General features: G+C 39.1%; 2 protein-coding genes across 2 annotated transcripts; one reads left to right on the top strand and one right to left on the bottom strand.

The window, feature by feature from the left end:
- Positions 1-67,306: 67,306 nt before the first annotated feature.
- Positions 67,307-73,451, bottom strand: Nxt2 (nuclear transport factor 2 like export factor 2). The gene is made up of 4 exons (XM_060375006.1): positions 73,262-73,451; positions 72,273-72,359; positions 70,114-70,258; positions 67,307-69,338 (listed from the first exon to the last, which is right to left on the bottom strand). Exons 1-4 carry the CDS (start codon positions 73,295-73,297, stop codon positions 69,157-69,159), a joined length of 450 nt encoding a protein of 149 aa, XP_060230989.1. The 5' UTR covers positions 73,298-73,451; the 3' UTR covers positions 67,307-69,156.
- Positions 73,452-111,688: 38,237 nt separating this feature from the next.
- Gucy2f (guanylate cyclase 2F, retinal) lies at positions 111,689-243,203 on the top strand. Its single transcript, XM_060374654.1, has 18 exons — positions 111,689-112,418; positions 125,737-126,038; positions 159,434-159,788; positions 161,138-161,222; positions 166,775-166,871; positions 172,981-173,112; positions 189,625-189,714; positions 200,742-200,918; positions 203,249-203,405; positions 208,528-208,677; positions 211,909-212,057; positions 213,997-214,160; positions 214,905-215,097; positions 218,186-218,360; positions 228,250-228,348; positions 231,505-231,599; positions 242,940-243,028; positions 243,119-243,203. Exons 1-18 carry the CDS (start codon positions 111,689-111,691, stop codon positions 243,201-243,203), a joined length of 3,324 nt encoding a protein of 1,107 aa, XP_060230637.1.
- The last annotated feature ends 45,155 nt before the right edge of the window (positions 243,204-288,358 follow it).

Genomic DNA, 288,358 nt, shown 5'->3' with positions numbered 1-288,358 from the left:
CTACATCATCATCTTTCCTGAACTACTAGAAGTGGTGCCAGAAGAATGGGAAACCTAAAAGCACTTCATCCGTGTCTACTCAAGGCTTTTATTTGTGTTATCCACACAATTGGAATATGATCCCAGGCCCTTAGGGAATGTGTAAAGCCCCGTCTGATTTGACCTTTACCAAGTTCTCTAAGCATCATCTTCTGGTACAGCAGTTCCTTTATGCAGTTTGGCTTTCCATGCTGTCAGTCACACATAATAAACTGTGGTCTGAAATAATTCAATGGGAATATTTTCATTTTTTATATTTATTTATTTTTATTTTTTATTATTTTGAGACAAGGTTTCTCTGTGCATCCTTGGCTATGCAGGACTTGATTTGTAGACCAGGCTGGGCTTGAACTCACAGAGATCTACCTGCCTCTGCCTCCTGAGTGCTGGGATTACAGGTACACAACACCACACCCAGATCAATGGGAAAGTTTGTAAAGAAACAATTTGTAAGTTAAAAATTGTCAGTCTGTGTTTCGAGTAATGTAATTAAAGTTTGTGCATTCGCACTCAGTGCCACCAGGCTGTCAGTCATTCCTTAGTGCAGCATATCTACAATTCATATGTTATCTGCCTGTATGCCATTTAGTAGTTATCAGTTATCAGATAGGTTATAATACTGTGTATTTGTCACAATGATTGGGTTCAAGTAAACTTCCTTTCTTTCTTTTCTTCCATTTATTTATGTATTTATTTATTTAATCACTTTACATCTCGATCCCAGCCCCCTCCCTTCTCTCATCCCAATTCTACACCTTCAACCTCTTCCCATTCCCCCCTCTCCTTCCTCACACGGAGAGGGAGGCCCTCAATTGGTACCAGTCCACCCCAGTATCTCAAGTCAGGACTAATCACATCCTCTCCCACTGGGGAGTTGACAAGACAGCCCAGCTGGGGAAAGTGACCTAGCAGTAGGTAACAGATTCAGAGACAGCCCCTACTCCTTCTTATTGTTAGGGGACCCACATGATGACCAAGCTACATATTTTCTACATATGTGTAAGGGGTCTAGGTACAGCTCATGCATACTCTTTGGTTGGTGGTTCAGTCTCTGTGATCCCTTGTGGAACCAGGTTAGAAAAGTAATCTTCTGGGGCTGGAGAGATGGCGCAGAGGTTAAGAGCACTGGCTGCTCTTCCACGGGTCCTGAGTTCAATTCCCAGCAACCAGATGGTGGTGCATAACCACCTAGAAGGTCTACATGCAGACAGAACATTGTACACGTAGTAAATAAATAAATAAATAAATAAATAAATAAATGATTTCATAAAAAAGAAAAGAAATCTTCCTTTCTGTGCAATAATGGCACTTGGCACAAGAATAGTGACACTGGTCATTTGAATATCTAAAGATAAATTGTAAGTTCCAAGTGAAAACTTTCAACTTATTAAAGTAAAATGCTAGGGGTCAATAAGAACAATGTGAAGAACAAATCTGTTATCTATAAAGTTGTGAATAAGGAAAAAGAAATAAATGCTGGTTTTGCTGTCAGGCCTCAGACTGCAAAAGTTACAGCCACTGTCCATAGTAGGTCTTGTGTATTTACGACTATAGACAAAGTTTCCTTTCAGCTGTAATCACAGAAGTTTCTCTCTGCAGTGAACTTCGATGAAAGCAGAGAGTCATGGCTGCTCAAGGTGCTGAGAGTGACAGAAGATTAAGTGTTCAGCACCCAAAAGGGCATTTATTTTTATTTTTTTAATTTATAGTCTTTATTACCACAGTGTGCTTGGAGTCTAAATTGTATATATATATATTTATATTTATGTATATATATATTTTAATTCTTTATTAATTACACCTTATTCACTTTGTATCCCCCCTGTGGTTCCCTCCCTCCTACCATTCCAACCTCTCCCTTCCTCCACCTTCTGCATGCATGCCCCTCCCCAAGTCCACTGATAGGGGAGGTCTTCTTTTCCTTCCTTCTGATCCTAATCAATTAGGTCTCATCAGGAGTGGCTGCAGTGTCTTCTTCTGTGGCCTGGTAATGTTGCTTCCCCCTCAGGGGGAGGTAATTAAAGAGCAGGCCGATCATTTCATGTCAGAGACAGTCCCTGTTCCTATTACAATGGAACCCACTTGGATAATGAACTGCCATGGGCTACATCTATGCAGGGGTCTTAGATTATCTCCATGCATAGTCCTTGGTTGGAGTATCAGTCTCAGGAAAGACCCCTGTGCTCAGATCTTTTGGTTCTGTTGCTCTCCTTGTGGAGTTCCTGTCCTCTCCAGATCTTACTGTTTCCCACTTCTTTCCTAAGATTCCCTGCACTCTGCCCAAAGATTGGCCATAAGTCTCAGCATCTGCATTGATAGTTTGCAGCGTAGAGCTTTTCAGAGGTCCTCTCTGTCAGGCTCCTGGCTTGTTCCGTCTTTTCTCCTTCTGATGTTCATCCTCTTTGCCTTTCTGGATAGGAATTGAGCATTTTAGCAAGAGTCTTCCCTCTTGATTAGTTTCTTTATGTGTACAGATTTTAGTAGGTTTATTCTATTTTATATGTCTATATGAGTGAGTATATACCATGTGCATCTTTCTGCTTCTGGGGTAGCTCACTCAGGATGATCTTTTCCAGATCCCACCATTTACCTGCAAATTTCACGATTTCCTTGTTTTTTATTGCTGAGTAATATTCCATTGTGTAGATGTACCACAATTTGTGCATCCATTCCTCCACTGAGGGGCATCTGTGCTGTTTCCAGCTTCTGGCTATTACAAATAAGGCTGCTACAAACACGGTTGAGCAAATGTCCTTACAGAGCTAAACAGAGAATTCTCAATAGAGGAATATCGAATGGCAGAGAAACACTTAAAGAAATACTCAACCTCATTAGCCATCAGGGAAATGCAAATTAAAACAACCCTAAGATTTCACCTTACACCCATCAGAATGGCTAAGATCAAAAATTCAAGAGACAATACATGCTGGAGAGGTTGTGGAGAGAGGGGAACCCTCCTCCACTGCTGGTGGGAATGTAAATTTGTACAACCACTCTGGAAAGTAATCTGGTGCTTTCTCAGACAACTAGGAATATAGCGCTTCCTCAAGATCCAGCTATACCTCTCCTAGGCATATACCCTAAAGAGTCTCAAGTACACAATAAGGGCATTTGCCCAAAAGGACATTTATAACAACCCCCTAAGGCAAAAGGATACAGAAAGAATGTAACAACAAATAATAAAAAAGAGAGGCCATGAATTTGAAAGAGAGCAATGAGGGGAGAGTTTGGTAAGGAGGGAGGACAGGGAAGGAAGAATTGATGTGATTATATTATAATCTCAAGGAATGTAAGAATTTTGGATTGCAACTTCTGGACACAACGTTATGAACTCACAGTGGCTATCATTACCTGCACTATGCCTGCACTAGGCCTATTAATAGTCAGATATGGATTCAGGAGATATGTATTCAGGAGGCCATAAACCTCTTTGCAGTACTGTAGATTGTTCATAGATTCTGGGGGAGGAGTATTCATTGTCTTCAGTGGTAGACCTACTAGCAAACTAAACATGCTCCATCCACTACTTCCAAGCATGAATACATGGATGACCCTGATTAAACCCAGTGGGTCACAAAAGAAAAAGACATGAATATGATCAAGAGACTTGTAAGGAGAGGGTTGTCAACAGTGGTGGAGGGGTAGATGAGAGAAGTTGGGGGAGATTAATTAGAAAGCATCATATACATATAAAAATTGTTAAAGAACAAATTTAATTAACAAAAATATAAAATAAAAGATGGAAAGGGAGACGTGGCTGGTGTCATATGCCTGTCTTTCCAGCCAGTTAACAAGCTGAGGCAGGAGTGTAAACATGAATCCAGTCTGTGCAGTACAGTGAAAAGCATGAAGATGTAAAAGACATTAAGTCTCTGTGTATGTATGTTGAAGAGGGAGGGTTGGGAGATAGAGGACTTGGTACTGTTGTGGTTTCTGGAAACCACTGAGGTTATTATAATATATATCTCACAACAAAGGGCCACCCTGTCCTTGTTTTTTCCCCTTGCATTCTTCTTGTTACTGGTATCTGGAGGTATAAAGCGTTCTTCCTGCCTCAAAGCCTTGGCATGTTTAGCTTCCTCTGCCTAGAGCTTCCTTCCAGTATATCTTTCCATGGCTGTTTCTCTGTCATCGTTCAAGTCTCAGCTCAAATGTCTCTTCCTTCACCATCCTATCTATGCTGTTCCTTCTGTTCTAACATAATTCATCATTATATTTCCATATATTCACTTTACAGTAGAGATTGCTGTCTAAAATCATTTTTATTTGCTTATTACTTTATTGTTAGTGCCTTAGTGCCACCTAGGCATGCTGTAATTTTCATGAGGGATATATAAAGTTATTTTTTTAATTTTTATTTTTTGTATTAATTACAGTTTATTCATTTTTTTATCCCAGCTGTGCCCCCCATCCCTCCCAATCCCACCTTCCCTTCCTAATCTCCTCCCATGCCCCTCTCCAAGTCCACTGATAGGGAAGGACATCCTCCCCTTCCATCTGACCCTAGGTTATCCGGTCTCATCAGGACTGGCTGCATTGTCCTCCTTAAAAGTATGCTTTTGAATAACTCTTTGATGTAAAATTAATGCTAGAAAGTACACACACAGTTTAAAGTCCTGTGATATGACACATTTTTCCTATGTGTGAAATAATCACCAAAATGAAAACTATCTTTCTTGTGCAGAAAAAAAACCCTGTCTTAAAAAACCAAAAGAAAAAAAAATCTATCCACCACCCTCACAAGTTTCCTTTCATCCTCCCATGTACCTCTCTCCTTCTGGCTAGACAATGATCCACTTTCTGTTGCCATTGATTAATTTGCATTTCTTACAACAAATATAATCATTCAGCACACTTTTATTTCTCTCAGTATGCAAAAATTGAGATCCATCTACATATTTGCATATCTCATCAGTTAATTTTTTTTTTTGTTGAGTAATTACAGGGATGTACCCTAGCATACATATCCAAAGGATTTCTACATTATTTCCAGTTTTTCACAATCATAACTAAATTCAGATATTTGTATGTGAGTTGCATGTGTAGACCCATGCATACTGCAGACACGTTGTGTGTCTGGTCCTTTTCATCATCCCTCATGTCCGGCACTTGAAAAAGATTTATAAATTGTGTAGTAATGAAATATCTTCTGAAAGAGAGTTTCACTGTTAATGTGCCCACCTGAGAATCCTGTTATATCCTACCTTTTCTTCCACCCTCACCCCACCCCCACTTTCTCATCTGCAGCAACTCTTTGGAGGTGTCTGTTTCCATGGTTGGCTCCTCATAGAAATCCTCTTCACCAGGTTCCCTGCCAGTGCTGCTCTTTACCCTAAGCTGGCCCCTCTGGCTGTTCAACAATCCATTCATTCCTTGCTTGCTGACTCCCTATCGCATTCCCCACAGCAGCTGCTCCTAACTCCCTGCCCTCTCCTCAAGCCCCCAACCCCAGTCCTCCCCCTCATTCTCAGGAGATGATTTCATATCCTTCCTTACTGGGAAGATTGAGGCCAACTGACAAGCGCTCCTTTGGCTCCCATCTGAGCTGTCTCTATACAGCTATCTCTAATGATTCCAGCTCTGCTTGCCAAGGTTAAACTTTCCACTGGTATACTCTAATGATATTTTTAAAAAAAACATATAAACAGCCTTTGCTAAGGGCTCTATACTGAGCTAAGTGCAGAAAAAACAACTCTAACTTGTATTGAAAACTGTGTCATAAACATATATTATTTTTCCTAAGCTTAAAGTCTTTTTTTTTTTTTTTTTTTTTGCTTTCTTCTTTGCTTCTATGTAGCCTGGCTGTACTGGAAATCCATATGTAGTCCAGGCAGGTCTCACACTAACAGGCTCTTACTTCTTCTTCCTGAGTCCTGGAAGTAAAAGCATACATCACCACACCCTGCCTAAGACCCATTTTTCCTCAAAGATGTTGAAAAAGAGTAAATAAAATTGGTCCTCTGAATCAGTTGGCTCCAAATCTACAGATCCAACAGATCAAGGATCAAACATAACTGGAAAAATACATCATTATTAAACATGTGGGGATTTTTTGCCATCAGTCTTAAAAAAACCAATTTCCAAACTGCTTACTTAATATTAGTTGATCTTTGTGATTTAGAGATGATTTAAAGTATCAGGAAGGATGTGCATAAGTAATATGCAAATATGACACCCTCTACTCATTTGACACAGGATCTCACTGTGCTGCCTGGACTGAACTTGAACCTTTAGCCTCTCACATGACTCTCTTATCTCAGGCTCCTGAGTAGCTGGGACTATGATTCACATATAACATTATACATTACTCATGCCATTTTATATATATAAGATATATCAGCATCTGAAAATTTTGGTACTCCAGGCTCCTGAAACTCATATCTTGAGAACAAAGAAGTTGGTGCAAGCTCAAGTTGCATTGCTCAGTTCCTTTCTTTGTCCATGTGTCTGTTTAACTGCCACCTCCTCAGGGAGAATTAAGCACTTTTCGTCTGTTATTTAACCTTCCAACAATCTTTGTACAGTCGTATATTTCTTTTAACAGATAAGGGTAAGGATCAGAGAGGCCAAATAACTTTGTGTCATCAAACTTGTAAGTAGCATGGAGTAGTGGAGATAAGACTTGAGATAAGGTATAATCGAGAGAGACTTCTCTCTCCACACTTTTCTGTAACTCAGGAGGTTATCTCAATCTCACTCTTCACTTGTGGCAAATTATCATTGTTGAATAAAATATAAGGGATTTTAAAAAGTAAAGAGGAAAGGAAAGGAGACAAACTATGGGAACCCATAAAGGATATTTTCAGACTAAAAAGTTTGGTTTTCAAACTTTAATAAGCACACCTCGGAATGCTTCTCAAAAGGATAATTTCCCAGGCCTACTAAGTTTCCTCCGACCTACTAAGGGTAAACAGAAGGAGAAGCATGAAACACCAGTTAGAGGCTGTGACAATATTCACAAGAGAAGAAAATGTGACCCAGACTACTGTGGTGGCAATGGAGACACATGTTCAGATTTTTTCATTATGATAAAATATACATAATATATAAAGACATATGTAATATAAAACACTTTAAAGTGTAAAATGAAGATGGAATTTAGTGCACACACTCTAGTCATCAGTGAGTTGTGCAACATTTTCACTTGTACAAGATGGAACTGGCAGTGCAATTAGAATGTGTGTGTGTGTGTGTGTGTGTGTGTGTGTGTGTGTGTGTGTGTGTGAATGATATGTCAAGTTCATTAGGTCACTAGGTTGTTGCGATGTGTCAGTGGGGATAGTGGTCATAACTAATCAAGAAGAGTAAACTAACAAGTAGGATCATTTGAAAGTAGAAATGAAAGGGATACAAAGCTAGCAATATGATGATGGTGGTGGTGATGATATTAAAGGTCTCTCAGTGTATGTGTATGTATATGTGTTTGTGTATGTGTGCATGTAGGAAATGGAACTCAGACAAGCTCTGTACTAAGGAGTTACAACCCCAGACCAACATGATAATTCCTTTAGAACTTCAAGAGAGAGGCATGAGATGACCCATTGGAGCAGAACTGGAGTACAGGTGGAACTTAGGACTGTGGTCTGGACTACATGATAATTAAAACTTGTATGATTGTATAAGACTGTTTGTTAAGACAGTGGATCAAGTGCTCTACAGACATAGTCTCAATGAATTTTCTTTTTTCTTTTTTTTTTCAATGAATTTTCTTCTTCTTCTTCTTCTTCTTCTTCTTCTTCTTCTTCTTCTATTTCTTCTTTTTTTGTTTTTAGTTTTTGGAGACAGGGTTTCTCTGTATAGCTTTGGCTATCCTGGTCCCATTTTGTAGACCAGGCTGGTTTTGAACTCACAGAGATCTGCCTGCCTCTGTCTCCCTGAGCGCTGGGAACACAGGCATGTGCCACCTCACCTGGAAATCTCAATGAATTTTTATGCTATGGATATGTAAAGTGAGACAGAGAGAAACTTGTCAAATGCACTATCATGTGACAGGGTGGGAGGCTGGTATTTAGGCAGACCAAATTCAGAGATCATAGCTATCAATACTACCTTAGATTACCCATTTCATCCACTATCTTGAACAATAGAAACAAGGATGGAAGACAGAGCTCCAGGAAACATCCGAATCCATTCTTGGATAGAGAGGAGGCTAGATGGCAGCAAGAAAGGTGAAAATTTGCTGAGGTCAACATTGAGTTTCAATACAGAGAGAATATCTTCTCCCAGAAATATGTTGCAACTGGATGTTGGTGATGATCACTGGAAAATCTGTGGTTTGTGGAGAACAGAGTAAGGCAGAAGGAATGAGTTAATGAGCAAGCTGGTGGAAAACAGAGATTATGATTTAAAACTGAAATGTTCCCTGAATGCTCATGCTTTGAACATTTGTTCCTCCACAAGTTGGCATTATTTGGGGAGGCTGTGAAGTCATTAAGGTGTGGGGCTAAGAAGTGAACCTTTTAAAATTATATCCAGCCCCTCTGTTTTCTTTGCTCTGTTTCTTGGTCTGGCACAATATGAATAGTCTCTACTATATGCTCTTGTCACCATGTACTGAGCTGATCTGTCATGCATTCCTTCCTATGGCAAACTGAATATCTCTGAAACTATGAGCGAAAATAGTCTTTCCTTGAATACATTGCTTCTGTCAGACACTGTGGTCAAAGTGCCTGATAGAAAAATAACTGTACAAAACAAAACAAACTGGTACAAAACACCTTATTTGAATGCTGCAAATAAGGTGAAGGTGCTTGATTACTGATTGATAAATCTTTGAGTCATGCAGGCAAGTCAGCTCTCCATTTCTCTCACACACTTGTTCTGTAACTTTGGATGACTTTGTTACCTTCCTTCCTTCCTTCCTTCCTTCCTTCCTTCCTTCCTTCCTTCCTTCCTTCCTTCCTTCCTTCCTTCCTTCCTTCTTCCTTCTTCCTTCTTCCTTCTTCCTTTCCTTTTTTTTTTTTTTTTTTACTTTTTTTGAGAGAAGGTTTTACTGTGTAGCTCTGGCTAGTCTGGAACTTGCCTCTGTAGACCAGGCTGGCCTCGAACTCACAGAGGTCTACCTACCTCTGACTCCCAAGTGCTGGAATTAAAGGTGTGTGTACCACTCCTGGCTTGTTATGTTTTCTTATGTTTTATTTTTGAGATGGGGTTTCATTCCAGGCCAACTATGTAGCGCACACTGGCCTCAAAAAAATCTAAGCTGGCCTCAAACTCAGAGAAATTGTCTTGGAACCCTAACTACTGGGATTACAGGCATGAACCAACAAAAAATTCATTGTTTTACTTCTCATTGTATAACCTTAGTAAACTTTTAAGTTATAATATTACTGTCTCAGCCTCCCAAGTACTAAGATTACAGGCAGTGTCATTATGCCTGGCTTGTGATTTAACTTCTTTTTTTAAATTTATTTTTGATTTTATTATTATATTTTTATCAGTTACATTTTATTAACTCTGTATCCCAGCCGTGTCCCGATCCCTCATTCCCTCCCTCCCTCCCTAATCTCCACCGTGCCCCTTTCCAAGCCCACTGATGGGGGGGACCTCCTCCCCATTCATCTGATCCTGTTTTATCAGGTATCTTCAGGACTGGCTGCAAAGTCCTCCTCTGTGGCCTAACAGGACTGCTCCTCCCTTGGGGGGTGGGGAGGCCAAAGAGCCAGTCATTGAGTTCCTGTTAGAAATAGTCCTTGTTCCCCTCACTTTGGGAAACCAATTGGTTACTGAGCTACCACAGGCTACATCTGAGTGGAGGTTCTAGGTTATATCCATATATGGTCCTTGGTTGAATGTCAGTCTCAGAAAAGACCCTGTGCCCAGATATATTTGGTCCTTGTGGAGCTCCTATCCTTTCCCCATCAGACTAACTCCCCTTCTTTCTTATGATTCCCTGTACTCTGCCAAAGGTTTGGTCATGAGTCTTTGCTTTGAAAACACTGCTAGTTAGAGTCTTTCAGATGTGCTCAGTAGACTCCTGTCATACTTCAATGCACATCCCATCTGTCTTTCTAAATGAGGATCGATCATCTTACCCCATGTCCGCTCAATTGATTATCTTTTTTAGGTGTATAGATTTCATTATGTTTATCATATCTTATAGGTCTATATAAGTGAGTATATCCCATGTTTGTCTTTCTCCTTCTGGGATATTTCACTCAGAATGATCTTTTCTAGATCCCACCATTTGCCTGCAAATTTCATGATTTCCTCCTTTTTGATTGCTGAGTAGTATTCCATTGTATAGAAATACCACAATTTCTGTACCCATTCTTCCGTTGATGGACATCTGGGTTGTTTCCAGGTTCTGGCTATTACAAATAAAGCTGCTATAAACATGGTTGAGCAAGTATCCCTTTTGTGTACTTGAGCAAACTTTGGTTATATACCTAGCAGTGGTATAGCTGGGTCTTGAGGAAGCACTATTCCTAATTGTCTTAGAAAACGCCAGATAGCTTTCCAGAGTGGTTGTACCAGTTTACATTCCCACCAGCAGTGGAGGAGGGTTCCCCTTTCTCCACAACCTCTCCAGCATGTATTGTCGCTTGAGTTTTTCATCTTGGCCATTCTGATGGGTGTAAGGTGATATCTCAGGGTCGTTTTGATTTGCATTTCCCTGATGGCTAATGAGGATGAGCATTTCTTTAAGTGTTTTTCTGCCATTCGATATTCCTCTGTCGAGAATTCTCTGTTTAGCTCTGTTCCCCATTTTTTAAGTGGATTACTTGGTTTGCTGCTTTTCAGCTTCTTTAGTTCTTTGTATATACTGGATATTAGTCCTCTGTCAGATAAAGGGTTAGTGAAGATTCTTTCCCAATCTGTAGGCAGTCGTTTTGCTTAGATGACGGTATCCTTTGCCTTACAGAATCTTTTCAGTTTCATGAGATCCCATTTATTGATTGTTGCTCTTAGAGCCTGTGCTGTTGGTGTTCTGTTCAGGAAGTTGTCTCCTGTGTCAATGAGTTCTAGGCTGTTCCCCACTTTTTTTTCCAATTGATTTAGGGTATCTGGTTTTATGTTGAGGTCCTTGATCCACTTTGACTTTAGTTTTGTGCAGGGTGATAAATATGGATCTATTTTCATTTTTCTGCATGTAGACATCCAGTTGGTCCAGCACCATTTGTTGAAGATGCTGTCTTTTTTCCATTGAATGGATTTGGCTTCTTTGTCAAATATCGAGTATTCATAGGTGTGAGGATTTATTTCTGGGTCTTCTATGCGGTTCCATTGATCCTCCTTTCTGTTTCTATGCCAATACCATGCAGTTTTTATTACTGTTGCCCTGTAGAACAGCTTGAGATCAGGGATGGAGATACATCCAGATGATCTGTTGTTGTACAGGATTGTTTTGGAGATTCTGGGTTTTTTGTTTCTCCATATGAAGCTGAGAATCTTTTTTTCAAGGTCTGTAAAGAATTGAGTTGGTATTTTGATGGGAATTGCATTGAATCTGTAGATTGCTTTTGACAGTATGGCCATTTTCACAATGTTAATCCTACCAATCCATGAGCACGGGAGATCTTTCCATCTTTTGATATCTTCTTCGATTTCTTTCTTCAGAGACTTGAAGTTTTTCTCAAACAGGTCTTTCACTTGCTTGGTTAGAGTCACACCAAGGTACTTTATGTTATTAGTGGCTATTGTGAAGGGTGTTGTTTCCCTAATTTCTTTCTCAGCCTTTTTGTCTTTGGTATATAGGAGGGCTTCTGATTTTTTTGAGTTGATTTTGTATCCTGTCACTTTGCTGAAGGTGTTTATCAGCTGAAGGAGTTCTCTGGTTGAATTTTTGGGGTCGCTCATGTATACTATCATATCATCTGCAAATAGTGACACTTTGACCTCTTCCTTTCCGATTTGTATCCCCTTGATCTCCTTTAGTTGTCTTATTGCTCTGGCTAGGACTTCAAGTACTCTGTTGAAGAGATATGGAGAGAGTGGGCAGCCTTGTCTTGTCCCTGATTTCAGTGGGATTGATTTAAGTTTCTCTCCATTGAGTTTGATGTCAGCTATAGGCTTGCTGTATATTGCCTTTACTATCTTTAGGTATGTGCCTTGTATCCCTGATCTCTCCAAGACTTTAAACATGATTGGGTGTTGGACTTTGTCAAATGCTTTTTCAGCATCTAAGGAGATGATCACGTGGTTTTTCTCCTTCAGTTTGTTTATGTGGTGGATTACATTGATGGATTTCCGTATGTTGAACCACCCTTGCATGCCTGGGATGAAGCCTACTTGGTTATGGTGGATGATATCTTTGATGTGTTCTTGGATTTGGTTTGCAAGTATTTTATTGAGTATTTTTGCATCAATGTTCATAAGAGAGATTGGTCTGAAGGTCTGTTTTGTTGTTGGGTCTTTGTGTGGTTTAGGTATTAAGGTGACTGTGGCTTCATAGAATGAGTTTGGTAGTGTTCCTTCTGTTTCTATTTTGTGGAATAGCTTGAGGAGAATTGGAGTTAGCACTTCTTTGAAGGTCTTGTAGAATTCTGCGCTGAAGCCATCTAGTCCAGGGCTTTTTATGGAGGGGAGACTGTTAATGACTGCTTCGATTTCCTTGGGAGATATAGGGCTATTCAGTCTTTCTACCTCATCTTGACTTAGTTTTGGTAGATGGAATCTTTCAAGAAAATTATCCATTTCATTTAGATTTTCAAATTTTGTGGCATATAGGCTTTTGTAATATGACCTAATAATTGTTTGGATTTCCTCAATGTCTGTGGTTATGTCCCCATTTTCTTTTCTGATTTTGCTGATCTGGATAGTTTCTCTCTGCTTTTTAGTTAGTTTGGCTAAGGGTTTGTCTATCTTGTTGATTTTCTCAAAGAACCAGCTTTTTGTTTCATTGATTCTTTGGATAGTTTTATTTGTTTCTAGTTGATTGATTTCAGCCCTTAGTTTGATTATTTCCAGCAGTCTGCTCCTCTTGGGTGTATCTGCTTCTTTTTTTTCTAGGGTTTTCAGTTGGGCCATTAAGTTGTTTGTATGTGATGTTACGAATTTCTTCTTGCAGGCACTTAGTGCTATAAATTTTCCTCTGAGCACTGCTTTCAATGTGTCCCATAAATTTGGGTATGTTGTGCCTTCCTTTTCATTGAATTCTAGGAAGTCTTTAATTTCTTTCTTTATTTCTTCCTTAACCCAGCTGTCATTGAGTAGTAAGTTGTTCAGTTTCCATGTGCGTGTCGGCTTTTTGTTGTTTCTGTTGTTGTTGATGTCTAGCTTTAGTCCATGGTGGTCAGATAGTATACAAGGGATTATTTCAATCCTTTTGTATCTGTTGAGGCTTGCTTTGTGACCCACTACATGGTCTATTTTGGAAAATGTTCCATGCGGTGCTGAAAAGAAGGTGTACTCTTTTGAGTTTGGGTGAAATGATCTGTAGACGTCTATTAGGTCCATTTGATTTAGGGATTCTGTGAGTGCTTTTATTTCCCTATTTGGTGTCTGTCTAGTTGATCTGTCCCTTGGTGAGAGTGGAGTGTTGAAGTCTCCCACTATTAAGGTATTAGGATCCATGTATGATTTAAGCTTTAATAATGTTTCATTTACAAATGTCGGTACTCTTGTATTTGGGGCATAGATATTCAAGATTGTGATGTCCTCTTGATGGATTTTTCCTTTGATGAGAATATAGTGACCCTCCTTATCTTTTTTCATTAACTTGGGTTGAAAGTCTATTTTATTAGATATTAGGATGGCTACTCCAGCTTGTTTTCTGGAACCATTTGCTTGAAAAACAGTTTTCCAGCCCTTTACTCTGAGGTAGTGTTTATCTTTGTTGCATAGGTGCGTTTCTTGGATGCAACAGAATGTTGGATCTTGTTTCCTTAACCATTGTGTTAGCCTGTGTCTTTTTATTGGTGAGTTGAGTCCATTGATATTGATAGATAATAGTGACCAATGCATGTTAGTTCCTTTTGTAATGGAGTCAGTGATCTAACCCTGTTTCATTGCTTGTTTTCTTTTCATTTTTGTTGGGATATTATCTGTATGCCCTATTTTCTTGGGTGAATTTGTTTTCATTGGATTGGAGTTTTCCTTTTAGTATCTTCTGTAAGGATGGTTTGCTGTGTAGATATTGTGTAAATTTAGTTTTGTCATGGAATATTTTGTTTTCTCCATCTATGTTGATTGAAAGCTTTGCAGGGTATAGTAGTCTGCATTGACATTTGTGATCTCTTAGAGTCTCCATGACTCTAAGTGTGTGTTTGTGTGTGTGTGTGTGTGTGTGTGTGTAAATGTGCGTGGACGTGTGTCTCGAGGGACAGGGTGATGGCTAATGTTGAACCCTTGAGTGTGTGGGAGGGGCTCTGCACTGTATATGTCGCAGGCGATAGTGATGATTGCAGCACAATTTCTGGCATTAACTGCCTTAACTTCTCAATTAGACCCACAGAGCAGGAACTTCAATGTCCCAGGCCCTTCTGGCTTTCATAGTTTCTGATGAGAAGTCCGGTGTGATTCTGATAGGTCTACCTTCATATGTTACTTGGCCTTTTTCCCTTGCTGCTTTTAATATCTTTTCTTTGTTCTGTAGATTTAGTGTTTTGACTATGATGTGACATGATGTGTTTCTTTTCTGGTCTAGTCTATTTGGAGTTCTGTAGGCCTCTTGTATATTTATGGACATCTCTTTCTTTAAGTTGGGAAAATTTTCTTCTATGATTTTCTTGAAAATATTTTCTGGACCTTGGAGTCTGGAGTCTTCTTTTTCATGAATTCCTATTATTCTTAGATTTTGTCTTTTCATAGCATCCTTGATTTCTTGGATATTTTGTGATTGGAACTTTTCTGATTTTACTTTTTCTTTGAGAGAAGTATCCATTTCTGCAAGTGTGTCTTCAGCTCCAGAGATTCTCTCTCCCATCTCTTGTATTCTGTTGGTGATGCTTACTTTTGTGGTTCCTGATCTTTTCTCCAAGTTCTCCAGCTCAAGGGTTTTCTCATTTTGTGTTTTCTTTATTGATTCTAATTCTGTTTTCATGCCTTGCACCATTTCTTTCATGTGTTTGAATTTGGATTTCTGTCTCTCAACGATGGCTTCTATTTCTAAGTTCATTTCCTTCTTATATGCCACTAATTTTTCCTCTACTTGTGCATCTATTTGTTTGGCTATGTTTGCCTGTGTTTCTTTAAGGATATTGTCTATTTCTTCTTTCTTTGCCTCCAATTGACTGGCCATCTCTTCAAAAGACTTGTTCATTTCCTCCTTATGAGCCTCAAATAATTGGGCAAGCATGGCTTTAAAATCATTTTCCTATGCTTCTGATGAATTGGAGTATCCATCGATTTTGGGGTTTGCTGGTGAAGTCATGATGTCCTGATTTATGTTGGAAGTGTTCTTTCGCCTACCCCTGGCCATTGGCTTATCTGAAACCTTCCCTGTTTGTTTTTGGATTCTGCAGATCAGACTGGTGCTGTCTCTCTCTGGTATCTGGAGAGTTCTTCAGGAAGCTGAGCACTCTCAGTGTGTGCTGATGACCAGCTGTACCTGTGGGAGGAAAGTATGCAGGCACAAACGGGGTAAATGCAAGCATGTGTGTGTGTGTGTGTGTGTGTGTGTGTAAGTGTGCGTGGATGTGTTTCTCGAGGGACAGAGTGATGGCTAATGTTGAACCCTTGAGTGTGTGGGAGGAGCTCTGCACTGTATATGTCGCAGGCGCTAATGATGATTGCAGCGCAATTTCTGGCATTAACTGCCTTAACTCCTCAATCAGGCCCACAGGGCAGGAACTTCAGTTCCTACTGCCCCTCTGTTTCCCAAAGTGGGTATGTGGGTGGGAGGGGGGTTCGATGCCTGGCTTCTGTTTTAGAAGGACCCAGGATCTGGGGAACTGCAGATTCTCAAGGGTGCAGTCACTTACAGGCAGGTCTCTTGGCAGAGATCGTGGTATCTGGAGCTCTCTGCTCTCTGGTTTGGCCCTGCTTCTTTGATGTGCACTGCCAGTTCTGTGCTGCTGTCACTGCCAGGTTCTGAGGTCTTGCTGCAGCTGGAGATTTCAGGGTGGTCAGTTCAGCAGGGATGGGGTAACCAGGCTCTCTGTTCTCTGGTTTGGCCCTGGTTAGCCTTAAACTGGAGGGCTGTGATGCCCCGCCAGTTCAGTGCTGCTCTGCCGTTGTGTCCCGCTGTAACAGGAGACTGGGTCGCTACTCTGGACGCTTTCTGGGAAGTCCTGGGGTCTCTTTGTTGTGCTCTCCAAGCTTGGGAGGCCCAGCGCCTGGTGTGTCCAGGTTGTATGACGTTTCTGCCTGGTTTTGGTGAGTATATAGCGTATTCTCTGTCACTGTGGGATTGGGCGGGCCGTACCGTCAGTGATGGCGATCCTGCGGAGCTAGTATGGTGTCTAGCAGATTCGCGCCCTGGGAGGATGGTGCAGCCGCTACGAATCTGGGACTCAGGGACATGTACTGCTGGCTTTTGTCTGCCGCTAAAGTGCTTGGGGCTCCGTCTCAGCGGCTGTATACCCCAGGCAGTTAGGTCTGCGCTGAGAAAGATGAGTCTGCTGTGCCGCTGTGCCAAGGAGGAAGGAGGTCTGGTGGAAGGGAGTGCTGCAACATCAAAGGATCGTTTCTCTCCTTCCCCAAAGAAGTCCCCGGGTGACCGGAGACCAAAGTTTTCACCTCCTGTGATGTTCCCTGTTGTTCAGAAAGCCTCACCGTGGTTTTCCTGGGTTAGGGGTCCTTCCACTCACCAACTTAGAACATCAGGTATCCCACCGCTCAGAAACTGTGTGTCCTAGTCGCCATCTTGGCTCCGCCCCCCGTGATTTAACTTCTTGAAGTCTCAATTTCCACAAAGAGTTCTACAGGGAAATTATATATATATGTAATATATCCAGAGGAAGCTTGTAGCTGATGAGCCATTGTTAGTAGTTACTTAATAAATGGCAATGAAAATGTCCTTGAGTATCAATAAATTCCTGAACTCAGCCTATATAATCTTTGAGATCAGTCATAACTAAACTGGAGTTATCAACTGTTATCAGTAAAGATCAGTACTCTTGGGGTTAACCTGAGTGGAGTCAAGTGGTGGCTTCAACTAAAACAGATGAACCTCAACATGTTATTACGATGCAAGGTGAAATGAATTTGCATAAGATCTATGTGACAATGACAAGGTAGAGTATTTGAAAGAGAAATATTCTATCACAGGCACATTCTTTCTTTGCACGCCTAAGGAAACAACACTAACAAAAAAAGCTTAAAATATTGAAGCTTTGATGTTGGAGTACAGTGTTCATTGGTGAGATAGAAAATTCCCCATTTTCCTCCTCCTCTTTCTCTACCCCTATGTGGTGGTTAGTTTTTGTCACCTTGACACCAAATAGGGTCATTTAGGGGAAAAGAAGCTCATTTGAGAAAATGAAACCACCAGATAGGCCTGTGGCCAAGACTTGTGATACATTTTCTTGATTGATGACTGATATGGAAGTGTTCAGCTCACTGTGGGTTGTACCGCCTCTGGGCAGCTGGTTCTGGCTTTTATAAGAAAGAAGGTTGAGTCAGTCAGTCATGCAGAGCAAGACAGTATGCAGTGTTCCTCTAAGGCCTCTGCATCAGCTTCTGCCTCAAGGTTTCAGCCCCGAGTTCTTGTCTTGACAGTGATGGAATTGTCCTGAGAATTATAAACTGAAATAATCCTTTTCTTCCTAAAATAACTTTCAATCATGGTGTTTTATCACAAAAATAGAAAAAAAAACTAAGACACACTCTGCCCTCATTTGAAGGTCTCCAGAAATATCCCCCAAATGCTAATATTTCCATTTTAATGCATGCATTGCCAAAAACTGTCCCAAATTTCCTGAATCTTTCAGGATAGGGAAAGCATTTCAGAATGTTGCAAAATCACAGAGGTCAGAAATACTTACTGTTCGGTTCTGCATTTGACAAGCTGTAGCAAAATTTCCAGAATCTACATGGATGCAAATTCACCTTTGAAAATTGCTTTTGTTTTATTTTAAGTCATTATTTTTGTTAGTTGCTTCTCCTTAGCTTTCATTGCTTGGTAAGATCAAGACAGATGTGTGCTTATTTGAGATTTTCAAGTATATGACCAGTGGTTATGTATTTATCTGAAACATATTTCCCCCAACAGGGAAGCTAGTGCTTAAACCAGTGCTTCTCAGCCTTCCTAATGCTGTGATCCTTTAAAACAGCTCCTCACTTTGTATATCCCCAACCATAAACTTATTTTCATTGCTCCCTCATAACTGTAATTTTGCTACTGTTGTGAATCTTTATATAAGTATTTTGGGACACAGAGGTTTGTCTAAGGAGTCAAGACTCACAGGTCAAGAACCAAGCTTAAACTATATAGTATTAATAAAGAAGCACCCCATTGCTGGAATAGCAGCTAACTGTAGTGCTCATCCTACCAGAGAAAGAGTGTTTGCTGAGGGTTCCCTCAGTTAACACAATAGATCTGGTTCTTGAAGGTTTCTAGATACAGCAACATGCATAGAAAGGGATTTTCTTCCTGTTTTCATAATTTTCCCTCTACTTTTCTAAGTTTCATGGTTTTTCTGTCTTTGTTCCTTCATTCCTTCCCCTTGAAGTTTTAGAGTTTTCACCCCATTATGTCCTTTCATATTCCTGCACCTAAGTCAGCTGTAGACCTGTCTGAAAAATGGCAAGACTACCTTCCTGCAACTGTAGCTGCTGTCCAGGCAGGCACTTGTCATCCTCTTTCAATGTGAGTCACTTCCAGAAGAGAATTGGATGCAAGCTAATGACAAGTAGAGAAGAAATAGGGATAGAGGGTTAGTGGAGCTGATTCAGGGAAACATTCCATGGAGTCTTGTTAGCCAGTCAGAATGGTATCCCTGGCTTCAATGAAAGAAGCCTGCTCTCATCCATCAAAAGAAAAGCAACTTTCCTCCAAGTCCAAGGACAATTCCAAAACAATCAGTTGTTTAAACAACAGGCTTCATATCCACAGATGGCATTAACCAGTAGATCAATATATCTGGCAAAAATTGCACACATGCTGACCATCCACAGACTTTTTTCCCCCTATTCATTGTTTCCCACAGAATATGGCTCAGAATTGTTTATATTCATTTACATAGCACAATTAAACAGGAGTTACAGTCTAGAGATGATTGAATTTACCTGGGTATATGTGTGTGAATTATATACAAATATTGTGTCATTATATGAAAAACACTTGAACACCATGGGACTGGGTTCCAATACCACAAATGGCTCCACAATGCTCCAGAGACCACTGTACCCTCTTCCCCTTGTACAGCAAGCAGAAAGTTCACAGGCTGCTGGAACCATGTGAAAAATAAAATCATCACTCTTTGGGACAGAAGAATAGGTGTCTTGGAGGGTGATTTTTGCCCTTTTTGAGTGATTCCTCTGGATGGGCCTATAACACAGAAAGCCTCTTGGCTCATCTAGCCCATGAAACTGGGTCACAGTCACAACCATGCTCAAGTTTCTAGACTTCCCCTTTTCTCAGCTGCTCTGGGTAGGAAGTTGGATCTATCAGAGAATACCCTGCTTATTTCTAGAGATTTCCCAAAGCAATGACTTGTGTATGCTTTTGAGTTGACCTGTCTGCTCAAATACTCACCTTCATACTCCAGAATTCATGGTGCACATTGGGTGGTGTTGGTGAGGATACCCATCAGGAACATGCTGGTGTCCAGGCCTGGCTGGTACCATGTGTTTCACCAGAGTGTTGAGTTATGAGCAGAATCAGAAAAAAACTATTTTTCTTTCCAGTGCTCTTCTATACTGGATCAGTAGGACCCAAAGGCATGCGATAATAATATTTCTAGTAACCCCTGACCCTCAGTACATTTCCAGAAACTCACAAAGTCTCTTCTGGTTTCTGGCTATTCTCACCACAGCCATTTCAGCTAAACTCCATGGGCCAGAGGGGAAACAGGACCTATGCAAGGTCTCTCAAGTCAGTTTCTTCTCTAGATCCCAGTTTCTCTCTGAGCAACCTTGTCTCCCCTACAGCAAACAACTGCCCCTCCCATCTTATATTTCATACAGATTGATTGCAACTTGATACCACAGACATAAGAATTTAGACATATTTATGGCAAGGCACAGAATTTGACTTTACAGATGCACTAAGGGGTAGCAATATATATATATTGCTTCTGTTTCTTGAGAAGGGAGAGAGGCTTGAGCATGTGTAAAGGCTGATAGGATCTAGAGAGAGGAAGACAGCATTGACACTACAGGAAATGGAAAGAGATAATAGTTGAACCCATATCTTAAGTTAGAGGCCTTGGGAAGGTAGTCTTAACTTATATAAAACAACATGACATATTTTATGATGGTGTGGCTGTACACAATAAACTACAAAGGAAACCACACATAAATAATATGTGAAAAATGGAAAGTATTCAGTTGAGAAGATATATCATGAGCAGACAGCGTAAATGCTAATCCAATTACATATTTCTTCAGGAGGGCTTAGCAGCAGGTAGGGATAAACATTTTCATAATCTTAAATGGAAATAACTCTGTTCTTTCTGATACTAGAAAAGGCAACAAAGTGATCTGTTTCTGAGTTTTAGATTCATCATGATCTGTGTGTGGGGCAACTAAGGTGCTCTTTTCACATTCTTTACTTCAACCAGAAAGGGCTGCTATGTGAATGAAAAGGGGTAAGAACAGCAAGTCATGCCAAGGCACAAAAACAGAAAACCCCAAGAAAAACAAAGCAACTCTGCTATGTGCACTTTGCTTTTGGTTTTGGGGTACTGAGGATTGAATCTGCACCTTGCGCATGTAAAAATAATAAATTATACGAGAAATTGAGAGTTTCCATATACACTGCACCTAGTTTCCCTATTGTTGATAGGAATACATTCATGACAACCCTCAGGCCACTACTCATATGTTATTAGTAACTGCAGTTAATACCTTAGTAAATTTTACCACATTCTGTCTATGTCTCTTTCTTGTTCCTGGATGCCACTCAGAACACTACAGTACATTTAGTTGTCATGTCTCTTTAGGTTCCTTCAGGCTCTGAGTTTCTCAGGCTTCTTTTGTTTTTAGATGATCATGATGGTTTTCAGAAGCAGTCACAGTATTTGCAGCATTTAGGCTCGTCTGATGTTTTTCTCAAGGTTATGTTTTGGTTTTTGAATTTTGTAATATTCACTTCTAACTTGCATAATCAGCCTCCATAAAAATGCACATTCATTTAAAGGTAAGCTGTTAAGCAATGATGCAGAAGAAGGAGAAGTTTGTCAGTCAAGTAGCTGAAAATGGAATGTGTACTTCAAACAACTTGGAAAGGAAACATTTAAATGTGAAAAGTGACAGTTGCCCATAATGGTCCAGGCTGGCTATCTGCAGGCACACGGAACAACTGCTACAACCTGCCTGAGAAGGTGCTGATGGGAACCAGGTCATGAAGCAGGGGTGGGTGGGGGTGGAAGGGTGGTAGAGCAAGGGGGTGGAGAGGAGAGGGGTGGGGTGGAAGGTGTCTCCAAGGGGGACTGCCATCTTTCCATAACAAATGTGTCCTAAATCAAGAAGCTTTTCTAGTTGTGAAGGATTGACTATTCAGCACCACATCAAGTGAGAATTCCTCACCACTTTCTGCGTAGATGGTGACTTGAAGCCAGACAGAGAAACCCATTCTGAGAATGCCCAGGTATGAGTGCAGCTGCAGCACTGGTTCTATTTTGGGAACTTTTCCACATATTCTGCAGCATTATATTTATACTTTGGCAAAAACAACCAAAGGTTCAAAGACATCCTGGCTTCTCCCTTTCATCCTGTATTTTCATCTAGAGAATGGCATATTGTAAGCAGAGCTAGGGAGCAGAGGATGGCTGGTTAGCTAACCAGTATGTCATTTGAGGGTTGCTCTGGATCTGAAAGAGCAAGTGTCCAAGATTAATGGAGGTAAAGAGGGATCAAGTCAGTGAAAAGTGAGAGAATAAATATGTGGAATGCTTGATAAGAAATTCATGCATTTCATGGAGGAAGATGGCTTGGGTTGCATGGAGCAATTGCAGATGCTCAATGGAAAAAACAAAAGAGCTCTAAGCATTTAAAATCTGCTGGCTGCCTTGTGCATGCCAAGGGGCCTCACAAGCAGGTTCCTGGTCTTGCTATCCCTTTGCTCTTTGTTTCCTCTCTGGAGTTTAGGACATTCTCCCCACCAGGACCCCTGTGGATCCTCACCTCAGGTTCTACATAAGCTTGGATTGGAAGAAGATGTTTTGCTCTCCCAGTAAAGGTGTTCCCCAAGGGGATTTGTATATATTGGCAGAAAGGCTGGCCCACAGCCAACCGGTGGAAAATGCGCAAACAGCTGAAAACACTCCAAGGCAAGATAGAATTTTAGCTCTGGAGCTGGTGGGGACAGGAAGGAGAAATGGGGAGGGCCAGACATAGTGGAAAGTAAAGAAATTAGGTGCCTCTGGAGATATTAAAGAGAAACATCAGGTCTAGAGCTCTGCACAAAATGATGACACATTAATTAATATCCTAATGATAAATAGGATTTGTTGGGCACATCATATTTCCCCAAGCATTACTCTTTCATATTATCATCTTTACTTGCTCAGTGCTCTGTGGGAGGAATCATATTATTATTATCTCCATTTTACAAATAAGATATTGAATCCTATCGAGGTCAAAGACTTTGTCTACAGACTCAATTAACAAATGGCAAACACTGACTTGAATCCACAGCTTGTGCAGTCATCTTCCCCCAACAAAATGAGTCAGGCACAACAGAGTAAAAGGACCAATCTCCCTGCTCAAGTCTCAAGCTTAACACAAGCTCTGTTTGCTCAGAGTCAAGCCTACGGCTTCTGCTATTAATACTAATACCTCACCTGCATCTCCAGAGTGTGAGGAGTGGGGCGTGGATAAAAGATGCTGTCCAGCCCTGGGCTTTAAAGGCAAGGAGCTGTGAGAGGTGGTGGAGCCAGTACAGATGGCTGGTCTCTGTCCTGCTCCCTTTTCCCTTTCCAAAAGATTGTCTGTACTGCTTTACCCACTGCTCTGGATCCTCACCCTCTTTTAAGAAGCACTTGCTATGTCTGACCTTAATGGTTCAGTTGATGGGTAGTACATCTAATGCTTCTGTAGGGTCATTTACCAGCAGATGGACTTCCTCACCAACCCCAGTCTGGCTGCTGGGGACTGCCTGCCTTTCCTTTCTCTTCTGATCTGTGCCTCAGGTGCTCTCATTGGAAGAGTGAATATGAAGATTTCTCTTAAGTATGGTTTTAGAAAAATTTTTCCGTGACGTTCTTCTTTCTTTCTGCATTACTGGAGCAACCACTGGGCCAGGCTGCTGCTGACACCTGACTATAGCCACTCAGGGATTAGCAGCTTCCATGCTGCAAGGCTGCAGTTGACCTCCAGCACCAGGTTCCAGGAGCTGCTCACATCTATCCTTTGCCTGCTGCTGTTTCTCCTGTGTCCTCTCCCCTCTCTCATTTGCCTGTCCATCTGTCTATAGTCTCTCAGGCTTGCTCTCTCATCTCCAAAATTTTCTGCTGAAACTGCTTCTTTTCAATCAAAACAACAATATCTTCAGGAAAAATAAAAAAGTGTTCCTTTCCTCCATGGCTTCTCAAATACAGCCAATTTTCAGTTTGATGTTTGTTGACTGTTCTCATGACAAGTGTTAAACAAAATTCACTGGCTTGTATTGAGCCCTTGAACAACCCAAAATGAGATGAAGTCACCTTTGCTGAAGTTGACTATCTAAGAATTCAGTAGAAGGGGAAGGAAACGTAGGTAGAGGGGAAAGGAGATGGCAGAGAAAAGAGGAAAGGATCTACAATGTGGTGTATCCAAGACAACCTGTAAATTTGAAAATGTCTCATATCCTTAAAAGAATTAGTATTATTTTATGTGTATGGCTATTTTGCCTGTATCTATGTCTGTGCACTATGTATGAGCCATGTCTGAGAAGAACAGAAGATGATGTCACATGCTCAGGGACTGGAGATAGGGAAGGTTTTGTGTCACCATGTCGATGCTGGGAATTCAATCCTCTGCAAGAGCAGCCAGAGTTCTACAAACACCAAACCACCTCTCTGGTTCCCCCATGTAGTCACTGATATCTATATTTCCATATCTGTTATTTGACTGCTTACAACCTTTGGCATACTTTAAGGTTGTTGAAAATTTCACAGAAAAACAAATTAAAAACTTTAAAAATTATAGGGCTATTCTGTTTTCTTTCATTTGGAATATTTACATTTTCTCTCAATGAGATGTTTTTGGTGTGTGTGTGTGTGTGTGTGTGATGTGCATGTGTGTGTGTGTGAGATGTGTATGAGCATATGTATGTTTGAGTGTTCTCACCCATGTGTGAGCATGCAGAAGGCATAAGGTTTCTGTTTTGGTCATACTCCACCTTTTTCCTAAATCTGGCACTTGGATTTTTAGATAGACCGGCTGACCAGTGAGACCCCCCAACCCCGGATCCGTAAGGTCAGGCTATCTTTTTCCACCTCACCCCAGCTATGGTTATTTATGCACACAACATCACCAGGTTTTTGCATAGGTACTGACAATCTAAACTCAGGGCCTCACACTTAAGCTGCAAGCCCTGTCTGTCCTAAGCTATCTTCCGAGGTTCTCACAGAGACTTTTATCTCTTTCTCCATGGAAAGTTTTAAAAATTTGTCATCAAATTGTTTTACCTTTTTTTGCAGTATTGAAATTCTTTTTTGTTCATTTGTTTTTGTTTTGAGACAGTTTTCTCTGTGTAGCCTTAGCTGTCCTGGACTCGCTTTGTAAATCAGGCTAGCCTTGAACTCACAGAGATCTACCTGCCTCTCTGCCTTCCCGAGTGCTGAGATTACAGTCAAGCGCCACCAAGCCAGACTTGTCTTTAAGTTCTTTATCTTGCTAAAGAAGGCCTCATGCATTCAAAGGTTACAAAAATATCCTTCTTTACACTCATCTTAGACTTTCATGTGACATGTTATATCTCTAAACCATCTGGATGTTATTTTGTATGTCTTACAAGGTCTAAAATGTTATTTCAGTTATATTGTCAAAGTATGAGTTGATTGACTGAAGTACTAAAGATGAAATCTAAGACATTACACATGGTGGGCAAGTGATGAACTAGGTCCTCAGCCCCCTTTCTACATTTTTGTTTGGAGATAGGGTCTTGCAATTTTCCCATGCTGGACTGAAACTCATCGTATAGCCCAGGAAAACCTTGAAGTTGTAATCCTCCTGCCTCAGCCTCTTATGTACCTGGGCTTACAGCCCTGTACCAGGCGGAAAGGCCTATGTCTTTTGATTATGTTATTAATTTCAGCCATGCAAACCAAAGGTCTGCAAGGAAGTTTATAGAGAACTCAGTTTAAACAGTTTCATTTAGTTACCAAGATAGACTCAATGTTTTCTCTTTGTCTTTTCAAGAAGTATATGTTTAAAAATTCATTGACAAATAATAATTAAGTCAGGCATGGTGGTACATACCTTTAATTTTGGCACTTGGGAGGCAGAGACAGGCAGATCTCTATGAGTTCATGGACAGCCTTGTCTACAGAGCAACCCTGTTTCAGGACAGAGGAACCCTGTCTCCAAACAAACAAACAAACAAACAAACAAACAAAACAACAACAACAATAACAAAACCAAAACCAAACAGACAAACACACACACGTGTGTAATGTGACATGTTGATTATGTACACCCTGCATACAAATTAAATGAAGTTGGTAAGTGTACTCGTTACCTCACCAAGTTACTATTTTTCCTGTTGTGAAAACTTTTCAAATCTACTCTTGTAGCTATGTTGAAATATAGAATCTATTTACGATGAGCACACCTGCTGCATTTTGCAATGGATTATTAAACCATATTTCACCTATCCAGGTGAAACTTTATGCTCTTCTTCATTCACAGTACATTCCCACTACCATTCTACTTGTTGGTTCTCTGTGTTCAACATAGCACTAATATTAGCTGCTCTTTGCTATTTGCCAGTCTTATTTCACCAAGCAGAATGTCTTTTAGGTTCATTTACTTTAACTTTCCTGCTTTGGCACTCTGAAAGCCTCAGGTCATTTCTCAGATTGACCTTCAGCAACCCAGACCTGGTGTGACCTGTTCAAGCAATAGTTCCCACACTTCTCATTGGATTTAGGTCACCTATCAGATTGACATAGATGCCTTCTCTGTTTGTCTTAAAAGCCTTTTGTTATTAGCTATGCCTACTGATTTTTTTCAACTACTTCTTTACCTTTTTACTAAAAAATTGTAAAGTTGTTTTCCTTAATTTGTGAGTGCAATGACTTACATAACTAAGTTATTTAAGGCTATTTACATTACTCAATTAAACCCAGCCTAATTGCTTTTTAGTGTGGTGCTACAGCATGTTTGCTAACATTTTATTAAAACATTTTGCATTAGTGTTCATAACAAAAAGTGGTCTACAGTTTTTCCTTTGTCCTAGTCTTTCAGCTTTTAAAGGTGATGTAGAATAAACTTTATATAGAATAATTGGAATAGGGATAGGTAGGCTATATGCTAATTAGGTTCTTTTTTTTAACTTTTTAATTCTGGTGTCTAAAGTTGGTATTTTTACTATTTTAAATTAAATTCTTGGTTCATGTTTTGGCTTATATTTTATAACAATAATCTCTGAGGTGAATCTCTAGAGATGGCTCTGTGATTAAGAGCAGTGGCTGCTCTTCCAGAGGAAGTAGATTTGGTTCCCATCACCCACATGGTGTCACAAAACTATCTGTATTTTCAGTTCCAGGGGACCTGATAATATTTTCTTGCCTCCTCAGGCATCAGGCATGCATGTAATACACAGACACGTGTGCAGGCAAAACAATCACATACATAAATAAATCATAACAAATTTGAGGATACAATATTTAGGAAACATTCTTTATAATGAATTTATATCTAATTTGTAATTTCCAATTTCATTTCTTGTTTGATCCTGATTTCTCTTCATTCTACATGAATTGAGAGTATAATTTTTGATAAATTATTATTTTACATTTTTAGAATATCTACCATTTATTCCTAGACAATTTCTCATATTTAGTTTTAATCAGAAAAGGTACCCTACAAATATTTCTATCTTTCAGAATCCTTTAGTTTTTTTTTATTGTCAGCAGCTACATGACTTATTTTATTTGTGTGTGTGTGTGTGTGTGTTTGTGTGTACATGATACATCTGTCATGTTGCACTTGGGGACATCAGAAAACAATTGCAGGAATCAAGCTGCTCCTTCTACTATGTGGGTCATGAGGACTAGACTCAGGATGCCAGGCTTGGGAGCAAGTACCTTAACAGAAAGAGCCATTACAGTAGCTCTGTGGTTGATTTTACAAATTAAATTAAAAATTTAATATATAATATATTATTAATATATATTAATTAATATATAATTAATATATTAAATTTAATTTATAAATATTAATAAATATACACTATTTTTTAAGAACCTTGTATGCAATTTGGTCATTTCCATCCTTTTTCTCAACTCCTCCCAGTTCTATCACTGCCTTATCCACCCAATTTTGTGTCTTATTCATTATTAAATTCATTAAATCTTACTTATACTTCCCAAATACTCTTGGGTATGTGGCCTTCCAGTGTAACATGATAGACTCACCAAGGATTACACTTTGAGAGAAAATTAACTCTCCCTCCCCAGACACCTATCAATTGCCAATAGCTCCTCAGCTAAGGGTAGGATTTTATGCCTAACTTACTTCTCTATGTTAAGATTGGTTGAACTTTTGCTTGCATAGGTCTTGTGCATTCTGTTTAATAATCAGGATTATTTAATTACCACAAGTCTTTATTTTAAAAATCAGCTCACAGTGCTAAATACAAAGATTCATGGTTGCCAAAGACAGAGAGAAAAAGCAATGCATGTTGGCCCAGCTCTAAACTTAAACAACTCACTTACACTGTCCTTCTAAGGATCAGGAAATATTGCAAAAGGGTGTGAGAGAAAGTATTATGAATACAAATATATAGCATGAAGGGCTAAGAAATTACATTTCTTAGACTCAGTACAACTACTGTAATCACACAAACTGTAAATAATTGCATTAATCAATAAAAGAGCGCTCTACCAACAGCCAGTCAAAAAAGGAGGTGGGGCTCATAGGACCTGACCTTTTATCTTTGATTTACCAGCTATTGATAGATACTGGGAGAAAGAGAATCACTGTGGTTAATTGTATACTTTCTGATCCTATAGACTCTACAATGGGTAGATCCAAACAGAGCCTTGGTTAAAGTTGGTGGGTCATGGAACTGGAACAAAAAGAATAGATCAGAAGAAACCATAGAAATCTGTGGGGAGGAAAGAGGGGTACACTCAGGTGGTATGGAGATAGGAAGTGAGTATGCAAAGAATATATATGTGAAATTGTAAAAAATAATAAAAGAAAAAAGAATGCAAATAAATAAACACTCTAAGGATATACAATGAGGGATACATTGAGTGTACAATTCAGATTCTTCATATCCTGCTATCTTCTTTTTGTAAATATTTTATAAAGCATATAGATTTTCTTGATGTAATTATGGCTTTCTATTACATTTCATTATGTTTCTACTATTATATATTAATTCCTACATTGTTAAAGATTTAAGAGAAATTGTCTATAGACTGTGCCTTTTCTCATTATGGGAACATTTCCTTGTTCCGTTTCAATTTTTTCAGTCTTGAATTTAATTTAATTTGTCCTTTAATAGTTTCTTTCTTGCTTTACTTTTGATTGTACTAGTCAGACACAATCTTTCTGTAGTTGTATTTTCTGACATTCTTTGCTTTATTTCCCCAGGAAGTATTCCTTGTATGTATTATACAGTGAGACTTTTAAAAGCCAAAGGTCCTTTTCATTGACTTCTATTTTGTTTTAACTTTTTTTGGATAATAGAATCCATTCTTATTTGTTATGAGAACTAATGTATTTGGTCTTTTACTTGCCACTATAATTTTGTTACATTTGCTGCTTTAGTTTTCTTTTTAACCTTCTCTATATTTATAACAGGTTGATGTGCTCATCTACCAAGAATTGTGACCACTTTAAGGCTTTGGTTTGACCAAAGGTATGAATTTTCAACATGGGCCTACACAACAGAATCTTCAGAAGGGTTTGTTAAAACAGGTTTCTGGGTTGCACCACCAGATTCAGTAAAATGTGTGCTGGGACCCTATGACTGTATTTCTATCAGGTTCCCGGATGACCTTTAAGCTATTGGACCAGGGACCAAACTTAGAACTACTAGCATAGAAGAATTATTTTTCCCATTTTCATTGTTGATACTTCTTTGCCAACACATATGAGTTCTGTGACATCCCTTTACTCATAGCAATTGTTGCCCAGACAGAAATTCTTACCTAGGGCTGAGGACAATTGTATTTGGTCTTTAAAAGCATTCCTTTCACATTCAGATGATCTGGAGTCCCTCTAACTTAGGAAGAATCACTGAGCCCATACATGACATCAGTAACTTTGATAAAGTAAATTCAGTGAAATAAGAGAACCATAGCAAAAGAGCTCATTCATTTTCTGATGACACAGAAGGCCCCTGAAGATTGGGTTTGCTTTATTATTCAGTTCTCTCTCTATATGATCCCTTCTACTTGGACTCTTTTAGTGAGGCTAGAACTACAGCAGTGGAAGGGAAGGGGGGAAAGAGCCTTACTGTCTTTCCAGTTGAATCGACATCCACAGGTAGAACATCCTCTAACCTTGTCACTCAGAGTTGTCTGCAGGTAGACACTCCTTGATGCCCCATAGTCCACAGTGCCATGCCAGTTGGTGTCCTGGGAGAAAAAAGGCAATTAGTCCTTTTTTGCCTTCTGTGTTACTGCTACAGATCCCTCTGTAAGTATTATTAGCTTGAACCCACACCAAGTTGAGAGTGAGAGACAAGTGAGGACAGTTATTCTGACATTAGCTTAATTACCTTATTTCCCCCACAGAGATACACTGCCTCACTGCCTAGGTGACTGGGGACATGACAGGCCTGGGGAAGTTGGCTATCCTTTGATAGGCCTCTTTCTTTATCCCTTCCTTAAGTCCTCCCCTTTCACTGTTTCATTTCCCCATGTTCCTGTTTCCTCTTTCTTAGGAGTATGCCCCACCCCTCACAACAGGATAGTCTTGAAATCTGCTGACCACGAAAAAAAAAAAAAAAAAAAGTGATCATCCATGTCTCTGCTGTCTCCGGTGTCTTCTGAATGTCAAGAACTCTCCTCTGCCCAATTTCTGCTGAATCTGAAGAGGGGAGTGGTGAGCTCCAGTCATTCTATCACATTTAATTTTTAGATGTTTGTCACATGTTAGTTAACCAAGATAAGTGATATAGAGATTATAAAGAAAAATATAGATCTGCTTATTCACTCCCATAAGTAGTTCCAGCATTGACTGCTGTTAATAGTTACACACACACACACACACACACACACACACATATATATATATATATATATATATATATATATGCATAATTTTCTACCTTTAACTGAACTCTTATAAATATGTGTATTTGGTTTGGTTTTCCACTGCGGTAGGTAAAATATTCATTTTAAGCAAGATCTTATGCACTAGTCAGCAACTTACTGTTGCAATCAAATGCTTTAGTTAACTTAATTATCTTGAATAGTGGGATTAAGTAATTTTTGGACAAGAGAAACATCCTGGGTCTCTTTCTCTTAATCAGGTTTCCAAGAGAGATACAAGTTTCTTATTTCTTTTCCACAACTGATCATTTATTTCATGTTCTATGAGGGTTTTACCTAGCCTCTCCTTTCTAACCGCCTAATGGACAGATGATTACTGCAGTATGTCACCTTGTCAGCTGCTTTTCTCTATTCCTGGCTCGGCTAAGGTTGGGCTTTTTATGTGAGCAGTGATCCTTGTTGCTTTTGACCACATACAGTGTGACCTTCCAAACACTCAGCTATCTTACACTCAGGATGCCCAGTTTCCGAAACTGGACCCAATCTCCGGTCCTTGACTCCTGGCACCACACCTGGATATCAAGTGCTTTTTTTGGTCCTGCTAGATTATTCTGAGCCACCTTATCCTTCAGCTCAATTGCATATCCGTTAAGCCTGTTTCCTTCTTCACTCTCCCCCCACCCCCAGCCCAACCCCAAGGCTGAGGTCAGTGGACAGCTGGGGCTCCTCTGTCAATATCAATAAAAGGAAAAGAAGGCTGTTGGAATTCTTCCTGGTGACATTTTATGGGCACTGCAGGAAAGGCATGCACTCGATTTATTGCCTGTTTTGTTCAGGGTTCAGCATTTCCACATGTTTAATAAAGTTACAAAATTATGAAGTCCACATTTTACTTACCTATATTACAATACTCTTTTGGTTTGGGTTCAGTTTCTCCTCACTGCAAGCACAAGTATGGATTATTCCCATCTGTTCTATTAAAGTGCCTCAAAGTTCTTTTGGATCTTGCAGTAGTCCTGGGAAGTGGATGCTTAGGGAGAAGGTCACATAGTATTAAACTGAAGATTCACAAAAGACACACTACCTTGAATGAATTTCCTAGTTTGAATACTACCTGCCATTCATGTAATCTTCCTGTCTCTGTCTTCTTCTGTCTCTTGCCCCATCCAGTTTATCTCTCCAAACTAATCAATCCTTCATTTCTCTTTACACCCCCACTCCCTCTTTTGCTTACTTTTTTTTTTTTTTGTAACTTGACCAAGTTTATTTAGCTAGTTACTGACAAGGTCAGAATCGGAAATCCTATCAACTCTAAAGCTTATGCTTCCATTATTAATATTGTCAATGTGATTTTGACTCCAGTTACTAAGGACTTTTTAAAAGCAAATTTCTGACTAACATTACAAAAATTTTAAAAATAAGTTTTCATTTTAACATCTTCAAATATACTTCAGTAAACTTTGTTCTTATTCACCCCCTAATGTCTTCTTCCACCCCCTTCTTCCCCTTAATGCTCTTTTTTCCATCAAAATAGTCTATTCTGCTTTTATACAGTTAGATACATCAATTATTGATAGTTTATCTGAAATTTTTTCTGATAAGTTTCTTGGTTTATTTAAATAATAAACCAAATTATAGAAAAGTTAGTGACTTCCTTCCACTAGGGCAGTGAATTCATGGTACTTTTTGTTTTGTGACAGACTTTTTCTGGGGAAACACAACACACCTGCTCACCCACACCCACACACACCTACACACGTCTATTCACTCCAAAAAGAAATCAAATTAACAACAAGGCTAATGTCCAACTTTGTTTGTATTCGAATTACTAATAAGAGTATGGGTAAAAAGATACATACAGGAGCAGGAGAGAATAAAAAACAGCTGCATCACTGAAAAGCCCAACCCAATAAAGGGGATGACTCACAAAATTTGGAACCCTGGAGTTCTCTACATAGTTTGTAAGCAGCTCAACATATCTGAGAAATCTCCTTTTGGCAGCTTGGCAACCTTGCTGGCCAGTCTCCTCCAGCAGCTATTCACTGTTTCTAAAAGCAGAGGAGGGGGCGTTGAGAATCTTGCAAGTTTCAGTTTCCCTAGACCTTTTTAGATGTTCTCTTGACTCTCACTAGCTTGCCCCCTCCTTTCTCCAGGGAATGTTTCAGTTCGAAGGAAACTGCTAAATAACAGTCATTCTTCCTTCTAAAAAGAAAGCTGAGCACATATTTTTATTTGTCACAGTGATTCAGGGACGGTGTTACTAATAAGTGGATAAGGACTAAGGATACTCAAGCAGTATTTGGAACATTCTCACATAAATGGTTGCTCCATAGATTTTAAAAGACTTGGATGGCTGCTCAACTGGGTATAAAGCTTGGTTATATGAATCCAGAGCCTAACTCTATTTGCATACAACTAAAGTACCTTTGAAAATATTTAGGGAGGAGCATTCCTGTTAGGCCACAGAGGAGGACTTTGCAGCCAGTCCTGAAGATACCTGATAAAACAGGATCAGATGAATGGGGAGGAGGTCCCCCCCCCACAAAAAAAAGAAAATATTTAAAAGTACTGAAATTTCCAAGAATAGTACTATTGTGTAAAATGAGAGAAAATTGTGCCTTTTAAACATTGAAACTACCATGAATTAGCTAACACTTTGGAAAACATAACATGGGTCAATATCATGGATCTGTAAGAATACATATTGTGGCTTCACACTCATATTTTCTTTTCCATAAAGGAATGAACAACTGACCCCTTCAATATTTCTTTTGTGCAAGCAAGTATGCACACACTGAAAAGTAAATCAATGCATTTTCTTTATTTATAATTCTTTACTCATCAGACACTTCGTTTTATACATAAAACATATGTAACATTAAACAAGATTAAAATACAAAGCAGCATAGTAATTACCAAATAAACAGAATACATGAAATAGAGCACTAATCATCCCATTTTACTCGATTCCTAAACCCTGCATACCTTAACCATAAGGGTTTTTCCTAAATATATTTTTTTATGTGCATAGGCGTTATGCCTGCATGTGTGTCTATGCAACTATATCTGTCTGGTGCCTGCAGAGGTCAGAACAGGATATCAGATCCTGTAGAACTGGAGTTACAGATGATTGTGAGCATCTGGGTTTCAGGAATTGAACCCAGGTCCTCTGAAAGAGCAGCCAGTGACCTTATCTGCTGAATTATATCTCTAGCTTTCTGAATATTATTTTAAATTTTACTTTAAAGAAAAGTTTTGTTGTATGTAATGTCATAACCAAATCCTTTCCTTTGTTTGTTGATTAAAAAAACAATAAGTTTATTCTATAAATATGTATGAATGTCTAAAGAATGATTTTAAGGTTTTTAAAAATAGACTTTTCTTGTATTTAGGCTTATTGTTGGACTGCTCTTTCCATGAATTTATGAGTAAGGTCCAATCCTTTTTTGTGTAACTTTATTTCATTTTTGCTGCTGCATGATACTCTACAATGTATTTATGCATTTTGTTGATGAACATGTGGGCTGCCATTGAATGTTTGCTGTTATCAAATATATTTCTATCTTTCCTTTGTATGGTTCCTGGTGAATATTTGCAAGAGAATAGATCAAGACTGTAAATATATATTATATAATATATAAATAATTTTATATTATTATTATATATTACATATTATATATTATATAGAGTATGAATTACAAGATATTGCCAAATTGTTTCTCAAAGGGGTTGTACCCATTGGTAAGCAAGTTTTAGATATACAGAAATTCTTACTACAAATATTCATGATTTATTATTATCAGATATCTTATTTTTTTGCCAAGGACTTAAAATATTGTTTACAGTATTAATTTGTGATACTTGTATTTTCCAGATTGCTAATAAAAGTCACCATTATTTTTCTGTATTTATTGGTCATTTGTGTTTTTATTTTTTCTGTCAAATGAATGTTCATAGCCTTTACCTATTTTACCTTTCTATTTAAAAATTGTCATTCTTATTATTTCTATATAGAAATTTTGTTTTCATTTCTCTTTTATTTCTTATTATTTGATTTCTCAAGACAGGGTTTCTCCATGTAGCCTTGGCTGTCCTGGACTCACCATGTAGATCAGGCTGGCCTCAGACTCACAGAGATCTGCCTGCCTCTGTTTTCCCAAGATTACAGGGCTGTGCCACCACGCCTGGCTTGTTTTCATTTATTATATTCTACAAAGCTCCTCTTCATTTGCAGCTTGTCTTTCCATGTTATTTATTGTATCTTTTGAAATACCTAAATTTTCAGTGTAAACCTATCGGCCATTATTTTTATGGGTTTTTATTTTTATTAGTAGTATTTTCAGTGTCTTGTTCTGGAAATACTTTACTACTTTGAAGTCAGAAAGGGATTCTATACTTCTTTCTAAAAGTTTTAAATGTTTGGTTTTCACATCTAAAACCAGTCTACCTGGACTTTATATCCTATGTGCTATATAGTAAGTATATGACCGTTTTTAGCACATGAAATATCCTCAGTGATCTGTTACACTATCTTTCTCATGTGTCACAACTGCATATAAGTAAAGATCTGTTTCTGTTCCTACAATTTGTTTCATTGAAGTTAATCTGTCATTAAAAGTGGCACTTAGAGCTCGATGGTAACCAATAGCTGTCTAATTGAACTTAAGATCTACTCAACTGGGTATTCTTGCCTGGCAATGAAAACCTCATCAAATATTTGAGGCTATTGGGTCTTAGAAGGGAACCTATTTCTGTCACTTTACTAAACCAGCATAATTCCTAACTGAATTCTAACTACCCTTCTAAATATCCAGTTAAGTGTAGCTCCCACTTCTTATCAAAGAAGCTTCTTTATGCGGCAGATGGAGGCTTACAGTAAGCCACACTAGTCAAAATGTAGAGTACACCTGATCATGGAGGTCTCAGCACTAGTTGGTACGTCAAAAACGCAACTCCCACACCTACAGATCAGGAAATGTGGAAAAGAGGAGAAAAAGATTGTATGAACCAAAGGAGCCTGCTCTGAAGTTGTGTCTCCTAGAAATGAAAGGCATTTTTATACCTATGATATTTTGAGAATACAGCTGAATAGAACCTGAACAATAATACCAATAAACATACTAACAGACAAGAGGGAAATCTTACAGGGCTCTACCCTTAGACAAAGATCTATAGTCAACTAACAACTGTGGAGAGAGGAATTAGTCTTTCCTAAGAATGAGCCTCCTAATTGCTTATCTAATACCAAGTAGGCAGCCTTGAAATCACATACATCTAAGCAACCTTAAACAGACTCAAAAGGTTGCATTTACGTATTCAAGCATATATGTGTGTGTGTGTTTAATAATATCAATTTAAGGAAAAGAACCCCTGAATTTTAGCGGGAGTTGGGGGGAGATATGGGACATGCTGGTGAAAGGAGAAAGAGGGGGAAATAATATGATTTTATTTTAAATAAAATAAAACAGTGGTGATCATGGAAAATATTTTTTAAAAAATATGTGAAGAATGTATCATCAGCTAGGCTAGTGAAGCATGCCCTTAGTTCCAGCTCTAGGGAGTCAGAGGCAGGTGGATCTCTGAGTTTAAGGCCAGCCTGGTCTACATAGTGAGTTCCAAGGCAACCACCGCTACACAGAGAATGATTGTCCCAACAAAAACATAAAAGAAAAATAGAGTGGAGCATGGAACAATTATAAGTTTCTTACATAATATAACAGGGCTTGTGAATAAATGATTTTGGTTTGGTCAGATGATATGCAAGAGTGCATGATGCCAGTGTTCCAAACACTAAATACAGTTTTTAGATTATTGAGTACTTCTACTATGTCCTTTATGTTATAGATAATCTATTGGCAAAGTTATGCTAAGAGCATGAGCAGTGAATGAAATGATCATATCAATTATGTCACTGAGTGAAAAATAGAGGATCAGCATAGAGTCCAGTGATTAGGGTTAAAGTCCTAGTTAACAGTGGGATAAAAAGAAATGACCTAATTGGTTAGGAAGAAGGAGTAAACTTTCACTCTAGTCTAAGAAATTTTTATTGGACCTGCAAAAGCAATCACTAGTGAACAGTGCATCTATAAGATACTAGGGCTTCCCTCAGATGAACTATAGAAGCTGATATAGTATTCTGAGAAATCAGGACTCTGAATGCTAAGGGCAATGCTTTGAAGGATGGAACAAATGTTAGAAATATGTCAAGGATCACTATATGTTTAACCCAAAATGATAAAGAATATCCTAAAGAAAAATTAATAAATGGACCAGACATTTTCAGTAGAAAAATGTACCTTCACAGGATACTATTTGTGAATGATCTAGAGACTTCTGGTCAACACCGTTCTGGAGTTTCCACACCTCCTACCCACAGGAGGTGGGGGGATACTAGCTTAGTTCACTATTTGTAGGTATTTATATAGACTCTTAAGATGTTTTGATTTTGGAAGAAACAGGATGTGGGATTAGGACCGCACTTGTAAGCAACTAAATTGAAAAGGGATTTGTATGCTGCAGATCTGTAGATCTGTAGCCTTCCTTCTTGACATAATGCCAAGAACCAGAAAAGGAAATCTCACCCATCTTCTCCTGAGACATGGGGAGTAGGGCTGCCTACATTTTAAGTGCAAAGGAAAAAAGATGAAATGAGAAGAAAATTTAAAAATTGCATCATCTCTCAAAACAACCTAAAAAAAGTAAGATTGGGGGACCACTTTAAGCATGAGAGATGTGTGCAAGACACAATGAGGAAAAAAGAAACAGATATAGGATGGTAGAGAAATATAAAGGGGAGGGACTTCTATAAGCCATGTTCTATGGCTACTGTGCAAACTAAAGGGCAACTTATTGGAAGCAGCCAACATTCCTATCATCCTAACAATCTTATTCAAGAGCCTGACTAACAGCAGAACCTTTAGCAGGCTACATACTGTGGAAGGAGAGCCGTCACAGAAGCAAAAAGACTTGCACAAATAAATTAACAATCACTAAGTGCAATATTTCCTCTGAAGAAAGGAACAGGATGTTCTGAATACCCAATGCCTTACTTTAGCCAGCACGCTCAGCAAAGACCTCTCTCAGGATGAGGATTTTATTTTATTTTTTTAAATGTTTTTTGTATCTATTTATCTGTTTACTTGATTATGCATGTGTGTGTGGAGGGGGGTGCACAGGTCATAAGACAATCCACCTGAGTCTGTTCTCTCTCCTCCCACTGTGTAGTTGCTGAAGATTGAACTTTGCTAGTCAGAAACGGCAGCAAGTGCTTTACTGACTCTCACATAATACATAATAGACAACGTTTCCTAAGCTTTGAAAGCTGAGAAATCAGCCATTCAATTTTCTACAAGTATATAACTTCAAAAGCCTTGAGGAGAGGAGTTTGGCATATTTGAAAAAGGGGAAAAGTCCAGTACAGGCAAAATAGAAGGAACGTGAGAGACAATGATAATGGAGAGATGGGCAGGATTCTGATCACATAGAAGCTTGCTGATCATGGTAAAGTATGAGAATTAATTTTGTATGTCTGGGTTAAGACATAGCAGTAAGGCAGCCATTTTTTGGTATTTCTGTGAGGTTGTTTTTAGAGATTAGCTCTCCAGTAATAAAGATAAACACTCCCCAGTGTGAATATGTTTCATCTACTTTAAGAGTCCAGAAAGAACAGATGGAAAGAGAAAAAACATTACTCTTTATTCATGAACTAGGCCACTCATCTTTTTTTCCCCTTGGAAACCAGAGTTATGGCTTTTTGGGCCTTTGAATGTCAGAGCATACACCAACAGGCTACAGATTCTCAGGCCAAACTGTGCTAATGGCTGTCAGTTAACACAAACTTTTCACTGTCTCCAGCATGCCTGGGAGTAGCCATGAGCATATTGCTAGTGTTTTTGGAGGATTATAAATACATTTTACTAGTGAATTCTTATATCCAGAACATTTAAATACTGAAAGTCAACTGTACATTATTTTCTGGATATATTTGGTAGTTAGAAATTGACATGAGTCAATGATGCACTAGATGTGGTAATGAATGAGCAACATCATATGCCTCACATAAAAATATCCCAATCTGAGAAGATGTCATGATGAAACCTATTATTTTGTGGAATATTTAAAAATAAAACAAAACAAACAAATCTCAGAAGAGTTCCAATTTGGCTAGATAAAAATATAAAATCTCTTAGTGGTGGTGTATTAGTGTACTCCATAGGGACAAAACTAGAACATTATATGGATAGGTGGGTGCATGGATGGTAGATAGATAGATAGATAGATAGATAGATAGATAGATAGATAGATAAGTTGGTAGATTAGACTGAATATATTCTGGGAATTGGCTCAAGTGATTATTGAATGAAAAAAATAAAATAAAAAGGAAGGACATGACTATTCCTAGATATGGTGGAATAGAAAGTTTATTTTAGATATGTGGAAGGGCATTGTCAGAGGCAGGTACACCTAAGACATTCCAAAATGAACATAACCCTGAGGTGGGCCATGTGAGGTGTGGGGGAGAAGAGAGCCAGACCAAGAGGCGGGGAGATAAAGGGTAGAACAAAGTGGTAATCAAAGTGGTTGGATTATATAGAGAAGGGCAGCCCAGACCCTGGGCTGAGAAGTTTAGGGTAGGGGATGGGGTATGCCAGCTAGGAGGAACCTGTAACACATAGGGACTGAAGGATGTTGGGAGAATCTGCCCTAAGGGGTCACAACCTACAGGTTGCGAACCACTGCTCTAAAGATGCCTACAAAATTCGTAAGAAAAGAATCCTCGGTGGGAATACATGTCAAGAAAATGAGACAATTCACAAAGCACTGGAAATGATTCATTAATGTTAGGATTTCACCGTTCAATTATTCAACATATATTTAATGAGAAGTTATTGTCTGCCAAGCACTGTAGTATGCTCTGGAGATTCTACAATAAACAAAATATATAAAGGCTCTTTTTCGTGAAACTTATAGTTTAGTGGGTAGAGCCAAGAAATAAAAGGAAAGATATTAAATATATCACTTATAAAATGTGCCACATAACCAATTAAAGCAGAGTAAGAAGATGAAAAGTTATGAGGAAGATGTTACTTTAGAAAGGCCCTATAGGGAAGTTATCTAATCAGCTTACAATTAAGCAAGGGAGGCCCTACCTGTGAAGAAAGGTGTCTAGTGGAACAGCACCATGGATGAACAAAACAGACTCCAACGATAGTGTTCTCTCTGGAGCAGTTCACATTCAGCAAAGAGGTCAAGTAGCTGGAGTGAAGTGGCATTAAGATGAAGTCAGAAAGTGCAGCAGGATCAGACAAGTGAGGACATCATAAGCAATCAAAAGAACTGTGGCTTTCACTTAAAAGTGAGACACAATACCAGATAGGTAGAGTTCTGAGCAAGATTATCATAACCTGCCTTGTATTTTTTTAATTAATTAATTTATTTATTCACCTTACATGCTGATTGGAGCTCCCTCCCTCTTTTTCCCCCTTTCTCACCCCCTCTCCCTCTTCTCACTATCCTCCCTCCCCTACCCTGCTGACAAGGAAAGTCCCCACCCACCAACCCACATCAGCACATCAAATCTCATCAATACTGAGTGCATTCTCTTCTGAGATGGCTTGCTGAGGCAGCCCTGCCAGGGGGAAGTGATTGAAAAGCAACAGAGTCCTTGTTACAGAGAGCTCCCACTCACCTTACTACAGAATCCACATGAAGATCAAGCTGTCCATTGGATACATATGTATATGGGGCTTAGGTCTAGTCCACACATGGTTCTTAGTAGGTGCTTCAGTATCTACAACCCACCCTGGGCCCAAGTTAGTTGTTCTATTGGTCTTCTGGTATAAATCTTGTTCCCCTCCAGGTTCTGTTCTTCCCCAACTCTTCCACAAGGCTCCCTGCACTCCACCCAATATTTGGCTGTAAATCTTAGCCTCTGCTTTGATCTGTTGCTGGGTGGAGCCTCTCAGAGGACAGCTATGCTAGGATCCTGTCTGTGAGTAAAATGTGGGAAGCAAAAGTTCTTTCTCAAGCTGTGGACAGCTGCTTGCCTGGCAAGCTGCTTTGTTATATTCAGTGAAAAATATGTTTTAGCCTTTACCTTGAAGCAGCAATAAGCAGGAGGTTCTGCCAAGTTTCTTTAACTTGTCTGTGAGACCTTGGACCATGTCTGCCATACAGGAATGTGGTCTTTGAAAACAAGTTTCACTGTCCTTGTACCGAAGTGAACGGTTTTGCTTCGTCTTTAAAAAAGGAGCTGTGTATTAAAGCTTGGTGCTTTCAATACTTACTGATAGCCTCCCAAAACTATCCTAAGTTTCTCTCTTTCTTTTTACCTGTAATTTCTAAATCCCCACTCTCTCCAATGTGTTCCGAATTACTTGGTTCCTTCAGCATAGCAGAATATTGTTAACACTGTCAGGAGGTGGCTCTCTTCCTTAGTGTGGATCTCAGGTTGGGCCACGCTTTGGCTAGATATTCACTCAATCTCTGTTGCTCTGTGTTGTAAATTTTTTTCTTTTTCTAAAATTCTTTATTAAATACACTATGTTCACTTTGTATCCCACCTGTGGTTCCCTCCCTCCTCCCATCTCAATCCCTCCCTTCCTCCACCCTCTGCATGCATGCCCCTCCCCAAGTCCACTGATACGGGAGGTCTTCTTTTCCTTCCTTCTGATACTAGTCAATTAGGTCTCATCAGGAGTGGCTGCAGTGTCTTCTTCTGTGGCCTGGTAATGTTGCTTCCCCCTCAGGGGAGGTATAGTTGTCTCCTATACCAATGAGTTCAAGGCTCTTCCATACTTTTCTGTCTAAGAGGTTTAGTGGGTCTGGTTTCATGTTGAGGTCTTTGATCCACTTGGACTTTAATTTTGTGCAGGGTGATAAATATGGATCTATTTGCATTTTTCTACATGTAGACATCCAGTTAGACCTGAACCACTTGTTGAAGATGCTGTCTTTTTTTTCCCATTGTATGGTTTTGGTTTGTCAAAAATCAAGTATCTATAGGTAGTTGGGCTTATTTCGGGTCTTCTATTCAATTCCATTGATCCACCATTCTGTTTCTATGCCAGTACCATACAGTTTTCATTAATATTGCTTTGTAGGACAGCTTGAAATCAGGGATGGAGATACCTCCAGATGATGATCTGTTGTTTTACAGGATTGTTTAGCAATTCTGGTTTTTTTTTGTTTTTCCATATGAAATTGAGAATTGTTCTTTCAAAGTCTATGAAGAATTTTGTTGATATTTTGATAGGAACTGCATTGAATCTGTAGATTGCTTTTGGCAGGATGGGCATTTTCACTATGTGAATCCTACCGATCCATGAGCATGGGTGATCTTTCCATCTTCTGATATCTTCTTCAATTTCTTTCTTCAGACACTTGAAGTTTTTTTTTCAAACAGGTCTTTCACATGCTTGGTTAGAGTCACACCAAGATACTTTACATTTTTAGTGGCTATTGTGAAGGTTCTTGTTTTCCTAATTTCTCTCCGGCCCTTTTGTCTTTGGTATACAGGAGGGCTACTGATTTTTTTTTTTTTTTTTGTAATTTTGTATCCAACCATTTGCTGAATGTGTTTATCAGCTGAAGGAGTTCTCTGGTTGAATTTTAGGGGTCTGTCATGTATGTTATCATAGCATCTGCAAATAGTGATACTTTGACTTCTTCCTTTCCAATTTATATCCCCTTGATCTCCTTTAGTTGTCTTATTGCTCTAGCTATGATTTCAAGTACTATGTTGAAGAGGTATGGAGAGAGTGGGCAGTGGGGATGTGGGAGGGATCAGATGTCTGCCTGCTACCATAGAGGGACCCTATTTCTGGGACTTTGCAAGCACTTAAAGGTGCACTCACTCACTTGCAGTCCTAATTGGAAAGCACAGTTGATCCTCCTGTTCTCTATTCTCAGATTAGGACCTGCAGGGGCAAATGAAAGTTCAGTAGATCCATCAGCTCAGTGTTGTCTACTTTTTGGCCCCAGGGCAGGTATGCATTCATAGTTTAACTCAACAATTTTCAAAATAATCTTTTAAAATACGTGCCTTGCTTAGCTGTAATTGTCAACTTAACACAGACTAAAGTCAACTAAAAAGGGAAGCCTCAACTGAAAAATTACCTATCTGTTTTTTCTTTGAGCATGTCTGTGAGGGATTGTCTTGATTATTAGTTGATGTAAGAGGGTCCAGCCTACTGTAAGTGGCACCATTCCTCAGTAAGTTGGTCCCAGGCTATATAACAGCAGCTAAGAATGAGAAAAGGTTTTCACTAATTACATACCTGACAGAGAGTTAATATACAAAATATGTAAATAACTCAAGAAACTAGATAATCCAATTTTAAAATTGGGTGCAGATCTAAAAGGAGAATTCTCAACAGAGGAATCTCAAATGGCTGAGAAACACCCACAAAAGTATTCAACGTCCTTAGCCATCAAGAAAATGCAAATCATAACGGCTGAGATTTCATCTTATACTTGTCAGAATGGCTAAGATAAAAAACACAAGTGGCAGCTCATGCTGGTAAGAATATGGAATAAGGGGAACACTTCTTTATTGTTGGTGGGAGTTCAAACTTGTATAGTCACTTTGGAAAGGAATATGGTGGTTCCTCAAAAAAACTGAAGCTCAATCTGCTTTAAGACCCAGCTATACCACTCTTGGGCATAAAACCAAAGGAACACTTTATCTTTCCACAAGGACAATTGCTCAACCATGTTCTTTGCAGCTATATTCATAAAAGGCAGGAATTGAAAACAACCTAGGTGTCCCTCACCAAAGAATGGATTTAAAAACTGTGGTACACTTATACAATGTAGTATTTATTACTCAACAATGGCATCATGAAATTTCGGGCAAATGGATAGAACTATAAAATATCATCTTGAATGACATAACCTAGACTCAGAAAGGCAAGCATGGTATGTACTTACTTACAAGTGGACATTAGCTGTTAAGTAAATGATAATCATGCTACAGTCCACAGACACAGAGAGGTTAAGTAACAAGAAGGTCTGAAGGTGGGATGCATGTTTTTCCATGGGAATGGGAAATACAATAGATTTCATGGGTGGGCTAGGGGAGGGTGGGGATAGAAACAGGAGGGATCAGGCATGGGTGGGGTTCTGGTGAGATAAAATACTTGGAGAGACAACAGGAATTGGAGGCCCATTCCTGGGGTAATGTGGAAACCTAGTGAAGTGAAACTCCCTGGAATCTACAAGGGTGACCCTATTAATGGCTCCTAGTAATAGGAAGGGGGGAGGATACATAAACTGAACTAGTCATCTTCTATAACCAGGCAAGGTTTCCAAGTGGTGTGACAAGGATGTCAACTTACCCACAAAACCTTCAACCTATAATTTGTCCTGCCTGCAATGTACTGGAGTGATAGTGGCACAGAATTTGTGGGAGTGGCCAAACAATGACAGGTCTAATTGAGACCCATGCCACAAGAAGGAGCCAATGCCTGACATTGCCTGGATGGCCAGAAACCAGAAGTTGGATAGCCCAGAGACCAGACAATATTAGATTTTTTTTTTTAAAAAAAGGAGGAGAACCTAGGTTATCTCTATACATGGTCCTTGGTTGGAGTATCAGTCTTTGCAAAGACCCCTTGGCAAAGATTTTTTGGTTCTGTTGGTGTCCTTGTGGAGCTCCAGTCCCTTCCAGCTCTTTCTATCTCCTCCTTCTTTCAGGGGTAGATAGACTCTGCCCAAAGTTTGGCTACGAGTCTAGCATCTGCTTTGATACCCTGTTGGGTAGAGTCTTTCAGAGGCCCTCTGTGGTAGGCTCCTCTACTGTTCCCTGTTTTCTCCCTCCTACTTGCTTTTTGAGTGAGGACTGAGCAACTACCCCAGGGTCCTCCTTCTTGTTTATCTTCTTTAGGAGTATAGATTTTACTATGTTTATACTATATTATATGACTAATATCCACTTATAAGTGAGTATATACCATATGTATCTTGCTGCTTCTGGATTACCTCACTCATGATGATCTTTTCTAGTTCCTACCATTTGCCTGCAGATTTTATGATTTCCTTGTTTTTAATTGCTGAGTAGTATTCCATCTTGTATGTGTACCACAATTTCTGTATCTATTCCTCTGTTGAAGGACATCTGAGTTGTTTCCAGATTCTGGCTATTATGAATAAAGCTGCTATGAACACGGTTGAGCAAATGTCCCTGTTGTAGCCTGTGACAGTTCAGCCTCCAAGTGGGTTCTTTAGTAAGGGAAGCAGGGGCTGTCTCTGATATAAACTCAGTGGCTCTTTGATCACCTCCCCCTTGGGGGAGTGCAAATCTACCAGGCCACAGAGGAAGATAATGTAGCCAGTCGATGAGACTTGATAGGCTAGGGTCAGATGGAAGGGGAGGAGGACCTCCCCTGTCAGTGAACTGGGGGAGGAGAAGAGGGAGGGAGGGTAAGATTTAGAAGGGATGAGGGAAGGTGCTACAGTTGGGATACAAAGTGAATAAGTTGTAATAATAATAAAAATTTTTAAAAAGAAAAAGACAATGATTCTTAATTATATTATGCTATACTCATAGGCTGGAGCCTAGTTTAATCATCATTAGAGAGACAACATTAAGAAACTTATGGAAACAGAGGCACACCCACAGCCAAACATTAGGCAGAGCTTGGTCAACCCTTTAGAAGAGGAGAAAGAAGGACTGTAGGAACCAGATGCGACAAAGATACCACAATAATATGGCCCAAGGAATCAACTAAGTAAGGCTTATAGGGACTAATAGAGGCTGAAAGGAAAACTGGAGAATCTGTTTTTGAGTAGATACTCTGAATGCAAGTTACAGTTGTGTACCTTGTTGTTCTTGTGAAAATCCTAACAGTAGGAGTGAAGGTTGTCTCTTACTCTTTTTTTCTGATTTTGGGATTCTTTTCCTCTTACTGGGCTGCCTTGTACAGCTTTGATATAAGGGGAGGTGTATAGTCTTATTTCAACTTGATATAATATGTTTTTTAATACTCAAGTAGGCCTGCTCTTTTCTGAAAAGAAACAGAGGAGGAGTGAATCTGGGGGAGATAGGAGATGGTGGAGAGGGACTGGGAAGTGTGGAGGGAGGGAAAACTGCAGTTAGGATGTAATACATGACAGCAGAATAAAAAAAGTGAGAATTCAAGTTGGTACTCACTTGGACATTTCATTTTTACTGTCTAGCTTTCACAGTACTACAAAGTGTTATGCATGCCACCAGAGGGAGAGAAAAAGAAGTCATCAGTCTTACTCAGCTGGGAATTCTGGGAGGTACAATAATGAGTAGCCTCAAAGAGATGACCACTGGTGCAATAGTGGTACAAATGTCATGGTTTTAACCCAACCACTTTCTGATTGGATTTCAGCTCCACTCTACAGGATGAAATCCAAATCTGGGACCATTATCAGGGAAGACTATTTGTCTAAAAAGATCATTCATAGGCCCTAGGAGAGAACCTGTTACTATTACTCTGCTAAATGAATGCAGTCTTAAACCAACACCCAAGAATTTATCATTATACCCATTGATTTATAAAACTTTTGGTTCTCATCTGAGAAGCTTCCATTTACAGTACATCTTGATTAATGTAGCCATAGCTTGACAAGTTCCAGAAAATAAGAGACTTTTGAATTCTTAGCCCTAAATGTGACATCTGCATCACAACTCTTTCTCCCAAGGCTCAGGGATCATTGTGGAAAAAGAGGCTGACAGAATATAAGAGCTGCAGGCATTAGATGACTACAAAGATACAGTGTCTTCCAGATACATCAGGTCAGATAAACACATGAACTCAAACATGGAGAGGGGAGGTAGGCAGGAAGTCCCACCTCTAGGTGAGGAGTCATTGACCACTGATAGCTGTTGAGAGAAGAGGAAAAATCAATTTTAAGAGTGTATCCCTGGAGGTGGGGCAAGATGGCGGCGCCGGGAGGACTCTCATTCTGAGCAGCAGCACAGTGGGACGGGCACAGTGACCAGCAAGCAGAACTCATGGCCATAAAACACAAGTGATTGTGTTTCTCAGGTGAGAGGATACCCCACAGTGGGGGATTCAATCAGCTTTAACTCACCTGGCTAAACTGTGGAAGAGACCCTGGTTCCTCCAGGTGCTTGGTTGCCAGCCCAGAGCTACACACCAGCGTGATCTGGTCACTGTCCCAGACTGAACTGTGGGCCCACAACATCACAGACTGGATTTTCCAGTCGAGAGATAACCCTACGGAGCAGGAAACGATTGGGACAGACCTTAGGTCACCCAGACATCCCCTGGAAAAGACTCGGGTTCCACGGGCACCCCAGGAGCCAGCCCGGAGCCAGAGCCCAGGATCCAGGCGCCTGCGCAGAACCCGGCCTGCCTGCGCGCCTGATTCGCCACCTCAGATAGAACTGTGGGCCCCAGGGCACCAGAGACTCAGTTTCGTCGTTGGGTGCAAACCCACAGGGAGGGAAACGGCTGGTCTGATCTCAGAGCACTTAGCTGATACCACCACCCCGAAAAGGTCTCGGGAAAATTACCCAGTTTAGGGAGACGCCCAGGATCCCAACGGCCAGAAAGGCTGAGCCACAGGCGGGCGTCTGTGCCTGTGGGTTCTACTCGCCGCCACCCCAGGCAGAACGGCGGTCCCCAAAGCAAAGACTGGGTGTCCCTGGCAGGAGGAAACCCCCAGCGGGGGGGGATCATCAGGTCTAATGCTCAGGACACCCAGCACCAAAAGACTTTTTGGATTCACGCAGACTCTAGGCTCTAGCCTTCTACTGCAGGCAGGAGCACTGTGCTCATCCGCCATTATTGAGTACCACTAGGGCACTGGGGCACACAGCTGCATCCTCAGACCTACAAAAGCCAGAGAGCCTTTACAGCAGCCCTCAGATACTGTGCCAAGGATCAACCAGTTACCCCTAGCAAAACTGACAAAACTTTGGGAATCCCTGGTCCTTCAAGAGGGCTGCACCCACAGCATCTGGACCAGAGCAGTGCCTGCAGCTGACATCCCAGACAGGGACACACAGCTTCTGGTCTAGACTGAGGCACCCAGCCTCCAGAACAGAGCGGCGCCCCCAGGCGCCAACTCAACCTAGGTGCACATTCTCCAGGCCCAGAGCGGAGCACTCAGCCTCTGGCCCAGAGATTTGCTTGGTGCTCCTTTAACTTTCCCGGACAAAACTGTGTGCCCCAGGATAACAGACTGAGTTTCCTTGTTGGGAGAAAACCCCACAGCTAGGGAATCAGCAGGTTCTTCAAGAGGACTGTACCTGGAAAACTGTAACAACAGCAGCAGCTCACTAAATTTATAACGAGAAACCCAGCAGTGGGGCAGCTGTCTTGAGAACTTCTATGGGTAAGAGGAGAGCCCCCCTGCCTAACAAAGACCACAGCTACTACTCAGGGCTATACACCTGAGGTGAGCAGTGGCAATTCCTGAGAAACACTGGCCATACAGTGACCATAACCAAAAAGCAGAGGAGGACTCCTTCAGGAAAAATTATCTTCCAGCCAAAGGGATTCTCCTTACCTCAGGACTCCAGAAAGCACAGAAACTAACAGCCAACACCTAAAACAGCCCAATGGGTAGAGGTCAGCGTAAAAGCTCAACCAACAAAAGACAGAGCAATATGGCATCTCCAGAACCCAACCATCCAGGGGCAAACAGCCCTGGACAATGCAGCATAATAGAAAATCAAGAAGATGACCTAACATCTATGCTGATGAAGAGGATAATAGAGGAAACAAATAAAATATGTAAAGAATTAGAGGAAGATAAAAACAAACAGATCATGGCTATCTGTAAAGAAATGGAGGAAATTAAAGACAAGCAGATTATGGCCACCTGTGAAGAAATACGGGAAGATGCAGCCAAACAGTTTGCGGCCTTCAGAGAAGAAATAATTAAATCACTGAAAGAAGTAAAAGAAACAGAGTTGAAGGAACTAAAAGAAAAAGAGGAAAATACAATCAGACAGGTGAAGGAAGTAAACAAAACAAATCAAGACCTGAAGATAGAACTGGAAAAATTAAAGAAAACACAAATGGAGGAAATAATGGAGAGGAAGAATTTAGGGAAGAAAACAGGAACTACAGAGGTAAGCATAACCAACAGATTACAAGAGATGGAAAAAAGAATCTCAGGTGTAGAAGATACAATGGAAGAAATCGATGTATCTGTCAAAGAAAATGTTAAATCCAAAAAATTCCTGACACAGACCGTCCAAGAAATCCAAGACAGTATGAAAAGACAAAACCTAAGAATAATAGGTATAGAGGAAAAAGAAGACTCCCTTCTCCAAGGCCCAGAAAATATTTTCAAGAGAATCATTGAAGAAAATTTCCCCAAGTTAAAGGAGAAGCCAATAAGAATACATGAGGCCTACAGAACACCCAACAAATTTGACCAAAAAAGAAAATCTTCCCTCCACATAATACTCAAAACAGTAAGTATACAGAACAAAGAAAAAATACTAAAAGCTGCAAGGGAAAAAGGCCAAGTAACATATAATGGCAAACCCATTAGAATCACACCTGACTTTTCAACAGAGACTATGAAAGCCAGAAGGGCCTGGACGGATATCATGCAGACCCTAAGAGAACACAGATGTCAGCCCAGGCTACTACACCCTGCAAAACTCTCAGTCATCATAGATGGAGAAAACAAGATATTCAATGACAAAAACAAATTTCAACAATACCTACATACAAATCCAGCATTACAGAAGACACTGGAAAGGAAAATACAACCCAAGAAAATTAGCTTCTGTCAAAAAAACACAGGAAATAATTAACCTTACTACAGTAAAACAAAAAGCAACCAAACACACAACCTTATGACCACAGCCAACATCAAAATCAATGGATCAAACAGCCACTGCTCATTAATCTCTCTCAACATCAATGGACTCAACTCTCCACTAAAAAGACACAGATTAACAGAATGGATACGTAAACAAAACCCAGAAATCTGTTGCATACAAGAAACACACCTAAGACACAAAGATAGACATTACCTGAGGGTACAAGGTTGGAAGACGACTTTCCAAGCAAATGGACCCAAGAAACAAACAGGGTAGCCATACTAATATCTGATAAAATACACTTTCAACCAAAATTAATCAAAAGAGATGGGGAAGGACACTTCATACTCATCAAGGGAAAATTCCACCAGGAAGACATCACAATCCTGAACATCTATGCCCCAAATACAAGAGCACCCACATTTGTAAAATAAACATTGATAAAATTTAAAGCACATATAGATCCCCACACACTAATAGTGGGAGACTTCAACATCCCACTCGCAACAAAGAACAGGTCAACAAAACAGAAATTAAACAAAGAAACAATATCTCTGAGAGAGGTCATGAATCAAATGGACCTCACAGACATTTACAGAACCTTACACCCAAACACAAAAGAATTTACCTTCTTCTCAGCACCTTATGGAACTTTCTCCAAAATAGACCATATAGTTGGTCACAAAGCAAGCCTCAACAGATACAAGAAGATTGAAATAATCTCTTGTATCTTGTCCGATCACCATGGAATAAAGTTGGACTTCAACAACACCAGAAATAGCAAAAAGCCTACACACACATGGAAACTGAACAACTTGTTACTAAATGACAGCTGGGTCAGGGAAGAAATAAAGAAAGAAATTAAAGTCTTTCTAGAACTCAATGAAAATGAAGACACAACATACCCAAACTTGTGGGACACAATGAAAGCAGTGCTAAGAGGAAAGTTCATAGTACTAAGTGCCTTCAAGAAGAAATTCGAGACAGCGCATTCAAGCAACTTAATGGCCCACTTAAAAACCCTAGAAAAAGAAGAAACAGACACACCAAAAAGGAGTAGACGACTGGAAATAATCAAACTCATTGCTGAAATCAATCAATTAGAAACAAATAAAACAATTCAAAGAATCAATGAAACCAAGAGCTGGTTCATTGAGAAAATTAACAAGATTGACAAACCCTTAGCCAAGCTAACTAAAAGGCAGAGAGACACCACCCAAATCAATAAAATCAGAAATGAAAAGGGGGATATAACTACAGACACTGAGGAAATCCAAACAATCATTAGGATTTACTTCAAAAGTCTATATGCCACAAAATTTGAAAATCTAAATGAAATGGACAATTTTCTTAATCGATTTGACTTACCAAAGCTGAATCAGGACCAGGTAAATCAATTAAATAGTCATATATCCCCCAAAGAAATAGAAGCAGTCATCAAAAGTCTCCCATCCAAAAAAGCCCAGGACCAGATGGCTTCAGCGCAGAATTCTACCAGAGCTTCAAAGAAGAGCTAACTCCAATTCTCTTCAAATTATTCCACAAAATAGAAACAGAAGGAACATTACCAAACTCATTCTATGAAGCCACAGTCACCCTGGTACCTAAACCTCACGAAGACTCAACAAAGAAAGAGAATTTCAGGCCAATCTCCCTTATGAACATTGATGCAAAAATACTTAACAAAATACTTGCAAACTGAATACAAGAACACATCGAAGATATTATCCACTATGACCAGGTAGGCTTCATCCCAAGTATGCAGGGGTGGTTCAATATACGGAAATCCATCAATGTGATCAACCATATTAACAAACTGAAAGAAAAAAAAAACACATGATAATCTCCCTAGATGCTAAAAAGCATTTGACAAAATCCAACATCCATTCATGTTTAAAGTCTTGGAGAGATCAGGGATACAAGGCACATATCTAAACATAGTAAAGGCAATATACAGCAAGCCTATAGCCAACATCAAACTGAATGGAGAGAAACTTCAAGCAATCCCACTGAAATCAGGGACAAGACAAGGCTGCCCATTCTCCCCATATCTCTTCAACATAGTTCTGGAAGTCCTTGCTAGAGCAGTAAGACAGTTGAAGGAGATCAAGGGGATACAAATTTGAAAGGAAGAAGTGAAATTATCACTATTTGCAGATGATATGATAGTATACATGAGTGACCCCAAAAACTCTACCAGGGAACTACTACGGCGGATAAACACCTTCAGCAAAGTGGCCGGATACAAAGTTAACTCAAAAAAATCAGTAGCGCTCCTCTATACAAAAGACAAAAGGGCTGAGAAAGAAATTAGGGAAACAACACCCTTCACAATAGCCACAAATGACATAAAGTACCTTGGTGTAACCCTAACCAAGCAATTCAAAGACTTGTATGAAAAAAATTTCAAGTCTCTGAAGACAGAATTAGAAGAAGATATGAGAAGATAGAAAGATCTCCCATGCTCATGGCTTGGCAGGATTAACATAGTAAAAATGGCCATCCTACCAAAAGCAATCTACAGATTTAATCCAATTCCCATCAAATTGCCAACACAATTCTTTATAGACCTGGAAAGAAAAATTCTCAACTTCGTATGGAATAACAAGAAACCAAGAATTGCTAAAACAATCTTCTACAATATAAGATCTTCTGGAGGTATCTCCATGCCTGATCTCAAGCTGTACTATAGAGCAACAGTTATAAAAACGTCATGGTACTGACATAGAAACAGAATGGTGGGTCAATGGAACCGAACAGAAGACCCAGAAATAAACCCACACACTTATGGACACCTGATTTTTGACAAAGATGCCAAAACCATACAATGGAAAAAAGATAGCATCTTCAACAAATGGTGCTGGTCCAATTGGATGTCTACATGTAGAAAAATGAAAATAGATCCATACTTATCACCCTGCACAAAATTGAAGTCCAAGTGGATCAAAGACCTCAACATAAAACCAGACACATTAAATCGGCTAGAAAAAAAAGTGGGGAATACCCAGGAACTCATTGGTACAGGAGAAAACTTCCTGAACAGAACACCAACAGCACAGGCTCTCAGAGCAACAATCAATAAATGGGACCTCATGAAATTGAAAAGCTTTTGTAAAGCAAAGGACACAGTCATCAAAACAAAGTGACTGCCTCAGATTGGGAAAGAATCATCACCAACCCTTTATCAGACAAAGGACTCATATCCAGTATATATAAAGATCTAAAGAAGCTGAAAAGCAGCAAACCAAGTAACCCACTTAAAAAATGGGGAACAGAGCTAAACAGAGCATTCTCTGTAGAGGAATATCGAATGGCAGAGAAGCACTTAAAGAAATGCTCAACCTCATTAGCCACTAGGGAAATACAAATCAAAACAACCCGGAGATTTCACCTTACATCCATCATAATGGCCAAGATCAAAAACTCAAGTGACAACACATGCTGGAGAGGTTGTGGAGAAAGGGGAACCCTTCTCCACTGCTGGTGGGAATGTAAACTAGTACAACCACTCTGGAAATCAATCTGGCACTTTCTCAGACAACTAGAAATAGTGCTTCCTCAAGATCCAGCCATACCGCTCCTAGGCATATACCCAAAAGAGGCTCAAGTACATAAAAAGGACATTTGCTCAACCATGTTTGTAGCAGCTTTATTTGTAATAGCCAAAAGTTGGAAACAACCCAGATGCCCCTCAACTGAAGAATGAATGCAGAAACTGTGGTACATCTATACAATGGAGTATTACTCAGCAATGAAAAAATAAGGAAATCATGAAATTTGCAGGTAAATGGTGGGACCTGGAAAGGATCATCCTGAGTGAGTTGTCCCAGAAGCAAAAAGACACACACGGTATATACTCACTCATATAAACATACAACATAGAATAAACCCACTAAAATCTGTACATCCAAACATACTAAGCAAAAGAGAGGTCCCTAACTAAAATGTTCAATACCCATCCTGAAAGGCAAAGAGTGCTACACCCATGCCAGTGTTGCCATAGTAGCATAAGCTACAGGGCGGGGGATATGATTTCCCTGGAAATACGTCCCCTGGAAGGTCCCTGGCAAAATCATCCCACTTGGAAAAGAGACGTGTTCTGAGATTTCTACGCTTCTTCAGTTGTGGCTCTGGGGCTGAAATAATGAATTCTTTGATCTTTCTCTGTGACACCTGAAACAGCACAACTAACTTTATAAAGAAATTTATTATTAATAGATTGTTAAAGGCTTTAATAAAAATAAGTTTAAGGAAAGTAATGAATTAGATTTAATATTAATAGGCATTAAGAATAGTAAAATAATAATAGGCTCCTTCTTAAGAAATAATAGCATGAGAGGTGCACCTAGCGGGAGTTTCTCCCTCCCTTCAGTTCCTTGTTCCTAGAGGAGATCATAAATCTTGGGCAGGACATATGGGAGGAGGGTTAACAAAGGTGTAGTTAGATTTTGATATAGAGAGGGACTTTGGCAGGCATCTGACTTAGCTTCTGACTTTCCTCTTCACTGGTTAGCAATAATGAAACTATATTTGAGGTTTCTTTTCCTTTGTTTGCTCTGATCAAAAAGTTTTTAGGCCAAGATTATTCGTGGGTACTGCTTTATGTTTGACTGCATTTTGAGTTAAAATGTAAACTTTGTATTCTTGGTAAAAGTCTGAATGTTCTGGGAAGTATGCCAATTTTAAGATGCCTTTTGTGAAATCATTATTTTTTTTTTTCAATGCAGTTTATTCAGGAACATTGAACAATCCTCAGACCCCGGGGAAAGCCAGCCCACAGCTTAAATAGCCTCTGGGTAGCCAACCCAGGCGTGCCACGGGGGCAATGCAGATAGGTCCACATACATGGAAGCAAGCCAGATCCTCGGCCTTAGCCAAATGTGGAGTTGTTCGTGACAGAGAGCACTCACCATCGGGAAGGTGGAAGGCGGAAACCAGCTCCATCTTTAAGGCATAGCATTCCGCAGCTCTCTACAGTTCCCCCTTTTTGTTTTAGACGCATCAGGCAAGAGTAGAGGTCTGATCTCTGATATTAGAAATAAATTGGGACTTTGTACAGATGTTCATTTAGGTGTCATCCACCCAAAGAGCATCAGACCGTCCGATACCTTTTTCTCAGAGGCGGGACCTGGGGCATCAACCCGCATGCAATCAGACATGCTCTTCTCTGGGTCCGAAGCGGCTGACCCTGAGTGCAGTGCTTAGCCTCGCATCCAAAAATACTAGCTTGATTTCAGTAAAGTTGCAGCAGAGTCAAAACCATCAAGGTGTCTCTGTCTGTCAATTCTTCGCCAAAACCGTATCTTCCTGTCTAAAGCTTTGTTCTCCCGCAGTCGACGGGAGCCTGACTGGGCCGGCCCGTGGCAAAGAGGATGGACATCCGAAGAAGAAGAAAACAGGAAAGAACCTAGGAACCTGCTACAGAGGGCCTCTGAAAGCCAGAAGAAGAAAACAGGAAACAACCTAGGAACCTGCCACAGAGGGCCTCTGAAAACCTCTGCCATGCAGACTGTGAAAGCAGATACTGAGCCTGATGGCCAACTGTCAGGCAGAGTGAATGGAATTTTATGTAAGAAGTGGGAAATAGTAAGAGCTGGAAAGGACAGGAACTCCACAAGGAGAGCAACAGAACAAGACAATTTGAACACAGGGAACTTCCCAGAGATTCATACTCCAACCAAGGACTATTCATGGAGATAACCTAGAACCCTGACAATGCAGCCACTTCTGATGAGAACTGATAGACTAAGATCAGAAAGAAGGAGAGGAGGACCTCCCCTATCAGTGGACTTGGGGAGTGGCATGCATGCAGAAAGGGGGGGGGTAGGGTGGGACCGGGAGGGGAGGAGGGAGGGGCGTATGGGGGGATACAAAATGAACAAAGTGTAATTAATAAAAGTTAAAAAAAAGAGTGTATCCCTTTGTAAATTGGCCATGCTTTGATGGACATATCTAATTATATATATATATACACATACATGTATATATACACATATACATGTATGTATGCAGGGTGTGGAGAGATGGCTCAGTGAAGACTAGCAATTATAGTTCCTCCATTCAACCTGAGTTTTATTCTTAGCACCCCAATGGTAACTCAAAGCCATCTCTAACTCCAGTTCCAGGGAAAATCAAGCATGCTCATGGTGCAGATATACACATTCAGGCAAAATGCCAATAGAAATAAATAATGAAAAAATAAACTCAGCACTTAGAAGGCAGAGACAGGTGGCCCTCTTGGAGTTCAGAACAACCTGGTTACATAGTATGTTCCAAGACAGTGAGGGCTGCATAGTGAAACCCTGGCTCAAACAAAACACAACACAAAATCAAAAGAATATATGGGCAGCATAAATTGGATTTGATGCTTTTTTTAAAAAAAAAAAAAAAAAAGAGGACTTATTGTAGTCTCTCTGACATTTCTAGGAGACACAATCTCACAGCAATCTGTTCATTCCTCTGGTTCTTACATTTTTTCGCTCTCTCTTCTGCATGATTCCTGAAACTTAGATACAGGAGTTACATTGTAGATGTATCAGTTGAGCAGAGTACATTTATGTTCTTAGGAATATGCAACTATCTATCTATCTATCTATCTATCTGTCTGTCTGTCTGTCTGTCTGTCTATCCATCTATACATTTATCTGTTTATCTATCTGTCCATCTATCTATTTATCTCTCTCTCTCTATCTGTAACAACAATTAAAGAAAAAAATCCATAAATTTGTGTGAGAGCAAAGAGGGGCACATGGGAGAGATTGGAGGGAGAGAAGGGGAAATGATGTAAGTATAATTATAAAATTATAAATAAATAAAATTTGCTCAATAAAAATGTGAATAAAGATAGGACACAGATTTGAAGGGGAAGGATGTGGAGATGAAATAGGTAGGGGAAGGGGATGAATATGATCAAAATACATTGCATGAGATTCCAAAAAAAACTAGTATAAAATAAAGGTAAACATTTAGCTATGCATGAGTAAATGTCAGCAATCAGTGTTCCTCCATGATTTATGCTTCAAGTTCTTTCTTTTTTGTTTTCTTTCTTTAAAAATATATTATTTTGTGTGTATAAATGTTTTTCTTGCATGCATATATGTACACCATGTATATTTTGGGTACCCACGGAAGTCAGAAGGATATCGGACACCCTGGAACTGGATGGATGTTTATGAGTTACCATGTGGGTGCTGGAGATCAAAACTGGGTTGTCTGTGTTATCAGTGCAGGAATGACCATTTGAACACACTGACCATTTGAACACCAGACTCAGATTGTTGGAAGTTTATTGAACAATGGATGAAGACTTACCCTCAGGAAGACAATCTGGGCCCTGTTTTTTAGTTAAATTTTTATTAATTTAAAATTTAATTTTAAATTAATTTTAAATTTAAAATTTAATTTAAAATTTAATAAAATTTAATTTAATTTTTATTAACTGTAATTAAAAATTTATTAATTACAGTTTATTTACTTTGTATCCCAGCTGTAGCCCCCTCAAGGTAAGCTTTTTATATGCATACAAAAAACTGTAACTAGGTAACAACCAGGTATAGGAAACTGAGAGCAATGGGGGATGGGAAAACATTATATCATTTTGACCAGTTAAACAAAGTGTTTCCAAGTACATTGTTTCTAGGTAGCTAGACAAAGCATTTTAAGCTGATTGGCTAGGATAGAGGCATGGGAAGTTTCCAGTTCCCTACCTTTCAGGAAGAAAGGACCATAACAGGATACTGATGTTTTGTTTAATGATATCTGTAGAACAGATATCATTAATTCAAGCAGAACATCCAACAAGGTTTGAATCATAAGTAAAAGGTTACTCAAGTTCTTAGGAAGGTAGAGCCTGAGAACATTGAACTTAATTTCGCTTTATGATCAAAATGGAGACTTAAAAACAAAATGGTTTTTGTTATGCTAAAGACAAAAGTAGGTGTTAACAGACCATGTTAACAGAGAGGCTACAGTTATGCTAAGAACTAAAGTAGGTCTCAACAGATGGGCTACAGAGTTTAAGCACGTTAAGCAAGTTACAACACTCTGCAAGAGTAAAAAATGCTTTTAATCTCTGAGACATTTCTCCATTCTTCCGGTTTGATCTCTTAATACTGAATTCTCTAGGATGGATTGTGTTCTGGAAGTGTATACTAAGAAATAAGCCCATTCTTCTTTGTTTTATTTATTGTTTCTATTATTGTGATAAAACATGACCAAAAGAAGCTTGGGGAAGAAAGAATTTATCTCAATTTACAGTTCCATATCACAGTTCATCAGTGAGGAAAACTACAACAGGCACTCAAACAAGGCAGGAACCTGGAGGGAGGAGCTAACACAAAGGTCACAGAGAAGTGCTGCTTATAGGCTTGCTCCCTATAGCTTGCTTAGTCTGCTTTTTTTTTTTTTTTTTCAATGCAGTTTATTCAGGAACCTTGAACAATCATCAGACCCTGGGGAAAGCCAGCCCACAGCTTAAATAGCCTCTGGGTAGCCAACCCCGGTGTGCCACGTGGGCAATGCAGATAGGTCCACATACATGGAAGTAAGCCAGATCCTCAGCCTTAGCCAAATGTGGAGTTGTTTGTGACAGAGAGCACTCACCATCGGGAAGGTGGAAGGCGGAAACCAGCTCCATCTTTAAGGTGTGGCATTACGCAGCTCTCTACAGTTCCCCCTTTTTGTTTTAGATGCATCAGGCAAGAGTAGAGGTCTGATCTCTGATATTAGAAATAAATTGGGACTTTGTACCGATGTTCATTTAGGTGTCATCCACCCAAAGAGCATCAGACCCGTCTGATACCTTTTTCTCAGAGGCGGGACCTGGGGCATCAACCCGCATGCAATCAGACTTGCTCTTCTCTGGGTCCAAAGCGGCTGACCCTGAGTGCAGTGCTTAGCCTCGCATCCTGAGCATAACATTTTAGCTTTCTATGGTAGCCAACCATGCTTGGGGAGATTGACCTGCTTCAATGGCTGTAAAGGCCTGAATGGTCATGGCTGCATTACGCTGTTGTGAGACTCTAATCTTGCATATACACCACAGGCAAACCAAGGAGACCAAAACCAGAAGGCCTGCTAACTCTCCCAAGCCCGCCCATTCCTTCAGATGATTCATAGCTGCAGCAATCCATGGTGATAATCCTGTGGCTAGTCCTGCGTCCACTCTGGTAGAATTTACTGTGACAATGGCCACTCTCAGCTGCTCCATCGTAGTATCGAATTCTCCAGTCCAATTACCTAAAATATAGCTCGACAATTGTTTAGACAGATTTGCAGCACAGGAAAAATTCTCATGTTGTATGCTAGTGTCACAAAGTCCAGCATACTTTCATTGATAGCCAGGTTGAGCGATTTGCCATAGGGTATCAATTTGCTCCTGCACGAGGTCAATCCTCTGATTGAACACCATCAAGCCTCCTTTAGTTGAGCATTAATTCCTTTTTGTACAACTAAGGCATGAGCTACATTGGCTAAAAGATTATTCAGGGTCTGAGCAGTCTGCACAGTATGACTCATGGCTAATGCCCCAGTGGTAGCTCTAACAGCCGCCAATGATATGGCAGTAACAATGGTGGCTGTAGTTCCAAGATCCCGTTTCTGTCTGAAGAGAGTCATAGCGTGAGGGGCATCAACGGGCACAGGCACCCAGCGAGGCATGCGAGTAACCAGGGCATACCTAAATTTACTAGCATTCCAGCATTGGGCAAAAAAGCAAGTATCATCACCACAATTACTTGGCTCTATCTGGCTAATAATGAATAAAAATGGGGGATATAGACAAACAGGTGTGGGCTTATAGGAAATATTATGAGAAGCCTTAACCCCTCGTTGGAACATCCTGCATCAGTTCTAGAACTAGCAGTGGTGGTGTCCGAGGTCTGAGTAGGTTCAGGAGACCATTGCCCCCAGGGGCGAGACGTGCTCCATGCCAATTGACTAACTCCATGTTTTCCTCCAATTTTGAAAGTCATTTAAGGTTCTTAAATTGTTTTTTTCCTATTTTTTAAATTTTTCATCAATTACACTTTATTCATTCTGCATCCCCCCATAAGCCCCTCCCTCCTCCCCTCCCTATCCCACCCTCCCTCCTCCCTCTGCTTGCATGCCACTCCCCAAGTCCACTGATAGGGGAGGTTCTCCTCTCCTTTCTGATCTTAGTCTATCAGTTCACATCAAAAGTGGCTGCATTGTCCTCTACTATGGCCTGGTAAGGCTGCTCCCCTCCAGGGGGAGGTGATCAAAGAGCAGGCCAATCAGATTATGTCAGAGGCAGTCCCTCTTCACATTACTATGTAACCCAATTGGACTCTGAACTGCCCTGGGCTACAACTGTGCAGGAGTTCTGGATTATCTCCATGAATAGTCCTTGCTTGGAGTGTAAGTCTCTGGGAAGTTCCCTGTGTTCAAATTTTCTTGTTCTGTTGCTCTCCTTGTGGAGACCCTGTCCTCTCCAGCTCTTACTATTTCCCAGTTCTTACCTAAAATTCCATTCACTCTGCCCAACAGTTGCCCATCAGGCTCAGCATCTGCTTTGATAGTCTGAAGGGCAGAGGCTTTCAAAGGCCCTCTGTGGTAGGTTCCTAGGTTGTTTCCTGTTTTCTTCTTCTTCTGATGTCCATCCTCTTTGCCTTTCTGGATGGGGATTGGACATTTTTGTTAGGGTCCTCTCTCTTGCTTAGTTTCTTTAGATGCACAGGTTTTAGTGGGTTTGTCCTATGTTGTATGTCTATATGAGTGAGTATATACCATGTGTGTCTTTTTGCTTCTGGGACAACTCACTCAGGATGATCCTTTCCAGATCCCACCATTTACCTGCAAATTTCATGATTTCCTTATTTTTCATTGCTGAGTAATATTCCATTGTGTAGACATACCACAATTTCTGCATCCATTCTTCAGTTGAGGGGCATCTGGGTTGTTTCCAGCTTCTGGCTATTACAATTAAAACTGCTACAAACATGGTTGAGCAAATGTCTTTTTTGTGTACTTGAACCTCTTTTAGATATATGCCCAGGAGTGGTATGGCTGGATCTTGAGGAAGCGCTATTCCTAGTTGTCTGAGAAAGCACCAGATTGATTTCCAGAGTGGTTGTACAAGTTTACATTCCCACCAGCAGTGCAGAAGGGTTCCCCTTTCTCCACAACCTCTCCAGCATGTGTTGTCATTTGAGTTTTTGATCTTGGCCATTCTTATGGGTGTAAGGTGAAATCTCAGGGTTGTTTTGATTTGCATTTCTCTAATGGCTAGTGAGTTTGAGCATTTTTTTAAATGTTTCTCTGCCATTAGGTATTCCTCTACAGAGAATTCTCTGTTTAGCTCTGTTCCCCATTTTTAAGTGGATTACTTGGTTTGCTGCTTTTCAGCTTCTTTAGTTCTTTATATATACTGGATATGAGTCCTCTGTCAGATAAAGGGTTGGTGAAGATTCTTTCCCAATCTGTAGGCGGTCGCTTTGTTTTGATGACGGTGTCCTTTGCTTTACAGAAGCTTTTCAGTTTCATGAGGTCCCATTTATTGATTGTTGCTCTTAGAGCCTGTTTTTTTTTTTTTTTTTTACAACAAATGCAAACATTTTCTGCCAAGTTTACCATCTAATTTTTGGCAATAGTTATTCCAGCAAATTTTCAGAATAAAACAATTACTTTTTTGGCTTTAATTTTCTTAGTTGACTTCTTGTTTCCTTCCCAAACTATTGAAACTATTGAAACGATTGCGTTTGTATGTATTTGTATGTGTGTTTCTTTGTGTGTTTGTGTGTTATATGTAGTATTATTTAGTATGTATTTGAATTCCATGACCATGTGTTCCAATATGGAGGCCAGTGATTGACATTGGTTTTCTTCCTATGTCTCCCTTACCTTTTTAAAAGAACAAGTAACTGATACATTTAGTATCATTTTGTGTGAAATGGATTTTGCTTGCATGTGTATCTGTGTATCACAGTGTGTGCACTGTCCATGGTGGCCAGAAGTGGGAGTATGGCACTCCTTTGGGACTGGAGTTCAGACATGTATGAGCCATCATCCTGGGATGAGAATTGAATCCAGGTCCTCTGAAAGAGCAGTCAGTATTATTAACTGCTTAGCTATCTCTCTAGCTCATTTTTCTACCTTTTAAAATTCTGTCACAATTACATTACACAAACACACACATGTACATGTGACTTTGATCATGCTCTTTACCTATTATTCTCTCATCCCCTTGACTCTCTGACTGAGTCATTTCTCCTAAATCTCCCTCTTATTTACATGCCTCTTTTTTATGGCCCACTGCTGTTTATTGGGGTTACCGGCATGAGCATAGGTGGGAGTTTATTTACTTGAGCAAGGCCCACTTACAAGTGGACACTGTTGGAGAAAATAGTTAGTTGCCCGATGTGAAGCAGAGTCTCTTACTGAAAATGGAACTCACAGATTGCTTAGACTGGCTGGCAGCAAGTCCCTGGAGTCCTAATGTCTCCACCTCCCAGTGATGAGATGAAAGTCAGGTGCCACTGTGCCTTTTTTTGTTGTTGTTGTTGTTTGTTTGTTTGTTTGTTTTGTTTTTAATGTAGGTGTTGGGGATCCCAACTCAGGTTCTCTGCTGGCAAAGCAAAAACTTAGCCACCAATGCAACTCCTGGACTATCATTTTATATAAATCACACATTACTAAGTAATTTTAAGGCGAAAATTACAAAAAAAAATGTTGTTGTGACAAATACACTGAGGCATAGATGTACTTAATAGTCTGTGGATTTTGTAGCAATAGAAGCTACTCATAAAATGCAAATGACATGGTAAGACTTTGAGGAACATGGTACTCCTAGCCTTCCCCAGTTTACTTCTCTGTTGCAGTGATAAACACTGACCAAAAGCAACTTGGCTGAGAAAAGAGTTTATTTTGGCTTACAGGTCACAGTTCATCACTAAGGGAAGCCAGGATAGAAACTCAAAGTGGAACTTATATGTAGGACTGAAGCAAGACACTATGGTGGATATCTGCTTTTTCTCTCCATGGCTTGTTCACCCTGCTTTCATATACAGACTAGGCCACCTACACAAGGATGACACCACTCAGTGATCTGAGTCCTCCCACATCAATCATTAATGAAGAAAATAACCCCATGGAGTTGTTTACAGGCCAGTCTGATGGAGGCAACTCCTCAACTGAGCTTCTCTTCTTTTATTTTTTTTATTGTTTGTTATTATTAGTTACATTTTATTAACTCTGTATCCCAGCTGTATCCCACTCCCTTATTCCCTCCCAATCCCACCCTCCCTCCCTCAGCTTCTCCCTGCCCCTTTCCAAGTCCACGGATTGGGAGGACCTCCTCCGCTTTCATCTGACCCTGTTTTATCAGGTATCTTCAGGACTGGCTGCAAAGTCCTTCTCTGTGGCTTAGCAGAACTGCTCCTCCCTTGGGAGGTGGGGAGTCAAAGAGCCTGCCATTGAGTTCCTGTCAGAAATAGTCCCTGTTCCCCTTACTATGGGAGGCCAATTGGTTATTGAGCTACCACGAGCTTCATCCAAGTAAAGGTTCTAGGTTATATCTATACATGGTCCTTGGTTGGAGAAACAGTTTCAGAAAAAAACCCTGTGCCAGATATATTTGGTCCTTGTGGGGCTCCTATCTTTTCCCTGTCATACTAACTCCCCTTCTGCCGAAGGTTTGGTTATGAGTCTTAGTATCTGTTTTAAAATGCTGCTTGGTAGGGTCTTTCAGATGCCTTCTGCAGTAGACTCCTGTCATATGTCCAATGCACATCTCATTTGTCTTTCTAAGTGAGGATTGATCATCTGACCTTGTGTCTGCTTTCTTGTTTATCTCCTTTAGGTGTATAGACTTCATTATGTTTATTATATCTTGTAGGTCTATATAAGCGAGTATATACCATGTTTGTCTTTCTCCTTCTGGGATACTTCACTCAGAATGATCTTTTCTAGATCCCACCATTTGCCCGCAAATTTCATGATTTCCTCATTTTTGATTGCTGAATAGTATTCCATTGTGTAAAAATACCACAATTTCTGTATCCATTCCCCCGTTGATGGAAATCTGGGTTGTTTCCAGGTTCTGGCTATTACGAATAAAGCTGCTACAAACATGGTTGAGCAAATGTCCTTGTTGTGTACTTGAGCAAATTTTGGGTATATACCTAGCAGTGGTATAGCTGGGTCTTGAGGAAGCATTATTCCTAATTGTCTGACTAAGCGCCAGATTGACTTCCAAAGTGGTTGTACCAGTTTACATTCCCACCAGCAATGGAGTAGGGTTCCCCTTTCTCCACAACCTCTCCAGCATGTGTTGTCACTTGAGTTTTTCATCTTGGCCATTCTGACGGGTGTAAGTTGAAATCTCAGGGTCGTTTTGATTTGCATTTCCCTGATGGCTAATGAGGTTGAGCATTTCTTTAAGTGTTTCTCTGACATTCGATATTCCTCTACAGAGAATTCTCTGTTTAGCTCTGTTCCCCATTTTTTAATTGGATTACTTGGTTTGTTGCTTTTCAGCTTCATTAGTTCTTTATATATACTGGATAATAGCCCTCTGTCAGATAAAAGGTTGGTGAAGATTCTTTCTCAATCTGTAGGCAGTCGTTTTGTTTTGATGATGGTATCCTTTGCTTTACAGAAGCTTTTCAGTTTCATGAGGTCCCATTTATTGATTGTTTGAGCTTCTCTTCTTGCAACAACTCTAGTTTGTGTCATACTAGCAAAAAACCAGGGAGCTCACAGTATAAAAACACTTAGCTTTAATTTCTACTAATTCTTAAAATCTTAGAACTAAGTAGATTTTTGGTCAATTTTTATAAGTAAAATTATTATTTTATGTGTATGGGTATTCTGCCTGCTTGTATGTTTGCACTTGTGTACAGTGAATGCCTATGGGACACAGATCCCCCGAAATTAGAGTGATAGATGGCTGTGAGTCACTAAGTAGGTGCTGGGAATCAAACCCCTGTTCTCTGAAAGAGCAGTCAGTGCTCTTAAGTACTGACCTATCTCTCCATTCCCCGTACCTATTCCTTTGTCTAGGCTAAACTCATTTTTAATATTTCATCCAAAATACAATTTAAATGCAACATTCACCATTGTTTTATGTACAAATGATAAATGGAGGACAGTGGTTCCACTTTGACACAATATCAACTTAATAGTCATACAGACTTCTGAGATGTAAATGTGTAGAAACCCGATGTGTCTTCAAAGAGTTGAAAATAGCATTTGATTTTAAGGGCTATGGCTTCTCTTTTCCCAAAGGGTCTGTTGATTTTTTTTTTTTTTTTGCCACCTAGCCCATACAGTACCACAAATCCACAATTATTCTTCCTCAGACTACTGACTACTGAGATTGCAGGCATACACCTCTCTAACTGGTGGATGACATGGTTGAGAGGGAGGGACTGGGAGGGAATGAGGGATCGGGACACGGCTGGGATACAGAGTTAATAAAATGTAACTGATAAAAAAAATAAAAAATAAAAAATAAAAATAAATAAATAAAAAAAAGATTTATTCTTATGTGGGTATGAGTGCCTTCATGTATGTATGTGAATCATATGGGTGGCTAGTGCCTACAGAGACCAGAAGTTGGAGTCAGATCTCCTGAACTGGAGTCACAAGCAGCTGTGGGTGCTGGCAACTAAGCCTCCATTTTCTGTAAGAGCAGCAAGTGTTCCTTGTGGAACGTTTTTTGTTTGTTTGTTTGTTGTTTTGCTTTTTTGAGAAATGCTGTTTAAAACTTGCCTTTACAAATCAAATATTCTCTAAACCCGTAACCAATTTAGTGATGTGCTTTGAGATCCTTTATAATGATGTCCTGGTTATCCTTATATACTCTATATTCATCTTGTTCAGAATTAACTGACTTCTAAGATAAACACTGCAATCCATCTAAATATGCTTTGAACATTCTGATGTACTGTGTTCCCTAGTTTTCTTTTGTGGCCCATTCATGCTCCTGACACAGAACAATGTAAGTTCTGTTATAAGATGTTGTGGTCCAGATCTAAGATCATTTACTGAATACAGTGAGTCCCTGAAAGCAATGCCCACCTCACCTGCTAAAAGTGTTGAAAGACACACACACACAGACACACAGACACACAGACACACAGACACACACACACACACACACACACACACACACACCCCACATATCACATATCACTATGGTTTTGCATACTGAGTCAATAGGCCAAAGAACAATTTCCTCCCATGCAAGGCTTCTGTAAAGGATTAAGACAAAAGTTCCTTGTTTGTTTTTGTTATCATAATTGCATTGCTGTTCAATAAACAGAGGACAGCCTTTGTTAAGAGATCAGTGAGATCAGGGGAGAGATCAGAACTCTTCTGCACAAATCAGGCAAACTCTTTTTTTTTAATTCTTTATTAATTACACTTTATTCACTTTGTATCCCCCCTGTGGTTCCCTCCCTCCTCGCATCCCAATCTCTCCCTTCCTCCACCCTCTGCATGCATGCCCCTCCCCAAGTCCACTGATAGGGGAGGACTTCTTTTCCTTCCTTCTGATCCTAGTCAATTAGGTCTCATCAGGAGTGGCTGCAGTGTCTTCTTCTGTGGCCTGGTAATGCTGCTTCCCCCTCAGGGGGAGGTAATTAAAGACCAGGCCAATCAGTTCATGTCAGAGACAGTCCCTGTTCCTATTACAATGGAATCCACTTGGATACTGAACTGCCATGGGCTACATCTGTTCAAGGGTCTTAGATTATCTCCATGCATGGTCCTTGGTTGGAGTATCAGTTTCAGGAAAGACCCCTGTGCTCAGATTTTTTGGTTCTGTTGCTCTCCTTGTGCGGATCCTGTCCTCTCCAGATCTTACTGTTTCCCACTTCTTTCCTAAGATTCCCTGCACTCTGCCCAAAGTTTGCCCGTAAGTCTCAGCATCTGCATTGATAGTTTGCAGGGTAGAGCCTTTCAGAGGTCCTCTGTGTCAGGCTCCTGACTTGTTCCCTCTTTTCTCCTTCTTCTAATGTCCATCCTCTTTGCCTTTCTGAATAGGGATTGAGTGTTTTAGCAAGATTCCTCCCTCTTGATCAGGCAAACTCTTATGTCAATAACACCAAGAGTCAGTTTCTCTTGCATTGCACCAGCTCTTAATCACTGAGCCTTTTTGCCATATCCGGTTGACATATTTTTAATGTAGTATTAATGTTAAAGGACTAAATATTTCTGAACTGCAACTGCACTTGTTTCAATGCTTAATGAATATAATGTTTTGGCTATTTTTTCCAGGTTAAGAGTTCCAACCTCTCATCCTAAACTTCACTGATACTTCAAAGAGTGTAGAGATGACTAAGGAAAAAGAATTTCCAAATTATCTACCAGTTTTCAACATTTTAACTTTTTTTTTTTTTAATTTAAGAAGGATCTTAAACAACAAGTTCCTCTTATGGGGCCTTAAATACAAAAACAGAAGTATAAATACAATGCACATACAAATACAAAATCATCAAGAAAGACTTGAATTTGCCCGGCAATGTATTAAAACAGCAACTACAGACTCACCGCCAAACAAACATTGGATGGAGACTCAGGAGGAGGATAGAACGAACCACAGAGGACAGGAGATCCACAAGAAGACCAACAGTCCCAATTAACCCAGGTTCAGAGGGGCTTGTGGAGACTGAGGCACCAATCAAGGACCAGATATGGGCTAGAATTAGAGCCTCTACACAATATACCTAAAGGGCAGTTTATCCTCCACGTGGGTCTCCTAGAAAGGAGGCTGGGGGCTGTCTCTGACATGGTCTCTGTTGCATGCCTTTTAATGACTTCACCCAGGCATGGCTGCCTTGCCAGTCTACTGTGAAAGAGTATGAAACAGTCCAGATGTGACTGGATGTGCTGGGGTGGGTTTGGGGAGGGTGTCTCCCCTTTTCTGAGGGTCAGGGAAAAGAGGATAAGTGGATAAAGGAGGAACAAAGAGGAGAGGGGGCTACAAAGGAGATGTAAAGTGAATAACTAAAATAAAAAAAAATAGAAAAAGACTTGAGAAAACTTGTAAAAATGCAATTTTTATTTTATTTTTCAAGTTATAAAAATATGAACATGTCAAAAATACAGTTGAGACCATATATGAGTAGTTCTAGTCATTTAAAAGTCATACAGATTATGGAGTTATAGAGTATGGATAAAGAAATTCACAATGGTTCAGTGATGTTATTGCTAATTATACACAGCTTTTGAGCTTGTTCTCCATTAACAGAAAGGATAGTATTTGGGCATTTTAATTGTTTCTGCTAAAGATGTAGTTAAGAAAATAAAAACTAATTCAAAGTAAGAGTAAGCACACTCTGAATAGACTAGAATGCATAAGTTTTGGTAAGCCATGGTTTAAAATATCAGTTCCATTCCTTTCTATTTAACTTTAATAGTACATTAAGTAAAAATATAAGTGTGTATTTCTGGGCCAAAGCAAATTGCTGCTTTTACAAAAGAATGATAAAAAATTTTCGTTGTATTGCAGAACAAAACTAGCATGTTTAGCTTAAAATACTTAAAAATTGTAAAGGATTTTAAAGTTTATCTAGAAACTAAAAAGCTGTATCTTCTGTCTTTAGATGCTAATACATAAAGTTAATGAGTTTGTTACTTTAAAGTTTATCACGAGATATTTTCTAAGTTTTCTGATCTTTTTATCCACAGGAAGAAATGGTTTAGTATTTAGTATTATGCAGTGCTACACAAAAACAAATCAGAAAATTAAAGGCTTAATTTTAAATAACAGGTGGTACAGTGGCCAGTGTAAAAACCAGAAGTGAATATCATTCATGTGGATGGTGGGTAGCACACAGGACTTGGGCCTGAAGTTGGCATGGAAGACTTCGGAGTTCAGGGTTCCCAGAGGCAGCAGTAGCTTCCCTTCTTAACTTTTAGATTATATGACAAAGTTAAGTCTACTGCTGATATCTTTCCCTTAAGTTCTTGAATAAATGGGGATGAATACTGGAGACAGGCATGAAGGGAAGTAAAAGGATCTTAAAATCCAATTCTTAGAACAATTCTTAGCGAACTTAGGACCATTTGGCAAGTATTCCTAGATACCTGGGATGCAAATTCTAGAACGAGGCTACACTTCCAGGAGGTAGGAAACAATCACTGATTTGACCATGGGGTCATCTCTCATTTTTGGCTTCAGTCCTAGATTTCTACATTTCTCATTCCCTATTCTCCCATTAAAGCTTTTATTTTTCACTACCATTCATCACATAAATATACTGAATTGAAGCTGTCAAGAAAATGTTTCAAAGTTGTTACTGCCACTAAGTGCACTCACTCAAGTATCAAACAAGATCATTTTTCACCCATCTACTTGATTATTGTATTTCAAAAGGGAATATCTCAATCTAAAAAGACAATATGGACTATAAAACTCACATAATTCAAATATGTCAGAACACTAGTGTAAAACTAAGTTGAACTGACTTCAAAATCTATACTTATATATAATATATATTACATATATACTATATATAGTATAATAAGTATGTACTATATTACTAGTGTTAATCATAAACAGGCATGTGCTTCATTTAAAAATTAACCTAGTAACTGAAAAATCACTACTTCTTAAAGAGCGATGTTGTGCTATCTCATAGATAGTATTACAAAACAATTCCATTTGTGCAATAATTTGGGTTCTCAGTGAGTATCTTAGTACCCATATCATGTTTACTATTACCTTGAGAATGTCATAAGGCATGTAAAAATTATCTTTAAAGATATTTAAAAGCAATAATTCAGACTGGCAGCTGCTTTAGCAAAGGTGCCGCTAGGAATAAAAAATATTACATACATTTAGTTTTAGCACATAATACTTTATATTACATTTTTGCAATAAAATATATCAATTCCCATTACACTTCTCTTGCTGGAACTAATGAACCAATAGAATTGGCTTTTGTTCCTTTAATTACTAGCCCAATCTTGAAAGCGGAAGCAATCACTTGCAATTTTCCACACTATGTTGTGAGGAGTCTTCTGCGCAGTCAGCAGGAAGTTCTGGTTGAAGAAGTGTTGCTTGTTTCCATCAAACTTAACAGCTCCACTGGTCACAACAAGAACTGTAGTCTTCGACTGGGTAGCTTGTTCTTTAGCAACATAAACAGGAGAAATATGCCAGTTTACATGTCTAAATAAGCTTATGATGTGCTATTAACGTTTTTTTTTTCATAAATGTTCTGTACTTTGAGCAGGTACTCCAAAGTCAAAAGTTTAATATATACATACATATGTACATTCATACATATGTATGTTTTGTGTGTGTGTGTGTGTGTGTGTGATTTTCAGATCAGAAAGATTTGTAGGGTACTTTCAAGTTTCAAAATAAAGATTCTATATCTAACATGACCATTTGTTTCTTATATGTGTTAATATTTCATTAGCTGTCAACCTCATTTGTAGTTTGCTTCTGAAGCCTTCTTCAGGAAATAGAAGGGGAAATTGCACCATAAACAACTATTTAAGATAGCAAGTACTCCATCTAGAGGTAAATACTGTACACTGTATCAATCTGCTCTGAGTCAAATTCTGTCTCAAGTCATTCTGGCACACAATACATTTCTCTGAAATGTTAACAGACACTCAAATACATTAATCTATATATGGCATAGGGTGTTTCCTGTAGGCATCTTCTTTTCATTAGCAAAGAAATCACAATCTTTCAAACTTAGTGGTGGTTCTCCAGAGTGAACACATCTGAAAGAAGACCCAAAGCCTAACTGCATAAATTATTTTATGTATAAATTATTTTTACTTGCTCAAATAAGTAAATATGGCTACTATTAAGCACTACTGCTGCTTTGCATGTAAACCTCAGTGTTGACTAGCAGAAAATGAAGGAGATACTCTGAAAGATCATCTTACCATGAACTGGTTGGCAATCCAACATATTGATCTGGAATTCACTGGAAGGTAAAGTCTCAAAAAAATTAGCAAGCGCCTCCAGCCCTGTTACAGCATTTCCATTCCAGAGTAGAGTTGCCTCATCCATATAAAGTCTGATAAGTGCCTAAAAATAAAAGAAAACTTTAAAAAAATGGACTTTTCTCCACAAACATTTTCTAGAAATGTATTAAAAGATTATAGATGGTATGTAAACATTTCATGAATGTGTCTCTATCTCTACTTCTTTTGCCCTCTTCATACCAGAAAATAATGTGACCATGATGCCTATACCTTCAATAGGTATTATCCTATGCTATAAACCTGGCAATTCATATATTTTTAGTATTTCCATCTTAGTTTAAATGAGAAAAACTCGCATCCATCACAAAGAGTTTTAAAATTTTGTTATTTTAAACTGCATTAAGTAATCACAAATCCCAAGCACATGTAGCCTCAAACCAGTTTTGGTATCTCCTTTCCAATTCTGAGAAATAAGTTGCTAACTAGGTGCTAATAGACTTTAATTCTAGTAACTTTATACATATGAATTGTTTGGTGATTTTAGGATAGAAGGAATTAATGTTTTAATATTGGCATACTAAGCTCAGAAGAATCAGAAGCACCTAATGTAGTGTTTTGGACAGTAAGTGTGATAAGGTTCAAATAAAATAAAATCCAACAGCTTTAACTCTTTTGGATGAAGTGACACATTATGTTTTTTATTCTCAAAGTTAAATTGGATTAAAAAAGATCACACATACCCTCCTTTGCATTGATAATGAACTATGTTACCTCCTTTTAGTTTTACCCTGTATTCCAAGCTGGCCTCAAACCCAGAATCTTGTCTCAGCTGCCCAAATACTACAATTACAGGTATGTACCACCAGGGACTTGGCTATGTTGCCCCCTCCTCTTTTTTTCTATCCATCCATCCATCCATCCATCCATCCTTATCTATCTATCTATCTATCTATCTATCTATCTATCTATCTATCTATCTATCTTTCTGAAACAGGGTCTTAATATATGGCTCTGGCTGTCCTGGAATTCACTATGAAGACCAGGCTAGCCTGGAACTTAGAGATAGACCTTTCTTCTGCCTACCAAGTTCCGGAATTAAAGGTCTCTGCAATTTAACCCAGCATGTTAGTTTAGTTTTGAAAGCATCAAGACAGGACCAATGATAAATATTCATGACAAGGGATAATAAACATTGTCACAGCTTTTCCCTCCCCCAGTTCCATGTCAGCAATAGCAGCATGTATAATCTTCCTTCCTTCCCTCCCTCCCTTCCTCCCTTCCTCCCTCCTTCCTTCCTTCATTTTCTTTTTTTTTTTTTTTTTTTTTTTTTTTTTTTTTTTTTTTTATCAAGACAGAGTTTCTCTGTGTGTGGTCCTGGCTGTCCTGGAACTTGCTCTGTAGACTAGGCTAGCTTCAAACTCACAGAGATCCATCTGCCTCTGCCTCCCAAGTGCTAAGATCGAAGGCATGTGCCACCATGCTGGCTTTATCATTTTTCTTTAAAAGTTGTTTTTTTGTTTTGTTTTGTTTTAATCACAAAACAGTCCTGTAATGTTAACCAAGGCAAGACTCGTGTGATCATATATTGAAATAATTCCTTAAAAATATAGTTGGAGGGCAGCTAGAGAGATGGATCAGCAGTTAAGTGCACTGGCTGCTCTTCCAGAGGACATGGGTTCAATTCCCAGCATGGCAGCTTACAACTGTCTGTAACTTCAGTTCAAACATGCAGGCAAAACACCAATGCATGTAAAATAAAAATAAAAAAATTAATCTAAAAATAAGTTGAGGGATAAATTCAATGGAAAAATAACTGATATGAGACCTTGATCTACAAAGACTAAATGCATCTATATTACATGGATCCAGATCCTCTCCGTAGCCTCCTAACTTTAGTTCCTCAAAACACCCCCCAAAACTCTAATACAACTAATCCCCCAATACCAAGAAAACAAATAAAGCAACACCAAAACAGAAAAAGAAAACAAAACAAAACCCAACAAACTGTAACCAAATAAAAGCAACTTGTGCACTGTAATTACTTATGCAGGTCAGATAAGTGGTATTTAAACAAAGAAATAGTATTTAAAGAGCAATAGAGACTATATAAAACTTACATGTCTTCTTTTGTCCATTGTCTCATAATAAATACTGATAAATTCTTCAGCAGCTCTACATGCCTGATCCACGTAAGTTTTAAAATCCTAGGAGAAAATTTCCACAAAGTTAAATTATAATTCCACCAATCCCCCCAAAGCACAAAATATGCAACAGATGCCCATTTATGTTTATCACTACAAAGCTGCGTGCAAAATCCACTCCGATCATACAAATTTGAGTATTTTTAAGGGTAAGGCACACATTTCAGTTTAAAAATACTGCTCCTAGTTATAGGTGTATGTCTTTAGAACATATTTTTCATTCTTCACATATAGATCTGGGCTCTTTGCTTGACAAGTAAATAAAAATTCAGTACTACAAAACATTCACCAATAAAAGGAAACCATAAGAACTGTGTAAGTCAGAGATGCATGGTGACAAGACACTAGTTGTGAGGGGTGGGCAATCATTGAGTATGCTAGGAGAGTGCTCAGTTTCAATCTATGGCCAAGCTCAAAAGTTAATGAGTTAAAAAAAAAAACAAAGTCAAATACGACGTGAAAGCCTAAGCAGCCTCACTTAGAAATTTTTCTTACATTATGTAAATATTCACTGGTGTTTGGAAATGAATTGCAAAAACCAAGAAACGAAAATCCTCAGGGCCGGTTCTCAAAAGAGGATCCCCGAATAAGTAACTTTTTGCCTCCACTACAGTCCTAGGCTTTGAATTAAAAATAATCGCCACTATTTTTTTTTTTTTTTAAAGATCGGAGCTTTTGATTTTTAAAGCGCTAACAGAAAGGCCAACAGTGTGAGCCGTAAGGGATTGAGCCCTCATCCTCCCACCTGCCGATCTTTTCCAGGACCAGGGGGCGGGCAGAGGGAGCAGCCCCGCCCCAGCGGCTGGCGGGCCAGACCCTGATTCGCCATTTGCTCACGTGTCCAAGGCCGGCTCGCGCCTCCCCTCCCCTTGGCCGCCCAAGCCTCAGCACCAGCTCATCAGTACCTCGTGGTGTCGCGCACTCACCACAGCCTTGGTCATTGGGGAGCTTGAAATGGTCTCCTCTGGCGGTGGAGGTATCACTACGCCCTCACCCGCCTGGCTTTCCGGGCTGCGAAAGGATGAATTGTTTAGCAAAAAAACGAAACCTGCCAAAGGCAAAGATTTTGCCACCCGCCCATTCTTTCCCGGAAGTAGCTCGGTCCGGTGTTAAAATCACACGTGCTCCAACTTTAAGCAGCATTTCCCTTCAGTTCCGACTGATCCCACCCATCCGTTTTAATTGCTTGCACACTGTTTAACATAAAAGAAACAAACAACAACAACAACAACAAAAAACCCAATAAAAACCAAGAAATAAAAAACCTCCTTGCTTTAGTAATCTTAACATAGAAAACAAAAGCATCTCAGTTTTCCAGCTACCTGCTCTGGCACAAGTTAAAATTAAAGAGTCCAACTATGGATAAGGATGTCTTTACTCCAGGAGATGGCGCCAAAATTTGAAGGCCAATGAGAAACAAACAAACAAACAAAAACAACAACAACAAAAAACCCAAAAAACCAACCAACCAACCAAACAAACAAACAAAAAAAAACGCAGGTTAGTAGCCAGTAAGAAAAAGAGGCGGAAGTTGTGGAAAGGCACATTAACCGCCTACACCACGATGGGCTGAAAACCGTTAGTGTTCTAGAACGTTCTTCATTCTGATTCGCAGCCATTAACGCCTAACATTTTCCACTGTTGGTAGACGAAATGTTAGGTACTGTTGGATGCCTAACATTTTCCACTGTTAGTGGACTAACTAAATGTTAGGTACTGTTGGATGCCTAACATTTTCTACTGTTAGTGGACTAGGGGAGGGTCATAGGGGGAGAAGAGGGAGGGAGCGTAGGATTGGGAGAAGACGAGGGAGGGGGCCATAGCCGGGATACAAAGTGAATAAATTGTAATAATAAATTAAAAATTTAAAAATACACACAAGTGTTTTATTGATTTCCTCTACTCTGAGGGGATTAAATGTCAAGCACCACCTCCAATCTCTACATTGTATGTTTCCACGGGTTATTCAGAACAGCCTGAAAAGAAACGGTTTAGTACTGACCACAAGCGGTTTTCTAAGCATTTTTATCCATATTCAGTTATTCATGAAAACTATGAGTTAAATGCCATTAACCAGTGACTAGGATTTAAGTTTAAGTAATGAAAAGGCCTAAGTACACTGGTTTCTGTACTCCGGTGCCATTTCTTAAAACAGATGGTCTCAAAGTGGCCATCAACAGAATTCTAAATTTTGAATCAAATATTTCTATCTATAAACTTACTATTTGTTGATTCTTTGTAGACAGTCGTAGGAACTGCCACACTTTCCATAATGTTTGTCCCGACGGGACCACTTATTACCAACTTTTTTCATATTTTTATCTTCTCTGGTGCTCTCACCAAAGTACTATAACAACCACCGTTTCTCTTCTACGTCACTTCAGAACTCACCTTCAGTTACTTCCGGTTTGTCTGTTATGATGCTTACTTCCGTTACTTTTATTACTTCCGAGGCAGCTGATCCAATGAGATACTCCACTGTGGTTCATATGCTAATGAATCAGGTATTTTATCTTCAGTTCTACCTTTTTTATAGAGCTGAATTGTGCATATGGAATCTTACTATTAGTGAAAATGAGAATGTTTTGCATGTTTCTCAGACTCTCAGGTCCAAAACTTTAAACTTATTTTTCTCTACTTAATTTCTAATCAATATTTTCTCAGTCAGCTGTTCATGAATCTTTGGATTATTTATTTATTTATGTTTGCTTTTGTTTTATTGTTAATTCACTCACCAAATATTTATAATCATTTACTATACTCCAGGCATCTCATTGTGCAAAGCTCTAGCTGCCAAATGAAGTGGACATAATACTCTTACAAGGCTTACAGACTAACAGGAGTAGTAAACAATCAAGTATGTGTTCATATTTTTAAAGAAATTCCAAGTAATGAATTCTGAGTAGCTTGTTTTGATCAATCTCTAAAACATTTTCCTATCCTCTCCTGTGTCTCTGCTTTTCTAATCCCTCTTCTCCTTTCCTTTTTCCTGTACTCTTCCCCTGCCATCTTACATCTTCTATATAAGTTTAATCAATCTATCCTTACCCCACAGTTCTAATATTTAAAGCCTAACTTGATGTGGTTTTAATTTATTTTTCAGAGTTTTCTCCCAAACTTAAGAAAGGTTAGTTAAGTACACTTTTTTTTTTCCTACAAAATGACTCCTGTTCATTGTTATATTGGTATTGACTTTTCTTGAATAATAGAAGGAATTTTTATTATATGATTTCATTCAATCCTCACAAAACACAGAGGGGTAAATAGTAATATCCATATTTTTAAGAATTTGAGATATACTCAAAGAGAAAAAAAAAAACCTTTGCTAGGATGACACAGTCTGGGCTGGAGAGATAGTTCAATGGTTAAGAGTTGCTCTTGCAGTTAGCTTGCAACTATCTCTAACTCCATTTCTAGGATATCCAATGTCATCTTCTGGACTTCTTTGGGATCAGCATATGTATGGTACATCTACATATATTCAGGCACACTCACATGCACATAAAAATTTTAAAAGTAGATGACATATGTTGACTTCTAATCAACATATTACTGTTTATTACACACACACACATACACACACATATATGTATGTATGTATTATTTTCCTCCTTCTTGATTTGTTTACTCCATTCTAACTGTTCTTCAGGTATCTGGGCAAGTATGATCACTTCCGTGAAGCTTTCCAGCAATTCATTGTTCTAGAAGCATAGTGTATCAGAAGTGACTTTTAAGACTATAGAACTGGTTATTAGGATGGACAATAGTGCTAAAGGAGTAAAGAAGTTTTTGGGTTTGGGAAAGGGATATTTGAGTTAGAGGAGGAATGAAAACTCAGAGGTTTTGTTTTTGTCTTTAAACTCAGAGTTTTACACTGATTTTTGTTGCACATAGATTTGTGCTGTGATGGTAAAGTGATGATGTAGAAATGAGTATTGGGCTCTGATTATTGGAGCTTTGAATGGAAAATGTTTGAAAAACATGTTGGATGTGTGTTGGGGTATGGAAAATAGGAAACAACCAGTGAAAAAGAAAACAAGTAAGAAACATGGTTCATCTTTATTAGATAACTGTGCAATTGTTTAAAGTACAAGACTGACTAGGAATTGTATTAAGGGTGTTTTCATGAATCAAAATGATGCGATTAAGCACACTATTTTTGCCATCAGTGTGGGTTCAGATTCTATCCATGCTGCTTATTAGCATTCTGACCTTGAGAAAATTATATAGGCATTATACAACTCAGTCTTTCAATCTGTAAAATGAAAATAGTCATAGTATATATTTCAAAATATTGCTGGGGTAGACAAAATGCCTTATTGGAAAAGGAGACTGCTACCAAAACTGATGAATGTCAGTTTAGTTCCCAGGATGCACATTGTAGAAGGAGAGAATGGACTCTGACAAGGTGCCATCTGACTTCCACATTTGTATCATAATGTACACCCCTGTACAGATAATTGATAAATAAGTATATTTTGAAAAGCACATTGTAATAAGAATTAAATGAGTCATTTAGACTTTTAAGTTTTCTGTGCTTGAAAAATACATTTTCCTATGTATATCAGAGATTAGAGAACCCAGATTCTGAGAAGATGAAATTGGAAGGGATTAGATAATTTGGAAGGTAGGAAGAAGCATTAGTAAGTTCAGGAGAGAACTGGGAACTCTAGCAAAAGAGACTATAGATGAAACAGTAATAGATGACTTTGGTTAGAATTCCTTGTGTTATACAACCAGCTCTTCTAATGTATACACCTAGGAAAATTAAAAGTTCTTGTGGCTACCACAATCCTTACTTGAATCTTTCCCTTGCATTTGATATTACAAGAGACACCACAATGATAGCAGCTCTTATAAGAGGAAGTATTTAATTGGGGGCTTGTTTACTATTTCAGACACTTGGTCTATTACCATCATGAGGGGACTATGGCAGCAGGCATGACATACATGGTGCTGGAGAATTACTTGAGAGCTATATCCTAATCTATAGGCATAAGAGGTGGTTGGCAGATGGGGGTGTGTCTTGGAATGGACTTTGGAAGTCCCAAAACCTACCCCTAGTTACAAACTTTCTCCAATAAGGCTACATCTCCTAGTCCTTGTAATCCTTTCAATGGTGCAACTCTGGTGACTAAGCATTTAAATACATGACCCTGTGGTCATATATGAGCATTATTATTTAAACACCACAGTATCTAATACTTTGTATAGTAAATAAAAATAATATTTTTTAGAAAAAGAGATCATGCCATTTGACTTGTTAATAATAAGTTAAAATGAGCCAGACATAAATAAGTAAAACAAGCCAGAAAGAAAAATATTGTGTGATCTCTATTACATGTAGAATCTAAAAACTGTCATTTGAAGAAAATAAATCAGTGATTATCAGGAACATGTTAGGGAAGGGAGTAGGGCAATGCAAGTCAAAGGACACAATGTAGCAGTCTAAAGAACTAACATAGCAACATAAGGACCTCGTTGATAGTAGCGTTCTGTATTCAGATTGGGTAAATGAATAGACTGTAGATGACTTCGTCATAAAAAGAAAATGGGTAACTGTGAGATGGTTAGTATGTTGTCTACCTTAAACAGATAGAATGAAATTTATATTTAAAAGACTCTATAGTAAACACTCTTTTAGTATTTACATACTTATTTTTTTCTAGTAGATTTGTCATTCCTGGGAAAAATATTATGTAATTTTCACATATTTAACATCCTAGCCACTGACACTGAGTAAAAATCTTACAGAGTATGTGGTTGAAACGGAGTGAACAAATACAATTTCTTCCTTTTGTAAACCTCCCTACATTCTCATTCAGAGCCCATTTTGGAAGAAGTGAAGGTGTGAATTAATTTCCTGTAAAGGAAATTTTTTTCTTCTAGTGACACAGAAGTAAAAGCATAATCCATTTTCACCTAATTACATTTCAATTGCTTCCTCCATGGGGCATTCACAAGTCTTATCTTCAAGGGAACAATTCTTTCACCCTCCCCCGCGCTGGAAACTTTGCCTTCACTTAATTATTTTCAGAATAAAAACATATAATAAGGTTTTTGTATTGATTGAACACTCTGGTTTCTGGATGTCCTGCTGAAACTCTGGTTCCTCCAGTCTGCAAATTTCTTAAAAAAAAATATGATTATGATTGTCAAGATACTGGCATGAAAGATCCTGGCAGAGGCATGCATTTAATTAACAAGATGACAAACTAAACTCTGAAATTTCCTTATCTTAGTTTGCTCTACCAGTGAAGTGTTCTTTATACTAAGTATGTTATTCTCTCCTTCCTGTCAAGTTCCAACCTTTACCCTTCTACAAACTGAAATCAAAACAAAAACATGACCCTTCTCTGCCTACCTTCCCGAACAGAAAGAATATGTGGTTATAGACTTAATGTCATGGGTCAGTTTTTCTGTTACCTTTAATTACATCATCTGATAGTAACATAGGTTTATCAATGTTTCCAGTAACAAAATATTTTATGGAAATAAGAATTGAATACAGCATTTCATCTGTGCTAGATAAGCATTCTACCACTGAGCTATGCCCCTAATTAGTATTTTTAGCATTTGTCTGGCATAACTTTATTCTATCGTTTTATTTTCAATGTTTCTGAGTTCTAGTACTGATACCTTGTCTTGCAAAACAAATAAATAAATAAATTTAAAAGTGAGAAAATGAAAAACAGGTACCCTACATGCCTGGAAACAGCTGTTTCCAGAAGCTATAGGTTATTTAAAAAAATTCAAGTGTCAGGGGTGTAAAACATCTCCATGAGTTGTCAGGGAAGCCACTGAGGTCCATAAAGCAACACAGACTTTTGTCATCTCTCTTGGCTACTTATCAAAAAGTAGATGATAACATGACTATTCATAAAGGCTATGCAAAATAATCTACAAATTATTTAAAATATTTAAATGATCACAACAAAGTGCTGGACAAAAATAAAGACACAAAATCGTTTGTATGTATATATTACCATCACTGAACAACTAGAAATAGTTTTTAAAAGATTGACTAGGTTTCTTACTACATGCCTGTAATCCCAGCACTTGGGTGGTTCAGGCAAAAGGATTGCTGTGAGTTAAGGGCAACTTTAGGTTTAGAATGAGTTCCAGATCAGCCTAGATTATGTTGAGACACTATCAAAAGAAGGTATTTTTAAGAAGACAAGGCCATTTACAGTATCATAAAATCTGAGCTACTGGTATTTACCACCTGTCATTTGAAGCATTGCTACGAGAAACAAGAGACTGAAATAGAAAAGAGATGTATCATATCATTTTTAAAGAAAGTCATTATTATTAAAATCTTAATTTCTGTAAATTGATCTAATAGTCAATGAAATCCAAACCCAAGTCATAACACAACTGATTGACAAATAATAAAAGAATCTGAAACTTTATACCAAGTTGCAAAAGATCCAGAACAAGCAAAAAACATTGAAAAAACCAAAGAAAAGTTTTAATTTTTACTGTTGGTTTTTTAAGAGATATTCTGAATCTCTAATAATAAGGATAGCAATTCAAAAACAGTGGAACTGAGCGACGGTTATAAAACAAACACCTGAGTTGTGACAAAGACTAAACTGCTATTTACAGGGTGAAAGGGTGTTCTTTGCAAAAAAAGGTCACCTGATCTATGCTTCAAATCACACACACTAAAGTATAGAAGAATATCTTAAGAATCTCCAAGGTAGTGAAACTTTTCTGCACTGGGACATAATCAGGACAAATGTTAAAAGGGAAAAGTGACAAATTGTATTCCATCAAAATTAAAAACTTCTGTTCATCAAAACATACCAGTGAGAAAAGAAAATTGAAAGACATAAATAAAAATAGTTTCCTGGCTTTTACAAGTACTCTAATTTCCTGGCTTTTACAAATACTCAAAGTTTAATCCATAGTATTAAAGGCTCTACTGTTATGTGAGGCTACAGGGGTAGGTAACCAACTGCCTGCTTTGTGACTGAACAATATTTTTGTAGAGATAGACATTTATCAATTTATCTATTGATGGATATTGAGTTGTTGCTCCCCTGTTAACTATTGTGAATATTACTTGTGAATACATATTAATAGTATATACATAATCAGTTTTGATTACTTACGTTGTAATATGTTTACTCATCAGTGTTAAATATATCATTAAAATTACATATGTTTCCTGAAAATCTAAATCCACTAGAAATATAAGTATATAAATAACAAAGGGAGGTTTTCTATAGTATCTTTTTAAATATTAATAGAATATTGAAAGAAATCTATAAATCATGATTTGGAAATACAGACTACCATTTTTTGTTTGTTTGTTTGAGACAGGGTTTTTCTGTGTAGTCCTGGCTGTCCTGGAACCCGCTCTGTAGGCCAGGCTGGCCTCTATCTCCTGAGTGCTGGGATTAAAGGCATATCCCACCACGTCAGGCTCAGACTACTGATTTTTGTTTTGTTTTTATTTGCTTTTTAGTTTTTCAATACAGAGTCTCACTATGTAGCCCTGGCTGTCCTGGAACTCACTTTGTAGACCAGGCTTTACTCACACACTGAGATCTGCCTGCCTTTGCCTCCTGTGTGCTGGGAACAAAAGCATGCACTGTGACTATTAGGCTTAAATAAATTATAGTTTTTGAACTTGTCAACAAGATACTGTTTCCAGGTGGCCTTTTCATTCCTATTTGCTTTGATTAACCCTCCCACTGCTCTTGTCTTTTCATCCTCAGCCCTCTTTGATTAAATATTTCAATCCCCAGTATTCACACTCTGTTGTTACATTACCTACATTCTACTATCCCTTGGCCCACTCCCCTTAAGCCAACCCTCTCCCAGTGGAGAGCACATGTTCACACAGACACACACTTGTGCCATAGAGCTTGCGTGGATGTCAGAGGACAACTTGCAGGACGTAACTTTTCTTCTTCTACCGGTGGGTCCCATATTTTTCCTTTCACTTTATTTGGTTGTCATATTGAACTCATGCCCTCAGGCTTGGTGGCAAGTGTCTTTTTATGCTGAGCCATGCTGTCAGCCTTATTTTGCATTTTTACATCCGTAAGATATGCCTTCACTTTAAGTTTTTATTATAGTGATCCACTTTTTCTCTGTTTTCCTTCTTAGCTTTGGCAATATTTCCCAATTTGTTAATCATTTTTGCTGGTGGCTGCAGCCCGAAGCGCACCAGTGTTATTACTTCAGCAGCACCTCTGACCACCTATTCTGCTTCCATAGAGCGTGTCTGCGGCTGAGAAGTGGAGCATGCACATCGCAATGCACCCGCAGATCAACATCTATAGATGTTGGTTATAGGCTTGCTGTATATCGCCTTTACTATGTTTAGGTAAGAGCCTTGTATCCCTGATCTCTCCAGGACTTTAAACATAAACTAATGTTGGATTTTGTCAAATGCTTTTTCAGCATCTAAGGAGATTATCATGTGGGTTTTTTTTCTATCAGTTTGTTAATATGGTGGATCACATTGATGGATTTCTGTATATTGAACCAACCCTGCATGCCTGGGATGAAGCCTACTTGGTCATAGAGGATGATATCTTTGATGTGTTCTTGGATTCGGTTGGCAAGTATTTTGTTGAGTATTTTTGCATCAATGTTCATAAGGGAGATTGGCCTGAAATTCTCTTTCTTTGTTGGGTCTTTGTGAGGTTTAGGTATCAAGGTGACTGTGGCTTCATAGAATGAGTTTGGTAATGTTCCTTCTGTTTCTATTTTGTGGAATAGTTTGAAGAGTATTGGTGTTTGCTCTTCTTTGAAGGTCTAGTAGAACTCTGCGCTGAAACTATCTGTCCCTGGGAGACTTTCGATGACTGCTTCTATTTCCTTAGGGGATACAGGACTATTTAATTGATTTACCTGTTCTTGATTCAGCTTTGGCAAGTGGAATGGATCAAGAAAATTGTCCATTTCATTTAGATTTTCAAATTTTGTAACATATAGGCTTTTGAAGTAAGACCTAATGATTGTTTGGATTTCCTCATTGTTTATTGTTTTTTCCCCTTTTCATTTCTGCTTTTTTTGATTTGGATAGTGTCTCTCTGCCTTTTAGTTAGTTTGGCTAAGGGTTTGTTTATCTTGTTGATTTTCTCAAAGAACCAGCTCTTGATTCTTTGAATTGTTTTGTTTCTAATTTATTGATTTCAGTCCTGAGTTTGATTATTTCCATTTGTCTACTCTTCTTGGGTATGTCTGCTTCTTTTTTTTCCCTAGGGCTTTCAGGTAAGCCATTAAGTTGCTTGTATGAGATGTTTCAAATTTCTTTTGAAGGCCCTTAGTGCTATGAATTTCCCTTTGCACTGCTTTCATTGTGTCCCATATGTTTGGGTATGTTGTACCTTTATTTTCATTGAATTCTAGGGAGTCTTTGATTTCTTTCTTCATTTCTCCCCTGACCCAGTTGTCATTGCGTAGCGAGTTGTTCAGTTTCCATGTGTGTGTAGGCTTTTTGCTATTTCTGTTGTTGTTGAGGTCCAGCTTTAATCCATAGTGGTCAGATAGGATACAAGGGATTATTTCAGTCTTCATGTATCTGTTGTGGTTTGCTTTGTGACCAACTATATGGTCTATTTTGGAGAAGGTTCCCTGGGGCTAGAAGAAGGTAAATTCTTTTGTGTTTGGGTTAAAGGTTCTGTAGATGCCTGTTAGGGCCATTTGATTCATGACCTCTGTCAGAGTCATTGTTTCTTTTTTTAATATCTGTTTTGTTGACCTGTCCTTTGTTGAGAGTGGGGTGTTGAAGTCTCCCACTATTAATGTGTGGGGTCTATGTGTGGTTTCAGTTTTATCAATGTTTCTTTTACAAATGTGGGTGCTCTTGTATTTGGGGCATAGATGTTCAGAATTGTGATGTCTTCTTGATGGAATTTTCCTTTGATGAGTATGAAATGACCTTCCCCATCTCTTTTGATTAATTTTGGTTGAAAATCTATTTTATTTGATATTAGAATGGCTATTCCTGCTTGCTTCTTGGGTCCATTTGCTTGGAAAACAATCTTCCAGCCTTTTACTTTCAGGTAATGTCTATCTTTGTGGCTTAGATTTTTTTTTTAAGCAATAGATTGTTGAACGCATCTTGTTTACGTATCCATTCTGTGAGTCTGTGTCTTTTTATTGGAGAGTTGAGTCCATTGTTGTTGAGGGAGATTAATGACCAGTGGCTGTTAGATGTTTTGATTTTGCTGTTGGTTGTGGTACTTTGATGTTGGTTGTGGTTGTTTGTGTGCTTGGATACTTATAGTTTTGCTGTAGTGAGGTTATTTATTTCCTGTGTTTTATGAATGTAGTTAGCTTTCTTCGGTTGTATTTTTCCTTCTAGTATCTTCTGTAACACTGGATTTATGTGTAGGTATTGTTTAAATTTGTTTTTGTCATTGAAGATCTTGTTTTCTCCATCTATGATGACAAAGTGTTTTGCTGGGTATAGTGGCCTGGGCTGACATCTGTGTTCTCTTAGGGTCTGCATGATACCCGTCCATGCCCTTCTGGCTTTCCTAGTCTTTGTTGAGAAGTCAGGTGTGTTCTGATGGGTTTGCCATTATAGGGTACTTGACATTTTTCCACTGAAACTTTTAGTATTTTTTGTTGTTCTTGTTCTGTATACTTATCATTTTGATTATTATGTGGTGGGAGGATTTTCTTTTCTGGTCTAATTTATTATGTGTTCTGATCCATCCCGCAGGCTATTCGAACAGTGTCCACCTGAAAGAGGGAGTAGACATTGGGGGACAGAGACACAAAGAATGGAGACAAGACAGATTCCTGCTCAAGTCTCAGTTTAATGAACATGCAAACACTTATTAAGCAAAGGGTACAAGCAAAATTTTTTCACAGTAGCAACACATTTGTGCCACCTGGCAAGGCATGCAGGAATTCACTCAAGATTACACAAAGTTTGCTGTCTGGTTCCCAAGGTTACAGGGAGCTTGCTATCTATTTCTCAGGCTCAGAGCACCCCGCCTGCAGAGACCGCCAAGGACAGTCTCTGAGAAAAGTAACTATGGATAAGACCCGTATCTGCCAAGGCCAGGAGGCAGAATTCCAATTACCAGACTCCTTCAGTGTTCTGTAGGTCTCTTGTATTCTTATAAGCCTCTCCTTTAAGTTACAGGGAGCTTGCTATCTATTTCTCAGGCTCAGAGCACCCCGCCTGCAGAGACTGCCAAGGACAGTCTCTGAGAAAAGTAACTATGGATAAGACCTGTATCTGCCAAGGCCAGGAGGCAGAATTCCAATTACCAGACTCCTTCAGTGTTCTGTAGGTCTCTTGTATTCTTATAAGCCTCTCCTTTAAGTTACAGGGAGCTTGCTATCTATTTCTCAGGCTCAGAGCACCCCGCCTGCAGAGACTGCCAAGGACAGTCTCTGAGAAAAGTAACTATGGATAAGACCCGTATCTGCCAAGGCCAGGAGGCAGAATTCCAATTACCAGACTCCTTCAGTGTTCTGTAGGTCTCTTGTATTCTTATAAGCCTCTCCTTTAAGTTGGGAAAATTTTCTTCTATGGTTTTGTTGAAAATATTTTCTGGGCCGTGGAGGAGGGAATCTTCTTTTTCCTCTATTCTTATTATTGTTAGGTTTTGTCTTTTCATGTTGTCTTGGATTTCTTGGACAGTCTGCTTCAGGAATTTTTTTAGATTTAACATTTTCTTTGAAGGATGCATTTATTTCTTCCATTTTATCTTCCACACCTGAGATTCTTTCTTCCATCTTTTGTAGTCTGTTGGTTATGCTTACCTCCGTAGTTCCTGTTTTCCTCCCTAAGTTCTTCCTCTCCATGATTTCCTCCATTTGTGTTTTCTTTAATTTTTTCAATTCTATCTTCAGATCTTGAGCTGTTTTGTTGATTTCCTTCACCTGTCTGATTATATTTTCCTTCAATTCCTTCATCTGTTTGTTTGAACATTCCTCTGTTTCTTTTATTTCTTTCCTGGATTTAACTATTTCTGCTCTAAAGGCCATAAAGGCTTTCTTGGGTTGTATTTTTCCTTCTAGTATTTAGTATTTTTCCTTCTAGTATGAATTTCCCTTTGCACTGCTTTCATTGTATCCCATATGTTTGGGTATGTTGTACCTTTATTTTCATTGAATTCTAGGGAGTCTTTGATTTCTTTCTTCATTTCTCCCCTGACTCAGTTGTGATTGCGTAACTATGTGCAGATGTTTGGCTGCATCTTCCCGTATTTCTTTATGGATGGCCATAATCTGTTTGTCTTTATCTTCCTTTATTTCTTTACAGATGACCATAATCTGTCTTTATCTTGCACCATTTCTTTAGGAATGGCCATAAATTTTATTTGTTTCCTCTTTTATCGTCTGCATAAGCATAGATGTAAGGTCATCTTCTTGAATTTCATTTATGCTGGGTTTTCCAAGGCTGATTGCCCCTGGATAAATGGGTTTTGGAGATGCCATATTACTCTGTCTTTTGTTAGTTGCTCTTTTACGCTGCCCTCTACAATTGGGCTATCTTAAGCGTTGGCTGTTGATTTCCGGTGCTTCCTGGAATAATGGGGTTGGGAGAATCCCCTTGGCTGGAAGATGATTTTTTCTGGAGGCCTCCTCGGGTTTTTGGGTATGGTCACTGAATGGCTGGTGTTTCTCAGGATTTGCCACAGCTCACGTCAGGCTTATAGACCTTAGTAATAACTGTGGTCTTTGTTAGTTCAGGGAGCACTCCTCTCACCCAGAAAAGTCCTAGAGAAAGCTGCCCTGCTGCTGGGTTTCTTGCTCTGAATTTAGTGAGCTGCTGCTGTTGTTTTTACACTGTTTTCTTGAAGAATTTGGGCATCCCGTGGTTTTGTCAGTTTAGTTAGGGATAACTGGTTGTCCATTGGAACAGTATCTGGGGGCTGATCTAGGGGATCCCAGGCTTCTGTAGGTCTGAGGTTGGAGCTCTCTGCCCCAGTACCCAAGCAGTAAATGGTGGCAGGTGAGCACAGCACTCATGCGTGCAGCAGGAGATTAGAGCCTGGAGCTTGCTGGGACCTAGAAACTTTTCCAGAGCTGGATGTCCTGAGGTCGGATTTGATATTTCCCCCCACCTTGGGGTTTCCTCCCAAAAGGGAGACCCAGTCTGTGGTGTTTTGGGTTCCACAGTTCCATTTGGGGTGGTGCATAGAGCATGCAGGCACAGGTGAGTGGTGGCTTCAAGGTGGTGACTGGGTTCCTGCAGGGACAAAGGAATTTTCCCCTAATAGTTTTCTATATGTATGTGGGGTCAGCTGAGTACTCTAAGCTCAGACCTGGTGGTTCCCTCACTGTGGGGTTTCCTCCCAATAGGGAAACCTAGTCTTTGGTGCCCTGGGGCCCACAGTTCTGTCTGGGATGGTGAGTTGGGTGCACAGCAGGTCTCTGGGCTGGCAACTGGGTGCCTGCTGGACCCCGGGACCTTTTCCTGGGATTGACTGTGCTACCTGAGCTTGGTCCTGTTTGCTTCCTTCATTGTGGAGATTTCTCTTGACTGGAAATAACAGTCTCTGGTGTTTTGATGTCCACAGTTCAGCCTGGGAAGGTAATCAGGACATGCAGGCGTGCGGCTCTGGGCTGGTGACCGAGTGGCTGCTGGAATCCTGGAACTCTTCTGGGTTTTAACTGGGTGACCTGAACCTGATTGATTCCCACACAGTGAGGTTTCCTCTCACCTGGGAACCACAATTGCTGTTGTTTTAGGCTCCATAGTTCAGTCTCTTGGTAGCTGTGCCATCACTGCTGTCCTGCTCAGACACAGTATCCTCCTGGCACCGTCTCTTGGATCAACCTCTCATTCCAATTTCTTTAGGAAGGCACTTTGTGCTACAAACTTTCTTCTAAGAAGAAAGTTTTCATTGTGTCACATAAGTTTGGGTATGTTGTGCATTCATTTTTATTGAATTCTAGGAAGTCTTTAATTTCTTTATTTCCTCCTTGACCCAGTGGTTATTGATAAAGAGTTGTTCAGTTTCCATGAATTAGTAGGATTTCTGTTGTTATTGAAGTAGTTGTTTCTGTTATTGAAGTTTGGCTTTAATCCATGGTGGTTTGATAAAAGACAAGGTGTTATTATAATTTTCTTATATCTGTTGAGGCTTGCTTTATGTCTGACTATGTGGTCAATTTTGGAGAAGGTTCTGTGAGGTGTGAGAAGAAGGCATATTCTTTTGTATTTGGATGCAATGTTCTGTAGGTATCTGTTAGATCCATTTGATTCATAACATCAGTTAGTTCCATTATTTCTCTGTTTAGTTTCTGTCTTGACCTGCCCATTGGTGAGACCGAGTTGCTGAAATCTCCCATTATTAATGTGTTGCATTCAATGTGTGAGTTAAGCTTTACTAATGTTTGTTTTACAAACATGGGTGCACTTCCATTTTGGGCATAGATATTCAGAATTGACATCTAATTTTGATGGATTTTTGTTTGATGAGTATGAAGTGTCCTTCCTCATGTCTTTTGATTAATTTTGGTTGAAGGTCTATTTTGTTAGATATTAGAATGGCTTCTCCAACTTGGTTCTTGGGTCCATTTGCTTGGAAATTTTTTTCCAGCCCTTTACTATGTTCAGAAATACTAACGACCTATTATTGTTGATTCCTGTTATTTTGATGTTGGTGGTCATAGTGGTGTGTGTGTGTGTGTGTGTGTGTGTGTGTGTGTTTCCTTTCCTTTGGATTTGCCGGTATGAAATTATTTAACTTCTTTGTATTTTATTGAAGTTTATGCTGTATCCTCTTTAGGACTAGATTCATGGATAGATACTGTTTGAATTTGGTTTTGTCATAGAATATTTTATTTTCTCCATCTAAGGTAATAGAAGATTTTACTAGGTGTAGTTGTCTGGGATGACATCTGTGGTCTCTTAGGGTCTGCCAGACATTTGCCTAGGCTCTTCTGGCTCTTAAGGTTTCTGTTGAGAAGTCTAGTGTAATTCTGATACATCTGTCTTTATATGTCACATGGCCTTCTCCCTTTTCCTTTTTCTGTGCATCTAGTGTTTGCATTATGTGCCAAGAGGATTTTCTTTTCTAGTCTAGTCAAATCTATTTGATGTTCTGTATGCTTCTTGTTTGTATATAGGCACATCTTTCTTTAGGTTAGGGAAATTTTTCTATGATTTTGTTGAAAGTATTTTTTGAGCCTTGGAGCTGAGAATCTTCTCCTGCTTCCATTTTTGTTATTCCTACGTTTGGTATTTTCATAGTGTCCCAAATTTCCTGGCTCTTTTGTGTTAGAAATATATTAGATTTGACATTTTTCTTTGACTGACCTATCAATTTCTTCTATTGTATCTTCTATGCCTGAGATTCTTTCTTCCATCCCTTGTATTCTGTTGGTGATGTTTGCATCTGTAGTTTTTTTCTCCCTAGATTTTCCATCTCCAGGATTTTCTCAGTTTGTGTTTTCTTTATTTCTATTTCTTTTTCCTAGTCTTGAACAGTTTTATTCATTTCTATTACCTGTTTGATTGTATTTTCCTGTATTTCTTTAAGGGATGTATTCATTTCCTTTTTGGAGGCCTCTATCATCTTTATGTTATTGAACTTAAGGTAATTTTCTTGTGCTAAAGCTTTAGTAGGAAATCCTGGGCTTGCTGTAGTAAGATATCTAGGTCTGGTAGTACCATATGCCCTGGCTTTTGTTGATTGTGTTGTTACATTGGCATTTACTCATCTAGTTGTCTCTGGTGTTGACAGGCCTCTGGTAATGCAGGCAGAGCTGTGGGCCAGAAAATGGAGCACCAGGAAGCAGGTATGGCTTACCTTTTTTTTTTTTTTTTTTTGAGAGTGTTTTAGGGGAACCAGCTGGCAAAAGATGTTGGGGGGTCAACAGGTCTTACTTCATGGTCTCTGATGGCAGCATACCCCTGGGAATGCAGGAACAGTTTTGGGCTTGAATATAGTGTACAGGGGACAGGGAAGGGCTCACAACTGCTGGGTTTGCTGTGGGGACAGGGCATGCAAGTAATTGGAAAGTATAGGTCTCACCTCCTGGTCCCTGATGGCTTCAGGTCTCCTGGAATGCATGTAGAGCTGTGGACAGGGAGATGGAGAGCACAGTGGATAGGGTATAGTTCATTGTTGGTGGGGTTGCCCGAGAAGACTCAGCATTCAGGTAACTGGGAACGAGGGGTATTACCTCTCTCTCCTGGTTGGCAGCAGTCCTCCAGAGATGTCAGGCTGAGCTATGAGCCAGGAATGGAGTACACAGGGGCACTGTTCTCAGTTTTTACATGGGTACTGGGGATCTGAACTCAAATTCCCATGCTGTCATGACAAGCACTTTTCCAAGTGATCCATGACCTTCCCTTCTATAGATATCGTTCATCCCTTTTTATTTATAAATGTTTTGTAGTAATTACAGATATTATATTGATTTGTTTTTTAGTTAGCTTTTATTAATATATAGAAATTATATTATTTTATTTATATTGGTATTTCATTTTACAGTATTACAAAATTTATTTTTCTGTGTTTGGTTTTTTACTATTTGAGGGTTTTTCATATTGAAAATTGTATTATTTCTGAGGGAGCTTGGTTTGACTTTCTTCTTTCCATCTTGGATCCATTTTTACTGATTTCTCTTGCCTACTTGAATTGGTGAGAGTGGTGAAAGAGGAAGTCCTCCTTTCCCAATCCTGGAGGAAAAGCTTTCAACTTTTTTTTTTCAACTTTCAAATTTTTCAATGTAATGTTACCTGTGCTTTTGTCATATGTGGGCTTTGGAGCACCGAGGTGCATTCCTTCAATATCTAAATTCAATTAGCTTATTTGCTGTTACTCTGTTCAGTTTTTTGTATTCTTCATGATTACGCTCCAGTAGGTGATGTTTCTTGCAATTTATTTCTTCCACGGTATCCAGTTTTCTGTAATGTCATCATTCTGCCCTCCTCTTCCTTCTCTTCTTTTCCTTCTTCTTACAAAAATCTTTGATTCAGTGGAAACATCACCTTTTAATGTTTATTTTACTTATCAATGTGAACTCTCCAGTGTTTTTGGCATTTATGACATAGCCATGCATCTCTGGATACCTCCTCTACCAGCAACATGTAGAAGTTGCTGAGGGAACATCTTAGGGCAAGTTGATCATACCCAGCAGCCAACAAGAGGGACCAGTGGAAATTTAATCCTAAAGACAGCAGTCAGTCACAGGAAGGAAATAGTATGTGGTGGTTTGAATGAAAATGAGCCTCATAGATCTGTATGGAGGGGCACTATTAGGAACTGTGGCCTTGTTGGAGTAGATGTGGCTTTTTCAAAGGAAGTCTGGCACTAGGGGTGGACTTCGAGGTCTTAAATGCTCAAGCCAGGCCCAGTGCCACTTTCACTTCCTGCAGTCTGGATGTAGAACTCTCAGGTATCTCTCCAGCACCCTAAGACAGGGTGAGTACCCACATCCCAGTGAATCCTTAACAGAGAGACGAGATTAGATTGACAAACCAGCTCAAGCCCCATCCAGCCCCAAAGCACCCTCTTTCTTCCTTGATGAAACCCTTCCTTCTAGAATACAAACTGCTGATAGCAACACCCTTTGGGTGCCTAGCAGGGATGTGGGTGTCAACAATTCTGGGATATACTCCATCTCTTCTTCTAGGTTTATCTGTCTCACTGTTAGAAGGTGTTAACAAGTACAGTGATGCTTTAGCGGATTCAAAGCTGAGTCTTAGCAGGTGGCTCCCTGAGCAAAAGGCCCTGGAGCCTGAGAGAAAAGTCAGTCCTCAGGCTTCAGTATTTTCTCATCCTTGCCCATGCCCGCAAGCGATAGTAATAATTCACTGTGAAATAAACTCTGCTGCTGGAAGCAATGAACTTCCTTATTGTAAGATTATGAGACACTGGAGAATCTGGCATAGGACCTGGGTCTGTAGCTTTCCTGTGTCTAGCCTATTGGTGAGAGTGCCTTTTAACACATGAGCTCAATTTATTATGGGTACACAATGAAAAGGTGAGCAAGAGATGGGCGTTTTGGCTGCAGTGGTGACACGCACAAATGATCACAGGACTCAGGAGCCTCTGGCAACAGGATTATAGTGCTGGAGGCTAGTGAGACTGTTTCAAAAGAAGTTGGCAGAGAGTGGGCAGGATAAGGAGAAAAAGAATGGGAGACAAAGGGGCAGAAATATTTTTAAATCCAAGTTTAAAAAATTAGAGATTATTATAGCTTTGATTTCTCTGAGATAACATTTCTTTCTCCTTAAGGATAAAAGGAACTCCCCTAAACAGGCCACTGAGACAAGCCTTTTCAGAAAGCCAAGGCCCAGTCCTTGTAATCGTGGCTGACAGCCTGGGGGTGAGGTAGCAGGAGCTGAGGAGGGTAGGGAGTTGGCAAGAGAGCAAAGTCCTGAGTCTTAGTGACAAACAGGTGCTTCTGGAAAGAGTGATGGCAGTGTCAAGCTTCAAATACTCCAGCCACAGAAGCTATAGGAGGCCACACTCTATCCAGCTGGTTTAGATGTCTATGTTGGTAGCAGGAAGGCCCTGCAGAGTGTTACAGTTTAGTATCACTGAGTCCAAGAGCCCACTGTGAAGGGTAGGAGGAGGTTATAGACTGCCGTGGAGTAATTGGGCTGTAGGACATTGACATAATTCATGCCTGTGAAAGCCTTAACCTCCTGTGTCTTCCCCACCTTTATACCCTTGCTCTTTGGGAGTAGGGCTCTATTATATCACAGGTACCTCCTAAATCGTAGTCCTGAAATACCTAATTAGTCTGTATTACTACAAGGTTTAAAGATGGTAAGCTATGATCTCTTCCCAACTAGATGGTCCAGTATGGTTCCATCCAGGACCAGCTTCACATCTGTCTCCACTGTTTCACTCTCCACTGAAGAGTCACACCACAAGCATGTCTAGCAGGAACGCCGGTGGACAGTCCCATACCCAGATTCTTGCTGCCCCCACATTATGGCAGCTTTTCCTGTCCTCAGGTAGTAGATGGGGAAGACTTGCCTGTTAAGGACAGCCATGACCATTATGGTAATTTGTATCCTTTGCTTGGTGGTAGCAGTAGCAGCACGGTCAGTACTATGATCTTAAGGACAGAGAGAAACAATAATAGTAACATAAAATGACACTGTTTTTATGCCAGTTCCCTGTAAGTGCCAGATAATATTCTGCTGTCCTGTGAGGTCTAGCAAGTCCGTTTTGTTAAGGACAAACAAGGGACGCTTTAGCGCAGGACTCTTGTGGAGCATAGAGCTGTGACTTGCATGTGAGATTCAGTAAGGAGTTGGCTTCATACTGTCTTCAGCACCTTGGCTATGTAGCCCAGTAGCCAGCAGGACACGCTGCTGATATGCCAGCTGGAAACACTGGCTTGAAGTGGCCTGAGTGGCACATGGAGCTTTTAGCTAGTTCATAATAATTTCCTGTTCATTCCCTTTGTTTTGTGGAATCAATTGAAAAGTTCCTTCTTTCATTTCTGATGTTTACTTTTTGGGGGTTCTCACCTTTATTCTTACATAGTCTGGCAGTTAATGAGATAAAAATCTAATCCTTTATGAGTAGAATTAGAAGTCTTTCCTGTCCTTTGACCTTAGATTTTAAAACCAGTTATTATTCTGTGAAAGTGGGGTGGGGTGGGTGGTGTAAGCATGCCACAGTGCTCACACAGAGGCTGGAGGACAACTTACAAGAGTAAATTTTCTTCTACCGTGTGGATCCTGGGATTCAAACATCAAGCTTGGCAGTGAATACCTTAACCTTCTGAGCTATCTCACTGATTTTGCTTTTAAATGTACATGACAGTTTATTATATGTATTGTGATCACAGATTTATCTGGATTTAGCTCTACATTCGACATACTATTCTCATTGCTATTCCACTCCAGCCTTCATGTCTACTACTTGCTACTATTGTCTCCATGCTGCTATTTTTCTGGAGCCATAAATTTAAAAGAAACCCATTCTTCCTTAAATTGCTTTGGCCATGTTATTTATCACAGCACAAGAAAAAGTAACAAATACATAATCCCTTATCTTGAGGCAAGGAAATGTCTCACACAGGTCACTGTACATCTATGTAATAGTATTACATACGTAGCGTTCACCTGCCTAACATCCTATAGTGGTTCCCAATGGCTTACAATGGGGGTTGCTAACACTATTCTGTCCAAGAATATTCTTAGGCTTTGTGGGCTACGTATTCCCAGTTGTAACAATGGAATCCTGCTATCATATGTGCATCTACGGGCAATATGTAATTGACTACACATGAATGTGTTCCAACAAACTTTTACTCAAGATTCAGTGGGTAACATGCTCCACTGGATGGTCCCACATTCACATACATATGAGCAGGACTCAGGGTGAAAAAACAAAAGCATGAAGGTAGGAGGGAGAGGCATGGTGGGGGTTAGTCCAGGAAAAATTAGAGGGGGTATAAGGTGAATATGATTAAAATATATTGTACACATATATGAACTTCTCCAAGAATAACTAATAATTGCCTAGTTTTAAAACAATTATTATTTTATTAAAGGTCATTTTGGCTATCATCTTCTCACTCTGGGACTACACATTTCAGTCTTGTATTAAGGAATTTATTGCTTGCAGCCTTACTTCATACTGTTCCTACTATGCATTCAGTATTCCAGCCAAACCACACAATGCTCTTTCCTCTGTTTTCACCTCTCCTGTTTGTTCCTTTTACAGTCCCTGTCTGTTAACATCCTGTTTTCTGTGCCAGGCATGGTGGTGCTTGATATATATATATATATATATATATATATATATATATATATATATATATATCTCAGTGGATGGCTCTTGATCACCTTCCCCTGATGGGGGAGCAACCTTACCAGGCCACAAAGAAGGACACTGCAGCCAGTCCTGATGAGACCTGATAGGCTAGAGTCAGATGGAAGGGGAGGAGGAACTCCCCTATCAGTAGACTTGGAGAGGGGCATGGGAGGAGATGAGGGAGGAAATGTGGGATTGAGAGGGAATGAGGAAGGGGGCTACAGCTGAGATACAAACTGTAATATAAAAAAAATTAAAAAATAATTGTACCTAATATAACAATAAAAAGGCTCAGTGTTCAAACTCCTAAGACTTCATTTGGGTACGATGGTATGAAGCCACTTTAGTAGAAGTACATGGCATGAAGACTGGCAGTCTATAAGTGTTTGGGAAAAGTCCAAACTTTGCAAAGAGAAAGCATGTTTTACAACATATTGGTAAATCTTGGGCTTTATGTTGGACAAAACGTAATTCACAAAACATAGTTCACAATTTCATTTACTGTGTTTCCAAGTTTTGGATTTTTATTTAATGTTTTCTTACATTTTGGTTTTCTGGTGAAATCCACTATGTTGGCTTTATGTTCTTAAATATTTATAGCCCATGCCATTTAACTGCAATAACCTGGTCATCATGAGTTTTTCTATATTGCCTGTACTTTTTCTTCTTGATGCTATTTCTTTACACTAGTGTGTGTGTGTGTGTGTGTGTGTGTGTGTGTGTTTTACTGACTTTTTGCCTTTGTGCTTGAAAAAGTGTTGAGACTCTTGATGACCTTATGTCCTTCCAAAAATGACCCACACCTGTGTTTGTCAAGAGACAGAAATACAAATTATTTTAATCAATGCTGCCTCTGGGCTAAGACTGAAGGCTATACCCCAATATTTGCTAGGCTCTATTTATATCTAGCTCATCACATTCCTAAGACCAAGGGGGACACAACATGAGATGCAGGAATGGGGATTCTCAAAGTCAGTGTTCTTTGAAAAGTTCCCTGTTAGGTTTGTGAAGCATTTGCAAACGCCACACTACCTTTTTATTTTTATTTTTTTGTCTACTTTCTTCATATCTAGGCTTTTGTCTTTCGCAACAAGACTGGCAGGTTAACTGATGACAATATGCTTAGTCCAGCCACACATCTCTTTTTTTTTTATTTTTAAGATTTATTTATCTATACGTATGAGCACTGCATTTGTGTGTATGCCTTCATGGCAGAAGAGAGCTTTGGATCATATTATAGATGGTTATGAGCCACCATGTGGTTGCTGAGAATTGAACTCAGGACCTCTGGAAGAGCAGCCAGTGCTCTTAACCACTGAACTATCTCTCCAGACCCTGCTTCCCCATCTTTCTATATTTCCTTCTCCTCAGAATCAAAGCTGCTCAGTTCTTAGCAGGGTTTGGACCATCTCAGACTTCAGTGTTTGTTCTTTTGAGTTTGGGAACATTATCTAAAGCTATGCTGGCTTTTCTGCCTCCTTTATTTTTCATGTGTCTGGCCCACAGACTGACAAATACCCCAAGGGGAACACGAACCAACATGCTTACAGTTGGGCTTGCCTCAGTGGGAACTGACTACTTGTATCCAGTCTCTCTGATGTCTTGAAAGGGGAATCTGGGCAGACAGGATGAGGTTTCTTCTGATTGTTCTAGCTGTTCTCAGCAACAGTGTTTCATCAGTCACAAGCAGAAGAGCCTTGTTTGCTACAGCATTTCTGAGAATTGTCTTTCATTTTTATCTCATTTATGGAGCCCATTATAAAAACAGCCATATATGAGATCCAGTATTTAGAAATGAGATGAGGAGGATGTGTTTAATAACTTTTCTGTGTACAGAACCTCAATTACTGTAGACACTCAGTAAGGTACATAGTGAACACTAGTGAAACACTGCATGTCTCTGTACATGTGCACACACCTTTCTAAAGCTTGCCAGGCCACTTTCAACTGACGAATTGTACATAAGTGCACTTACTTCATGACATCTGCTATGGATGAAAAATCCTACCTGTGTACCATTCCGACATGGAAAGGAAACAATCCCTTTTTATTATCTGATTGTAAGACATTTCTAGTACGGTGCACTACATACTTCTTTCTTTTTTCCTTTAATTGTTTAAAATTACATTTTCATTTATTTACTTTGCACATGTGTGTGCTTGCATCTCTCTCTGTGTGTGTGTGGTCATATGTGTGCCACCACACACAGGTCATAAGGTAACTTCCAGGAGTCAACTTTCTCCTTTAACCCTGTGGGTCCCTGGGATTGAAGTCAAGTTCTCGGTCTTAGCAGCAGCAAGTGCTATTATCTACTGAGCCATCTGGCAGGTTCCATACTATATAGTTCCACATAATGATGAAAAAATACTAATTTGTGGGCATTCTTGGCCTACTCTTGAACCTTAGAAGCAGAAAAAGACAGATAATTCACAACACAGAATATGGGTTTGCCTTACAAAATTATGGTAACTTTTTTTTAATTAAATCACATATTATAAAAATACCAAGGACTATTCATGGAGATAACCTAGAACCTCTGCACAGATGTAGCCCATGGCAGTTTAGTGTCCAAGTGGGTTACATAGTAATGGGAAGAGGGACTGTCTCTGATATGAACTGATTGGCCTGCTCTTTGACCTCCTCCCCCTGAGGGGGGAGCAGCCTTACCAGGCCATAGTAGAGGACAATGCAGCCACTTTTGATGTGAACTGATAGACTAAGATCAGAAGGAAGAAGAGGGGGACCTCCCCCTTTCAGTGGACTTGGGGAGGGGCATGCTTGGAGAAGGGGGGGAGGGAGGAACTGGGAGGGGAGGAGGAAGGGAGCTACAGGGAGGATGCAATGTGAATAAAGTGTAATTAATAAAATAAAATAAAAAAATACATGCTAAAACAAAACGTCGTTTTGGAGGGTCCACCAGGCTGTGGAAAAGCAATAGAATGAGCACTTTTGTTTCACTCACTGTTGGTGAGAGCACAAATTGTTCCTAATATTTTGTAAAATAGTTACATAAAAAATCCTATGAAATATAACTGATCCTCATACACACTGATGTGGTAATTTCACTTCTGAGAATCTATCCTAAAATAATCATGCTAATAGAATGCAAATAGGGTTATATTTAAAGATTGTACATTACAGCTTCATTTATAATGGGAAAATTGGAGGCAACCTAAATCTATAATGATAGAATTCACTTTGGAATGGACACAATTAAATATTCTGCAGTCATAAAAATAATGTATAAGTGAAATGATAACAATATTAACCAGAGGCTTTCATTATCAAAAGTCACAGGCACAGTGCCTCAGAGCTGTAAAGTTTGCAAGGGCCTGCAAAGGAATATGAAGCTTGACTAAAGTTGCCGGAGGTACTGGCTCAACACATCAAGATGCTGAAATCCAAGTGAATTAATAATAAGTAAATGTCAAAACATGGAATGCACTGATTTTATGAATGCTTACATTTTAAATTCAGAAAAATTCAGTAGTCTGTCTAGTTGAATAATCAGTTTGTAAGAATTTCTTAGTATATATAATCTCTTCTGAGAGGTGCAAATATATTCCAAATAATTGGAAGGTGGAGGCAGAAACATCGTAAGTTCAGTGTTAGAGCCAATGAGATGGTTCGGTGGGGTAAAAATATATGTAGCAAAGCCTCATGACTTTATTTTGATACTTAGTTCTCACATAGGGTAAGCAGAGAGTTTACTCTCACAAGTTGTCTTCTGGCCTAGACTAGCATGTTTTGGCATGCTTGAACATGCATGCACACATGAATACATACACACATATGCACATTCACACACAAAAGGAATTTTAAAATAAAATAAAAATAAATTTAGCTCTGTGCTTAATTACATAGAAAGTCTGAGGCAAGTCTGGGCTATACCTGAGAACCTGTGCCAAACAACAACAGCAACAATTTCATTAATAGAGGACAAGTAATAATAAATTTTAAAGTCAAAGCTTTAAAACTCTTCAAGATACTTATTTTTTAAACAAAATATTTGTTATTTTTTGGTTTTTGTTTTTGCATGTGAGTGTTTTCTGCAACCTGCTTCATGAGAGCAGCAAGAAGATGCTGCATTCTCGAATTACATTTGGTTGTGTGCTGCCATGTGAGTGCTGGGACCTGAACCTCTGCAAGAACAGCCAGTGCTCTTTAACAGCTGAGCTCTTTCTCTAAGCCTCTACATTCTTTTTCAAATATACACAATTCGTTTGTTTGTCTTTTTCTTTTTTGAGACGGGGTTTCTCTGTGCAGCCCTGGCTGTTCTGGAACTCGCTTACAGACCAGGCTTCCCTTAAATTCACAGAGATCTGCCTGCCTCTGCCTTCCCAAGTGCTGGGACTGCAGGAGGGCACCACCCCCGCTCTGCTCAAATATACATTTTACATTACATGTCTATGTGTGGGAGAAGATATGAGGCAGAGCCTCCAAAAGTAGAAATGCAGAGGGCCTACTGTAGACTTAAAAGGCCTGGGTAAGAAACACCATAATTGAAGCCCCTGCTCCATACTAGACTTACCATCTTTAATGCCACAAGCAAACTCAGAATTTAGGAATTTACACATCTACTCCCAGTTCACAAAGTTAGGAAAGGAGGAGCTGGTGTTTGCAGTCAGGTCTGGTTTGATGCCACAGCGTGTGGTTTTAATGAGAGCATGTATATTGTAATATCATATTTAAAACATTAAATATACACCGCTGTGTGTATAATGGTGCATGCCATTAACCCCGCAATCTGGGAGTAGAATTAGGCAGGCCTGTGAGTTCAAGGCCATCCTGGTATAAACTCTAAACTCAGTGTTGTGGCTGACACCTCTAATCAGCACTTGGGGGGCAAAGGTAGGAAGATTGCCACAAGTTTGGGCCAGCCTGCCCTGTAGAGTGAGTAAGACCTTGTTTCAAAAGAGCAAATACACACATGAATGCAAACTTCAATATAAACAGAATAGCTTAATGATTTTGTACGGTTCTGCATCACAAAATATTTTCATAACCAACGTACAAATCCTTGTATTAATATTAAATTTTTAAGTTAGACTAACTTTATAGTTATAATGGTATTATTCTGACATCGTGTGGCCGTATGCTGTCATTACAGCTTTAATTTTAATTTTAGTTTTGAAGCTGACCACTAGAGGGAAGCACTGAGCTATATGCTAAGATAGCTGGCGTTAAATACCACTTGTTCAGTTAAAACTACAGAAAACTCACTTGGATACTGAGCTGCCATGTGCTACATCTGAGCAGGGGTTCTAGGTTATATCCGTTAATGGTTCTTAGTTGGAGTATCAATCTCAGAAAAGACCTCTGTAACCAGAAATTTTGGTTCTGTTGCTCTCCTTGTGGAGTGCCTGTCCTCTCCAGGTCTTACTATCTCCCCCTTCTTTCATAAGATTCCCTGCACTCTGCCCAAAGTTTGGTTACGAGTCTGAGTCTCTGCTTTGATACACTGCTGGGTAGAATCTTTCAGAGGCCCTTTGTGATAGGCTCCTGTCCTGTTTCCCATTTTCTCCTTCTTCTAGTGTCCGTCCTGTTTGTCTTTTTGGGTGAGGATTGATTGTCCTACCCAGGGTGCTCCTTCTTGCTTGGTTTCTTTAGGTATATAGATTTGTGTAGGTTTATCCTATATTATATGTCGAGTATGTTCCCTAGTAATGGGAACCCGGACTGTCTCTTTGACCACCTGTGGCTGGCTCTTTGATCACCTCCCCCTGACGGGGGAACAGCCTTGCCAGGCCACAGAGGAGGACAATGCAGCCACTCCTGATGAGACCTGCTAAACTAGGGTCAGATGGAAGGGGAGGAGGACCTCCCCTATCAGTGGACTGGGGAAGGGACATGCGAGGAGATGAGGGAAGGAGGGTGGGATTGGGAGGGAATGAGGGAAAGGGCTACGGCCGGGATACAAAGCGAATAAACTGTAATTAATACAAAAAAATTGAAAAGATGTTAAAACTAAAAAAAAAAAAAAAAAAAAACCAAAAAAAAACTAAAAAAAACTTACAGAAAAACAAATCAAATTCTAAAGTCATAGATAATACATATATGTATTAATATATGCATGAAAATTATCTTCTTATTGTTTCTGTGACACCTGAAGCAATATAGCAAAATTATTAAGTGTCAGGTTCTCAAACCACACTGGCTGAGCATCTTGGGAGGCAGGGAGAGAAATGCCTCCCCATTTTTTTTGTTTTACAGCCAGAGTTATTTCCTCAGCACACAGGCAGCTAAAGGGCTGAGGAAAGACAGCTGCCAGCTGGCTCACTTCGCATTTTAAACTTGAGTTCCTTTGATGTCTGAGTTCTTCAACTGTTATTCAACAGTTCATGGGTTTAGCAAACACAAAATATTTTATTAAGAAATAAAGATCCCAAAATTTCACCATTATACATGTCGACTTGTTTTCTAATAGATTTGGTGATTTTTCAAAAATACATTTTGAAAACTGTTTCAAAAATAAATTTGCATCCATCTTGGTAGGACAAAATGGGGAAGAGCGCAAAGAAGCTGACTTCCCTCCCCTTTCATTGTGCAACGTGAGGGGTCCTTAGGGAGATGTCTTAACTCCTCCTGTGTTGGAGATCCGGGTGGAGATGTGTCTGCTCTTGCATAAAGTATTTTTGTAACAGGAACGTGTACACTAGGCCCTTTTCCCTTCCACAAGCTGAGCCATATACACATAATCTAGACTTTGTTCTTAGGCTCTGTACTTTTTATCGCCAATTTTTGAAGGTTAACGTATTTGCAAGATGATTGACTGGATCTTTGCCTAAATCCAGGGAAAGGAAGCTCTTTGGGACAATACATATAAATCTTGAAGAAGGGGGGTTATATACAACAGGGGCAAAAATTAAACCTGCATTTAAAAAAATCTCAAATCTATTAGGAAAAACAAAATGTGTAATGCTGAAATTTTGGGAGTTTTCAGATTTCTCTAGCTACAATTTCTGAGAACATGAGAATTCCAGGTTTTTTTTGTCTGTTTTTCAACAGCCCTTTGTACTTCACAGTGTGTTGTCGTCATCAGTTCTAACTCTTGGGATACTACTGCTTTGTGTATCTTTCCCTTTGAGGCAAAGCACATGTGTTGGATTTTTGTTAATGTGTTTATTTCATTCCAGTTTCATTTATTTATCTGATTTCACTGATTTATTTTAATAGTTGATACTTAAAAGTTGCCAGACAGTAGACATACTTTATGATATATTTCAGCTTAAAGTTATTATACATGGATATAAATATAGATTTGGTGTTTTACAAAAAGAAAAAAAAAGAGATGGCTCAGTCATGGACGTCTGAGTTTATCTCCCACAGCACACATTAATAAAAAATGACCATAGTGGCATGTTTCTGAAATTCCAGTGATAGTAGGACAGAGACAAGAGGTTCCCTAAAGCTTGTTGGCTACCACTCTAGCCAGATTCTGGTTCAGTAGGAAACCCTGTGTCAAAAAAAAAAAAAGGTGGATAGTAATTGAGGAGAACACTGAACTTCTTGTCTCTTCATATACATACATACATATATATACACATATATATATATACATACATACATACATCCCCTACATATACATACATGCATACAACCTACCCAGAGAATCATTTTATATAAAATTGAACATTTTATAAGGGCTGAAAAGTGGAAACAGACAAAATAACCATCATTTGGTAAACAGATAAACAAAATGTGATATGTCCAAGAGAATGAAATATTATTTGTCCATAAAAAGGAATGAAGTATTTGTGAATTACAGAACAAGCATGAATCGTTGAAATATAATGCTATGGAAAAGCAGATTAACAGTTACTTAGGCATAGGAGGGAGAGGGGAATTAAGAGTGATTTTTAATCAGGGATAGAATTTCCTTGTGGGGAAAATGAAAGTTGTTTTTGAATGAGAGAATGGTAGTTGTACAATCTTGTAAATATATTAAAAACCTCTAAATTTTATGTCATGGGAATGAATGTGGTAGGCAAATTATGACAAAATTGGGCTTTTGTAAAAAATGTTTGTCATGTAGTAACTTTTACTTAATATAAGTCATTTTTATTCATTATTATCTCAACTCTTAAAGTCTGGATTCTGGAGTAGAGCCCTGAATGAATGATGAGCAGGCACCTATAGAAAGGGATAATGGGAAAAGCACAGATCTGAACTCTAAGGGTGGTGGTGGGGAGATTGGAGTGCTGGGAAGTTAGAAGGCCTCTTTAGAAGAAAAGGAAGTCCAGACCCTTAAGAGAGGTACAAGAGGGAGAAAATTTTATTTCCTTTGAATTTTTTTCAGGAGTCAGACTGGATCATCATTCATATCTTGGACCAGAAACACCAGGTGATGAATGTTCTGGCATTGAGAGCTGTCCTGCAGAAAGGGAGTTTTGTACTTATTGGACAGAAGGAAAAAACAGGGAGGAACATACAGGCAAAATCCAAGGCTATGTGTGCCAGGTAAAAAGGTGGAGGAATGCAGTAGCCTGTGGAGGACGCATCCATCTAGAGCATTCTAATTGTTAATCTCTGGGTCAATGCATTTAGGTCAGCTCTAACTCAGCTACAGGTGGGATCGATTTAAAGGATTAGAAGTATCACTGTAAATCCTAATCCGGGTCTTGGTGTGGGGATGCTGGAGCGATTTTCTAAAGGTTTGCTATGCCTCATAATTACTCTTTCAATGGAATTTGTCAACAGACCAGAGTCCTTGGCAGGATTATGACAGCCCACAAGATGTGCAGAAATGGCTGCATTGGAGTAGCTGTGCCTGAGATCTGCATGTTCAGGCTGTCCACTGAAGATATTTGAATGAATTACATGGTAAGTAGGTGACAACTCTGGTTTATAAGAAAGATTGTGAAGGGGGAAAGAAAACAGCCCACCTCTGAGCTCAGACACTGCCTGAGATATGAAGAATAAAGGGAAGGAAACAAAGGGAGGGGAAAAAGAGAGGAGAGAGGGAGGGAGAGAGAGGGAGAGGAACAGGGACACGGAAAGACTTCAAGACACTTTTAACTCAAGCTTTGGATTTAAAAACTCTCCTTCAAGATTTCATTTACTTTCTCTCATGAATCTTTTTTTAATTACTATTATTATTTCTTCCTGATGTCTTAGCCAAGCTGTTAACTTGATTCAGTCTGTAATTGCGACAGATCAATCATCCAGAGAAGCCCCCAGCTTCACAAGCTGGGATAAGGAGCCATTTCCTTCAGCTCTGTCTGTTATAGTCTTTCCTGTGTATGTTTCCTGAACAGTGTCTTCCTTGTGAAGCCAGGCTGCCCAGAAGATTAGGAAAGCTACCTGAAATGAAATGGCGCATCCCTATACGCTAAGCACTGTTCGAGGAAGCTTGAGACCAGTGCAGGTCTTCAGACCTGAGTGACCTAGGCAACACCCCCAGAACTGTGGGTTGGTAGGGTTCTAGTTTCAAATTTCTTAACTTCAGATTTCATTATAGTTGTTCCTATGTTTCTTATTAACCCCAGGGAACCCTCCACTAGGCTTGTTTTGCAGGCAATAGACAAAGGTTTTTACCAACAAGTAAAGGCATTCATTCTTACTTCATCCTTCCTCCTTTTTATCTCCACTTCCCCCTTTCCATCCCTTCTTTCATCCCTCTGCTCGTTCTTTTTAAAAGAATACATTTTCCTCTTATAAAACCTTGAGTTGGAGAGTTCAGAGGAAATACTATGATAACATAGAAATGTCTGGTTCTTCGGGGAGACCTAGCAGAGTTAGCAGTAGTGTTTAATACATGACATACGTGCCAGAGAGAGTGTGCGGGCAGATAATCAGCTTGGAGCACTGACTTTTCAGTTAATGAAGGAAAAGAGCAGCAACAACTGGGAGGAATGGGCAAGGGTCACTCCCTGACCCATGGCTTGAGGAAGGGCCTATGTTGTAAGTGCATATAAACTTTGAAAAATGCTTCAAGAAAAAAGCAAACTTTTTAGTATTTGAGATGGGGCAGTCATTGTGCTTAGGAAGACTGACCTGGATTATACCATTAGAATGCCAGGCTTACGCAAGAACGGACAGCTGATGACTTCTAGCGACAACCTCTAATTTTTCTGTTCAAAAAGTGGACTCTCTTCACATACCTGCGGCTTAGGCTTGAAAGAATTACCAATTAGATACTGATAATTTTGGCCTGAATGTGTCCTTAGCAGTCTTTCAAACACTATTCATATGACAAGGGTAGGAGAAGCCATCAAATGTTCTCATTCTTTCACATGTCCATGCAGTTTATTTAAAGAGTATTTTCTAGATTTTTTTTCTCTCTATTGTTGGGGAGACTAGAGAGAGCTGACAAAAAAAAAAAAAAATAGAGGTAAGCTTTACCCTGTGGATCACCTTGCAAAGGCATTCAATTTACCAAGGTCTAAAAAGGGGCCTATTCAAGGACACAGTTATGTAAAAAACATCCCATTACTGCCATTTCTCTACTTTACTAATTGCTCAACAAGTATTGAACGTTTACTATGTCCCAGGGACCGTGCAAAGGGCTCTGGTTCTTAATGTGTATTCAGGAACAATAACGGTAAGCGGTGCCTTAATAATCCAAGCTGTTAGCATAGTGTGACTCACACTGAAGGAGAGAGTAGGCTTCACATGCTAGGGCCTCTCTCAAGGATTATGAGTCAAAATTAAGAAACTGGATTTGCCAGATAAAATTCAGTGGAAAATAGTTGGGTATGAAACGTGAGGAGGAAGCCTCTTAAGAGGAAGAATGCCTTTTGCAGGGGGACAGAGAATGGTCTAGCAAGGAATTCAACAATAGAGTGGTTTAGAATCACTGTCTGGAAGAAGCAGGGAAGCCAGGATCGGTGTATGCTGGAGCAGAAAGATGACTGAAGATCCCAAGGTCCAGCTTAGGGGGAAGAGCAGAGCCATTTGCTGTCAGTTGCATGGTGGTCACTCACTAGCAGAGCTGGATCCAGAGGTGTGGTCTTGTGATTGCCAACTTGACCTATTTGGCAAGCAGCAAAGAGAAACCAGTGTTATGGAAAGTCAGTTGTGTGGTTCACATCAGAACTTATTTAACCAGCTCTCTTTAAAGGATTAAATTATATTTAACGACATTTTGCAGATGAAGAAATTGAGCATGGAAGGATGTGCTTCCAAGACTTCCATTCCTGAACACCAGTGTAGGCATTGTATATAGTGCAGTGGGACTCATAACCTCTATTTCTACTTTTGCAGCTCTCTGCTTCTAGTCTGGTTGTTTCAGGGACAGGACTAAACATCAATTACAGATTTCTTCCATTTACGTAGTGAATTTTTGATTCTTCTTCCCAATTTGCTTTGTTTCTTTACCTCTTTGTCTAATTTATTCTTTCATGAGGTGGGGAGGACTAAGAAAGTCTTAAACCACAAATGAGTCAATAAAATTCAAGTTGAGTTGAATACAGGTATAATGAGGTGATCGCCACTGTTTTGTAGATTAGGGGATATGTGTAAGCCTTCTATCACAGTGCTTAAGCAACTGGGGTATAGTATAAATCTTCTACTACCATTGATGTACCCTCATGCAACTTGTTTTTTTCTTAGTGTTCTTTCCTCATCTATAATTAGTTATGACAGCAGGTACTGCTAAGAGCTATAATGAATTCTTTAAATGAAATTTTTATTAAAATAAGATAATATATGCAAATGTATAGCCCACTGTTTTTCACATCCTAAAAACTCTGTACATTTTAGCTTTTATTATTTAGGGTGAGGATTTATAATTTAAATGTACTGGTTACAGAAAAGAAGTCATCAAACTGGTTTACTTGGGCTAGGAGAACCAATAGTTTGTTTCGTAGTCCATTTTGTGTTGCTATGACAACATATCAAAGGCTTAATATTTCATAAAGAAAGAAGTTTATTAAGCTCACAGCTTTGAAGGTAGGAAATTCAAGACCTGTCAGCCGCATCTGTTGTGAGACTCATGGTACCCTGTAACATTTCAGATGACATTGAATTGTAGGAGCCCATAGAAGAGATCACATGGAATGAAACACTAGGGAGAGGTACCGGACTCCGTTTATAAGAATGCCTTCATTCTCTCAAGAACTCCGCCATCCCTGTCTGAACACTCATTTCTTCAAAACCTCCTAAAGACCCACTTACCTCTTAAATGTTCAACCAAAAAGCTGTTACGTTGGGACTGGCGCTTGCTTCATCATGAATTTTGTAACTAATGCACAAGCTACATATGTATGAGAGCAGCTCCCTCACCTTATTGCTGTGAATAGGCACCAGTTCACCACATGGAGCTGCCTTCATTGTTGCACCCTCCTGGTGGCTGAAAGAGTGAGGGCCCGTAAGCTAAACAGTATATAAGTCAACATCTTTGTTAAAAAACATACTTGAAACAGGGAGTCCCCCCCAACCCATGACATAGAAAAACGTGGAATGGGAAGAAGGTAGAAAGAGAAGCATATAGCTGTGGCTGTTTATTACCTTTCAACTTGTAGCCCCCATTTCATACTTTAGGTTGTGTCTTACCCTCATGCTTTCACCGTAACACACAGACCAGATTTTTTAAAATATTCTTTTCTTTTCTTTTTTAAATATTAGTTACAGTTTATTAACTTTGTATTCCAGCTATAGCCTGCTCCCTCATTCCCCAAACCCACCCTTCCTCCCTCATTTCCTCCCTGCCCCTTTCCAAGTCCACAGATTTTTTTTTTTTTTTTTTTTTTTAATGAGAGGGTAGACTGTATTTTCTTTCAGGGTCTAGTAATGGATCTGAGATCAGTGAACATATAGTCATCCCAGAAGCACCTTTTCTCTATCACTAAAGCAGTTAGGAGCTTCTCTTTCTAACCCTCACACCCCTCAGTCTTTGACACGTTATTTTCGGAGCTGCTTCTTTGCCAAGATGCCTCCACAATGAATGGTGGAAACACTAGTTTGGTGGCTCGTTAAGATTTACCAGGTGTGCCCCAATTAGGGTTTCTCATAAAATTAGGGGTTGGAGCCAGGATAACATCCAACAGTCTACCATAGGCAGAATGATTGCTGTTAATAAAAATAATAGCTTGTCCTGATCTGTGCAATCAGATCAATGTGTGTTGATTATCAACCAAGCCATTATTTTGGCATTTAATTCAAGATAAGTATCTACTAATGATTTTCCTCATTATCTTCTCTCTTGACAAATTAATGTTTTTGAACATATATAGTACAGTTTTGAATTTTTTTGAGGCTCTCAGTCTGTACACTGGGCATCCCTTGAACTTACTGAAATCTTTTTTTAAATTTTTTTAACTTTTATTAATTACACTTTATTCACTCTGTACCCCCCATAAACCCCTCCCTCCTCCCGTCCTAATCTCACCTTCCCTCCCCCTTTTCCACACATGCCCCTCCCCAAGTCCACTGATAGGGCAGGTGCCCCTCTCCTTCCTTCTGATCTTAGTCTATCGAATCTCATCAGGAGTGGCTGCATTGTCCTCTACTGTGGCCTGGTAAGGCTGCTCCCCCCTCGAGGGGAGGTGATCAAAGAGCAGGCCAATCAGATTATGTCAGAGACAGTCCCTGCTCCCATTACTATGGAACCCACTTGGACACTGAACTGCCATGGGCTACATCTGTGCAGGGGTTCTAGATTATCTCCATGCATGGTACTTGCTTGGAGTATGAGTCTCTGGGAAGACCCCTGTGTTCAAATTTTCTGGTTCTGTTGCTCTCCTTGTGTAGTTCCTGTCCTCTCCAGATCTTACTATTTCCCACTTCTTTCATCAGATTCCATGCACTCTGCCCAAAGTTTGGCCATAAGTCTCAGCATCTGCTTTGATAGTTTGCAGGGCAGAGCTTTTCAGAGGCCCTCAGTGGCAGGTTCCCAACTTGTTTCCTGTTTTCTTCCTCTTCTGATGTCCAACCTCTTTGCCTTTCAGGATGGGGATTGGGCATTTTAGTCAGGGTCCTCCCTCTTGATTAGTTTCTTTAGGTGTACAGATTTTAGTAGGTTTATCCTATATTATATGTCTATATGAGTGAGTATATACAGTGTGTGTCTTTTTGCTTTTGGGACAGCTCACTCAGGATGATCCTTTCCAGTTCCCACCAAACTTCATGATTTCCTTATTTTTCATTGCTGAGTAATATTCCATTGTGAAGATGTACCACAATTTCTGTATCCATTCTTCAGTTGAGGGGCATCTTGGTTGTTTCCAGCTTCTGGCTATTACAAATAAAGCTGCTACAAACATTGCTGAACAAATGTCCTTATTGTGTACTTGAGCCTGTTTTGTATATATGCCTAGAAGTGGTCTGGCTGGATCTTGAGGAAGCACTATTCCTAGTTGTCTGAGAAAGCGCCAGATTGATTTCCAGAGTGGTTGTACCAGTTTACATTCCCACCAGTTGTGGAGGAGGGTTCCCCTTTCTCCACAACCTCTCCAGCATGTGTTGTCACTTGACTTTTTGATCTTGGCTATTCTGATGGGTGTAAGGTGAAATCTCAGGGTCATTTTGATATTCATTTCCCTGATGGCTAATGAGGTTGAGCATTTCTTTAAGTGTTTCTCTGCCATTCGATATTCCTCTACAGAGAGTTCTCTGTTTAGCTCTGTTCCCCATTTTTTAATTGGATTACTTGGTTTGTTGCTTTTCAGCTTCTTTGGTTCTTTATATATACTGGATATTAGCCCTCTGTCAGATAGAGGGTTGGTGAAGATTCTTTCCCAATCTGTAGGCAGTTGTTTTGTTTTGATGATGGTATCCTTTGATTTACAGAAGCTTTTCAGTTTCATGAGGTACCATTTATTGATTATTGATTGTTGCTCTTAGAGCCTGTACTGTTGGTGTTCTGTTCAGGAAGTTGTCTCCTGTACCAATGAGTTCTGGGGTCTTCTTATTTTCTAACCGATTTAATGTGTCTGGTTTTATTTTGAGGTCTTTGACCCTCTTGGACTTCAGTTTTGTGCAGGGTGATATTTACGGATCTATTTTCATTTTTCTACATGTAGACATCCAGTTAGACCAGCACCATTTGTTGAAGATGCTATCTTTTTTGCATTTTATGGTTTTGGCATCTTTGTCAAATATCAGGTGTCCATAAGTGTGTGGGTTTATTTCTGGGTCTTCTGTTCGGTTCCATTGATCCACAATTCTGTTTCTATGTCAGTACCACGCAGTTTTTATTACTGTTGCTCTATACTGCAGTCTTCTTAACTTAGCTTTCTAAATTCTGTGATTACAGTAGTGAGCAATGGATTCTGTGTACTGAGGGTATTCTTGCCTAGGGTCAACTTGAATGTGTGTGTGTGTTTTTTTTTTCTTTCTTTTCCTTTTACAAACACACATCTGATTTTCTTTGCTGGGCACTTTGCTTCAGGAACTGCTAGTCCAATTGGACTCCTTCTCTACACAGCTGCTCTGGCTGTGGCTTATTCCCAGTGAAGTTCTGTAAGTACAAACACTAGAGACATCAAGCAATTAGGTATGCTTATCCCTTAGAATGAGAGTAATATCTTCACTTACAATCATGAACATGGCTGCAACAGACTCAACCTGGTAGGGTAACCTCAGGTAGCAGACAGTGGGGAACAGTTCAATTGGTTCTTGAAGAGAGGGTTCATCACAGAGCCTGGAAGGAGACAACGGGAAGAGAGGAGGGAATTTTCTTTCTGATTGCCCTTTAATTCCTGTGGATTCTCAGAGATTTTCCTTGATAGTTTTCACCTGGAGGAATTCATCTTCATTCTTCTACTCTCCACTCCTATGTTCTTGGTCTGTTATGTCTCTTCTTTTGATTTTCTTTCTATTTAAAAAAAAAAGATTTATCTATTTTATGCACATTGGTGTTTTTTTCTCCACGTATATCTACGTGAAGGTGGCAGGTCCTCTGTAACTGGAGTTACAGGCAATTGTGGGCTGCCATGTGGCTATGGACCTAGGGATCCTAGAAGAACAGCCATTTCTCTTAACCACTGAGCCATCTGCTCACCTCTTCCCACCTCTGCTATTGTTATGCTCTTTATGGGTGCTTCCAGACTGTCTTGTTTTTAATCTTACCAGCCTTCATCTCTTTTTTCATCCATATTGCTGTTAGCAGGCATGTCTGACCTATAAGCTGTGATCACACATGGCTATGAAAGCTAGGACATTGGCCCAACCAAAACTAATCATAAACATATTAAAATGTTATAAGATTATTTTGTGATTTTTGAGGATGGGTAATAGGATTGCACATTCCTCAAGCATGAATTCTGTAGATGAAAATGTCATATACACTGTCAGAAGCTTGAAAAATCATGGTATATAGAACTCTTAGTGATCTTCAGGTAGGCAGAACACATGCTTTGAAATTCTGGAAAATAATACACACTTTTTGTTGTTGTTGTTGTTGTTTTTATCGGACAGTTTTTTTTTTTTTCTGTTAACAACCCAGGCTGGCCTTGGACTTACAGAGATCCTCCTGCCTCTGCTCCCTGAGTACTAGGATTAAAGGCATGGCACCACAGTGTCCAGCTATATTAACATATTTTAAACTCTGACTCATTCTACATATTATAAGAAAAAAAAAAAAACAAACCTTAAAACCCTTATAGCATGTCCTATCTTTTACTTGGCTACCTTTCTTTCTTTCGTTTTTGAATCTTTGTGTTTTTTGTTTGTTTGTTTCTTTGTTTGTTTGAGACAGGATTTCTCTGTGTAGCCTTGGCTCTCTGGGACACACTTTGCAGACCAGGCTGGACTCAGACTCACAGAGATACACCTGCTTCTGTCACACTGAATGCTGGGATTGTAGGCATGTACCACTGTGCCTGGCTCTGTTTTTTTTTTTTTTTTTAAAACATGTTCTAGAGAGACCTCATTTTCCTCTCTCTTTCTCCCTTCTTCTGTTTCCTCTTCCTTTCCCCTTTTCTGCCCCCTTCCTTCTTGTGGTTGAAAGTAGCAAGTGCTATAAGTGCTGAGTGCAAAGATATAAAACAAAAAGACATCTTTATCACAGTAAGAAATATAGAGATCTTATATTCCCCCTGTCTGTGTTCTCCCTTTTCCTGTGTTTCCTCGTCCCAATTGTTCCTGTTTTCATCTGTGTGGGCTACCTCAAATAACACTTTTCTGCAGTGCTATTACCTGTTTCCACCTTCCTGTCTCTAGGAAGGGACTATGGAGGTAAGTGATGACTATAATATTACACCAAATATAATTCTGATGATTATCCAGGCCATGCTAAAAGCACTTTCCATATGTTACCCATTGTATTGTCAAAAAATTGTGAGGTGGGTAGTTGTTATTAAAGTTGAATCAAATGGACTTGGTGATGGATTGAATGTGGAGGGGTAGCAAATAAGGAACCTCTGCAATTTTCCAGTTTTTGACTGAAGCAAGCGAATCAATCAACAGTGGATAGAGAATATGACATCTCCTGAGCTAAGAAGGACTAGATGAGGAAAAGTTTTGGTTGGGGAGGGGAACAGAAAGTTTGAAAGTGGGAGACTGCATTGTTTCATAAATGATTTTGTTTCCTAGAGGCTTCAGACATAGTGTAACAGATATTTCTTTCTGGTTGACAGGCACTCAGAAACACCACTGTCCATCTCCAGAGGGCAAACTAATCCTCCAGTATCTCATCATTAGCTTGCTGGAAGGAGCCCGGCTATGTTCCTCAGACCCTGGCCTTTTTCTCGCCTTCTTTCCTGGTTTGCCATATCCAGCAGACTGTCAGGACAGCATGGCCTCGCTTCTTTCAAGTTCCTGAGGTGCTTGTGCCTCCTAGCCCTATTGCCTCTCATATGGTGGGCGCAAGCACTCCCCTACAAGATAGGGGTTGTAGGCCCCTGGACATGTGATCCATTCTTCTCAAAGGCCCTGCCTGAGGTTGCTGCTGCTTTAGCAATCGAACGAATTAGCTGGGACGTGTCGTTTGACAGGAGTTACTCCTTTGAATATGTGATTCTTAATGAAGACTGCCAGACTTCAAAGGCCCTCTCCAGTTTCATTTCCCACCAGCAGATGGCCTCAGGATTTGTTGGACCTGCCAACCCTGGCTACTGCGAGGCAGCCTCACTCCTGGGAAACAGCTGGGACAAGGGGATTTTCTCTTGGGCTTGTGTGAATCATGAATTAGATAACAACCGTAGCTACCCGACCTTTTCTCGGACACTCCCTTCTCCTATCCGGGTGCTTGTAACTGTAATGAAGTATTTCCAGTGGGCTCATGCTGGGGTCATTTCCTCAGATGAAGACATTTGGCTGCATACAGCCAGTCGAGTTTCAAGTGCTCTTCAGAGCCACGGCCTGCCTGTCGGGGTCGTCCTGACCACAGGACAAGACAGCCAAAGCATTCAGAAAGCTCTCCAGCAGATTCGCCAGGCAGACAGAATTCGCAGTGAGTGCTTGCTCCTGGCTGAGGTTTAAAGGTGGTTTTATTGAAAAACATGACAGTCTCTAAAAGGTTGTCTATCATCATACCCTAGGCTAGCATGTTATTTCCTAGTTCTTTATGTGCATGCCTTCTTTCATGCATACGCAGACACCAAGAATATGACTTCAACAGAGCCAATCTTGGAGAGTTAATAGGGATTTCGAGAACTCTATAGTCAAATGCCCTGTGTGCCAGCACTTGATCTCAGCACCTGCTGTAGGAAAAAAGATTGACAGCAAGAGTACTGTAGCCACATCTGATCCTGTCTTTGTCCTGAGGACCACAGCAATTTCAGACTAACCACACTATGTGCTCTTATGGTTTCATTTTTGTCTTTTTTTTCTTTTCTTTTTTTTTTTTTTATCATGGAGTGGAGATTCATGACTCCATTCTGAGTAGTTCCCTTCAGGGGTGCCCAGTACAATTTTGTCATCACATCTCCCTGAGAACTTATCTTCTCCAAAGTGCTAAAGTCCTTCTCTCCCCTTCCTACTGAAGAAGTGGGATTATTCTCCCTGCAGCATGCAGCTCATTGGTATGGAGGACCCTTAGGTGGTGAATGAAAGCATAACAAAGCAGGTGTTATGTTAACATCCTTCTTATTTCCAGGGAATCTTTGCTTGGAAATGATTCTTGCAGAGGCAAAATGCAGGCAAAATGTGCCACAGAGGACTTGACTCACCAAAGCTTCAATTACCAACAGGATTTGAGTTAATTTGGGGAGGGAGCCTTCGTAGTTCTTTAGAATCAGATAATGGTTTTTTTTTCTTTTTTTTTTTTTTTGTTTTACATTTCTGACAGTTAGTTTTAATTCATTTCTTTTCCAACCTCTTTACTGAATTTTTAAAAATAAATACCCTCTTTACTTTTCTCTGGAAGTGGCAATGATATACAGAAACAGAGGTCATTGCAAAACTGCAGACACATCATCACTTTAGGGACTGTAGCTCAGAAACCACTCCTCAAGCTCATTGCTTTTAGAATTAGTCCTGGTCCCAGTTATTTATTTACCATAACAATGGACTTACTACAGCATGGTCCATCTTAGGCCTGACTTATAATCAGAATCCATTTTAAATTTTAAGTGTCTCCACTATTGGACCTTAATTGTGATCTTTGCTGGAAGATGAAGGCCAGAGGTTTTAGTTCCAAGAGCTACATTAGTTCCAGTTTATAAGACCTTCAGTGTTAGGCAATCAACATGGCTCTGATTATTTCATAACAGAACTTGATCCTTGTCATGCACAGAATTAGTTTTAAAGATATAAAATCATTTCTAGGGAGGAGCCATGCTAGAAATAAAACAGCATATTTAGTGTCAGAACTTCATGTTACAGAGTTTTATGAAACCCTATGTCTCTTATAAGCTTACATTTTAAGAGTGTTTCATATCCCATTCATTTTAAATACTATACTTTGAGCTGATGTTTTGATCCCTATCATGAACTATTAAATAAAATCTGGGCCCTAGGCCTCATTTGTCATCAAACTGAGAGGGATTAGGATTGAGTGTTCACCCCCACCAATTCCTTTGACGTAGAGAGGTTGCAAACATGCATTTTGTTTTCCTGCCATTGGAAGCCTATCTTTTCCCCCACTATTCTTGCATTATCTGATGACGAGAATTACCTGGGCATCTTTTCAAAATGACTGAAATGACCTCCAAAAACTTGAATTGAATTGGCCTATGGTAGATCCCCAAGCAACACTCTTTTAAATAGCTTCTCTGGCACTTCTAAAGCTCAAGGAGAGTTTAGAGTCACTGACTTTAAACTAATTAAAATGCAAATGATTGTTCCTCATTTGCCTTAAGAAGACTTTGTTTAGTTCACATATTTTTGATAACTGTATGAATCACCTCAATAAAGGTATGGGGATTTTGAGAATGGGAGGTGAACCCAACAGAGACTGTTTTAGGAGCAATGAAAGCCCCTGTGTAACAACAAGGATGGCAGTAGCATGTGGAATGGGGACTCTGAAAGAAACAAAGTTGGCAGTGAAGATAAATATACTCCAGGATTATTTTTCTCTAATTCTGACAAACATAGGAAAACTCAGATGAAGAGTCATGGGACCTCAGTGACATGAGTTGCAATGTGATGGAGTATGGAAGTAGAGAAATTGAGTTGTAAATTGGGCTGTGTACTAAGTATGATTTTGTGTATCTCTGTGTAGAGTGAGCAAAGGAAAATGTGGTTCCTGCAACTGGTTCAATTAATTGCTGGAATTTGAATCTGTGCCAACCAGCAGGTGAGATATGGCAGTAGAAGTTGTAGAAGAGAAGTGAGTGTTAGAGAAAATAAACATTTGGGTCATTTCAAAGAGGTCTTATTAGGTTGTGAAACCAAGAGCTCGTGACACTGTGAATCAAGAAGGAAGTTCTCCAGTGTTAAAAATAATGCACACACAAAGACTATATGAAAGAGAGTTATTGGATGGAGAGAGAGAGGGAAGGAAAGAGAGAGAGATACAACGAGGGGAAGAGGTAGGGTTGCCACAACAGAGGAAGGGGAAAGAGTAGGAAAGAGGGAAAAAACAAGAGAGAGAGAGCGCAAGTGTGCAAGAGCAAGAGAGAAGTAAGAGGCAGGGGTCCATTTATAGCTCCTGGGCAGCTGAACCACACCTGTCAGGCCTGTCAGGTACATCTGCCTGGCAGGGGACACATGATGACATCATAGATTACTAGGCAACCAAGAAACAGGGTGCCTAAATGTTAACATTTCTCTTTTTCTATAATTAAAAAATGAGGAGCCTGGGCTGTTTCTCATGTAAGGCAAGTTAAAGTATATAAATGTAGGTTCATCGGAAGCAGGTCTTTGTTGCCATGCAAGGGGTTAAGTGAGAGAGAGGAAAAAAAGTAAGAGCACCAAAATGTCTAGATTACAAAGTGAGGAGGAGAGAAACCCCTGCCCTGGAAAGTTCAGGGTAGATTAAGCTTTTGTTGATAAGTGGGTAACTGGCAAAGCTTCTCTTCTGGCTACTTCCTGCTGACACAGGGGCCATTGTAGGGAGGTCAAAAGGCTGAAATGTTGGCCAAGTCCATGAAAAGCAGGTTGTTTTGATGCTGTCCAGGGTCTGTGAGAACATTTGTGGTTGGAAGGGAAAAGTGCAAGTGCAGCTTGATGAAGTCTGTGAGGTCAGACTGGAACACCTGTAGGTAGTTACTTTGGCACTGTTGTGGATGTAGGAAACACCTGGGTCTGGCAGGACACTGGAATATCTGGAGGAATGTATAAATGGACGGTTCCCATTGGGCAGGTAGGAGTCAGTGAACTGTCACAGCTTTCCAAGAGCAAGGTTAACTCATTAGCTTAGTATGGTACAATCTGTTCCAACAGCTCTTCAGTGTTGGCCAGAAACCAAGAGTACAGTTGCCTGTAGCACACAAGGTTTACCCAGCTAAGATTGTGTAGGTGTGCTAGAAGGGAAGGGAGCGAGACCGTGTTGGTAGAGAGAAAATCTCACCCAAGGGAGAAGAAAGTCCTAGATAAAGGGTTTAGATGTAAGTTGGAGAGAGCAGTAGGAAGTATTTGTGCAACTAGAAGTGAAGACTCATCAATGGGCCAATATTGGGTGTAGGAAAAATCTGGCAACCAGGAATTGATGCCAACCAGAGGGAAAGACTCACCAATCAGGTGGTGTTGAGTGCAGGAAGGTAGCAATCAGGTAGCCAGGAAAGAGAAGCCACGAAACCAGGGAAAGGGGAGGAATCCCACCCTTTGAGATAGGCAATAGGTGAGAAACTTAAGCTGTTGATTGGCAGTACTCATCTGGATTTCATTTGACCTGAGAGGAGGATTCAGATGGATGTTCCTACAGCTTACAATAGTTTTTTTTTTAAGTTTACAAAGGAGATAAACTTTAGACATGTTAGCATCACAATTGTAATTTGCAGTAAAATACACATTATGCAAAAAGGCAGTAGACATACACATTTGTGTTAACAACATAAGCATTCTTTAAGGTGAGCTCTGAAAAGGCAGAAGCCTTTTGTGAAGTAGAAGCAGCAAAAGCTCACTTGATCTTAACCTTTAGTATGATTACACATTATGGAAGAGAGACTTTTTTTTTCTCTCTACCCAGAAGATGTATATAAGTCTAGCTCATGAGAAACAATTTTTAAGTCTACACTTAAAAGACAAACCAAAGGAGAGACTCAAAATCTTGAGCTTGGAACCATGATTGTGGGTGGTATAGTGGAATGTTTTGTATTAGTGTTACATTAATAAATCAGAGCTCTAGTGATAAATGTCAAAGGTCTGGACAATCAATATAACAGTAGGTAGCAACAGGAGGAAATATGAAGCATTTTTTTTTATTTATTTAGGACACCTTATGTCACTATAGACCTTGCAGCCTTTAGAATTTACATTTACCAACCTAGAAGCATCTTATTAGACCCTCAAACATTTATAACTCCCATTTGTTTAACCTTAAAACACTTTTCAGACCCTCAAAAACTTTTTTTTAGAAGCTCATAATTTAACTTCAGTATCCTTAGGCCTTGTTCCCAATTACTTACCATGAGACATAGGTGAAACTGCTATGAACATTCACTGTCTTTTAGCTAAAGGGATGGTAAAAGGTTATATGTGAGGCCTGTTTTTTTGAGTCTGGTAGCAAAGTAGACTGTCTAGACCTGACAGTAGCAACTCTAGGAGTGAGGCTTAAGTCCTGGTCTCCTGCATATGAAGAGAACTGGGAAGACATGTGAAGCTTCCAAGACAGAAGCTGGCTATATGACCGTGAGACCTGAGTGTGAGATCAAAATAGACCTGCAGCATTAGCTGGTCTTGCCAAGGCTGGTGAAGGTCATGGAAACTAGGAGCCATTTGTCTTCCATGAGGCCAAGGAGCTCAAAGGCTTGAAGTGTCTGTGGCTCTTGTGTTGGTTGAACCTCCATGGTTGGGCACAGAGGACAAGCCTGCATGGGAACATTTTGACTTCAAAAAGTCTGCCAGCAGGTAGTCATGGCTTGTTGAAGCAGCTGTGGGACCAATATCCCCTTTGGCTACATTTGAAACAATTACTTGGACGAATTGACTTTGACTAGAACCCCATGAGTTGAGGCATTGCAGACCTCTGTCCTCTTCCTTCTCCTCCTTGTCTTCTTCTGCAGGGATGCCAACAGTCTCAGAGCAGCAAGGTCTGGAGCATAGTTTTGTGTTGTAGATGAGCCTCTCTTATTATTTTTACCAACACCTGTATGGGGACTCAGGACAATCTTCAGCTGTTCAGTTAAGATGGCAGTGAGACCATGTTTGCATATGTAGGGCTATAAATATATTTTTGGAGGTTAGAGGACTTGATCATCTATGAGATTATTGACTATTAGCTTGCATTTGTTAACCATTAAATATTAGGACATTAGGATTTATTATATAAAAAGTCTATAGCTTATAAAAGTTCAAGGCTATACTATTTATTAATAATATTACCATATTTAAAAAATAAGACCAAGCATATTTTAACCTTTTGATAGTGAAGATATAGCAAAATGACCAGGTTTTAACATAAACAAATTAATAGATCTCAATTTAGATTATCTTTGGAATTATATCATGTAGTTTAAGGGTTTCTAGGCAAAAACTTTCATTTAGTAATTCTCGAGTTATAAGTTTTAAAACCAATACTATAGTAGAGCAATATAAAGCAATTTTAAAATTGCATTTGAATTTATTATACCAAACCTATTAGCCATAAAGCCTAGTAGTGAATCCGGATCACAGGTACCTCTTGGCGGGAGAAACAGCATTCATTCATTAATTTAGAAATTGATAAAGACATAGGCAGTTAGATATACACTTTAAATGAGCTTAATTTGAATAGGCCTTTATAATCTTGAAATTTCAGCATCATATAAAAATTATTTTGAACCAGGATTGAATCATGTATATGGCATGTTGTAAAAATATAACTTTAAATTTATATAAAAATCCATACCCATTTAAAATAAGATTTGTTGCTTTTAGTCTAAAAGGAGACAAAATAGTTAATTATGACTAAGGAAGACTTATAAATGTAAATCCAATGAGCAAAAGATATAAATCATTAAATAAGAATTTACAGCATTTTAAAATAATTTTTAAGAGCAGTGTGTACAGAAATTAGGAAGAAAAGATTTTTTTTAAAAGGTGGGAAGTAGGGCCTTAGAGGTCAGAAGGTCAGAGATACTTTGAGAGCCATGTTTAGAACACAGCTTGGAGTCCTGTGTGAGTCAGGGAGGGGTGAAGGTCTGTGAGACCCCAGCGCATGGCATGACTTCTCTTGTTCTAAAATCAACATGGTGACTTGCCATATGAGGTATGCTGCTGCAGCAGCATAGCAAGACTGGGGTCATGTGACCCAGGGTGCAGGGTCAGGCTGGCTGGCTGGCTGTCCCAGCTGGGTTTGAAACTCTGTGTGTGAGTGGCATGGCTTAGTGGACATCTGCGCAATTGAAAATAATCTACTGAGCATAAGCGAGAGAACATGGCAGGAAATTCGCTAACCTAACAGAGTTGGTTTAGAAGCAGGTTGTATCTGACTTCACAGCAGTAGTTCCAGCCGCTAAAAGTGAAGTCTGGTGTGAGAGTCCCAGTTTTTCTAGCTCAGCGTGAGAATCTGCCTTGTCCCTAGTGCTGGGGGAACATGGCAGGTCTCAGCAGTGTCTGAGCTGCAGTGAAGGTAGGTAAAAGGAAAGGCAGAGAGAGGGTTTGAGAGAAAGTGTAGGTTTTGGGCACATGTGGTTTAGTTAGGGATGCATGGAACAGAAGTAAAATCTGTTGCAGGCATCCTGGCTCTGTGTAAGGGATCTTGGTTTGACCAGACCAGGTGCTACCAGGAACACCCTTCCAGGCTCAACACACCAATGAAATGATGATGCGCAGAACAGATCTATATATGAAAGAGGCTTATTGGATGGAGATAGAGAAAGAGAAAGAAGGAGAGAGAGAGACACGTAATAGGAGGAGGGGAGGGGGTGCCCCTACAGAGAAAGGGGAGAAGGCAGGAGAGAACGAGAGAGTGTAAGAGCAAGAGAGAAGAAGAGCAAGCAGAGGGGATAAGCAGGGGTCCATTTACAGCTCTTGGGCAGCTGAACCCTGCCTGACAGGTTCCTGAACCTTGCAGGCGACATATGATGACATCATAGGTTACTAGGCAATCTAAATGAAGCAGGCTGCCTAAATGCTAACATCCAGAGAATGATAATGTAACTCAATAGGACTGAGTTTTTTTGTAGAACACGTTGTAACACAGAATGCATTTGGGAGGGACCCCTTCCTTTGAAGAGATCTGCTAATAGATGTAAGACTGAGTCACAGTAGCAATGATGGCACTCTTATGTGGCAGTGGTAGTGGGTGCTAGGGGCTGGTAGTGGTGATAGGGATGGAGGGAAAAGAAGAGCAGGCTCTGGTCCATATGCCACTTCTGTTTCTGATAAATTAATGTCTCAATTTAGGTCATATTACTGGTGCTTCATTGGAAGTGTCTTTCTCAGAAACAAGTCTGAATCATGTTTACGTAGTACATAGGCAATGGTCAATTAAATAGTAAAGTCACAGTAATAAAGGTACAGACTTTTGGAGGGTGAAACAAAGAGGCTTTATTAGAGGTTAAGTTAGATGTTAAAGACAAAAGCAACCATAATTCATTCTACCTTATGCATAAACAGCATTCTATAGTTTACAAGGTATTTGCACATTGAACATCTCATATTTTCCAAGAGACAGTTTTTTTTTTTCTGTCTTCAAAGTTTACAATATTTGTGAGGCTCTCAAGAGCAAGTAGATAGGTGAAGGCATTGCTAATACCAAATAATAGAGTCAATGAAGCCTCAGAGTAGGGGATTCAGTCTTTCCAGGGTTAGGGACTCGTTTCTTTTAAATCTTGGAGGTGATTGCCAATTATCTTTATTTCTAACAAAGTCAAGTGGAGGTATTAATCAAAGACAAAGACCTCAACTTGCAGTCAAGAATACTAAGTAGGATTATGTAGGTTGTGCCTGGGAATCTAACGGAGTGGATATAGGGGCCAAAATTCCATCCACTCTCTGTTTCTCCAACCATGAGCCCTGCTGGAGGTTTTTGTCCCTTGACACAAAGCAGTATTCACTCCCCACGCAAAGCACCTGAGGGATTGCATCCACTCATGAGAGGTTCCTTTTCTCATTCCTACAAAGGTCAGCAGGAGGCCTTACCTCTAGCTCTTCAGAGGACTTTTCAAATGACTATTTCAATCCCTCCTGTTTTCTTACTATGAAATCCTTTTGATTTGAACTTGCCTGGTTGTCTACCAATTGGCGTTACCTTTAAATCCTTCCAAATTGGAATTACTTAATTTTGGCAGTCAAAATGGCCTTCTCTTGTTCTCCCCAAAATTAGATCCAGTTTTCTATCTTTATAGCCAGGGCCCAACTAGCTTCTATTCATCAATTACCTTCCTGAACGTAAAAGAATAACTGATAATACCTAATAAATGATATTTATTGAGAGTTGATTATATCCTAGGCATTTTGAAAGGACTGTTTCATTCAATTCTTTTAATACTCCTATAAAATAAGGCCAATTATTGTTTTCCAATTTTAAGGGTAAGACCTCTGAGACAGCCAGGTTAAATAACTTGCCTATGTCATACAGCTAGTGAGTGCCTATATCTTCAGGGTTATGTGCCATAGTGGCTCTCAAATCTAAGTGACCACCAGAATTTCCTGGAGGGACTCTTCAGTTTGCTGGGTTTCTTCTCCAAAGTTTCTGATTCAGAGAGGCTGGGATGAGGTCCAGAATAGGCATTTCTGATGAGTTTCCAAGTGATGCTCATCCTTCTGGCCTATGGACTATACCTTGATAACTGATCTATGAAAGGACTTTACTGTCTCCTCTCTGCTTGAGATATGCTCCTAAAACACATATAACGAGAGTCTGTGTTCTCTGGATCACGTATAATTTCAGCCCTTCTGTTTCCTTTCTTGATTCTTTGGCCCACTGATGAAATGATTTTCAGTGTCCCCAGGTATGTCAGGTTTAAGCCCTGTGTCCAACACTAATAACAGTGATATTGATAATGCTGTGGTGAATGGTTTTAATCCTGATAAATATTTTGGTATAAAATTTGCTATGGATAAATGTAAATTTACATAAATATAAGTGATGGGAAGACCACCTGCATTTATGACGAGATCCCTTATCAGCAGTGATCAAGCCATTGAAGACTAAACACTCGAGGAGATCTCTAAACATCTAAGCTTTCTTCACTATATCTATGCCATATATACCTTTTTTCTCCTGCTGTCTGCCCTCCCTTCATTCTCAGCAACTCATTAAACTGAAGTAGCTAAGATGAATGTCAGGGGAAGAAAATGGCACAAAAAAGTCTAAAATGTAGGTAGAGGGCTGAAGAAGGAGGGTTTCCAGGGTTAGGGACTCATTTCTTTTAAATCTTAATTGAAAGTTCACAAACATGAGTGTAGTTTGAAAGGCTTCTGCAGCCCTAGTTAGTAGAACCATTTCCATCTTACAGGGTGTGAAACTATGAGCAGTTTTATCCTCAAGAGGATCCTATAGTCACTGTATCTGTAAGAGGTAAAGTGAGATCTGCTGGTTTCTTTTAAACAAGGCTTTCCTGTGATTCAGACTGACCTTGAACTTGTGATAGCTCAGGCTAGCCATGCACTACAGTATTTCATCACGATCATGCTGCCCACTTCTCCCAAGTGCTAGGATCACAGGCACGCAGGACAATGTCTGACAAGTTTTGTCCTTTGAAGAATATAAATCATTTATCTCAAAGAAATAGGGGCTAGAGAATTTCGATACAGGAAGAGAAAAAGAAGAATTGAGGAACCCAGAAACTCGCGTTTCTCATGACATTTCTTTCTAGTAACACAGAAATTGAGAGAGGATCCTACACAGCTTACCACAGGTAGCCCCACAGCCTGAAGACATGGCTGCCTGGCAGCTCAAGTTGGGTACACATATACCAGACAAAGTGATTGTATCATCCTTGTGAGATGGGATTTCCAGAGGGTGTATTTTCTGGTCCTTGTTTTGGTTTTAAAATGGCTTGACTGTTGACAATCAAGATGGAAACTTATAAATTAATATTATTTGGTGACCACCTGTTGACCTAAACCTTGTCTAGGATTTAAGTTTTCTGTGTACTAATCCTTTCCTGACAAGAACTTAGAGGTCAAATCCCATTTTAATGAATGTAATTTTGAGATAATAAAAGCTATTTAGTAAAAACCATCTCGAAGAACAGATGCATCCTTAAATCCCTGTGCATGAAGCACTCTGTCTATTAAATTAAGATGCTGTTGTTTGAATTCAGTATTTATGCTTTCCTCTTTAATTGTGTTCAATGGCAAGTTCTTGCCTTATAAAAATAGAAGCCCGAGATCATTCAGGTTCAATATTTCCAAAATTTTAATCTAGAAATGAGAGGGAAAGGTTGGGCTAGATACTCTTAAATTCTCTTTCTTGTTTGGAAATTTGGACCTCCTCCCGTTTTAAAAATGTCATTCATATGTGTCAGCGCTCAGATTTGGGGGTAAGATAATGGCACTCGGCATTAAATATAAGCTTCTTAATGTCTACTCATATAAGAATATAACTTCCAATTGTTCTCCTTTTCTAATAATGCAAACATACCCATATCTATCACTTCCAATGAGACCCTTAAAGAAAAATACATTAACACAGACTCTTTTCTCCTAGGAATTTTCTAGCATGCAAACATCCATCTAAATAATGTTTAGTGTGTGTGTGTGTGTGTGTGTGTGTGTGTGTGTGTGCAGAAAATAAATAGGACACAATCTCTGACCCTAAGAACTTCAGAACTTCAAAGTTTTATAGAAAAAGTGGTTAATATTCAAATTAGGGCAATAAAGGGTGTCATGAGGGAAGCCAGTATAGTAAGTGGTAGCTTGAAGCTGGTGTTAGATGTAACTTTGAGTACAGGAAGCTTGTTGGTGACTGTTTTCAAGTATAACATTCATGAGGGAGAGGAAGCCAGAGAATTAGGTAGAAAGAACTGAACAACAAAGGCCTCATTCAATCCCTAAGGGGTACTCTGGACCTGGGGCAGCTAGAATTGAGGTGAAGAGTTTGGGACTTTCTACCACTTTGTAGACTGCCCATTGTGTATAGGCTGACCCAATGAAAGGCTACAATATGCTAATAGTTGCTTTAGCAAACATCTTCCCAGGAGTGAGAAAGCCCTGATTTGCAGTTTGCCGATTTCCACAGGGTAAATCACCATTGCCACGGCCAATTTAAAGCTAATAGCATGTTGTTTCCTGGCTTACAGATGTCCTGAAAATGCAACCATAGGCACATTGTGAGTCAACCCCAGGCAGCTTCAGTTCAGTGCTAAAGGCATGTGATCTTGTGAGAGGTGGCTCTCTTGAGCTGAGGTTAATTATTCGTGAGGCATTAGCTCTTATATGCTAACATTCTCGGTAGCCAGGGAAATGAGTGTCAGTCCTGAAGTGTGTGTCTGGATGGCATATCCTAATAGCTCCCACTGCTTAACCACCCAGAGTACATAGTTCTATTTAATGTTTTCCATGCAGTTATTTCAGCATCCCTTAAGGGAATTAAATAAAACTTTTTGGTAACTGTGATCAGGTCCGTTTATCACTGCCTTTGCAGGAGAAATGGCAACAATGACTTACTTGCCAAGAACACCGATGAACTAACCAACTAAAGCACATGGTTTAACTAATATCTCCAGATGCCCCACCCCCACTCAACAGACATGTGATTTGACTGACTGGATCAAATGAATTTATGTTAGATGATGTAGTTCGGAAAGGGCTTCTCTTCCGAAGTTCAACTCTTGAGTTGCCAAACCTCTCTGTTACCACATTTTACCATTCTATGGTGTGTGATTATTAACAACGGACACAGAATTCTTTGTGTGGCTCAAGACATAGCTCCAAAAATATGTTTAGAGAATTCAAAGGCAGGTCTGAATATCCGAATACATTTGGATCCTCTTAGGTATTTTTTTTTTTTTTGTAAGAGCTAATGGTCATTTAGGAACTCAAATTCAGCTGGGTTGTATTTGTATAAAATCCATCTTATAAGGTACTGGATACACTAAAATTTAAGAGGTGGCAGCTCTAGTTCCAAAGCAAAACTTTCCAGGAATATTTACAAAGTTTAAAAAAAGCTTTGAAGACACTTGAAGCAATACAGTAATGCCAAGACGAGTCATTGAATATAATTAACACACTTAGTTCCTGAGATTAAAGGTTCCATAGAAGCATGTATAATTAATATTTACCAGAGGTGATAGGACTTTTGCTTTTCTTCAAGGAGCTCAAAATACTTGCCAGGCATTATCTAATTAAACTACTCAATGTACCTGTGAAATGCATTGGAATCTGCATTTTAAAGATGTGGGCACTGAAGCACAAGTGGACTTAAACTAAACTCATTTAGCATCCCAAGGACAAAATTGGATATAAGACTTTCAGTCTCATGATCTAGCTTGTCATTCTTCAACCGTGGCCCCCTTTAATCCAGTCTATTCTAGCATAGCCTTGCCAAACAACATAGTTTCATAAGTCTGGGAAGAATTAAATTGAGTGCAAAGTAATTCCAATTATAGGGAGGTTAGATTGAAAAAGTTGAACATATCATCCACAATATTAGTAGCATTATGGATGAGTAAATGTTAGTGCCATTCATTGCCTATAATAGCTTTGATAAGAGTGGGGAACATTAGTCAAAATATACTGGAGTGCAAATTTGTAATGAGTGGACAGCAAAAAAACAAAAACAAAAACAAAAACAAAAAACAGTAGTGGCTATGAGTCTCTTTCCCAGTATCTTTCTTATACAGGAGTAGATATTATTCATCTAGTGCTATGTACTAGACACATCTTGTGAATTTTCCTGTTGGATTATTACTACCTCTTCATGTATTATTGACATCTGGAGGAACAGTGAGGACAAGTCATTTACTCAGAAGTACACAGCTAATACCTAGTGCTATCAGGATATAAACTTAATAGACCTTTCAACCTCAGGGCCTCTTTGCTGTCCCTAACTTATACTATTAGTCCTGTCTAGGATTAGTCCCTGCAGCCCATGAACATGTCCCTCTTGCCTCTCTATACAACTCAGAGTTCCCACAAATAACTCAGACTTAACTTAGGATCCTGGTATATTGCTCATCTTATGTGGGCATAGGAAAGAAATTATTTCTAAATGATAGAGCACATTTACTTCTGTTTGGTTTCTGACTGTACGCTTTACTACCATAACCTTTTTTTTTTCCACCCCCTGGTTTCAGTAATCATCATGTGTATGCATTCAGCCTTGATTGGGGGAGAGACTCAGATACACTTCTTGGAATTGGCTCATGATCTGAAAATGACAGATGGGACTTATGTCTTTGTCCCTTATGATGTGCTGCTCTACAGTTTACCTTATAAGCACACCCCCTACCAGGTCCTGAAGAACAATCAAAAGCTCCGGGAAGCCTATGATGCTGTGTTGACTATTACAGTGGAGTCCCATGAAAAGACCTTCTATGAAGCCTACACAGAAGCAGCAGCCAGTGGAGAAATACCTAAGACGCTTGACTCACACCAAGTAAGTCCAGATGCGCAAGTTGTCATAAGCTGAGAATATAAAAATATGGAAAAACAAATGACTATTTTTTTCTCTACCAAATATTCTGAGAATTATTTTCTTGTCAGATGAATAGCTGCCAACTTTCCCCCCAATTCTTATGGCTTTTTCTTCTCTCTGGTAACCAAAAAAAAAAAAAAGAAAGAAAGAAAAGAAAAAGAAACAAATGCATTTCAACATCTGCTGGGGTTCTTCAAGGGGAGCTAATAAAATAGAGGTCCTTCTTGTGACCCAAGTTTGGAACCAATTTACCAACAAGACAAAAAGACAGCAGGCTGCAACTGTAGGCCACTGAGGAAAGCTGGCAGAGGGAGAGGTGGTCTTCCCGGGAAGTCTGTGTGTGTGTGTGTAAAATAAAACGGAATGGAAGGGGAATAAAGCAGAGAAATAGGTGGAGAGCAAATATAGAAGTAAAGAAGAACACTCAGAAGAATGAGAGGAAGACAGGAAGGCAACAGAGGTGCTTATGTTAGAAAAATACACACAGAAGCTTCCTCTCCCCTTCCTCCCTCACTTCTTTCCTTTCTACCCCTTTCCTCTCTCCTTATCTCCATCCTTCACTTCCTCCTTCTCTTCCTTTCTTCCTACCTTTCTTCTTCCTTTCTTTTCCCTCTCTCCCTCTGCCTCTTTTTCTCCTTTCTTCCTCCCCCTTTTTCCTTCTTGCCTTCCTTCCTTTCTTTTTCCCTTTCCTCCCCTTGTTTCTACCCCCTTTCTTTTCCCCAACATTCTTTTCCCCTCCCCTTCCCTTCCTCTCCCCTTCCCCTTCTTTCTTTTGTGACAAGCTCCTATTATAACAGATTCTGGCTTGGAACTTATAATCGCCTTGCCTCTACTTCCTAAGTGTTAGAATTCCAGTTGTGTGCACCCACTCCAAGCTCAGGTGGTACTTTCTAGAGACTAGAAGTTAGATGCAGACAGTGAGCACTTTCATAAGTAGTTAGAATGGCATGTGGATAAATTTCAAAGTTCAGGAATTTATTAAGCGTGTTATATTAGTGCTATTGATTCTCACTATAAATAACAGAGGGTTTCACATACATTGTACTAAATAATTATTATTTTGCAAAATGTGAAACTGACAGCTCTATTGGTGGTCAACCCAGCAAATTAGTCATGTCATCTATGAACCAGCTTGTTTTCACGGTTACACTTTTCAAATCTCAGATTTCCTTAATGTCCTCAAATGACTGCCACAGTTCCAGACATTTTACATAGCATGGATGCTCAGAAATGCAAAAGAGGAATGTTTCTTTCTTGCATTTTTGTTCAAGGTTGGGAAAATATTCTCTAGAAGTTGACCATGTAGACTTTCCCTTATACCCTCTTTGTCATAATTGTGTCTCTTACTAACACGTGGATCAATAATCTGGAGAGAGGAAACACCACAGTGATTTAGTCTATAGATGACAGCAGAGCATGAACAAAACTGAAATTCAGTTAGTAAAGGAAAAGGGAGATGCTGTTTAATTCTCACATTTGCCAATAACATGCTTTCAGGCTAACTTCTCCTTTTTTTGTCCAGTTGGTTCTTTCATATGAATAAGTGATTCATATGAAATTTAGGATCATATATGATTTCCTGCATTGATAGCAAAGATTTTTCAGATTGTTTTTCCTTTATGAAAACTGAGTTCCCAAAATACTTATAACACTGAATTTGTTCTGCATTATTGCTGATAGATATATTATAAATCTCTTTTAGGGAATACACACACACCTGAACACAACTGTTTAACATAGGATTATAGGACTCCTTCAAATTACTAAGAATGGTTGGTCAAACCATTCATTTTGTGATGTAGTTATGCACAAATGATTAGGTGGTTAATTTTTGAAATATAGTCTGAAAAGTAATCTTTTTCTGATTATAGATCATCAGATTGAGGGAAGAAGAGGAGTGTGAGTATGTGTGTGTGTACATATTTATGAACACATGCATTAATATAAAAACTCATACTTTGCACTCTAGATATTTGGTTCAATCCCTTTGAGCTTGTGTAAAACATAAGATAATTAAGGCAAAAAAGACATCATTAGCTTGGTTGCTAGGCAGCCTGAACTCTGCTTTAGACAAGGAAATAGAGAGATACAACACAGAATACAGAATTTATTTTTAAAAAGATGTCATGGATGCATTTCTACTCCCACTTTTCCCACACCTAGGCTAACCAGTATAACTAAACAATGTAAAGAATGATAGGTGAGATAGTCTCATGTCTCTAATAAGCAAACCCTCATTTAAAAAATTACTCCTTTTAAAAGATATTTTTGAAGGCAGCTAGCATAGCAGGAATAAACTATAAAGAGGAGTTAGGCAAACTTGGGTATACATCCCAGCTTTCTGGGGAAAGACATAGTTACAGCTAGATAGGAGTAAGAAATTGTATAATAGGGTGACTGTAGCTTAGATGTTGTAAAAGGTTTTCAAAAAGGTAGAGGAAAAGATTTTTTAAATATTTTTATTATTAAGTGATATATGAATGATGTCTTATTTATATTAGTTATCTGATAAATGCTATAACGTTTAAGATATTATAGAAGATAAACATGTATAAAAACATCACATGTTATTCCATGAACCCGTATAATTTTGTGTTTTAATGTGTCAGTTAAAAGTAAGCAAAAATAAAAACATAAAAGCCAGATCTCATCCCTAATATCTTTGGAAAGTTGCTTGGAGTTTCTGACTCTCAGTTTCTCCATCTATAAATTAGGAAGGCTTACCTCCTGGGAGTCTTTTTTTTTCTTCCCCTGGGAGTCTTTTAATGTTTGAACAAAGTAGCACGTATAAACTGAATAGTTCTATGCTTGGCTCATTCCTAACTTCTTTTCTACTTTTTTTTTTTCGTTTGAGGCCAGCATGATATTGTTGATTGGTGGTGACCCAGTATCAATGTACAGTCTCACTAGCTATAATTTCTTTGTTTGGGGTTTTAAAAGCTTTTAATTTTTAAAAAAATCTACTTTTAAAATTTTGTTTGATCATGTTACATAAGGTTCTTTACATGCAAGTATGTAATTACTTTGAGCGTATCCTCTATCTTGTTCTTTCATATACCATCCCATTCATCCCTTTTGTCTCCTCTAGACAGTTTTATTTCTACTTTCACAAAATCTGTGAATATATGAGTTTACATATCAGGTATCCATCAACAGATGAATGCATAAAGAAACTGTGGTATAGATACACAATGGAACATATTTTAGTAGAAAAGAACAATGAATTTATACAGATTCTTATTTTCTTGATGTTTTCCGAGGCTCTTTCAATATTTCCAGCATTTGACATTATTTGGCTTTGAGAATTTATTTATTTATTTTTATTATTAGTTAAAGTTTATTAACTCTGTATCCCAGCTATATCCCGCTCCCTCATTCAATCCCAATCCCACACTCCCTCCCTCATCTCCTCCCTGCCCCTTTCCAAGTCCACTGATAGGGGAAGACCTCCTCCCCTTTCATTTGGCCCTGTTTTATCAGGTATCTTCAGGACTGGCTGCAAAGTCCTCCTCTGTGGCCTAGCAGGGCTGCTCCTCCCTTGGGGAGTGGGGAGTTCAAAGAGCCGGCCATTGAGTTCATGTCAAAAATAGTTCCTGTTCCCCTTACTAGGCAAACCCACTTGGTTACTGAGCTGCCATGGGATACATCAATCTGGCCCTTTCTCAGACAGTTAGGAATAGTGCTTCCTCAAGACCCAGCTATACCACTCCTAGGCATATATCCAAAAGTTGCTCAGGTACACAACAAGAACATTTGCTCAACCATGTTTGTGGCAGAAACCATTTGTTTGTAATAGCCAGAAACCTGGAAACAACCCAGATGTCCATCAATGGAGGAATGGATACAGAAATTGTGGTATTTTTACACAATGGAATACTACTCAGCAATTAAAAACAAGGAAATCATGAAATTTGCAGACAAATGGTGGGATCTAGAAAAGATCATTCTGAGTGAGGTATCCCAGAAGGAGAAAGACACACACGGTATATACTCACTTATTTAAACTTATAAGATATGATAAACATAATGAAATCCATACACCTAAAGAAGATGGCTTTGAGAATTTTAAATGGGTTTCTTAGACTAAATGATTGCATTCATTCAATGTTGGTTTATCTCTGGCTTATGTTGTTTATTCCTTTTCAATAAATAGATAAATTGTTGTTCATTGAGTCACCATGTGCTAAGCACTATGATTAACTGCTGAGAGAGGAAAGAAGGAATAAGACAGGAAAAGTTTCCCTTAGTGGTGTGTTTGAGCAAGTTTATCAAAGCCAAACTGATTTACCAAAATCAAATGAATATATCCTTAAAATATGGATATATTATTATTTTGCTTAATAACTTTCAATGGAACTGAAATTTCTCTACATAAGCTTCATTGACCACAGAAAAGACTTCAAAAACACTTAATTTATTTCTTGCTTTATTCAAAAGGTAAAATATAAAGACTAAAACCAAAGACTTTAAAGAGACTAAATATCAAAGAGTTGACTATACATAGATTTCCAAGTCAGGAAATGCTAAAATGTTTACAGCAACAAAAAAGCTCTCCTTAAGCTTCCATCTTTCCTTCATCAGAAGAACTCACTGTCATGGGGCTTAGGTCTTTATTCTTTTATACACACATACACACATACATATACACACACACAAACACACACACACACACAGTCCCCTGGGCTGGAGTTACTGGCTACCTGACATGCGTGTTTTAAACCAAACTCAGGTTGTCATAAATAGCATTATGATTTGAGCCATTTTTTCACCCTAATATTATGCTAACTACCACACTGTTATTAGTATATCTTGATTACTCAGTTTTGGCCATTCTTTGCATTCATATTCCAGTGGAGGAGGACTGCGCTACACCCATGAGTATTTCTTTTTAGTTATTTTTATTCATCTTTCATATATTACATCCCAACTGCAGTTTCCCTCCCACTCCTGCCCCTAGCTTTTCCAGTTCACCTTCCCCATATCCATCCCTCTCTGCTGCCTTCCCTCAGAAAAGAGTAGGCCTTCCAGGGACATCAACCATAGCATAAAAAGCTACAATAAGACCAGACACATACCATCACATCAAGGCTGGACAAGGCAACCCAGTAGTGGGAAAAGGGACCCACACACAGGCAGAAGAGTCAGAGATACCCCACCTTCCCATTGTTAGATTCCTACAAGAACATCAAGCTACTCATCCATAACATATATGGAGAGGGCCTAGGTCAGATCTATACAGGCTCTCAGACCTCTGTGAGCCCCCATGAGTCCTGGTCAGTTGATGCTGTAGGCTGTGTTCTTGTGGTGTCTCGGCCCTCTGATTTTTCTGGTCATTCCTCAGACTCCTCCACAGGACTCTCAGAGCTCCACCAAATGTTTGTCCATGGGACTCTGCATTTGCTCCTATCAGCTGCTGGATGAAGTATCTCTGATTTTTTTGATGATGATTCTGCTAGGCTCCTGTCCCAACATATTCTGCAGGCAGTGTTTTTTAATATGGTATCCATTTCAGAATCATTCAATGATGATCCCGCAAAACTCAAAAGTTTATGTGGTGCATATGTTACAACAATACCAGCAAAATTTACCTTGTACACAAAATAAACTGACTTTAATTTGCATTTCTAAGTCATTCCATGCTTTCTGATAAGACTGTAAAATCCTCTGAAAACAATTTTATACTTGGTAAAGCCTGTAAAATCCCTTCTCAACTTTGTTTTGCTTGAGGCCCTTTGCATTCCTAGTCCCATCTAAACCTATGCTTTTTAAGAGTGACATAGAATTATTTGTCTGAAATTTCCATTGCCACATTTTACAAACACCTGTTTTTTCTTCTATACGGTGTGCACTACATTTCATAACTTTCATGACTCCCACTTTTCTTGATTTGTTTTCTTATTTATTTATTTATTTATTTATTTATTTTTTAATGCAGTTTATTCAGGAACCTTGAACAATCATCTGACCCTGGGGAAAGCCAGCCCACAGCTTAAATAGCCTCTGGGTAGCCAACCCCAGGATGCCACGTGGGCAATGCAGATAGGTCCACATACATGGAAGCAAGCCAGATCCTCAGCCTTAGCCAAATGTGGAGTTGTTTGTGACAGAGAGCACTCACCATCGGGAAGGTGGAAGGCGGAAACCAGCTCCATCTTTAAGGCACAGCATTCCGCAGCTCTCTACAGTTCCCCCTTTTTGCTTTAGACGCATCAGGCAAGAGTAGAGGTCTGATCTCTGATATTAGAAATAAATTGGGACTTTGTACCGATGTTCATTTAGGTGTCATCCACCCAAAGAGCATCAGACCCGTCTGATACCTTTTTCTCAGAGGCGGGACCTGGGGCATCAACCCGCATGCAATCAGACATGCTCTTCTTTGGGTCCAAAGCGGCTGACCCTGAGTGCAGTGCTTAGCCTCGCATCCTGAGCATAACATTTTAGCTTTTTATGGTAGCCAACCATGCTTGGGGAGACTGTCCTGCTTCAATGGCTGTAAAGGCCTGAATGGTCATGGCTGCATTACGCTGTTGTGAGACTCTAATCTTGCATATATACCACGGGCAAACCAAGGAGACCAACACCAGAAGGCCTGCTAACGCTCCCATGCCCGCCCATTCCTTCAGATGATTCATGACTGCAGCAATCCATGATGATAATCCTGTGGCTAGTCCTGTGTCTACTCTGGTAGAATTTACCGTGACAATGGCCACTCTCAGCTGCTCCATCGTAGTATCGAATTCTCCAGTCCAATTACCTAAAATATAGCTAGACAATTGTTTAGACAGATTTGCAGCACAAGGAAAATTCTCATGTTGTATGCTAGTGACTCAAAGTCCAGCATACTTTCATTGGCAGCCAAGTTGAGCGATTTGCCATAGGGTATCAATTTGCTCCTGCACGAGGTCAATCCTCTGATTAAACACCATCAAGCCTCCTTTTAGTTGAGCATTAATTCCTTTTTGTACATCTAAGGCATGAGCTACATTGGCTAAAAGGTTATTCAGGGTCTGAGCAGTCTGCCCAGTATGACTCCTGGCTAATGCCGTGGTGGTAGCTCCAACAGCCGCCAATGAAATGGCAGTAACAATGGCGGCTGTAATTCCAAGATCCCTTTTCTGTCTGAAGAGAGTCATAGCGTGAGGGGCATCAAAGGGCACAGGCACCCAGCGAGGCATGCGAGTAACCAGCTAGTAAATTTACTAGCATTCCAGCATTGGGGAAAAAAGCAAGTATCATTACCACAATTACTTGGCTCTATCTGGCTAATAATGAATAAAAATGGGGGATATAAACAAACAGGTGTGGGCTTATAGGAAATATTATGAGAAGCCTTAACCCCCTCGTTGGAACATCCTGCATCATTTCTAGAACTAGCAGTGGTGGTGTCCGAGGTCTGAGTAGGTTCAGGAGACCATTGCCCCCAGGGGCGAGACGTGCTCCATGTAAATTGACTAACTCCATGTATTCCTCCACTTTTGAAAGTCATTTAAGGTTCTTAAATTTCCTTTTTTTTTAAATTTTTCATCAATTACACTTTATTCATTCTGCATCCCCCCATAAGCCCCTCCCTCCTCCCCTCCCAATCCCACCCTCCCTCCTCCCTCTGCATGCATGCCACTCTCCCAGTCCACTGATAGGGGAGGTTCTCCTCTCCTTTCTGATCTTAGTCTATCAGTTCTCGTCAAAAGTGGCTGCATTGTCCTCTTCTGTGGCCTGGTAGGGCTGCTCCCCCCTCAGGGGGAGGTGATCAAAGAGCAGGCCAATCAGATTATGTCAGAGGCAGTCCCTCTTCCCATTACTAGGTAACCCACCTGGACACCGACCTGCCCTGGGCTACATCTGTGCAGGGGTTCCAGGTTATCTCCATGAATAGTCCTTGGTTGGAGTATGAGTCTCTGGGAAGTTCCCTGTGTTCAAATTTTCTTGTTCTGTTGCTCTCCTTGTGGAGACCCTGTCCTCTCCAGCTCTTAATATTTCCCACTTCTTACATAAAATTCTATTCACTCTGCCCAACTGTTGGCCATCAGGCTCAGCATCTGCTTTGATAGTCTGTAGGGCAGAGTCTTTCAGAGGCCCTCTGTGGTAGGTTCCTAGGTTGTTTCCTGTTTTCTTCTTCTTCTGATGTCCATCCTCTTTGCCTTTCCGGATGGGGATTGGGCATTTTGGATAGGGTCCTCTCTCTTGCTTAGTTTCTTTAGATGCACAGGTTTTAGTGGGTTTGTCCTATGTTGTATGTCTATATGGGTGAGTATATACCATGTGTGTCTTTTTGCTTCTGGGACAACTCACTCAGGATGATCCTTTCCAGATCCCACCATGTACCTGCAAATTTCATGATTTCCTTATTTTTCATTGCTGAGTAATATCCCATTGTGTAGATGTACCACATTTTCTGCATCAATTCTTCAGTTGAGGGGCATCTGGGTTGTTTCCAGCTTCTGGCTATTACAAATAAAGCTGCTACAAACATGCTTGAGCAAATTTCCTTTTTGTGTGCTTGAGCCTCTTTTGGATATATGCCTAGGAGTGGTATGGCTGGATCTTGGGGAAGCACTATTCCTAGTTGTCTGAGAAAATGCCAGATTGATTTCCAGAGTGGTTGTACAAGTTTACATTCCCACCAGCAGTGGAGAAGGATTCCTCTTTCTCCACAACCCCTCCAGCATGTGTTGTCACTTGAGTTTTTGATCTTGGCCATTCTCATGGGTGTAAGGTGAAATCTCAGGGTTGTTTTGATTTGCATTTCCCTAATGGCTAGTGAGGTTGAGCATTTCTTTAAGTGCTTCTCTGCCATTCGGTATTCCTCTACAGAGAGTTCTCTGTTTAGCTCTGTTCCCCATTTTTTAAGTGGGTTACTTGGTTTGCTGCTTTTCAGCTTCTTTAGTTCTTTATATATACTTGATATGAGTCCTCTGTCAGATAAAAGGTTGGTGAAGATTCTTTCCCAATCTGTAGGTGGTTGCTTTGTTTTGATGACGGTGTCCTTTGCTTTGCAGAAGCTTTTCAGTTTCATGAGGTCCCATTTATTGATTGTTGCTCTTAGAGTCTGTGCTGTTGGTGTTCTGTTCAGGAAGTTTTCCCCTGTACCAATGAGTTCTAGGGTATTCCCCACTTTTTTTTCTAGCCGATTTAATGTGTCTGGTTTTATGTTGAGGTCTTTGATCCACTTTGACTTCAGTTTTGTGCAGGGTGATAAGTATGGATCTATTTTCATTTTTCTACATGTAGACATCCAGTTGGACCAGCACCATTTGCTGAAGATGCTATCTTTTTTCCATTGTATGGCTTTGGCGTCTTTGTCAAATATCAGGTGTCCATAAGTGTGTGGGTTTATTTCTGGGTCCTCTGTTCGGTTCCATTGATCCACCATTCTGTTTCTATGCCAGTACCATGCAGTTTTTATTATTGTTGCTCTATAGTACAACTTAAGATCAAGGATGGAGATACCTCCAAAAGATCTTTTATTGTAGAGGATTGTTTTAGCAATTTTGGGTTTCTTGTTACTCCATATGAAGTTGAGAATTTTTCTTTCCAGGTCTGTAAAGAATTGTGTTGGTAATTTGATGCGCATTGCATTGAGTCTGTAGATTGCTTTTGGTAAGATGGCCATTTTTACTATGTTAATCCTGCCAAGCCATAAGCATGGGAGATCTTTCCATCTTCTCATATCTTCTTCTAGTTCTTTCTTCAGAGATTTGAAATTTTTTTCATACAAGTCTTTGACTTCCTTGGTTAGGTACCTTATGTCATTTGTGGCTATTGTGAAGGGTGTTGTTTCCCTAATTTCTTTCTCAGCCCTTTTGTCTTTTGTATACAGGAGGGCTACTGATTTTTTTCAGTTAATTTTGTATCCGGCCACTTTGCTGAAGGTGTTTATCAGCTGTAGGAGTTCCCTGGTAGAGTTTTTGGGGTCGCTCACGTATACTATCATATCATCTGCAAATAGTGATTTGTTTTCTTATTTATTTTGTTGAATACCTCTCCTAGTAGCAGCTGAAAAAAGAATGTGGGGTAAATAAAGTTTTGTGCCCAGAAAAATCTTTTTTTTATTTTAATTTTCTTTTCTTCACAATTTATTCATTATATATCCTGATTGAAGTCCCTTCCCACAACTCCCCCCAGTCCCACCCTTCCTCCTTCTTCCTCCTATTCCATTCCCCTAGTCCACTGAAAGGGGTTAGTTCTCCACCATTGGCATCTGCCCATAACCTCTTAAGTGTCATCAGGACTGCCTGGATCCTCTTCCTCCATGGCCTGGCAAGGCTGCATCATCAGAGGTGAGTGATCAAAGAACAGTCAACTGAGATTGTGATAGAGGCAGCCCTTGCTCCCCTCACTCAGAGATCCACATGGAGCTGGAGCTGCCAATTGGCCACGATTGAGCAGGGTGTCTAGGTCTTCTCCATGCATGGTCCTCCATTGGTGCATCACTCTTTTCAGGATCCCCTGGGCTCAGATCCTTTCTCTTTGTTGGTCTCCTTGTAGGGCTCCTGTCCCTTCCATGTCCCTCTGTCCCCACAGTTCTCTTCTTCCATAAGACTCCCTTCACTCAGCCCAAAGTTTGGCTCTGAGTCTCAGCATCTGCTTTGATCCCTTTTGGAAGGATCCTTTCAGAGGACCCTCTATAGTATACTCCTCTCCCATCAATTCTGGTGTCTATCTTTTTTCCACCTTGAATGAGATTTAAGCATCCTCTCTAGGGTCCTCCTTAGTGTTTAGCTATTTTAGGTCTGTAGATGGCTATCCTATATTCTATAGCTAATATCTGCTTATAAGTGAGTGTATACTATGCTTGTCTTTCTGTTTATGGGTTACATCACTCAGGATGATCTCTTCTAGTTCTATCCATTTGCCTGCAAATTTCATTTTTTTTTTTGTTTTAATAGCTGAGTAGTATTCCACTGTGTAGATGTACCATAATTTCTGCATCCATTCCTCCCTTGAGGGACATCTAGGTTGTTTCCAGATTCTAGCTATTATGAATAAAGCTGCTATGAACATAGTTGAGCAAATGTCTTTATTGAATAGTGGAGCAACTTTTGGGTATATGCCCAGGAGTGGTATAGCTTAATCTTGAGGCAGTGCTATTCCCAATATTCTGAGAAAGTACCAGATTGATTTCCAATGGTTGTACAAGTTTGCACTGCAAACAGCAATGGAGGAGGGTTCCCCTTTCTCTACATCCTTTCCAGCATGTGATGTCACTTGAGTTTTTGCTTTTAGCCATTTTGACAGGTGGAATCTCAGAGTTGTTTTGATTTGCATTTCCCTGATGAGCTTCATAGAATGAGTTTGGTAATGTTCCCTCTGTTTCTATTTTGTGGAATAGTTTGAAGAGTATTGGTGTTAGCTTTTCTTTAAAGGTCTGGTAGCATTCTGCACTGAAACCATGTGGCCCTGGGCTTTTTTTTTTTCCCCTTCGGAATGGAGACTTTTGAAGACAGCTTATCTTTCCTTAGGGGATATAGGACTATTTAATTTATTTACCTGGTCTTGATTCAGCTTTGCTAAGTGGAATCGATCAAGAAAATTGTTTGTTTCATTTAGAATTTTCAAATTTTGTGGTATATAGGCTTTTGTAGTAACGCCTAAACTTTGTTTGGATTTCCTCAATGTCTGTTGTTATGTCCCCCTTTTTGTTTCTGATTTGTTGATTTGGATAGTGTCTCTCTTCCTTTTAGTTAGTTTGGCTAAGGGTTCGTCTATATTGTTGATTTTCTCAAAGAACAAACTGTTGTTTTCATTGATTCTTTGAATTGTTCTCTCTGTCTCTAGTTTATTGATTTCAGCCCTGAGTTTGATTATTTCCAGCCACGTACTACTCCTCTTGGGTGTGTCTGCTTCTTTTTTTTTCTAGGGCTTTCAGAAGAGCAGTTAAGTTGCTTGTATAAGATGTTTCAAATTTCTTTTTTTTTTAATTTATAAACTGGATACTATATTTCTTTTTTTAGTTTTAATTTTTATATTAATTAGAGTTTATTCACTTTGTATCCCAGGTGTATCCCCCTCCATCATTCCCTCCCCATTCCACTCTCCATATCTCATCTCTTTTCATGCCAGTGCTTCAAATTTCTTTATGAAGGCACCTAGTACTATGAACTTTCCTCTTAGCACTGCTTTCATTGTGTCCCATAAGTTTGGGTATGTTGTGCCTTCATTTTCATTGAATTCTAGGAAGTCTTTCATTTTTCTTTTTCTTTCTTTCTTTCTTTCTTTCTTTCTTTCTTTCTTTCTTTCTTTCTTTCTCTTTCTCTTTCTTTTTTTATAATTTATTCACTTCATCCTGATTTTAGACCCTTCCCTCATCTCCTCCAGGTCCCACTCCTCCCTCTTTCCTCCTATCCTTTTCCCTATTTCTCAGGAAGGGGGTCTTTCTTTTGTTCTTTCTTCTCTCTCTCCTTTCTCTCTCTCTCTCTCTCTCTCTCATTCTCTCTCTTCCTTTTTCTTTCATTCTCTCTTTTTCTCTTTCTCTTTCTTTCTCTCTCTTTCTTTTTTCCTTCTTTCTTCTCTCTCTCCCTCTCTTTTTCTTTCTTTACTTTCTTTCTTTCTCTTTCTCTCTCTCTCTTTCTTTCTTTTTTTCTTTCTTTCTTTCTTTTTCTTTCTTTCTTTCTTTCTTTCTTTCTTTCTTTCTTTCTTTCTTTCTTTCTTTCATGACGCAGCTGTCATTGAGTAGAGAGTTGTTCGGTTTCCATGTGTGTGTAGGCTTTTTGCTATTTCTGTTGTTGTTGAGGTCCAGCTATAGTGCATGGTTGTCTGATAGGATACAAGAGTTTAATTCAGTCTTCTTGTATCTGTTGAGGCTTGCTTTGTGACCAAATACATGGTCTATTTTGGAGAAGGTTCCATGAGGTTTTGAGAGGAAGGTAAATTCTTTTGTGTTAAGAAGAAAGGTTCTGTTTTTGTCTGTTAGGGCCATTTGAATAAAAACATCTGTCAGAATCATTTTTTCTTTGTTTAATTTCTGTTTTGTTCACCTGTACTTTGTTGAGGGTGGGGGTGTTGAAGTCTCCCACTATTATGTGTGCATATCTATGTGTGGTTTAAGTATGTTTAATATTTACTTTATAAATGTGTGTGCCCTCATATTTGGGGCATAGGTGTTCAGAATTGTGATGTCTTCTTGGTGGAATTTTCCTTTGATGAGAATGAAGTGACCTTCCCCATCTTTTTTGATGAATTTTCTTTGAAAGTCTATTTTATTAGATAATAGAATGGCTACTCCTGCATGCTTTTTGGGTCTGTTTTCTTGGAAAGATGTCTTCCAGTTCTTTACTCTCATGTAATATCTATCTTTGCGACTTAGGTATGTTTCTTGTATGCAACAGATTGTTGGGTTTTGTTTATGGGATCCATTCTCTTAATCTGTTTCGTTTTATTGGAGAGTTGAGCTCATTGATGTTGAGAGAGATTAACGACCAGTGGCTGTTAGATCCTTTGATTTTGCTCTTGGTTGTGTTAGTGAGTTTGTATGCTTGGCTATTTTTAGTTTTGATGTTGTGGGGTTATTTATTTCCTGTGTTTTCCTGAATGTAGTTAGCTTTCTTGGGTTGTATTTTTCCTTCTAGTATCTTCTGTAAGGTGGGATCTATGTGTAGGTATCGTTTAAATTTGTTTTTGTCATTGAATGTCTTGTTTTCTCCATCCATGATGTTGAGAGTTTTGCTGGTTATACTAGTCTGAACTGACATCTGTGTTCTCTTCTGGGCTGCATGATATCTGTCCAGGCCTTTCTGGTTTTCATAGTCTTTGTTGAGAATCAGGTGTGATAATGATAGGTTTGCCATTATGTTTCTTGGTCTTTTTCCATTGCAGCTTTTAGTATTTTTTCTTTGTTCTGTATACTTACTGTTTTGATTATTTTGTGGTGGCAGGGTTTTCTTTTCTGGTCTAATATATTAATACAGATTAGGTGTTCTTTAGGCCTCTTATAGGCCTTGCCTTTAAATTGGAGACATTTTCTTCTATGATTTTGTTGAAAATATTTTCTGTACCTTGGCGACAAGAATATAATTTTTCCTCTATTTCTGTTATTTTTATATTTGTATTTTCCTGTTGTCCTTGATTTCTTGGAATGTTTGTGTCAGGAATTTTTTAGATTTGCCTTTTTCTTTGACAATACATCTATTTCTTCCATGGTATCTTCTACAACTGAGAGTGTATGTGTTTCTTTAATTTTTTTTTTTTTTTGCTGGCCTCTCTCCATCTGTCTCAGGTGTCCCTGGCTGTCTCAGGTGTTGGCTGTTAGTTTCTAGTGCCTGTTAGAATCCTGGAATGGGGAGAATCCCCTTGGCAGGAAGATGGTTGTTCCTGAAGGAGGCCTCCTCAGCTTTTTGGGTATGGTCACTGGATTGATGGTACTTCTCAGGGAATTGCCACAGCTCACCTCAGGTGTATGGACCTGTGGAGTAACTGGGCTTGTTGGTATTCCAGGGGCCTTCCTCTCACAACGTGAAGTCCTGGAGACAGTGGCCCTGGGTTTCTTGCTCTGAATTAGTGAGCTTCTGCTGCTGCTTATACACTGTTTGCTGGGCAGAGCTCTCCTGTAGAACCAGGGACCCCCACAGATTGGTCAGTTTACCTAGGGAGACAGGTTGTGCTTTAGAGCAGCATCTGAGGGCTGATTCCGTGGGTCCCAGGTGCCTATAGGTCTGAGGTTGGAGCTCTGTGCCCCAGTACCCAAGTTATAATCAGTGGCAGGTTAGTGCAGCACACAGGCGTGTGGCCATAGGTAAAGCTCTGATCCTGTGGGAACCCAGGAAATTTTCCGGGGATTAGCTGGATGTCCTGAGGTCAGACCTGATATTTCTCTCACTGTAGGATTTCCTCCCAACAGGGACATCCAGTCTGTGGTGTTTGGGGATCCACAGTTCAGTCTGGGTTGGTGAGTAGAGCACAAAGGCACAGGCAAGTTGCTCTGCATTGACAACTGAGGACTGCAAGAACCCAGGAACTTTGCATCAGAACTTTGGGGGGAGCTGAAGAGAGGGGGTTGGCAGGGTTCCCAGAGGTCAGACCTGATGTTTCCTTCACTATGAGGCTCTCTCCAGACAGGGAAACCCAGTCTCTGGTGTTTTGGGGCCCACAGTTCTGTCTGAGATGGTAAGTCGCCTGTGCAATCAAGTGTCTTTGGGCTGGCAGCTGAGTGCTGTCTGGGAACCTGGAACGTTTCTGGGGTTTAGCTGGGTGACCTGAGATTGGACCAGATTGCTTCCCACACCATGGACTTTCCTATCACCTGGGAAATACAATTGCTGTTGTTTTAAGACCCATAATTTGGTCTGTTGGTCACTGTGCAGTCACTGCTGTCTTGCTGGTCAGACACAGTATCCTCCCTGTGCTGCCATCTTGGATCTGTGCCCAGAAAATCTTTGGTCTATCTTTGCTAAATCAATGTTGGTGAAATTTTTTTCCTTAGTCCTTTGAAGTTTACATTTTTTAAATATATATACTATTATTATTATTTACACTTTATTCACTTTGTAGCCCCCATAAGCCCCTCCCTCCTCCCCTCCCAGTCCCACCCTCCCTACCCTTTCTTCATGCATGCCCCTCGCCAAGTCCACTGATAGGGGAGGTCCTCCTCTCCTTCCTTCTGAGCTTAGTCTATCAGATCACATCAGGAGTGGCTGCATTGTCATCTTCTGTGGCCTGGTAAGACTGCTCTCCCCTCAGGGGGAGGTGAACAAAAAGCAGGCCTATCAGATTGTGTCAGAGGCAGTCCCTCTTCCCATTACTATGTAACCCACTTAGACACTAAATTGCCATGGATTACATCTGCACAGGGGTTCTAGGTTATCTCCATGCCTGGTACTTGGTTGGAGTATGGGTCTCTGGGAAGACCCCTGTGTTCAAATCTTCTAGTTCTGTTGGTCTCCTTGTGGGGATCCTGTCCTCTCCATAACCTACTATTTCCCACTTCTTACATAAGATTCCATGCACTCTGCCCAACAGTTGATCATAAAGTCTCAGCCTCTTTGATAGTCTGGAGGGCAGAGCCTTTCAGAGGCCCTCTGTGGCAGGTTCCTAGGTTGTTTCCTGCTTTCTTCTTCTTCTGAAGTCCATCCTTTTTGCCTTTCGGGATGGGGATTGAGCGTTTTAGTCAGAGTCTTCTCTCTTGATTAGTTTCTTTAGATGGACAGATTTTTTGTTTATCTTATAAGTCTATATGAGTGAGTATAGACCATGTGTGTCTTTCTGCTTCTGGGACAGCTCACTCAGGATGATCTTTTCCAGGTCCTACCATTTACCTGCAAATTTCATGATTTCCTTAGTTTTCATTGCTGAGTAATACTCAATTCTATAGATGTACCACAACTTCTGCATCCACTCTTCAGTTGAGGGGCATCTGGGCTGTTTCCAGCTTCTGGCTATTACAAATAAGGCTGATACAAACATGGTTGAGTAAATGTCCTTATGGTGTACTTGAGCCTCTTTTGGCTATATGCCTAGGAGTGGTATGGCTGGATCTTGAGGAAGCACTATTCCTAGTTGTCTGAGAAAGTGCCAAATTGATTTCCAGAGGGGTTATACTAGTTTACATTCCCACCAGCAGTGGAGGAAGGTTCCACTTTCTTCACAACCTTTCCAACATGTATTGTCAGTTGAGTTTTTGATCTTGGCCATTCTGATGGGTGTAAGGTGAAATCTCAGGGTTGTTTTGCTTTGCATTTCCCTAATGGCTAATGAGGTTGAACATTTCTTCAAGTGTTTCTCTGCCATTCGATATTCCTCTATTGAGAATTCTCTGTTTAGCTCTGTTCCCCATTTTTTAATTGGATTACTTGGTTTGCTGCTTTTCAGGTTCTTTAGTTCTTTATATATACAGGATATGAGTCCTCTGTCAGATATATACTTGGTGAAGATTCTTTCCCAATCTGTAGGCAGTCACTTTGTTTTGATGACGGTACCCTTTGCTTTACAGAAGCTTTTCAATTTCATGAGGTCCCATTTATTGATTGTTGCTCTTAGAGCCTGTGTTGTTGGTGTTCTGTTCAGAAAGTTTTCTCCTGTACCAATAAGTTCTAGGGTATTCCCCACTTTTTTTTCTAGCCAATTTAATGTGTCTGGTTTTATGTTGAGGTCTTTGATCCACTTGGACTTCAGTTTTGTGCAGGGTGATAAGTATGGATCTATTTTCATCTTCTACATGTACACATCCAGTTGGACCAACACCATTTGTTAAAGATGCTATCTTTTTTCCATTGTATGTTTTTGGCATCTTTGTCAAAGATCATGTGTCCATAAGTGTGTGGGTTTATTTCTGGGTCCTCTGTTCAGTTCCATTGATCCACCATTCTGTTTCTATGCCAGTACCATGCAGTTTTTATTACTGTTGCTCTATAGCACAGCTTAAGATCAGGGATGGAGATACCTCCAAAAGATTTTTTATTGCAGAGGATTGTTATAGCAATTCTCAGTTTCTTGTTATTCCATACGAAGTTGAGAATTTTTCTTTCCAGGTCTGTAAAGAATTGTGTTGGCAATTTGATGAGAATTACATTGTGTCTGTAGATTGCTTTTGGTAAGATGGCCATTTTTACTATGTTAATCCTGCTAAGCCATGAGCATGGGAGATCTCTCCATCTTCTCATGTCTTCTTCTAATTCTTTCTTCAGAGACTTGAAATTTTATTTCATACAAGTCTTTGACTTGCTTGGTTAGGGTTACACCAAAGTACTTTATGTCATTTGTGGCTATTGTGAATGGTGTTGTTTCCCTAATTTCTTTCTCAGCCCTTTTGTCTTTTGTATACAGGAGTGCTACTAATTTTTTTGAGTTAATTTTGTATCCGGCCACTTTGCTGAAGGTGTTTATCAGCTGTAGGAGTTCCCTGGTAGAGTTTTTGGGGTCGCTCAGGAATACTATCATATCATCTGCAAATAGTGATAATTTGACTTCTTCCTTTCCAATCTGTATCCCCTTGATCTCCTTCAACTGTGTTATTGCTCTAGCAAGGACTTCCAGCACTATGTTGAAAGAGATATTGAGAGAGTGGGCAGCCTTGCCTTGTCCCTGATTTCAGTGGGATTGCTTTAAGTTTCTCTCCATTCAGTTTGATTTTGGCTATAGGCTTGCTGTATATCGCCTTTACTATGTTTAGAAATGTGCCTTGTTTCCCTGATCTCTCCAATACTTTAAACATGAATGGATGTTGGATTTTGTCAAATGCTTTTTCAGCATCTAGGGAGATCATCATGTGGTTTTATTCTTTCAGTTTGTTAATATGGTGGATCACATTGATGGATTTCTATATATTGAACCACCCCTGCATACCTGGGATGAAGCCTACTTGGTCATAGTGGATAATATTTTTGATGTGTTCTTGTATTCGGTTGGCAAGTATTTTGTTGAGTATTTTTTCATCAGTGTTCATAAGGAAGATTGGCCTGAATTTGTCTTCCTTTGTTGAGTCTTTGTGAGGTTTAGGTACCAAGATGACTGTGGCTTCATAGAATGAGTTTGTTAATGTTTCTTCTGTTTCTAATTTATGGAATAATTTGAAGAGAATTGGAGTTAGCTCTTCTTTGAAGGTCTGGTAGAATTCTGCACTGAAACCATCTGGTCCTGGGCTTTTTTTTGGATGGGAGACTTTTGATGACTGCTTTTATTTCCTTGGGGGATATAGGACTCTTTAATTGGTTTACGTGGTCCTGATTCAGCTTTGGTAAGTCAAATCGATCAAGAAAATTGTCCATTTCATTTAGATTTTCAAATTTTGTGGCATATAGACTTTTGAAGTAAGTCATAATGATTGTTTGGATTTCCTCAGTGTCTGTTGTTATGTCCCCCTTTTCATTTCTGATTTTGTTGATTTGGGTGGTGTCTCTCTGCCTTTTAGTTAGTTTGGCTAAGGGTTTGTCGATCTTGTTGATTTTCTCAAAGAACCAGCTCTTGGTTTCATTGATTCTTTGAATTGTTTTATTTGTTTCTAATTGATTGATTTCAGCCCTGAGTTTGATTATTTCCAGCTGTCTACTCCTTTTTGGTGTGTCTGCTTCTTCTTTTTCTAGGATTTTTAAGTGGGCCATTAAGTTGCTTGAACGAGCTGTCTCGAATTTCTTCTTGAAGGCACTTAGTGGTATGAACTTTCCTCTTAGCACTGCTTTCATTGTGTCCCACAATTTTGGGTATGTTGTGTCTTCATTTTCATTGATTTCTAGGAAGACTTTAATTTCTTTCTTTATTTCTTCCCTGACCCAGCTGGCATTTAGTAACAAGTTGTTCAGTTTCCATGTATATGTAGGCTTTTTGCTATTTCTGTGGTTGTTGAGGTCCAGCTTTATTCCATGGTGATCAGACAGGATACAAGGTATTATTTCAATCTTCTTGTATCTGTTGAGGCTTGCTTTGTGATCAACTATGTGGTCTATTTTGGAGAAGGTTCCATGAGGTTCTGAGAAGAAGGTAAATTCTTTTGTGTTTGGGTGTAAGGTTCTGTAAATGTCTGTTAGGTCCATTTGACTCATGACCTCTGTTAGAGACATTGTTTCTTTGTTTAATTTCTGTTTTGTTGACCTGTCCTTTGTTGAGAGTAGGGTGTTGACGTCTCCCACTATCAATGTGTGGGGATTTATATGTGGTTTAAGTTTTATCAATGTTTCTTTCACAAATGTGGGTGCCCTTGTATTTGGGGCATGGATGTTCAGGATTGTGATGTCTTCTTGGTGGAATTTTCCTTTGATGAATATGAAGTGTCCTTCCCCATCTCTTTTGATTAATTTTGGTTGAAAGTCTATTTTATCAGATATTAGAATGGCTACCCTGCTTGTTTCTTGGGTCCATTTGCTTGGAAATTCGTCTTCCAACCCTTTACCCTCAGGTAATGTCTATCTTTGTGCCTTAGGTGTGTTTCTTGTATGCAACAGATTGCTAGGTTTTGTTTATGTATCCATTCTGTTAGTCTGTGTCTTTTTATTTGAGAGTTGATTCCATTGATGTTGAGAGAGATTAATGACCTGTGGCTGTTAGATCCTTTGATTTTGATGTTGGCTGTGGTCATAATGTTGTGTGCTTGATTGTTTTTTGTTTTACTGTAGTAAGGTTAATTATTTCCTGTATTTTCTTGAAAGTAGCTAATTTTCTTGGGTTGTATTTTCTGTTCTTGTGTCTTCTGTAATGCTGGATTTGTGTGCAGGTATTGTTGAAATTTGTTTTTGTCATTGAATATCTTGTTTTCTCCGTCTATGAGGACTGAGAGTTTTTCTGGGCATAGTAGCCTGGGCTGACATCTGTGTTCTCTTAGGGTCTGCCTGATATCTGTCCCGGCCCTTCTGACTTTCATAGTCTCTGTTGAAAAGTCAGGTGTGATTCTAATGGGTTTGCCATTATATGTTACTTGCCCTTTTTCCCTTGCAGCTTTTAGTATTTTTTTTTTTTTTTTTTGGCCTGGGACTGTGGCTTATTGGGGATGGAATTTAGGTCCTCAAACTTTCTAGGCTATCAGTTTACCACTGAGCTAAATCTTCACCTTTATTTATCTTATTTTTGATGTAATGAACTATAATGATGTATGAATCTTTAACACATCTTATACTATTCCTTTGGTAGACCCTTTGGTCTAAGAGCCCATTCTTCCTTGGGTAGTTTGTTTTATTATTTATTTGATATTCTTTTCTTTTTTATTGTATATTATTATTAGTTATATTTTATTAACTCTGTATCCCAGCTGTATCCCACTCCCTTATTCCCTCGCAATCCCACCTTTCCTCCCTCAGCTTCTCCCTGCCCCTTTCCAAGTCCACGGATTGGGGAAGACCTCCTCCCCTTTCATCTGGTCCTGTTTTATCAGGTATCTTCAGGGCTGGCTGCAAGTCCTCCTCTGTGGCCTAGCAGAACTGCTCCTCCCTTGGGGGGTGGGAAGTCAAAGAGCCTGCCATTGAGTTCCTGTCAGAGATAATCCCTGTTCCCCTTACTATGGGAAACCAATTGGTTATTGAGCTACCACGAGCTTCATCCGAGTAAAGGTTCTAAGTTATATCCATACATGGTCCATGGTATATACTCGCTTATATAAACCTACAAGAAATTATAAACATAATGAAATCTATACACCAAAAGGAGATAAACAAGAAAGCAGACACGAGGTAAGATGATCAATACTCACTCAGAAGGCATCTGAAAGACCCTACCAAGCAGCGTTTCAAAACAGATACTAAGACTCATAACCAAACCTTCGGCAGAAGGGGAGCTAGTATGACGGGGAAATGATAGGACTCCCACAAGGACCAAATATATCTGGGCACAGGGTTTTTTCCTGAAACTATTTGATATTATTTTCAATAATATTTTTCTTAGTTATTTTTAGGAAGACAATTAGCTAGGAAAGATTTTTCTAAATTGATTTTTTATATTAAAGATATTGAAATATTTTATCTGAATAAGTGACGAGGAGCTAGGGATGTAGCTCAGTTGGTAAAGTCCTTATCTAGTGTGCAGAAAGCCGTGGGTTTAACTCACAATGCTGCATTACAATCCCAGCACTCAAGGAGAAAGAAGCAGGAAGATGAAAAGTTTAATTTTATTCTTGGTTACATAGGGAGTTTGAGATCTGCCTGAGATATTTTACACCCTGTCAGGAACAAGCAAACAAGCATGAAATAGCAATAAACAAATAAGAGAAATGAATAGTTTTTAGTTCTATTTTATTTTGTTCTTATTGCATATTTTAAAAATTATTAGAATTCAAATTGGCATTTCCATATGCCCTTTCTATCCTGAACACTGTTCCAAGCTCCTAAAAGTACCTCCTAATTAATTTCTGTCCCTTCTCCCTTTTGTCCTTCCTTTTATCTAGAGACACCTGTTCTGTTATATACTCCTACATGTTAATTTATTATTTTTCTTAAATGAGTGAGAACACATGGTATTTGTATCTCGTTTGATTTTACTTAAGATAAGGTTCTCTACTTCCATCCATATTGCTGCATATGACAAATTCTCATCTTGAACAGATTCCTTTTCTTTATCTGGGTTGCTTTTGTATTCTGCCTATTTTGAATAGTGTTGCAATAAACATGGAGGTGCATGTATCTTTTGTGTAAACATTTCATCTGCTTTCTCTATATGATGGACTGATCTTTTAATTATTTTATTATTCTGTTAAATTTTCCATATTTTTTATTTGGCTTACCTTATTGAATTTCTCAACTTTGTGCTCTTAGCCTTTTACTAACTTTTTGTAAAAATGCTTAGTTACAAACTTTTTAATTTCCAAGAGTACATTCTATATTAGTAGTGTCCTGTTTCATCAAGGACAAACTACATTTGTTCTTCAGGATTTATGGTATATTGATTTCAGAATTTCCCCAAGCTATAAAAGTCTGTGGATTCTCAAGTTCTTTACATAACGTGGTATGGTATTTGTATGTAGCCTGTGCTCATCTTCCTACATGATTTGAATCACTATTAAATGATTTATGGTTCTCTGCACTCTGCCTAAAGTTTGGCTATGAGTCTCAGCATCTGCTTTGATACCCTGCTGTGTAGAGTCTTTCAGAGACCCCCTGTGGTAGGCTCCTGTCCTGTTCCCTGTTTTCTCTTGCTTCTGGGATCTATCCCATTTGCCTTTCTGAATTGAGGATTGAGCATTAAGCAATTTTCCTAGGGTCATTCTTCTTTCTTAGTTTCTTCAGGTGTACAGATTTTGTATGTTTATCCTATATTATATGTCTAATATCCACTTATGAGCATATACCATGTGTGTCTTTCTGCTTCTGTGTTACCTCACTCAGGATAATCTTTTCTAGTTTCCTTTATTTGCCTGCAAATTTCATGATTTTTCTTGCTTTTAATTGCTGAGTAGTATTCCATTATTTAAATATACCACAATTTCTGTATCCATTCCTCAGTTGAGGAAGAGATAGAAAGGCCTGGAGGGGACAGGAGCTCCATAAGAAGACCAACAGAACCAAAAAAATCTGGGCCCAGGGATCTTTGCAGAGACTGATACTCCAACCAAGGACCATGCATGGAGATAAGCTAGAACCCCTACTCAGATGTAGCTCATGGCAGCTCAGTCTCCAAGTTGGTTCCCTAGTGAGGGGACCAGGGGCTGTCTCTGACATGACCTCTGTGGCTGTCTCTTTGATAACCTCCCACCTTGTGGGGCAGCCTTTCCAGGCCACAGAAGAAGACAATGCAGCCAGTCCTGATGAGACCTGATAGTCTAGGGTCAGATGGAAGGGGAGAAGGACCTCCCTATCAGTGTACTAGGAGAGGAGCATAGGAGGAGAAGAGCTATTGAGGGTGGGACTGGGAGGAGACAAGGGAGGGGGTTACAGCTCAGAAACAAAGTGAATAAATTGTAACAAATAAATAAAAAATAATAAAAAAGAAAAAGATTTACAGTGTCTAATACAAATTCTATACATGTCTTATACTGTATTATATGGAGAACAACAAAAAAGTTTCAAATATACACACATTCTTCTCAGCTATATATACATGCAGATATATGCATACAAATTTGTATGCATGCAAATATGTTTTGCATTTTTTGGTAGAATAAGATCTTATTAACTACAATTTATTCACTTTGTATCCCAGTTGTAGCTCCCTCCCACCTCCCCTCCTAATCGCACCCTCCATCTCTCTTCTTCTCCTGTGCCTGTCCCCCAGTCCACTGATAGGGGACGTCCTCCTCCCCTTCCGTCTGACCATAGTCTATCAGGTCTCATCAGGACTGGCTGCATTGTTTTCCTCTGTGGACTGGTAAGGCTACTCCCCCCTCAGGGAGAGGCGATCAAAGAGCCACCCCATGAGTTCATGTCAGAGACACTCCCTGTTCTTATTATGGGGAACCCTCTTGGACACTGAGCTTCCATGGGCTACTTCTGTGCAGGGGTTCTAGGTTATCTCCATGCACGGTCCTTGTTTGGAGTGTCAGTCTCACAAAAGACCCCAGATTTGTTGGTTCTGTTGCTCTCCTTGTAGAGCTCCTGTTCCCTCCAGGTCTTTCTATCTCCCCTTCTTTCATAAGATTCCCTGCATTCTGCCCAAAGTTTGGCTATGAGTCTCAGCATGTTTTGATACTCTGCAGGGTAGAGTTTTTCAGAAGCCCTCTGTGATAGGCACCTGTCCTATTCCCTGTTTTCTACCTGCCTCTATGTTCTTCCTGTTTCCTTTTCTGAATGAAGACTGTGGTGCGTTTACACAATGGAATTCTACTCAGCAATTAAAAACAAGGAAATCATGAAATTTGCAGGCAAATAGTGGGATCTACAAAAGATCATCCTGAGTGAGGTATTCCAGAAGCAGAAAGACACAGATGGCATATACTCACTTATAAATGGATATTAGACATATAATATAGGATAATCATACTAAAATCTGTACACCAAAGGAAATGTTTTGTATTTTTTGAGATCTGCATTTGGTTAAAGTTTTGAAAATGGAACTCAAGGACTCAGAGAACTCTTATTTCTTTGAAAATATCAGAACTTCTTTGAAGCTCATCTTTATTTATTTTTTCCTTAGTTCTTCATTTTTCATCTTTCTTTGTTCTGATCATTGTATGTATTATTAGAAGCTTTGCTTGGATATGTAGCAATGGGATTGTCTGCCTAGAATTAAGAATGAAGCTCTAAACAGCAGACTTGATGGGAGGTGTATTGCCATGTGGGCTTTTACAGAGAAGAGTTGGCTAATCACGTGTTGTTCAATTTTATTTTGTTTGTTTTTGACTAATAACTGTTAAGACTTGACTCTTGGTTTGGTAACTGTTTTCAGAGAAGAAACTTAGAATTCTTCACTGACAGGATCTGGCCACAAATTTGATTGAGAGAAACTGATTCTCACTATCAGTCTCATGAGTATATTAATTTCATCACTGTTTTTATTTTTTTCCCCATCTCAATTCCAAGTTTCTTTGTTTCCACTGTTTTGGTTCTGGAGCTTGTGTGAATCAATGTAATATATTTTTTTCTTGTTTTTTTCCTGAGGTCTGTCTGTTCTCAGTAGGTGTCACGACTATGTATTCTTTCTAAATATCTAAGTATTCCTTCCTCAGATCTTCAAAGATCTTTCTCTCATTAATGCTTTGCCTCACCCCCACTAGCATATTGTTGAACAACTTAAACTGCTACTCCTTTCTAGCACTCTAAGTAAGCATGGCTGCTTGCTGCTTATCAATACTTCCTCTGAAGATAGTTAAGTTTGATTGGTCTCCACACTGCAAAATCAGTCACCACTCCCACTGCAGCCTTCTCTCTTCATGTTCTCTGTTTCAGGCTTGCAGGGCCTTTTGATATTAATATGAAACACTGATGTTTTTGTTCCTTCTCCCTGTACCAGGAGGTCCATGGACAAATCATGATGGACAAAAGAAACTACAAAAGGGTACATATAATAATCCTTTGTACTGTTTACCACAAATCTATAATTAATTCAAAAATATTTATTAAGCTCAGATATAGCACATCAGTTAAAAAACTTCCAAGACTACCTTCAGTATACTTAAACTGTATATCTTTTCTTCATTTTAAATTGCACATAATAAAATAATGGTGCCTCTCACAGAACTGTGAGAATGAAATGAGTGAAGACATTAATGAATTTGCCTGGCACTTAATAGCTCCTCAGTAAATGTTAGCCATCATTATTAATAAAGTAGTTATTGTTATTATTACTGTAACCCAGAAACTCTGCAGGGGATGTAATAGGAAAAAATATAAATAGACCTTTGTCCTAATAAAAAGGAATGGTTTCCCCATTTAGGGACATTGAGACAAGAACTGGTCACAGATTCAAGCCTGGAACAAGTGGCATACACACCACATTTTCAAGTTATGTTACCAGAGACAGGAGTCTCTCCTCTTAAATGCAGACAATAGCAGGCACTGTGTATTCAGTGTTTACTCTCTACTAAGCAGTGTGATTAAATGATCCCATTGAATCGTCAACCAACACACAAATTACATGCTAACATCTATATTTTGTGGGTAAGGAAATTAAAGCACAAAACAGTTTCCTCAAGATCATGACAAGTGAAAGACCTGGGATCCCACCCAAGACTGCTACCAGAACCTGACCATAGAAGCACACATCAGGCTTGCTGTACCTTTTTACACTTAGCAAGTGTCTAATACTAATTCTTTAAAAAAATATGTATTTACTTTACAACCAGATCTTAGCTCTCTCCCTTCTCTACTCCCAGTGCCTAGCCTCATTCCTTTATTCCCCAGAGAAGGGGAGCATCCCCCCAGCCCACCATCCCTCCCTAGATCATCAAGTTGCATCAGGACTGAGCAGGTCCTCTTCCCCTGTGGCCTGGTGAGATAGTCCCACTAGGGGGAAGTGATTGAAAAACAGGTAACGGAGTTAAATGTTTACTAAAGGAGAGTAACAGAACCAAGTGACTGATATTTTGATCTGAACATGTTTATTGGATTCTTTTCCTTGGATGTAGGAGGTAGTAAGGCTTTACAAGGATCTGAGAAATGAGAACAGTAAATCAAAATAGAGAGATTTAGGTGTGGGGAACTACTGACAAACTTCCTAATTCAGTTTCAAGGTGATTGAGCAAGGATTATCACTATGTACCTCTATACTTTGGCACAAAATAGACATCTGAATTTAAGTTTTTTTAATTTTTTTAATTTTTATTTTTATTTTTTGAAATTAAGTTTTGATACCTGAATTCTTCTTCTTTTATTGTACTCTGGTGTTTGTTTTAAATGAAATTTTGTTGGCTACAAACACACATTGCTGGAACACACATTTAGGATATTTTCCCCCAAGTGTGCCTTATATGGTTAAGCAAAGAGACTCCTCCCTTAAGAGGCTAGTTGTGAGAAACTCATGCTCCTTATACCATTACCCTAAATATGGGTGCTTGGTGAGGAGATGCTAAGCTGAAGGGAAGATAGTTTGGCTTGGAACATTCTGGAATTCCATCAGACTTCTTTTTAAAATTTATTAATTTATTTATTCACTTTACATCCCGATTGTAGCCCCTTCCCTCCTCTACTCTGTGTCTCACCCTTTCCTCTTTCTCCCTCCCTCATCCCTCCCTTATTTCTCATAAAAGTGGAGCCCCCCAACCCATCCCAGCTTATTAAATCACATCAGGACTAAGTGCATCCTCTTCCACTGAGGCAAGAAAACGCAGCACAGTTAGTGGAACATGATTCAAAGACAATAGGCAACAGAGTCCATATCAGAGACAACTCTGCTCTATTTGCTAGGACACCCACATAAAACCTGAGCTGCCCATCAGCTACATATGTGAAGGGGACATATGTCCAGTCTGATCATGGTCCTTGGTTGATGCTTCAGTCTCGAAAAGCCCTTCTGGGTCCTTGTTAGTTGGCTCTGTTGGTCTTCTTGTGGAGCTCCTGTCCCCTCTGGGTCCTTCTATCTTTCACCCCAACTTTTCCACAAGAGTCCCTATGCTTTGCCTCATGTTTGACTTTAAGTCTCAGCATCTGATTCAATCCGCTGCTGGGTAGGTCCTTTCAGAGGACAACTGTGCTATGTTCCTGGCATAGCAGACTGTTATTAATAGTGTCAGGGGCTGGCTCTCTCCCATGGAGTTGTTCTCAGTTTGGACATTGGTTGGGTATTCCCACAATCTCTGCTCTATCTTTATCCCTGCACACTTCTTTAAAAGATTTCTCGATTTTCACAGTGACCATAGTTGTCTATCTATCTTACTCTATATAAAATTAGAGTATTGTGTTCATGAGTATCATACCAACTGGATCATTTTTTTCACACAGCTTTGGACCAAGTCCAAGGGGTGTGATCATTATTTTTTTAAATTATTTTTTGTAAATTACAGTTTATTCATTTTGTATCCCATTGTAGGATCCTCCCTTATCCCCTCCCAATCCCATCCTCCCTCCCTCATCTCCTCCCATGCTCCTACAGAGTCTAGGGTCAGAGGGAAGGGGAGGAGAACCTCACCTATCAGTGGATCTTGAATAATTTTAAGTATCATTTTAACAACAGAAATTCAATTAACTTTAAGTTTTAATTTTTTGTTTTTTTTATTTTTTTTATTAATTTTACTTTATTCACTTTGTATCCCAGCTGTAGTTCCCTCCATTGTTCCCTCTCAATCTCACCCTCCTCCCCTCATCTCCTCCCATGCCTCTCCTCAAGGCCACTGATGGGGGAGGTCCTTCTCCCCTTCCCTCTGACCCTAGCTTATTAGGTCTCATCAGGATTGGCTGCATTGTCATCCTCTGAGGACTGCTAAGGCTGCTCCCCCCCTCAGGGGGAGGTGATCAAAGAGCCAGCCACTGAGTTCACGTCAGAGATAGTCCCTATTACCATTATTAGGGAACCAAGTTGGACACTGAGATGCTATAGGCTACATCTGTGCAGGGGTTCTAGGTTATCTCCATGCATGGTCCTTGATTGGAGTATCAGTCTCAGAAAAGACCCCTGGGCCCAGATTTTTTGGTTCTGTTGCTTTCCTTGTAGCACTCCTGTCCCCTCCAGGTCTTTCTATCTCCCCCTTCTTTCATAAGTTTCCTTGCACTCTCCCCAAAATTTGGCTATGAGCCTCAGAATCTGCTTTGATACACTGCTGGGTAGAGTCTGTCAGAGGCCCTCTGTGGTAGGTTCCAGTTCTGTTCCCTGTTTTATCCCTCTTCTAATGTCCATCCCATTTGCCTTTCTGAGTGAGGATTGATCATCTTACCCTGTGTCTTCCTTCTTTCTTAGCTTCTTCAGGTGTACAGATTTTAGTATTTTAATCCTATATTATATATCTAATATCCACTTATAAGTGAGTATATACCATGTGTGTCTTTCGGCTTCTGTGATACTTTACTCAGAATAATCTTTTCTAGTTTCCACTATTTGCCTGCAAATTTCATGATTTCTTTGTTTTAATTGCTGAGTAGTATTCCATTGTGTAAATGTACCACAATTGGGACATCTGGGATGTTTCCAGATTCTGGCCATTATGAATAAATTTGCTATGAACCTTGTTGAGCAAATGTCCTCAGTTTATACTTGAGCATATTTTGGATATATGCCTAGGAGTAGTATAGCTGTATCTTGAGGAAGTACTATTCCTAATTGTCTGAGAAAGTGCCATATTGATTTCCAAAGTGGTTGTTCAAGTTTACATTCCCACCAGCAATGAAGGAGGGTTCCCCTTTCTCCACATCCTCTCCAGCATGTGTTGTCACTTGAGTTTTTGATCTTAGTCATTCTGATGTGTGTAAGGTGAAATCTCAGGGTCGTTTTAATTTGTATTTCCCTGGTGACTAAGGACTTTGAGCATTTTTTAAAGTGTTTCTCTGCCATTCTATATTGAGAATTCTGTTTAGTTCTATATCCCATTTTTTAATTAGATTACTCCATTTGTTGCTGTTTAACTTTTTGAGTTCTTTATATATTCTGGATATTAGTCGTCTGTCAGATATAGGGTTGGTGAAGATCCTTTCCCAGTCTGTAGGCTGTCGTTTTGTTCTGATGCCAGTGTCCCTTGCTTTCCAGAAGCTTTTCAATTTCATGAGGTTCCAATTATTGATTAACTTTAAGTTTTAAAAATTTCTTCATGTGCCTAGCTTCTCATTAAAAAGGGATATGGCCATTTTGTCATTCAAGTAATGACTTTTTGAAGAAGTAGGTTTTAATGTATACTTCTGATGACCAAGTTTCTTGGAAGCCATTTTAAGGCCCGCTCAAGCACAGTAAATCTGAAAAGAGGATAATCAACCTTATAGCAGCATAAACTGCTGAAAAATTCAGATGTCACTACTCTTTACTGTGACCTTCTCCAAATCTTTACCATTTCTTAACAGCTTAGAATAGAGTTATCTAAAGTCATAAAACAAAAACCAATGACACATTTCAATTACCATTTGTTTATAAATCACTTATGAGGTTCAGAGATACACAATAGGTAAAAAATATAGCATGACTCATCAATGGTTTTATCACTCTGGACTGCAATGTCAGCAAATTCATCTGTCTGGCAGGTGTTTCTGCCAATTATGTCTTGTGTCTTGTTTTAGTTTTCTATTGCTATGACAAAATACCATGAGCAAGACAGCTTATAGAAGAAAGTATTTCATGGAGCTTACAGTTTAAGGCAATGAGTTTAGGACTCTTGCAGGGAGTATGGCAGCAGGTAGGTGGACATGGTCCTAGATTAGTAGCTGATAGCTCATGTCTGATCCACAGGGATAACAGACAGATCAACTGATAGTAGATAGAGCTCCTGTCATGGGTTTTTGAAATCTCAAACCCAAACCCACCTTCTTGAACAAGGCCACACCCACTCTAACAAGGCCATGCCTCTTAATTCTTTCCAAACATTTCCAACAACTCAGTACCAAATATTTAAACATTTGAGCCCATGGGGACCATTCTCATTCAAACCACCACATTTCTTTTTAGTAAGAGGCCAAGACAGGGCCTTGAAGCATGTCTGATTATCCCTTGTTTCATAGTCCATATTTTAATTATTTGCTATAAATACAACTTGAGAACTTTGGTGATTTATACTAACAGAGCATGCTTTGGACTTTGGATTTATGTCCAATGGAAGGGAACCTTTCCATTGTTAAGGAGCTGAAAGGGTGAAAGAGACCCAAGCCTTCCCATGGACAGTAGGCCAGAGTGACAGCTCCTCTTTTGTAACTGAATACTGCTGGCAAACTTTTTTTCTTAACTTCAAGCCTCTTCTTCATTATACCTTTGTGTCTATGAGGGCAATTACATAAGTTCCCCCCAAACCCCATGTATGCATGTGTGTGTGTGTGTGTGTCTGTCTGTCTGTCCAATATGGAAGAGGCAAGAGAATCCAAAAAAAAAAAAAACAAAAAAACAAACAAACTTCAAATTTCAGTAATCTTAGGGCATTGCTGTCAGCCAGTTGTACCAGAGGGTTACCTAAGAACACAGAGGGCAGGATAGACTAGCCAGCAGAATACACAGTACAGTGTGTCAATTCAGAAGAAGTAGTGTTGTTTTTTAAGAGTTTCAGTGTTTCCTTTTGGTCATAGTAGATAGAGGTAGTTTCTTTCCCAGAAGACTCTATGCCTTTCAAAATAGAATAGTAGTGTTTTTTTCTGCTTTTAGGTGCTTGCTGCCCTATGGGTGTTTAAAAACTAGTTTTGATTTTACTAGTATTGATTTTGTACTCTGCCTTCTTTCCTTCAATTTTTTGTCATAACCTACCAATATCTCTGAAAGTAGCTGGGCTTTTGCAGGAATCCAAAAGGCAACCACTGTCCAGGAAAGCCAACACAGTGGATTATTGAAAATTTCCTTAGGGACCTCTATTTCTAATCTCTTTCTGAAGAGTATGTGTTGGGGCTGGGTAGTGGAGAGAGTTATTTGAAATAGATTGCTGGAGACTGAGACTCAGTAGTCTATAAAAATTGGAAGTATACAGTAACTAGTTAGAAAATGAAAAACACCTATGTAGGTGGAATGGGAGAGATTGGGGTGAAGATTAGTCGGGGTATATTGAAATTTAACATGCAAGTAATATTACTGAAGTAAAGAATTGACTGAGTCTGGAATATAGGAGAAAGGTCTGAACTGGAATCTTGAATCTGAGAGTTAGGGAAGAGATGCATTATTTCAATTCATAAAATCAGAGTGTTCACTAAAGGAGAGAGTGTAGGTAGAAAGGAAGCTAATGACTTTATGGCAATCCAATATGAGGAGAACAGAAAGCTAAAGAAGCAATATAAGGGCCAAACAAAAAAAAAATGTCTCCCTGATAACTTTAGTGTATTGACTAAGTCAAAATTCAAAAATTTTTGGAGGAGTTTAGAACCAGAAGGGACTGTAGCCATTTTTTTTCCAATAAAGAATAATAACCCAAGATACAGGAGCCCTGTATTCTGGTCCTGATTTTATGCTTGAATGAATAAACTTGTTCAATTACTTGGCTTCTCTGAATCTCCCTTTTCTACCTAGAAAGGTATCTAATCAAATGAAATAAAACATTTAAAGGTATCTAATCAAATGACATAAAACATTATGATAGCCATAATTCTATATTATCATTTTATAGAAGACACTGTGTGAGGTAATGTGTAACTCACCCAAACATTCTTTTCTGAGGAACAGTCTATTGCTTCTACAACTTTTAGATACATTAGAATCCCCAGGAAGCTTTTCATAATCCTCATCACTGAGTCCCAAATTTAACCTCTCAATTTGCTGCTATGAGTTTGGTTTTCATATTCTTCCAGTGATGTTACTATGTAGCCATAGCTGACTCATCATATCCATTATAAACAAAGCATGGCGCTGTCGTGTTAGCTACTGCACCTGTCTGCATATTGACTTGTATTTCCAACACAAACACAATTCAATTATATACATGTATTTTTTTTCTCTCTTCCATTAAGCTTGTCACAGGAGGTTAGCTTTGTAGACCTTAGAATATAAAATCAGTGACTATCAGCTTTCCTTAAAGCTTGGTAAAAATGACATGATCATAACCTTCTTGACCTCCATACTCAATCTGAAATGCTAAAGCAGACTATGAGCCCATGACTGTGGGGGCTGCAGCATAGAGGGATTGTTTGATCTTTTTCTTCACCTTTTATAATAAAAGATAAATAGGTTATTCCAAAAATAAGTTACAAGGTTAATGAACAGTACATCATGCATAGTATATAAATGTCATCAACTTTTGAACGCCTGTATAGCAGGCATATTCATACAATTTTCTGTAGCATACACATTGACTTACAATGGCTTTCCACCAAAGCTTTGCAACTTTGCTAGCCAATAGGATGTAGGATTTGCTGACTTAAGCTCAAGGTGTCTAGGGTGTGGATATACATTCAAAACTGAATCCTAGTAGTATTTTCTCTGAGCAGTATATGTCTAATAGACCAGGCATTTTGGACAAAGACAGGGGGCCACAGGCATGGATTGTGGGGACCCATTATTCATAATCTTGTCATCAACACCTACCACTCTAGTAGTGCAAAGAAGTGATTTTACCATTCACTGCACACCAATAACTTACCTAGTAAATTTCCTTTTAACTTCCCTTGTCTAGTTCATGCTTGTTTTTTGTGCTTTTTTTTAACCCCAAATAATTTTTTAGTTGAGTAGTATAAACAGACAGTCTGTATGACTCAGTTGTCTCATTTGATATATATATATATATATTTATATATGTGTGTGTGTGTGTGTGCGTGTGTATGTCTGTATATACATAGATACATACATACATATATAAAGATATGAAGGCTTTAGGGAAGAAAATAGAAAAAAATTTGAGGGAAAAACCAAGCGAATCCTCAGTAATATTTCCCCCCTCTGTTCAGACTTGTGGCATATAATAATGAAGAGAAGCCTGGAATATACTCTGAAATCGCTCTAGGGTGACTAGGGCTCAAGGTAATTGTAATTTTTGAAAATAGGTTTCACCGTTGTTTGGAACCATCTACAATTCAATTTACCTTATCGCACAAGCCATGAATAATGCTATGAAAGAAAATGGATGGGCTAGTGCTGCTAGCCTCGTTCGGCATTCCAGAAACATGCAGTTCTATGGATTCAACCAGGTGATAAGGACAGATTCAAATGGAAATGGAATTTCTGAATATGTAATCTTGGACACCAATGGGAAAGAATGGGAACTCCGTGGCACCTACACTGTGGACATGGAAACTGAATTACTACGGTTCAGAGGGATCCCTATTCACTTTCCTGGTGGCAGACGCACTAGCGCAGATGCAAAATGCTGGTTTGCAGAAGGGAAGATATGCCAAGGAGGTAAGGAATGGGAAATCACTGGTCATTAATTTAGTTCAGTGGGTTATAGGGGTGCATCTTTAAGACAAGGTATATTTCAATATTGAAGCACTCACAAGGGCAGATGTTTGCATTTCTGGTTGCACAAATATCTTGGCACTTTATCTCCTTAATTTAAAATAATAAGAACCACAAGAGACACTTTCCAATCTTAAAGATTTATTCACAATTTAAAAGTAACCCATGACTGGTTCAATCTTTCTCAAAGACATTACTCTTATAAAAGGAAAGTGTTTTCCTCCCCTGACTTTAGTTGCCTGTGGCCTGTGGTTGTTTTCCTCTACTGTAAAGATTACCTGGGTATCCTGTGATAATATTAAAATCCTGTCATTCAGCAACTACCACAGGAATACCATATTAACATCATCTTCTCTCTGAACTGTCATTATATACAATTTTCTGCCTTACAGCATAGCACAAAATCACTTTATAGTGTTTTCTCATGTATTGATTGCATCTCCTCATTCTCTAAATATACTGCTCCTTGAGGGTAGGAACCACAGCTAGTAATTCTGATGTCCCTCACCAGTCCAGCAGTTTGATTGACTAGTAGAACTCTTCTAGCTTTTGGAAGAAGGGAACTTCATCAAGTCTCTGACAGCCAGAGGGTACCTTTAAAAACACCCATCCTATTTTGATTTAGTACTTCTCTACACCTTTTCCAAAACCTGTGCATTTATTTGGGATCAGCTTTGACTATGATTTTATTATAACACGACACATCCAACTGCGTCTTCATTCACCTCATCATGTACTTCTCCCTGAAATATTTGTAATATATTTAACTATTTAGATTTCATAGACACTAATATATATATATACTTATGAAAACACTAATTGTCAGAACCAGACTCTACCTCATTCTTGAATGACAAGTATTATATATTTCATGAGATCTGGGGACTAAGGTAGATTAAGATGGTCTTTTATTTTAAACAACACAACACTTATTCTTCACAGGTAAGTTACCACACCTATTTTGAAGAATTTTATTGTTTTTCAATTTAAATTAATGCACTTAAAGTTTTCCATTTGTAGACCTTTTTCTCCAAAGAAAACATGCTGGTCAGCCTTAATTCATGTGATTTGTTATTGTCAGAGTTGTGAATGGTTTTGCTTTAGAACAGTGGAATTGATTTCTTGTCCATAAAGTCAACAAGACAGACTATGCTGTAGAAAAATGGAATTAGGTTAGGTACATGTGGCTTGATTTTAGACTTGCCAGAAAGCATGAGGTGTTGTTCCATGGTACGCTTATTTACTGCTTTTCCATTTTAATGTTTTTCTTTTCTTTCTCTCCCTTTCAGCAGGTATCGACCCTTCCTTAGTCATGATGGTCTTCTTTGCTTTGCTTATAGCCTTGCTGTCTATCAATGGATTTGCTTATTTTATAAGGTACATTTTTTTGTTCTTTTTGTATATACAAAATACAAGTCCACAATAGCCTTGTTAATATTGATTTCCAAGAAGTCATGTTTCAGTACAATTGCCTCGTTACATGATCCACTGCTTTTCCTTCCCATAGTGATTTACCATCCCTACTGCCCCCATTTAGAGTGAAGTGTTTTTATGATGCTCAGAAAAACGTTTGTAGTTGTCTTGTCAGTGGTAATGTTGCCTATGAGTAGATCTGGCTCTCAATATAATGGTGAAATAAGAGAACTAGGATTTTAAGTCTCTCTATTACTGTTTATCTATGTTCCTTCCCCCAAACCCTCCAGAAATATTAAGGTAGAGGATGGAGTTAGAATATTGTAGTTAGACTTTTAACAGACTCTAAGCTTTACAAATAGTGGTGCTAATTCATAAGTTTGGAGTATCTGGTCCTGCTTGGCCATTCAGTGTATAAAGGCAATAGTTGCTAAGTCTGAAAATCTGAGTTTGAGTCCTCAGATCCACATTTGTGAAACAAGAGAATAGGCTTTCACAAATTATCCTCTGATCAATACATGCATGCTATGGCACATGTGAGCTCAAACTCCCTCTCCTCCATGCACACACATAGTATGCATACACATATTTTAAGAGGTGTAGAGTAGCTTAGTGGAAAAGATTGATGTTGATGTTTCTTTTTTGTTTGATATTTGAGACAGGGTTTTTATATATAGACCTGGTTATCCTTGAACTTGCTCTGTAGTCTAGGCTGGCCTTGAACTCACAGAGATCCACCTGCCTCTGCCTCCAAGAACACTGGGATAAAATAAATGTGCTACAACCACTAGGCTATGGATAAGACTGAATACTGAGTTTGGCTCCTAGCACTCACATCAGGTAGCTCACCACTGAACTATAACTCCAGTTACAGGGAATCTGATGCCCTCATCTGGCTTCTACAGGCACTGCACTTATGCAGACAGCCATATGTACACACATGTATACATATAATTAAAAATAAAATCTTAAAACAAGATAATAATAAAAATTAAATAAGCAAAATCACTTACCTCGGTGTCTGATTTATATTAGGCACTCAACAAGTGGAAGTAGTTAAGTCCTTTGCAGGTATGCTGGCTTCTCCTACTAATTGTTGAAAACCCAGGATCTTCTTTTGGACATCTGTGTTTCTTGTCCACTGTATCACAATCTGGATTTCTCCTGTTCTTCTTCCTTGGATAAAAACTACCCTTTGTATTCATCAACATCATAGTTATCATCAAGTCAGTCTTCCTTCCTCAAATCTCTTAAAATGTGGTCCACTAATTTGATGACCTGTTTTGTTTTTTTTTTTTTTTTTCAATGCAGTTTATTCAGGAACATTGAACAATCCTCGGACCCCGGGGAAAGCCAGCCCACAGCTTAAATAGCCTCTGGGTAGCCAACCCAGGCATGCCACGGGGGCAATGCAGATAGGTCCACATACATGGAAGCAAGCCAGATCCTCGGCCTTAGCCAAATGTGGAGTTGTTCGTGACAGAGAGCACTCACCATCGGGAAGGTGGAAGGCGGAAACCAGCTCCATCTTTAAGGCATAGCATTCCGCAGTTCTCTACAGTTCCCCCTTTTTGTTTTAGACGCATCAGGCAAGAGTAGAGGTCTGATCTCTGATATTAGAAATAAATTGGGACTTTGTACAGATGTTCATTTAGGTGTCATCCACCCAAAGAGCATCAGACCCGTCCGATACCTTTTTCTCAGAGGCGGGACCTGGGGCATCAACCCGCATGCAATCAGACATGCTCTTCTCTGGGTCGAAAGTGGCTGACCCTGAGTGCAGTGCTTAGCCTCGCATCCTGAGCATAACATTTTAGCTTTTTATGGTATCCAACCATGCTTGGGGAGAATGTCCAGCTTCAATGGCTGTAAAGGCCTGAATGATCATGGCTGCATCACACTGTTGTGAGACTCTAATCTTGCATATATACCACAGGCAAACCAAGGAGACCAACACCAGAAGGCCTGCTAACACTCCCATGCCCGCCCATTCCTTCAGATGATTCATGGCTGCAGCAATCCATGTTGATAATCCTGTGGCTAGTCCTGCGTCCACTCCGGTAGAATTTACTGTGACAATGGCCACTCTCAGCTGCTCCATCGTAGTATCGAATTCTCCAGTCCAATTACCTAAAATATAGCTCGACAATTGTTTAGACAGATTTGCAGCGCAGGAAAAATTCTCATGTTGTATGCTAGTGACACAAAGTCCAGCATACTTTCATTGACAGCCAGGTTGAGCGATTTGCCATAGGGTATCAATTTGCTCCTGCAAGAGGTCAATCCTCTGATTGAACACCATCAAGCTTCCTTTTAGTTGAGCATTAATTCTTTTATGTACAACTAAGGCATGAGCTACATTGGCTAAATGATTATTCAGGGTCTGAGCAGTCTGCCCAGTATGACTCATGGCTAATGCCCTGGTGGTAGCTCCAACAGCCGTCAATGAGATGGTAGTAACAATGGTGGCTGTAGTTCCAAGATCCCTTTTCTGTCTGAAGAGAGTCTTGATGACCTGTTTTTAAGACTGGTATGAATGTCACTTAATCTGAAAGTCCTTTCTTATGACCTTTGTATTTTAAGAGTTGGATTGTGTCCATATGAGAGTAATTTGGGGAAAATGAAAAATGAAGTAGGTCTCTCTTTTTCACCTCGCTGTCTCTTTGTAAGGGTAGGTCCAACAATAATATGGTTTGGACTTAATGGGAGTGGAGCTTTTTTGGTGAGTTCCAAGACAAAATGTGTAGAGTGTATGAATTTGGACAAGCCATTTAACCTTGCTTGGCAATGGTTTTGTCATTTGTACTGTGAAGGAATAAAAGTAGATGACTCTGATGAGTCCTTCCAGCTTTGCTGTTTTAATGAGCTCACAAAAAAGAGATCTAAACAAGCAAAACAGGTGTTCATCTTCCTGTTTAATATGTTTGTATCAACATGAAAAAGCATTATCCAATTCCTCTCACATCACCGCTGTATTAAAAAGTTGATTGGCACACATAAAAGATGAGGCAAGTACGAACTGTTAAAACACACTCAATAAAGAGATTGTTTAAATGGAGTTTTTCTTCTAACTTCGGTATCTTGGACATGTCATTGCTAAGAATAGAAATTTAATATCCTTTCCACGCTGCCAAATAATTGAATATTTAATTAGCATCCTTAGGTACTCAGCAGAAATAAATGACAGACAATACCCCTCCCCTGAGAGATTTTAGGATTTATAGGATCTTTCTAGCCAACATCTTGACCTATCATGGCAAGATAGGAAATGGACATACAGTCAGCTGCTTATATTACTCTTCAACATTCTCAAATGATAATTCTTGCTGGTCTTTTAAACTGAATGGATTGGTACTCTGGACTTTGAGTGAGTCCAACCCTTTAATCATTGGGAAGAAAAGGAAAATAGAAAAAAAGGCAGACCCACAAAGGTGGAGGGAATTGATTGGAGCTTGTGAGCTGAAGGACAACGAAGACTGCAGAGGAAAATGATTGGAGAGGGACATGATTAGAGAGGAAAATGATTGGAAAGGAAAATGAGTTTGAGGCAATTGGTACTTCAAGTGGTCACAGAAAACTCAGAGATGGAAGAGAGGCATATCATTTCCCAGAGTCACTTTGTCCTTGGTTCCTAGCTAACAAAGCATAAAAGATGCCCCCTCTTCTCTGCTTTCCTCCCCCTCTCTACCCACCATGGCTGCAATCAGAAGAGCCGAGCAGCTGATGAGTTTCTGTAATAGATGATTACTTGCAGGAGAGTTCCTTCCTTTTCTGTGTGTTTTGATTGTTTAAGTTGTTTTTTTCTCCAGAAAGAAAGCCATGCAAAGAACCTATCCACCCCAAAACAAAGGATTCTTTGAACTTCTCTTTTCTCTCTACCCCTCTGAACCAGATTGTATTGCCTTTCTGTAAAGCTCTTCCAAGCTTTGTAATACTAACGACGATAATGATGAGTCCTGATACTTTCCCAGTACTTCATGCTTTTCAGAGCACTTCCACTTACATTATCTCATTTGATTTTCAAAACAACTCTCTAAAACAGGTAATGTAAGGACTATTATTCAGCTAGACAAGTGATAGTGAGACATGAAAAGGTTAAATTATTTATACAAGGTCGCCTGCACCTGGCTAATTAATGACAGAATCAGTACTGCCCTCTCCCAATTGGGAGTCCAATTTGCTTCTACTAGATTGTATTTTTGAAGCACAACGATTTTACACGTGTGCCTGTTTTAAGACAATTTTCTACAAGTATGAAACAGATATGTTAGGCAGTGATGTTTTACTTTGCCGAAAGATTCGTGTGCTCTACCCAAAAAGTCACTACAGGGGTCTTTTAATTTTCTCTGCTGGGGAGCAGCTTCCACTATGATGAGGGACTTATTTGTTGGCAGACAATTAGAAACACATTATATGTTTGTTTCCATACCAGTGAAGTCAGAGAACAATTGACTGAGTTGCTGGTACTTAGAGCTACAGTGATGTTACAGAAGCCTCCTTAGACAAGCTTGGCAAAGAAATTTGATATAGTGTTTTGTTTGTTTGTTTGTTTTTCTCTCACCCTGGCTCTTGCAGTGAACACATTGCATTATTGAATTGTGAGAAAACAATGTCAGTGTAGCTTTCAGCAGAATGAGAAAGCTGGAGAGAGAGAGAGAGAGAGAGAGAGAGAGAGAGAGAGAGAGAGAGAGAGAGAGAGAGAGAACCACACAGACTAAGGTCTCTTCTTGATCCTGTTTACCTGGTAGACCCACCTGACTTTGTGAGGTACACCTCATACACTTTTATGTCTCTATTAATTGATTTGTATAAAATAATTACACTGACTGCAAATTAATGGCCATGTTTGGAAAAGTCATGTTTAAACTGTGTCTGTAATGCAATAAGAGACTAATTCAGTAAAAGGAAGAAAAAAATAATCCCAGTCAGGCCACTTGTTTGGAATCATGTAGACAAAGCAAATAACTGACTGAATTTTTCCACTTTTCAACCTGTTTGCAAGTTTACAAGACCTCAAGTAGTATCATGAGCAGAAATCTGGGCCCACAGCCAGGGACCAGGATTCTAGTTCCAGCTCTGCCTAAGGCTAGGGGATCTCACACAATTTGTGTTATTTTGCTTTGTTTCCTTAATGTGTTTTTGCTGTTGTTGTCATTAGCAAACTGGAGATCAATGTCTTTCAGCCCTAAGATTATTAGGATGCATAGTGTGAGTAGGAAACATGCAGAGCCCTTTAAAATTATTCAGAGAGGTTTTGAATGTGCCCCTGATGTGAGATTACCATTTCATTAGTCTGAGATACTATCCCTATACATCACCCTTGCTTCTTTTGTGGATACCTTTTCAATAATATTTTCATATTTGTGTTTTTGTTTTTGTAAGTTGTGATGACTAGGGTTGTTTTTATTCTCTTTGCTTTAAATATTATGGTAATGATCATATATATATATATATATATATATATGAACACACATTCTGCATCCCATCCCTGACCATCTATTTCATATTTGTTTCAGGCGACGTATAAATAAAATACAGTTGATTAAAGGGCCCAACAGAATTCTACTGACTTTGGAAGATGTGACATTTGTTAATCCCCACTTTGGCAGTAAGGTAGGTAGCCCCCTTTCTGCTGTGTTGACTGATATCATAGCTAGAAGCCACAGGTAACTATTGAAGCATGCCATGTAGTTTCAGTTATGATATGCAGTAAGAGTAAAATGCATGGGCTGGAGAGAGATTAAAGGTGAGGCTCACAACAAAAAATATGTTTAAAATGAGTAAAATGCACACTGGACTTGGAACTCTTAGTATAAAGACTTATAAAATATCTCATGAAAACTTATAAAAGATTGATCACAAAAATTATTTTAGATATATGGGGTTAAATAAAGAGTATCATTAAATTATTTTATCTATTTTTGTTTACTATGACTTTTAGAATACATAAACTATATATGTAGCATAGAATGTGCTTCACCCACAAATAATCTTGTTATTTGCAGCAACATAGATTGAACTAGAAGACATGATATTAAAGGAAATAAGCCAAATAGAGAAAGACAGTATCACATGATCCTGCTCATATGTAGAAGTAGGAGAATACACTAGTTGTCAGTAGAAGGTAAGAATAGTAAAAAACAGGGAAATAGACAGATATCAGATAACCGGTACCAAAATACAGTTAGACAGAAGGAATAAATTCCAGGGCTTTATAGAACACTTGGGTGACTATAATTTGCAACTTATTGCATAATTTACAAAAAAAAAAGAAAGAAAAAGAAAAAAAGGATGCCAAAGATTATCAAAATAAAGAAATGATACAGGGGACATAGAAATATGACTCAGTAGTTAAAAGCTGTATTGGTCTTGTGGAGGACTTGAATTTATTTCCCAGCACCCAAGTCCAGCAGCTTATGTGTAACTCTAGCTCCAGTGGATGCAACACCGACTTTAGGCTTCTTCAGGCACCTGCACACATGTAGCATGCATACATGTTGTAGGCGGCGATTAATATTTACTATTGATTTATCTTCTGGTAATGCTTGCTGCTAATCCTCAGCAGCTGTATAACCAAATCACCACACGGAGACTGGGTTTTTAGTTAACCTAGAACACAATGCTGGGCAAAATTTACTGCCTCCTAAACCTCCAAGCCCTCAGTTTCCTAACATTTAGATTTCCCACATTATACTTGCTTTTTGTGAAATCTTAGGTAGGTCTGGTTCATGCGCCATGTCCTCCAAGATCTCTCCTCCAGCTCTGCTCTCCTCACTTTCCTCTCACCCCTTCTCTTCCCACTCACCTCCTGCTCTCTAGCTTCTTCCCTCTTTCCTGTTCTCTGGCTCCTCCCATTACACAACATTGTAGCTAGTTGCTTTATTTTGTCTTGTTTACACAAGAGTTGAGACAAGATGCTTATAGTGAGTATCACAATGCAATATCCGGATTGAAACCAGAGAGTGGGGGTGGGGAAATCAGCATTTGAATTAACAAGGGTAAGGCGTATACATTTTAAAAGAACATTATACCAACACATACACATACATACAGACAAATTAACAAAATAAAAGTACATTAAAATAAGTGATACTTATTTAAGGATATAAAAATCTTAGTTACTCTGCTTTGTTCACCATGCATTATATACATATGTCAATTATTCAATTTTATACATTAATGTATGTATGAGTATTCATTGTTAATTAAAATTACATATATAGTTGATGTTATATCTCAGATAACACTGTCTCCTTAGAACTGAGTTTTGAAAGTGAATACAGTCCACTCTGGGCAATAGTTTTGACTTCATATAACTCCTCTTTGGTAAACTTTATATTAGCCTTTAATACCCAACATGGTGTTTATAATATAAGATGTACTAATAAAAGCTCAGAGAAAGATGACAACTCATAAAAGAGGGCAGAGTTTCATGAAAGTCTTGTTTGATATATCATTTCTGTGATAACAGGTGATCTTCATAAGGACTGTCCCTGGGATTTTATTTTGTGAGATTACATGTAGTCTTTAGGGCACTACAGTCAAGAGAAGACAATGGAATCTTGCAAGGAAACAGGTTCCAACAGGCACCAAATTACACAAATGAACTGGAAATAGAATAGGACTTTAGAGAGGTCAGGTCAGTAGAAGGAAATTTTTTCAGAGACCGAGATTCAAAACTGAGTCTTTAAAGAAAGGAAGGTAGAATTTGTCTATGTTACAGATTACGGACTGCTTATCAATCACTTTTCTTTGACCCTCCCAGGAGAAATTAGTAGCAAGCTTTAAAATTTCACATAGAATATCTGGATTTATGAGCTTGCAAAAGTTGACTTGTAAGTGTTGGTATTTATTACCGAAGGGTGATTACAAGCTAACACTCTTGTGCCATATACTCCGAAATAATTAGAATAGAGGATTTTGAATGTTCTAGTTACAAAGAAATGAAAACGTTTGTGATGATAGGCAACTTAGGGATCCTGATTTGAGCAATATGCAATATATGTACCACAGCATCATACTGTATCCCATAGAGCTGTATAATTATTATTTATCAATATTTATTTTAAAAAGTTGGAGTTGCCCAAAAGAGTAAGTAGTTATTATTATATTTTGTAAAAGACATACTTACTATTGTTTGATATGGTTTCTATCCTGTCTTCCTATTGTCTTCATGGCCTTGAGAGATATCCTAGGCAGAGGAAACATCATGAACAGAGGCATGGAAAACAAAGGATGTGGGGAAAATTTTTGTCAAGGAAACTGGTGTGTTTCCTTATTCTAGCCTACTTGGTTGCAATAATAACAACTCATCTTTGCATACTCTGGGGTAGCAAGATATATAAAGAGGATACAAAAGCATAGTATTGTTTCTGTGTGCTATATATTTTTGTCATTTTACCACACCAGATTTGAGAATTTGGTTGTCTTAGTTGCAAACAGGTCAGTTGCTTAAAAATGACACTGAGAGTTACATGTAATTATCTGGCTACATGAAGAATGGAATTATGTGGTAATGTCCTGTGTGGTCTGCCAAATGAACTGATGAGCTAGTTAATTAATTCCAGACCTAGAATCATCTGTGTTAAATCCTCAGATGATTTTTTAAGGTGGCTATCACCATCCTAAAAATGTACTGATGAAAGGTAAAACTATCACTGTGGCTGGCCACAGAAACACATTGATAATTGGTTTCCGTTTTTGAAACCACTGGAATACAATACCGGTCATGATGGTGGATTTTTCTCTCAATTCTTTGTATGAAATTCCCCAATTGAAGCAGACACTGAAGCCAAAGCTCTGAATCGATCCCAATCTACAACTTGATACTAAGGGAAAATAATTCAATCTTAAGGTCAAACTATGTTATCTAGAAATGTGATCAGCCTTGAGCTTGTTTGGAGGTTCTAGCAGGGGAGCGCAGCTACTCGTATATCCTTGACCTGTTAGGCCACAGAGGAGGACTTTGCAGCCAGCCCTGAAGATACCTGATAAAACAGGGTCAAATGAAAGGGGAGGAGGTCCTCCCCTATCAGTGGACTTGGAAAGGGGCAGGGAGGGAGTGTGGGGTTGGGGAGGGAATGAGGGAGCGAGATACAGCTGGGACACAGAGTTAACAAAATGTAACTAAAAAGAAAAACTAAAATTAAAAAAAAGAAATGTGATCAGCCATAAAGTCTTATGAAAATGAACATAAATGTACTGAAGTTTTGACCAAAGATACAAATCTACTTCCACCCCCCCCCCCATGAATTTGGTATTATCCATGTCAACCTGACAGTTCTTGACAGCTGCCTGGATATTGGGTTTTCAAGTACCAAAAAAACGGTTATGATGCTCATTTTTGGATTAAATTGGATTTTTCAATGCATACATAGACCTTATAATAGCCTAATGAGGTCTACTAATATATAAACTGCACTTGTGTTGCAAAAGTATGCCAATACCTTCAAAATGCCACAAAGAGCACACTAGAGCTACTGCTAGACAGACAGATGGCTTAGGGTTTAAGACAGTGAACATGATGATATATCATTTCATGTAACTTTTGACCTGAAGAGAATGAAAACATATTCTATAAAAGTGAAAAATCACCAAATATCAACAGTTCTTATGGGAATGTTGATGCTTGTTTGCTTGTTCAAGTGTTTTGGTCTAAGTGGAAAAGAATGGCATTACCCAAGAAGCATACATTTTGCTAATTGCTCAGTCACAAACTTGCAGCTGGCTGTGTTTAATCAGTCAAGAAACCAAGCCAAGAACTCCACACAAAAGGAATGTCTGAAAGTGTAAACTCTTTGAGAATACAGAATTAATTCAGTCTAGAAAAATTGTCAGGTCAGAAGAAGTCAAGTCAGAAAAGAAAGATGTTAAAAGAAGAAAGCAAAGCTGAAATCCAAGTGTATGTGGATTTGGGCAAATTTTATGACTTTCTTCCTTTCCCTTCACAGAGTGGACTATGTCTTAATATATATCTACATGCGTTCGCTGAGATATGAAAACAAAGAAAAGAATAGAAGGGAGGTAGATGGCTTCCTGGCCTTGCTCTGTTGGAAGGAGTGCAAGATGATGGAGGGGCTATGTGAGGAGTCAGGTTTTACATGTTGCCTAAGTCTTGAGCTGTTAAAATATTAGAACATTTTCTTCATACTTTGTGATAGTATTGATATTGAAAAGAACTTACCTTAAGGCTAAAGCAACCAGTTATTTTCAGGTGATCAAAGACCGCTGTAAGTACAGCATTAGAAAGTATTCAAGATTAATTATGGGCAAAGAGGACTGGTAGAAAGCATGATGTGGTAAGGAAAAAGAACAGGACAGGGAACTGAAATAGCAAAATCTTTGTTCAAGTCCTTGCGTTGTTCTTTAGCTGTCTGTTTCCTCCTTATAAAAAGGAGAATATAGAAGCTAGGCATTGGTGGTATGTGCCTATAATATTGGTCTCCTGAAGGCAGAGGCAGGAGGATTGTGTTATTAAGGCCAATCTGTCATACATAGTGAGACTCTGAAATAACAAAAAGACTACCCTGACTACTATAATAAAATAATTAATGAAGGAATGAAAGGTGGTATTGGTGTTGGAAGAGGAAGGACACTTGCCTAGATAATAATGAGAGTATCTATTCATTTATATTCATCGCAATTCTTTTAAAAGACATTTTAAAAAATAAAGAAAGTAATATTGAGGTATCGATTGACTTATTCCATTCTTCATATAAAGTAAGTCTACTGGCTTATTTGAAGACGTAGAGCTTATCTTTAAAGGTTGTCACAATAGCAGGGAACTCTCTTCATTTTGTCTTTCAACTGGGAAGTTGCAGCTTCCCTTTTCAGACTATCTGTCTAGATAAATTCAAGGAGCAAAAGATCTGGCCTTCTTCAGCCTTATGCTTATTATAGACTGATAACCCACTTACTCTCTATTTTCTTAATTGCTCTATGTGTGGCCTTCTCTCAGAAAGAATGATTTCATCTGGCAGAGTAGAACTAAAAAGGAGCCAATATTGGGAGTCAGGGGCTGAAATTACTTACTAGTTCTATTTTTAAAAGTTTGATTTCTCTACAACCACATTTCTCTTAACTAAATCATTGAATAGATGATATTTGGAAATTAATTAATTTCAGCTTTTGGGTCTAAATTTCAAGTCTTGAAAATGAGGATTTCATGTGAAATTACTAACAGATATAGACTTTCTTGTCTCACATGAATATAATTTCAATTTTCTTTGAGAAATAGGAAAGGCATGTTGTATACCTGTGATCTTAGCACTTGAAATGCTGAGGAGGGAGGATTATGAGATCTAAACCAGCTTGGTCCACACAGTGAGACCCTGTCTCAAGCAAGCAAGCAAGCAAGCAAACAAACAAGTAACATTACAGGGACTGATCAATGTTTAGGAATATATATCCATACACATATATGGAACAACAACTAAAGAAACAGAGGCCATGAATTTGAGAAAGAGCAATTAGAGATGCAAGGGAAAGGTTGGAGAGATAAAAGGGAAGGAGGAAAATGATGCAATTATATTTTAATTCAAAAAAATAAGCAAGTTATCTGGGAGATAAAAATACTTGGGAATATTAATATTTCTTTGGTGGTATATAGAATTTATGTAACCTACTACCTACAGCCTACAAAGAGTTCCAAATGATTATAATGAATTGATTTTAAATAATGACAATTATGTTCAACCTTTTATTTCCCCTAATCTTTTCACAGAGAGGCAGCTATGCCAGTGTAAGCTTCCAGATCATCTCAGAAGTTCAAAGTGGGAGGTCCCCAAGGCTGTCGTTTTCTTCAGGCTGTCTAACTCCAGCTACTTATGAAAATTCCAACATAGCAATATATGAGGTAAGACATCTAGATTTCATTACTCTGCAACCTTCTCAGCTTTTAAAGTGAGGCTGCCACTGAAGAGTCAGTCTTTGGGTACAAATATTCAAGCTTTTTCCAAGTTTTTCTGCATGTGTCCATTTACAAGCTTGATTGATTGATATTTTTGACAGTGATTTTTCTCCAACAACTGATCATTTTGAAACTTCATTAAAAAATAATTAAACTTGATTCATTCACTAGGTTTTCTGATAAAAGACCTGAAACCCAAATACTTAAAATGTTCCAGTCATCCCACAATGCTATATGTAATAGAAGAAATGACTCCCTGAGTCACTTGTTTGGTGTGAGATGTCTACAAACACAGATATGTTGAAGATTACCTGTAAACTCTGGTTGTCTTTCCCATATTTATAATAGTCTGGTGACACTGAAACTTTAGAAATTCTTTCTTTTTAGTCACCTGTACTATCTTCAGGAGTAACAGGTGACTTTATGCTTCACAAAACAGAAATGCCCTTTGAAGTTTGTCTTTCAAGATTTAAGAGGTAACCTCATCCCTATTATCCTTAGACATTGGAATTTGGTAACCAGAACAAATCTTGCATCAGTTTTAGAGATGAGCTATTTCTTCTCAGCTGGAAAGAGTTAAGCAGGGGGTAATGAAGGAACCAGACAGTCCTTCTGTCTCTCGAAGTGATGCTTTCCCAGTGTGGTTTTCTTGTTGTGTTTGGAGACCCTCCCAAAAGCACAAGACACTCACAGCTGAAAAGAAAGGCTAAAAAATGAAGAATTTAGATTTGAATTGCCCTTTTTCAAGTATTCTCCTCCATCAAATAAATAATTCATGGAAACTTGCTAGGGATTGTCCATGTTAACCTCCAAACTTTAGGTGTTTAATTTTAATGGCCAATATGATGACATTTGGAACAGCTTGAGATAGTAAGTGAAAACAGTGAGACTCAAAAAATGTGTCTTTTTTCATTTGTGGGTCTTAGATTTTTATAAATATACAAACCAGATATAGAGATATATGACATGAATGTAGAAGAAAGAATGGGGGAAGGAAGGGGACTAGTGGGAGTGATGGAGAGAAGGAGGGTATGGAGACATGAATATGGTTAACATACTGGATATTCTTGAAAGAACTTGTCCTTATGAAACCTGTCATTGTGTACAATGAATATATGTCTCAATGAAGAGATGAGAATTTGAAAAGGTATTAAGAGGGAGGATGGGATTGGGGGGGAATGACAGAGGAAGCTACAGCTGGGATACAAAGTGAATAAAATGTAATTAATATAAAAAATAAAAATTTAATAAAAAAGAAACAAAAAATTAAAAAGGGATTAAATCAACATGAGTATAGCCCTTACAAAAACAAACAAACAAACAAACAAAACAAACTTATATATAGGTTTTGGCCCACTTGCCCTTATGCCTTCCACAATGTTTCTCCACTTCAAAGGATGTGACAGCATCAAATTGGGCATAGACAACAACTTTCACTCAGTAATTGAATCTACTGTCTTTTGGTCTTCAACTTTCCAGTCTTTAGAACTGTAAAAGAAATCTTGTTTTTTTTTTTTTTTAATATAGATATAAATTGCCCAGTTTCGTAAGTGGACTACCTCTGCCTACATGCCAAATGAGCATAGTACGTGTCCCTTTAGTATTCATGAGTGTTTTATCTTACTTTGAAGCAGGAAACCTATGGATTTTACTGTCATTTAATGTAATCAAAAAAGGGGATCTGTTTCCAATGTGAATTTGAAGTTTTAAGGAATCTTCTCTCTGAGAAACTAAAGGTAGAAATGATTGGCTGGCTATGGAATGTCAAACGGAATAATCTTAGGCATTTAGAGCTGCACTACACTACTAAGATTCTGAAATAAGTATAAATAACTTTCACTTTTCATTTACCACATTAGAAGTTGAGTGAGTGCTTAATCTTGGAGACTCATTAAAATCTCCTTCTGAATGTTAAAAAATAAAATAAAGAAAATAAAAGCTATGTCCAAACTCCCATTCTTACCAATTGATTCTTGGTGGCATTCAGTTGGTAGGGACATACAACCAGTCATTGGTGTATGTTTTTTTTAAGTCCATTTATGTGCTTTTTGATATGTGCAGCCAGGTGTGATAATTGCTTGACAGAGAAGCCTCTAAAGCTACATCTGGCATGGCTTTGCTATGATTCTCTGACTCAGTGGACAAATTTAGGTGTTGAATCATGGTGTGTTTTATTTAGTAGGATTGAAATGTTACAGTGTAGAATTGATAAAGAATAAAAGAAAAGCCTGTTACTGGCCTTAAAGCTCTTGTCAGATACTTTCCTGTTTTGGAAGTTGAGCAGGGAGCTGGCTATATAACTTTTCATAAATGACTGCTAGTCAGTCTATTCATGAGTAGGAGAGCTTTACCTTTATAAAAGGAGTATGTTAATTTAAAAATATTTTATTTATTTATTTTAATGTGTGTTAATGTTTTGCTTGAATGTATATCAGCACCATCCGTCTGCATGACCTTAGAGGCCAGTAGTAGGTGCTAGAAGCACCTTAGAGGCCAGTAATAGGTGCTGGAAGCAATTTACTGACTGAGCCATCCCTCCAGTAGAGGGTATCATTTTGAAGCTCTAACTCATTTAGTAATGACTGTGTAGCTCAGGCTGTTCTCCTAACAATCCTCTTGTTCCAGTCTCACAAATGCTGGATTACAAATATGTGTCACCATGCCTGGCTAAAGTAACAAGTCTTACAGAAAACTGACTTGTTTGAAACCTAATCTACTGGATGATGAGACTTAAAACAATGTCTTTTATAAAAATTTTATTTATTTATTTTTACTTTTTACAACTTATTCATTATATATCCTAATTGAAGACCCCTTCCTCAACTCCTCTCAGACCTACCCTGCCTCCCTCTTCCCCTCTATTCCCTTCCCCTAGCACACTGAAATGGGCAGTTCTCCTCTGACATCTACCCATAGCTTATCAACTCTCATTAGGGCTGCCCGGGTCCTCTTCCTCTGTGGGCTGTCACGGCTGTATCACCAGGGGCAGTGATCAAAAAGGAGGCAGTCAAGTTCAAGACAGAGACAGCCCCTGCTCCTCTTGCTAGGGAACCCACATAGAGACTGGGCTGTCAACTGGCTACATCTGAGCAGGGAGTCGAGGTCCTTAGTTGGTGCATCAGTCTTTGCAAGACCCCCTGAGCTCAGCTTTGTTGGTCTCCTTGTGGGACTCATGTCCCCTCCATGTCCTTCTATCTCCCCCTTCTTTCATAAGACTCCCTGCATTCTGCCGAAAGTTTGGCTGTGAGTCTCATTATCTGCTTTGATCCTCTGTTGGGTGGAGCTTTTCAGAGGACCCTCTATAGTAGGCTCCCATCCTGTTTCTTCTCTTCTACTGCTTCTGGAGTCTATACTGTTTGCCATTTTGAAGGAGAATTAAGCACCCTCCCTACGGTTCTTCCTTATTGTTTAGGTCTGTAGCTTTTATTATGGCTATCCTATATTATACATTTAATATCAACTTATAAGTGAGTGTATACCATGTTTAAAGTCTTGCATAGATCAGGGATGCAAGGCACATACCTAGACACAGTAAAGACAATATACAGTAAGACTACAGCCAACATCAAACTAAACAGAGAGAAACATAAAATCAATCTCCATGAAATCAGGGACAAGGCAAGGCTACCCACTCTCTCCATATCTCTTCAACATTATTCTTGAACTCCTTTCTAGAGCAATAAGAAAATTAAAAGCGATCAAAGGGTTTCAAATCGGAAAGGAAGTCGGAAAGGAAGAAGTCAAAGTATCACTATTTGTAGATGGTATGACAGTATACAGGAGTGGCCACCCAAATTCTACCAGGGAACCCATACAGCTGATAAACACATTAAACAAAGTGGCTGGATACAAAATTAACTCAAAAATATCTGAAGTCATCCTGTATACAAAAGACAATTGGGCTGAGAAAGATATTAGGTAAACAACACCCTTCACAATAGCCACATAAAGCATAGAGTATCTTGGTGTTACTTGTATGAAAAACAAACAAACAAAAAAAACCCTTCAAGTCTCCAAAGAAATAAATAGAAGAATATATTAGAAGATGAAAAGATCTCCAAAGCTCATTGTTCAGTAGGATTAATAGAGTAAAAATTGCTATCTTACCAAATGTAATCTACAGATTCAATGGTTTCCCATCAAATTACCAACACAATTCTTTACAGACTTTGAAAGAAAAATTCTCAACTTTATATGGAAAACAACAACAACAACAACAACAAAATAAAAAAAACAGAATAGCTGAAACAATCCTCTACAATAAAAGATCTGATGCTCTTAGGGTGGATGACACCTAAATGAACATCTGTACAAAGTCCCAATTTATTTCTAATATCAGAGATCAGACCTCTACTCTTGCCTGATGCGTCTAAAACAAAAAGGGGGAACTGTAGAGAACTGCGGAATGCTATGCCTTAAAGATGGAGCTGGTTTCCGCCTTCCACCTTCCCGATGGTGAGTGCTCTCTGTCACGAACAACTCCACATTTGGCTAAGGCCGAGGATCTGGCTTGCTTCCATGTATGTGGACCTATCTGCATTGCCCCCGTGGCATGCCTGGGTTGGCTACCCAGAGGCTATTTAAGCTGTGGGCTGGCTTTCCCCGGGGTCCGAGGATTGTTCAATGTTCCTGAATAAACTGCATTGAAAAAAAAAAAAAAAAGATCTTGTGGAGGTATCTCCATCCCTGATCTCAAGCTGTACTATAGAGCAACATAATAAAAACTTAATGTTACTGGTATAGAAATAGGCCAGTGGATCAACAGAATTGAATTGAAGACCCAGAAATAAACCCACACACCTACAGATACCTGATTTTTGACAAAGAAGGCAAAACCATAAAATGGAAAAAAAGAGCATCTTCAACAAATGGTGCTGTTTTAATTGGATGGCTACATGTTGAAAAATACAGGTAGACCCATATCTATCACGCTTCACTAACAAAGTCCAAGTGGATCAAAGACCTCAACATAAAACCAAACACACTAAATCTGTTGAAAGAAAAAGTAGAGAAAAGCTTTGAACTCATTGGCACAGTAGAGCACTTCCTGAACACAACACCAACAGCTCAGGGTCTAAGATAAACACTTAATAAATGGTACCTCATGAAAATGAAAAGCTTCTGTAAAGTAAAGGACACGGTCAACAAAACACAAAGACAGCCTACAGACTGGGAAAAGATCTTTACCAACCCTACATTCAAAAGCAGGAAAATATCCAGAATATATAAAAAACTCAAGAAATTAGACACCAACAAACTAAGTAATCTAATTTAAATATGGGGTACAGAGCTAAGCAGAGAATTCTCAATAGAGAAATATCAAATGGCAGAAAAACCCTTAAAGAAATAATCAACATCATTAGTAATCAAGGAAATGTAAATCAAAACTACCCTGAGATTTCACCTTACACCCATCTGAAGGGCTAAGATCAAAATCTGAAGTGACAACACGGACTGGAGAGGATGGGGAGAAAGGGGAACCCTCCTATAGTGATGGTGGGAATGCAAACTTGTATAACTACTATGGAAATCAATCTGGCGCTTTATTAGAAAATTGTAAATAGTGCTACCTCAAGATCAAGCTATACTACTCCTGGGCATATATCCAAAAGATGCTCCACCATGCAACAAGAACATTTGTTCAACTATGTTCAAAGCAGCTTTATTTGTAATAGCCAGAAACTGGAAATAACCTAGGTGTCCCTCAACTGAGGAATGGATACAGAAATTGTGGTACGTTTACACATGGAATCTATTCAGCTATTAAAAATAAGGAAGTAATGAAATTTGCATGCAAATGGTGGGAAACAGAAAAGATCATCCTGAGTGAGGTATCCCAGAAGCAGAAAGACACACATGGTATATACTCACTTATAAGTAAGTGGATATTAGAAATAATATAGGATAAACATACTAAAATCTGTACAACTAAAGAAGCTAAGCAAGAAGAAGGACACTAGGTAAGATGCTCAATCCTCACTCAGAAAGACAAATGGGATGGACATTGGAAGAAGGAGAAAACAGGGAACAAGACAGGAGCCTACCACAGAGGGTCTTTGAAAGAATCTACCCATCAGTGTATCAAAGCAGATGCTGAGGCTTATAACCAAACTTTGGGCAGAGTTCAGGGAATCTTATGAAAGAAGGGGGAGATAGAAAGACCTGGAGGGGACAGGAACATCACAAAGAGAGCAACAGAACCAAGAAATCTGGGACCAGGGGTCTTTCCTGAGACTGATACAAACAACTTCTAATAGAGGACCATTCGAGAAAGCTGCTGGAGCGTTTTTTTTTTTTTTTTTTTTTTTTTAATCTACTGATTCAATTTTTTATACTCCATCTTAGATACCTCTTTAACCCTATCCAGGCATATAATCTTCCCACACATGAACTAGTACACACACACACACACACACACACACACACTTGAGTGTATGCCTGCACACGTGCACAAGAGTTTCCATGTAAAGCCAAAGAAACAAACAATGCCAACCAACCAATCAAATGAGAGAACTGTTCCTGGGAGTCTGGGATTTCCAGATCATACACTTGTAGATGCTAAATAGTCAAAGACAGGTTTTTCTGGGTGGTCCCATACATCGTACTACATTGACACATGTTTATACTCTGATTTATGTGCAGATGTATAATCTTCCACAGTTATTCTTTGAGTATAGAAAACAGAACCAGATGAGCTAATTAGTGGGGAGAAAGAAGTGACATCAGATGCTCTTAGGTATTTGTGACTATATGATCTGATAACCATAGTGTGTGGGGCTGAAGAGATGAGGAAGAAATCCCTGAATTTATCTTTTGCTTCATTTTGATACTTTCCAACTCTTTGACTCTCCTTTACTCTGTACACTCATTTACTTCTCTCTAAGCTTTTTCTTTTCCTGTTTCCTATAATTTACTTCTCTTCCTTCTACCAGTCATTGTCTCTCATCATAGACGTATAGATCATTAACGTTAAAGAGCTATGAAAAGTCATCTACTAAACCTCCTTTAAAAGGTGGGGAAACTGATGAGAAGGCCGATTAAGTAGGTACGCTAAGGCTAACCATGAGTTTGAAGCGGAGACATATTTAGGAACTCGCTCTCTTGTTTTAGTTAATTCAAAATGGCCTTAGTGCAAAAAGGATAGACTTTACAATACTTCAGAAAACTTCCATGAATAAACTTTTTTTTTCTTAATTAAAAAGTAAGTGATAAGTAAAATATTTTATCATTCTGTTTTAAGAGACCAAAAACAAAAGCGATTTAGCCCATGTGTGGTGAAGATAAAACCTTCCCATTTCCTCCTTTTCCCTCATTTTTTATGAATGAGGATACACACAGACTCAATAAAAATTTGCTTAGGAGGTGTGTGTATGTGAGAACTAAAATTTGAACCAGCCAAATCCTCTAAACAGAGAGAGCCTGACAGGTAAACAGGGAACAGAGTGGACCTTGGAAGATACTGGTGTAGTTTTAGCTCTGTTATTATCTCGGGTTCTGAGATTGGGTTAGGTACACATAATACCCTTCCCAGCTCTCAAAAGCTACTCTTAGCTACACTGGCAGTTAAGTAATCCAAATAGAAGGCCAAACTATGTCTCTGACTGAACTAACTCCACTAAGAAGGTCTATATAATCTACAGGGCAGTCAGAGCTATTAGTAACTGATGATCAGACTTCACACCCTATGCACACCAATAAGGGCTCTATTCACAGTGATAATACACTGTAACTTAAATGTGGGGTGTACAGAAGGAGATGCAGACATTCCAGTCTAGTTCTGGGTGGGATGACAAGCCTCACATCCATATCTATACCATCATTCCCAACTATGCTTTTTGTTCAGTCATTATTTTCAATATGCTTCAGAAATTCCATAAGGTTGCCTCTTTCTTCTATCTAGTATTCATGGAGCTCATAGTCCAGTTGTTTCTCCCACCCTAATAGCCTTACTCAACACCTCCTAAAAGAGGCTCCCCTTGACAGAGAGCTTGGTGATATGCAGACTCTATACACTCTACCAGTGGCATGTGCTCCCTTGTGACCAGGGTGTTGGATGAGTAAATATAAGTGTGAAACATGCATGCTTATAAAATGTGCATGCTTTTATGCAGCCAAGTCTGCTGCTGCTGCAAAAAAAAATGCACAATTTCATATTAAAAAAATCAGGACATCTTTTTTCACCTGATGGAAAACATTACTATCTAGTTAGCACTACGATGCCATAACAGCTGGTGGTCACTAAGGGTCAAAAGACAGTTGCCAAAAGACTGAGAAAGCTTTTTTTTTTTCCATCAGTACATATTATACATTGTCACATTTTGTAAAATCCCAGTTAGAGTTTTGTGCTAGTGGCTTAAGGCTTAACCTTTGATCGCTATAAAAGGTAAAGTCCTTTGAAAGATAAAACTGTTAAGCTTGTGGCAAGTCCTCTTGACTTCTGTGAATGAGTTTTAGACCACTGCCTGAGAGCAGAATTTGATAAAAGAAGCTTAGTGTGAGGTAAATGGAGAGGCTATGAATAAAAGGAGCATCACAGAGATAAGGTAAGGGGAAAGCCTGGGCACCAGGTTGCAACCTTGAACATGGATCAGAATTACAAAGAGGATTTGATAACATCCACACTACAGGTCTCATTCTTACACCTTCTGACTCCCTAGGTGTTCAGTGGAACTCAGTTATTGGTACCTCTAAGCAGTTCCAAGCTGACACAGATGCATCTGGTCCAGGACCATATTTTGACCATTCTGCTGCAGCCATCTACTGATGGTACATTGTCTTGCTGAGCTTCATAGGCAAGGAGCTTGTCTATCATAGATTTGTCCAGCTCCTAGAGTCATTCCCTAGTTGAGGGGCTTTGAACTCCTTGCCTTAGGAGAAGCTTTGCAACCGAGTTCAGGGGAGTTACTGCAACTACCATTAGCCTTTGCCTCTGGAAGCTTTCCAGATGAGCTGCTACAGTTGGGTATATTTCTTAATAAGAGAGTGGTTACACAATTTGATTGCAGAGAGCTCTCTGCTTTATTATCTCTACTTGATAACAAATAGGTGCAGCCTGAAATTGAATCTTCAGGCTATAAGTAATAGATGTTCACTCACTTGGAAGACTAAGGAACACACTGTAAGACATTATCATTATCACAGAGAAAAAGGAATCTATATTTATATTGCTTTAAAAAATTTTGGTTGTACAGAACTAAGTAGGGCTTGGTGACTGATGACTCCTTGAGGCTACGCATGCAGAAGAAAATTATCAGGTACTAGCAATGAAGTGAAGAAAGACAATAAAGTAATTGAGTTTGAATTGACAGTAACCTTAGAAATGGTAGTTTTGTATTTTAAAAGTTCAGAATCAATGCTAATTATGGAGATTTGATCTTTACACACTGTATACATGGATCAAATTATCACACTGCACCCACAAACATTTAAACTAAAAAAATGATTATGAATGGGAAAAGTTGGAAATAGTCTCTTTAAAGTCTCTACATGACCTTTTACTATGGTGGTACATGGATGAATCAAAATAAAAAATGTGTTTTTTTTCCAAGCATTTAAAAAAATATTTTATTTATTACAATTCGTTCACATTGTATTCCAGCTGTAACGCCTCCCCTCATTCCCTCCCAATCCTTCTCTCCTTCCTTCTTCTCCTCCTCTTCCCCTCCTCAAGCCCACTAATAGGGGAGGCCTTTCTCCCATTTAATTTGACCGTAGTCTATCAGGTCTCATCAGGACTGGCTGCATTGTCTTCTTCTGTGGCCTGGTAAGTCTGCCTCCACCCTCAGGGGGAGGTGATCAAAGAGCCAGCCCATGAGTTCATGTCAGAGACAGTCCTTGTTCCCCTTACTAGAGAACCCATTTGAACCCTGAGCTTACAAGGACTACATCTGAGCAGGGGTTCCAGGTTATCTCCACGCACGGTCTTTGCAGTATAAGCCTCAGAAAAGACCCCTGGGCCCAGATTTTTTTTGGTTCCTTTTGCTCTCCTTGTGGAGCTCATGTTCGCTCCAAGTCTTTCTATGTCCCCCTTCTTTCATAAGATTCCCTGTACTCTGACCAAGGTTTAGCTATAAATCTCTCACCATCTGCTTTGATACCCTGCTTGGTGGAGTCTTTCAGAGGCCCTCTGTGGTAGGCTCCTGTCCTATTCCCAGTTTTCTCCCTCTTCTGAAGTCTATCCCATTTGCCTTTTTGAGTGAGGACTGATCATCTTATCCAGGGTCTTCCTTCTTGCCTAGTTTCTTTAGATGTACAGATTTTAGTATGTTTCTCATATACTATATGTCTAGTATCCACTTACAGGTTATTATATACCATGTGTGTCTTTCTGCTTCTGGGATACCTCACTCAGGATAATCTTTTCTAATTCCCACCATTGGCCTGCAAATTTTATGATTTCCTTGTTTTTAATTGCTGAGTAGTATTCCACTGTGTAAATATACCACAATTTCTGTTTCCATTCCTCAGTTGAGGGACATCTGGGTTGTTTCCAGATTCCGGCCATTATGAAATAAGCTGCTACCAGCATGGTTGAGCAAATGTCCTTGGTGTATACTTGAGCACATTTTGGATATATGCCTAGCAGTGGTATAGCTGGATCTTGAGGAAGCACTATTCCTAATTGTCTGAAAAAGTGGCAGATTGATTTCCAAAGTGGTTGTACAAGTTACATTCCCACCTGCAATGGAGGAGGGTTCCCCTTTCTTCACATCCTCTTCAGCATGTGTTGTCACTTGAATTTTTGATCTTAGTCATTCTGATGGGTGTCAGGTGAAATCTCAGGATCGTTTTGATTTGCATTTCCCTGATAACTAAGGATGTTGACAATTTCTTTAAGTGTTTCTCTGCCATTTGATGGTCCTTTATTGAAAATTCTCTGTTTAGCTCTGTTCCCCATTTTTTAAAATTGGATTACTTGATTTGTTGCAGTTTAACTTCTTGAGTTCTTTATATATTCTGGCTATTAGCCCTCTATCAGATATAGGTCTGGTGAAGATACTTTCCCAGTCTGTAGGCAGTCATTTTGTTCTGATTACAGTGTCCTTTGCTTTACAGAAGCTTTTCAGTTTCATGAGGTACCATTTATTGATTGTTGATCTTAGAGCCTGTGCTGTTGTTCTGTTCAGGAAGTTATCTCCTCTGCTAATGAGTTCAAGGCTCTTCCCCACTTTTTCTACTAACAGGTTTCGTGAGTCTGTTCTTATGTTGAGTTATTTGATCTACTTGGACTTCAGTTTTGTGCAACGTGATAATTATGGATCTATTTGCATTTTTCTACATGTAGACATCCAAGTAGACCAGCACCATTTGTTGAAGATGCTGTCTTTTCTTCATTGTATGGTTTTGGCTTCTTTGTCAAAAATCAGGTTTCCATAGGTGTGTGGGGCTTTTATTTCTGGGTCTTCTATTTGATTCCATTGAACCACCATTCTGTTTCTATGCCAGTACCATGCAGTTTTTTACTACTGTTGCTCTATAGTACAGTTTGAGATCAGAGATGGAGATGCCTCCACAAGATCTTTTATTGTAGAGGATTGTTTTAGCAATTCTGGGTTTTTTGTTATTCCAAATGAAGTTGAGAATTTTTTTTCAAGTTCTGTAAAGAATTGTGTTGGTAATTTGATGGGCATTGCATTGAATCTGTAGATTGCCTTTGGTAAGATAGTCATGTTTACTATGTTAATCCTGCCCAGCCATTGGCATGGAAGATCTTTCCATCTACTGATATTTTCTTCTATTTCTTTCTTCAGAGAATTGAATTTTTTTTTCATACAAGTATTTGACTTGCTCGATTAGAGTTGCACCAAGATTCTTTTTGTTTCTTGTGGCTATTGTGAAGGGTGTTTTTTCCCTAATAGCTTTCTCAGCCCATTTTTCTTTTGTATATAGGAGGGCTACTGATATATATATATATATATTAGTTAATTTTGTATCCAGATACTTTGCTGAAGGTGGTTATCACTCTAGGAGTTACTTGGTAGAATTTTGGCGGTCACTCATGTATACTATATCATCTGCAAATAGTGATACTTTGACTTTTTTTCCTATTTGAATCCCCTTGATCGCCTTCAATTGTCTTATTGCTCTATCAAGGACTTCAAGAACTATGTTGAGGAGATATGTAGAGAGAGGGCAGCCTTGCCTTGTCCCTGATTTCAGTGGGATTGCTTTAAGTTTCTCTCCATTTAGTTTAATGTTGGTTATAAACTTGCTGTTTATTGTCTTTACTATGTTCAGGTAAGTGCCTTGTATCCCTGATCTCGCCAGGACTTTAAACATGAAGAATATGTTGGATTTTATCAAATGCTTTTTCAGCACCTAAGGAGATGATCATGTAGTTTTTTTCTTTCAGTTTGTTTATATGGTAGATTACATTGATGAATTTCCGTATATTGAACCACTCTGCATCCCTGGGATGAAGCCTACTTGGTCATACTGGATGATATCTTTGATGTGTTCTTAGATTATGTTTGCAAGTATTTTGTTGAGTATTTTTGCATCAGTGTTCATAGGGAGATTGGCCTGAAATTCTCTTTCTCTGTTGGGTCTTTGTGAGGTTTAGGTATAAAGGGGACTGTGCCTTCGTATAATGAGTTTGGTAATATTCTTTCTGTTTCTATTTTGTGGAATAGTTTGAAAAGTATTGGTGTTAGCTCTTCTTTGAAGGTCTGGTAGAATTCTGTGCTGAATCTGTCTGGCCCTGGGCTTTTTTAGGGATGGGAGAATTTTGATGATAGCTTCTCTTTCCTTAGGGGATATAGGACTATTTAATTTATTTACTTGGCCTTGATTCATCTTTGGTAAGTAGAACTAAATCAAGAAAATTTTACATTTCATTTAGATTTTCAAATTTTATTGCATATAGCCTTTTGAAGTAAGACCTAATGATTCTTTGGATTTCCTCAGTGTCTGTTGTTATGTCCCTCCCCCTGCCCCTTTTCCTTTCTGAATTTGGTGTTTTTGATTGTTTCTCTCTGCCTTTTAGTTAGTTAGGCTAAGGGTTTGTCTATCTTATTGAGTTTGTCAAAGAACCAGTTATTGGTTTCATTGATTCTTTAAATTGTTCTCTTTGGTTCTAGTTTATTGATTTAAGGCCTGAGTTTGGTTAATTCTAGCTGTGCACTCCTCTTGAATGTGTCTGTTTCTCTTTTTTTCTAGGGATTTAGAGTGAGCCATTAAATTGCTTGTAAGAGATATTTCAAATTTCTTTACAAAAGGATTTAGTGCTATGAACTTTTCTCTTAGCATTATTTTCATTGTGTCCCATAAGTTTGGGTATGTTGTACCTTCATTTTCATTGAATTCTAGAAAGTCTTTAATTTCTTTCTTTCTTCCCTGACCCAGATGTCACTGAGTAGTGAGTTGTTCAGTTTCCATGAGTGTGTAGGCTTTTTGCTATTTCGTTGTTGTTGAGGTCCGGCTTTATTGCATGGTAGTCTAATAGGATACAAGGGATTATTTCAATCTTCTTGTATCTGTTGAGGCTTGCCCTGTGACCAAATATATGGTTTATTTTGGATACTGTTCCATGAGGTGCTGAGTAGAAGGTATATTGTTTTGTGTTTGGGTGATAGATTCTATATGACATCTGGTAGGGTCATTGTTTCTTTGTTTACTTTCTGTTTTATTGAACTGTCTCTTTGTTGAAAGTGTGGTGTTGAAGTCTCCCACTATTAATATATGGGGATCTATGTGTGATTTAACTTTTATTAATATTTCTTTCCAAATGAGGGTGTCCTTTTATTTAGGGCACAGATGTTCAGAATTGTGATGTCTTCTTGGTGGAAATTTCCTTTGATGAGTATGAAGTGACCTTTCCCATCTCTTTTGATGAATTTTGGTTGAAAGTCTATTTTATGAGATATTACAATGGCTACTCCAGCTTGCTTTTTGGGTCTGTTTTCTTGGAAAGATGTCTTCCAGCCCTTTACTCTCAGGTAATGTCTATTTTGTCACTTAGGTGTGTTTCTTGTATTCAACAGATTGTTGAGTCTTGTTTATGTATCCATTCTTTTAGTATGTGTCTTTTTATTGGAGAGTTGAGCTCATTGATGTTGAGAGAGATTAATGACCAGTGGTTGTTAGATCCTTTGATTTTGCTTTTGGTTGTGGTAGTGTGTTTGTACGCTTGGCTACTTTTACTTTTGCTGTAGTGAGGTTAGTTATTTCTTGTGCTTTCCTGACTGTAGTTAGATTTCTTCGGTTGTATTTTTCCTTCTAGAATCTTCTGTAACGCTGGATTTGTGGGTAGGTGTTGTTTAAATTTGTTTTTGTCATTTAATATCTTGTTTTCTTCATCTATGAGGACTGAAAGTTTTGCTTCGTGTAGTAGCCTGGGCTGATATTTGTGTTCTCTTACAGTCTGCATGATATTTGTTGCCTCTGTCATACTTTTTATATGAATAAATATAAGGTCATCTTCTAAATTTTCACTTTTGTTAGGGTGTCCAGGGCTACTTGCCCCTGGATAACTGTATTCTAGAAACGCCATATTGCTTTGGCTTTTGTTGGTTGTGCTTGTACGCTGACCTCTACCCATCTGGCTGTCTCAGGTGTTAGCTGTTAGTTTTTGGTGCCTGCTAGAATCTTATGGTGGGGAGAATCCCCTTGACAGGAACATGGTTGTTCCTGAAAAAGGCCTCCTCAGCTTCTTGGGTATGGTCACTGGATGGCTGATGCTTCTCAAAGAATTACCACAGCTCACCTCAGGTATGTGGTCCTGTTGGGTAACTGGTGTCATTGGTAGTCAAAGGGGCTCTCCTCTCACCAGGAGAAGTCTTGGAGACAGCTTTTCTGACACTAGGTTTCTTACTCTGACTTTAGTGAGCTGCTGCTGCTGCTCATACACTGTGTTTGCTAGGTGCAGCCCTCTTGTAGAACCCAGGAACCCTGCATTTTGGTCAGTTTATCCAGGGAGACAGGTTGCACCTTGGAGCAGTGTCTGGGGGCTGGTGCCTTAGGTCCCAGGCTTCTGTAGGTCTGAGGTTGGAACTCTGTGCTCTAGTACCCAAGCAGTAATCAGTGGCAGGTGAGCATAGCAAACAGGTGTGTGGCTGGTGGCTAAAGCCCTGATCCTGTGGGAACCCATGAACTTTTCGGGGATTAGCTTGGTGTCCTGCATTCGAACCCGATGTTCCCCCACTGTGGTGTTTCATCCCAACAGGGAGAACCATTCTGGGGTGTTTTGGGATCCACAGTTCAGTTTGGGATGGTGAGTAGATCACACAGGCACAGGAGAGTGGCTCAGCACTGGTGACTGGGCACCTGCAGGAACCCAGGAACTTTGCCTGGGATCTTTTTGTGATGGTGGCAGGTAAGGGGGTGAGAAGTGGTTTCTCCTGGGTGCCCTGAGGTAAGACCTGGTATTTCCTTCACCCAGAGGTTTCTTCTAGACAGGGAAACTTATTCTCTGGTGTTTTGGGCCCACAGTCCTTTCTGGGATGGTGAGTCTTGTGTACAGGCATGTGTCTCTGGGCTAGAGGTTGAGTGCCTGCTAGAGCCCAGGACCTGGAGCTCTGGACCTTTTCCAGGTGTCTGCATGATCTGATGTTGTTTGGTCCCAATTTCTTCCTTGGCTGTGGGTTTTTCAATTGTCTAGAAAACCCAGTCTCTGTTGTTTTGGGACTGACAGTTCAGTCTAGTATGGTGATAAGAGCATGCAGGTATGTGGCTCTGGGCTGGAGATTGAGTGCCTGCTGGGACAGGGGAACTCTTCTGTGGTTTAGCTGGATGACCCGAGAATGGACCTCATTGCTTCCCACACTGTGGGTTTTCCTCTCGCCTGGGAAGGAAAATCGCTGGTGTTTTAGGGCTCATAGTTCAGTGGGTTGGTCATTGTGCAGGCACTGCTGTCCTGTTCATCATTGCTCTCTCGGTGCCGCCGTCTTGGATCTTTCAAAATAAAAAAAAAAAATTTAATCTACATTTAAATCAGTAAGTTTAAGGTTAACGTGTGAGAGAGCCTCTATCTCTACTCCATGGCCTGTCACACTAGAAAAAAAAAGTGAATCAAGATAAATGCTGCAAACATTGTGGCACTCTGTCTCCAGCCTTGCATTTCCCACTACAGATGCCTCAAAGCAGTGGGAATTGCAATCACCATCCATCACCATTAATGGAAGCAACTCTGTGCTATATCACTTAGCTATGAATAAGTGAAATGACCTAGGGCTTTCTGCAGTTAAAGAAGACAGTTCAGAGTGGTATCCTTGCATTTCTTGGGATTTGTATACCCACAGGTTGTTTTCCTTCCTTGAATGCTTTGAAACTTCTAATGTTAGCTTCTTTCTATGAGTTCACTTCAATCCAAAATACTGAGTTTCTATGGAATAGAGGGTGGGGAAGGAGAAAAAAAAGTCTGCTTGTATTGGGAATTTTACTTTAAGTCTTTTATGTGTAGACATTACTCTAGCTGCTGACAACAAAGTCTAATTGGTATTCTCTCCCCTTTCTTTCCAGGGTGACTGGGTGTGGCTGAAAAAGTTCCCATCTGGAGATTTTGGAGACATTAAGTCCATCAAATCGATTGCCAGTGATGTGTTTGAAATGGTATGAGAAACTCTCATTTCTATGCATTCTTATTCAAACCAGTACTAGGTGGGAGGCAGTCTTAGAAACCCAGTGCAAGCACAGAGTTGTTATTACTATATGGATATGATCCTGTGATGCAATAGTAAAGTCAATGAAAATGGAAGTTGCTGAATCTGAATCAAAGAAGGAGCTTCTTTAGCTTGAACCTGTCACCCAATACTTTTGAAGAATTCTGGTCAGTTATTCCTAGACTGACCCTCCACCTGGGTTTGCCTTATATTTACATGGTTTGCATTATGCATTATAAGTTAGGCAGATAACTTCAGGAGTGATGTTGTCTTTTTTTGTGCACTTTATTCAGAAGGCACATAATGTCAACAATCTTACTGCTTATGATGTTACCTTTGAGTACATTGCTGAGCTACATATCTTCCTCACTAAGAGTTACTTATCCTTATAATAATTAGTACTTAATATTTATACAATTTGAATATATGGGAATAGTTTGCTCCCCTTTTTGAGATAAGATCTTACCCTGTAACCCAGGCTGACCTGTAACTCACTTTGTATTACAGGCAGGCCCTCAAATCATAATAATCATCCTGCCTTAGCCTTATAGGAACTGAAATTAAAAGTGTGAGACACCATGCTTGGGTCCTATTGAATTTTTAATTAATTTCTTATTTTTATATTAATTACAGTTTATTCATTTGTATCCAGCTGTAGCCCCCTCTCTTATTCCCTTCCAATCCCACCCTCCCTCCCTCATCTCCTCCCATGCTCCTCTCCAAGTCCACTGATAGGGGAGGTCCTCCTCACCTTTCACCTGACACTAGTCTATCAGGTGTCATCAGGACTGGTTGCATTGTACTCCTCTGTGGCCTGGCAAGGCTGCTCCCCCATCAGTAGGAGGTGGTCAAAGATCTAGCCACTGAGTTCATGTGAGAGACAGTCCCTGTTCCCCTTACTAGGAAAACCCACTTGGATACTGAGCTGCCATGGGCTACATCTGAGCAGGAGTTCTAGGTTATCTAGGTTATACCTATGCATGGTCCTTGGTTGGAGTATCAGTCTCAGAAAAGACCTCTGGGCCCAGAATATTTGGTTCTGTTGCTCTCCTTGTGGAGCTCCTGTCCTCTCCAGGTCTTACTATCTACTCCTTCTTTCCTAAGCTTCCCTACACTCTGTGCAAAGTTTGGTTGAGTCTCAGCATCTGCTTTGATACACTGCTGGGCAGAGTCTTTCAGAGTCCTTCTGTTGTAGGCTCCTATCCTGTTTCCTGTTTTCTCCTTCTTCCAATGTCCATCCCGTTTGTCTTTCTGAGTGAGGATTGATCATCTTATCCAGAGCCTCCTTCTTGCTTAGCTTATTTGGTTGTGCATATTTTAGTATGTTTATCCTATATTATATGTCTAATATCCACTTATAAGTGGGCATATATACCGTGTGAGTCTTTCTGCTTCTGCTTTGTCTTATTGAATTTTTACAACCCACTCTTATTCACTGTTTTGTTTACTAATTGGTAATTTTATAATACTAACACTTTCTGTACTTTCTCGTTGACACTTATTATAAGAAAGAGCCTTTCCTTCTCCTCCATTATTTATATTGTTTTATTTTTAATCATTACACATGCATAGGTTTTTCTACTTAGTTAGAGAGGGTCAACATTTTTGCCAAATTTCCAATTCAAAAAGAAAAGGATTTAACACAGTCCAACGTTATCTGTTGGTCATATATATATATATATATATATATATATATATATATATATACTTCTATTTCTGATTGTCTATGAAGTTTTTATCATGTTGTTTTTCAAAACATTTCTTCTATATTTGGAAATGGTTGCTGCTTATACCTTTATTCTGTTAATATAGGAAGTTGTATTGCCTGAAAATAAATATTGAATAAACCTTAGCATAACTGGGATAAATTCCACTTGCTCATTGCATACCATCCTTAAAAAGTAATCCTATAGGGGGCTGGAGAGATAGCTCAGCAGTTAAGAGCACTGGTTACTCTTCCAGAAGTCCTGAGTTCAATTTCCAGCAGCCACATCATGGTTCCCAACTATATAACGAGATCCGGTGCCCTCTTTAGGGCAACAATGTTAATAAGAAAGATTTACTGATAGAAATTTTTTTTATATTATATATCCTTACCAAATTCTTGCGAATATATTTTTCATTTACTTTTAAAATTTCCCTATTGTATAATTCCATGTTTTTTTTTTTCTTTGTATACTTTAATGCTCTAATGTTAAGGGCATACATGTTAATGTTTTAGTAAATGCTTTTCAGTATTGTGGAAAAAATACTCAATTTTGAATAATTTCTCATTATAGTTTTGTACATACTTTCATAATGAATGTTTTTTTCTTTTTTTTAAAACTACCTATGTAATATCACCAAACACAGAGTTGTTTGTAAACTACTTTACTTCCTTGGATCTAGTATAAGTCAGCTTCAGAACACAAGTACGCATGTACACTTATGATAGCACGATCATACTTTTCATCATTATGAAGCATTCATTTTTAGCTCTGGTAGTAGTTATTTTCTTGAGTTATATTTTATTCAATAATAATATAGCCACTCTGGATTTCTGATTTGATATTGTTATTCTATTTTTAATCCTTGTACTTTCAATCTAGTTTTTTTAATTTAATAATCATTTTTTTCAGGCAGTATACATTTGGAATTTTTTTGCCCCCCTTGCCATTCTGTAACTCCTACTTATTAACAGTAGTCTTCAGTATGTTGAGGTACCAATTCTCTGTTTTATTTTTGCTCATTTTTTGCCTTCCTTTGGGCTAAAATTATGTGGAGGGACTTCAGTTTGCTTTTTGTATTTGCACTTTAGGTATATGCCATCGAATTTTTTAATAAATTCTTCTAGAAAGTCCTGAATGCATTTTGAACTTGTCACAATACAAAGTTAATATTATATCACTTTTACTAAAATATGAGAAATTTGTAGACACATTGCCCTTTTTAGCTTGTCCACATTCTTTGCTTTACTGCTTGAATGTATATTATCTTCATGTATATCATGAACCACAAAATGCAGGGCCAGTTTTTGCTTTCAATGTTCATATATATATATGAAATTAAACAAAATACATTATTTTATATTTATCAACACATTTACCATTTTTAATAATGTCTATTTTTTCCTAGTAGTCCCAACACTTATAGAAAGATGTGGGAACATAAAGTGGTATAAAATTTTGAAAGTCAGGGATGAAGAGATGGCATTTCAGAGCAATGTTTTTTTTTTTTTTTTTCCAGAGGACCTTAATTCAGTTCCTAGTTCCTGTGTTGGGTGGCTCACAATCATCTGTTACTCTAGTTTGGGGAACTGCCACTTTATCCTGGCTTTCATGGGAACACACATATGTGTCATACATTTTTACACACATATGTATGCAAAAATAAAAAAAAGAAATATATACTCTTCAAAAAGTTCAAAAAGTCCTCTGGCTATTGCAATATATTGGTTGACAATATTAGATCATAAAGTTTCAAGTATAAGAGCCAGGCACAGTAGCACATGCCTGTAATCCAGCACCTGGAAGGCATTGGCAGGCAGATCTCTATGAGTTCAAGGCCAGCCTGGTCTACAAAACAAGTCCAGGACAGTCAAGGCTACACAGAGAAACCCTATCTCAAAAAATCCAAAACAACATCAACAAAATTCTAGTATGGAATTCTGGCTGGAGAGACGGTCAAAAAGTTAAGAGCATGTCTCACTCTTCCACCAGGATCCAAATTTTTGAATTTAATTAGAATTTTATTTTTTACATTTTCTTTTTTAATTAAATTTTTATTTTTTAATATTAATTACAGTTTATTTACTTTGTATCCCAGCTGTAGCCCCCTCCTTCATTTCTTTTTTTTTTTTACTTTTTTATTGTTTGTTATTATTAGTTACATTTTATTAACTCTATATAGGATCCAATTTTATTTCCAACAACTACCTGAAGCTCAAGCTTCAGGAGCTCAAACTCAATGTCTCTGGGAATACCTGCATTAACGTATACATGCATGCACATACAAGCACGTGCCGGTACACACACATGTAAACACACAGAATTAAAAAAATAAAATAAAAGAGAAAATCCTGAAAAATTCTATTTCCAGTACTTAAATAATATATTCTATATGACTATTGACTTCTGGATGAGAAATAGATAGGGTAGTACAGTTATATGAACAATAGTTTATACAATGAACAAAACAAAATAATGTGCTAGATACAGACTTGTAGTCAGTTAGCCAATGGAGGTAGAGAAATCTTTTTGCTGCAATATGAATTAATGGATAATTTAATAAAATCTGGTATTGGAAAAAGTAGGTGGGATTAAATCTGAGGTTTTCATATTTCAGAACCATTTTTAATTGACCAAAGAATTATTTAAGCTTATATAGTTTAGATTTGACTCAGAAGCAGGTATCTATGGTAGTTGAATCCTTAAAGGTTTTATGTCAGAAGGGTAAATAACAAATATCCTGATACAAGACATGCTCAACCCTTGAAATTTTGATGGTAGACAGCTAAGGAAACATTATAGTAGAGGAGAAGTATATGCCTACCTAGTAAATGCTCAGCTTGTTAAAATGCTCCAAACTTCCTGTCCGTATTATTCAAGATCTGCGTAGGATATGAATGCATGTAGTTATCTATATACTTTCAAAACAGGATCTTCTCTCATGGTTACAACTGAAGGTGAATGGTTGTAAAGTTCAGGCAGAGATGTAGTTCTGAAATATGCCAGTATTATCCTAAATATTTAATGTTGTTTGGTGCTGGGGACTGATCCCAGCAAAACATGTATATGGTCAATTATTCAGCTATAACTCTAATCTTTTTATATGTTTTGTTTTTTAAGACAGGTTTATATTATGTAACCCCAGCTGGCCTGGATCTTGCTTTGCAGCCAAGGTAGCCTTGAATTCACAAAGATGTATCTGCCTTGTTTCCTGAGTGGTGAGATTAAAGGTGTAGCAGTGTTTCAAAGCAGACACTAAGACTCATAACCAAACCCTCAGCAGAGTGCAGGGAATCATATGAAAGAAGGAGAGTTAGTATGATATGGAAAGGATAAGAGCTCTACAAGTACCAAATATATCCGGGCACAGGGTCTTTTCTGAGACTGACACTCAACCAAGGACCATCTATGGATATAACCTAGAACTTCTGCTCGGATGTGGCCCGTGGTAGCTCAGTAACCAAGTAGTTTTCCAAAGTAAGGGGAACAAGGACTATTTCTAACAGGATCTCAAGGGCAGGCTCTTTGACCTCCCCCCTCCCCCCCGGGGAGGAGCAGTCCTGTTAGGCCACAGAGGAGGACTTTGCAGCCAGCCTTGAAGATACCTGATAAAACAGGGTCAAATGAAAGGGGAGGAGGTCCTCCCCTATCAGTGGACTTGGAAAGGGGCAGGGAGGAGACCAGGGAGGGAGTTGGGGAGGGGGAGGGAATGAGGGAGCGGGATACAGCTGGGACACAGAGTTAACAAATTGTAACTAAAAAGAATAATAAAAGTTAAAAAAAAAGTGTATGCCATTACACTGAGAACATTTAGTATTTTAAAAACTGCAAAAAAATTCTTTTTAGCATTTACATTGTTTATTTATTGGGTTTTACTGAGTATACACACTCCCAAATTTTAGATTTTTTTATCTTTGATTTTTTAGTTCACTTTACATCCCAATAGTAGCCCCCTACCTTCTCTCCTCCTGGTCTCACCCACCCTCCTTCTTCACCAATCCCCCCTTCCCTACTCCACAGAAAAGGGGAGCCTCCCCACCAATATACTCTGGCACATGAAGTCATGTCCAGATTGATTGCATCTTCTTCCACTGAGGACAGGCAAGGCAGCCCCCACAGAAGGCAGTTATCAGAAAGCAAGCAACAGTGTCCATGTCAGAGACAACTCCTGCTCCCCTTACCCACATGAAGCCTGAGCCATCAGCTACATAGGAAATACTGCAGAAAATATTTCTCTGTCCAAAAGCAATCCATAGATTCAATGCAATTCTTATCAAATTAGAACACAATTCTTTACAGACCTTGAAAGAAAAATTCTCAATTTCATATGGAATGACAAGAAACCCAGAATTGTTAAAACAATCCTCTACAATAAAAGATCTTCTGGAGGTATCTCCATCCCTGATTTTAAGCTGCACTATAGAGCAACAGTAATAAAAACTGCATGGTACTGGCATAGAAACAGAATGGTGGATCAATGGGACTGAACAGAAGACCCAGAAATAAACCCACACACTTATGGACACCTGATCTTTGACAAAGATGCCAAAACCATACAATGGAAAAAAGATAACATCTTCAAGAAGTAGTGTTGGTCCAACTGGATGTCAACATGCAGAAAAATGCAAATAGATCCATACTTATTACCCTGCACAAAACTGAAGTCCAAGTGGATCAAAGAACTCAACATAAAACCAGACACATTAAATCGGTTAGAAGAAAAAGTGGGGAAGACCCTAGAACTCATTGGTACAAGGGACAATTTCCTGAACAGAACACCAACAGCACAGGCTCTAAGAGCAACAATCAATAAATGGGATCTCATGAAGCTGAAAAGCTTCTGTAAAGCAAAGGACACTGTCATCAAAACAAAACGACTGCCTACAGATTGGGAAAGAATCTTCACCAACACTCTATCTGACAGAGGGCTAATATCCAGCATATATAAAGAACTAAAGAAGCTGAAAAGCAACAAACCAAGTAATCCAATTTAAAAATGGGGAACAGAGCTAAACAGAGATTTCTCAATAGAGGAATATCGAATGGCAGAGAAGCACTTAAAGAAATGCTCAACCTCATTAGCCATCAGGGAAATGCAAATCAAAATGACCCTGAGATTTCACCTTACACCCATCAGAATGGTCAAGTTAAAAAACTCAAGTGACAACACATGCTGGACAGGTTGTGGAGAAAGGGGAACCCTCCTCCACTGCTGGTGGGAATGTAAACTTGTACAATCACTTTTGGAAATCAATCTGGCACTTTCTCAGACAATTAGGAATAGTGTTGCCTCAAGATCCAACTATATCACTGCTAGGCATATATCCAAAATATGCTCAAGTATACACCAAGTACATTTGCTCAACCATGTTTGTAGCAGCTTTATTTGTATTAGCTAGAAGATGGAAACAACCCAGATACCCCTCCACTGAAGAATGGATACAGAAATTGTGGTATATCTACACAATGGAATATTACTCAGCAATAAAAAGAAGGAAATCATGAAATTTGCAGGGAAATGGTGGGAACTGGAAAAGATCATCCTGAGTGAGCTATCCCAGAAGCAGAAAGACACACATGGTATATACTCACTCATATAGACATATAATATAGGATAAACCTACTAAAATCTCTACATCTAAAACTAATCAAGAGGGAGGACCCTGACTAAAATGCTCAAATGCCCCATCCCTAAAGGCAAAGAGGATGGACATCTGAAGAAGAAGAAAACAGGAAACAAGTTAGGAACCTGCCACAGAGGGCCTCTGAAAGTGTCTGCCCTGCAGACTATCAAAGCAGATGCTGAGACTTATGGCCAATTGTTGGGCAGAGTGCATGGAATCTTATGAAGGAAATAAGAAATAGTAAGACCTGGAGAGGACAGGAGCTCCAAAAGGAGAGCAACAGAACCAAAAAATTTGAACACAGGGGTCTTTCCAGAGACTCATACTCCAACCAAGTACCAGGCATGGAGTTGACCTAGAACCCCTGCACAGATAGAGCCCATGGCAGTTCAGTGTCCAAGTGGGTTACATAGTAATGGGAAGAGGGACTGCCTTTGACATAAACTGATTGGCCTGCTCTTTGATCACTTCTCCCTGAGGGCAGAACAGCCTTACCAGGCCACAGAAGATTACAATGCAGCCACTCCTGATGAGATCTGATAGACTAAGATCAGAAGGAAGGAGTGGAGGACCTCCCCTATCAGTGGATTTGGGGAGGGGCATGCGTGAAGAAGGGGGAGGAAAGGTTGGATTAGCAGGGGAGGAGGGAGGGGCTTATGGGAGAATACAATGTGAATAAAGTGTAATTAATAAAAGTTTAAAAATTATAAAAAATTAAAAAAATATTTCTCTCTCAAACAACAACAAAATATGGGTATTCTTGATTGGCAAGTTACCCTTCTTCAAAATGATGGTTCACTAACCCAGGTTATAGCCATCTTAAGGCTCTGCAATGTCTTATGACTTTATAAATATGTATATTTTATTCACTGGATTGGAAAAATAATATGCAAGGGAGAGTGAGTGTATTTGCTTCTTAAAAGCCTTAACCTAGAAATGGAAAATATCCCTTCTCTTCTATTCCATTGCTTAGACTTCATTTGTATTGCTATACTTAGCTTCAGTAGAAGCTAGGGAATGTGACTTGTTATTTTCCCAATCAGTTTTTATTATTTCTGGAACACAGTTCCAGAGTATAATAATTTTGGTTGCTTGATTCATCAGAGGATGAAATGTTCGAAGAAGGTGCTTAAATTGTTATATGCAATCTGAGTTTTCATGTCTTCCTTACTTGGTTTAGGATGAAGCAGACTAATAATTGTCATGGGTACCAGGCTATTATGCTTAGTAGGTTAATGTAATACTCAATGGTTCTCATTCCCATAAGGATTAACGTATTTTTTGGCTCAAACTATCTTGTTAAAGGTCTTAGAGTATAATCCATACCAGAGAATAGGCTGCCATATTCTCCAAATTCTATATGATAATCTTTGACTTCTTTTTATTCACTTCCCACATCATGACATTTCATTTGTAGCTCCAATATACATCTAAGATCTAACCTGTTTCTAGTCACTCACAGCTGCTACTATTCTAACCCTATGTGTACATGAGTGTGTGAACACTCACATATACATAATTATATATGGCCACAAAGTTTTACTGATTATATTCAGAGGACTGGTTTCAGGAACCCTTTAGATGCTAAAATACATGAATACTCAAATCTCTTACATAAAACAGAATACTACCTTACACCCAAATTATGAACACCCTACTACATACTTTATGTGTTGATTATTTGTAATGCCTGTTACAATGTAAATTTCAAGTGTCATATTGTTTTGGGAGTAACAAGAAAAAGCTATGTAGATGTTCAGCATAAAGGCAATTTTTTCAAATATTGATCTGTAAATTAGCATAATGAGCAGATGCAGAGATTCAACTCATGGACATATGTATGTGTGTGTATTTCTGTGTAAACATGTTTTCATGGTACTGTTCTATAGTTAATAAATGTAATGGCCAATTTAACCAACATTTTCTTCATGTTCATGTACCTGACTTCTCTGATATTTAGCTTATTTTCATAAATTATATCTTATAGTGCTAATGATATTCATTTAAATAGAACTTCCTTTATTTCTTTGGCCTCGATTTTATGTTCTTTTTTATGTAGGCTCTTCTTTATTTTTCTATCCTGTAAGTACTTACATTGTTTTCCTTTTTTTTCTACATACTTTCCTTAGGTATTCTCATGTGCTCATTGACTTTAACTGCCATTTAAACATTTACATTCCCATCCATCTGATCTCAGACCATACCTATTTCCTGAAATCTAAACTACAAGAACATAACACTCTGAAGAAGTTCCAAGCAGTCAGGCAGTAGTAGCACACATCTTTAATCCCAGACTTGGGAGACAGCGGCAGGCCAGGCAGATCTCTGAGGTTAAGGTACCCTGACCTACAGAGCTTGTTCCTGGGCAGCTAGGGCTGTTACAAAAAGAAATCCTACCTTGAGGGGTGGTGGGGGAGAAGGAGATACGGTGTAGTTCCAACTTGATGTTTATGGATGCCTTATTTTGCTGTGAAATTATTGATTTTTCTCCACAGTGAAGACTGATTTCTAATTTACATTGGTAGATTGTCTAAAACCTGAGCCTAAGATGGAAATCCATACTCAAATTATATAACAACAAAAGAATCAAGGTAGAACAGAGGTACAAGATAAGTAATTGTTCAATTTCACCTGGAGGCTAGAGATACTATGATCTCACGGAGGACATGCTGAAGCGCAAAGTAAACTACATGGTCTCATCTTGAGGCTGAACTTGTGTGCTTTCCTCATTGACTCTTTGCCTGAGGTTTATGAGTGGGACCTAGCCTCTTAGTAAGGTGGCTCTAGGCTATAAGACAATTTTCTTGAGATGGTAGTCACTGTAAATTGTTAGCTAACATGTATAGCAGCTATATAGGGAATGAATAATAAACAGTAAACAGAATGTGGATGATATACCCCCAAACCTGCCACTACATCTTCCTCAAATCTCATGTATTCATGTATAGCATCACTGTCCATTCTGAAACACATCTATGAGTCAGAGAATGATTATGGAGGGGTACTTTTTCCTCTCTTACATCTGTTTAATTCAAATATTAATAGAGTATAGTTAAATTCCTTACCAGGGTTCTCTATGAAATTATATGACACATATAACACTGAAATTATGATATTCAGTCCATGGCTTGTTGCTCTTGTTTATTACTCTAGCTTGATATTTCATATTCTTCCCATTGCACTGTAGTTTGTGAAGACTAAACCTGTTGTAGTTTCCTAATCTCAGAAGTATTTTGCCCCTCCATCATGTCCATTAGTCAACTTTTATCTTCTTCAATACATTCTAGTTGTCAATTCTTTGGAATGCTTCCTTTGATACCTGCCTTCCTTACTGCCTGTCTGGATGAGATATTTAACCTCTGAGAGCTCACTCAACATCTCATGGTCTCTTTAAAAACACATTATTTGATGAAATATATTTTTCAGATCACAGTTTTAATACTTTAACCGAGTATGAGCTCTTCTGGGACAAGTGATTGCATTGTATTTAATGTTTTCTCATACAATTTATTTAATTTTTTACAGTTTGTATAGAAACATTGCCCTTCATTTTGCACATCCTTATTCTTGTACTTTTTGTGTAGTACAGTCAATAGCCAATAAGTGAAGCAAGACAGGTGTGATTGGTCTCTGTGTCTTCTTTGCAGATGAAAGACCTGCGGCATGAGAATGTCAACCCTTTGTTGGGCTTCTTCTTTGATTCAGGGATGTTTGCCATTGTGTCAGAATTTTGTTCGCGAAGGAGCCTAGAAGACATACTGACAAATGATGATATAAAACTCGATTGGATGTTCAAATCATCACTGCTGCTGGACCTCATTAAGGTGAATGGCAATAAATTGTAATAAATAAAAATAATAAATAAATAATATATAAATTAAAAAATCTTTTAAAAAAGGTGAATGGCAAGACTAACAGGAGTGTTGGTTTTTCCTTATAGATTTAAAATTTATAAAGATTTTGGCTTTTGATTCTGTTCTACTTTCTAAGGTTAGAAATGTAGGATTTTGAGATGTTTTCTTTCCTGTGGGTTGTGATAATTTAACTCCTCTACCTTATCTCCCACACTCTGACTTCCCACCTTCTCACTGCCCTTTTGTTTATATGTATTATCTATTGATACAGAAAATATTTGTCCATGTTTCCTCTTAGTCTGAGGGCCAGATTCCCTTCCTGTTTACCATCAAGCTCTCTTCTGCGTTTAACCATATTCTACTTCTCTGCTTTGTGGAGATGGGGAAGCACTCATTCCTAGAATATTTTGCACTGTTTAAAACCAGCTGCTGGCCTTCATTTTCTAAAATAGATGTCACAGTCTAGAATTACATGATGAGATTTTGCATGTCTATGTAGACGTGAAACTTCGCCCCTGGAAAGACAAATGTCCAGTGATTATATAAGGCAGCACCTCCATTGTATGTGTCAATGTAAATTTATGGAAAGCTCCATAGATGAGCTTCTGTAGAGCCAATGAACTCTGTAAGATGCTATAAAGCTCTGTGTATGTGTTTTTCATGTAGTTGGTCTGAATAATCTATTACTTATTGAGCCACATACAAATTAATCACAGCCTTGAGCTTTGAGTAATGACTTAAACAGTTTCAAGGAGGCATGGAAGGTGAAGATGTTATCCCATTCCCATTTTGTAAGATGGCCATGATTAACCCCCTCACCCAGAGGCTCAGAGAGGCCACATCAGGCAGTCTCTGTTTTGCAATATCTAGCAAACATTGTAACTTTTAAATATGTATTTCTCAACTGACTATTAAGTGGCAGAGCTGTTAATAGAATGCGGTGATGGTTAACATTATCATAACTAATAGAAATGCAGATATTCTGATTGCTATTCTATTGCTTTTTCTACTCACACTGTAAGCAAAACCCAGCCAAGGAGAGGCCTCTAAATAATAATCTTCTTCAGGCTTGTGATGACTGATGTTCAAGTACTAGCTAACCTGTGAAAAATCCTGGCCATTGTAGACTTGGCTTGCAAGTACTGGAGACTATAGTTTTCCTTAGAGAACAAAATGGAAAGCATGTTAATACAATGGGTTATCAGGCTCAAAGCAGAGATAGTTAATTAAAACGGGCACTTCGTATCAATACTTCTGCGATGACTGTACTAAAATATGTACAAATTCTGTGTATAAGGATTAAGCCCATCTGATAGAGAGTTCTTGTACATCACATTTGACTTTTGTGTAAAGGATCTCAAGCATCCCTAGAGACCAGAAATACCTAACTTCTTCATTTAACTATTCTTTTATTTAAAGTAGTAGATTAAATTAACATTTAAAATCCAGTGCTATAAATGTATGTTGGAAAAATGTTGACATTTATCCAACCCTCTTCTTTCACTACCTCTACCTTAAGTTAGCTACTGTGAAAAATTTGGAAATGACTTGAAATGTTTCATATTTATTTACATATGTCATAATTTTATTTAAAACACATGCTATCACATAACTTGCCAACTCACTATTTTGTACTCATTATTTGATTTATAGTTATATCAATATCAGTACATAGTAGTCAACACTGTTTTTTGTAAGTATTGCAGAATATTCAAGGATGAGATTGTATGATAAATCTAGTTACTCCCTTACTGATTATTTAGTTTATTTCCAGTTATACACTATATAAAATCAAAGCTGCAGTGTGTATTCTTCTTGCTCTGTTTGTTAACATATATGCAAGAATACATGCTTTTTTCTGAAGAATTAGAACCTCTACAGTATACATGTTTAATTTTTTATAGCTCCTGTTAAATTGCCAACCTTCAAAGCCACACCAAGTTTCTACTTCTATTGATAATGAATTGAGAGTTGCATTAGATCTGTTGAGAAAAAAAAAATCTCCAGTTTCCCAGAAATGTCATGCAAATGGATCCATAATGTGCTTGAAATGTCAATAGATCTCCCAGGAGCACATAATTCTCAATAAACACAAGAAATAATTCTTAATTAAAGCCAAACATTTTAGAGCTAGAATTGACCTAAACATATTGTCAAAGGTTTATTTTGCTTGTGAATTAGAAAAAAGGGGCTGAATAATGGATCATAACCTCCCATGCCATTAACAACTTGAGAAATTAGCTCTTAAAGCATAAAATAGTTAAATGAGTGCCTAAATAAATTTGTTATATCATCTTCAGGGAATGAAATATTTACACCACAGAAAATTTATTCATGGGAGGCTGAAGTCTCGGAACTGTGTGGTAGATGGGCGTTTTGTGCTAAAAGTGACAGATTATGGCTTTAATGACATTTTAAAAATGCTGAGACTCTCTGAAGATGAACCTTCTGAAGAAGGTAAGCAATGAATTGTATCCTCGGATGTACACAAGGCAATTCCAAGGTTCAAATGAAACTATGCATTGAATTAAAGCCTTAGTGTTTTCAACTCCTCACTTTTGTTGAAAATCCAGCCTCATTTTCAAGCCAAGGGACTTGAATGAAGTCTGCATGTAAACTCAGCACAGCCTTTACTTCCAAACAAAGCCATTGCAATAATGCTCAGTCCATGCTGAGGCAGGATTAGGCTGTATTGTTTAGACAATCTAGCAGTCCCTGGAGAATCTTGCTGAGAGCTAGGCACATAGTAGGCACTCAACAAATAGTTGTCAGATGGAATGGAAAGTAAATTAGAAGCTGGACCCCCACAAAGTGTATTCTAGAATGGGATGTCACTAGAGCATATCAGCACTGTGTCTTTCAGAGAGAAAGAAGCAAGGAGGCAGCCCCCAACAAATCAGTGCTCTAAGGGTTGTATATATGGCTTCAGATAGAGTGACAGACTTGTAAGTAAGCAGGCATGGTTGTGGCATAAATTTTATGTTTTTGTCTTCTGTCTAGTGCACCAGTAACACCACTAAGGAAAGCCTGGCAGAATCATAACTCATCAAAACTAAAAGAGAAATCTAAGGTGTGGGAGAACAGACAATCCTCCAAAGGCAGGGCTGTAGAAAATGGTGGCCTTACAAGTTTTAAATATGCTGACTTTACTACATGGGAGGCAAGAACATAAAAATCAGAGAGCCACATGTCCAGATAGAGAGCTGGTCATTGAAGGAATCACCTTCACTTCCCCAAATGCATGCTACACTAAACTGTAGGAATCCATCTAGTCTAACTCTCCCATTTACAGAGAACGATACACCGACTTCACAGCAATTGATTTCAAGTCTTCACCCAGTCAACAAACGCTAATTTTCTCTTTCTCTGTCCATTCATGATTTGGAGGAGTTGGAATTCTTGAAAATCATAGTGACAGCCATGATATTTCCCCTCTCTCGCTTCCTCTCTTTCCCTGTCCCTGACATAGCTGTGTGATAATTACTTGTCTAATTCTAATTTGAATGCCTAGTTTTTCATTTGCCTTGCTTTACAATAGGGTGTTGAGATAATAGGTGCAGAGATGGCAGGTACTTAACATTCTATAAAAATTAGACATATAGAAAAGATAAAACCTGATACTTTTCCAGAGTTTCATTTAATTTGCATTTAATTCACAGACTGGCAAAACTTTCAACCATAGGGACATTTGATCTTAAAGTGGGGAAAGGATATCTTCAGTTTGTGGGTGGCTGTGTCTATGTTGGTGTATATGCCTCTGTGTGTGTGTGTGTGTGTGTGTGAGTGTCTGTCTGTCTGTATCTTGGTTCTCTTATTTTACTTCACTTTCTAAACTGCAGACTATTCTTCACATACTGCAGCCACAGGGAACTTTCTAGACTACAAATCTGATTTTGTTATAGGAGCCCCTCACTGAATGGGTTCCCATTGTCTTTAGGGTAAAGTTCAAATTTCATTCATGACATATGGGTCTTACTTGGTCTGGACTTAACCACTTTTTCTCTATCTCTGTGCTCCATCCCTGCTGAACTCCTTCAGTCTGTTTATGTATGTCAAGCTCTCTCTTCCTTCCAGCACTTTCACATGTACTGTGCTTTCTGCCTGGGATACTCTGCCACTTTCAGTGTCATAAGCATTTATCCATGTATAGCTCAGTTCTTCTTTAGGACTCAGCTTAAGTACTGCTGCATCAAGTGGTTTCCTATGACACCTTCTGCCCAGCTAAGTTCCTTTCTTCAAGATCTTTAAGGTCCCCAAATTCATTGTGTATTTGTCCTTTGTTAGTAATACTTTCCTCAGTTGTCTTTTCCTTACCATGGTGATTATGGTTTGGTCAAGCTGGGATTTATAAACCCAGGTCTCTTGACTTCCAGTCCTGTATTTTTTTAAAATTTTATATCATCATGGTTCTTAAAAAATTGACTTTACCAATACAACAAGCTCAGAGTAAAAAAGTAGTGGCTGCAGCTGATACAAAAGAAGCTAAAATAATTATTTCTAGTCTTTCTGACAGTCCATGTCTAAGGGTCGCAAGTGCCTATTACATAGTTCTGGAGTAGACCTGAGGAGGTAGGGATGGGTTGGAAGACAGGGATGACTATTCATTACTATCTAGGCTCTATTGTCTGAGTATAGTCCAGATACAAGCTCATTTTAGCCATTACCAACATAGATACCAGTGCTTTCTGGAAGTACTATTTGGTAATGATTGTATTTAATCACCAGCTTTTTACCAGACAGTTTGCTTGTTTTTCCTTCTTGTGCTTTTAAATTTGCTGGGATTGCACACCAGGAACAAGGACTACTCTTTGTTTTTGCTTTCAAATATCCACCCTGTTTCTTTTCCCTCAACCTCCTCTGCTTGAAATTTCACAGTCATTTCATTATTTTTGTAACTATCAGTCTTTCTATGGAGGGAGGCATAAGAGCAAAACCACTGCCATGCATGAACCTCTCTTATGAGCAGAGACTCAGTATTGGGTGGAAAGTCAGATTGTTATGCCCAGATCTTAGGGACCCCAAAGATCACCAGGAGCTGGACCACATATGCAAGAACAAAGAGCTTTATTTGGGTGTAAGCTCTGCTTCTCCACCGTCACCAATGTAATGTGATCAGAGTGGAGAGCCCAGAGCAGCTGCACTGTAGGGTTTTTATTGGGGTTTGGGCAAGAACCTGGACTTCCCAGCTTAGCAGTTACATGATTGGATGACACTCAGCAAGGGTAAGCTTGTTACAAAGTGATTGGCTGACTAATAAAACTAACATTGAGCAAGCTATCTGTAGACCTCAGGAATGTTAGGTATTTTTTGTGCCACAAAAGTTCTACTATAAGGTTAGTGGGCTTTCCATCACAGTTGCCCCATCCTGAGATAAGATACCTTCCCATTCTTGTGGTTATCCTCAGGCTGTTCCTTGGGTAGGGAATTTTATGGCCTTGTTCCTGGAATTGGTGACCTATGACCTAGTTCCTGGGACTGATGACTTTTGGGGGAAGGTCAGACCCGGTCCTCTCATTATGTGCATGTTACTGGGAAACAGATACTTGAAAGACAAAGTGAGAAGATGGGCATATGAAAAAGACCTCAGTCTTTATGTTCTAGCCTTTTCATCATGGTTGTCTAAAAATAAGGCTGCATTTCTCTTTCCTGGATTTTTACTAACAAAAATGTGTTTTCTATTCATCCTCTTGCTTCATAAGAACTTGTCCTCTTGTCTCCCTTCTAATTCTCCTACATTAAACGTGATGATGATAAAAAAATTAGCCATCAACAGTCCTAACCCTGCCCCTAGCTTCTGTACCTGTTACCAAGCATATTTTAGCTTTCCAGCCTGGACATCAACAGGTTTATGCCAATTCCTCCTTCACAAAGCCCAGGGAGGAGGTGCTTGACCCTGTCACTTCCTTTTCTATTGTAGGCCCCTTCCCTGCCCCATTATATTTGTTTGTTGGCTCTGCTGCCACACTGCACCCCCATGAGGTCCCTTTCACCTCAGTGCAGGCTCTGCTGTTCCTAGCTGATTGTCCTAACTCCAGCCTTTCTCCTTGCATCCAGCTTGGGCAGGTTCTCAGATTAACCTTCCCAAACAGAGTTTTCATCAAATCCCTCTTCAGCTTCTGCACTCCTACTGCCTTTTGTATTCACTCCAAATGCCTTCATTTGGCTGTTAGGGCCCTCATTCTTCTAGCCACCCTCCCCACCCCCACTTCATCAAGCCCATTTCTCCTTTCTCATTATTCCCTAACAGAGCCATTCTCTAATCTGCTTACCACCTTCCCACCACCTGCAATTTGCTCCTTTTTGCCTCTTGTTCTTTTGCACATACTGTTCTTTCTTCCTGAAAAGGCCTCACCTCTCTGTTCCAGAAGCTGTACCCTTGACCTTCTTAATGAGCACATTTGAGATTTAGCTTTTCCAGGAAGCCTTCCTGGATTCATTTATCTATCTCAGATGCTTGTTAGTTTAAATCTGATAATATTACATATTATATTCAATGATTTTTTAACTCACAGAAATAGTAAATTTTATATAGCCCAACAACAACGAAAACCACAAAAAACCAACTCCTCTTTTGACTTTCCCGTAAATATTATAAAAGTCAATTTCTTTATGTGTTAAGATGTCTGCTACTAAATGGTCTAATGTTCTGAATGCTAGAAACTATGAAGGCAGAGATAAATGTTAACCCTGTGTAGGGTCTGAAATTCAGGAGAACATAGCCATTACTCAATTTTTTTTAATAGATTCATTTTCTTGTACAATATAGTGGTCCTCATCACTAGGCCTCTTGTATTGTAACAAGAGAAGCACATGGCTGTCTTGTCTTCCTGTCTGTGAATGTTTCTTATGCAGCCTGAATATTTGATTCATGTTTGGCACCATTTTTCCACATAGCACATTGCCTGGCACATAGTAAATACTCAGTAAGTGTTTGAAGAACCAGAGAGTAGCTGCTCTACCTCTTTTGCTCTTCAAAAAACACAGGAGGCCCGAGGACATTCTAATCCTTTCAGAGAAGACCTGGAGAAAGCAAGTTGTAAATCCCTGAGCCCTGGCACAGTCAAATTACCAGACACTTATAGATCTTAGCGAGCTGCAAATCCATGGCAACCAGTCTAGCAGTGCCTGTGCCTTTCCATGGAAACCTGCCAACTGCTACTGGCAGGCTCAGGAGAGCGAGAAAACAAGCTACAGATAGTGCCTCTACTGCTGGTGTCCTGACCTTCCCCACTCCTCTATACTGTCTCTTGCTGCACGGTTGTGGGGGTAGAGAGAGTAATGGTTTCTTTCTTTCTCTCTCTCTCTGTCTCTCTCTGTCTCTGTCTCTCTCTTTCTCTCTCTCTGTCTCTGTCTCTGTCTCTGTCTCTCTCTCTCTCTCTCTCTCTCTCTGTGTGTGTGTGTGTGTGTGTGTGTGTGATCCTTTAAAGTAATAGATTCAGACCCTGAGAGGGTACTAACATGAGAGTCTGTCTAATTAAAATATAAGGCACTTAATAAAACAACACCCTTAGAGCCTTTTAGGACATTGCAGATGTCAGTTAATCCTCCTTGCATTTATTAGATAATTCTTCCTTTGCAGAGCTGCTGTGGACGGCCCCTGAACTGTTAAGAGCCCCTGGGGGCATCAGGTTAGGTTCATTTGCAGGAGATGTCTATAGCTTTGCCATCATAATGCAAGAAGTAATTGTCCGGGGTGCTCCTTTCTGCATGATGGATTTGCCTGCCAAAGGTAAGCAGAAAGTGAGAAAAGGGCACTAAAGACCCACTGTGTTCCATATTAGCAGGCCAACCTAGGCTGCTATGATTTGCCAGAAGACTGTGTTCACAGTCTGCTAGTCTACAAAGAGCTAGTCTGTTATATGAAGGTAAGGCTTGGAGCCAGACAGCTTTAAGAATGTGAAAGAAATACCCTCACCCAGGAAGCTGGTCATTTTGCAAACTTGGACATAAGACAGGTGCTTTCAGACCTATGTCAATTTTCTAGTCTGTGCTACTTCCACCATATCTGATCCTCTGAGATTCATCCCACCAAGTACTTCAGTGCTGATCATGGTTCTCTGTGATGTCAATCTTTTCCTGTAACATGTCACAGATTTTTCATGCCTGTCTTCCATTGAAACCTATGAGTGTTAGGTAAGAATCCATCAGTGGAGAATGAAATCAGTGTATGAAAGTTTTGAGGTAACAAGATAGTTGCATATTCTCAAAGTGTCAGCTTTCAAGATGCTTAGTAGTTACAAATGGAAAACTAGTAAGTTTATAAGTTGAAATTCTTGGTAACATCACCTTAACTAAGGGATCAAGGTTAATTACCTATAACAAGACACATCTACATTATGTACCCATGACACGCTGCAGTTAGATAACTGCATCACCTTTGTGCTGCTTTGTACTAAGACGGGTACATCACTTTTGAGGTGTACTGTTCATGAACAAAGCAACAACAAAAACAAAGGATAACCCCAGTTCTAGTTGAAAGTCATTCTACGATCCTAGTTCTTGGAGGCTGAGGCAGTGGCATGTCAAATTCCAGACAAGTGTGAGATATACAACTGGTCAGTCCTTATGAAGTATAGCTAAACCATGAAAGACAGGGAAAGAATGAAGATTTATCACAGTTTGGAAGAGACAAAGACACAACAAATACATGTAGAAAAAAATCTGGAACTGGATTGTTAAACAGAAAAAAATACACTAGAGAAAATGCTGATGAAATCTAAGTTAGGGCAGTAGCAAAGAGTATTACCCAAATGCCAATGTCTTCAATGTTATTTTGTGGTAACATTACAGTGAACTCAGTGCGAAGTATGCAGACAATCACAGAGGTACTATGACACCTTTTCTAGAAACCCAAATTTGCTTCAAAGTAAAAGGTTTTGAAAACGTAGGAAATGTTATTAAGTTATATAGCTGTCTTTTGCCCCAGTCAACATTCCATGTTGCAACTGTTTTGAGCCCTCCAACATTTCTTTACATCTCTCTAAATGAAGCTTAGGTTCCTCATGTGCCATGATGGCCATTCTTATCCCATCTGCTTTCTGCCTCTCTGAGTTTATCTCTTGTTACTTCTAGCATTCTAGTGTCTTGAGAGGACATGGTCTCCCCTGCCCCTGTGCATTTGCACATGCTATTCATAATACCAAGAATTTTCTCACTTCCTTCCCAACTGACCTCATCTAACTCCTGTCACAAACTCTGGAAATTCTCCTTTGACTTGTTCCAGTGTGCATCAATAAAAACAGCCTCATCTGTTTTTATCGGTATCTATTTGTTCCATAAAACATTTGTAATGTCTTTCTTTGCTTATCTCCTTGAACTGTAGACTCCTCAAGGGGATAAACCATGATTGGCTTTAACCGAGAACTGACCCAGTCAGCTGCATGGATTCTGACAAAAAGTGGACTTTCTGGAGCAGTCCTTTTCTAAGGGGTTTCAGTCTCACGAAGTCTATGACATCAGAAGTCCTGTTACAGGCTGCTCTGAGTTAAAGGAACGAAAGCTGTGCTGTCCAGGGAGCTGAGAAATCAGAAGCAAGAGCAGAACTTTGCATCGTTTGTTAGGATACAAGGCAGCATTACTGAAGCGTTACAGCCAATACAAAGGTAGAAAGGGCAGTCAAAGTTTGGTTGTAGATGCACAGGTTAAAAGTTAAGGGCAAGCTGGGTGCAATGGCGCATGCCTGTAGTCCCAGCACACAGGAAGGCAGAGGCAGGCAGATATCTGTGAGTTTAAGGCCAGACTGGTAAACAAAGTGAGTCCAGGACAGCCAACACTACATAAAGAAACCTTGTCTTGAAAGGCCAACAAACAAAAAATTAAGGGCATTGGTGAAGATGAAACCTGGGATGGCAGTAAGTCTGAAGAAATAGTCAGGGGCCATGGTAAAGAGCTTAGTTTTTGTTCTGTTTGCAATAGAAGTCATGAAGGGATTTTGAATAAGAAAGTAACATGGCTAGATACATATTTTTAGAATGGCTTTGGAGAAGTCCAGGCTGGAAGTGACAAATTAATCTGAGGCCCAGTATGAGCTGATGGGGACATTGGGAGCTAATGATTTTCTCCTTTATAAAGAGCTTTCTGCCTTTGCAAAGAAAAAAAATAAAGAAAGGAAGGAAGGAAGAAAGAAAGACCTCAGTTTTATAAATCAAGCTTTTGGCCAATAAAGACTTGCTCTATATAGGGGTCTATGATCTTTCAGTTGAGACCTGAGGCATTTGAAAGCAGAGCAATGTAACAGGTGGAGATTGCTTCAGTACTGACCTGAACTTTGTCACTACCCATGTTACTTTCGGCAAGTTACTTACTCTGTGTGTTCCCTTTTCACTATCTTCAGAAAGTGTAAGACTGCTTATGTCATCTATTTGTGTTAAGCATCTAGTGAACAATTCATGCCAAGTGCCCATTCTATTGCTAGGCATATATAATACATTTTCTATTCAAAGTGACATTGATTGACCAATAGCCATGAGAGTCCTAATAGGGCCTGAGTTGTTCAGTGTTGGTCTTCATTCCCCTGTTAAGTGATTATGCAGGACTTAATGCATGTACCTTGGCTGGATATAAGCTTACAGATAAGGCTTAGTGTCTTCATTGTTCTGGTAATTGTGAGGCTTAGGTGAATTGGGGACAGCTAAAAGAGACAGGATATTGAAGTTGCAGTATTGGAATTACTGTCATTTAAGCTGTATCTGTAACCTAGCAGAAGGAGGATAAAATGGTGACTCATTTATACTGAGTGCAGTTATACTAGGTGATCAGTTTCTCACTCCTCTCTCAAAAGTTCAACATGGCCTTTTCCGAGATAGAGTCAGCATGAAAGCTGCCTGAGGAGAAATCAGAGAAGGTCCCTTCCTGTTTTCTCTCAATAAATCCCCTTCTTGGTTGAAAACTCAGCTCCCTGTTAAATCCTGGTACATTTTTTTCACAAATCACAGACTTTTCTCTTCTTTTGCCTTGTCAGAAATCATAGACAGACTTAGAAAGCCTCCCCCTGTATACAGACCAGTGGTTGCACCTGAGTATGCCCCTGCAGAATGCCTCCAGATGATGAAGCACTGCTGGGCTGAGGCTGCAGAACAACGACCAACTTTTGATGAAATATTTAACCAGGTAAATCTATTAGTGTTATCACTGTCCAATACTTAGCCTCCCTGAGGCTAAACTCATTGCATCCTAATATTGTGGAAGGGATATTACAAAGGAAAAGGACATTCTCTTTTAAAAAGCAGCCCAGGACTGGCTTTGAGGCTCTTTAGGCTGGAGCACATCCAGCACATCCTCTGTGAGCCCAAGGGTTGGTTCTGGTGTTCTGTGTCTGAATGACTTTTCTGAGACATCAAAAAATCTGTCATGTTTAAAAGGGTGTTCATGTGGAACACAAAAGTAGATTTCTTAAGTTCCCTGAGGAATACTGGAGAAATGGATTCATGGAAAGTGATACCTCTCTCTTTAATATACTGCATTTCCAAAGAGGTTGATACTTTTCTAGAGTCTGAGCTAGGAAGAGGGTGCAAGACAAGACAGAGTTCCTCTGTTGGCACATGCAGTTTAAGTTTTGTTGACTTGCCCAATACAGAAATTGTGGGTGCACTCCATGACTGCTGTGTCAGCTCTAGAGCAAAGGCTTTTGAGCCTGGTTAGAGTCCAGCACTGAGCTGTCTTATGACTGGCAGGTATCTGAGACAGAGAAGAGAAAGACTTTGACTGAAAGCCTAATGAGGTCCTGCTTTTGAAGTCATTTGTGTTCTCCAGGTAACAATACTTCCATTAGTCTGGCTGGAGTTCTTGAGGACACTCTATCAGGTGTTCTATAGTACGGAAAAAAGCAAAGGACCATAGAGGACACATTGCTAAAAAGTTAGCATGAGACAGGAGCAAAAACCATTTGTCCTTGTGTTGATGCTGAAGAGGTTATTTCAGAGGGCAACAGATAAGTCAGTGATAGACAGGAGGAGTGCCTACTACGTGACTTTCAAACAAAACATTACTAGGACTACTCTCCCTGGAATGCTTTACTGGAAGTTTATTCTGTCTGATGACAAGAGTAGCCTCTTCACTTCCTGTATCTAATACAACTTAAATGCAAAGAGGTGAATGAACTTTTCTAAGTGAGGCTGTGGGGGAAGCCCAGTGGATTTGAACTGGCTGATGAAGATCTTGGACATATACAGAGTCCAGAAGGAGCTTCATACTGTTCACTTTCGGACAAGGGATGCGACATAGAGCATCTGTGGCCACACTGTTTAAAGTTTGTTAATCAAAACCTTCAATATCTACTTAGCAAAACCACTGCCAATCTTTTCTGGTTATGACCATGGTGATTAAAACAACATGGAGGGAGGTGTCCACTCATGATTCTAATGCTTACGTTAATAAGCTCTTTTTAGATGGACAAAATCCCAGGAGGGTATATTTAACATTCATATCAAGCAGCTACCTTTTAGAAATTAAGGAACAATGCAGTCCAAAACTAGCCGAATTTCTACATGACCCTGACTGATATGAAAAGCAGGGACTACATGGAACCATTTAGTATTAGACCTCATGATAAGTAATAGAGGAAATTTTTCTGTGTTATATTTTGAATACTCTGTGTAATTAAGACCCTCTTTGAGAACACTGTATCATTTGAGGATAAGGGTGATTTCGTAGGTTGATTTCTTGAATGATAAAACAGCAGTTCCTGCTCTCTTTCTCCCTCTTTTGTTACTGCAATTGACTTGGGCTCTAGAACCAAACCCTGTTTCTTTGAAAACAGATACTATTGTTATAGCATTTCAGAACTAAAGGAGTTTGCTCTGAACCTCTATGATCAGACTTGAAAAACCAGAAGAACGGGGCAGGTGGGGTGGGGCTGGGGAATGGAAAGCACTCTGTGAATAGGCCAGGGTGACAATGAGACTAGATGTTGACAATTCCTATTTATATCTTGTCACATCTCTCCTGATGTGGCACTTCAGAGGAAAAAGATTTGTGGTGAGGGCTGATCCATCATTACTGAGTTTGGGGCTCAAGCAGTCATAGGTTCTTCCTTCTCTTGTATTTTCAGTTTAAAACTTTCAACAAAGGGAAAAAGACTAATATTATTGATTCTATGCTTCGGATGTTGGAGCAGTATTCTAGCAATTTGGAAGATTTGATCCGGGAACGGACGGAAGAACTGGAAATTGAAAAACAGAAAACGGAAAAGCTTCTAACACAGATGCTACCACCGTATGTGTGAACACCTGAGGAGTGTGACTCCTTAAAACAGTGTATTATAGTTTGAAAAAGAAGAAAAAAGTTACATACCAGCTAACTATTCCCTCCTCCCTGTCCTTCACCCTCTCTATTTCAAGGGGCTTTGAGTCACACCTTCAAATCAAAGTAGAATTGGAAAACGATACAAAGCATGTATCCTAATCCCCTACTTCCTGTGCAACATGATGATCCTTTCAGCCCTGGGTTTTATATATATATGCCACTTCATAATAGAGCCAAGAGGGTGGCCAATTTAAAAACAAAACAAAACAGGTAGTTCTTTGTGCTCCTGTATGAAAGATGTAGGTCTGTTTTCAGGGGACTTTTTTCCTTATCCGTAGCTAAAATTTCCATTTCCTTCCCACGTATCAGTATCTTCAAGGAGATCATTGCTGAAACTAGTTTCAGAAAACTAGCCACTTGGGAACATCTCCCCAAAAGGAGAGGGTAAAGTAGAAACTCAGGAGCTGAAAAAACTCCTTGGAGACAGAGACCAGATGTTTCTTTTCAACCCCATGTTCTTTCTAGTACCTAGTACAGCACCTGACACATTGTGCTCAATATGTACTTATTGAATAACTGAGATCTTTAAAGCTTGAACCAGGTGAAACTCTTTCTCATCACTTACCTGACAATGATTTTTAGAGATTTTATCTTTAGTGTGGGGCACATGAGGAGGCTAATATCTTCTTAGGAATAGTTATGTCTGCTTTTCAGATCAGTTGCTGAATCCCTCAAAAAGGGCTGCACAGTTGAACCTGAAGGATTTGACTTGGTTACCTTGTACTTCAGTGACATTGTGGGGTTCACCACTATCTCAGCCATGAGTGAACCCATTGAAGTGGTGGATCTTCTGAATGACCTCTATACACTCTTTGATGCCATCATTGGTAGTCATGATGTCTATAAGGTATGCTAATTAGCCTACTAATGTTTTTTAGCATGAAACATTTTACATGAGATTTATCTATGTACATTTCAAAACTGAAAGATGCAGTTTTATACAATGTTGTCTTACAGGAATGATGATTAAATTAATACAACACTCTATTGGTACTTTGTTGTGAATGAAGGCTGAATAGAACAAGTCTCAAAGAAGGAATAGATTTCCAAAAATATTTCTTTTGAGATGCTTTCTAGAATTATGACTAAGAAGAGGTTAATATGGGGAGACATATTACAGTTCATTGGATGAATCTCCACAATGTAAAAATATTGTGCTGGGTAATGAAAAGGATTAGAGATTTTCTCATAATTGCTGGCTGCTGCAGAGTGCATCTTGTTAAAGCTTATGTTATATTATACATACTATGAAAAATTTTATGTTTTCCATAAATATTGTTTTTATACAAGAAGGAATATCACATTATACCAGAGTGCTCTTTACAAATGTGAATGTTGGCAATCAATGCAGGGTAACCCAAAGGACACCTATTAACGTGAAGTTTGAGAAAGTATCCATTCACTGTGTCCCTTCCTGCCAACCTAGTTCTACTCTTTAAAAAAAACCAAAACTTGAAGAATATGGAGTGACAACAGATGACTTCTTTCACACTTTTTGGCACTATGCTTTTTTACTGTTATTCTTTTTACATGATGTATTGTCTTTAGGTAGAAAATTACTAAAGATCCCATATTTCTGTAGAGATATTTCTATGTTGTCAGGAACATAGATATTTGTCATATTGGAAGGAAAGGATGCCTCAGGTATCCCAAAGTTTAGACAACTCTTATGTTTCAGTAACTGTGGAAGAGCTAGAGAATGGGTAGCTTCATTTATTGGATCCTACACAGTAGTCTCAAATGATCCAGCTCTCAAATCACATGCCAAGCAATGTATTTATCTCAGTTTAGACAGGTAAAGACCCTTAGGGCTAAATTATACTATCTAAATAAGGTTCAGAAATAGACATCATACCTGCCAATCAGCAGGAGCTGAAAACTAATCATGAAATGTACATAGAAACCACTGTGGAGGAAAAAAAAAAATCTATGGAATCAGGCAACCTGTCTTAACGTGTTGAACTCAAGAAGCCTGAAGAGAAAAACAAATCACTGAAAGCTAATTCAGTTGAAACTAAAATCAAAGGTGATTCAGCATGGGCAGTAACAGAGCCACTAGTTTAATCAATCCAGCTGATTCTGCTCAGGCAATCATTGGGGGTCCTGGGGGGATGAGGCCATTAGCTATTTTGGTGCTTCTTGACTGTAGTACAGAGAATACAGAGCTAGAGGGCTGTTTTTTAAAGATGGAACAGAGCTGTCTGAATCAAAAAGTGGAATCTAAAATTTCAGGCTTGTTTATTAATAACAACACAGTACAAAGGAAATAAAAATTGAACCATCAGTTAGTCACCAAACCTGTGTGAATTTTCGTTTCCCTGATCTGTTAAACTGGAATCATCTCCCCTGGAACTCGATAATCTAAAATGGATGTGAGAAGTATACCACAGAAGTCCATGATTTCTTTGTGCTTTCACTCCTTCCGTTGACCCTTCTCAACTAGGTTCTTTTCTATGCCTTTGCTTCCTTTGAAGTGATCTCTGACTAATACACCCCATAATCCCTCATAGCCATCTATACACTAACGTTCATCTGTACCAGGTTTTGTGTTCTTCTTATGTCCTCATTTAAATAATTGGGTTTTTGGGGTGGCAATTTATCAGAGCTAAATAGTCAACTATCATGTGTGACAATGGCCAGCCACTAACTGACCATACCTACATAGCATTTACATTGTGACCCTTCCTTCCTTTGTTTAATCTGTCGTGTCTATTTGACAGCAGGAATCTTTCCTCCAAACAATACCAGAGCTGGGAGACTGAAAGGAAGAACACTGAAGTAAAAGTCTCATAGGGGCAAATGTCCATTATTATTGGTTATTTAGAAAGTCATTATGTGAGCCCTGTTGCTGAATCCTAAACTTCATCTTATGAAATTGAATAATAACCACAGTCCTAAAACTGACTTTAAAACATGCTTTTTGTTATTGTTGGCAATGGCAGTGGTGGTGGTGGTAGTGGTGGTGATAACTTTCAGTTATATGTTATTATCCATCTGCTTGGTTTTAAGTGCTTTGATGCATACTAAGTTATTTAGTTCTAAAAATCCTATGAGGTAGGCATTGAAATTATCATATTTTCAAGAGGTTCACACTGGATGGAGCAAAATGGAACTAAGTGACTTGCCCCATGATTGTTAAGTGTCAAATCTAAGTTTCTACCCAGGGCAGAATGTCTTCAGAATTTTATTGATTTTTTTTAGCTGCAATCAAATTCATAGTAGGCTAGTCTGACTGGCACACTTTATAGAAGTCTTTTCAGTTTGCTTATAATTTGAATTTATCAAACTATTTCTATGTATGAGCTATTTAAAAGAGTGAGCACACACTGTGGGGAGGAGGAGGAGCAGAGAATTGGTTCTTGCAGGATAGTCAAAGGTCAGGATTATGGCTGCTCAAGGATATAGCAATAGGAAAAGAGGAAGGGATTGGTGGGGAAAAGATACAGTTCTCATAATCAGAAGGTTTGTGAAACTGACTGTCATATTAATGGCAAATCAGAGGGTCTTGACTCTTCTTGTCCTTTCCCTTCACTTCCCCTATTTACCTAAAATTAGCTAAAGAAAGGCTTCTTTTCTGAGAGTACCTCGGACACATTTTTCCCTGAATAATTTGCAAGGGACATGGTAGGGGCAGTGCCACTTTTCCTTCATACAGGAATTTGTTGAAACTTCATATTTTCCTAGGCTCATTCAATAGCCTTTGAAATAGCTCTACTTACTTCAGAATCCCTGGTTGTGAGGTCTATACATCAGTATTTTAATAGAGTTCCTTAAATGATGCTGATATACAGCTAGACCTGTGAATTGTTGACAGCCCCACTCTGCCTTGCTCACTTTACATATGTGGCTTTCATCATATTCCTAAAACCCTGTTGGGGGGGGAGTAATATGAAGAAGTTACATGCTTGTTAATCCTATGTTTTTATAATTCCCAGGTAGAGACCATTGGAGATGCCTACATGGTGGCCTCAGGTCTCCCAAAGAGGAATGGCAGTAGGCATGCTGCTGAGATTGCCAACATGTCCCTAGATATCCTGAGCTCTGTGGGAACCTTTAAGATGCGACACATGCCAGAGGTGCCAGTCCGAATTCGGATAGGCCTACACTCAGGTAACAGAAGCTAGTGAAAGCAAGAGAAACCCTCTCCACCTGTCCCAAGGAAAACTTAGAAGAGGAAGGAGAAATATGTAGATAACTTCTGATTGTGAACAGCTTGATTATCCTGGTGTCCAGCAATGCTTCATTTCTTTCTGTTTAGCCAGTTTTCCTTCTTTCCTCCACCTATAGCATTGCACTGGGCCACCAACCATCTTCTAAAGCACAAATACTGCAGCCTCCCCTTCTCATTCTGCACCACCATTTCTATGTTTAACAGAACGACAAGATCACCAAGTATTTGTGGTCCTTCAGATAATGTAATCAGTCAATCAATGAAAAGCATTTTCCTCCTATACTCATCCCCTCTCAAATAAACGTTGTCAACCCCCCCCACACCATATCTTTTCTATTTCACTACTGTGTACATGCTAGAGACTGTAGATTTATTTATTTATCTATCTATCTATTTATTTAATAAACATTTTAAAAAGTTAAAATATAATTACATTACTTCGTTTAATGCTACAACTATAGTATATCGTTTTCCTTAAGCTTCACCTGTGTGTGTTAGACATTTCCACCTGAGTATTTCATTTGGTCCTCAGACTCAAAGTATCTAAAACAGAATTATTTTCTTTCCATACAGTATTTTCTCCTGTGTTTTATATTTCATTTAGTGTTACTATGGGTTACCTGATTATCATCTTAGAAGTTATTCTTAACTCCTCCTTCCCTCTTACCTTCAATAACAAACCAACTACTAGTTATTTTATTGTCTATGTGTTGATGCCACACTACTTGTGTCAAAGTCAGAGGACAATTTTTAGTACCTAATTCTCTTCTATCATAGAACTCAAACTCAGGTTCTCAGACTTGGTGCCAAGTGCCTTTGCCTTTTGAACAATCTTGCCAGCCCCAACTATTAGTTTTTAAAATTTTTGTCCTTTTAAACATTTAAGACTGGGGGGCGGAGCCAAGATGGCGACTAGCACACACAGTTTCTGAGCAGTGGGATACCTGATCTTCTGAGTTGGAGAATGGAAGGACCCCCAACCCAGGAAAACCACAGCGAGGCTTTCTGAACACCAGAGAACATCGCAGGAGGTGAAAACTTTGGCCTCCGGTCACCCGGAGACTTGCTTGGGGAGGGAGAGAAAAGATCCTTTGTTCTTGCTGCACTCCCTTCCCCCAGACCTCCTTCCTCCTCGGCACAGCGGCACAGGGGACTCATCTTTCTCAGCGCAGACCTAACTGCCTGGGGTATACAACCGCTGAGACGGAGCCCCAACCACTTTAGCGGCAGACAAAAGCCAGCAGTACGTACCCCGGAGTCCCAGATTCGCGCAGCAGCTGCACCATCCTCCCAGGGCGCGAATCTGCTAGACACCATACTAGCTCCGCAGGATCGCCATCACTGACGGTACGGCCCGCCCAATCCCACAGTGACAGAGAATACGCTATATACTCACCGAAACCAGGCAGAAACGTCATACAACCTGGACACACCAGGCACTGGGCCTCCCAAGCTTGGAGAGCACAACGAAGAGATCCCAGGACTTCCCAGAAAGCATTGGGACTAGCAAGCCAGTCTCCAGTTACAGCAGGACGTGACGGCGGAGCAGCACTGAACTGGCGGGGCACCACAGCCCTCCAGTTTAAGACTAACCAGGGCCAAACCAGAGAACAGAGAGCCTGATTACCCCATCCCTGCTGAAGTGACCACCCTGAAATCTCCAGCTGCAGCAAGACCTCAGAACCTGGCAGTGACAGCAGCACAGAACTGGCGGAACACATCAAAGAAGCAGGGCCAAACCAGAGAGCAGAGAGCCCCGGATACCACGATCTCGGCCAAGAGACCTGCCTGTACAGCTAGTCCTCAGCACACGCTGAGAGTGCTCAGCTTCCTGAAGAACTCTCCAGACACCAGAGAGAGACAGCACCAGTCTGATCTGCAGAATCCAAAAACAAACAGGGAAGGTTTCAGATAAGCCAATGGCCAGAGGTAGGCGAAAGAACACTTCCAACATAAATCAGGACATCATGACTTCACCAGCAAACCCCAAAATCGATGGATACACCAATTCAGCAGAAGCACAGGAAAATGATTTTAAAGCCATGCTTGCCCAATTATTTGAGGCTCATAAGGAGGAAATGAACAAGTCTTTCAAAGAGATGGCCAGTCAATTGGAGGCAAAGAAAGAAGAAATAGACAATATCCTTAAAGAAACACAGGCAAACATAGCCAAACAAATAGATACACAAGTAGAGGAAAAATTAGTGGCATATAAGAAGGAAATGAAAAAAGAAATAGAGGCCATCGTAGAGAGACAGGAATCCAAATTCAAACACATGAAAGAAATGGTGCAAGGCATGAAAACAGAATTAGAATCAATAAAGAAAACACAAAATGAGAAAACCCTTGAGCTGGAGAACTTGGAGAAAAGATCAGGAACCACAAAAGTAAGCATCACCAACAGAATACAAGAGATGGAAGAGAGAATCTCTGGAGCTGAAGACACACTTGCAGAAATGGATACTTCTCTCAAAGAAAAAGTAAAATCAGAAAAGTTCCAATCACAAAATATCCAAGAAATCAAGGATGCTATGAAAAGACAAAATCTAAGAATAATAGGAATTCACGAAAAAGAAGACTCCAGACTCCAAGGTCCAGAAAATATTTTCAAGAAAATCATAGAAGAAAATTTTCCCAACTTAAAGAAAGAGATGTCCATAAATATACAAGAGGCCTACAGAACTCCAAATAGACTAGACCAGAAAAGAAACACATCACGTCACATCATAGTCAAAACACTAAATCTACAGAACAAAGAAAAGATATTAAAAGCAGCAAGGGAAAAAGGCCAAGTAACATATGAAGGTAGACCTATCAGAATCACGCCGGACTTCTCATCAGAAACTATGAAAGCCAGAAGGGCCTGGGCAAGTATCATGGAGACTCTAAGAGATCACAAATGTCAACCCAGACTACTATACCCTGCAAAGCTTTCAATCAACATAGATGGAGAAAACAAAATATTCCATGACAAAACTAAATTTATACAATATCTACACAGCAAACCATCCCTACAGAAGATACTAGAAGGAAAACTCCAATCCAATGAAAACAAATTCACCCAAGAAAACAGGGCATACAGATAATGTCCCAACAAAAATGAAAAGAAAACAAGCAATGAATCAGGGTTAGATCATCGACTCCATTACAAAAGGAACTAACATGCATTGGTCACTATTATCTATCAATATCAATGGACTCAACTCACCAATAAAAAGACACAGGCTAACAGAATGGTTAAGGAAACAGGATCCAACATTCTGTTGCATCCAAGAAACACACCTATGCAACAAAGACAAACACTACCTCAGAGTAAAGGGCTGGAAAACTGTTTTTCAAGCAAACGGTTCCAGAAAACAAGCTGGAGTAGCCATCCTAATATCTAATAAAATAGACTTTCAACCCAAGTTAATCAAAAAAGATAAGGAGGGCCACTATATTCTCATCAAAGGAAAAATCCACCAAGAGGACATCACAATCTTGAATATCTATGCCCCAAATACAAGAGCACCGACATTCGTAAATGAAACATTATTAAAGCTTAAATCATACATTGATCCTAATACCTTAATAGTGGGAGACTTCAACACTCCACTCTCACCAAGGGACAGATCAACTAGACAGACACCAAATAGGGAAATAAAAGCACTCACAGAATCCCTAAATCAAATGGACCTAATAGATGTCTACAGATCATTTCACCCAAACTCAAAAGAGTACACCTTCTTTTCAGCACCGCATGGAACCTTTTCCAAAATAGACCATATAGTGGGCCACAAAGCAAGCCTCAACAGATACAAAAGGATTGAAATAATCCCTTGTATACTATCTGACCACCATGGACTAAAGCTCGACCTTAACAACAAAAGAAACAACAAAAAGCCGACACGCACATGGAAACTAAACAACTTACTACTCAATGACAGCTGGGTTAAGGAAGAAATAAAGAAAGAAATTAAAGACTTCCTAGAATTCAATGAAAAGGAAGGCACAACATACCCAAATTTATGGGACACACTGAAAGCAGTGCTCAGAGGAAAATTTATAGCACTAAGTGCCTGCAAGAAGAAATTCGTAACATCACATACAAACAACTTAATGGCCCAACTGAAAACCCTAGAAAAAAAAAGAAGCAGATACACCCAAGAGGAGCAGACGGCTGGAAATAATCAAACTAAGGGCTGAAATCAATCAACTAGAAACAAATAAAACTATCCAAAGAATCAATGAAACAAAAAGCTGGTTCTTTGAGAAAATCAACAAGATAGACAAACCCTTAGCCAAACTAACTAAAAAGCAGAGAGAAACTATCCAGATCAGCAAAATCAGAAATGAAAATGGGGACATAACCACAGACATTGAGGAAATCCAAACAATTATTAGGTCATACTACAAAAGCCTATATGCCACAAAATTTGAGAATCTAAATGAAATGGATAATTTTCTTGAAAGATTCCATCTACCAAAACTAAGTCAAGATCAGGTAGAAAGACTGAATAGCCCTATATCTCCCAAGGAAATCGAAGCAGTCATTAACAGTCTCCCCGCCAAAAAAAGCCCTGGACCAGATGGCTTCAGCGCAGAATTCTACAAGACCTTCAAAGAAGTGCTAACTCCAATTCTCCTCAAGCTATTCCACAAAATAGAAACAGAAGGAACACTACCAAACTCATTCTATGAAGCCACAGTCACCTTAATACCTAAACCACACAAAGACCCAACAAAAAAAGAGAACTTTAGGCCTATCTCTCTTATGAACATTGACGCAAAAATACTCAATAAAATACTTGCAAACCGAATCCAAGAACACATCAAAGATATCATCCACCATGACCAAGTAGGCTTCATCCCAGGCATGCAAGGGTGGTTCAACATACGGAAATCCATCAATGTAATCCACTACATAAACAAACTGAAGGAGAAAAACCACATGATCATCTCCTTAGACGCCGAAAAAGCATTTGACAAAGTCCAACACCCATTCATGTTTAAAGTCTTGGAGAGATCAGGGATACAAGGCACATACCTAAACATAGTAAAGGCAATATATAGCAAGCCTATAGCTAACATCAAACTCAATGGAGAGAAACTTAAATCAATCCCACTGAAATCAGGGACAAGACAAGGCTGTCCATTGTCCCCATATCTCTTCAACATAGTACTTGAAGTCCTAGCCAGAGCAATAAGACAACTAAAGGAGATCAAGGGGATACAAATCGGAAAGGAAGAGGTCAAAGTGTCACTATTTGCAGATGATATGATAGTATACATGAGCGACCCCAAAAATTCAACCACAGAACTCCTTCAGCTGATAAACACCTTCAGCAAAGTGGCAGGATACAAAATCAACTCAAAAAAATCAGAAGCCCTCCTATATACCAAAGACAAAAAGGCTGAGAAAGAAATTAGGGAAACAACACCCTTCACAATAGCCACTAATAACATAAAGTACCTTGGTGTGACCCTAACCAAGCAAGTGAAAGACCTGTTTGAGAAAAACTTCAAGTCTCTGAAGAAAGAAATCGAAGAAGATATCAAAAGATGGAAAGATCTCCCGTGCTCATGGATTGGTAGGATTAACATTGTGAAAATGGCCATACTGCCAAAAGCAATCTACAGATTCAATGCAATTCCCATCAAAATACCAACTCAATTCTTTACAGACCTTGAAAAAAAGATTCTCAGCTTCATATGGAGAAACAAAAAACCCAGAATCTCCAAAACGATCCTGTACAACAACAGATCATCTGGAGGTATCTCCATTCCTGATCTCAAGCTGTACTACAGGGCAACAGTAATAAAAACTGCATGGTACTGGCATAGAAACAGAAAGGAGGATCAATGGAACCGCATAGAAGACCCAGAAATAAATCCACACACCTATGAATACTCGATATTCGACAAAGAAGCCAATTCCATTCAATGGAAAAAAATGACAGCATCTTCAACAAATGGTGCTGGACCAACTGGATGTCTACATGCAGAAAAATGAAAATAGATCCATATTTATCACCCTGCACAAAACTAAAGTCAAAGTGGATCAAGGACCTCAACATAAAACCAGATACCCTAAATCAATTGGAAAAAAAAGTGGGGAACAGCCTAGAACTCATTGGCACAGGAGACAACTTCCTAAACAGAACACCAACAGCACAAGCTCTAAGATCAACAATCAATAAATGGGACCTCATGAAACTGAAAAGTTTCTGTAAAGCAAAGGATACCGTCATCAAAACAAAACGACTGCCTACAGATTGGGAAAGAATCTTCACTAACCCTTTATCTAACAGAGGACTAATATCCAGTATATACAAAGAACTAAAGAAGCTGAAAAGCAGCAATCCAAGTAATCCAATTAAAAAATGGGGAACAGAGCTAAACAGAGAATTCTCGACAGAGGAATATCGAATGGCAGAAAAACACTTAAAGAAATGCTCATCCTCATTAGCCATCAGGGAAATGCAAATCAAAACGACCCTGAGATATCACCTTACACCCATCAGAATGGCCAAGATGAAAAACTCAAGCGATAACACATGCTGGAGAGGTTGTGGAGAAAGGGGAACCCTGCTCCACTGCTGGTGGGAATGTAAACTGGTACAACCACTCTGGAAAGCTATCTGGCGCTTTCTAAGACAAATAGGAATAGTGCTTCCTCCAGACCCAACTATACCACTGCTAGGTATATACCCAAAGTTTGTTCAAGTACACAAAAAGGACACTTGCTCAACCATGTTTATAGCAGCTCTATTTGTAATAGCCAGAACCTGGAAACAACCCAGATGTCCATCAACGGTGGAATGGGTACAGAAATTGTGGTATTTTTATACAATGGAATACTACTCAGCAATCAAAAAGGAGGAAATCATGAAATTTGCAGGCAAATGGTGGGATCTAGAAAAGATCATTCTGAGTGAAATATCCCAGAAGGAGAAAGACAAACATGGGATATACTCACTTATATAGACCTATAAGATATGATAAACATAATGAAATCTATACACCTAAAAAAGATAATCAATTGAGCGGACATGGAGTAAGATGATCAATCCTCATTTAGAAAGACAGACGGGATGTGCATTGAACGTATGACAGGAGTCTACTGAGCGCATCTGAAAGACTCTAACTAGCAGTGTTTTCAAAGCAAAGACTCATGACCAAACCTTTGGCAGAGTACAGGGAATCATAAGAAAGAAGGGGAGTTAGTCTGATGGGGAAAGGATAGGAGCTCCACAAGGACCAAATATATCTGGGCACAGGGTCTTTTCTGAGACTGACATTCAACCAAGGACCATGTATGGATATAACCTAGAACCTCCACTCAGATGTAGCCTGTGGTAGCTCAGTAACCAATTGGTTTCCCAAAGTGAGGGGAACAGGGACTATTTCTAACAGGAACTCGATGACTGGCTCTTTGGTCTCCCCACCCCCGAAGGGAGGAGCAGTCCTTTTAGGCCACAGAGGAGGGCTTTGCAGCCAGTCCTGAAGATACCTGATAAAACAGGATCAGATGAATGGGGAGGAGGTCCCCCCCATCAGTGGACTTGGAAAGGGGCACGGTGGAGATGAGGGAGGGAGGGAGGGAGGGAGGGACTGGGAGGGAATGAGGGATCGGGAATGGCTGGGATACAGAGTTAATAAAATGTAACTGATAAAAAAAAAATAAAAGAAGAAAAAAAAAAAAGAAAAAAAAAAGACTGTCTTGTGTCTGTTTTTTTACTTTTAAATAAATGTATTTGAAAATTATTTAAGAAATATACATAATTCCATAAAGAAAAGAAAGGGTATGTCTAATATTTACAATAGAAAAATAACAAAATGGTTAGATAAATATCTACTAAAATTAATAAGAACATGAAAATGCCTAATAGTCTTTATCAATGAAGAAGCTGATATAACACTCATTTAAGTCTGACTTCTTTTTATCTTTTTATACTTGCATAATAAACTTGACTCAAAGGGGAAACAAAACTGTCCTGTGTCACCTTGACAATGATTACTCAAGCCTAGGACACCAGAATCGCTTTTCTGGATTGTAATAGCAACATTTCGCTTCCATACTTGCCTTTCTCTATTCATCATTCCCATAGCAATCATCATAATCCATGTTGTTTTATTTGTATTTCCATTAGACCTTAAGCTCTTTGGCAGCAGAACCATATCTTATTCATATTCTTTTTTTTTTTTTTGCATTCTTTTATAGCAGCTGCTCATTCTTTCTCTAAGGAAAATCTCTCTGGTATCCTAGTTACTCAAATATAACATATATAAAATTTCAAACTGTCTTTTCCAATGCATGAACACAAACTTAGAGCGCCATGCCAACTTATTCACCATAATCAATCAGACCGCCATCAAGTCTGTTGGTTTTCATAATATCTGTCTTTTAGGTCCCCACTTTGGGGACTACTTCCCACCATCACTTCCTTTCTTAAGGCCTTGTGTTTGTTTTTACCACACCAGATGCCTAGTGGAAACCCCTTCAGAGCATCCAATACACTGACTTGAGAGGAAAAAAGACAAAGAATATTCTTCATATACCCTTTGCTCAAATTTCTCTAGTGGGCCAAGGACTTTATGTACAACCCATTCAACCCAACCTGATCTATAGTCTTTTCCCAGATGCCTAAGCTGGAAGAACGTTTTTCTTTCTAAGACCTTCCCCAAAGTCCATGCATACAGAAATCCAAATCACAAACCTTTGCTTCATGTCTCTTTCTGCTGTTACTGAGTCCTACTCATCTTCTAAGAGTCTGGGCAAACGTTGCCTACAGGAAACTTCATCACTGAGTCATTTCCTAATAACCAACTCTGCATATTCTATAGTACTCCAGTTCTTCTGTCTGTAAAATTTGCTTGGTGCCAGCTTTAATGCCTTGCACCATTGCTTGCCTGTCTCCTGCTTGGTAGTCTCTTCTCTTCATTCAGATGTGAATATCTGATATAATTTAGACTATATATTATTTATTTTTGACTCCCCAGAGTGCCTGCTATGGTACCCAATTAGATGCTATTGAATGAGAAAGAAGCGAATTAAAATAAAAAGAAATATATCTTCAGGTCTAAATTGTTCTTATTTGTTGCAGGAAAAAAAAAACCTTTGGAAACAAAACAATGACTTTATTTCAGGAAAAAGCAAAAAATATGTTGAAAATTTTAAGCATAGAAAAAACAAAATTCAGGAAGGTAAAGGCTGAGCTCATTTTTATATCATCCTCCTAAAATTCTTGCAGTTACCTTGAACATGTAACATGGCCATAGTAGTGTAAGAACAAAAATTCCTGAAAGGACAAATGGAAAATAATTTTATATTATCTCTACACACTGTTCTTTTACACCCCTACCACAGATGATGGAAATTCAGCTCTACTTGTTTACACCTTTTTTGATTAGCTGAACCATAAGTCTCTTTGTAGACACAGTTGTGAGATAGACTTAAGAGACTCTTTCTTCTAACTCTAAGACACAAAAAAACACATTTTCTCCCTTGCAATAAACCTGTTTGGATCCTGAGTCTTTGATCAGGCTTTTCTGGTTAGATTTTAATGTCTTTTTGTCCTTGTTGGTAGGTATCAGTATTTTGAGTAGAACGGTTCCTAGAATAGAGGTACAAATAAGAAAGGTAGTCATGTGTAGAGCACAGTAAAATTGCTTGTTTATAGATGAGAGTTCATTATTCAATCAACTGTCTTCCTTTGGATTTCTAGAGCAGTTTGATGGAGGCATTGGTTTCCTACCAAACCTCTCCCATCTTGCTCACAACGGCTCTTCTATTGGTACTGAATATACACCTGTTGACTCCAATTCCACTCCCCTGCTGTTCAACAGGGCCTGTTGTTGCTGGAGTGGTGGGCCTCACCATGCCCAGATACTGCTTGTTTGGAGACACTGTGAACACAGCTTCTCGAATGGAATCAACAGGGCTACGTGAGTATCTGTAGATAGCCGGGGTGGAATCTTCTTCCAATTGGTAAAGTGGTTCTTCAAGAGAGGAGAAAGAAAATGGATACTCAGTGTTTTAATGTTTTTAAGAAAAAGGAAAGCTAATTCAAGACGACTAAGGTAGATCACGCATTTCCCCATCAAACCAGTATACAATAGCAAACCAGTAGGGGGTGATGTTGGGCTGAACATGTACTTCTCTTGTTCTAGAAATAAAGCTGTAGCTAAGTGACACTGAAAAAGCCAGTTTTATCAAAAGAATTTCAAAAAGTCTTTTGGGCAAAAGAAAGAATTGGCCATCCCAGAAGGTGCTAGGGAGGCATGGAGAGAGGAGAACTAGGTAAGAGACTGACATTTTCAGTTTTCAACTAGTGTGTGAAGGCTCATGAGCTAGCTGCCTCCCAGCTGGCTGCTGCTGTTGGCTGCTTGAGTTCAATTTTTAAACTGGTTAGGACCCCAGGAGTTCCTGGCTTTATCAAATAAGCCCCTAGAATTTGGCTAGCATAATCCTTCAATCTAAGGAGCTTGGGATTCCAAAATGATTAATTCCAACCTCCCTGTACACAAAATCCTTAGCTCCTATCAAAAACGTTCATAGTAGCAAAAACACTACTTCTTCTTCCCCCTTTATTTGCAAATAAAACTGTGCAAATCATTCTGCCACTTGTTTGTTATGAGCAAGATGCTTTATCAACCATCCATTTTTTTTTGGTTACTCACTGCCTCTGCTGAGATATACCGTGGTTCAGCAAACCAAATTTCCAGCACCATTTTCAGAAAAACCATTTTAAGAACAGCATCAAACCCTATGTTCAGTTTTCATGGAGCTGTTTTTTTTTTTCTGTTGTTGTTGTTGTTGTTTTCGCTTTTTTAAGTGAAAGAAAGAAATCATTTAGACCATTAGCAGCCTTGGCCCTGGCAACTGCAAGGCAACACAAGCTCATCCTGAACTGCAGCCCCATACTGAAATTACTTCCTGATGATATGGTGGCCTGTAGCATAGTGTGTGGTGCACCATATGACCTCACTCTGCATCATTTATGTTCAGAAACAGGTGTATACAACGAGTCTAGTCTTAGCCTATCTAGCCTGTATATCCATGATTAAGAGGCATCACGGAACTTAGAGAATGTTTGCAGAATAACTTTTCTGGCACCTGGGAAAATCTTTAAAACCCTGCAGATATTGTCATGAAAGAAGTCATCTAGGGACCACTCTGGGAATATGACTTTGCATATGGCTTTGCTCTTGAAGTGCAACCCACGAGTGAAAATTCTCATGGAACTGCAATGCAGATTTGGCACAATGCTTACAATTGATGTAAGCTTGTAGAAGGCTGAAGTCACATTCTGGTCTGCACTAGGGAAAATGCCACATTTTGGAAATAGCTAGCTGAAAGGAACAATTGAATTCTGAGATTTACACAGCTTCTTGTCTAGTGGTCCGACATGAAGGGAAAATGAATGTACTGAATCATCCACAGTTAGTGCTTAATAAGCCCTGGCTTTGCAAGGAGGACATTGTATGGGATGCAAAGAAGCATGTTCATGTGATCTCCGTGTGCCTGAACCTGATTAGTGTGCCTTTCTAAAGGCTTATGACTACTAACAGAATGTGGTAGTAGTAAGCTCCAAAACTAGCTAAGGTCTGATACGAGGTAGCCTCTGACTTCATGTTGACTGTGACACTGAGGCATGTAACATGCTTCTTTATTTATTATAGATACAGTGTTTCATCAGCATGTGTGCCTACAGGCCAGAAGAAGGCACCAGATCTTATTATAGATGGCTGTGAGCCACCATGTGGTTGCTGGAAATTGAACTCAGGACCTCTGGAAGAGCAGCCATGTGCCCTTAACCTCTGAGCCATCTCTCCAGCCCGTAACATGCTTCTTAATAAAAATTCAATTTCATCAGTTTCTCCCTCATATCCAGTTAAATAGACTGGGATTCTTGAATGGGAGTAATTAGGGACTTACAAGTGATCCTCGCTGTTATGTAGCTACACTGTGGTTAAAATCAAGAGCCTTTTAACCTATGTGCCCCACCCCATAGTCAGGACAACCCTACCAAGATATCCTGAAGCTCAGAGGCTAGTGGAATGGCACACAGTGGAATAGGTACGCTTGTTAGGAATGTGGCTTTTAGGAGCAGGATAACCCTTTCTGAACAGAGGCTTTGGATGAATGTGCATCAATAAAAAAGACAAATAATGATACTGAGCTGTTAAGGAAATTCGTTGTGAATATATGTGATGAAGCTTTCCTGTTCTTTTCAGCCATGCCTTCCTACTCAGATTGTAACCACCTTCTAGATAGACAGCTTCTGTGAGTACATGTCAGAACATTGGGCTCAATCTCAGCAAGGTGTCAGGTCACACAGTGACATAGTTGTCAGGAAGTTCAAGGACCTTATCTCAGGGAGCAAGTGGTTAGTTTTCAGTAAAATATTACTTTTTCAGTCCTAAATGAATTTGGAAAGATATAGCTCCCTAATGTAAAGCTCCTATCACTTGTTGGAATCCAAGACTGGAACAGAATATAGTCAGGCACATCTGGAAGCACTCACTGTCCACTGAAAAAAGTTAGGGTTGTCTGATGCTCACAAAATACTGATTCACAGAGAAAATGTTCGGCTATTTTTCAATGATGTTTTAAATATGATAATACTAAGATATGGCTGTAAGTTTCCTAATTTTGGAAAAGACACATTTTAACATAAAGTAGGATTATAAAGGTCTGGAGAATTCAGCCTTAATAACAGCCATGCAGCAAGCTGCTAAAGCCAAACTTTCCTTAGAGGAAGTTATATTGTAGCTGAGAGCACAGTGGTGGTTGCTGCTTTCTTCCTCTCAACCTTTGAGTTAAATTAACACCTTGCTATTGCATGACCTTTCGTCTGAGATAGTGTCTAGGAGTCTGATGGGTGCCACTGCTAAGGTCTTCTTTGTGCTTGATGAGGTCATCACTCCTCTAACTCCTTTTATTCAACAAGGACTAAAGCTCTCTATTTCTCCCTCTCCCCCCAGACCTTTCTGAGAGCTTCCTATACTCTGAAATGGGGACATTCATTACACTGTTAATGTCTCATTGATTTTACCAGTGAGAAAGTAGCTAAAGTGATGCTTCCCCTTCTTTTACAGCATACCGAATTCATGTCAATCTCAGCACAGTAACAATTCTCAGAACTCTGAGTGAAGGCTATGAAGTAGAGCTTCGTGGAAGAACAGAGCTCAAGGTATGATGGACTTTTGATTGGGGAAGCAAACCCCACGGACACACTTGCATCTTGAGAGTTCATGTTCTGTCAAAAATGTGCACCTGAGAGTCTGAGACTTGGAGCTACAAGTTGGGCATAGTCTCAAGTTCCAGCTGAGGTTTCTTTGTGCTTCACTGTTTTTCTTTTTGAAATATTAACCCCAAATAGTATGAAGGAGAAATGAAAATATTTCTCCTTACCCCCACCCCAGAATATAAGTCTATTTTTTTTCTACTTAAAAGAGCTGTCCAGAATTTGGTTTACCTATGAGTTATGCTATAATTTTGATTGTTTAATTTCCATTTTATTTACTCTTTGGCACTGCTGAACATAGTCACAGTATTAGTGAATTTACATTTTCCTCTTAGCCCACTCAGTGGCCACCCTTTCTGGCTTTTTAGTTACATCATGGGCTTATTACATATACAGGTCTTTCTCCAAGGCCAGGGGTACTGGAAGGATCGGGGTGGGGCCAGAGTTTGCTTTTATGAAACACAAACATTAAATATGATCTTTCCTCTCTACTGAGGCTGTTATTTGACCTGTAATTTGGCATGAGGATAATCCAACCTCCCTTTTGGAATTTCTATTGAATTTTCTTCATCTCCTTCTAGCCTTGTGAACCTAGGTGTAAGAGATTCCAGGAATCTGTTACTCTAACCCGCTCATTCTCAGAAAAAGAATCAAGACCCAGAAAGGCAAAGCCTTTCACAGGGGAACATTGTCATTTGCTAGCAGAATCAGCGAAAATCTTAAAAAGCCTTATTTGCTTCTAAAAATACTACAGTAAATGAAGATGATTTTAAAGTGATTATTCATGGGAGAAAGCAAAGATGGACAGTAGCGGTGGTATAATTTACTTCTGTCATTGGCATGCTTTCCCTGAATGGTAGTGATTTACATGTAATTAGATGTTAGAAGTTAAAGCTAGGAAGGCTTACCTCTAGTTGTTCACTCCTTTTTCTACTTCATGTAAGTTTGGCTCTTTCAGTAGAACTTTAATATCTTCTTGTAGGTGGGATGACTCACTTACAAGGGGACAGAGGCTTTTCATCACCTCTGCAGAGAACTCATACTCAGCGACATGATGGGGTCAGGTTATTACTTGGGCAGCAAATCAGATTGTTCAAGGCTTTTGTGATTCTCCTGTACAGTCTGTCATTTCCCAGCACTAAGGGACAAAGGCAGCATGGTTTCCTGAAGCACTTTTCTCTGTATTTCTGGGTACAGAGATTTCACCTAAAAGCCCAAGAACTGAAGAGCTCTCACTTTTGAAACAGAAAAAGAAAAAAAAAAGCTGGCCCTAGTCCCATGGTTTTGTATTGCCCTACAGATTCTGGATAGGAGTAGTTGCATCTTTAGAAGTTTAACCTCATAGGACCCCTTTGTAACCTCAAGTTTCCCTTACCCCAGCGAATTTTGGAAGATATTACAGGAAGCACAAGGAAAAACTGTTTTTTTAATTTCCACACTGGGCCTAAGTTTTTAGGGTTGCAGAAGAAGAGTAGATTCAAAGAGAAGGGGGCACATAGGAAAGCCATTTTTGTTTGTTTCTGTTCATTCTACCTCCCTTTCCATAAGAGTAAGAAATTGCACATTGTATTGCAGGAGTTAGGCAAAGGAGGTTTCTAGTGTATTAGAGACAGGTAATGTATGCCCAATCTGACTGTATCAAATAGCCAGTCCATTTCAGAATATCTTCTTTTTACTTTTTTAAAATTTATTTATTTTTATTAATTACAGTTCATTCACTTTGTATCCCCCCCATAAACCCCTTCCTCCTCCCCTCCCAGTCCCATCCTTGCCCCCCCTCCTTCATGCTTGCCCCTCCCCAAGTCCACTGATAGGGGAGGTCTTCCTTTCCTTCTTTCTGATCTTAGTCTATCAGATCACATCAGAAATGGCTGCATTGTCATCTTCTGTGGCCTGGTAAGGCTGCTCTCCCCTCAGGGGTAGGTGATCAAAGAACAGGCCAATCAGATTATGTCAGAGGCAGTCCCTCTTCCCATTACTATGTAACCCACTTGGACACTAAACTGACATGGACTACATCTGTGCAGGGGTTCTAGGTTATCTCCATACCTGGTACTTGGTTGGAGTATGAGTCTCTGGGAAGACCCCTGTGGTCAAATTTTCTCATTCTGTTGCTTTCCTTGTAGGGTTCCTGTCCTTTCCGGATCTTACTATTTCCTCCTTCTTACATAAGATTCCCTGCAAGTTGCCTAACAGTTGCCCATATGTCTCAGCATCTGCTTTGATAGTCTGCAGGGTAGAGCCTTTCAGAGGCCCTCTGTGGCAGGTTCCTAGGTTGTTTCCTGTTTTCTTCTTCTTCTGATGTCGATCCTCTTTGCCTTTCGGGATGGGGATTGAGCATTTTAGTCAGAGTCCTCCCTCTTGATTAGTTTCGTTAGGTGTACAGATTTTAGTAGGTTTATCCTACATTATATGTCTATATAAATGAGTATATACCCTGTGTTTCTGCTTCTGGGATAGTTCACTCAGGATGATCCTTTCCAGCTCCCACCATTTACCTGCAAATTGCATGATTTCCTTATTTTTCATTGCAGAGTAATACTCCATTGTGTAGATGCGCCACAATTTCTGCATCCATTCTTCAGTTGAGGGACATCTGGGCTGTTTCCAGCTTCTGGCTATTACAAATAAAGCTGCTACAAACATGGTTGAGCAAATGTCCTTATTGTGTACTTGAGCCCGTTTTGGATATATGCCTAGGAGTGGTATGGCTGGATCTTGAGGAAGCACTATTCCTAGTTGTCTGAGAAAGCACCAGATTGATTTCCAGAGTGGTTGTACAAGTTTGCATTCCCACCAGCAGTGGAGGAGGGTTACCCATTCTCCACAACCTCTCCAGCATGTGTTGTCACTTGAGTTTTTCATCTTGGCCATTCTGATGGGTGTAAGGTGAAATCTAAGGGTCATTTTGATTTGCATTTCACTAATGGCTAATGAGGTCGAGCATTTCTTTAAGTGTTTCTCTGCCATTCTATATTCCTCCACAGAGAATTCTCTGTTTAGCTCTGTTCCCCATTTTTTAAGTGGATTACTTGGTTTGCTGCTTTTCAGCTTCTTTAGTTCTTTATATATACTGGATATTAGCCCTCTGTCAGATAAAGGGTTGGTGAAGATTCTTTCCCAATCTGTAGGCAGTCGCTTTGTTTTGATGATGGTGTTCTTTGCTTTACAGAAGCTTTTCAGTTTCATGAGATCCCATTTATTGATTGCTGCTCTTAGAGCCTGTGCTGTTGGTGTTCTATTCAGGAAGTTCTCTCCTGTACCAATGAGTTCTAGGGTATTCCCCACTTTTGTTTCTAACTGATTTAATGTGTCTGGTTTTATGTTGAGGTCTTTGATCCACTTGGACTTCAGTTTTGTGCAGGGTGATAAGTATGGATCTATTTGCATTTTTCTACATGAAGACATCCAGTTAGACCAGCACCATTTGTTGAAGATGCTATCTTTTTTGCATTTTATGGTTTTGGCATCTTTGTCAAAGATCAGGTGTCAATAAGTGTGTGGGTCTATTTCTGTGTCCCATGTTCGGTTCCATTGATCCACCATTCTGTGTCTATGTCAGTACCATGCAGTTTTTATAACTGTTGCTCTGTAGTACAGCTTAAGATCAGGGAAGGAGATACCTACAGACAATCTTTTATTGTAGAGGATTGTTTTAGCAATTCTGTGTTTCTTGTTATTCCAAATGAAGTTGAGAATTTTTCTTTCCAGTTTTGTAAAGAATTGTGTTGGTAATTTGATTGGAATTGCATTGAATGTGTAGATTGCTTTTGGTTAAATGGCCATTTTTACTATGTTTTCCTGCCAAGCCATGAGGATGGGAAATCATTTCATCTTCTGATATCTTCTTCTAATTCTTTCTTCAGAGACTTGAAATTTTTTTCATGCAAGTCTTTGCCTTGCTTGGTTAGGGTTACACCAAGGTACTTTATATCATTTGTGGCTATTGTGAAGGGTGTTGTTTCCCTAAATTCTTTCTTAGCCCTTTTGACTTCTGTATACAGGAGGGCTACTGATTTTTTTTTTTTTGAGTTAATTTTGTATCCGGCCAGTTTGCTGAAGGTGTTTATCAGCTGTAGGAGTTCCCTGGTAGAGTTTTTGGGGTCACTCACATATACTATCATATCATCTGCAAATAGTGATAATTTGACTCCTTCCTTTCCAATCTGTATCCCCTTGATCTCCTTCAACTGTCTTATTGCTCTAACAAGGACTTCCAGAACTATGTTGAAGAGATATGGAGAGAGTGGGCAGCCTTGTCTTGTCCCTGATTTCAGTGAGATTGCTTTAAATTTCTCTCCGTTCAGTTTGATGTTGGCTATAGGTTTGCTGTATATTGTCTTTACTATGTTTAGATATGTGCCTTGTATCCCTGATCTCTCCAATACTTTAAACATGAATGGATGTTGGATTTTGTCAAATGCTTTTTCAGCATCTAGGGAGATTATCATGTGTTTTTTTTTCTTTCAGTTTGTTAATATGGTGGATCACATTGATGGATTTCCATATATAGAACAACCCCTACATACCTGGTATGAAGCCTACTTGGTCATGGTGGATGATATCTTTGATGTGTTCTTATACTCGGTTTGCAAGTATTTTGTTGAATATTTTTGCATCAATGTTCATAAGGGAGATTGGCCTAAAATTCTCTTTATTTGTTCGGTCTTTGTGATGTTTAGGTACCAAGGTGACTGTGGTTTCATAGAATGAGTTTGGTAATGTTCCTTCTGTTTCTATTTTGTGGAATAGTTTGAAGAGAACTGGAGTTAGCTCTTCTTTGAAGGTCTGGTAGAATTCTGCGTTGAAACCATCTGGTCCTGGGCTTTTTTTGGATGGAGACTTTCAGTGACTGCTTCTATTTCCTTGGGGGATATAGGACTATACATCTGGTCCTATATTTTTTATTGATTTACCTGGTCCTGATTCTGCTTTGGTAAGTTGAATCAAAGAAAACTGTCCATTTCATTTAGATTTTCAAATTTTGTGGCATATGGACTTTTGAAGTAAGTCCTAGTTATTGTTTGGATTTCCTCAGTATCTGTGGTTATGTCCCCCTTTTCATTTCTGATTTTGTTGATTTGGATGGTGTCTCTCTGCCTTTTAGTTAGCTTGGCTAAGGGTTTGTCTATTTTGTTGATTTTCTGAAAGAACCAGCTCTTGGATTCATTGATTCTTTGAATAGCTTTATTTGTTTCTAATTGATTGATTTCAGCCCTGAGTTTGATTATTTTCAGCTGTCTACTCCTCTTTGGTGTGTCTGCTGCTTCTTTTCCTAGGGTTTTTAAGTTAGCCATTAAGTTGCTTGGTATTTTTTGTGCCCACCCATCAGCCTGGGAAGGTGATGAGGACACACAGGCATGTCGTTCTGGTCTGGGGACCTAGTGCCTGCACGACCCGGGATCTCTTCCGGGTTCTGGCTGGGGGACCTGAGAGTGGACCTGACTGATTCCCATGCCATGGGGGTTTCCTCTCACCTGGGAAACACAATCACTGTTGTTTTAAGGCCCAGAGTTGAGCCTCTTGGGCGCTGTAAGGGAAATGTTGTCCTGTTCCTCAGATGCAGTGCTCTCCTGGTGCTGCCATCTTGTTGTCCTCTCCAGAATGTGTTAATTCAACATTTCCACTCTTCATCCACTCTGTTGTTGCAAACAAAAGTTGCCCCAACATTTGGGACTGAAAGACTTTGTAAGATGACCAGCCTGCTGCAATTTTGAAGTTGATAACTACAAACATGTTTTCCTTCCAGCTTGCTTGAAATCCTTCTAGTAAAGCTTCTTTTCTTGAGCTTCTCCTTTGGATCCACTAGCAGTGTTGTTCCCTTACCCATTTCCTTCACAAAATTGATGAATTTTTTTCTATCTTTTTTTTTTTTTTATTGCAATCCAGGCAACGACTTAGCTGACACAAGAGAATAGAATATACTAATTACATGGGGTACACATAGTGATTGGGTGGCTCTGAAAATAACCAGACAAATATGAGGAAGCTGAGGTAGTTTGGGAAAGGAATCCTTTAGAGATGAGACTCTGGAGAGCTGTCCCAAGGTCCACTTATCCCCCTACTGCATTATACTGGCAACATGTTTCCCAGTGCCTAACCAGCCAGTTCTGCTTTTTCAGTATTTCCTTCCTGAGATGGCTTTATTGAATCCTTAGAACATTTTTATTAACCATTCCCTCAGCTGAGTTTACTTAAGTCACCGTTTTCTTGACTAGCTTGAAACTTGTTGCTGAAATTTTGTACCTATTGTAACATCAGTTTCATTTCCCAGAGATTGTTTTAAAATATAAACTTGAATTCTGAAAGACTTCCCTAAATTATTGTTCTCAGCAAATGTATGTTTTCATTGTTAGATGTGCACAGTTTTAGACTCTAGTTCCAATTTGTGGGATTAAGTAGTATTTGACTCTCTGGTCCATAACAGTAGTATTATTTTGTGATTTTTCTTCTTCTCCAATCTCTTTTACTCCTCTTAACCCATAACAAACAAACAAACAAACACACACACACACACACACATACACACACACACACACGGGGGGGGGAAGAAAGAATATCTAATTTTGTTAATTTGTTTGAAGACCAACAAATCTGTTCTCTAATTATTGCGTGACATCATATAAGTAACTTCATCCTCTCTATGTTTCTGTTTACCTACACAGAGGCATGTTCTTATCTAAGGTTGCCAAGAAACCTATTAGTCTCCCAACTTTTAACATCCTAAGAATTGTCTTTCAGCCTCTAGATGTGTGTGCCCCGTGACTGCAATATATTAAAGAAATGTTGTAGTGTGAAGAAAAAGGCATTGACTGTTTTCATTCTGATAGGCTTGGGTTCAAGTCTGTTATTCTTGCTTAATTACAAGCCATGTAATGTCATGAAACTCAGTGTCCCAATTTGTAGAATGAGAATGATAATAAAAATACCTCCGAGTACTTCTGTAAAAAAGAAATAGACAGGAGATGTCACATATATTAAAAATGTCATGCCAACGCAAGGTGCTATTATTTGGTGATGGTAGGAGGTGTTTGCTTCTGGCTTTGGTTTTTACCCTTCTTGTTTTGCCTCTATCCTGGCCTTCAGAATAGTGGAAAAGGGTGTTTAAATGGGGAACCAGAATTCCAAAAATTTTCTTCAATGAGCTCCAAAACCTCAGGGAACCCCTGGAGCTCCTTTGCATCTTCTTTGATTTGGAAACTTGCCTGAGCCTGTAACACTTTCATATTCTTTCAAAAACATGTCCAGTTTAGTTTGGACATTCCTGAGTGACCCAGGACCCACCCAAATCTCTTCATAATGCTGACATAAACAGAGTTTTTCTGGAAAAATAACATGCTGTCCTAGTAGCCTGTTTCTAAAGAGAAACAGTTAAATATGACTAAGGGTTTGGGTCTTTTTTTTTTTTTTTGACAATGGCTTATTTTTTTTTTACTCCTTTATTAATTATACTTTATTCACTTTGTATCCCCCCTGTGGTTTGCTCCCTCCTCCAGTCCCAATCTCTCCCTTCCTCCACCCTCTGCCTGCATGCCCCTCCCCAAGTCCACTGATAGGGGAGAACTTCTTTTCCTTCCTTCTGATCCTAGTCAATTAGGTCTCATCAGGAGTGGCTTCATTGTCTTTTTCTGTGGCCTGGTAATGCTGCTTCCCCCCTCAGGGGGAGGTAATTAAAGAGCAGGCCAATCAGTTCATGTCAGAGACAGTCCCTGTTCCCACTACAATGTAACCCAGTTGTCTGAGGAAGTGTCTGAACTGCCATGGGCTACATGTGTGCAAGGGTCTTAGATTATCTCCATGCATAGTCCTTGGTTGGAGTATCAGTCTCAAGAAAGACCCCTGTGCTCAGAATTTGTGGTTCTCTTGCTCTCCTTGTGGAGTTCCTGTCCTCTGCAGATCTTACTGTTTCCCACTTCTTTCCTAAGATTCCCTGCACTCTGCCCAAAGGTTGTCCATAAGTCTCAGCATCTGCATTGACAGTCTGCAGGGCAGAGCCTTTCAGAGGTCCTCTGTGTCAGGCTTCTGACTTGTTCCCTCTTTTCTCCTTCTTCTGATGCCCATCCTCTTTGCCTTTCTAGATAGTAATTAAGCATTTTAGCAAGAGTCCTCCCTTTTGATTAGTTTCTTTAGGTGTAAAGATTTTAGCAGGTTTATCCTATATTATATGTCTATATGAGTGAGTATATACCGTGTGTGTCTTTCTGCTTCTGGGACAGCTCACTCAGGATGGTCTTTTCCAGATCCCACCATTTACCTGCAAACTTCATGATTTCCTTGTTTTTTTATTGCTGAGTAATATTCTATTGTGTAGGTATACCACAATTTCTGTATCCATTCCTCCACTGCGGGGCATCTGGGCTGTTTCCAGCTTCTGGCTATTCCAAATAAGGCTTCTACAAACATGGTTGAGCAAATGTCCTTATTGTGTACTGGAGCCTCTTTTGGATATATGCTTAGGAGTGGTATAGCTGGATCTTGAGGAAATGCTATTCCTAGTTGTCTGAGGAAGTGCCAAATTGCTTTCCAGAGTGGTTGTACAAGTTTACATTCTCACCAGCACTGGAGGAGGGTTCCCCTTTCTCCACAAACTCTCCAGCATGTATGTCATTTGACTTTTTGATCTTAGCCATTCTGATGTGTGTATGGTGAAATCTAAGGGTCGTTTTGATTTGCATTTCCCTACTTTATCAGGTTTCATCAAAAGTGGCTGCATTGTCTTCCTCTGTGGCCTGGTAAGTCTGCTCACCCCTCAGATGGAGGTGATCAAAGTGCAGGCCAATCATTTCATATTAGAGACAGTCCCTGTTCCCATTACTAGGGAACCCACTTGGACACTGTATTGCCATGGGCTCATTTGTGCAGGAGTACTAGGTTATCTCCATGAATGGTCCTTGGTTGGAGCATAAGTCTCAGAAAACACCCTTCTGTCCAGATTTTTTGGTTCTTTTGCTCTCTTTGTGGAGCTCTTTTCCTCTCCAGGTCTTTCTATCTTCCCCTTCTTTCATAAGATTCCCTGCACTCTGCCCAAAGTTTGGCTATGAGCCTCAGCATCTGCTTTGTTACCCTGCAGGATATAGTCTTTCAGAGGACCTCTGTGGTAGGCTCATGTCCTGTTCCCTGTTTTCTCCCTCTTCTGATGTTCATCTTCTTTGCCTTTCTGAATTGAGCATCTTACCCAGATTGCTCCTTTTGGATTACCTTCTTTAGGTGTACAGATTTTAGAATATTTATCCTATTTTATATGTCTAATATCCACTTATGAGTGAGTATATACCCTGATTCTGGGATATCTCACTCAGGATGATCTTTTCTAGTTCCCACCACTTACCTGAAAATTTCATGATTTCCTTGTTTTTAATTGCTGAGAGAATTCTCTGTTTATCTCTGTACCCCAGTTTTTAATTAGATTACTTGGTTTGTTGGTGTTCTTGAGTTCTTTATATATTCTGGATATTAGTCCTCTGTCAGACATGGTGTTGGTGAAGATTCTTTCCCAGTCTGTAGGCTGTTGGTTTGTTCTGATGTCAGTGTCCTTTGCTTTACAGACGCTTTTCAGTTTGATGAGGTTCATTGTTGATCTTAGAAACTAAACAAAAAGGAGGACCCTAGGGAAGATGCTAAGTCCTCATTCAGAAGGGCAAATGGGGTAGAAACTGGAAGCAGGAGAAGACAGGGAACAGGACAGGAACCCTCTATAGGGGACCTCTGAAAGTCTCTAATGATTGGGTTATTGAAGCAGATGCTGAGACTCATAGCCAATCTTCAGGCAGCAGTGCAGGGGATCTTATGAAAGAAGGGGATAGAAACACCTGGAGGGGATAGGAACTCCACAAAGAGACCAACAGAGCCAAAAAATATGGGCCCAGGCGGCCCTGCAGAGACCTATATCCCATTCAAGGATCATGCATGGAGAGGACCTAAAATATCCCTGCTCAGATATAGCCCATAGACTCAGTCTTCAAGTGGGTCTCCTAGTAGTAAGATCAGGGGCTGTCTCTACCATCAATGCAGTGGCCAGCTCTTTTATCACCTCCACACAGAGGAAGACAATGCAGCCAATCCTGATGAGACCTGATAGGCTAGGGTCAGATAGGATGGGAGGAAGCCCTCCCCTATCAGTGGACTAGAGGAGGGGCATAGGGGGAGAAAAGGGAGGGGATGGGACTGGGAGCATATGAGGGAGAGAGCTATAGCTGGGATATAAAGTGAATAAATTGTAATAATGAATGAATGAATGAATGAATGAATGAAAACACACACAATAAAACAGAGGACCATCAAACAATGCTACTATGTGAAAGTTAGAGTTAGTTGGTTGTCCATTAATGCAACTTGGGCTCTGTAGTATTCTCTTTTTACTTGTCTCATGAAGACATTATTTGAACCATATATTTTCAACCTGCTTGCATAGTCTTTAGTTATATATGCTAATTTTATATGGAAATTGTCATTATTAAGTAAGGAATATATGTGACTTTCTGTCTAAACATTTTTTTATAAATGAATTTAAGTCAGGCCAAAACAAAACAAAATAAAAAATAAAAGGAAGAATTGAAAGGAACAGAGAAAAGCACACTAGGAGAAGGGTTTACTAGAAAAGTGGGGAGAAGAATAGAGGGAGGGGATACAGGGTCATCAAAGAGATAGTCTTGTGGTGATTAGCATAGATAAATTATCATTCTATTGTAAGATTTATCTTCTTGACAGCCTACCAACTTGCCTATAAATGGCGGCATCTTTGGGGGGTCTTACTCTACTTTGATGAAAATAAATTAATCTGCAGAAATACATACTTCTCACAGCTACCAAGATTCCCCAGACTTAAAAACAAGGTTGAAAATCACATTCTCTTCTGGGGTCTTATACTAGTTGTTGGATTGTGGAGCATAGGGAGAAATAGACTCTGTATGCATGTACTCTAGGTGGAAAAGACAGTGTCTTGCTTAATGCCAAAAGACCAGGGCCAAAATAATAACACCTTCAGCTGACCATCCAGATGTTTGCTTGCTTTGAAGTAAAAAAAATCCACAAGATGAAGCTGCCTACTCTTGAGTAGACAGAATTTCTGAATGACAGCTCGATATGATGTTTACCTTGAATCTGGAATTTGGCTTGATTCGGGTGCATGTGGTAAGGAAGCCATACAGAAAAGTAGGTACAAGGAATGTTGACAGTGGAAAAGAGACTATTTCTGAGCTGTAACAAATTCTTGTACCCTACTGACCATAGGATGTTTTTAGAAAAATTGGCTATTACATGGTTAATATTGTCTATATTTTCAATAAGGGCAAAGGCACAGAGGAGACTTTCTGGCTTATTGGAAAGAAAGGTTTCACCAAACCTCTTCCTGTACCCCCACCAGTGGGCAAAGATGGGTAAGTAGAATTCATCCTTTGTCACTTGATTAGTTTTTTTATGCCCCACTCTGACATACTCTCATTATACCTATTTTGGTTCTCCTGCAGGCAAGTCGGCCATGGCTTGCAACCAGCAGAGATTGCAGCATTCCAAAGAAGAAAAACAGAAAGGAAGGCAGCTGGTGCAAATTAAGCCATAAGGTAATGGCCAGTGGGAAAACAGGGCACAAGAGCTTGCCAGATTTCCCAATCTGGGGCCCCCTTTGATATATGTGCCAGTCTCAGACTTTACTCTTGGCAGAAGGTAGTGTAGCTAGCTAGTTAACTTCCAAGCTCCACTGAGTTGGGCAAAAAACCTTATTGTGGAGAGGACTGTTGCAGTGTGGGTTATACTTGAAGGCTATTGGCTGCTGTGGCCTTTGTCTTCAACATTGATAACATGCTTGAATGCTAACAACTATGGCCTTTTTATCTAGTTATAAGGCAGGTGTATCTGTCTTTCATTGTTGATCACCTGGGCCACATGGTTAGTCAGTGCAGGTCTCTAGAGAGTTACATCTATCTAGGCAGTACAGCAATATCCCCTGCTTCATGGGCTACATTGACAAGGCTATATTGAATGGGATACTTGTATCATCTCCTCTGTAGCCACTGCTCGATCTTTTCCATGGTTGGAATTTCTAAGCACAGTAAGTTCATTGTCTTGGATTTAGGATACATCACATTCCCTTTTCCTTGCTAGGATAAGATGACAGAAAAATAATTATGACCATATAATTATATCTGAGGGATTCACTGCTTTCTTATTATTCCTTGCAGTATCTTTTCTTTTACTGTTTTTGTATATGTATTTATGTGCACGTATACAGATACACAGGGACAGATCTATGTGGAGGCCCGTGGTTGATGGTTGATGTGGCTGTCTTCTTCAGTTGCTCTTCAATCTCTGTTTTGTGTCAAGGTATCTCACTGAACTCGAGTTTGCCAATTCAGCTAGATTGGCCAACCAATAAGCACCAGGACATTTCCTGTCTGTTTTTTTCCATCATTGTGATTATAAGTACATGCTACTGCACTCAGCTTCTTACATAAATAATGGAGTTCTGATCTCAGATCCTGCTTGAATGGCAAGTACTTTACTAACTGAGCCATTACTCTCACTCTTTTTTTTTTCCTATGTATTGATTTCTTATTTTCTCTCTCCTGTGGAAAGAGACTTTTTCTCTAAAGCCCATTGCCCTTTCCCCATGTCTTTAGGAAGTCACAAAAGTCTTAGCTATCAAAAGATTCTAAGGAAAACATGAGACTATCTCTGTACACTCTTAGTCTCTTGCTTTCTAGCATATTTCAAAATAATCACAATTATAGTAAAATCTACAAAAGACACCCACATAACGCCTATGCTCATACTTGTGTCTGGACTCTGTCAACTCTGTGTATTTCTGTCTTAAGAAAACCACAGTATATCTTCATTTTTGCAACAATCACAAATACTATGTACTAGCCAAAATATTCTGTTACACAAGCAGCTGCTCTTGGCTTTTTAGTACCACCTCCTGATTCACTGCCACCTGGGGTCTGGCTTTGTTCTTTCCTGCTGACCAACATAAGCAGATAAGCAGCTGGGAGAACAGTCATCCAACTCCTCAAACATTCTTTCCTATGGGTTGGAAAACAAGGATACATCAGGTTTAAGATTCAGTCTCTCCCTTACTCTTTCTCTGTCTGCTTCCCCTTTCCCCCCTCTCACTGAAGGAAAAAGTTCAGAAACTCTTGAAAGATCCTCCTTTGCTGGAAGGCATTGTAGAAGAACCTACCTATTCCTAAAAATGGTTGAACTTTGCCTCAGGGCATAAAGCAGCTGACTCACCACCACTGGCTGTGTGCTTGGTGGTGCTGTTCTGGCCTTAAATGGCTGTAGTTTAAGCTATATAAGAAACTTACTCATCTGGACCTTTGGCAGATAGCCAGGACTGTGGCTATATGAAACATTAACACCATTAGCCCAGGAGGGGATTCTATCTCTGATGCTGGCATCATTTGGATTTGTGCTTTAAGTTTAATGTTAATTGAGCATTCTGATCTTGGTTGCCTGTGAAAATCACACACACACACACACACACACACACACACACACACACACACACTCAAATGTCTCCAGAAAGAGCAGTACCCTTGACAGATATCAGAAGGCTTAACCTAAACCCAAGACATCCCAGGTACCTCATTTATTTCTCATTAAATGCCCTATATTAACACCACCTGATGAAATCAGTTATTCTAGAATGTTTGCAAATTTTGTGATTTTGTAGGCTAATTCTTATTGAAATATACCCAATGTACAAAAGTCTCATAATACCTATGAATGTTTTGACTTGCTGCCAACATCACTGGCACTGTTGAGGGAAAACCAACATTTATCAAGCTTTGTGTGATCAGACACTGAAGAAGAAAAGATGTAATGAATGAGAGCACAGCTTCAGTAGACAGATTCCAGAAGCTGTTTGATAGGCAGGGATATATTGTTGATCTAGTAGATTTGTCTTATATCCCTAAATATTCATGACATCCCAAATCAACTTTTTCACTTCACTTCCTATATTTCACCAACTGTGGTGAACATAAGGCTGAAGAGACACTTCTTTTATTCCTGAATGTGCCCCTTTGCAGAGAAAAAAGCAATTAGTTGACAATATCTATCATAATGAAGGTGAACTAAACTTTGTTTAGGAGGACATGACAGTTTCATTTTGATTGGGACAAGGAGAATTGAGGAAGTTGGCAGTTTTGAAGAATGGAGTCATAGAGGCAGGTTTGGGAGAACAGGAGAACAATGGATCTCAGGGAAATGGGTGAAATGATTATAAAGGTGGGGAAATCAGGTTATACTCTACCTTTTAAAAACTGTTTCCCTGAGGATGCTTCAGACTTAAAAATGGAAGAAAGTCTTCATATCCTTCTGCTTTTACAAGGATAATTAGATTACAGCTTCATGTGGGTTAAATCAACCTTTTCAGAAAGGCTAGAAACCTGAGCAGTGTGTGTGTGTGTGTGTGTGTGTGTGTGTGTGACAGTTTCTATGGAGGAAAGCATTTCATGTTCCACACAGTCAGATTATTTATTAGTAAATTAAAAACTGCCTCTATATTTGTCTTCTTCCTTTGTCCAATATTTGTGAAAAGTAAATCCTGTATTCATGCAAACCTGACAAATATGATAATGTTTATTCATTTATGGATCCAGGAAAGTTTAGCAATTTACTACTTGTTCATAAGATAAAGGGTGTGTGGTGAGTAGAATCTGTCATTTGAAATCTTGGCTTCTTAGTCAAATATCGAGTATTCATAGGTGTGTGGGTTTATTTCTGGGTCTTCTATTCAGTTCCATTGATCCTCCTTTCTGTTTCTATGCCAATACCATGCAGTTTTTATTACTGTTGCCCTGTAGTACAGCTTGAGATCGGGGATGGAGATACCTCCAGATGATCTGTTGTTGTACAGGATTGTTTTAGAGATTCTGGATTTTTTGTTTCTCCATATGAAGCTGAGAATCTTTTTTTCAAGGTCTGTAAAGAATTGAGTTGGTATTTTGATGGGAATTGCATTGAATCTGTAGATTGCTTTTGACAGTATGGCCATTTTCACAATGTTAATCCTACCAATCCATGAGCACAGGAGATCTTTCCATCTTCTGATATCTTCTTCGATTTCTTTCTTCAGAGACTTGAAGTTTTTCTCAAACAGGTCTTTCACTTTCTTGGTTAGAGTCACACCAAGGTACTTTATGTTATTAGTGGCTATTGTGAGGGGTGTTGTTTCCCTAATTTCTTTCTCAGCCCTTTTGTCTTTGGTATATAGGAGGGCTCCCGATTTTTTTTGAGTTGATTTTGCATCCTTCCACTTTGCTAAAGGTGTTTATCAGTTGAAGGAGTTCTCTGGTTGAATTTTGGGGGTCGCTCATGTATACTATCATATCATCTGCAAATAGTGACACTTTGACCTCTTCCTTTCTGATTTGTATCCCCTTGATCTCCTTTAGTTGTCTTATTGCTCTGGCTAGGACTTCAAGTACTATGTTGAAGAGATATGGAAAGAGTGGGCAGCCTTGTCTTGTCCCTGATTTCAGTGGGATTGATTTAAGTTTCTCTCCATTGAGTTTGATGTTGGCTATAGGCTTGCTGTATATTGCTTTTACTATCTTTAGGCATGTGCCTTGTATCCCTGATCTCTCCAAGACTTTATACATGAATGGGTGTTAGACTTTGTCAAATGCTTTTTCGACATCTAAGGAGATGATCCAAACCCTCCGAAGAGTGCAGGGAATCATATGAAAGAAGGGGACTTAGTATGATATGGAAAGGATAGGAGCTCTACAAGGACCAAATATATCTGGGCACAGGGTCTTTTCTGAGACTGACACTCAACCAAGGACCATCTATAGATATAACATAGAACTTCTGCTAGGATGTGGCCCGTGGTAGCTCAGTAACCAAGTAGTTTTCCAAGGTAAGGGGAACAAGGACTATTTCTAACAAGATCTCAAGGGTAGGCTCTTTGACTTCCCCACCCACCCCAGGGGAGGAGCAGTCCTGTTAGGCCACAGAGGAGGACTTTGCAGCCAGCCCTGAAGATACCTGATAAAACAGGGTCAAATGAAAGGGGAGGAGGTCCTCCCCATCAGTGGACTTGGAAAGGGGCAGGGAGGAGACCAGGGAGGGAGTGTGGGGTTGGGGAGGGAATGAGGGAGCGGGATACAACTGGGACACAGAGTTAACAAAATGTAACTAAAAAGAAAAATAAAAATAAAAATAAAAAGAAATCTTGGGGAAGGAACTTAATGGAAAAAGTGTGCTTACTGTTTTCTATTTCTCCTACCTAGATGGAAAGCGCTCCAGCACTGGAATCTCCTCTTGACAAATCAATGGAGAAGGTTATTCCAGAGCAAGACATTTTTCTGCCTGAGCAAGATATTAGTGAATGATTATACCTCCAAGGTTGTTGAACTTCCAGGGTCAAGTCAAGCCCAATTACAGTGTACAGGGTTTCCTGGGAAGGACCTTTGCTCATAGACTTTGTTCATTACCAAAGTATCACCTAAATCAAACCAGACAAAAGCAAAACAAAACTCCCAAGACAATTTCAGTGCAATCCGAAATAAATATGAACACCAAGAAAGAGTATACAGCTACTTCCAAGTCATTGAAAAGTAGCAAGGTTTACTTGAATGAAGAAAAGAAGGTTTCTATTTTCAGAACAGAGTAGAAGCCACTTTGTTTTCCCTTTAATGTCATTTGAATCTCTAGAAAGTTCTTAGTGAGCATAATTGGTAACTCAGATCCCATGGGATTAGATCCAGGGAAGGGGATCATCCAGCAATGTAGAGCTTACTTCTAGTCCACTATAACCTTAGGTGACTGGAATTCATAGATAATGGAGGAGAGGAAAAGAGCCTGGGTTACTCTGTTATTTGGATAATGGGAGTCTAAGGAGAAATTTCTCTTCTTACTACTTATTGTTCAAAATCTTTCCAAACTTGCTATTGTCTCTTTTCTTATCTGAGTAAACAGAATATAGAATTTTCTTTGATAGGTGAGAATCTTTATGGGCTTAAGGGACATACACTGAACATGAAAGAATAAATGTAAGAGACACTGTCAGGATAAAAGAAAAAGTCACAGAAGCAAGTGAGCACTTTCATTGAAGTTTTATACTTCCCTTCTGACTACTCTGCCTTCAGTCCCTTATCTATGTCTCTAAAAGTGATCCCTTTCAATATGTTTTGGCTTTATATTTTTAGTTTTCCAGGTTGTATTTTCAAGAAGCTATTGGCAATGCCTTGTCCTAGTCACATGAACTAAAGCAGTAAGGCTTAAGACATAAGCATGTTTAAAATGGTTAAGCAAGCTTTTCTTCCCTTTTATTATAAAAATAATCTCTTTATTAAAACCTAACCCAAACATGTAAGCCAGTAAAGAAGTTAATTCTTTTGGAACAACCCGTTTAAAACGAAGAAATGCCTAGGGTATAATTTGATACCTTTCTATTTAATTTTTTCATAATCAACTTATCCCAAATCTGAGTTTGGAATAAAAACCCAGCTCCAGTAGTTCTTTTTCCTCAAATGCTGAAACAGAGTGCCCTGATTGCTAGTGCTCACAGACTAAGGTGTTTGATTTAGTATGCCAGTGTTTTAGAATGCAGAAAGACTGATGTTAACTTCATTTTATCCAGATGAGTTTCTTATTTGTTGTCTGGATGTTCTAGAGAAGAAGGAGGCACATACACACAAATGCCATCATCTCCTTGTGTCAAGAACTCACTTGAAAACTGAGCTTGTAAGACTTCACTTCTAGAGTGACAGAAATTTCCAGTGTTTCTCTTTCAGAAGAGGTAGCGTGGCTCTCTATGAGAAAGGATGGATCACAGGGGCAAGTGATGGCAATTAGTATGAAAGTACAGTGTTCTATGGATCAAGACCATCCCAGAAATACTCCCATTCTCTACTTCCCCATGTGTAGTCTAACCAAGTGTTTCTCAACCTGTGGTTCCCAACATCTTTGGGGGTTCAGTGAATCTTTCACAGAGGTTGCCTAAAACCACTAGCAAACACAGATATATACATTATGATTCATAATAGTAAAAGTAACAATAAAAATAATTTTACAGTTGGGTGTCACCAAAACATGAGGAAAAGGATGAAAGGGTCACAGGATTAGGAAGGTTGAGAAGCACTGGTCTAGCTCAAATCTTTCATTGAGCAACAAGATCTAGTGAGAGTGCTCCCTTGCTATTTGCCTGATTCTACCTCTACTTCCTTTCATTTCCTTTAGCTGGTTCAGTATGTTGATCAAATTTGTCTACCTTTTCTAGCCTACCAGTATTCTTTATGATCACATCTTCATTTCCTTGATTTAATCATGAGTGGTTTCTTAGGTTCCATTCATCTTGGTTTCTTTTTTCTGAATGCCTTCACCAGTAACCAAAATTAAGCTTTCTTCTATTTGTCTTGGTATTTATTAATTATTTAAGAAGGAACATATCCCCCACTCTCATTTGTTTGACTTAGTGAGGTATATAGTCTGATTCCTATACATAAGAATACAACTGATCATCAGTGTGTTTGCTTGCTAACACAGTGGCTGGACGTGGTAGAGACCCAAATAATGTTTTTAAACACTGTTATGTTTTGTATTGTTTGTTTTAGAATTTTTCCATTTTGTTTAGTGTTCTCTCATATATTATATCCTGACTGCATTTTCCCCTCCCCCAGCCTTCTCCTCCTCACCTCTTCTTTCTCTTGTATCCACCCTTTCTTCACCTCCCCTCAGAAAACAGCAGTCCTTTCAGGGACATCAACCAAATATGGCATAAGTGATATAAGACCAGGCACATATTCTCACATCAAGGTGGGATGAGGCATCCTAGTAGAGGAAAAGGGTCACAAAGGCAGGCAAAAAAGTCAGAGGCAGCTCCCTTTCTCACTGTTAGGAATCTCACAAGAACACAGAACTACAATATGTATGCAAAGGGCCTAGATCATTCCCATACAGGCTCCCTGATCTTTGTGAGCCCACTTGAGTCTTGGTGAGTTGCATTTTTTTTTTCTAAGCAGCTTGCATTTCCTGTACAAGATAAAATCTTCGGAAAGCTAAGGATTTTCTAATAGAAATTTAAGTTAGTTTCATTCTAATCATTAGCTCTTCCTGTTTTCTTGTGATTTGTCTCTTTTCAAAATGGATTGTTGCATCTTTTTTTCTTTGTGTCCTAGTTAGGTCACCTCGCCAGGAGGAAGTGGCCATTGAGTGCATGTCAGAGGCAGCCCCTTGTTCTCCTTACTAGGAAACTCACATAGAGACTGAGCTGCTCATGGGCTACACCTGAGCAAGGGTCTAGGTCCTCTCCATGCACTGTCCTTTGGTTGAGTCATCAGTCTCTGCAGGATCCAGGAAGTCCTGATGAGTCTTGATAGGCTGGGGTCAGATAATAGGGGAGGAAGACCTCTCCCATCAGTGGACTAGGGGAGGGACATGGAAGAAGGAGGACCTCCCCCATCAGTGGACTAGGGGAGGGACATGGAAGAAGGAGGTAGGGTGGGTCTGGAAGGAGATGAGGGAGGGGGCTATAGCCAGGATATCAAGTGAATAAATTATAATAGATAATAATAATAAAGAAAAATATAAAAAAAACAAATGAATTACTGCAAAAAGAAAACAAAATGCTAATAAAGTTGGTTTTTCTTATTTGAACTTTAATGTGCATTGTAAACATGACTTACTGAAATGGGTACATATGGAGGATTATTTAATTTTTTTCTCTCCTTTTCTGTATAGATCTCAGTTACAGTGTATGTTCGTTTTATGAGATGTAGAAAACTCAGAAAACCACAAAGGAAGCTAGAATTGTGTTAGATAATTTATTCTATTTGGTTATTACTATTTGGGATGGCTTAATAGATTTTTAACATGTTTTCATCTGTTCAGCCAATGTTAACTGACTCTCAAACTAAACCATTTTGCTTTTATTTTCTTGTCAGCAATGTTTCTAATATTTTTATGGTAAAAGTTGTTTCTTGTATGTTGTGAGCAGATTTCAGTGATACAGTCGTTCTTTATCTCACTTGCCATAGCAAAGTAGAAGTTGATAACTGATTACTACCTACCTCTTCCAAGGTCAATAACTTGATATACTACCTAAAGTTACTTTATCAACATGTATTGGTCTAAGGACTCAAATGACTGCCTTGTCTTAGACTTACTATTATTATACAAACAACTTGATTAGCAAGAATATTGTGTCATTCTATCCCTGTCCTCAATCCAAATGAAATCAGCTTTCAAGGAGTGGGAAGTGGCAAACAGCCAAGCAGCAATACACTATATACAAGTGGTCATATCTATGTGATAGTCAAGCAATAGAATACAACTTTAACACTCAGTTGAATCAAGAAAATATTAATTAGCTGAAAGGCTACAATGCTTCAACCATTTACTTTAACCTCTTCTTCAAGAAAATATGGGTGGTCTAATCAAGAATATTTTCCACCTTGTTCGTTGTACAGATCATTAAAATAATGGATCCTGGCATGGGAATATAACTTAGTTGGTAGAGTACTTATTAAGCATGCACATAGCCTTAGCTAGATCTACCTCCTGGTGCTCTGGGTTGCAGTCAGGTGTGGTGGTACACTGTAATCCTAGCACTCAAGAGGTGGAGACAAGAATCAGAAGCTCAAGGTCATTATTAGCTACTTAGTGAGTTTGAGGCCAGCTTGTGATACATGAAAGTCTCTATAAAAAATAAAATAAAATAAATAATGGGATCTGTACAATAAAATTTATTGTTGTCCTGTCTCACACCTTCTTGTCAGATTAATATGGTTGATAGGTACAGCACAGGCATAGACATAAACTAGTTTTTATAAAACGTGACATGTCTGTTATTGAACTTTTTGGGGATTTCTTCCAGAGGGGATTGTAGAGACCCCAACTTCTTTCTTATTTTTCAGGGTAGATTTTCTATTGGCTAACCAATAACGGATTGCTTTCAAAAGAGAGACCTATAGCAGAAGTAACCATTAATCTGTATACTCACATACTCACTTTGGCTTCCTACAAATTAGAGTGGCTCCAAATGCCCCTAAGAATTTTCAAAGGTGTTTAATTCTAAAATAACAAAACAAACAACAAAAACAAAAACAAAAACAAAAAAACTGCATGTATAATCATAGAGTTGGCACTGCATTTGGAGGTGTCAAGTCCATCATACTGTAGAGAAAATTATGGGGTTTAGGAAGGAGAAGAAATCTCCCTGAGTTCACCATTTAGTTAGTTTTAGGTAAACAGCCATTTTTACTAAAATGAAGATATTCTATCTTTTCTAGGACAAAAAAAAAACCAAAACAAACAAACAAACAAACACTCTGATATTTGAGGCTACTTCATAGAGATCCTGAGGATATTTCTAACTTTATGTATAGACATGAGTTTGACAAGAACACTTTTACATGTAACTGTTGATATCATTACAAGTCAGCTAGAAAAAAAAATGGCAAAGTCCTTGAAAATTAATTGCTTTTGCCATATACATGGACTCTTGTGCAGGGCCAAAGAATTACTAAGTTGTTGACACAAATAATGGATGCAAACTAAATCTACAGTTCTGCCTCATTCTATGGATTCACTCACGTGGTTAATGTCTGACAGTCTCAGAAATTCCTTCTGGTTATGGCTGGGCATTGGCAGATGTCAAGAATAGTTTCAATGTGTCTGTCATACAAATGAGGCCTACAGTTTAGAATGAGTAAAGACAGAGGAAAACCAAGCCTTCATGTTTCAAAGTAAGATTAAAAACTGAATATGACTAATATGAATAGCTAACAGCACTTTCATCCATTAGAGCCATGAAAGAGGCTGAGTTGTGGCTACATTTGTTGACCAAACCAGTAAGGTCATGCTACCAATAGAGAGGCTTTGCCGGTACTCACTGATGTCAGCAGCTGCAGATGTCATTGAGCCCAGATTGGGAAGTAGCCTCAGATGAACATTTCATGACCATGGTTTCCCAGGATTATAAATCAAAGGAAAAACAAATGTTCTAAGTCACATTGGCAATAAAACAAACAAACAAACAAACAAACAAAAACCTTAGAGAACTGCCTGTTGGAATTTGCTTATCAGTGAAAGTATTTTAATTTAATCATTGGTGCGATTCTTTTAGGCATCTTTTCATCTAGGAGTCATCTAGACACAAAGTAAAAATGTTTTCTAACATGTAGAACAGAACATATTCATTCAGATTAGAATTGCTTTATTCACTTACTTTGAGGACACACATTCATGTGAATCATCTCCATTTATGCCTGTAATTTGAATGTGCAGTGCACTTTAATGGTTTTTCAGGGACAATATTCCAAAAGCATGTTACAAAATGGTTGTGTTCCTTCAGATAAATTCTCTTCATTGTGTGTATATCTTTTTCTGTATTTCAGAAAATTTTTGGAGAGGGGTTACAGTACTGATCTTATATTTTTCCTACTTCAAAAACTGCAGTGTTTTTTTGGGGGGTTTGTTTGTTTGTTTGTTTGTTTGTTTTTATTCCTTGGCTTTCACTTAACTTTCCTTACCCTGTCTTCCCTGTTTTTGCTCTAGCCCAGACCTGTTGTTTCCTGTAGTCTGATTCTGTATCTGGTTTTATACCTCTGTTCATGCTGTTTATTCTACCTGAAAGTCTTTCTGTTTCCTTTCCTTGACATGTCCAAATCCCATCCATTCTTCAAGAAAAGCTAGTTAAGTATCACTTCCTCTAGCAAGCTCTTATCTCTCTTAAGCATATATCCTTATTTATGAACTTCTATTATAGTTTTATCTGTACTTCATTAGTGGTTATGAACTATTCACTTTTTATATAACTGTTTAGACATTTGCCATCTTATATTGACTTAGAGAAAAAATAAATGTTATATAATTCTTGAGGGCTAGAACTAAGTTTATTCCTATTTGTATTCCATACAGTGCCCAGCATATTTAAGAGGCACTCGGTATGTATCTTACTGTATGAAATAAACAGATACTTTTATGTCTCTCTATACATGTATATTCTCTGAATTTTCCCCTTTTGACTTAATATTGTCTTGTATTTTCATCAGTGTGTCTACCTACATCACTTTTGTTTTACCATCATTATATATATATACACACACACTTCATGTATATTATGTAAAAGCAAACTATATTGTATTTGTTGCATGTATTAGAGGTTAAATTATACTTATCTTTTAGGCAGGGCAATGTTTTCACATTCCCCACACATAACTCAAAATAATGAAATTGTGTTTTTATTTATTTATTATGTTGTAATTAATTACCTATTTTTCCTTGATGGTTACGATTTGATACCAAGACATTTACTATTCATGTGCTAAAAGAATGGGCTTATTGGTTAGCATAGCTCAACTTTTGCTTGGTTCTGTGTGTTTTCGATGAAAATGGGCCAAGAGTTTATAAACTTTACATCAAGTAAGAACTTCCTAGTAGTCAAGAACTGTCTAAAACTGAGTATTTGAGCCAGAGAGAGAGAGAGCTTTCTCTTCTCTATAAGAATATACTCATTAGAAAGAGGAGAAATCAGGGAACGGGACGGGAGCTTAAAGAGAGAGCCTCTGAAAGGCTCTACCTAGCAGTGTATCAAAGCAGATGCTGAGAGTCATGGCCAAACTTTGGGCAGAGTGCACGGAATCTTATGAAAGAAGGAGACAGTAAGACCTGGAGAGGACAGGAGCTCCACAAGGACCAAATATATCTGGGCACAGGGGACTTTTTGAGACTGATACTCTAACCAAGGACCATGCATAGAGATAACCTAGAACCCCTGCACAGATGTAGCCCATGACAGCTCAGTCTCCAAGTGGGGTTCCCTAATAAGGGGGACAGGGACTGTCTCTGATGTGAACTCAGTGGCTCGCTCTTTGATCACCTCATGGAGCAGCCTTACCAAGCCACAGAGAAAGACAAAGCAGCAGAGTCCTGATGAGACCTGATAAGCTAGGATCAGAAGGAAGGGGAGGAGGACCTTCCCTATCAGTGGACTTAGAGAGGGGCATGGGAGGAGATGAGGGAGGGAGAATGGGGTTGGAAGGGAAAGAAGGAGGGTTCTACAGCTGGGATACAAAGTGAATAAACAGTGATTAACATAAAAAGTAAAAGTAAAAATTTAATTAAAAAGAAAAAAATGAACATACTCAAACAGAGGATAAATAATCAAGTGATGGGAAAGATAATATTTCAGGTATTATGGTAAGATGCCTTTCTACTGAGAACTCTTAGCTGTATAATTCCTTTGCTGACCTTTTTAACACAAACTTAACCAGTGTTCAAATGTTAAAAACCCACCAAACCAGATTAGTTCAGGCAAATAAACAAAGGAGGATGAAGAGGAGGAGGAAAAAAGATTGTACGAAATAGTAATAAAAACCTCAGATAGACCTCCTGCCAAACCATTATATTTGGTCACTAAATTTCACTCTGAGTTTCCTGTCAGTTATAAGACTAAATGAGAAAACACAACTCTTTCCCAAGTGAATTAAATAGCTCCTTAGAGAGTAAAATGATGCCCACGTGCTTATCTGTGTAGACAGATCTTTTATTCTGCTGCTTAATTTAAGGGGGAATTGATCATGTGACTACATAATTGAAAATTTTCTTTACACAATTTGGAGGCAACATTTTGAATGTGAAAACTATTTCCTCTTCACAAAGACAGCAAGGCAAATAAAAATCCCATGTTGAGTCAATATGAATCTTCCCTTCATCACTCCCCAAGAAAGCTAAAGTATTTTGGTTTAATTAAGTCCGTTTCTACCCATATACAATTGTATAATCTGATTTAAAAGAAACCTAGAATAGACAATTAACATGACCTCTATTTACTTGCAAGTATCTTCTACGTCAAGTCATCCATTAGATGAGAAGCTTATAGCCAAAATCTGTGTAGGTTACCTAAGGTACACTGAGATTAAGAGCTGATTATTTGTGATGTTTATGAATTACATGCTGGCAAAAGACAAAAAAAAAATGTATTTTAATCTTACATCATCGAACCACAGAACAATCATATAGAGAGTCCATAAAGATGGAAGAAGAGAAAATTGATTCCAAAAAATTATGGGGGAAGTCACATTTTTTAACCAAATGTCAGAGATGAGGAATAGTGCTATTGCCACCAGACTGCTAAGGCCTCAGGGAGGGCTTTGGTGCTAAGCTATTGGGAAAAACCAATTTGTCAGGTCTGCTTTGACATGTCATTGAATATCTACACGGTCAAGGCATAGAACCTAAGAAAAAGATGATCTTATGAAATTATTGAAACTATTGTGGAGTTGAGAACATCCATGACTATTAACAGGGTGTCTAGTAATTGAACATAATTTCAAAATATTAAAAAAGTATGTATTAATCAAAAGCCAAGATATACTTAAGAATAGCCCATCAAATTCACAACTTTTTTGTTGTTGTTTTTGAGACAGGTTTTCTCGTGTGGCAGCCCTGACAGTCCTGGAATGCACTATATAGACCAGGTTGGCTTCAAAATCACAGCGCTCTGCTTGCCTTTGAATTCTGAGTACTGGGATGAAAGGTTTGCCCCACCACCACCTGGCATTTCTTACTTAGAAAAAAAAAAAAAAAACCTCCAATTCCACAGGTTTCAGGTGCCTCTTCGTTTAATACACTACTACTCTTTAATCAATCCTAGACATCCTGAGAACTTTTTTTTTTTAGCCATTGGCATAGATTGTAGTGTAACCTCTTCCCCCTTCCCTCCAATATACTCTTTTTGGCCCTTCTGGACTCTATGGCATGAAAGGTCAAGGACGGATTTTGCCGAAGATGATAGGATCATAGAATAATGGGAGACTATATATATATATATATATATATATATATATATATATATATATATAATTTTCACCTCATCATATCATACCAGAGTTTAGTTAATTCTTTGTTATAGACAGCTGGATTACCAAAGCCATTCAATTTTACCAAAACCTCCTTTGCTATTAACTCATTTAATCTCTTTTTTCACTTCAACTTATAGATTAGGGTTCTTCATGGAAATTAGTAATAAAGTCCTGCATTAACAAGGTTTTAATTGTAGAAAAACTTGATAGTAGTTGTGGTCAAAAAAGATGTCAACTCTGGCACAATGACTGCAGCTCCTTGGATTTGCCCTGTATTTCATTCTGATAGCTCTATACTTTGCAAAGGTTTTTTTTTTTAGCTCATCTTCTGTGATATGCTTTAATATTTGTTGTACTGATAAGTACCTATGCATTGTGAACACTTTTTATATAAAAATATAACCCCCAAATTTAAAGCTAAATACAAATACTTCGATGACTATTCCTAAATTCTCTATTAATGGGAATCCTGGCTAAGAGACAAACAATCATATTGAAAGCATTCAAAGATGTGAGGCTAACACCTACATTTTCTCATTTGTGGTTCTACAATGTGAGCTGTTGAGCTAAAGAAATATCATTTTCTTTATAACATAGAAAATGTAAAGAAGTATATATCTCCAGATTTCTTGGTTCTTCACAGACTGACAATCACTGTAGGGGATACCAGAACTTTATTATTTCATGTAACTTATGGAGTACTGAAACTACATAGGGTATGCACTGATTCTAGGTATGAAGAGTAGTAGCTGGAACATACACAGCAATGAAAATAGCCTAGTGACTCATAGCAGTATTGGCACAATGTATCAACTGCTTGGCAATGTCTCTGCATGTATTACGAAGTCAGGTCAAGCACAATAGTTGATGACAATGATAGACATCATTGTTCTGTACCTAAATGTCCTACTGAGTAGCCTCTAAATATTTTGTTTTTGTTCCTTGTTCCTTTTTATGGTTTTAATAAATACATTTGTAGGATTTCAATGCAGGAATGGTCTTATGTGTTTTTGACTTCAACTTTTTAATTTCATACACTAGGGACATAATCATCAAGAAGAAAGTACCTCTTTTTATTTTGCTCAGCTGGTAAGTGGCAGTACTTGGACTAGAATTTCATTTCCCTCTCTTTCAGGTACATAATAGCTGGTAGATTCAAACTCTGTCAGCAGGGGCTCCACCGTTGAAAGCATACATTCTTGAATCTGTAATGTCTGCAGTTCTATTCAATATAATATGACCCTTTTCCATTATGAGGCCAATACGTTATTGGTGATTAATTGTGTCTTTTGTGTGGCTGTCTTTTTTAACCTCTCCTGTGATGTTGCATGTTCTCCCTTCATCTTTAGTGCCAATTTTTGGACAAGCTCAGTTAGCTGTTTATGTCACATCTGTAGAAGAGACCACAAGTTTTCACTTAGTCTATGATCTTTAGAATTTCCTGATTTATAACAGCACATTTTGCAACAAACTGTCTTCTAGGTATTGCTAATTGGAGTAACTCATTGGTTAGTTGGTCCTCATTCTGTGAAACCAGGAGTGCCTTATGCTGCCTGGAAATCCTTGGCAGGTGCTTAAGAATTTTTTTCTTGTTATTAAATCACAGTGTTAAAGAGGTAATAACAGAAGGGAAAATATTGGATTTCTTTTGTGATTCTCTTCCAATCTCATGTCAAAAGCAAGGAACCAAGGGAAGGTTGACACATAAGACAAAGAGATTTGGCAAATATTCTGGTTAGTCACAGAAGAAGCCAAACCAGATAAACTATCTGCCAAGTGGAGCTTTGTTTGCTGAAATTCAGGGGTGCTGAAATTATCTGGATTGTCTATTTGAAACCAAGTAACTGTGGAATTTCTAAATATTTATTTTTTTTAGTTCAACAGTGCAGAACAAACATTAACTGTGGCTTTTAATTCCACGCATCATTAATTTTCTGGAGTCAATAAATGTCAGCTTCAAATAAGAAAACTACTAAACCTGTTTCTTTGAGCAGATAATCATCATTACCATCATCATCACTGTCTTCCTAATATGTGGCAGAAACTGTATATGTGTGATATCTTCTGATTCACATATTGGTGCAACAGGTTGTGATCAATTATGAATGCCAAATTGCAAATGAAGAACTGAGGTTCATAGGAGTAAAGCAAGAATTTCAAGTTTGTAAAGGCGATATAGGACAAGTAAAATAAAAGGCAGATACGTCTTCTATTTTAATCCCATCTCAGTCATCTATATTTTCATGATGTGAATGAAATTGTCCAGGGGAGACTAAACATGTTCACTGCAGATTCTGTAATGGCGTGGGGATATTTATAATTCTGAATTCTAGAATTTTTTTTTGCCTACTTGAGAGAACACTTTTCTATCTCTGAGGCTTGGTCCAATAGATACCTGATGGTTGTGGCAGCTACTAAGGAATATAAAAGGGCTTGGGCAGGCATATTTAGCAACCCTACTGAGGACATGCATTCTGTGCTTTGTGTGACCTGGTAGGTAGGTAGAAACAAGTTTCATGTTTGAAATGAAATAAGTTAAAAGAAACTGTTTTACTTCATTATGTTAGCTAATGTTTCAGCCTCATAAAGTAGTTTTGTTTTAAAATATTTGGCAGAAGAAAAACTATCTATTGATGGGGTTTTTCTATGTAACCTTGGCTGTCCTGGAACTTACTCTATAGACTAGGTTGGTCACAAAGTCACAGATGTGCCTGTCTTTGCCTCCCAAACTCTGAGATTAAAGGAATGTACCACCACTGCCCACTTTTTTTTTTTTAAATCTCATATCACTGAAAGCATCAATGCTTTGAGAAGGTCTACCTCTGATTAGAGAAAGAGTTTCTGATGAACACTGAATATTGGAATTTGACTGGAACCAAATCAGGAACCAAACATTAGAACTTGGCATATTCATTTGCTGACCTTCATTCAGACCACCTGAAGCAAAATATTCTCACTGAACTGTGACCCCCAACCAATTTTTGTTATTGTTTTCATTGGACTTTTCCTTTAATATAGCACATCAATTCAAACTAAAGCCAGTGCTTTCTATTTTCTGGAATGACTGAATCCTAACTAATACATCTTCTCAAAATAATCTTCATATTGAACATAAACTAAATTGAGATGTATGTAGTCCACTCGGGTTCAGTCCTTGACTGACACTGCTACTGCTGAAGTCACAAATTTAGAGCTTTGCTCTGTTTGGAAAGCCCGCCTCTGCCTTGATGCATAACTCAGTCATTCTCATTCTCTGATGATCTCTGGCCATATAAGCCATAAACCGACCCATGTTATGTGAGAGCTAGGACAAAGATGGAAATATTATTTTTTCCTTTTAAATATATAGGGTATACGTATATATTGTAGAAAATGTATTTTGGCTTCATTGCTATTTTCCTCAAATATATTATACACATCCTTGCATCAGTTTATACATATGCAATTCTTTCTGTTCCCATATTATTTTATCATTCTTATCTTGCAGGTGTTTGCTCAAATTTCATCTCAATGAATAATGCTTCTTTGATTATGTGTCAAGAAAAGCACTTCCCATGCATTTTGTTTCTTTCTGTGGTGCCCAAATGACACTTGAACAATGATATCTTTATGTTTAGTTGTTTATTGATTGTCCACTCACACCAGAACATAAGCTGTCTGGAAACAAATATTATATTGCTCAGTGTCCTATGTTTAGTTCTTAGAATAATATCTGTTATGTGGGAGGCACTTAATCAATATTTAGAAAAATAGAAACTATCACATGAAACAAATTGCATATAGCTGAGAGAATTCAGGTTTAGGAGTCAGATTATCTCAATCTCACGGCCATTAACTTGATGGGGTTTGGGATAAATTATGTTACTTCTCTGGGGATAAATTTCTTTACTGGTCAAATGGAACATTATTCCTTCTTTACCTGACACATGGGAACTTTGTAAGGTTCAAAGGAAATAACATGTGAGGGAATTTTTAGGGTTCATGTTTCCTACCAGTTTGTTGAGATCAGTTGTTCTTAGAGAAACCCTTCTCCCTGGCTTAGCCCACTTAAGCATCATATTGTCTTTTCATATTCATAAACTGAGATAAGTCACAGGAGAGCAGGAACAAATAAGCTTCTAGTTAATATACCTAGCCAGTTTCAAGTTCTTGGTAGAGGTTCCTAAAGCTCAAAAGCTAATCTAACTGAAGCCAAAATCTTAGCCGATTATTATTATTATTATTTTGCCTAAATTTGCACTATTCTTGAGATTAAACTACACATTGAGATGGGAACTTAGACAGCATACCCATTTAGTTAACTCACGAACTGCATTAGAAGCCCCATACAATCAGGGATTTAGTCTGCAATCAGTACTTCAAATGGCCTGAGATCAGCAGATCCAAGGAAGTAAGAAACTGACTTCTTTAATGGCACCCAATTATTGGAACCTCTTCAGGATTATTACAGATACAAACCCAACAAGTCATCAGAAATCATAAAATATTTAATTGTTCTGGCAGAGGTCAGCAAGCTCCAAGCCCAAACCCAATACTGCTGAACAACAAGCTGTTGAAAAGTATCTGAATGAAACCTTTGTAAACAATTTTTAGTTTGTACATGCAAAGATTCAAATTAATTTTCCATCCATCACATGGATGTGCTTATAGGGATTACAAGATGGCATGGTTACCTGAATACATATGAAAACAAATCTACTTTACCATGAAATTTCAAACCAATAGACTGCAAAGCAATTGGATAATTCCCCAAATATGACTGTCTACTCCATGCTGCAAAAAGTATACTGAGATGCAAAGGTGTTGGAGAAGTAGCAGAAGCTGTAGATGCTTTGTGAATAAAGGGGGTAAAAGAGAACACATGGAATGCTCTGCTAGCTAAGGCCTATGGATCTAAGATGATTTGAGTAGGTTCTGTGTCTGAAATGGAAGCAAGAAACAGACTTCTTCATTGTCTCTGCTCAGATCCCACTCCATTCAGACTGTACCATAGCCACCTAGTACTTCAAAGCTTTGTTTCAGAGAGTGGTGACAGTAAGCTACTGATGGCTAAAGCAAACCCCTTAGTGACCCCAGAAATTAACTATAACTCCTAGCTCCTTTTTCACCAACTTGCATCAGGTTAGCTACATCAATGTTTACCTTAGGAGGCTAAGTACCTCTAGCTCTCAGATACTTTGTGGCCTAAGTTGATGCTGCCTCTTCAGTCAGTCCAAACTTTCACTAAGTCTACATTCAGAAGGTAATTTATCTTAACTATTTGAAGTTATGAAAATCATATATACTTACTGACAAATTTTAATAATACACGTATGAACTAAAAATATCTATGATGCCTCAATGTTAACTCCAAGTATGGAGTTCGAATGAAAATGGTCCTTTGTAGGCTCATATGTTTGAATTCTTTGTCTCCAATTGGTAGGACTCTTGGGAAGGATTAAGAGGTGTGGCATTGGTGGAGAAGGTGTGTCACTGGGGGTGATCTTTGAGGTTTCAAAACACTGGTGACATTCCTGTGTGCCCCTTTTCTACCTCCTGACTTTGGATCAAGATATGAGCGACTGTTCCTGCCCATGCCTTTGTTCTTCCATTAGACTCTAACTCTCTGAAACCATAAGTCCACTTATACTATTTTGTATATGTTTCCCTAGTTATGGGGTTTTATTACAAAAATAGAAAAGTAAAATACCAGGAGTTATGTGTTTTGTTTTTTTTTTTTTTTTGGAGATTTGGTTTTTATAGTTACAATTTTCTATGTACTTTACATTCAGGGAATTCAACATTCTTGAAAATCCCAAGAAATTCAAAGTTGGGAATGCATCAGAGTTGGTAGAGTACTTGCCTAGCATGTAGAAAGTCCTGGGTCCAATCTTCTCATTGCATAAATCACACTTTGGATTACGGGTTCAAAAATCAATCTTTACTATCTTTGTGAGTTGAAGGCCATCCTGATATACAAAGGGCCTTATCTCAAAGTCCACTAAGGTTAATTTAGAATCCTGAGTATGGCAGATGCTGCGGATAATAGAGTTATAAAGTGTAAAAAACCTTCAGGCAACATGGCTCTTTTTTGAGTCATGCTGGTGGGTTGCCATGCATTAGTTACTCAAATTTGTGGATGTTAATGAATAAAGTGCTCAGTAAGATACACATGGCACATCTGTATTTCAAGCTGAAGCACCTTTGATCTCATGATGAACATTTTTGGCTTAATTGTTAATCTCTGAGTTGTGAGTAAAGATAAAAACCACTGCCTGATGCGTCTAAAACAAAAAGGGGGAACTGTAGAGAGCTGCAGAATGCTATGCCTTAAAGATGGAGCTGGTTTCCGCCTTCCACCTTCCCGATGGTGAGTGCTCTCTGTCAGGAACAACTCCACATTTGGCTAAGGCCGAGGATCTGGCTTGCTTCCATGTATGTGGACCTATCTGCATTGCCCCCGTGGCATGCCTGGGTTGGCTACCCAGAGGCTATTTAAGCTGTGGGCTGGCTTTCCCCGGGGTCCGAGGATTGTTCAATGTTCCTGAATAAACTGCATTGAAAAAAAAAAAAAAAAAAAAAAAAACCAATGTCAGATGATAGACAAGATGTCCTGGTGAGGAGTTGGGAGATGGCTCAGTTGATAAGAGTACTGGATGATTTTCCAGAGGGCCCTGGCTCAGTTCCCAACTCTCATATGACCACTAACTCACCATGGTCTGTAACTCCAGTTCTAGAGAATCTGATGCTCTCTTCTCGTCTCTGGAAACATCAGGCATGAATGTAGTGCACAGACATCCATGCAGACAAAACACTTATATGCATAAATAAATAAATGAAAAAAATTAAAAAGATATTCTGGTGAAAGTAAATGGCAAGTGTTCCCAACTATAAATTGACATTTTCTAGACACCTTTCCACATGGCTGCTTGCTTTGCTCTGGACTCTCTCACAAAGATAAGAACCTCAATCAAATTTGTCAGCTTATTCAATGATAGCTCTTTAGCAAAGAACTCCAGGTACAGCTAAGAAAAATTATTCAGATGCAATGGGTTTGTAATGATTTCTCAAGACTACTTAAATGAAGATTTAAGTCAAAGATAAATGCAACACATACTATTCTGCATTTATTCTTTCATTGGGTACACCCTCTAGCTTCATGTCACCGAGCACTATTCCTGGGAATTTCCTCATAATTGTTCACAAGCTATTGCACTTTCTGAATTACCAGTGAAGGAGTAGTGCAGAGGACTGGGTAAGGTTTTCCTATGAGAAAGAATAGGAAAACCCTAGAATATGAGACAGAACTGCAAAGCCAGTGGAATCCAGAAATTTCACTTTCAGGTACCTATTTAAAAGCACAGAGCAAAGAACAAGAAACAAACCTGCAAAGCCACATCCAATTGATTCCAGACAAAGTTGCAAAAAGCATACCTTTGTGTAAGGAGAGCCTCTTTAATAATAAATGGGGTTGTGGAAACTCAACATCCACATGCAGATGATGACTAGATTTTCATTAATATTTCTTACTTTTTGTATTTTTTAAATTGAAAATTCATATATGTATATGTGTTTTGATAGTAATTCACCCCAGTGTTCTCCCCATCAAATTTTTTTCTTGCCCTTCCACTCTCCGTACCCCCAATTTCCTTCTCATTTTTGCCCCTACTCCAACCACATATACTGTTGTATATGTGTGCAAAGGTATAGAAACACCTGTTGCGCATAGACTCCCTCTCATGGGTTATATTCCTGAAGAGAACTTAATCTCTCTCTCCCAGTAGTCATCAGTTGCCAATAGCTCCTTAGGTATGGTCTCCCCTATCTCTCATCCTACACAGAAAATAAAAGTAACAAATGAGATTACATCAAGCTTATCACATCAAAGAAAACAGAATGAAAAGATAGGTCACAGAATGGGAAATATTTGCTAACATTTGTCTAACAGGTTGATATCATGAATATGTTAAAACTCAAATAATTTAACAACAAAGTCAAACTAGAAAAATGGCAAAGGATTTTAATAGACATTTTTAAATAGAAGAAATGCAAATAGCCAGTAAATACATAAAAAATGCTTGACGTTATTACCCATGAAGGAAATGCAAACCAAACTTGAAATGAGATATCTTGTCATCTCAGTTAGAATGATATTATCAAAAAACAAAAATATCAAATGATGAAAGTATTTGGAAGAAAGGGAACTTTTAGACTGAGTTATTATGAATGAATACTAGTTCGTCCATTCTAAATAACACTGTGAAAATTACTATAAAATGAGTGAATAAATAGAATGACCATATATTTCACTATCCTAGTCCTACATATACATCCAAATAAAATAAGAATAGTACATAGCAGGTATATATATATATGCATGTGTGTTCATACTTATTCTGGCACTATTTAAATAGTGAAGATATGGAATCAATGTATGTGCCCATTAATAAATGAACAGTTAAAGAAGATGGACTATTATTGAGTGAGAAAGGAGAATGAAAAGTTATTTGCAGCAAAATTGATGGAAGTAGAGAATGTTATATCAAGCTATCATATCAGGAAAAATTGGTCAGACACACAGAGGCAAGTACTGCATGTTTTCTTTCATTTCTGGAAACTTGACACGAGTATATTTGAAAGTAAGATAGACTGTGGGCTGGGAAAAGCACTAGAAGGGCCCTTAGAAAGAAAGCTGGCTGGACATGACCAAGGTGTACTCTGTATAAATTGAAGAAAAGGTACTAAATCCCATTAAGATTAAAAATAAAATGTTAATAAAATCATTATTTTGACTGATTGTAAAATATTTTAAGGGGCTGGAGAAATGGCCTAGTGCTAAGAATATATTCTGCCTTTGTTCTGGACATGAGTTTGTTTCCCAGCACCCCTGTTGGGAGGCTCACATCTACTTATAACTCCAGCACTAGAAAATCTGATGCTCTATTCTGATCTCCACAGCAACTATGGAAATTAACATGGAGGTTCCTCGAAATACCAAGATTATAACTTTTATTTACCTGCCATATACACAAAAACTGGGCATATACACAAAAACATATAAACCAGCTTGCATAGATATAGGCACAACCTAGGTAACTTTCAAGTAAAGCATGGATAAAGAAAATGTGGCATATATACACACAATTGGAATTTGAGTCAGAATGGAATTGAGAGCATTGTGTTAAGTAAAATAAGCCACATTGGGAAAATACCACATACTTTCTTTCATTTTTGGAATCACAATAAAATCTAGTAGTGACAAAGTACATTATATGAAAATGTCACAATGAAATCCATGGCTTTGAATGAACAACACATACAAATATGAACAAAAGAATGAGCACAAAATTCTTCAAGGAAGACTTAGGTTAATCAGAAAATTTAAGTGAATTAGTTTAAGTAATGTCTGCATAAATCATACAGATTCATAGAGTAGGAGAACTGGGAGAGCATAAAAGTCACCTGTTCAACCTTCCAATTTTACTCTAGCTCAAGAAATACCATGGCATATGCTACTCTTTCTATGTCATTAGATCATAGGCATCTTATTCATGAATACTACAGAGATCAGATGACTTTGGGACACAAGACTGGTCTTTTATGCCTTGTAACTTCCGTGCTCTAGTTCTGTGTGGACTTATGTATTTTTTATGTACTAGTACTAGCATGAAAATACGTTACATTTATACAGATTATAACATTGCAATAGTAACATCACAATGATCAACAAACACAAAGAAACATCAATTTTGTCAAAGATATTGAAATTGTATCTATTTAAGGCACAGAGAAGGGTGTTCTGATACACTTGAATGACTTTGCAATGCCCCCTTTTACCATTGCAAAATTCCTTAGAGTATCTCTAATAGAAAAAATTATTATTTTTTTTTTTAATTTTTACAAATGGATAAGCTGAAGGCTGTGTGAGGTTCCTATCAAGAGTTAATTTACTTATTAATGATACTATTGCTACCCACAGTCTCATTAACAAATATGTAGGAGGTGTGTTCTTTCCCTTAGGCACCTGATTAAGCACTTGATAGAGCAGTGATTAGCATTATCATCACTATTATCAGATACGGCCTCTGCAGATTTACTTTCCAAGATTTACTTTCCATGGCAGGAAACAAGTTAAAAAACAAACAAACAAACAAAACAACCAAACAAGCAGCAAATAGAGGTAAGGCCCAAAAACAGGAAGATAAATTGTTGGAAACAGGATGTATAGATGACTGCAGTACTCCTTAGTGTTTAAGGCTTCAGAGAAAAGAAAATTATTTAATCTGTGAATGATCTAGGGTGGTCAGCTTCTACGTTATGAAACAAAAACTCTACAAATGATAAATATCCACAATTTTATTTTAAAGTGATTACTTTAATCCCCTCCCTGTTCCAGGTAGGAAGAATGCATTCAGAATAAATTTAATTCATTATTCTAATTAAATATACCTTCAACAACACCAGTGTAAACTTGGTTGTAGACTTCAACTGATGCATATACTGGCTTTTGGAATGTTCTGGTTTGCATGAGAATTGCCATTATCATGGAGATACTTACACGCTGGTATATTATAACACTAGACAAGCCTGATATGAAGACATGGTGGAGGAAGATGTCTGAGTTAAAAGGGTAAGAAGATGGAAGGCATAAATATGTACTGTCCTATTAATAGACACATTTTTTATCAACAAAGTTGTCACAGCCTGTGGCTAGAGCAAGGTAGCACTAGAAGACTTTCCATAATATTGTCTCTACAAATGTTCATACACATCGTTTCCTTTCCTAATACTGCTCTACATTAAAGATTGATGCAATGAAAAGAGCCTTTTCTTTAAAGTTCAAATGCCCAAGTCCCAGTCTAGGTTCTGATTTTGTTAGCTGTGTGGTTTCTCATAATAACTTAACCATCTCTGAGGCTTGGTTTTGATTTGAATATGTGGTAGCCCCCTTTCCTCCCAAGGCTCATGTTTTGAGGATTTGATTCCAATGCAAGCAGGGATCAGAGATAGTGCATTAGGAGAAATGAATGGGTTAAGGTTCTGCATTCATTAATTTATTAATCTACTAATGGAGTCAATTTTTAAACAGACTATTAAAACATGGTGGAACTGTGGAAGAAAGGACCTGCGTAAGGGAAGCTATTCACTGGGGGGTATGCCCTGAAAAGATGTACCTCCTTTCAGCTCCTTCTCCTCCTCACTCTTTACTTCTCAGCTACCATGAAATAAATAGCTATGTTGCATAATTATCTTCTGCCATGATGTTCTGCCTCATCGTCTGTCAAGAAAGAATAAAATCAAACTATCAAGGATTGAAACATCTGAAAATGTGAACCAAAATAAACCCTACCTCATTTAAAATTATTTCACTAGGAACTTTGTCAAGGAAATGAAAAACTAGCACACTTTGTTTCCTTAATGAAAACCAATAAAGGAATTTGACTAGGTTTATCTGCATGCTCACATGGTTCCAGTATCCCCACTAGAGTACTAAATACCTCTGCCAGGCTGGCTTTTGTTTATTTCCTGGCTGTTTGTCTTAGTGTTCATTTTTATTTTTGAATTTTATTTTTTTCTTATCAGTTACATTTTATTAACTCTGTATCCCAGCCGTGTCCCGATCCCTCATTCCCTCCCTCATCTCCACCGTGCCCCTTTCCAAGTCCACTGATGGGGGGGGACCTCCTCCCCATTCATCTGATCCTGTTTTATCAGTTATCTTCAGGACTGGCTGCAAAGCCCTCCTCTGTGGCCTAACAGGACTGCTCCTCCCTTGGAGGGTGAGGAGGCCAAAGAGCCAGTCATTGAGTTCCTGTTAGAAATAGTCCTTGTTCCCCTCACTTTGGGAAACCAATTGGTTACTGAGCTACCACAGGCTACATCTGAGTGGAGGTTCTAGGTTATATCCATACATGGTCCTTGGTTGAATGTCAGTCTCAGAAAAGACCCTGTGCCCAGATATATTTGGTCCTTATGGAGGTCCTAACATTCCCCATCAGACTAACTCCCCTTCTTTTTTATGATTCCCTGTACTCTGCCAAAGGTTTGGTCATGAGTCTTTGCTTTGAAAACACTGCTAGTTAGTCTTTCAGATGCGCTCAGTAGACTCCTGTCATACATTCAATGCACATCCCATCTGTCTTTCTCAACGAGGATTGATTTATCCCATGTCTGCTATCTTGATTGTCTTTTTTAGGTGTATCGATTTCATTATGTTTATCATATCTTATAGGTCTATATAAGTGAGTATATACCGTGTTTGTTTTTCTCCTTCTGGGATATTTCACTCAGGATGATCTTTTCTAGATCCCACCATTTGCCTGAAATTTTCATTATTTCCTCCTTTTTTTTCCATAATTTAATTTTTCTCATTAGTTACATTTTGTTAATTCTGTATCCCAGCTGTATCCCTCATTCCCTCCCCAATCCCACCCTCGCTCCCTCATCTCCTCCCTGCCCCTTTCCAAGTCTACTAATAGGGGAGGACCTCCTTTTTTATTTCTGAGTAGTATTCCATTGTGTAGAAATACCACAATTTCTGTACCCATTCCTCCGTTGATGGAAATCTGGGTTGTTTCCAGGTTCTGGCTATTACAAATAAAGCTGCTATAAACATGGTTGAGCAAGTATCCCTTTTGTGTACTTGAGCAAACTTTGGGTATATATCTAGTGGTGGTATAGCTGGGTCTTGAGGAAGCACTATTCCTAATTGTCTGAGAAAAAGCCAGATTGATTTCCAGAGTGGTTGTACAAGTTTACATTCCCATCAGCAGTGGAGGAGGGTTCCCCTTTCTCCACAACCTTTCGAGCATATGTTGTCACTTGAGTTTTTCATCTTGGCCATTCTGATGGGTGTAAGGTGATATCTCAGGGTCGCTTTGATATTCATTTCCCTGATGGCTAATGAGGATGAGCATTTCTTTAAGTGTTTCTCTGCCATTCAATATTCCTCTGTCGAGAATTCTCTGTTTAGCTCTGTTCCCCATTTTTTAATTGGATTACTTGGTTTGCTGCTTTTCAGCTTCTTTAATATTTTGTATATACTGTCAGATTTTGTATATACTCTGTCAGATAAAGGGTTAGTGAAGATTCTTTCCCAATTTGTAGGCAGTCGTTTTGTTTTGATGACGGTGTCCTTTACAGAAGCTTTTCAGTATCATGAGGTCCCATTTATTGATTGTTGCTCTTAGAGCCTGTGCTGTTGGTGTTCTGTTCAGGAAGTTGTCTCCTGTGCAAATGAGTTCTAGGCTGTTCCCCACTTTTTCTTCTAACAGATTTAGAGTATCTGGTTTTCTGCTGAGGTCTTTGATCCACTTGGACTTTAGTTATGTGCAGGGTGATAGATATAGATCTATTTTCATTTTTCTGCATGTGGACATCCAGTTGGACCAGCACGATTTGTTGAAGATGCTGTCTGTTTTTCCATTGAATGGTTTTGGCTTCTTTGTCAAAAATCAAGTATTCATAGGTGTGTGGGTTTACTTCTGGGCCTTCTATGCAGTTCCATTGATCCTCCTTTCTGTTTTTATGCCAATACCATGCAGTTTTTATTACTACTACTCTGTAGTACAACTTGAGATCGGGGATGGAGATACCTCCAGATGATCTGCTGTTGTACAGGATTGTTTTAGAGATTCTGGGTTTTTTATTTCTCCATATGAAGCTGAGAATCTTTTTTTCAAGGTCTGTAAAGAATTGAGTTGGTATTTTGATGGGAATTGCATTGAATCTGTAGATTCCTTTTGGCACGATGGCCATTTTCTTAATGTTAATCCTACCAATCCATGAGCACAGGAGATCTTTCCATCTTCTGATATCTTCTTCAATTTCTTTCTTCAGAGACTTGAAGTTTTTCTCAAACAGGTCTTTCACTTTCTTGGTTAGTGTCACACCAAGGTACTTTATGTTATTAGTGGCTATTGTGAAGGGTGTTGTTTCCCTAATTTATTTCTCAGCCCTTTTGTCTTTGGTATACAGGAGGGCTTCTGATTTTTTTGAGTTGATTTTGTATCCTGCCAATTTGCTGAAGGTGTTTATCAGCTGGAGGAGTTCTCTGGTTGAATTTTTGGGGTCGCTCATATATACCATCATATCATCTGTGAATAGTGACACTTTGACCGCTTCCTTTCTGATTTGTATCCCCTTGATCTCCTTTAGCTGTCTTATTGCTCTGGCTAGGACTTCAAGTACTATGTTGAAGAGGTATGTAGAGAGTGGGCAGCCTTGTCTTGTCCCTGATTTCAGTGGGATTGATTTAAGTTTCTCTCCATTGAGTTTGATGTTGGCTATAGGCTTGCTGTATATTGCCTTTACTATGTTTAGATATGTGCCTTGCATCCCTGATCTCTCCAAGACTTTAAACATGAATGGGTGTTGGACTTTGTCAAATGCTTTTTCAGCATCTAAGGAGATGATCATGTGGTTTTTCTCCTTCAGTTTGTATATGTGGTGGATTACATTGATGGATTTCCCTATGTTGAACCACCCTTGCATACCTGGGATGAAGCCTACTTGGTCATGGTGGATGATATCTTTGATGTGTTCTTGGATTCGGTTTGCAAATATTTTATTGAGTATTTTTGCGTCAATGTTCATAAGAGAGATAGGTCTGAAGTTCTCTTTTTTTGTTGGGTCTTTGTGTGGTTTAGGTATCAGGGTGACTGTCGCTTCATAGAATGAGTTTGGTAATGTACCTTCTGTTTCTATTTTGTGGAATAGGTGAGAAGAACTGGTGTTAGCACTTCTTTGAAGGTCTGGTAGAATTCCGTCCTGAAACCATCTGGCCCAGGGCTTTTTTTAGAGGGGAGACTGTGAATGACTGCTTCAATTTCCTTGGGGGATATAGGGCTATTCAGTCTTTTTACCTGATCTTGACTTAATGTTGGAAGATGGAATCTATCAAGAAAATCGTTTATTTCATTTAGGTTTTCAAATTTTGTGGCTTTTGTAGTATGACCTAATGGTAGTTTGAATTTCCTCAGTGTCTGTAGTTATGTCACCCTTTTCATTTCTGATTTTGCTGATTTGGATAGATTCTCTCTGCTTTTTATTTAGTTTGGCTAAGGGTTTGTCTATCTTGTTGATTTTCTCAAAGAACCAGCTTTTAATTTCATTGATTCTTTGAATAGTTTTATTTGTTTCTCATTGATTGATTTCAGCCCTGAGTTTGATTATTTCCAGTCGTTTGCTCCTCTTGGGTGTATCTGCTTCATTTTTTTTTCTAGAGTGTTCAGTTGGGCCATTAAGTTGTTTGTATGTGATGTTACGAATTTCTTCTTGCAGGCACTTAGTGCTATAAATTTTCCCCTGAGCACTGCTTTCAATGTGTCCCATAAATTTGGGTATGCTGTGCCTTCATTTTCATTGAATTCTAGGAAGTCTTTAATTTATTTCTTTCTTTCTTCCTTAACCCAGCTGTCATTGAGTAACAAATTGTTCAGTTTCCATGTGAGTGTAGACTGTTTGTTATTTCTGTTGTTGTTGAGGTCCAGCTTTAGTCCATGGTGGTCAGATAGAATACAAGGGATTATTTCAATCTTTTTGTATCTGTTGAGGCTTGCTTTATGACCACCTATATGGTCTATTTTGGAGAAGGTTCCATGCAGTGCTGAAAAGAAGGTATACTCTTTTGAGTTTTGATGAAAATATCTGTAGACGTCTATTAGGTCCATTTGATTTAGGGTCTCTGTAAGTGTTTTTATTTCCCTATTTGTTTTCTGTCTAGTTGATCTGTCCCTTGGTGAGAGGGGAGTGTTGAAGTCTCCCATTATTAGGGTATTAGGATCAATGTGTGATTTAAACTTTAATATTGTTTCATTTATGAATGTAAGTGCTCTTGTATTTGGGGCATAGATATACAAAATTGTGATGTCCTCTTGGTGGATTTTTCCTTTGATGAGAATATAGTGGCCCTCCTTATCTTTTTTGATTAACTCGGGTTGAAAGTCTATTTTATTAGATATTAGGATGGCTACTCCCGCTTGTTTTCTGGAACCATTTGCTTGAAAAACATTTTTCCAGCCCTTTACTCTGAGGTAGTGTTTATCTTTGTTGCATAGGTGTGTTTCTTGGATGCAACAGTATGTTGGATCCTGTTTCTGCAACCATTCTGTTAGTCTGTGTGTTTTTATTGGGGAGTTGAGTCCGTTGATGTTGATAGAAACTAGTGACCAACAATTGTTACTTACTTTAGATGTGGGGTTGGTGGTGTCACTGAGTTTCATTTCTTGTATCCTTTAGGTTTTTTTGTTGTGTAGTTATCTATTTCCTCTGTTTCCTTAGATGTAGTTGTTTTCTTTGGTTTGGAGTTTCCCTTCTAGTAACTTCTGTAGAGCTGGGTTACTATGTAGATATTGTTTAAATTTGGTTTTTTCTTGGAATATTTTGAATTCTCCATCTATGTTGATTGAAAGTTTTGCTGGGTATAGTAGTCTGGGTTGGAGTCTTTGGTCCCTTAAGGACTGTATGATTTCTGTCCAGGCCCTTCTGGCTTTCATAGTTTCTGTTGAGAAATCTGGTGTGATTCTGATAGGTCTACCTTCATATGTTACTTGGCCTTTTTCCCTTGCTGCTTTTAGAATTTTTTCTTTGTTCTGTAGGTTCAGTGTTTTGACTATGATGTGACATGAAGAATTTCTTTTCTGGTCTAGTCTACTTGGTGTTCTGTAGGCCTCTTGTATGTTTATGGGCATACAAACGTTGGGAACGTTTTCTTCTATAATTTTCTTGAAAATATTTTCCGGACCTTTGAGCCTGATGTCTTCTTTTTGTTCTACTCCTATTATTCTTAGGTTTTGTCTTTTCATGGTGTCCTTGATTTCTTGGATGTTTTGTGTTTGGAACTTTTCTGATTTTATTTTTTCTTTGAGAGATGTGTCAATTTCTGCAAGTGTATCTTTGGCTCCTGAGATTCTTTCTTCCATCTCTTGTATTCTGTTGGTGATGCTTACCTTTGTAGTTCCTGATCTTTTCTCTATGTTCTCCAGCTCCTGGTTTTTCTCTATTTGTGTTTTCTTTATTGATTCTAATTCTGTTTTCATGTCCTGCACCATTTCCTTCATGTGTTTGAATGTGGAGTCCTGCTTTTCAATGACAGCTTCTATTTTTTTGTCCGTTTCCTGTCTATGTATCACTAATTGTGCCTGTACTTCTTTGGGTATAATTGCCTGTATTTCTATGAGAGCTTTGTTTATTTCTTCTTTATTTGCCTTCATTTGTGTGGACATTTCTTTGAGAGCTTTGTGCATTTCTTCTTTGTTTGCCTCAATTTTCGTGGTCATTTTTCTGAGAGCACAATTTGTTTCCTCTTGGTTAGTCTTGATTTCTTTGGCTATTTCTCTGAGGGCTTTGTTCATTTCCTCCTTATGGGCCTCTAATAGCTGGAGAAACATAGTTTTGAGGTCGTTTTCTTGTATATCTAGTGAATTGAAGTGTCCATTGTTTTGTGGGGTTGCTGGTGAGGTCATTATGTCCTGATTTTGGTTGGGAGTGTTCTTACATCTGCCTCTAGCCATCTGGTTATTTATAATCCTCACTGTTTGTTCCTTGATATTGTAGTTCGGGCCATGTTCCTCTCTTTCTGTTTTCTGGACTGTTTTTTCAGGAAGATGAGAGAGGTTCACTGGTTTGGGAGTGTGCACTGTGGTTTCAGTTTTGCCTAAGTAAGGAATGTGATGCTGGCGCTATTTGCATGCGCTTTTAGTGGAGGCAGTGTGCATGCGCAAGTTCTCTGACAATTGCAGTGGCCTGCAAGCCACTATTACGAAGTTCTGTCTGAGATCCAGGGATTGTTTGCCTGGATTACACTGGTGGACCTGCAAGGCAGAGGCTTCAATGTTGGGGTCGCTATCCTAAGGATCTCTATGATGCCCACACTAGGGGTGTGGGTGGCAGGGATCTCATCTGGTTGCTTCTGTGGAGAGGCCCTGGGTCTGGGGCAAACTCTCCCTAGAAGGCTCACTCACTGTCTTGCAGGACCAGTTGGAATACACAGGGGTTCCCCTTGCTCACTACTCTCTGATTTGTTCCTGCTGCAGAGAGTGCATGGGTAGGCTAACAGTCAGCTCTGTGACACTGTGGCCGCAGGACTTGCTGTCCACCTTTCCTGGGTGCTGCCTCTTTGTCCTTTCCCTCTTCCAGGACGGGTTATGTTGACTTGTCCCGGGGTGGCGGGAGAAAGAGTTAGGTGGAGTGTTCTGAATCCCAGATCCCGGGCCCAGATCTCTCTGCCAGAAGCAGCCTGGCAGTAGAACCTATGTTTGCTGATCCCGAGAGAGTACCAGGTAGGGTTGAGTGTCCTCAGATCCAGAGCTTGCGTTTCTCTGCTAGGGGATGCTGGGTGAGCTGGAGAGAGGGTGCTGTGTCCTTGGCAGGCTGTCTCTCTGTCCTTTCCCTCTGACCTTCCCCTCTGCTAGGGCAAGCTTATGGAGGTGCTTTCAGGGGAGTGCCAGAAGGAGTTGGGGCTTCTCATCTGATTGAGCCAGGGTTTTTCTGCTAGGGGTCGGGAGGGGGCGCTGGTGATAAAACTTGTTGCTAGACCTTATTGTGCTGGACCCAGGAGAATCTCAGGACGTGTAGAATGACCACAGTCCCAGATCTTGAGCTGAAGTTTGTTTGCTAGGAGCTGAGGGCAGCACTGGAGTTCTGGCACTGTGAAGCAGCTGTGCGCCTCTTTATCCTTCTGCTCTGCCGTGGCAGGGTTATGGCAGCATTTGGGGGAGTGCTCGAAAGGATTGGGTTTTCTCAACCCCGATCTCGGGTTGGGGTACAGACAATGTGGTCTGTGGCAGATTCTGCTGGCTGCCTCCTGCCTCCTCGCAAGAAGGGAGTAGGGATTTTGAGCTGGGTGCGTAGCTCTCAGCGGGCAGCAGGAGCTCAGTTGTGATGGCGGCGGTACCTGTGGTCAGCGAGACCTTCCAGGGAAAGAATGGGTGACCCATGATCAGTCTCGCAACTTTGCTTCCCCGTGGGGTTTTCTTGCGACTGGGACTCCCAGTCTCTGGCACCCTTGTGTCCACCAATCAGCCTGGGAAAGTGATCGGGACATGCAGGTTTATGGCACCAGCCTGGAGACCCAAAGCCTGCGTTACCCGGGTTCTCTTCTGGGTTCTGGCTGTGCGGCCTGAGAGTGGACCTTACCGATTCCTACACCGTGGGAGCCTCCCCTCACCTGGGAAACATGATAGCTGTTGTTTTAGGGCCCAGAGTTCAGTCTCCTGGTTGCTGCACGGAGTGTGTTGTCCTGCTTCTCAGACACAGTGTTCTCCTGGTGCTGCCATCTTGGCCCCTGTCTTTGTGTTCTATTGCTATGAAAAGATACCATTACGAAAGCAACTCTTATAAAGGAAAACACTTTACTGGGGGCTTGCTTACAGTTTCAGAGGCTTAGTCATTATCATCCTGGTGGAGAATACTGACATGATGGCAGATATGGTGCTGGAGAAGTAGCTGAGAACTTTACATCCTTATCCTGAGGCAGCAAGGATATGTGTACACACACACACACACACACACACACACACACACACACACACGTGAGAGAGACACACACAGAGAAACAGAGAGACACAGAGAGATTGAGATTGTGTGTGTTAGAGAGAAACTGGGCCTGGAGTGGGTTTTTGAAACCTCAAAGTCCACCCATAGTGATACATCTTCTTCAACAATGCCACACCTCCTAACCCTTCCCTGATGGCTCATCAACTGGGAACTAATCATGGAAATATATGAGCCCATGGGGCCAGTGTTATTCAAATCAACATGCCTTCACTTCATTTGAAGTTTCTGTGGTGGCCCATTCCTTGTTTAGTAGCATATAAACACTTTTGCAGATAATTTCAAATATTTTAAAAATCTTTCCTTGTAGAAAAGAATTTTGTTTTCTAGGCTATTGATAGAAAAAAAAAAGTAGTCTTTTCTCACTGGGCACCTCTGTCCCACTAGTTTCCTCTCGTGAGGAAACCTAATGTTACATTGAAATGTGATAGTCTCTGTTCTCTGCACAGTCATGGATAACCTGCTCCCAATTTGCTGCAGATCCACTCTGGAGAGGCCACCCATTCCTTCCTCTAAATTTTGAGTGTTGCCTGCCAGCAAACTCGACTTTCCTTTAAAGGTTGCCATAAACCCATAAGCAGACATTTAAGAGAACATCCTCTTGTGCTATTATTCAGTTGAAATGGAAATGCCTTTATCCGTCCTGGCAAACTGCCTCTGCCCAGCTTTGCTTTTTCCTTAAGCTGCTGAGTTAACTGCTTTTCATTAATTAAGACCTCTTCCCTTTTTGGAAGCTTCCTGTGGTGAGTATTCCAGGTCTGACAGCAGCTGTACTCCTCCCAATTTTAAAGGAAATCACCAAGCATTTTTCAACTTCATGATGAAGTCTTAAGAGGAAATGAATTCTCAGGGAGTTTGGGCCATATGCAGTCTCCCAGGAGATTGTACAGTTGGTTGAAGAAAACCTTATTTTGGCCTGTTATAGCATCATGGTCTTGCCAAAGTAGACAGTGTGAACCACAGAGCTCTGCCTTGGGCTACACCAGAGCAATGGAAGGCAGAGCAGCAGGGTTTCCCTGACCTGAAATATCAGGCCTGGCCAGGCCTCACTGCCAGTAAGCTCTGTGCCATGGTGGAGTCTTTACAGCCAAGTTTGCATACTTCTCTCCATCCAACTATGCTGAATGTAGCACAGATTTCCAGGAACAGCCTTAAGTTTCTTTCTGATCCTAAAAGAGGTGTTGAAAAGAAACTAAGAAAGAAAAGAAGGATGATAGAAATACAAAGTGGAAAAGGAAGAAAGGAAGGGACAGAAAGAGGAAGCCAGAGAAAGAGCAGGAGAAATAAAGGAAGGATCAAATTAGGCCTCTGGGTGTTTGTGGGCCAATGCAATAAGCTGTGTTTTAATCATATTTGTATATGGCTGGACAACCAGAATGTGTGTGTCTGACAAATTCAGGACTCAAAGACAATGCCACAAACTCAAGAACCAGAAGTCAGTCCCTGCCCTGGCATGCCTCATGCTGTTATCTAAACATACTCAAAAGAACTTAAGGACCATTCCAAAACAGCACAGCAGATGTAAAGTAATTACTACAGATGGCTTTGTGGAAGTGCTTAGGTGATTTCTGTCATGTAACTTAGTGCAGAGCCACACCACTGGATTTCCCAAATTCCACTGTGGTATCTATTAGACAAACCTGCTCTCTTGCTGAGTCTTACATAGAGCCAGCTGTAGCCTCCCTTTGACATTGATTTTTTTTGGGGCCCTCTGATAATCCATTAGTATTTTAGGTAAGACAACACTCAGCAGTGTGTCCTAAAGGATACACAAGGTATGTATATTCAGTGGACAGAGAGGAAATAAACTGTCTCTGACAATTTCAGGGGATGGAGCCAGAACATCTTTTTTTTTCCCTTGATTTTTAAGAAATACCGGGTTCTTTTTTACCTTTTAATTAATTATTATTATTTAACAATTTATTCACTTTGTAACTGGGCTGTGGACCCCTCCCTCATCTTCTGCCAATTCCACCCTACCTCTCTTCTCTCTCTATGCCCCTCCCCCAGTCCACTAATAGGGGCGGTTCTCCTCTGATTCTATCTGACCCTAGTCTATCGGGTCTCATCAAGGCTGGCTTCATTGTCTTCCTATGTAGCCTGGTAAGGCTGCACCCACCAGAGAGCCTGACACTGAGTTCACACCAGAGGCTATCCCTGTTCCTCTTACAAGGAACCCACTTGAAGAATGAGTCTATGCGCTTCATCTGAGTAGGGATTGTATGTCCTCTCCATGCATGGTCCTTGGTTGGGGTATTAGTCTCTGCAGGGCCTCCAGGGCCCATTTTTTTTCTCTGTTGTCCTCCTTTTGTAGCTCCTGTCCCCTCCAGGTCTTTCTATCTCCCCCTTTCTTTCATAAAATTCCATGCATTCTGCCCAAAGTTTGGCTATGAGTCTTAGCCTCTGCTTCGATACCTCGATCAGTTGAGTCTTTCAGAGGCCTTCTGTGGTAGGCTCCTGTCCTGTTCCCTGTCTTCTCCTGCTCCAGATGTCTATTGTATTTGTCCTTCTGAATGAGGACTGAGCATCTTCCTGAGGGTCTTCCTTGTTTAGCTTCTTTTGGAGTATAGATTATAGTATGTTTAACCTATATTATATGTTTAATAACCACTTATGAATGAGTATATACCATGTATGTCTTTCTGCTTCTGGGTTACTTCACTCAAGATGACCTTTTCTACTTCCCACCATTTGCCTGCAAATTTTATGATTTCCTTGTTGTTAATAGCTGAATAGTATTCCATTGTGTAGCAGTACCACAATTTCTGTATCCATTCCTCCATTGAGGGACATCTAGGTTGTTTCTTGTTTATGAATAGAGCTGCTACGAACATGGTTGAACAAATCTCCTTGTTGTATAGTTGAGCATGAAATACAGGGTTCTTTAATTGGCATTTATCTCGCTACTTAATTATATATCTATCTATATCTATCTCTCTTGCTGTCTCTCTAGCTATTTATCTATATCGATCTATCTAATTACCTGCCAATATAGTCCATACTGATCTCAAACTCACATTCTTCTAGCCCCTCTTCCCCAAGTGCTGAGATTCTAGACATATGCTACTATGTTTGACTTAATACTGACTTTTAAAGACTGTTTTACTTGGAAAACACTAAATCTAATACTGTTGACTTTCTGCTGTCAATGATCAGGGTAGCTCTATAATTCAGTTTGTTTGTAGAACCCAGTTTACTTGGGAAGACTGTCTTTTTTTCTCCCTCTCCTTCTCTCTCCACGCTCTCTTGCTTTCACTCTCATGTGTTCCCCCCCCCCAAAAGGAGAAAAGATAACTATACAGGCATGCTGGGCATGCTTATAATTCCAGCACTGGGATGCTAAAACATATCTTGATTTTTAAGTCAGGGAAGCTTATCTACAGTGTAAGATTTTGTCAAAGAGAACAAAAGTGCCTAAGCAGATAATGGAAAGACGAGAAGAGAAAAAGATGGGGCATAGAGCAGAGCGTGGTCAAGATACATTATATACTAGTATGAAATGTCTTTATAAAATTCTATTAAATGAATATGTGGCAATCAAAACACAAGATAGTAAATGACAGAGAAGAAGGCAAAGAGGGCCTAGGCTCCTGTCCTCGGCTTGATGTTATTTTTCTTCTGGGTCACTAAAGGGGACTGTAAAATGACAAAATAACAGGACATAAAAAGGGACTTTGTTAACAAACAGCTTTAACTACTCCAGAAAAAAAGGAGTCCAAAGCACTCACATTGGAACGGTTTCTTGAGAAACTCATTGCTTGTTTGTAAGTACTCCTTTTTTCTGTTATCTCTTTCAATATGCTGATGCAAGCTGATTGCTCTTGGTTTATAGATGTAGGTCTTGAGTGGGCAGCCCTGGTAAGGTACCATGGGGTATACAAATGGGGAAAATATAGTCAGGCTTCCAGACATGATCATCATTTCTAATAAGTGTTTATAGAGAATCTGAATAGAGTTTAAACAGCTCAGGGCAATGGCCTAAGGAAATAGCATAACACATTTTGGTGGCCTTGACAAGCTAGCAAAGAAATTCCACTAAGGCATATGATACTTGCCTAGAAGATACTCAGAACCCCTTTGACCTAATTGTTTTTAATAATACCTTAAAACTTCCCAATGCTTCTTTTTTCTTATCTTTCTGCCCATCCATCGATGTATTCATCTGTCTATCTATCTATAATCTATGTATGTATCTATGTATCTATGTGTCTATTTAATTTAATCACTTTACAGCATGATTGTATCCCCCTCTGCCCTCTTCTCCCAGTACCACCCTCATAGCCTGTTCTGTCCACTCCCCCTTCTTTTTTTCAGAGAAGGGGAGGCCCTCAAGGGGTACCAACCCACCTTAACACCTCAAGGCACAACAGGATTAAAGCACATTTTATTCCTCTGAGGCCAGACAAGGGAGCTCAGCTAAGGGAAAGGGATCCAAAGGAAAGCAACAGAGACCCTTTATGCCCACTGTTAGGGAACCCACTTGATAACCAAGCTGCACAACTTTTACATATGTGTAGGGGGCCTAGATCCAGCTCATGCATGTTCTTTGGTTGGTGGTTCAGGCTCTGTCAGGCACCATGGGCACAGGTTAGTTTACTCTGTAGGTCTTCTTGTAGTGTCCTTGAGCCCTCCACCTCACTCAATCCTTCCTCCCACCCTTTTACAAAACTCCCCTAGATCAGACTATTGTTTGGCTGTGGTTCTTGGCATCTCTTTCCATCTGGTGCTGGATGAAGTCTTTCAGAGGACAGTTATGTTAAGCTCCTGTCTTCAAGCATAACAGCGTATCATTAATAGCGTCAGGGGTTGGCTCTCTTCCATGGGGTTGGTCTCAAGTTATGCCAGTCATTGGTTTGCCATTCTGTCAATCACTGCTCCATCTTTATCCTTATACTCCTTGTAAGTGAGATAAATTTTGGGTTGAAGGTTTTACAGGCTGGTTGTTATTCCCCTTGCTCCACTGGAAGTCCAACCTGGCTACAGATGGTGGTGACTTCAGGCTCATATCTCCTGCTGCTAAGAGTCTCAGGAGTGTCACTGCCATAGACTCCCAGGAACCTCTCCTGTCTTAGAGATGGCCCCTACTAATTTTTGTTCTCTTTCTTGGTTTGTTGGTGTGTAACTTGTTGAGTTCTTTATATATTTTGGATATTAGCCCTCTGTCAGATATAGGGTTGGTGAAGATCTTTTTCTAGTCTGTAGGCTGCTGTTTTGTCCTATTGACAGTCTTCTTTGCCTTACAGAAGATTTTCAGTTTCATGAGTTCCCATTTATTAATTGTTGAGATTAGATCCCATGCTGTTGGTTTTCTGTTCAGGAAATAGTCTCTTGTGCCAATGAGATCAAGGCTCTTTCCCACTTTTTCTTTTAACGGATGTAGTGTGTCTGGTTTTATGTTGAAGTCTTTAATCCACTTGGACTTTAGTTTTGTGCAGGGTGAGAAATGTGAATTTATTTGCATTTTTCTACATGTGGATATCCAGTTAGACCAGCACCATTTGTTGAAGATGCTATCTTTATTCCATTGTAGAGTTTTGGCTCCTTTGTCAAAAATCAGGTGTCTGTACGTATGTGGGTTTATGTCCAGGTCTGGGTTCAATTACATTGAACAACCAGCCTGTTCTTATGCCAGTACCATGCTGTAGTACAGCTTGAAATCAGGTATGTGGAGAAAATAACACTTTGAAATTTCCATGGTAATTCAGAGATTTACAGAAATATCTCAAAACAAAACAAAAATTAAAACCAGAAATCAGCTTTTGCCTAAGATATAGAGGAGTCATTTCTCTTCTTTGCCATGTAATTCAGATTCTTTTATTCAAGGAAAACCTTATTCTGCCTTGATGGATAGATTATATATTTCTTGACATACCATCTCATTGGTCATAGGGACTGTGTGAATTGAGACATGTTACTAATGTGTCAGAGAAAGAGTGATAGATGTACTTATCTATGTAATAGCACCTAAACTGGAGCATAATCTAGAAAATAAAAGAATATGCGCACACACACACACACACACACACACATTATATAAGGGTCTTGGCTTTTCTAGATTCTTTTAGTGTTGTACCACACAACTGACACATAAAATAGTCACAGCATTAAAGTTTGGCCTTCTAGATAAACCCAAGTTTATCTAGGATTAAAGAAGTTAGAATCTTAATTCTTAGCTCCTCCCAAAAGATAAATAAATAAGAAAAAGTCACATGCACATTGAAGACTAAAACATTGCATATAATAATGGATAGCTGTATGTAATTATAAGCTACCATATTCATGCCTTTATACCAATACCATATAAAGGTATTCTGGTGAACTAGAATTGTCTGGAAAGACTATACAGAAGGTAAGAACTGATGAGCGTCTCAAGAATGTTACCATGGAACTTCATAATGAGGTAGCAGGGCTGACAATCACCTCTGCTTAGATGTGTTGGGGTTTAGAGCTGGGGCAGAGATGAAGCTGGGGAAAGCTTTACCTAACACCATTTTAACTGTAGTCCTTCTGGGGGTTCTCTTTCCCAGTTTGGTTTTCTAGGCCTCTTACCTCTTACCTCTTACACCCTGCAGGTGTCATCTTCGTGATCTTTGCATTTTAACCCAGCAGCAACTGGAAGCCAGGCTTTGGCTGCTAGAACAATATTGGCTAAATTTCAACTTGCTTTCAGACCTTCACAGGGGGAAATCTGCTTTGCTCTTGCTCATTCTAATCAAGACCATGTGCTCTGGGCCTCATGGAAACATAGTTGGTTGGATACTTTCTCCAATAGTTTATCTTGAGGATTCAATAATAAATACAAACTTGAGTCTCTTTGGAAGAAGTACCAGCTGTCTGGACCCAAAAGCAAAGCTCCTAGATCCCTAAGGGAATTGTTAATCCTCAAGAGAGAAGCTGTTAGGTCTCTGGAAATGGCACAAGACTGCTATTTCTCTTATTCTTTTCTTCCCCCAGAGAAATGCAAGAGTTACTATTGAGAGCAGAAGGAAGCTAGCATGGGAACTGTGGCCCACTTCAGCTAGCCCTTAAACTGGACATTTCTACAATTAACTGCTGGCCTAAAGAAAAGAGACTGGTATGATGGCAAATCCAGGTCCTGAGGCTCTTGCCCAGCAGGGTGATTCATTCCTTGTGTCATCTTAAAGGGCTGCTTTTTCCATTGCGTTGTTATGTTATATTATTATTATTGTGATATTATAAATCCATTGTGACATCATACCATATAATGTCATAATAGCAGTGTGATGTCCTAATAGCATTGTAAAGTCATAATCACACTGAGATGTCATAACTTAATTGAGATGACATAACACAATTATGATGTCATAAAAATTATTTTGTCATAATACAATTTTGATAGCATAATATAATTGAGATGTCTTAAAAGTATTGTGATGTCATTTTATTGTGTTGTCATACCATTGAAATATCATACCGTGTGAAGTCATAGAAGCATTGAGATGTCACAAAAGAATTGTGATGTCATATTGGCATTGTGATGATGTAATACCATTGTGATGTCATAATACCATGGTGATTTCATATTAGCATTGTAATATCATAATAGCTTTGTGATGTCATACAATTGTGTTGTGATAATAGCTTTGAGATTTTTGAAAAATTGTGGTCATAATAAAATTATGATTTCATACCACAAAAAAAAATAAAACTTTACTAGAAATAAATTAAAAAAAAAAAAAAAAGAAAAAAAAAAAGGGCTGCTTTTTCCTCTTATTGCCTGGCACATTCATTTGAAAACCAGATTTTAGAAGAAAGGATGGTCTCTTTTCTAAAGGTTTTGTCTCTTCTGAAATACTGTAGTGTGAAACCTGGCTCTTAAAGAATAAATCAGCATTTCAGGCAAACAGCTGATTCTGGGGATAACTAAAGAGAAGTGGTTTGTGTAGCCTGTTTTTGGTGATTAAAAATACACTATCTGGGCTGGCGAGACGGTTCGGCAGTTAAGAGCACTGTCTGCTCTTCCAAAGATCATGAGTTCAATTCCCAGCGACCATATGATGGCTCACAACCATCTATAATGTGAATTGATTCCCTCTTCTGGTAGGTGTAAATGCAGATAGAACACTCATATACATTAAATAAATCTTATAAAAAATACACTATCTTTGCCTAAAAGGTATTTCTATTGAAGGTTCTCTGGTCATCTGGTGTCCTTTCCTTTGAGTTAATTGTATCTCCAATGCCTTTGCTTGTAAAATAGAGACCATATTTTAACTTTCTAATGTGAGGGCACTAGTGACACACTCTTCTTAACTGGAAAATACAGAAGTAGGGACAAAGTGGCATATAAAAGTGCAATGTGCTTTTCTGTATCTTCGTCATTTGTTCAGAGACAGCCCCAACTCTACTCTGGTCTTGTTTTCAGAATGACTAAAGTGGCAGAGTTCTTATCTCTAACTTACAACCTATTTGGAAAGTCACTTTTCAGATATTTTGAGCTATGCCATGCTGGACGCATTTGCAAGGAAGTACCAAACCAGAGGACTTTCCTGTTCACCTTAAGAAGTGCAGTAGTAGCCACACAGGCCTGAGACTCAGATCAATGTTTTTCTTGGTCATCATCAGAGAAGCTTCTTGTAGTAGATGGGAACTAACACCTAGACCCACAACTGAACAATAATCAGAAAATGAGAAATTTAGCACTGATTCTTAAGTGGGTGGTATGCATCAAGCCCTCTCAAGAATGATGGATCTTTGTGGAAGTGGAGGCTGAAATATTGTAAGAGGCAAAGAGTGTGAATATCTCCCAAGAAATAGTGCCATCCTGTTGCATGTACGAATTTACAAAGATTGTGGTAGCATGTACATGGCTCGCACAAGTTCAAGTCAATTTGTGGCTTCAGAACTGAGAAAGCAAAGCAGACATGGGCTCCAATCCCCCCACCCCCAACCCAGAAGCTATTGGCAATTGACCACCATTTGCAACGGAAAACTTTTCCTTCAATGGAGTTTCATCGGTTATATTAACCACATGTCAGGGTAGGCCCCATGCATAGCAGGAGATGATCAACACAAAACAAACTCAACGGTATTTTTTGTAGACTTTTTCAGATTGCTTTGTTTAGGCATAGTTTTTAGCCTATTAGTCCTTTACTTGTATATTTAGTTTTATGTTTTTGTGAGTGTGTGTGCGTGTTTCTTAGAATTTTTTGTTTGTTTTTAAAGAAAGAAGAAAGCATAGAGTTTGGTAGAGATCTGCGAGGATTTGGGGAAGGGAATAAGCATAATCAAATCATCTTGTATAATTTTTTTTCAACAAAAAAAGAAGTATTAAAATTATGATGGCTCTTAGGGATAAGGTAAAATCCCTGTAGATAAAAAATCTGCAGTTTGGTTTTCTTTTTTTCTTTTTCTTTTTTTTTTTTTTTTTTGCTTTTCTGTTTCCTTTATTTAAGATTCTTTATTATCCTAAAGCTTTTGTTATTGTATAGTCCTACATATTGTATAGTCTCTTACCTAGTCTTGTAACTTTAGACAGTAGTGTCTGTTCAACATAGGGTTATTAACTTCATTAGTAAAGTGGTCCTATTGGCTTATAGCCATACACAGAATAGGCGAGTGTGAAAAAGGGAGGCGAGTAGAGTAAAATAAGATGGAGAACAGAATGTAAAAGAGTCTTCTTTCCCTTTAAAAACCCTTGTTACTGAACTTGATCATCCACTTATTCTCTAGACACGGTTCTAAAGGACTTTGGCTATTTGCCAAAATCAAATCAACTCTCAAAGGACAAAGATTTATCACCACTGAGGGTATTTAAGAGAATGTGCAATAGGCTTTAAAGTCAATTACTAAACAAGAAACGTTCCAAAAGTGTTTTGAGCAATGGCAACATCATTGCAACAAATATACTGGGATTTCATCTCCCAGGGTGCTAGTCTGAAGGGGACACCAGTCATTTGGATGTGCATGTCCTCCTCTGATTGTGCAAAAAGAAACAGTCACATTACATTATAGTCACATTTCACATTATTGCCTGTTTCCTCTCCATTCATTCACCATGGGAATTGGTAACATCTAGTTGCCAAGTTTTGTGGGGAAGAGCTGAAAGTTATGTGCAATTTTTGACTCTGGTTTCCTCTGTACCTATGGCTAGTAGTTTTCCTTCACTGTACTTGTAATGAGACAGTATCAGAGGAAATAGGTGCATGTATAATACTTCATGCTCTTTAAGGCAGCTTCACAGATGGTTAGAGTTCAAAACAGATTGTCCAAATGGAAATCTGGAAGGAAGGAACTCAATCTTTCCTAGGTTTGCATACCTGAACTGTAGAACAATGCCTCACCAATAATATTCTTTAAGTGTTCATGTGGTGGAATAGCTATCCTCCCATTTGAAACATCCTGGTTAGGAAAGAGGACTTAATATTTTTCAGAGTAACTTTCGTGTTTTACAAAGGCTCAGGACATAGTGAGTATAAAATGTACATATCAGGCAGTTCATAGTCATGTTTAAGGCCACGGATTTGGAGAGAGATCTAGATTCCATATTGAACATGTCATTGACTAGATTTACTTTGGCTCAAAGGACGACATCAATAGACATGTTAACATAAAAGGAGGAAATGTCAGTGGAAGACAAAGAGCTGCAGGCAACTAAGGAATGTTCAGAGCAGGATAGAGAATCTTCCCCAGAAATAGTCTTCTAAACTGATTATCCAATATCAACTGGTTAGCACATATATACACAACTAACTTTATATGGACTGAGCAGTTCTCATTTACATATTTAGAAGCATATGTCTCAACAAGTAAAGGAAGAGGACATGAATTTGAGAAAAAGCAAAGGAGAGTGCATGGAAAAGGGTGGATGGAGGAAAATGATATATTTATTTTTTAAAAAAGATTTATTTATTTATTATTTATAAGTATTTTGCCTGCATTTGTGCCTGTAGGCCAGAAGAGTGCATCAGATCCCATTATAGATGGTTATAAGCCACCATGTTTTTGCTGGGGTTTGAACTTAGTACCTTTGGAAGAATAGTCAGTGTTCTTAACCACTGAGCCATCTCTCCAACACCCTACAATTAAATTTTAAAAAGTAAATGTAGGTTCTTCTCAACCAAGGAAGAGTATTGTCCTCAATCGAGTATAATAGTAATCTATACCACCCAAGGTTGTATAAGAATGAAATGTGGGGCTGAAGAGATGACTCAGTGGTTAAGAGCACTGCGTGATCTTCCAAAGGTCCTGAGTTCAATTCCCAGCAACCACATGGTGGCTCTAATCTATACTGAGATGTGGTGCCTTTTTCTGTCATTCAGGTGTACATACAAACAAAACATTATATACATAAAAAAATAAATAAATCTTTAAAAAAGAAAAAGAAATCACACTTAAAAA

Source organism: Meriones unguiculatus, chromosome X, assembly GCF_030254825.1.
Source record: "Meriones unguiculatus strain TT.TT164.6M chromosome X, Bangor_MerUng_6.1, whole genome shotgun sequence".
NCBI classification, from domain to species: Eukaryota; Metazoa; Chordata; class Mammalia; order Rodentia; family Muridae; genus Meriones; species Meriones unguiculatus.
The sequence above is the reverse complement of the archived record's forward strand: the minus strand, read 5'-3'. Positions and strand labels throughout refer to the sequence as shown.

Bases quoted from the DNA above. Each gene is read 5' to 3' on its own strand.
- Nxt2 (XM_060375006.1), bottom strand. From the start codon at position 73,297: ATGACCAAGGCTGTGGTGAGTGCGCGACACCACGAG. The intron at 72,360-73,261 runs GTACTGATGAGC...ATTTTCTCCTAG, and splicing joins TGAGTGCGCGACACCACGAG to GATTTTAAAACTTACGTGGA. The intron at 69,339-70,113 runs GTAAGATGATCT...ATGTTGCTAAAG, and splicing joins GGATTGCCAACCAGTTCATG to AACAAGCTACCCAGTCGAAG.
- Gucy2f (XM_060374654.1), top strand. From the start codon at position 111,689: ATGTTCCTCAGACCCTGGCCTTTTTCTCGCCTTCTTTCCTGGTTTGCC. The intron at 189,715-200,741 runs GTATGAGAAACT...TCTTCTTTGCAG, and splicing joins CCAGTGATGTGTTTGAAATG to ATGAAAGACCTGCGGCATGA. The intron at 231,600-242,939 runs GTATGATGGACT...ATTTTCAATAAG, and splicing joins GTGGAAGAACAGAGCTCAAG to GGCAAAGGCACAGAGGAGAC.